Genomic DNA, 288,358 nt, shown 5'->3' with positions numbered 1-288,358 from the left:
GGAGAGTTCCGTTGGGTTGGGACAGAGATAACCTTTGCTGAGCTCAGATTCAGAATTACATTGTTTGATGAAAAAACTGTTATAACACGTTTTTTGGAGCTGAATTTGTTTTTAGGAGACTCGGAGGGTGCAACGCGATGACCTGCTCCCAGGCCGCTTTTCATTCTGCTTCGTAGCCAGCTGTTAGATTAGAGTCAGCGCTGATCTCAGTCTGGTTTTCCTCCGTGGAACTTTGCAGCCTCCAAATGATCTCGGCCCAGAATAGTACGGCTGAGGTTAGGAACTCACTGGTAGACTTTGGCCGGAATTTCCTGGGGTCCGTGCGGGCGCGATTGGAGGCAGGTCGGGTGGGAAATTTGAGAAAAGGGCGCACCGACTTTTCTCGGGAACCCGCTGTCATCCCGCCCCCCAGGCACCTTTCCCGCGGGCGCGTTTGCCGGTGCGGCAGCGACCCGACCGGCAGAGGTGGGCGATGTGGTAAACCACTGTTATACCTGTCTGTATGTGTATGTGTATTCCACTAGGTACAGGTCTGGACATGCCTCGGCTGACTCCTCCCACTATTCCAGGTATATAAGTGACTACCTCCCAGTCCCTCAGTATTCTGGACGGGTCGACCACTCGAGACTAGACCTTCATTCTTTAGTTAATAAAAGCCTGGTTGTTACTCGCTTAACCTCAGTCTTTTGAGTAATTGATGGCGCATCAGGCGACCTAATTGAAATCATTATAAGCTTGTTGTCAGACACTTAAGAGCCTTTTCCCGGCTACATTTTAAATTCCCCTGCATGGCCACAGGATTTACGCAGCTCAGGAACTGTGTCTGTCAACCTGAGGTGGGAGTTGAGTGGTCATTGCTCCAGCTGATTACTTGATAGCATCAAATGTAGTTTAAAAGCTCCGACCTCACAGCTGATCACTTTCCTCAGGCAGAAGCTGTTGCTGACTACATTGCCAGCACAGATTTAACTTTCTGCAGGCTGCAAGTTTTTCCAGCAAAGTCTCCATCCAGTGCCACCTCATTGGAAATACCTCTCTCACCATTGACAGATTGCTTCTGTCATCTCTACTTCACCTGCCATCTATTCCATCAGCATCGGTGCCATTTATACTGTCTCACCTTGGTCCTCAGAATCTGACCACGATGAGCCCCAACACCAGCAGCAGCAGGCAGACCAGCAGCACTAACACCACCACCAACCTTCTCCGCAATCAACTGATGCTGCACAGGACAGAGGGCATCAGCACCTGAGCACATTGCTGCCCGGGAGGCCAGGGATGGCCTCATCATGTCCAGATTTACTTAACTTTACGCTGTACACCCATATGGCTGCCACATGCTGTGCCAGGTTGGCACCACCCCACAGTAACACCATAAAGGTTCCCTACATTAACTAAGCCATTCCTTTCATACTCACCACCATTGCTGGAGGTTCCATTATGTTTCACCATTCACTGCAACTCACTAAGCCACTTCCAAAGGTGCACACAAATCTGTCCAAGGCGGCAAAGTGGTGAAAATAAAGATTTTAATTGTTGACAATACATTAATGGAGTCATACCATTTACATTGACTAAAACACCCAAGTAGCTACCCTTGTGAATCTACTTAAGAACATAAGAAATAGGAGCAGGAGTAGGCCATTCAGCCCCTCGAGCCTGCTCTGCCATTCAATAAGATCATGGCTAATCTTCTACCTCAACTCCGCCTTCCCGCACTATCCCCATATTCCTTGATTCCCTTAGTATCCAAAAACCTATCGATCTCTGTCTTGAATATACTTAACAACTGAGCCTTCACAGCCCTCTGGGGTAGAGAATTCCAAAGATTCACCACCCTCTGAGTGAAGAGATTTCTCCTCATCTCAGTCTTAAATGGCTGACCCCTTATTCTGAGACTGTGACCCCTGGTTCTAGATTCCCCAGCCAGGGGAAACATCCTCCCTGCATCTACCCTGTCAAGTCCTGTAAGAATTTTGTATGTTTCAATGAGATCACCTCTCATTCTTCTAAACTCTAGAGCACATAGGCCTAGTCTACTCAATCTCTCCTCATAGCACAATCCCCCCCATCCCAAGAATCAGTCTGGTGAACCTTTGTTGCACTCCCTCTATGGCAAGTATATCCTTCCATAGGTAAGGAGACCAAAACTGTGCACAATACTCCAGGTGTGTCTCACCAGGGCCCTCAAATCTCTTGTAATAAAGGCCAACATACCATTTGCTTTCCTAATTGCTTGCTGTACCTGCATGTTAACTTTCAGTGATTTGTGTACAAGGACACCCAGGTCCCTCTGAACACCAACATTTCCCAATCTCTCACCATTTAAAAAATACTCTGCTTTTCTATTTTTCCTACCAAACTGGATAACTTCACATTTCTCCACATTATATTCCATTTGCCATGTTCTTCCCCACTCACTTAGCCTGTCTATATCCCCTTGAAGTCTCTTTGCATCCTCCTCACAACTTACATTCTCACCCAGCTTTGTATCATCAGCAAACTTGAATATATTACATTTGGTTCCCTCATCCAAATCATTGATATAGACTGTGTGTCATCTTTCTCTTCCATGTGACTTGTGATGGACCCGGTGACAACACTACTCTATCTCGCTTGGGACCCACCGAGGTGTGCGTCTGCGTTGGTGCTGGGTGCGTTCATGTCTGGTGACGCTGCACCCTCAGAGGCTGGAGGTTCCTCTGAGGCGTCGACTTGCTCTTCCCCCTGGACAGTGGGGGGGCTCTTGATGGACCTGTGGGAGAGTAAAGAGATGAGTTAGATATGCCATATGAAGAATGAGTGCACATACCATTATGCACATGATGACCATTCAGTGACTGCTTTATACCATGTAGCTGTATGATATGTAATTCTGTCACCAGGTTGCCGAGATGTCCCCCTCTATCCGTCTCCCACCTCCAGCTACTCGGCCACTCCCGAAATTTCCAACGCTGCCTCCTCTGCTGTTGATGGGTCACAAATGATGGCGGCCCACTGCCAATTCTCTTTCTCTCCCTCTTATTGTGAGCTCTCTTCTCCTGCAAGGAGGGTAAGAAGAGAAGGTTGAGTGAGAATGATGGAATGAGTGTAAGGGATGGATGGGTTAGTTCTTTAGAGGGAGACTATGATGGATTGGGGTGGCAATGCCAAGTGGGCTCCTTGCATGTTGTTAGTTGGTATGATTGCATTAGGATGAGGGTGAGTATGAGGGGAGGCTATTAAGAAGGGGATGTGATAATGTAGATAGAGAGGGATGGGTGGATGTGCAAGGTATGTTGGGGTGAGTAATGATGTGCAGGAGTAGAGTTGGGAAGACAGAATGATGGGGATGTGAGAGAGGCACAGCAGGATGAGGTTGAGTGTGGCTTTGTACTCACGTTTCCTGATCTAATGAGATCATTGAAACATTTCCGGCACTGCACCCAGGTCCTCCTGAACACATCCCTGCTGTTGACCTCCTCTGCAATTTAGAACCAGGCTCTTTTTGTCTCCTGGGGAGGTCTCTTCCACCCATTGGAAGGGAAGAGGACCTCCCTGCATGCTCTGATTCCCATCACAAGGATATGGAGTGAGCCATCTGAGAACCTGGGTGCAGCCCTCTGCCTCTGTGCAGTCATCTCTCCAAATGTTTGGAGCAATGAAAACCTCCAGTGCAGTGACTGCACACTCCTAGATGAACCTTTAAATGCAATGTGGCCATGGCCCCTTTAAATAACCCGGCTGAAAACGCGTCATGGATGACATCATCAGACCGGCACCATTTAATTGGGCTGGGTAGCACGCAGGGCGGGCTTAATAGGGCCCATTATCGGAAAGTCATTCTGTGGAGTGGGATGGAAACAGCAACGGGGTCGCGACCTGCCACGCCAACTGCCCACACCTGACGTGGCCAGGTAAAGAAAATTCCGGCCTTTGACTTTGTGCGAAAGGGTAAAACGGATGATAGCAAACCAGCAGCCCCTTTTACATCTCTCCCCACTTACATTGCCGTTGGCGTCATGTGACAGCCCAGGAGAGTTTTGTGACATCAAGACACCAGGAACAGCTTCTAAGGACATCGGTGGCTTCTGGGATGGCAGCTACTACTGCTTCAATAGTCGCTTTGAGGCTCAGCCTGAATGTCACACTTGCACAGGGTTTCCAAAGCCTAGTTGGGACTATTTGGTCGGTACTGACACCGAGCTGTAACTCCTCTGTGCCTGTGCCCAGCACCACTGGGCTCCAAGGAGAGGGTGCAGATGCCACTGTCTTTCTGGAGAGTGGCATTCAACCTGTTGCCTTAAGGCCCCCTCCAGTGCTTACACAAGAGAGAGCTGCAGACACGGGCCTAGCACCCCTCTGGGACAGCCACTTCCCTTAGAAAGATTACCTGTAATCATCTGGCAGTACTCTCTGACTATATATGCTGTTGTAGGTATTCGTGTTGACCTCTGAGGACGAATGCCTACTAAATAATTAAGTTCGACTTCAGACGAACAATAAATAAGTTGTTTATTTACTTGAACAGACGAAATACAACAGGTAAGCTGGCTGGATGCAGGAACACCGCGATGTAGGTCTTTCCCCGACGGGGACGCCATGAGGACTGGGTCCGCAGTCCTCGGGAGAGCGTGATGACATCATCACGCTCAGTCGCATTTTCCCGCGCTTCGGGTGTCACGTGACCACGTCATGATGTTAGTGCGTTGGCCCGCACTTGGGGGCGGTCACGTGACCCGCGCCGACGTTGAGGTCGAAGTCGCGAGCGCGGGAGCTGGAGGCCGAGCTGAGCCGGCGCTTGTCACGGGAGCGGGAGATTGCGTCGCTCACGTCTGCTGGCCGATGCGGCCGAGGTCGCGGTAGGCCGGGCTGTGCCGGCGGCCGTCATGGAAGGCTGAGTCGGGCCAGCGGCCGCCACGCATACGTCACGTGATGCGTGACGTGACGTCAGCGCGCATCTTAAAGGGGCAATGGCCCAAACAGGTAAGTTAAAGGGAATTATGTATATCTATGTAAGGGACAACCGGTGGTACCGCCACATGCGCCCCCCCAGAATTCGCTTTAACGAAAGTCCAAAGATGAGATGGTCTGACGAGCTGGTGGTCTCGGCGGCGTGCTGTCTCGATTTGGCAGGCGAGGTCTAAAGATGCTGGTCGTAAGTGGATCCTTACGTGTGTTGAGGCGAATAAAACGTATCCATCAGGCGAAGGACCGTGGAGACGTGCGACCTCTGCAGTCCGTGGTTCGAACAGGCGCCGGGCGAAACAGCAGGCCTTGTCAGAGTGACGGGCTGGTTGGGCAGCCGCGGACAATCGCACTGTTGATGTTGGCACAAATCCTTATTCTGACAAAATCTGCAGGTGACTGGGACGCACGGAATGGTGCGTGCCATAGTGCTACAATGGTAACACAACAGAGAGTGAAGATACATGTAACTCGTCAAAGAATGCTCTAGTTGGTGTTTACATTTTTCATTGGGTGTTCGACTGTAAATAGCAAGGATTGTCCCTTTTTGGTTTTTTTTGAAATTCTGATGCTTCGAATCTGTGAGGAGCTTTTAGGATGATATTAGGACTAGAAGGTTCACTGGGCCTGTTTTGAGCCTCATTTTTTGAGTCCTCTTCACTGATGGGAGTGACCAAATCGAGTTCTTCATTAGGCTGGAAATTGGAAGAGCTACTGTCCACACGGTGACGCAACAATTTTACCCCTTGATTTCCCCTGCCAAAGTTGAGGAAGCGATTGAGCAAGCGGGTGTGCATCTTGAGCTCCGTTTCTGACTCTTGCTCTACTTGTCTGTTGCGTTGGACGTAGAGGCGGACGACCCGCGTGGCAGTAGAAGAGTCGACTATGGGGACCGTAAGCAAATGCGTGGTCTGCTCCGCGTCGATGTTCCTGGCGAACTGGGCTTCTACCTTTACAAAGCACGAGAGGGGTTGTTTCTCCCTGAATTGCGGTAGCGACAGCGAAACGGCTGGTGCTTCCATGGCGTGCTTCTTTTGTGAAAATTGTTCACAAAAATCGAGGTCCGGCTGTTTTTTGTCTGTGAAAAACAGGATCACCTCCAGGCTGCGCTTCCCTTGCAAATACGTTCGCAAAGACGGGGTCGCCAGGTTCAGGCTGCGTGCTTCCTCCGTGAAAACCGTCCACGGAGTCGGTTGTTCGTCGGTTGTTCGTCGGTCGTCTTCTGTGAAGACGAGGTTCAGGTTGCGCGTTTCTTCCGTGAAAAACGTTCACGGATACGCGGTCACCAATTGTAGTGTAGGAATTGATGAGCTCCCGTACTCACGTCGTTGTAGGTGTTGTTGGCTGCGCTTCTTCCACGAAAAACGTTCACGGTTTCGGGGTCACTAATTGTAGGTATTCGTGTTGACCTCTGAGGACGAATGCCTACTAAATAATTAAGTTCGACTTCAGACGAACAATAAATAAGTTGTTTATTTACTTGAACAGACGAAATACAACAGGTAAGCTGGCTGGATGCAGGAACACCGCGATGTAGGTCTTTCCCCGATGGGGACACCACGAGGACTGGGTCCGCAGTCCTCGGGAGAGCGTGATGACGTCATCACGCTCAGTCACGTTTTCCCGTGCTTCAGGTGTCACGTGACCGCGTCATGACATTAGCGCATTGGCCCGCGCTTGGGGGCGGTCACGTGACCCGCGCCGATATGTCGGCGCGTTCACCCGGTGCTGAGGCTGGCCGTTGAGGCCGAAGTCGCGAGCGCGGGAGCTGGAGCTGGAGGCCGAGCTGAGCCGGCGCGTGTCGTGGGAGCGGGAGATCGCGTCGCTCACGTCTGCTGGCCAATGCGGCCGAAGTCACGGTAGGCCGGGCTGTGCCAGCAGCCGTCATGGAAGGCTGAGTCGGGCCGGCGGCCGCCGCGCGTACATCACATGATGCGTGACGTGACGTCAGCGCGCTAGGGCGCGTCTTAAAGGGGCAACAGCCCCAACAGGTAAGTTAAAGGGGCAACGGCCCAAACAGGTAAGTTAAAGGGAATTATGTATATATCTATGGAAGGGACAACCGGTGGTACCGCCACACTGTGTCTTTATGCATCTCTCCACTTCACCTGACAAAGGAGCAGCGCTCCAAAAGCTTGTGATTTCAAATAAAGCTGTTGGACTATAACCCGGTGTTGTGTGACTTCTTACATTTGTCCACCCCAGTCCAACACCGGCATCTCCACATCACATTTAGTCTTGTACTGTGCTAATGCCCTTCCTGTAAGCTGGCTGCACTGTGGGGACCCAACATTTCACATGTGCAGAGGCTGGAATGACATTTTATCATTAGTCTAAGAAATCCCAGCTGGCTTACATTGATGCAACCACTGGCTGTGGGAATCCTTTGCTACACGGCCAAAGAGCAATATAAAAGCTATGCACTCCGGAAAGCTGCAAATATATTAGTGTCAGCCTTGGCCCAGTTGTAGCTCTCTCTCACATTCAGTTAGAGTATTCTGGCTTAAGCTCCACTCCAGCACTTCAGCACATAAATCAGGCTGACACTTCGGGGGTCACTTTAACCTAACTCACAGGGGGGGAATTCCCACAGGACCGGATGGAGCACTGGGTTTTTGCACCTTGCCTAACCCCCATGACTTCAATGGAGCGGAAAATCAGGCCAGGCCTTGCCCCCGCCCCGGGAAACATCAGTTTCCCGACGGGTGCGTCAGGTTAAAACTGTCCCCTTCAATTCAGCACTGAGGAAGTGCTGCACCACTGAAGGTGACCTCTTTTTGATGAGACATCTGCCTGCCCTGTCAGGCGGATGTGAATGATCGCGTGGCAATATTCGAAGAAGAGCAGGAGAGTTCTTCTATAATAGCAAAATACTGCGAATGCTGGAAATCTGAAATAACAACAGAAAATGCTGGAAACACTCAGCAGGTCAGGCAGCATCGTGGGGAGAGAAACAGAGTTAATGTTTCGGGTCGATGACCCTTCGTCAGAACTGGAAATGGTTAGAGAAGTAACAGGTTTATAAGCAAGTTCAACAATTTCAAACTATAACCTCAGCCCCTATATTCTTTTACTTTTTTTTTCTCTCACATGGCAGCTGTTGATGATTCTGCCATTCTCATTTACATCTCATCTAGACTCATCTTTTGTTTCTGAACTTGTCCCATTACCATCTCCTTTTGCCTTGCACCATCATCCCTTTTGTCTTTTAATCTCTCCTGCCTTCCAGCCTATCAGAGACCTTCCCTTTGTTCTTTCCTCCCCTCCTCCCTTTCCCTGCCCCTACCCGTGCTTAAAAATTTGTCACATCTCTAACCTTTTCCAGTTCTGACGAAGGGTCATCGACACGAAACGTTAACTCTGTTTCTCCACGATGCTGCCTGACCTGCTGAGTGTTTCCAGCATTTTCTGCTGTTATAGGAGAGTTCTCCTGGTGTCCTGGTCAATATTTATCCTTCAACCAACGTCACTGAAACAGGTCATCTGCTCATTTATCACATTGATGTTTGTGGGACCTTGCTGTGCGCAATTACAACAGTGACTTTGGCTGTAAAGTACTTTGGGACATCCTGAGGTTTATGAGAAGTGCTACAGAAATGGAAGTCTTTCTATGAACCAGCCTCTCCACCACACTGATTATCAATGCGAACAATATAGTTCAGACACTGTCACTAGTGTCAAAGTGGGAGGGAGACAGAAGTATTTAATTCGTGGTTCTAAATAATATAACAAATCAGTCAGGCTGAATGGCCACATCACAACTTTCCATGGTTGGAAAATTGGGGAATTTCCGAATCCCAATATCCACTCCCAGCAGGCAAACTCTGCACTGGGTGTACAAATTCATAAAATGACCCCCCTCCCCATCCCATATACTGGGCACTCAGGAATGTTAACAGTAACTTGATTCAAGTCTCAAAGCTTAGTTTGTCACATGAAGACAGCCTTTTTATCCCTGAAACTGAACTGCTGGACTTTTAGAATGCATCAGCAATTACCAGTCTAGGTTCATGGTTTAAACCGAAGGGAGCACTTATTAAAGTTCTTGTTAGACACAGGGCAATTAATGATGAAGGGGCATGACACTATTCTGAACCTGTATTCAAGACTAACTAATTACAAATTATGGGGTTTGATAAATTGATGTCTGCGTGTTGTCAACTTGTCAGGAAATGACAATAATAGCTCAATAATGCCAGAGACAGTCCAGTCAGAGAAGACATTGATCCGGACTATTTGAAGTATGCAGTTGAGGTGATGAATTAAAGAACACTGACCTCAAATTGAAGGTGACGAACAGTTTTTACTTACTTTTGAATGTTGTAGAATATATTCGGAAAATATAAGAGTTAATGTTGTCAGGCTTTGCTCATGCTGTGGAGCTTTTCTAGGTATGAGCATGGGTCAGAGGTAGGGTTTTAACACTACAGCCCAGTTCTGCAACCTACCCTTGCATAGGCCGAAGCTCCATGCAATACTACCCCTGAAATCTCCTCAGTGGTGCACTCAATTGGATATAGGGGGTAATCTTATAAACATCAGGAAGTCAGGTGTACCACCCATGATTCTCCATCCATTATGCTGGGGTCGGTTGGGTTCTGCTGCTTATACTGGAAGCACGGTCTGTCGTGGGGGTCCCAACACTCGGCTCCTGTAGCAGCTTATGGTGCTTCTTCTCACTTGACCCGCGATCCCACCCTGAAACTTCTGTTCGGACCCCACAGACTGAACCCCACTCCACCCTGCACTGGCTGACGGACATGTGAGAAGAGGGTGGGACAGTTCATTTGCCACCAGCGCTTAAAGCCTTTTGAGAAGTAAATCGGTTATTTCTCACTTTTTCTTTTTCAAACTTTTCAACATTTCTCTGGAGCTTGTGTTAATTGCACCTGGTGTTAGTTTGATTTTAATGCTGATCTGCAGCAATTCTGAGCTCTGATTGCTCTGTTAGCTGGTGCAAACAAATTAGATTGTAACCAACTCATTGATAACCCAACTTGTGTATATGTGTGTGTATATATACTATAAATAAATATAGCTTCAAAACCTGCTGCTTTTATTATATCTCTGCTCACTCATCACTCCTGTGCTTGCTAACCTACAATGGTTCCCGATCCCCCAAGGGCTTGAATTTTAAATTCTCATCTTGGTGTTTAAATCCCTTTATGGTCTTGCCCCTCTCTATATCTGTAACTTTCTCCAGCCCTATAAACCTTCCCAGAACTCCCATTCCTCCGACTCTGGCCTCTTGTGCATCCCTCCTACCTTCACCCCACCATTGGCGGTCGTGATGTCAACCATCTAAGCCCCACATCTCTCTCTTCCGCCTCTCCAACACCCTCGCCTCCTTTAAGATCTTCCTTAAAGCCCACCTTTTTCACCAAGCTTTTAGTCACCCTTCCTAATATCTCCTTCTTTGCCTCTGGGTCCTTTTTTGTCTCATGAAGCGCCTTGGGATGTTTTTCTACATTAAAGGCGGTATATAAATACAAGTTGTTGTTGTAGATAAGCTGTAATAATTGTGTTCCGTTAAACTGGCGTCATATGATTTCTGTTACAGTACATAACTATTATTGTTCATGTAACTTCAGTTGGAAATAATATGAGCACCCACCACATTAGAAATTATATGGCAGAATTTATTAACTTCTCTCTCCTCCCTCCTCTTTCCCTCCTTTCTGCAGCTGGGCCATTCTTTAGTAATTTCTAGTTCTCCTCCTAGGTCTTTATCTTATTACACAATTATGGCGAGACCACACCCCTATCCTGTTCTCACAGCCAGGCCACTCTGGCATCCAAAGCTTAAAAGTACTTCTCCCAGATATAATAGCTGCCCGTCTATCCCTCCAGGCGTGCGAGTGAGCGAAAAAGACAGAGCGTGAACTAAAAATGACATTTATTTTATAAAGTTATAGCTATTACCTTCTCTAGAGCTCACAGAAAAGATTAAGATAGTCTATTCTAACAGCCATGGTTTCTCTGCAAGGATCTATCTCCCCCATTATTAATTAACACTGATTCTAATGCTAGCATTACTGAATGACCTTATTGCGCGATAATACAGATATGCCAGATTTAGATTCTGACCTTTGTACAGCTGATTCCAGATTTAACATGTAACACTTAAAAACTCTAGCTTCAAATAATTTAAATAAACATTTCTGGACTTAGACGCCAATGTGTTTTGCAATTATTATTAATTAGAAATTGTTTTTGATCAGTTTTGCTGGTAGTTGGTGTTGCTCAGAGTGCTTGAACATTTGGGACTAACAAGAATACTAGTAAAATATCCCTAGCTTAAAATTGATGTACAGGAAACTCTTTTTTTATCCGGGACCGGCGTGGTGCCAGTTGATCAAAAAGTCCAGATTACAGATAGGTATACTTACTAAGGTACGAGAGCCCCGTACATGGCCACAGATCCAGGCGTCCCTGTTGCATGGCAACAGGTGCAGGAACCCCGGTTACACGGCCACAGATCCAGGCGTCCCTGTTGCATGGCAACAGGTGCAGGAACCCCGGTTACACGGCCACAGATCCAGGAACTCCGGTTACACGGCCACTAATATGAAGTAAAACTTACCTGAACCTGCTCCTGCATTTTGCCGGTTAAGAGAGATTTCTGGTTATTTAGGTGCCGGTAAAAAGAGAGTTTCCTGTAATTTAATCATTTACAACATACATTTCCCATGTTAATTCTTGTTATACAATTTAATTACCAAATCACTTCTGTTTCTTTGTCTAATGTTGCACGCTTTGTGTCTGTCCTACTAATCATGAAGCATTGCTCTCAGCAACTACAATTCAATTAAGAACTGAATTTAACATTACAGCTCAGTTAATTAGTTTTCAATTCGTTCCATATTTTCTCTGCTGATTGGTTCTTTAGTTTGCTGCCTTTATCAATATTCGTGACCTATATATTCAAATAACTTTAGGAAGGATGTGAAGGCCTTAGAGAGGGTGCAGCAAAGACTTACAAGAATGGTTCCAGGGATGAGGGACTTCAGTTACGTGGATAGACTGGAGAGGCTGGGGTTGTTCTCCTTAGAGCAGAGAAGGTTGAGAGGAGATTTGATAGAGGTGTTCAAAATCATGAGGGGTCCGGACAGAGTAGATAGAGAGAAACTGTTCCCATTGGCAGAAGGGTCGAGAACTAGAGGACACAGATTTAAGGTGATTGGCAGAAGAACCAAAGGCAACATGAGGAAAAACCTTTTTACACAGCGAGTGGTTAGGATCTGGAATGCACTGCCTGAGGGCGGTGGAGGCAGATTCAATCGTGGCTTTCAAAAGGGAATTGGATAAGTACCTGAAGGAAAAAAAATTGCAGGGCTACGGGGAAAGGGTGGGGGATTGGGACTAGCTGAGGTGCTCTTGCAGAGAGCCGGCACAGGCTCAACGGGCCGAATGGCCTCCTTCTGTGCTGTAACCATTCTATGATAACGAACGATGAAACTTATTCATTAGAGATTTTTCTCTCTGTTATTCGTAATTTATCCTTTAGACTGTTAGATAATGAAAAAAACAGGAGAGCTGCAGTTTAATCGGTCATTTTCCCCCTCGCAGTCGAGCAATTTTGAATCTTCTCTCACTCCCGGAGACGGACTGATGACTCTGACTGTGGGAGTGTCCTGCACTGGCTCTGTTGACTTACCTAGAATCAATCTCGCGTCACTTCAGCAAACCTGTGGTAATGTCATCACAGTTAATAATCCCGCTGTGAAACCAAGACCATGTAGCGAAGCAGCACACTGCCAGACAGCATCTGTGCTGACAGCTGTTAACAGTATTAAAACTGACTAAACCAAAAATAAAACCCTTCATGAAATTTAAATAGAGAATATATGAAAAAACACACACCAGGGAGTGATTTAAGGCAATATCTAAAGCTCTAGTTTCAGATTATAGTTACAAACTACTTGAGCTATCCCATTGTGGTTTATGATGGCATTGAACTCATTGGTTCGTTTGCAGTCTTATAATCACTCCTGAGGATCCATTAGTCTGGATTTGTTTTATTGCGCTCTGCTGTTGCAGGCTCAATATGAGCGCAGCTCTCAGGGCCCCCCTCGTTAATGTAACAGGGACTAATAGGTCAAATCTCTACCCCCCCCAGCGTTCTCTAACATTACTGTGCTGTTTCCCAATCATAGCAATCCATTTAACTGCTGAAGAGGCAAGTCAGTCTGACGAAGAAAAATATTGTCAAACACAAAAAAAAGCCGACCGCTGTCAGCGAAGTTGAGGTGAAAGAGCAGAGTACCATCTACTGTATAATTCAGTACCATACCCAGCCCAGACTAATGAGACTTCTACTGTTAGGTCAGTTGAGGATGTCATGCTAACAGCAGCATTTCCCAAACCCGCGACCTCTTACACCTAGAAGGACAAGGGCAGCAGGCGCATGGGAACACCACCACCTCCAAGTTCCCCTCCGAGTCACGCACCATCCTGACTCAATGCACCTTAAGGATTGTTTTCAGTTTTCATTACGAAGACATAAGAGGAAAGTTGCAAGCCCTACAGGCAATGCAGGGAAGAGCTACAAAACCTAACCCTAGTGTCAAAGGATTGAGTAATAAGGAAAGGCTCTTTCCCCTCTAAAGGAGATGGGTGAAAGGGGACCATATAGAAGTTTTTTTTTATTCGTTCATGGGATGTGAGCGTTACTGGCAAGGCCAGCATTTATTGCCCATCTCTAGTTGCCCTTGAGAAGGTGGTGGTGAGCCGCCTTCTTGAACCGCTGCAGTCCGTGTGGTGAAGGTACTTCCACAGTGCTGTTAGGGAGGGAGTTCCAGGATTTTGACCCAGCAACGATGAAGGATCAGTGATATACTTCTAAGACATGATGGTTGGTGACTTGGAGGGGAACCTGGAGGTGGTGGTGTTCCCATGCGCAGCAAGTGCTTGTCCTTCTAGGTGGAAGAGGTCATGGGTTTGGGAGGTGCTGGCGAAGAAGCCTTGGCGAGTTGCTGCAGTGCATCTTGTAGATGGTACACACTGCAGCCACGGTACGCCGGTGGTGGAGGGAGTGAATGTTTAAGGTGGTGGATGAGGTGCCTGTGATGAAATATGCCTTCATCAGACCTGCTTGTATTTTACCTGCTTGTATACGCCCCTGTCTTTTGCCATATAAAGGTCTCAGGAGCTGTATGAGTCACTCACTACCAGATGAACCCGATGTGGGAAGACCTGCTATGCTGCTATGTTCTTAGTGATTAAAAGCCTTTAGATGAATCCTTTAATATCCTTGTCTTTGAGTTATTGAAGGCACATCAATTTTAATCACTAAAACACCAAGATGGATCGACTCCTGAAACCAGAGCGCTTGGATCTGGACCCCCATGCCTCAGACGCAGCCACACAGTTCGGACACTGGTTCCAATGCTTCGAATTTTTCATTGCAAACTCATCCACTGCCATAGCCGCAGCCGAAACCGCTACCAGAGACATGAAACTGGGAATCCTGTGAAACTGGGTGAGCCATCGGGTCTCCCCTCTCATCCAAGATGCCACCAGCTACGAGGAGGCCTGCACCATCCTGAAGGCCCACTACGCGCGGCCAATAAACGTGGTGTACGCCAGGCATCTTCTGACTACTCGCACGCAGCGGCATGGTGAGTCACTAGAGGACTTTATACTAAACCTAAAAGTACTGGGCAGAGACTGTAACTGTAAGGCCGTGTCTGCTATCGTGTACATGGAGGAGCTGATTCGAGACTCCCTTATTGCGGGCCTCAGTTCAAATTATATTCGGCAGAGACTGTTTGAAAAGGAGGGACTGGACTTAAAACAGGCTATAGATATAGCGCAATCGCTGGATATGGCCCAGAGGAACTCTGAATCCTGTTCCCCAGGCCACGCGGCCCACTCCGCCTCATGCGCGCCATGGGGGCCGCCATCTTGGAAGCCATCTTCACCTCCCAGGTCTCAGGCCAGCCCAGCACCATCGGAGCCCCAGCCTCCACCCAGGAGCCCCACTACTGCCGCGATGCATCGGGGCCCGAAATGCTACTTCTGCGGTCAGGACAAACACTCCAGGCATCTGTGCCCAGCGAAGGGCACCACCTGTTTTAAATGCGGGAAGAAAGGACACTTCAGCAAAGTCTGCAGAGGGAACCCCGCCTCCAACTCCACCACTGCCGCGTGTGCGCCGTGGGAGCGGCCATCTTGGAAGCCATCTTGTCCACCCTCATGGAGTCCACCATCTTGCCCCGACTACACGGACCTCCAGGACCCACTGGTGGCCTCGATCACAGTGGATCAATCCAGGCCACATCCGTTGTCTAAATCGATGATGGACATAGAGGTAAACGGGAACAAGGTTAAATGCTTGATTGACTGCGGGAGCACCGAAAGCTTTATTCATCCTAGCCTGGTAAAACGACTTTGTCTAACGATAGTCCCCACACAGGGCAAAATCGCCATGGCCGATAAGACTCATACCTCAAAAATTACAGGTTTCTGCGCGGTTATGTTGTCGGTAAAAGGCAATGATTACAGAGATTTTAAACTATTGATAATGCCAGATCTCTGTGTGAGCGTGATCTTGGGTCTGGACTTCCAGTGCCACCACCAAAGTATCACGCTTACCTACGGTGGGTCCCAGCCGCCCCTCACAGTGTGTGGTCTGGCTACCCTGAAGGTCAAGCCGCCCTCTCTGTTCGCCAACCTCGCACCCAACTGCCGACCCATAGCGACCAAGAGTAGGCGGTACAGCTGGGAGGATAGACGGTTCATTGCGTCGGAAGTAGAAAGACTCAAGCGGGAGGGTATCATCGAATGCAGTACCAGCCCGTGGCGCGCCCAGGTAGTAGTAGTTAAGGGTAGCGAAAAGAAGTGGATGGTGATAGATTATAGCCAGACGGTTAATCTATACACCCAGCTAGACGCCTACCCTCTGCCCCGCATAGCGGATATGGTTAACTAAATCGCGCAATACCGGGTGTTTTCCACCATCGACCTAAAATCGGCATACCACCAGCTCCCCATTAGGCCGGAGGACCATCCATACACCGCCTTCGAGGCGAACGGACGTCTCTACCACTTCCTCAGAGTCCCCTTTAGGGTAACGAATGGGGTCTCGGTCTTCCAGCGGGAGATGGACCGCATGGTCGATGAGAACCAGTTAACAGCCACCTACCCATACCTAGAGAACGTCACCATCTGCGGCCACGACCAGCAAGACCACGACTCGAACCTCGCGAGATTTCTGAAAACCGCCCTCAGACTCAATCTCACCTACAACGAGGATAAGTGTGTCTTTAGCACCACGCGCCTCTGTATCCTGGGCTGCGTGGTGGAAAACGGGGAAATCGGTCCGGACCCCGACCGATTGCGCCCCCTACGGGAGCTACCCCTACCAAACACTCCCAAGGCCCTGAAAAGGTGCCTGGGGTTTTTCTCCTATTACGCCCAATGGGTCCCCAATTATTCCGACAAGGCCTGTCCCCTCCTGAAATCAACGTCCTTCCCGCTCACAGCCGAGGCCCACGCTGCCTTCAACAGCATTAAACACGACATTGAGAAGGCCGCGCTGCGGGCAGTGGACGAAAACATCCCTTTCCAGGTCGAAAGCGATGTGTCCGACTTCGCTTTAGCAGCCACCCTCAACCAGGGTGGGCGGCCCGTAGCCTTTTTCTCAAGAACCCTCCAAGGGCCCGAGATCATACACTCCTCGGTAGAGAAGGAGGCCCAGGCCATAGTGGAGGCAGTGCGGCACTGGAGGCACTACCTAGCCGGCAAACGCTTCACCCTGCTTACCGACCAGCGGTCGGTAGCCTTCATGTTTAACAACAAACAGAGGGGGAAGATCAAGAACGACAAAATTCTCAGGTGGCGGATCGAACTCTCCACGTTTGAGTACGACATAATATATAGGCCGGGGGCCCTCAACGAATCCCCCGACACCCTATCACAAGGGATGTGTGCCAGCATCCAGGGGGACAGGCTACAGGGCCTCCACAATGGCCTCTGCCACCCGGGGGTCACCCGGCTATTCCACTTTATAAAATCCCGTAACCTGCCCTATTCCATCGAGGAGGTCTGGTCTATGACCAGCGACTGCCGCACCTGTGCGGAATACAAGCCCCGTTTTTTTCAGACCCGACCGAGCCCACCTGATCAAAGCTACACGGCCATTCGAGCGCCTGAGCTTAGATTTCAAGGGTCCACTCCCCTCCACCGACCGCAGTGTGTACTTTCTCAACATTGTGGACGAGTACTCCCGCTTCCCATTTGCCTACCCCTGCCCAGATATGACCAGTGCCACGGTCATCAAGTGCCTCGGCAACCTGTTTTGCATGTTCGACATGCCTAACTACATCCACACTGACAGGGGGGTGTCGTTCATGAGCGATGAACTGCGCCAATACCTGCTGCCGAAGGGGATAGCCACGAGTCGGACCACTAGTTATAACCCCCGGGGTAATGGACAAGTGGAGAGGGAGAACGCGACAGTGTGGAAGGCGGTCACCTTAGCACTAAGGTCTAAAGGCCTCCCCACCTCCCGCTGGCAGGAGGTCCTCCCAGACGTACTCCACTCGATAAGGTCGCTACTGTGTACTGCTACGAACGCCACTCCTCACGAGAAGATGTTTGTTTTTCCCCGCAAATCAACCTCAGGAGTATCCCTACCCTCGTGGCTCGCCACCCCAGGGACAGTCCTGCTACGGAAGCATGTGAGGGGCCACAAAATGGATCCCCTTGTGGAGGCAGTACACCTACTCCACGCAAACCCACAGTACGCGTACGTCAAGCACGCCAACGGGCGTGAAGACACCGTGTCCATAAAGGACCTCGCCTCGGCAGGAAGCGACGACGACAACCCATCACCACCACCCCCAGAAGAACCTCTACCATCCCCAGAGGTATCCTCACCACCCCCAGAAGTACCTGCAACACCCCCGGCACATGGGTATGCCCAGGAGGGCACCACGGACTCCCGGTCGGAACCCGAGGTACTGTTGCGACGTTCAGGAAGGACTATCACACCCCCGGACAGACTAAATCTGTAGAAGGGGTGAATGTGATGAAATATGCCTTCATCAGACCTGCTTGTATTTTACCTGCTTGTAGTGTGTGAACCACACCCTTTTGTTCCTATTGTGTGTATAGGCTACGCCCCTGTCTTTTGCCATATAAAGGTCTCAGGAGCTGTATGAGTCACTCACTACCAGATGAACCCGATGTGGGAAGACCTGCTATGCTGCTATGTTCTTAGTGATTAAAAGCCTTTAGTTGAATCCTTTAAAATCCTTGTCTTTGAGTTATTGAAGGCACATCAGTGCCAATCAAGCGGGCTGCTTTGTCCTGGATGGTGTCCAGCTTCTTGAAGTCTATAAGATATTATATGGCATAGACTGCTCCTCCCCACATAGCGGGGTGGGGAGTTAAAATTGAGGCCTATCCGTGTGAGGACTCACAGCCATGAGTTGTTCGCGTTTACTCCATTTCAATTTCTTTTTTATTTTGAGCATGAGCAATAACATGAGATTTTATGGATTAGAGTGTGAAATAGTTTATAAAATGGTTGTTATTCTATCTGAGATTAAATAATTTGCACATATTTGGTTTGCAGGAAGAAAGTGATTTTTTTGAATGTTAATTTATTTAGGAGATTCTCAAAATTGTATCAGTATGTTAATTAAGGTTTCTTCAATACCCATAAAGACACTTCTCAGTGTAGTACTCAGCGATACTGAAGAGAATGCCCATGCTCCAATTTCCGCTACGGGCTGAACGAGCTTCTCTTGGCTGAGGCAGCAGTTAAGGTGACAGAATTGGCCTCAGTGCCCTGGTTCTGGAAAGGCAAACATCTGCCAGGATTCCACTCCTGATCCCTATCCAATGACTCCCGCTGGAAAATGCAGGCAGCAAGGATACCCGCCCCAAGCCGGTGGGGTCCTCATTAAATATGCAGATTGGGCTCCAGTGATGATAATGTTGCTCCTGCCTGCCGGCCAGGCGGCGATTCTTTCCAGGGTTGGGCGGGAGTCGGGGCCTGGATATGGATACGAATCCCGTGAGTTAAAATCTCTCCAGGCTTTGACATTCGAGCTTGATGCTTGTACAGGCTGCTTGCACAGATTGATCCCGCCCTGAGATAACATTGGAGCCATAATTGGGGCTGGAGGTGGGATCAAAAAATCGGACTTGAACCTACGCTTCGAGCAATAATTTTATTTTGATGTGGCACAACTTTTCTGGACATCTGGGGCTGGATTTTGCCAAGGGGGAGCTTTTGGAGGCGGGACTCCCATTTGTCGGGTTTCAGCCCCGCCTCCATCAACTTCTGGCCAAACCACGCTTCCCAGCGGGCTCAGCAGGCCAATTAAGGGAAAGCCAGTTACAGAGAACGTCAACGTATGACAATTCATCTGTCAACAAAGATTTTTGACAGATGAATTGTCATCGTTTGACAGCACTGTGAAGCTGTCAAACACTGACATTCTCTGTAGTTTGATGAGTCCTTGTATTCAAGACCTCATCAAACCTCTTTCTTTTGTAGAAATTAGATGGTTGCTGCATTGAAGAATGCAATGGCCATCTGTCATCTCTGCCGCGGAGGTGCGAGACTCTCCGCATACCCACCGATTGAAGCCTGCAGGAAGAAACAAAGGTAAGTACACTTTTTCTAACACTTTGCACTTACCTCAGATACTCACCTCTCCACACTTGCGCCCATCACTCACCTCCACAGCACACTTTTGGACCCCTCCGACCCCCGCAGACCCACTACTCGCCTCGGTGACCCCGGCGGGGTTCGGAGCCTTCGGGAAGCCCGCACTTGTGTGGGCAAAATGGTGATAAGCCTATTTTCTGCCTGTTAACAGGCAGTTAAGTGGCTTTAATCCCTTTCCACCTCCAAGGAGACAGGACCCGGCGCGGGACGGCTACCCGCCTCATGACAAGATGGCACGGAGGTGGGTTTTGGCGGGTTGGGCACCCACCCCCAAATTCTACCATTTTCCCAGCAGTCCCGCCTCCAAACCCACCTCCCCAGGGCTGCCAAGATCGCGCCCCTGGTGAGGGCAGGATCGGGTTTGGCTGTGATGCCATTTACAGTCAAATAGCCTGTTTACATTTACTGTTCAGGTTCGCATATGAAGAGTGGCCACGTATTGGAGAGAATGTGGCACCGGTGGAACTGTACACCCCCAGTCAGTACTTTCAGGGAGGAGTGGGGGGAAAAAACAATCAGAGAAAATGAAATGAATATTTCAACATGATAATTAAGATAGCGGAGAGTTAATGGCTGATAGGCCTCGTGGGAAGAGCGCCAATTGAGAAACAGCCGCAAGATACCCAAGGATGGCCGAGGGCCTCCTGGCTGCTAAATGTCATTGCTACTCAAGTATCACTTCACCGCTAAGCCAATAGGTTTGGTCACACCTAGGTTAACCGGCCTATAAAACAGTCGGCATGAAAATGGAATGCTGTGCGATCATGAAGCAAAAATAAACTTTGCTAGCTACTAAAAGTTCTTAAGTTACTAATGGATCTGCGGTGGCAACTCGGAGAAGATACTGTTTTATAAAGCCAGGAGCATTATATTATATAACACTCAATTTATTATTCTACTACTAAGTTATCTGACATGTCCCTTTCAGGTCAGCAGGTCAAATGCTGTCAATAGGAACATTCTGAGACCAATTAGAGTTTAATTGTTAAGGAAGCTTCTCTTGGCTCCACCTGAGGTCAGAAGGAACTAGCAGGAAATAACTGGCTTTCTCTTTTTCGATACTTTGAGGCCGCATTTTCCTTGTTGTTCTGACAGACTCTTGGTATAACTCTGGTGGGAGTGTGGCGGAGTGGCTCACAAATAGGCCAGGACTTGCTTATGGTGGGTCCCAGCCTAATCTGTGATTTCCTGCTCAGCCTCCACCGCCCCTTACAAGGCCACTGAAGTGGAGGGCACAAGGACTCCCTCTGCTGGCAATTTCCACTTCCCTGGCCCATATAGGATCCAGCATAAGTCTGGAGGCCACAATGCCCAATGGGATGAGGAATGTCAACCTCCAGAAGGGCACAAGAAGGCTGCACTCAGGGGAGGGGGTGAGGGGTTGGCGGGGTTCAGGCCAGGGAGGCAGCCTGGATGCTTGAAGAAGAGGAGAATTTTTCTTTTAATGCTGCATCGCCCTTCTTGTTCAGAGGGCATAGAAGAGGTTTTTTCTAAAAGCGTCTGGGCACTTTGCCAGCAGCGTAGGGCTGGTGGGCATTCCAGGTGCACCTGCGGTAGTGTGGGCATCCTCTGACCCCATGCCCACTGACCCCACAAACTCCGGCAGGATTAACGCGGATTACTGCCAGGATCACGGCTCGTGGATTTTCCTGACCTTTAATACTTGCACTATATACCAGAGACAAATAGCAATAACTGGGTCCAAACTTTGAGAGAGTTCATACTTTGCATTTTCTGATTCTGACTGCACCTCTTCAACAGAGCAAGTGATGCAATTGATGCCTTAAAAGTTCATTTATTTTTCTTCATTTTATTCACTTCAGCACAGTTTTTTTTGGTGGGGGGGAGATTATAGTCTTATGTCAGAAGCAAGCTCCATCAAATAAATTTTAAAATAAATAGAGTCATAGAGTTATACAGCACAGAAAGAGGCCCTTCGGCCCATCGCGTCTGCGCCGGCCATCAAGCCCTGTCTAATCTAATCCCATTTTCCAGCATTTGGTCCGTAGCCTTGTATTCTATGGCATTTCAAGTGCTCATCCAAATGCTTCTTGAATGTTGTGAGGGTTCCTGTCTCTACCATCCTTTCAGGCAGTGAGTTCCAGATTCCAACCACCCTCTGGGTGAAAAAGTTTTTCCTCAAATCCCCTCTAAACCTCCTGCCGCTTACCTTGAAACTATGCCCCCTGGTTATTGACCCCTATAACAAGGGGAAAAGTTCCTTTCTATCTACCCTATCTATGCCCCTCATAATTTTGTACACCTCAATCAGGTCCCCCCTCAGCCTTCTCTGCTCCAAGGAAAACAACCCCAGCCTGTCCAGTCTTTCTTCATAGATGAAGCGATCCAGCCCAGGTAACATCCTGGTAAATTTCCTCTGCACCCTCTCCAAAGCAATCACATCCTTCCTATAGTGTGGCGACCAGAACTGCACACAGTACTCCAGCTGTGGCCTTACCAGCGTTTTGTACAGCTCCATCATAACCTCCCTGCTCTTATATTCTATGCCTCGGTTAATGAAGGCAAGTATCCCATATGCCTTTTTAACCACCTTATCCACCTGTTCTGCTGCCTTCAGGGATCTATGTACATGCACACCAAGGTCCCTCTGATCCTCTGTCTTTCCTAGGGTCTTACCATTCATTGTGTATTCCCTTGCCTTGTTAGTCCCTCCAAAATGCATCACCTCACACTTTTCAAGGTTAAATTCCATTTGCCACTGTTCCGCCCATCTGACCAACCCATCTATATCGTCCTGTAGCCTGAGGCTTCCCTCCTCGCTATTTACCACCCCACCAATTTTCGTGTCATCTGCGAACTTACTGATCATACCTTTTACATTCACATCCAAATCATTAATGTAGACCACAAACAGCAAGGGACCCAGCACCAATCCCTGCGGTATCCCACTGGACACAGGCTTCCAGTCACAAAAACAACCTTCCACCATCACCCTCTGCCTTCTGCCACTAAGCCAGTTTTGGATCCAATGTGCCAAGGCACCCTGGATCCCATGGGCTCTTACCTTCCTGACCAGTCTCCTATGCGGGACTTTATCAAAAGACTTACTGAAATCCATGTAAACCACATCCACTGCACTACCCTCATCCACACACCTAGTCACCCCCTCGAAAAATTCAATCAAATTGGTCAGACATGATCTTCCCTTGACAAAGCCATGCTGGCTATCCCTAATTAATCCTTGCCTCTCCAAGTGGAGGCTAATTCTGTCCCTCAGAATTTTTTCCAATAATTTCCCTACCACTGATGTTAGGCTCACTGGCCTGTAATTCCCTGGTTTATCCCTACTACCCTTCTTGAATAATGGTACTACGTTAGCTGTTCTCCAGTCCTCTGGCACATCCCCTGTGGCCAGAGAGGTTCTGAAAATTTGTGTCAGAGCCCCTGCAATCTCCCCCTTTACCTCACATAGTAGCCTGTGATACATCTCATCCGGGCCTGGGGATTTATCCACTTTTAAGCCTGCTAAAACCACTAGTACCTCCTCCCTCTCAATGCTAATATGTTCAAGTATATCACAGTCCCCCTGCCCGATGTCTATGTCCACATCGTCCTTCTCCATAGTGAACACAGATGCAAAAAATTCATTTAAAACCCCACCTACATCTTCTGGCTCTACATACAGCTTGCCACTTTGGTCCCTAATGGGCCCTACTCTTTCCCTAGTTATCCTCTTGCCCTTAATATACTTATAAAACAACTTAGGATTTTCCTTTATTTTGCTCGCCAGTGTTACTTCATGGCCCCTCCTCGCTCTCCTAATTTCTTTTTTAAGTATCCCCCTGCACTTTTTATACTCCTCTAGGGCTTCCTCTGTCTTTAGTCCTTTGTATCTGCCAAAAGCCCCCCTTTTTTTCCTAATCCATTCTCGTATATCCCTTGACATCCAAGGTTCCCTGGGCTTGTTGGTCCCACCCTTGACCTTTACGGGAACATGTTGCCATTGTACTCTCTCAATTTCCTTTCTGAAAGGCTCCCATTGCTCCGATGTGGATTTTCCTTCAAGTAGCTGATCCCAGTCCACATTGGCCAGATCCTGCCTTATCATATTAAAATCAGCCTTCCCCCAATTTAGAACTTTTATTTCCGGTCCATCCTTGTCCTTTTCCATGACTACCTTAAATCTCACCGAATTATGGTCACTGTCACCAAAGTGCTCACCTACTAACACATCTACCACTTGCCCGGCCACATTCCCTAGAATTAGGTCCAGTACCGCCCCCTCTCTTGTAGGACTTTCTACATGCTGGCTCAAAAAGCTCTCCTGGATGCACTTTAAGAATTCTGCACCCTCTAAGCCTTTCACACTCTGACTATCCCAGTTAATATTGGGGAAGTTGAAATCCCCCACTATTATTACCCTATTATTTGCACACTTCTCTGAAATTTGCCTACATATCTGTTCCTCTATCTCCCCCTGCCTGTTTGGGGGCCTATAGTATACTCCCAGCAAAGTGATTGTCCCCTTTGTAGTGTCCGTGTGTAGATAAGACACTGAAGACAAGAGTTGGTTCATAGGTATTTACTAAGCAAGTCTGGGGGGGGTTTCTAAAGGATATACACAATACACAGGCTTATATAGCCCAAGTGGCAATTACCGGCATTACGCACACCTGGGGCTCTTAAAGGCACATACACCATAATTGCTCTTAAAGACACATACACCACAATTCTTCCCCTTCTAGCTAACTAGTACATCATATTTTAAGTAATTATTAATTACATGTTATATGCAAAATAATATACATTGCTGTATTAATTAATTATAAGTTAGTCTCTCAGGAGGCTTCCTGACTCGGTCCGGATAACGCCTCGGGGGTGTAGTAGTTTCTGGTGGTGTAGTAGGTTCTTCTGGCAAGGCTGATTCGGCTTGAAGGCCAGTGTCGGGTTCATCGGGCTCCAGTATCACCGGATCGGAGGTAGATATGGGTATCTCTACTTCATCGTTAGATGTATAGAGTGGTGGTGTAGGTTGTCCCTTTTCGGATGACTTGATGATTTGGTCAGCATGGCGCCTTATTATGCTGTCTCCGATGTCCACGGTATACATCAGTGGTCCTAATCGTGTGCAGATAGTTCCAGGCTGCCATTTCTCGGTACGGTAGTCCCGGGCCAAAACCGGTTGGCCTATCTGGAAGGCCCTAGTTGGCCTTTCATTCACGCCCTGAAACTGCCGGTTCTCCACGTCCCTTCGGATGTTGGGCTTGACCAAATCCAGCCGGCATCTTAGGTTTCTATTGTAGAACATCATGGCGGGAGTTTGGTTAGTAACCATATGCGTTGCATTCCTATATGCAAATAAGAAGTTATCCACCTTGTGCTGAAGTTTTATGTCTTCATTACCCATGGCCTTGATGGCCTTCTTGAAGGTCTGGACAAACCTTTCAGCCAATCCATTGGTGGCGGGATGGTATGGGGCGGACGTGTAGTGCTTTACCCCATTGTTCTTTAAGAACTTTCTGAATTCTTCGGACACAAATTGCGGTCCATTATCAGAACATATCTGCTCCGGCAGCCCATTCCTGGCAAATATGGTCCTTAATACTGTGATGGTTTTTTCCGTGGTGGTGGAGGACATCTTTATTACCTCTGGCCACTTGGAGTGTGCATCAACTGCGATTAAGAACATTGAGTCCATAAATGGACCAGCAAAGTCGATGTGCACCCTTTGCCAGGGAGATGAGGGCCACTCCCATGGATGTAGAGGGGCCTGTGGCAGAGCATTTTGGACCTTCTGGCATCCTAGGCAGCTCTTGGTCATGTCTTCGATGTCTCCATCGATACCTGGCCACCATACAAACGCCCTAGCTAGGTTCTTCATTTTCACTCCACCCAGATGCCCCTCGTGAAGCTCCTTTAGCACTTTATCCTGGAGTTTGGGTGGAATCACCACTCTGGATCCACACATCAAGGTTCCTCGGCACACTGACAGCTGTTCTCTTCTTTGCGAGAATGCTGGCAACAGTGGTTCGCCATGTGCTGGCCATCCCTTCACTGTTAAATCGTAGACCCATGAGAGAGTAGGGTCATTTCTTGTCTCCCTTTCAATGGCAGAATTTGTCACCGGTAGACATTCCACTATGGTAGAGTGGAATATCTCTACTGGGTCTACTGTAGGTGCCTCTTCTATCGTTGGCAACGGTAGGCGTGATAAACCGTCAGCATTCCCATGCTGTTTTGACCCTTTGTATTCAATGTTGTATTGGTGTGCCCCTAGAAAAAGGGACCACCTCTGTAGTCTTTGTGCCGTCATAATGGGGACACCTTTTTTAGGGTTGAATATGGAGATGAGGGGTTGATGGTCAGTCAGCAAGGTAAATTTTTGTCCGTGTAGGTAATGGTTGAATTTCTTCACTCCCCATACCAGGCTGAGTGCTTCCCTGTCTATCTGGGCATAGTTACGCTCAGCTGAGTTCAATGAGCGTGACGCAAAAGCTATCGGCCGTTCTGAGCCATCAGGGAATCTATGGGACAATACCGCTCCTATGCCGTAAGGGGATGCATCGCACGCCAGTCTGATTGGTAGTGATGGGTTGTAATGAGCCAAAATTTTCTCGGATGTGATTAAGTCTTTACATTTATGGAAGGCACGTTTACAGTCTTCGTTCCATTTCCAAATCACTCCTGTCTGTAGAAGATGATTAAGAGGGTGTAGAATAGTTGATAAGTTCGGTAAAAATTTATGATAGTAATTTATTAATCCCAGGAATGACCTTAATTGTGAAACATTTTCAGGTGCTGGGGCTTTTATAATTGCTTCAATTTTTTCAGGTGACTTATGCAACCCTTCCTTATTAATTATGTGGCCACAATATGATATCTGATTTTGGAAAAATTTGCACTTGGGGCGATTTGCTCGTAGGCCCTGTTCTTTCAGCCTAGTGAGCACCTGCTCCAAATTGGCAAGGTGCTCGTTGTCGTTTTCTCCTGTTATAAGGATGTCGTCTAGGTAGCATTGAGTCCCCGGAATCCCTTGCAGGACTTGCTCCATAGCTCTTTGCCAGATAGCTGGAGCTGATGCTATTCCAAAAACCAGTCGATTGTACTGGTACAGTCCTTTGTGTGTGTTTATTGTGAGATACTTTTTAAAGGTCTCCTCAACCTCCATCTGTAGATATGCCTGTGCCAAGTCAATTTTTGTGAAACGTTTCCCTCCGGATAGTGAGGCGAAAATATCTTCTATCCTCGGAAGAGGATACTGTACCGTGTGAAGGACCGGGTTTACAGTCACCTTAAAGTCCCCACAGATGCGAATTTTTTTCTGTTCCTCAGAGTTATTTTTCAATGTTTTTTTTATGACTGGAACGATGGGTGTTGCCCATTCGCTCCAATCTATTTTGGATAATACGCCTGCCTTTTCCAAATTCTTCAACTCTGCCTCGACTGCTGGACGTATTGCGTATGGCACCGGTCTTGCCTTAAAAAATTTTGGAATTGCTGTATCTTCCACTTTTATTGAGGCGGTGATGCCTTTCAAGGTTCCTAGTTTCTCTTGAAACACTTCTTTGGCGTTGGCCAAGATGTCTTTTAATCGTTCAGGTATGATGTCATCATTGTTTTTTTCCTTACTGGTCACCGTCAGTGCCTGAATGGAGTGCCAGTCTAAACGTATCTTCCTTATCCATTCACGTCCCAACAACGGTGGACCACCATCTTGTAGAATGTATAAATACAACTTTTGTATTTCTTTGCCATTGTATACCACAGGCACCCTTATTTTTCCTTTGGGGTAGACTTTGTGCCCCGTATATGTTTTTAAGATAATGGATGTGTCTTTTAGAGGTATATGCGAAAATAGCCTCTCGTAATCTCGTCGATTTATTACGGTTAGAGCTGATCCTGTATCTAGCTCCATTTTAACTGGGGACCCTGCTATTGTGAGGGTAACCCAAATGGTTTGGTAATCCTCTTTGGCAAGTACATTATGTAATTTGAGACAGCTTAGTCTCTTGTTTCCGGAGTCGCTATCGCTATTCTGGTCTTCGGAGCTACTGTCCGCCATCATTTGTACCTTCCTGTACTTTTCTTTATTGATTTTTTGTTTTCTGTCAGTGGATTTATTTTGTCCAGATTGGCATACCCGTGCAATGTGTCCAATCTTACCACATTGCCTGCATGCTTTGCCCTTGAACCAGCAGTCCCTCTGGTTATGGGTGGATCTGCCGCAGCGATAACATCTTCCGAACTCCTGTGTCATTTTATGGGTGCCGAAGTCCTGTGTCTCTTGTTGTATCTCTGCAGCTCCTTTTGCTGCTGCTTTGTATGATACAGCCATACTGAAAGCTTTGTCCAATGTTAAATCTTTTTCAGAAAGCAGTCTTTTTTGTGTTCCTTCACTTAAGAGACCGCAAACAAATTTGTCTCGAAGATAATCCGATAGTTCTGCTCCGAATTGGCAGTACTTTGATAGCTTTCTTAATTCGGTTAGGTAATCAGCGTTACTTTCATTCTTGTGTTGATTTCTCTTGAAGAACTTGAATCGTTCCGCTATCAGCAGCGGTGTTCGGTTTAAATGCTCCTGCAGGGTATCAACAATTTCTTTAAAAGTCTTGTCCTTTGGTTTGGCTGGAGTGATTAAATTTCGTAACAGCCCGTATGTCTTCGCGCCCATTAAGTTCAGAAGTACTGAAGCTTTTTTTTCATCTGTTATTCCATTTGCAGTGCAATAAACCTCTACTCTTTCCACGTATGTGGTCCAATCTTCTATTTCGCCATCAAAAGCCTCAATATTACCAGATGTAGGCATTTCAGAAAAGATATGGCGCTTCCCGCGCTTTTTTTTTTTCTCTGTAGCAACGATATGGCGCTTCCCGCACTTTCCCGCCGCTGCTACCGATAACAACGCTGTTTTACTGTGGTTTCCGTTTATTCACTGTTGGAGACTCGTTCCCGACGGAGGTCTAAACGCTGACCTGCTTGCCGCGCCGGCCGTCTCTCGAGTGCACCCTCCCAGTCCGTTATTGCTTGCCTCCGATTTCGCTGCCTGTCTCAGCTGTAGAGCCCGCCACTGGAGCTCCAGCCTGACGCCCAGGAAGGATTAGCGCAGTACCTGTCACCAGCTTGGCCAGCTGGTGAAACCACAGTTTCTCTTACTTCCTTGAGTCTTCTGGACGCTGGAGGAATCGATGTCCTTGAGGTGCTGCCGAATTGCAGGTAAGTCCGTTTCCACTTCGTCGCCACTGTAGTGTCCGTGTGTAGATAAGACACTGAAGACAGGAGTTGGTTCATAGGTATTTACTAAGCAAGTCTGGGGGGGTGGGGGGGGTGGGGGGGGTGGGGGGGTGGGGGGGGTTTCTAAAGGATATACACAATACACAGGCTTATATAGCCCAAGTGGCAATTACCGGCATTACGCACACCTGGGGCTCTTAAAGGCACATACACCATAATTGCTCTTAAAGGCACATACACCACACCCTTTTTGTTTTTAAGTTTAACCCATATGGCCTCATTAGAGGAACCTGTTAATATATCATCCCTCCTTACAGCAGTAATTGTCTCCTTAATTAATATTGCGACACCCCCTCCTCTTTTACCACCCCCCCTCTGTCTCGCCTGAAGATTCTATATCCCGGAATATTGAGCTGCCAGTCTTGCCCCTCCCTCAACCATGTCTGCGTGATAGCAACAATATCATACCCCCATGTGTTCATCAACAACTTCAGTTCATCCACCTTATTCGCAAGACTCCTTGCATTAAAATAAATGCCATTCAGCCTTGCCCTACTCCCTTGTGCCGCTACATATTTGCTCTGCCTTCCAGTCTGACTTGTTTTTTCCTCAATATTTGGCTGTACATCACCGCCTATTATAGCTCCACTCTGTATCCCATCCCCCTGCCAAGTTAGTTTAAACCCCCCCGAACAGTGCTAGCAAACCTCCCCACAAGGATATTTGTCCCGTTCTGGTTCAGGTGCAACCCGTCTGACTTGTACAAGTCCCACCTTCCCCAGAAGCAGACCCAGTGATCCAGGAAACTAAAGCCCTCCCTCCTGCACCAACTCTTTAGCCACGCATTCATCTGCTCTATCCTCCTATTCCTATACTCACTAGCACGTGGCACCGGGAGTAATCCAGAGATTACAACCTTTGAGGTCCTGCTCTTTAATCTGCTACCTAGCTCCCTAAATTCTTGCTGCAGGACCTCATCCCTCTTCCTACCCATGTCGTTGGTCCCAATGTGAACCATGACCTCTGACTGTTCACCCTCCCCCTTCAGAATGCCCTGCAGCCGTTCAGTGACATCCTTGACCCTGGCACCAGGGAGGCAACAAACCTTCCTGGAGTCACGTCTACGGCCACAGAAACACCTATCTGTTCCCCTTACGATAGAATCCCCTACCACTATTGCTCTCCCACTCTTTTTCCTCCCTTCCTGAGCAGCAGAAGCACCCCTGGTGCCAGGAAGTTGGCTGCTGCTGCCTTCCTCTGGTAAGTCATCCCCCTCAACAGTATCCAAATCGGTATACCTGTTTGAGAGGGGGATGGCCACAGGGGTCCCCTGCACAGCCTGCCTGCCTCTACTGCTCTGCCTGATGGTCACCCATTTCCCTTCTGCCTGTGCAGCCCTTACCTGCGGTGTGACCAACTCACTAAACGTGTTATCCACGACCCTCTCAGCATCGCAAATGCTCCAAAACTCATCCATCCACAGCTCCAGCGCCGCAATGCGATCTACTAGTAGCTGCAACTGGATACATTTCTGGCACACATGGTCATCAGGGACACAGGCAGCGTCCCTGAATTCCCACATAGAGCAAGAGGAGCATAACACGGGGCTGGGCTGTCCTGACATGACTTACCCTTTAATTCATTTAAATTAAATCAATACCACCAATTAAATGATATACTCAAGGGCGCTTGCCTGCCAGCAGTCCCTGCTACACCACAGAGACCCTAGAAACTATAAACCACAGAATTTAAGTTTTGTAAAGAAGGAGAAAGAGTAAATACTTACCAACCAATCACTTCCATTAGTGTTTATTTTGGCACCTGGGCTAAGCACCATGTTAGACTGTGCAGAGCCATTCACACCTCCATCTAGCCCAGTTGATTTTCCCCAGCAATGTTATTTATTGTATTCAAGAGCGGCATAAATGATCTCATGTCTTTGAAAGGTTAAAAGAATATGAACTTGCAGATGCCTGTCGGATACTCAGAGATTGTTCTGGAAACAGCGGCTCGCATGAAAGCAAACATAATATTTGATATGTAATGCAGCTGTCAAAGGCAACTGAAAAAGCAGAAGCAAAGGGCTGGAGTTCTGCTGCTCGCACCCTATCTAGTTTGACAGTGGAAGTGATTCATAGATTGCCTGTTAGTGAGGAAGGACCTCATTTACCTGGTGTGTTGATGTTTGCTTTCCAATGGTATAAACGTTGTTGACTTTCCTTATTTTGAATTCTGTTTTCCACACTGTTGTGGTGGTAAAAGGCTAATTGTTAGTCCTGTGGCACAATGTCTCATTCATGGCACATAGAAAGTTGTAAGGGCTGGATTTTGATTCTAGAGGCGTGTAGGAGGCGGGACTACAGCTTTCGGGTTTGTAGTCCCGCCTCCATCGAGTTGTGGCCAACCCACGCGATTTTCACTTGATTGACGTTGTTGAGCCCGCCCAGCGGGCTCAGCAGGCCAATTAAGGGCCACCCGGCAACAGATGACATCACAGATTGACATTTCATCTGTCAAAAGCTCTTGACAGATGAAATATCAACGTTTGACAGCTCTTTGAAGCTGTCAAACACTGACAATCTGTACTCCAAGTTAATTCCATCCTCTCGGGCTGATTTAGAGATCTCTCCAGAACAGAAAGCTGAATGCTGCAACTTTTGACAGATTACGGCCATTCTGCTTTCCGTGTCGGTGAGATGAGGGACTCCCGAGACCTGAAGGAAGGAAGGCTGTAAAGATAGGTAAAGGTAAGTAAAACTTCTTTAAACACTTTACACACACCAAACACACATACCTTTGCACTCATGCACCCATCACTCACCTGAACACTGGACATCTCGAACCCTCCAAGCCCTTCAGCCCGACGGTCTGCCTCGCTAACTTGGCGTGGTTTGGAGCCGTCGGGAATCCACACTTCAGCAATAAAAATAGGGATTAGGTTAAAAACTGCCTGCTAACTACCTGTTAACAGGCAGTTAATTGGCACTAATCCCCTTCCCGCCTCGGGGAGGCGGGTCCCAGCACAGGTCGGGTATCTGCCTCCTTTGAAACTGGCTTGGGGGCGGGTTGGGGGCGGGATGGGTTCGTGCCCCCCGATTTCGAGATTTTACCTCCCCACACGCCTCCAATCCCACCTCCACGGCCCAATGAAAATCCTGCCCTAAGTGTCAGATCAGAGATACAGGTCTAGTTACAGAAACTGCCTTTTGATGCAAACACAAATAGAGAGCCCGAACTGTAATAACCCTCACTCTCCATCTCTGTAGTTTGATAGGCTTCAACCTATCTAACCTCCCACTGCCTTGGCTCAATTTGTCCGCTCTTCCTTATTTGTTCATTTTGCCACACTTAGCAATTGAGTTCATTCATTGATTCTCCTGCTCTCCTCTTCCTTCCTTCTACCGTCATCCTTCTTTTATTTCCCCCTTCTCCCATTTTATTCCAGGCCATCCGTTCCATGTTTCTGTATCTCCCTCGGAAGCTCGGCCTTTAATGCTCGAATCAATAAAGCAAGTTAGGGTTTGGCGCCCTTATTTCTCTTTGTGGCGTACGTGCTGGCGGCTCTTAATGTATTGAACGGCCGTGTGTCTCTGAAGAAAGGTGATGGAGCATCAACAAGAGAACTTCAAGAACTGAACAAATCGTTGCTCAATAACGATTGATGTCATTTAATTACTGTGTGTCAGCATGAATTATCGTGCTCGTGATTTCATAGTCTCACCAAAAACCAGCAAGCGAAGCTAAACGCTGAGTTTATTTATCATTTTATCAAAATGCCACATACACTCCCGACCCAGACGCAGAACTTTTTGAAGAATTTGGCCACAGAGCAAACTGGTTAACTTGTGACAGTCTGAATCTTTCAGAATTGGAGCGATTCTCTTAGTGCTCTCGACATGTCAGGTCAGTCATCCTTGACATTTCCAGACTGCTGAGGTAATACGTGGCAGCTAGTTCTTTTGATGTGAATAATGGTCTGTTCAGCTGCACATGTAATTTTCTCAGATGATACAAACACTGTGGGAGGAGGGGAGGGATTTTAAAGCCCACCCGGCCAGACGAGACTGGGGCCTTTAAAATGGAGCGTTCCGCCGTACCGCCCGTTCCCGCTGGTCACCATTTTAACAACTCGCTGCAGTTTGGTGGCTGAGACACCGTCCGGAAGCAGCTGGGAGCCCGATAAATTTATACAAATTGGGGTGTCAGTGAGACCCTGTTTGCATTTTAACCACAGAGCCGCCCTGGCTCTCCCGCCGGGTGAAGGCAGCTCAGCTCCTGCTCCTACGTCTTATGTTCTTATGTAAGATCACCTCTCATTCTTCTAAACTCCAATGAGTATAGGCCCAACCTGCTCAACCTTTCTTTAGAAGACAACCTCTTCATCTCAGGAATCAACCTCATGAACCTGCTCTGAACTGCCTCCAATGCAAGTATAGCCTTCCTTAAATAAGGAGACCAAAACTGTACGCAGTACTCCAGGTGTGGTCTCACCAATGCCCTGTACAGTTGTAAACATAGAAACATAGAAGATAGGAGCAGGAGTAGGCCATTCGGCCCCTCGAGCCTGCTCCACCATTTAACGAGATCATGGCTGATCATCCAAATTCAGTACCCTGTCCCTGCTTTCTCCCCATATCCCTTGATCCCTTTAGCCTTAAGAAATATATCTAACTCCTTCTTGAATATATTTAATGAGTTGGCCTCAACTGCCTTGTGTGGTAGAGAATTCCACAGGTTCACCACTCTCCGGGTGAAGAAATTCCTCCTCATCTCAGTCCTAAATGGCTTACCCCTTATCCTTAGACTGTGACCCCTGGTTCTGGACTCCCCTGCCATCAGGAACATCCTTCCTGCATCTAGTCTGTCTAGTCCTGTTAGAATTTTATAAGTTTCAATGAGATCCCCTCTCATTCTTCTAAACTCTAGCGAATATAAGCCTAATTGACCCAAACTCTCCTCATACGTCATTCCTGCCATCTCGGGTATCAGTCTGGTGAATCTTCGCTGCACTCTCTTCATGGCAAGAACATCCTTCCTCAGATAAGGTGACCAAAACTGCACACAATACTCAAGGTGTGGTCGCACCAAGGCCCTGTACAACTGCAGCAAGACATCCTTGCTCCTGTACTCGAATCCATTTGCCGCCTTAACAGCCTGCTGCACCTGCATGCTTACCTTCAGTGACTGGTCCACAAGGACACCCAGGTCTCATTGCACTTCCCCGTTTCCCAATCTATTGCCGTTCAGATAATAATCTGTCTTCCTGTTTTTGCCACCAAAGTGGATAACTTTGCATTTATCCATATTATACTGCATTTGCCATGCATCTGCCCAATCACCCAACCTGTCCAAATCATACTGGAGTTTCTCTGCATCCTCCTCACAGCACACACGCCCACCCTGCTTTGTGTCATCTGCAAACTTGGAGAAATTACATCTAGTCCCCTCGTCTAGATGATTTATATATATTGTGAATAGCTGGGGTCCTAGCACCAATCCCTGCGGTACCCCACCAGTCACTGCCTACCACTCAGAAAAAGACCCGTTTATTCCAACTCTTTGCTTCCTGTCTGCCAACCAGTTCTCTATCCAAGACAGTACCTTACCCCCAATCCCGTGTGCTTTAACTTTGCACGCTAATCTCTTATGCGGGACCTTATCGAAAGCCTTCTGAAAGTCCAAATACACCACATCCACTGGTTCTCCCTTATCTATTCTACCAGTTACATCCTCAAAATGTAACACGACTTCCCTTATTGAAACATATATGATACTGAGGGGCCTCAACAAGGTAGATGCAGAGAAGATGTTTCCCCTCATGGGGGAATCTAGAACTAGGGGGCATAGTTTCAGAATAAGGGGTCGCCCATTTAAAACTGAGATGAGGAGGAATTCCTTCTCTCAGAGGGTCGTAAATCTGTGGAATTCTCTGCCCCAGCGAGCTGTGGAGGCTGGGTCATTAAATATATTTAAGGTGGAGATAGACAGATTTTTGAACAATAAGGGAGTGAAGGGTTATGGGGAGTGGGCAGGGAAATGGAGCTGAGCCCAAGATCAGATCAGCCATGATCTCATTAAATGGCGGAGCAGGCTCGAGGGACCAAATGGCCTACTCCTGCTCCTATTTCTTATGTTCTTAATCTGATCTCCCATACAGCCTCTCACTGCTACTCTTCCTCTAACATATAGACAGGAAACTTCGCGATATCCGGCACCGACGGGACCGAACTGCTGCCGATCTGTCAAAACTTCCGGATAGACCGGCGCTAATGTTGAAGGATACGGAGGTTTTCATCTCCGTATCTGACAACAAACACTGTTGCTTAGCAACAGCTTGTAAACACTCGGCCTGTACCTTGGAAGCGTCTCTGAAGCTGTTGCTAAGCTACAGAGACGCTTTCCAGAGCCTGACTGTTTAAAAAAAAATGCTAGGAGAAGAAAAAAAACCTAACCAAAATGGCTGCTGATTTCTGCCGTTAGATCGAGGTTTCTGGACATACAACCTCCGGATAAACCAAAGTTTCCTATATATATATAAAGTAAAGAGGGATTCTCATTGAGAAGCCCGTTTTACAGCCTTCAGATATCACCCTCTAATTCCCCTCCAGCACAAGCTTCTCCATGGTGAAGGCCTCCTAAATAAAATGGTGCAAGAATTTGGCAGATACCTGTAGATAATCCCAAGAAAGCACCCAAAGTCTGGAATAGCAATCTCACCTTCAGTGGCTTCCGTTTAGTCACTATTGATGACCTTGATGAGCAGGTCCAGGCAACTGCAGCTGCTGCATTGTGGCGGCCAATCAGGAGGGCGCATGGGAAGGTAGAAGTTATGGAATTTAGGATGGATGATGTCCTAAACTCCGCCATTTACATTAATGGCTGCCGCTGAGATGGCGGGCGCTTCTTCAGCCCACCCTGAAACCTGCTGCAATTTGTGACATGGCGTTTTTGGTGGATGTGCGGTAGATCTGGGACCCGGCCCAAATGCTTGGCCGCACACAGGCGCTAATGCCAACTTCCGTCCTCTCCCAACCCAGGGCATTTTGGGGCCTTTATGTTTACAATAATTTTCCATTGTCCTTTTCAGGAGCAAAAAAAAGCCCTCCTGCTTGTTTGTTTACACAATTTGTAGGCTTATATTCGCTAGAGTTTAGAAGAATGAGAGGGGATCTCATTGAAACTTATAAAATTCTAACAGGACTAGACAGACTAGATGCAGGAAGGATGTTCCCGATGGCGGGGGAGTCCAGAACCAGGGGTCACAGTCTAAGGATAAGGGGTAAGCCATTTAGGACTGAGATGAGGAGGAATTTCTTCACCAAGACAGTGGTGAACCTGTAGAATTCTCTACCACAGAAGGCAGTTGAGGCCAACTTATTAAATATATTCAAGAAGGAGTTAGATATATTTCTTAAGGCTAAAGGGATCAAGGGATATGGGGAGAAAGCAGGGACAGGGTACTGAATTTGGATGATCAGCCATGATCTCATTAAATGGCAGAACAGGCTCGAGGGGCCGAATGGCCTACTCCTGCTCCTATCTTCTATATTTCTATGTATTAAAAAAATTAATTAATCCAATCAGGCCGAACCATAGTATGAGTGATGCACCTGACCTTTAACGCTGTGTGATATGTGTATTTCTGATTTATTGTGAAAACAAGATTTGCCACGCTAAGTAGGCCTTCATGGAAGAAATGATTGCCCTGTACTGTATATTCCGTTTTATATTCATTTGCTTAAAGGAAATAAAAAACGACAAGGACACTGCAGTCTCAGGAGCAGGGGATGATGGATTTCAAATTATGTTGTCGTCGCCCCAACCCATCTCTCACTTTTAGCTGTTTTGAGATGTAAGGAGTCACGTTGCTGGCCCTGACCTTTCAGTGTCCAAATCCGAGTACAGTATACTGAGAGAGAATTAACACATCAGTAACTGTCTGCACCACAGGTTCTGAAGTTGGCTGTAATTTAAACATTGCCAATTTGAAGAAGAGCTTGAGTCATTTTCATCATGACCAGATATCACACACAAGCGACATAATGACAATTTTTGCAATGTGATCTCATGTTCTCATCTGTTTGAAAACAACTTTCCCAACCACTAGACGTTAACAATGCCATTTTGCCCGGGTTATGAAGCCCCCTATTTCCTCCCCCACTGGCCATGGTCTCCCAGCCATGCACTTCAATAGGGTGAGAAGGTGGGCAGGAGAGAAGCTTCCTTCAGGTTCCTCCAATGCTGCTCCGAAGAAGACTAGGAGATAAATGAAAGCATCCTGGTGGTGACTGTTCCCCTCACCTGCCACTCACTAACTCTGTATAGCCACGTAGGTAAGATTAAGGGAAATTTAACACGCAGCTCCCACTGCTCTACCATGCACCGCCATTTCCCTTTAATTGGCATTTTAAACTCACCCTATTTATTTTCCTCACCTTTCCCCCTCCTTAAGATCATTAATATTTTCTCAGGTTAAAAACAATACCGATGAATGTATAGAAGACACTGGACTGGACAAAGTGTTGTATCTATGTGAGAGAAATAGGTGTTTCTCTATTTAAAGTGCTGTCTATTACTCTCTTCTCTCTTTAATTTACTTCATATGGCTTTTTTCCCGCACAGGCTTTTATAACAATGTGAGAAGTAATCTTACTTTTACAAATATTTTAATTTATCAATTTAATATCAATATTCCTTTATGTGGAAAAAAATAAACCTTAACATGGAAATTTCCAAAAGGAAGTGACTGCTGTGATTCAATTCCACTGTTGATCGAAAGTGGTGTTTAATCTCCATATTTTTACGATTTTTCTTCTGAATAGAACAACATTCATTAGTTTTCCAGGAGCTTCTAATGATAAATCCACAGAGACTGAAAAACAGAACAGATTTGAATGCTGGGCATGAACTACTGTCATGAATGTTCATTAAGTTTGAGATGACAGTTTATGATATAATTGCATTTACCGCTCATGTTGTCCCCAGATAAGAATGGCTCCACTTGTGCCCAGTGGTACCTGATCGCTGAGGTGCAAAGCAAACGGCCTGTCACGTCACCTTGTCATGGTTGCCATGCACAGTGCTGCAGGGAGGTGGAAGGTGAATGTCAACCGCCAGGTGTTGTGTGCAGTCACTGGAGCAATCAAACAACAAACCCCGTCTCTAATCATAGGGCAGGTCATGTTCACTTGTGCATCAGACAGAGATAAAACTTCTGCTGCTGGTGATCCACTGTCACATTGCAGGGTAGCTACAGGATGATGTAATACAACTCACTACACACTTGGTTTGAGCATAGAGCAAGGCTTTAATCAACTTGTTTCAGAACATGGAAGTCTAGTTGTATTTCACTAGCTCCTCGTCTTACAAAATGTCCCTGGCAAGCTGGGGCCCATGCCCAAGTATTTATACTCCTTGGACGGCGCCACCAGCTGGCCGTCCAGCGTTATTTCATAAGTAGTTTCTTGATGATGAGATTTATAACACAGGATATGAGTTTTCAGTGCGATAATGTGCCCGCTTTAATGGCCACTTCATAGCATTCACCTGTTTTTGAAAGTAGCTCTGGGCTTTTTGGGTTTTGACCTCCTGCTGACCTCACTTGTAGAGGGAGGTGTTTCGCCAGCTCAAGGGCAAAACTAAGAATTAAAAAAAGACATGGCTGCCACCAGCCGAATTCGACTCCAAAAGGTGCAAACCACATTAATGTCCCAAACTATAATAATAAATGTTGCTGTGCACTTCACTGTTCCATGAATATTATATGACGGTTATCTTTGAACTGAATGGGGGTGATTTTTATTCAGAAGTCGGGAAGGAGGCAGGACTACAACGTTCAGGGTTGTAGTCCCGCCTCCATCGAGATGCGGTCAATCCACGCAATTTTAACTTGATTGACCTAGTTGAGCCCGCTGGGCGGGCTCAGCAGGCCAATTAAGGGTCACACGGCAGCAGGTGACGTCACAGACTGAAATTTCATCTGTCAAGAGGTTTTGACAGATGAAATATCAGTGTTTCACAGCTGTTTGAAGCTGTCAAACACTGACAGTCTTACTTCTAACCTGAGTCCTTCTACACAGACTCAGTTAGAAATCTCACCAGCACAGAAAGCTGCAGGCTGTCACTTTTGACAGATCGCAGCCATTCTGCTTTCTGTGCCGGTGAGATGATGGACTCCCGAAACCTAGAGGAAGGAAGGCTGAAAAGGTAAGTACAGGTAATTTAAACTTCTTTACACACTTTAGACACACCAAACACACTTACTTTTGCACTCATGCACCCATCACTCACCTGAACACTGACATCTCGACCCCTCCAAATCCTTCAACCTGACGGCCCAACTCCTCTAACTTGGCGTGGTTTGGAGCCATCAGGAATCCCACACTGCAAGCTTAAAAATAGGGATTAGGCTAAAAACTGCCTGTTAACAGGCAGTTAATTAGCACTAATCCCTTCCCGCCTCGGGTAGGCGGGTCCCAGTGTGGGGCGGGTACCCGCCTCCTCTGAAACTTACATGGTATGGTGCCGGGACCCCCGAATTCGGGACTTTAACCCCCTGCACGCCTCCAATCCCGACTCCACGGGTCAATGAAAATCGACCCCAATGAGTTCACAGCTGTCAGTTTCTATTTTTCAACGTTTCTCCAAGATAGTGAATTCCCTTTGACTTTGTCCTGATTAGAAACTATCTCCCTGGTCTTGGAATTGCTCCGGCTGGTAACACTGCTTACGGTTGCCCACTATTGTAGCAGAAGGGTTAACCCCTTTGGATTCATGTTGCTCCTAAAATAGCTGACAAAAATAAAGACTTGCATTTATAAAGCGCTGTTCATAAGCTCAGCACGTCCCAAAGGGCTTTACAGCTAATGATGAACTTTTGAAGTGCAGTCACTGTTGTAATAGTAGGAAACACAGCAGCCAATTTGCGCACAGCAAGGTCCCACCAAACAGCAATGTGACAATGCCCAGGTAATCTGTTTTAATTGCTGCTCACGATGCGGTCTCCTCTACATTGGAGACACCAAACGCAGATTGGGCGACCGCTTTGCGGAACACCTCTGTTCAGTCTGTAAGGGTGACCCTGAGCTTCCGGTCGCCTGTCACTTTAATTCTCCGCTTCACTCCCACTCTGATCTCTCTGTCCTCGGCCTATTACATTGTTCCAATGAAGCTCAATGTAAGCTCGAGGAACAGCACCTCATCTTTCGATTAGGCACTTTACAGCCTTCTGGACTCAACATTGAGTTCAACAATTTCAAACTATAACCCCTGCCCCCATTTTTCATGCTGTATGATTTTGCCATTCCCATTTGCAACATTTTATCTTTCCTGCCTCTTACCTAAGCACAGTATATTCCTTCAATTCCTTCCTCCCCTCCCACCCCCTTCCCTGTCTCTGCACCTGCTTAATGCCTGTTACATCTCCAGCTTTTTCCAGTTCTGATGAAGGGTCCCAGACCTGAACCGTTAACTCTGTTTCTCTCTCCACGGATGCTGCCTGGCCTGCTGAGTGTTTCCAGCGTTTTCTATTGTTATTTCAGATTTCCAGCATCCGCAGTATTTTGCTATTGTAATCTGTTTTAGGTGTTGGTTGAGGGATAAGTATTGGCCAAGACACCAGGTAGAATCCCCTGCTCTTCTTTGAAATAGTGCCGTGGGATCTTTTACATCCACCCAGGAGAGGGCAGACATTTAACGTCTCATCCAAAAGATGGCACCTCTGACAGTGCAGCATTCTCTCAGGACTGCTTTGGAGTGTCAGCCTAAATTTTGTGCCCAAGTCCCAGGAGTGGGGCTTGAACTCACGACCGTCTGACTCCGAGGAAAGCGTGCTACCACTGAGCCACAGCTGACACCTGAACTTCATACCAATGTGTTAAACAGATAAAGTAGTTATTGCGTGGCATAATTTCAATGATCAGCCATGATCTCATTGAATGGCGGAGGGGGCTCGAGGGGCCGAATGGCCTACTCCTGCTCCTATCTTCTATATCTATGTTTCTATGTCATTATTCTTCCTGGTCTTAAGCAGCGCCCCCCTCTCCAATTGATTCCTCAGCTCTTCCCAATAGAAGCTTAGAGCCAACTTGGCATTCAAGTGATCATGCCCCTTGATTGTGCAAAATTTACAAATGATCTTTCTTTCACTTCTTCCAAAGTATTTTATCACTTTAATCACTGGCTGGAAATTTCCTTGGGGCTTCTCCCGCTCCCCTCCCGTCACTTTGGCACAAGTTTGGCAGCAGAGTGGGAACAGCTCCGAGGAAATTCCCAGCCTATAGAGTTGGATGCAGCTTCTGTTAGGAACTTGATTATTCGAACAACAGAGATACAGCTTTTCAACAAAATACAATGGACAACGGTGTCATTAATTCTCACCATTTCTGCCACCGCCAGCGCGACGCCACCAACAAACACGTCTTCTCCATTTTCAGCAATCCGAAGGGACCATTCCCTCCGTGGCACCCTGGTTCACTCTTCAATCACCCCCAACACCCACTCCCCTTCCCCGGCACCTTACCATGCAAGCACAAGAGATGCAACACCTGCTCTTTTACCTCCACCCTTGCCACTGCCCAGGTCCCCAAACACACCTTCCAGACAGTAAGAAAGACTTGCATTTATATCTCGCCTTTCACAACCACCGGACGTCCCAAAGCGCTTTACAGCCAATTAAGTATATTTGAAGTGGAGTCACTGTTGTAATGTAGGAAATGCGGCTGCCAATTTGCACACAGCAAGCTCCCACAAACAGCAAGGTGATAATGACCAGATGAGCTGTTTTAGTGATGTTGATTGAGGGATAAATATTGGCCAGGACACCGGGGGTAACACCCCTGCTCTTCTTCGAAATGGTGCAATAGGATCTTTTACATCAACTTCAGAGAGCAGACGGGGCCTCAGTTTAACATCTCATCCAAAAGACGGCACCTCCGACAGTGCAGCATTCCCTCAGTACTGCAATGGAGCGTCAGCCTAGATTTTTGTGCTCATGTCTCTGGGGTGGGACTTGAACCCACAACCATTGCTTGACTCAGAGGTGAGGGTGCTACCCACCGAGCCACAGCTGACACTTTCAGGTGAAACAGCGATTTACTTGTACTTCTTTCAATTTAGTATACTGTATTCACTGCTCACGATGCGGTCTCCTCTACATTGGGGAGACCAAACGAAGATTGGCTGATCGCTTTGCTGAACACCTCCATTCAGTCCGCAAGCATAACCCTGAGCTTCCGGTCGCCTGTCACTTTAATTCTATGCCCGACTCCCACTCTGACCTCTCCATCCTTGGCCTCCTACACTGTCCCAATGAAGCTCTATGTAAGCTCGAGGAACAGCACCTCATCTTTCAGTTAGACACTTTACAACATTCCAGACTCAACATTGAGTTCAACAATTTCAGATCATAACCACTGCTCCCATTTTTTCGGACACAGTAAAGGAGTGCTGCCTTGTTAGAGCTGTTTTCTTCCGGACAAGACGTTAAACCGAGGCCCCGCCTGCCTGTCAAGTTGGGTGTAAAAGAACCCATGGCACTTTTGGAAGAAGAGCAGGGGGAGTTGTCTCCCAGAGTCCTGGCCAACATTCCTCCCCTCAACAAACACCATCAAAACAAATCAGCTGTCACTCATCTCAGTTGCTGTTATGGAGCTTTGCAGTATGCTACTGGCTGTTGCATTGGCCTGTATAACAATAGGGGCTGCGGTTCAAACCTCATTGATTGGGAAACACTTGGAAACGTAAACTCAGTAGAGAAGGAACTGTGATTATCTAAAAGGCTTAACAATGCAGTCATTATTTTGTGAATTAACGTAGTAAAACCTTGAATAAGGTATACTAGTATTGAGGAGGCCTTTTCAGTTGGCGTTTGTAATCCCCTCTGTCATACAAAGTCAGTCCAACAATGGAGGACATCAGACAGTCAACAAGGACAGGTTTCTTACCTTCTGCATTGACTAATATTAACCAGGAGTTAATGCCAACATTAAAGTTAAATGGAGATTCAACCTTTAGCATTAATGAGGGTGCCATGTTGGACTTGGATAAGGCCAGCTTGAGCTAATAAGCTGCACCTCATGCCTTGCATTCTCAATGCTTCTATATCAACTTCACCCTATGGGACCACCCATTGAAGAGGAAGGCTTGCTAGGGCTGATATTCCAGTGCTTTGCACCTGAGGAACGCTTATTTCCTGGGTGCAAAACACAGGAGTAAGGAGCACAGATCTATTAAGCCATTCTCTGGCCTCTTTGTGTTGCCCTCGTACTTATGAGGTTCCACCGAGGGAGGTCTCTGAGTGCTTGTATCTGATCCAGGGGCAAACATTCAAAGGTCGTGCAGATGAAGCGGGAGTAACATCAGCACACCTGCCACCTAATTTTCCTGACTCTCTGCTTTGCAGAGGCCGAGTGAAAAAGTGCCCACAATTATTGGGCATTAGTACGTTCACCCACACCTTCAGATCAGAGGGTCTGAGAGGCGCAAGCAGAAAAGTCATGGAGAGCCCAAATAGGTAAGTGACCCTTTTACTAGGTATACTATAGGAACTTCAAAGCTCGAGACCTACTGGCAGGAATTATGCCGGTGCTCAGCGGACGGGATCGGTGGTGGGTCGGCAGTTAAATGTGAATTGATTGACAGCGGGTCAGGAACCCACTGTCAAATCGTGCGCACTTGCCTTTCCTGATGTCAGGTCTGCCAGCGCTGAGCAGACCTGACAGGCAGCGGTGGGGGAGGCAATTTAAATGATTAGTGGCTTGTTTACAGCCATTTAACAATGGTTTAAAACTTATCTTTTGAATTTGACAGCTCGCCCATGGGTTTCATGCTGTTGCTAGACCATGTCTGTGAAGCTGAGGCGGGAGGTCAGTGGCCATTGAATGATGAGTTGACAGCTTCAAATGTCAAGTAAAAGCTCCCACCTTACAGAGATAGCTTTCCTCAGCCACAAGCTCTTCCTCTCTGCATTTCCACAACAGATTCACCATGCTGCAAGTCTTTACACAAGTCTCCATCCAGTCTGACCTCATTACCTCTCTTACCATTGACAGATCGCTTCTGTCATCTCAACTTCACCTGCCATCTATTCCATCAGCATAGAAGCCCTTTATACTCTCTCACCTTGGTCCTCAGAATCCCAACACGATCAGCCTCAACACCAGCAGCACCAGGCACACCAGCAGCACCAACAACAACACCAACCTTCTCCGCAATCAACTGATGCCGCACAGGACAGAGGGCATCAGCACCTGACCACATTGCTGCCCGGGACACCAGGGATGGCCTCACCATGGCTAGATTTACATCACTTGATGCTGTTCACCCTGGCAGCCACATGATGCGCCAGGTTGGCACCATCCCACACCAACACCATAAAGCATTCCTACAATGCCCAAGCCATTCCTTTCACACTCATCACCATTGTGGGGGGGAGGGAACTGTTATGTCTCACCATTCACTGCAACTCACTCTGACACTTCCAAAGGATCACACAAATCTGTCCAGGAATGCAAAGTTGAAAATAAAGGTTCAAAGTTTGACAGCACATTAACAGAAACTTTACATGAACATTGCATAAAACAACCAAGTGCCTACCCTTGTGTGTTGTTAGTTGATATAATTGCACTAGGATGGGGGTGAGTGTGAGGGGTGGCTAGTGAGATGGGGATGTGATAATGGAGATAGAGAATGATGGGTGAAGGTCCAAGGTAAGTTGGTATGAGTAAGGATGTGCAGGAGTAGGGTAGGGAAGGCAGAGTGATGGGAATGTGATGAGTGGCACTGGAGGATGAGGTTGACTGTGGCTTTGCAGTAACGTTTCATGATCTACTGAGATCATTGAAATGTTTGCGCCACTGCACCCAGGTCCTCCTGACAACATCCCTGCTGTTGCCCTCCTCTGCAATGTGCAACCAGGCTGTGTTGATCTCCTGGGGAGGCCTCTTCCACCCATGGGAAGGGAAGAGGACCTCCCTGTGTGCTTATGGAGGGAGTCATGGGAGAGCCTGGGTGCAGCCCTGTGCCTCTGTGCAGTCATTGTCAGTGTTTGCAACACCTCAATGCTGTAGAACACTGACAGCACCAATGTCAAAATAAATTTGGACATGGTCCCTTTAAGGATACCGGCTGATGACGCGTCAACAAATGACGTCACCAGATCCACTTCCACTAATTGGCTGGGAAACTCACTGGGCGGGCTTAACAAGCCCAATCAACGGAAATTCATTTCAGAGGCTGGGCTGGAGCCAGCAGTGGGGTCGGGACCCGCCACTGACATCGCCCGCCCCGGACCCGCCGAGGTTTGTAAAATCGCGGCCACTGTTTTTGGGCAGTAGCCAGAAGACCATAAAGCCACTGGCTATTCCCACTGTTCCCGTTTCTGGGTGTGAACCATTGGCAAGGGGCAGCTGTGCACCAGGGACCTCTCAGACAGACCTGAACCTGTAGACACGGACAGGTTCAGGTCACGTCAGGCAGAGCGCACTTTAGATCGGTCCTATTGTCTGTTTTCTGCTACTTTTTGAGGAAGAAAAGATTCTGCTCTCCCTCTGACACCATCTAGAACATTCTAAGCTCTGGAATTCCCTCCAGAAACCTCTCTGCCTCTCTTTCCTCCTTTAAGACGCCCCTTAAAACCTACCTCTTTGCCCAAGCTATTTGTCCTAATATCTTCTTATGTGGCTCGGTGTCAAATTTTGTTTAATAACTCCTGTGAAGCGCCTTGGGACATTTCACTGTGTTAAAGGTGCTATATAAATGCAAGTTGTTGTTGTTGATGAGGTTGTTTCCCCCTGGCTGGAGAGTCTAGAACTAGGGGGCACAGTCTCAGGATAAAGGGTCGGCCATTTAAGACGGAGATGAGGAGGAATTTCTTCACTCAGAGGGTTGTGAATCTTTGGAATTCTCTGCCCCAGAGGGCTGTGGATGCTGAGTCTTTGAGTATATTCAAGGCTGAGATAGATTAGATTTTTAGACTCTAGAGGAATCAAGGGTTATGGGGATCGGGCGGAAAAGTGGAGTTGAGGTCGACGATCAGCCGTGATCTTATTGAATGGCGGAGCAGGCTCGAGGGGCCGTATGGCCGACTCCTGCTCCTATTTCTTATGTTCTGAAATGCTATCAGCTGCCTTCTGCCCACCTAGGATTAAGACATCATCAATAAGCCATTTAAAGTGTATTTCTTCCCATGCCATTGCAGTATTAAAAAAATGACTTTGTAATTGAGTACACATCTGTAGCTGACTTTTAAGGATCTAGTTATAAATCAAGGCTGAAGTTTCTCTCAGGGTAGGCCTTTCAGACAGCTCAGGCTGTTCGAACAGGATTTTATCTTAAAATCTCACTGACCTCAATGTTAGGCATTTGATCCTATAACTCCTTATTGAAGTTTAATACCCTGCTGTCTGGAACTGTTGGCTGCTAATCCTGTAGATTCCTCCTGTCGGAAGGCGTACTGTGATGGCGGTGGAGCATTTTTCCTGGTATCCATCCTGCCTATCTCCATTGGCTGGGGCTACTAACTCACCCCCGGCATCATTAGCCCACAGACCTGTCGATAAACTAGATAGTTGGACAGACAGACAAAATATGCTTAAAAAGGCACAACCACTGTTGTAACTAGTACCTTTCTTGCTTGTGGGATACATGAAGGATTAGTACACCAAAATGAAAGAAATTAGGAAATTGCAGCGTTTGAGATTATTGACAGAATATTGTGAATTGGCCTTTGCCCCATGTATACTCACTGCTTTATAATTAAATGGGGAATTTATTGAAAATACTCTTGCAGGTAGGTGACGGGAAAATGTTGTCATTGGAAACGGTGAAGGGAGTTCAGCACTCAACGGGTTAATTGATCGCCAGTTCAGAAGTTTTAATTGGGTGTGTTTGCGGAACGCAGCCAAGGTACTGAACCTTAACAAATCAGGTGCTGAAGTCAAACCGCTGGCCCATGAAACCCATTACGGCCACATCATCATCAACAGCAACTAAACCGAACCTCAACCGTAAGGAATCAGCAGGTTTGAATTTGGGCAGTTGCCGTTTTCCACCTTTTGTTAAATTCCACATAACTGGACGGTTTTCAACCAGCATAGTGTACAGTATAAAACAAAAACAGAAAATGCTGGAAACGCTCAGCGGGTCAGGCAGCATCTGCGCAGAGAGAGAGAGAGAAACAGAGTTAACGTCTCAGGTCGATGACCTGTCGTCATGCATACAGTGCACTTTGAAGCACAATTGGAATGAATAGATTGAGAAGCTGCAGTTCGCCGTTACTTTCCTGAGAAGTAATAGAGTGTCTTTAGTAAATGGAATCTATTTATTATCACAGAATCACAGAAACCCCACAGTGCAGATAGAGGCCATTTCGGCCCATCGAGCCTGCACCGACACATATCCCACCCGATCCCCGTAACCCCTACACCAACACATATCCCACCCTATCCCTGTAACCCCACGTATTTAATCCCCCTAACACTAAGGGTCAATTTATCATAGCCAATCAACCTAACCCGCACATCTTTGGACTGTGGGAGGAAACCGGAGCATCCGGAGAAAACCCACGCAAACACGGGGAGAATGTGCAAACTCCACACAGACAGTCGCCCGAGGCCGGATTCGAACCCGGGTCTCTGGCGCTGTGAGGCAACAGTGCTAACCACTATGCCACCGTGCCACTATGGGCCGGATTTTTAAATTTCGGAGGCTTCCTGCGTGCGGATGCCTCAGATCTGTAAAAATCTACACACTTACCTGCTGGCTCCGTAGGTCCCGAGACGTGCGATCCTGGGCCTCTCCTGGTCCGCGCGCGCAGAGGCCCAGCTATCCCAGGGGCGCAGGCGGTTCGCAAGTGTCCCTGGGATCACGTGGGCCATGGGGCACCAATCAAAGAAGGGAATCCCCCTTCACACTTTTGACGGCTCCCTCCACGTAGATCTGTCAAAAGTATGAATGGGGATCACTTAAAAAAAAGTTAAACATTAAATACATTTTTTTAAATCACGTATTTAAAATTAATTAAAATTACATTAAATTAAATACTTAAAAAAAATTTAATTTTTTGAAAAAAATAATTAAAGTTTTTTTACGGGGCTAAAAATAAACATACCTTTTTTTAAAGTATTAAAATTATAAATGAGTGAAAAAAAAGTTTTTAAATTTTTTTTTTAACTCTTATGCTGGTAAAAGCAGGCCTTGCGCTGCTTTTACCAGGCGCAAGATTTTTTATGGTTTTCAGCAGGCGGGGGTTGTGCAGCAAGCGGAACTCTCTGCCCGCAGAGACCCATCTCCCGGGCAGGCGGAGGATCTGTCAAGAGGATTCTTGGCAGATCACAAGTGCCGGGTTTTAGTGCATGTACACACCTCATACGCACCCGCGGGGGTCGGAATATTCGGCCCATTATTTTACCTCTTATTCGTGTTAATTCCTGTTAAAGCTACTCCTATGATACAGTAACTCAGTCCAAACAGGCGTTAAAGAGGGACCATTACTTGTATTAGAGATAGATTTGAAACACGGATATCAGGGGTGCTTCAGAGAGTGTTCAATGTCTTCTTGAGTATATTAAATGGCCTCTCATGCGACTGTCCAAGCAACAAATTTTCCTCAGTGTCATTTATTTCTTCAATCCCAGGCAAACTGTATGGGCTGGATTTTCATTGAGGAGTCAGGTAGGAGGCGGGACTACAACTTTCGGGGTTGTAGTCCTGCCTCCATCGAGTTCTAGCCAACCCACGCGATTTTCCCTTGATTGACCTTGTTGAACCCCCCGCCCAACAGGCTCAGCAGGCCAGTTAAGGGCCACCCAGCAACAGGTGACGTCACAGATTAATATTTCATCTGTCAAGACCTTTTGACAGATTAAATATCAGCGTTTCGACAGCTGTTTGAAGCTGTCAAACACTGACAATCTGTGCTCCAGGTTAATTCCTTCCTCTCAGGCTGATTTAGAGATCTCTCCAGAACAGAAAGCTGAATGCTGCAACTTTTGACAGCTCGCGGCCATTCTGCTTTCCGTGCCGGTGAGATGAGGGACTCCCGAGACCTGAAGGAAGGAAGGCTGTAAAGGTAAGTAAAACTTCTTTAAACACTTTACACACACCAAACACACTTACCTCTTCACTCATGCACCCTTCACTCACCTGAACACCGGACGTCTCGACCCCTCCAAGCCCTTCAGCCCGACGGCCCACCTCGCTAACTTGGCGTGGTTTGGAGCCGTCGGGAATCCCACACTTCAACAATGAAAATAGGGATTCGGCTAAAAACTGCCTGTTAACTACCTGTTAACAAGCAGTTAATTGGCACTAATCCCCTTCCCGCCTTGGAGAGGCGGGTCCCAGTGCGGGGCGGGTACCCGCCTCCTTTGAAGCTGGCATGGAGGCGGGTTGGGGGCAGGATAGGTTCGTGCCCCCCGATTTCAGGATTTTAACCCCCCACATGCCTCCAATCCCGCCTCCACGGCCCAATGAAAATCCTGCCCTTTGTGTTGCGTGCAGCCCTTTTCTCCGTCTCTTAACCCATGCAGCATACTTCCTGGCCAGTTAACCAATTGCTCCAAACCGCACACTCTTTCCTGATGAGCACTGAGCTAACACAACACCCACCAGAGGACCTGTCTCTCATCAGGTCAACTCACAATATGTCTCCACGTAGAATTAAAAAAAAAAAATCTTATTCTTTTAATGGCATTAGAAAATTAAATGCACCAATGCATAGAGTGCATAAATTAGGTAGCCGGAGTTCATTTCAATAATGATTCCATTTGTAATGAGCCTGAATTCTCTTAGCAGTGACATTACTTGTAGATTATATCATTGAGTTTAATTTTGAAATAGTTTCTGTCTTTCAGACTCCCACGGGATAGTCTTAGGTAGATTGCTCTGCTGTGGTGATGTAGTCTAATTGTTTCCATATTGGAGCATGCATTCACATGGCTTGTATTTGTTCATATCAGATTAAATATGAATATATGAAGATGTATGTTAATTTTGTACTTGATTGCACATACAACCCCTCTGCACAGCGCAATCCGGCGATAAAACTATCTAAATATTTGTCTATATTTTATGGTTATTCAACTCAAAGTTGCGTTTTCATTCTGGTGTTCAGCCCACCTTGGCTCTTTATTCAAGTACTGCTCTAGTTAACCAAAATGTTAGTGCTTGTTCAATGAAAAAGTTATTGCCATTTCAGCTGCATTATCCAGTATCATTTTGCCATTGTCAGTTATTGCTGCCTTTTTCAATTTATTCTTCCCGAAGCTTCCAGCAAAAGAGCAGAAAAATAACTGTGAAGTGAGGCTGAAGTAATCTTAATTAAACAATTATCTATTGATTTCATCCCTTGATTAACAGATTTAAATGATACCAGGGGTTAATAATTAATTACTGTCTTACTGACACCAGGATGGGTGAAGATGAGATGTTAGTTCAGGTACATCATTAGCCAACATGCTCTCAAACACTTTAGTCTCTTAATTTTGTATTTAAATGTTTATGAAGTCAAAACCTTCACTACATACAGACAAAAACAGGCACCCTACTTATCCATGTACATGTTGCAAAGTTACTTATGGCTACAGTAGACAAAATCAATTGACCAATATTTCATTATTAATATTAACTCACCACTTAATAATTTAATTGACTTTTCTCCTCTCTCTCTTTACTGAGTATCTCTGCGCCACAAACCAAACCTGAGGCTGGAGACCATCTCCCAGTATTGTTCTATAGCCAACTGCTTGAAGTTGCCCAGAATGACCCGGGATAGAGACTCCAGCACAGATTGGCCAACGTCCTGATCTTCTTTTCTGTCCTTTGGGAAAAGCACATGATCTCCACTTGATGCTTCCCCTGATGGTATTCTGAGCCATGGACCGTACTGTATGGATCCTAACACTACACACCATCGCACTCTGACGGGCTACACAATTCCTGAGCTGATCAGTAAATCGAAAATAATCTTGTCTCCAAAATATATATATTTTTCAAAACCTTATGATTTGAATAAGTGTTGAAATAAAAATTTGTGGCTTGGACATTGTTAAAAACCATAAACTTTACCATCTACTCAAGGATGGAAAACAAGCAAGACAAGGAACAAACACAACCTAATGACCTTGCTTCAGATAAAATCTAAAGTCTATAAATATAAATGTTCGATACGGTAAGGGAGATGTAACATCTGAACCAGCTGAATGAAAAACAGTTTCAATTACTTTTTTGTGGCTAATCTAAAGGCATTAATCATCAGCCTGTAACTCGTGGATTTCTACTCTGTCTACAAATGGGTTTTCAGCAGCCTAGGGGTCAATTTAACAACCGCGTTTCTCCACCAATGCTTCAATGAGTTTTTCAGTGGCTGTAAGATCAAGACTGCCCCAGATTTAATCCTCTGTGGTGCATTGGTTGATCTCAACCTGGCAGTGGTAGGGACACCACAGTTGGCCTCAGTAGAAAGGGTTCATGCAAAAGGCAAAATACTGTAGACGCTGGAAATCTGAAATATATATCAGAAAGTGCTGGAAATACTCAGCATGATGCCTGGCCTGCTGAGTATTTCCAGCATTTTCTGTTTTTATAAAAAGGGTTCATGCACCTGATTGCTATCCAATGATCTCTCCTGGATACTGCATGTACGTGGATGTCCGGTGAGGACAGGGTCGAATAGCCTGCCAGTATTCATTGACAAGGCTCACACGTATTGGCCCCTTAGCCAAGGTGCCAGAAGGCATCCTTTGCCTGTGGAACCAGAGCCTGTGGAACCCGAGCAATGTTTTCAGGAGAGTTGGGGAAGGATCAAGTTCAATAGAAAAGTAAGTTTGGCTTCTGTAAATGAACTGTTATTTATTATTCCCTCCGAAGCGCAGAGGGAATGTGTTCCACAGTATCCAGCTTTATATTAACCAACAACAGGCATATGCCTTTGTAAGCTTCAGTTAAAAATATTTCGCAAATACTCTGTCCCCTCTTAGCCCCCGGGTATCGTGCCCCACTCCCTAGCTAAGCGGCAGGCAGCCAACCTGCTTCAAAGGCTCTCCCCGCTGTCAGGCCTGAGCCAGCGACCTGAAGACATGCAAGAGGTGGCCCGGGATAATTCTAGGGTTGCCAACTCTGGTTGGATGCATTCCTGGAGATTTCATCACATGACCTCTAGCCTCCAACTACCCCGCCCCACAACTCCACCATTGGCCGTCCGACATGTCAATCTTCAGGATGCCCCGCCTTCCCATGCTAATTGATAGGTAAGCATACTCTTCCTTACCCAATTGGATAATTCTTGATTGTCAGTCAAACAACCTTTTGGCCCATCTTCAATATTGTTATAACGTATAAAATTATTCAAAGAAAATGAAAAAAACATTTTTTTTACTGCCCCTATGATTTTTCTCCAAGGTTTCTTGCAGCAGTTATTGTTGAATCAAGACATTTTGGGAGAAGAAGTCACCTGACTCTCATGATAGGAAACATGTGCATTCCTTCAACATGTTTCACTGATTAAGTTAAATTGACAAGGGCAATTGCATATTATTGTGTATTCACTCGCACTAAGTCCCGATCACCCATCACTCCTGTGCTCGCACTCCATTGGCTCCCGGTCCACCAACACCTCGTATTTCAAATCTCTCCACGGCCTCGTCCTTCCCTATCTCTGTCACCTCCTTCAGCCCTCCGAGAACTCTGCGTTCCTCCAATTCTGGCCTCTTGTGCATCCCCGACTTCCTTCGCCCCACCACTGGCAGCCGTGCCTTCAGCTGTGTCGGCCCTAAGCTCTGGAATTTCCTCCCTAAACCACTCCACCCCTCTGTCCTCCTTTAAGATGCTTCTTAAAACCTAATTCTTTAACCAAGCTTTTAGTCACCTGTCCTAATGTCTCCTTCTTTGTCTCATTGTCAATTTTTGTCTGATCATGCTCCTGTGAAGCACCTTGGGATGTTTTACTATGCTAAAGGTACTATATAAATGCAAGTTTATATTTCATTGGCTATAAAGCACTTTGGGACATTCTGAAGTCATGAAAGGCACTATATAAATGCAAGTTCTTTCTTTTCAAACGTAAGTTGTTCTTTAATTCAATTTATTTTAAATGTTTTCCACAGCTTTCCTTTTCAACAATTTTGACGATGGATGTTTGCGAACATTATTCAGCTTTTTTTGGTGTTTACATTAAAGGACACTCACACTAAACCTCAGCAGAATGAATTGTCTGTTCACTGGGAAACAATTTCCAAGATTTATTGTGTCTGCTGCCCTCTGCTGTCAGTTTGGAGAAATGGACCTAGAAGCAGTTCTATTCAAAACTTCGCAAAACTTTGAAGCACCAAGATGCTTCACTAACAGGCGTTCTTGTTGAATATACATGAAACTGGTCTGTATAAGTAGATGCTAATAAATTAAGCCCCTTCTCAACTTTTGGCTTGCTGTAATATAACAAAGTATTTGTGCAAACTGTGGGCTTTTGACCATAAGTCTCATTCAAGGCCAGACTGAAGGTGCAAGATTCTTCTGTTGACAAGAAACAACAGGGGATTGAGAGTGGTTCAAGTACTGACACCTGCGACAGTCCACTCAATACCTTCCATCCATACAGCAACTTGAACTTACATAGCACCTTTTATTTAGTCTGAGTCAGCTGTGGCTCAGTGGGTTGCACACTCGCCTCTGAGCCAGAAGGTTGTGGGTTCATAGTCCCACTCCAGGGACTTGAGCACATAAAGCTAGGCTGATGCTCCAGTGCAGTGCTGAGGGAGTGCTGCACTGTCGGAGGTGCCGTCTTTCAGATGAGATGTTAAACCGAGGCCCTGTCTGCCCTCTCAGGTGGATGTAAAAGATTCAATGACACTATTTTGAAGAAGAGCAGAGGAATTCTCCCCGTGTCCTGGCCAATATTTATCCCTCAACCAACATAACAAAAACAGATTATCTGGTCATTATCACATTGCTGTTTGTGGGAGCTTGCTGTGCGCAAATTGGCTACTGCGTTTCCTACATTACAACAGTGACTACACTTAAAAAGTTGGCTGTAAAGCACTTTGAGATGTCCGGTGGTCGTGAAAGGCGCTATAGAAATGCAAGTCTTTCTTTCGTTCCAATGAAGTGCACCAAGGTGTTTTACAGCGGGAAGCAGTGGACACTAAGCAGGAAGTAGGAGGGAAGGTGATTGAAGGCATGGCCAGAAAGGTAAGTTTGAATGAATACAGAGAAATGGGAAGGCAAAGATTTAGGAAGAGAATTCCAGAGTACAAAGCAAGGCTGGCCCCATGTTTACAGATGATGTTGCCAAAAAGCAGCGTATAGATAAGAAATGGCAGAGGATCAAGGATGGAGCTTTAGGCCATACAGGAGGTGAGCGGGCAATGGAGGAGAAGCCATTCAAGATGAGCTGGTTACATTGTGGCAGGCAGGTTTGGAATCAGGAGAGGGTGGAGTACAGAGGAGAGACACCACTCCTCCCACCGGGACTCGCTTCCCTATTTTTAAAACCTGCGCTCTATCCAATCCCATGCTTTATCCTGGATTCTGTAGCTTTTGGTTTAATTATAATTAATTCATGTGGAACTTTGTCAAAACATAGAAACATAGAGATAGGAACAGGAGTAGGCCATTCGGCCCTTCGAGCCTGCTCCGCCATTCAATGAGATCATGGCTGATCTTCGTCTGAGATCATAGCTGATCTTACCAGTTCAGTACCCCGTCCCCGCCTTTTCTCCGTAACCCTTAATCCCCTTAGCCTTCAGAAATATATCCAATTCTCTCTTGAAAATATTTATTGAATTAGCCTTCACAGCCCTCTGTGGCAGGGAATTCCACAGGCTCACCACTCTTTGAGTGAAGAAATTCTTCCTCATCTCTGTTTTAAATGATTTGCCCGCTATTTTTAGACTGTGGCCCCTGGTTCTGTGCTCCCCGGCCATTGGAAACATTCTCTCTGAATTCAGCCTGTCCAGGCCTGCCATAATTTTATATGTTTCGATGACATCCCCTCTCAATCTTCTAAACTCCAGTGAGTACAAGCCCAAACTATTTAATCTCTCTTCGTAGGTCATTCCCGCCATTCCAGGTATCAGCCTGGTGAATCGCCGTTGCACTCTTTCCATGGCAAGAACATCCTTCCGCAGATGGGGCGACCAAAACTGTACACAATACTCCAGATGTGGTCTCACCAGCACCTTGTACAGCTGTAGTAAGGTATCCCTATTCCTATACTCGAACCCCCTTGATATGAAGGCCAACATACCATTTGCCTTCTTAATCGCCTGTTGCACCTGCATGCTCTCCTTCAGTGACTGGTGCACAAGAACACCCAGGTCCCTCTGCACTTCCCCATCTCCCAATCTATTGCCATTTAGATAATAATCTACCCTCCTGTTTTTACCCCCAAAGTGGATAACCTCGCATTTATCCACATTATAGTGCATCTGCCACGTATCCGCCCATTCCCCCAACCTGTTCAAATCGCACTGTAGCCTCCTGACATCCTCATCAGAGCCCACCCCTCCTCCTAGTTTAGTGTCGTCAGCGAATTTGGAAATATTGCATCCAATTCCCTGATCCAGATCATTTATATATATTGTGAACAGCTGGGGTCCCAGGACAGATCCTTGCGGCACCCCGCTGGTCACTGCCTGCCACTCCGAAAATGAGCCGTTTATTCCAACTCTCTGTTTTCTATCCGCCAGCCAGTTCTCTATCCACGTTAATACTTTGCCCCCAATTCCATGAGCCTTAATTTTGCATGATAATCTTTTGTGTGGAACCTTGTCGAAGGCTTTCTGGAAGTCAAGGTACACCACATCCACTGGCTCTCCCCCATCTATTTTACCAGTTACTTCCTCAAAAAATTCCAGCAGATTAGTCAAACACGATTTACCCTTTGTAAATCCATGTTGACTCTGTCCGATCCTTTCCCCATTTGTCAAGTGCTCCGCTATTTTATCCTTAATAATGGACTCTAGCATTTTGCCCACAACCGATGTAAGGCTTACTGGTCTATAATTCCCTGCTTTCTCTCTACCCCCCTTTTTAAATATTGGGGTAACATTAGCTACCCTCCAATCCACGGGTACTGTTCCCGAGTCAATGGAGTTCCGGAAGATGATCCTTAGAGCATCTGCTATCTCCAGGGCCACCTCCTTAAGTACCCTAGGATGTAGTTTATCAGGCCCCGGGGATTTGTCGGCCTTCAGTCCCCTCAACTTACCCAACACCATATCCCTAGAGATACTAATTTCTGTCAGCTCCTCCCTCTCAGTCCCTATGTTTGCCGATATTCCTGGGAGGTTATTTGTGTCCTCCTTTGTGAATACAGAACCAAAGTATGAGTTTAATTGGTCTGCCATTTCCTTATTCTCCATTATATATTCTCCCGAATCGGACTGCAAGGGACCGACTTGGGATTTTACCAGTCTTTTCCTCCTGATATACCGATAAAAGCTTTTGCAGTCTGTCTTTATGTTTGCTGCAAGTTTACTTTCGTATTCTATTTTCCCCTTCCTGATTAATCCCTTTGTCCTCTTTTGCTGTATCCTGTACTGCCCCCAATCTTCCGGTCTGGTGCTTTTTTTTGCCAGTTGATATGCCCTTTTTTTTTATTTTATGCTGTCCCTAATTTCCCTCGTTATCCACGGTTGAGTCACCTTTTTAGGTTTATTTTTATGCCAAACCGGTATAAACATGTTCTGGAATTCTTCCATTCTATCTTTGAATGCTTGCCATTGTCTATCCACTGTCAATCCCCCCAGAAACACCACCCAATCAATCTTACCCAATTCCCGTCTCATACCCTCGTAATTCCCTTTATTTAAGTTCTGGACCTTAGTCTCTGATTCAATTTCCTCACTCTCCATCTCGACTGAGAGCTCGATCATATTATGATCGCTCTGACCCAAGGGGCCTCGTACAAGAAGATTGCTGATAAGTCCCTTCTCATTGCACAATACCCAGTCTAAAATGGCCTGATCTCGAGTCGGCTCCTCGACATATTGGTCCAGATAACCGTCCCGAAAACATTCCAGGAATTCCTCCTCCTCAGAATTTTTACTAATTTGGGTAGTCCAATCAATATGTAAATTAAAGTCACGCTTCTCTAATTTCCCTTTTTATGCCTTCCCTCACCTCCATATTACTATTTGGAGGCCTATATATCACACCCACTAACGTTTTCCTCCCCTTGCTATTTCTCATTTCTACCCATACAGATTCCGTTTCATCCGAGTTAATATCCTTCCTTTCCATTGCATTAATCCCCTCCTTTACCAGCAATGCTACCCCACCTCCCCTACCTTTTTGCCGATCCTTCCTAAATATTGTATATCCCTGGATGTTAAGTTCCCAGCCTTGCCCACCCTGCAGCCACGTTTCTGTAATCCCAATCAAATCATACTTGTTTACCTCTATTTCCACAACTAATTCATCCACCTTGTTCCTAATGCTTCTAGCATTAAGATACAAAGCCTTCAGGCTTGCTTTTTTCACACTCTCATTATGAATTAGTTTGGCCCTTTGTGTTTCTCTCCTTTGCTTATTGCTTCTCACCTTTCTACCATCTATTTCTGACTTCATATGACTTCCCTCTTTTCCACTACCTAGGTTCCCATCCCCCTGCCAAATTAGTTTAAATCCTTCCGAACCGCCCTCGAAAATATTACCCCGAGGACATCGGCTCCCTCACAGTTCAGGTGTAGACCGTCCCCTTGGTACAGGTCACTCCTCCCCAAGAACTGGTTCCAATGCCTCAAGAATTTAAATCCCTCTCCCTTGCACCACTGCTCAAGCCACGTATTTAGCTTATCTATCTTACTCTCTCTAAACTTATTAGCTCGTGGCACTGGTAGCAATCCAGAGATTACTACCTTTGAGGTCCTACTTTTCAATTTAGCTCCTAACTCCCTAAATTCAGCTTGTAGGACCTCCTCCCTCTTTTTACCTACATCGTTGGTACCTACATGTACCACGACAACTGGCTGATCCCCCTCCCCCTTCAGAATGTTCTGACATCCGAGACATCCTTGACCCTTGCACCAGGGAGGCAACATACCATCTTGGAGTCTCGGTCTCGGCCACAGAAACTCCTATCTATCCCCCTTACAATTGAATCCCCTATCACTATAGCCCTATCCCTCTTTTTCCCACCCTTCTGTGCAGCAGAGCCAGTCATGGTGCCCTGAACCTGGCTGCTGGTGCCTTCCCCTGATAAGTCATCTCCCCCAACAGTACCCAAAACGGTAAACCTGTTTTGGAGGGAGATGACCGCAGGTGACTCCTGCACTACCTTCCTGCCTTTACCCTGCCTTTTGGTCACCCATTTACTGTCTGAGCTAGCCTTTACCTGCGGTGTGACCAACTCACTGAATGTGCTATCCACAACATCCTCAGCATCGCGTATGCTCCAGAGTGAGTCCATTCGCAGCTCCAGCGCCGCCATGCGGTCCGCTAGGAGCTGCAGCTGGACACACTTCCTGCACACATAGTTGTCAGGGACAGTGTCCCTGATTTCCCACATGGCACAGGAGGAGCATGACACGGGTCTGAGCTGCCCTTCCATGACTTAACCCTTACAATACCTTTTTATTTACTACGATTTAGCTTAATTATTGAATTCTACTTAGAATAAGTTTGTGAAAGTACTCACCAACCAGTCACCTACCTGTTTTCTGGTGTTGTATTTTCACTGCCGCCTCCTGTCCTGGAACCTTTTCCACCTAGGTTAGGCTCCTGAAATAAAATAAATTGAACCTACCTTTTCAACTTCCCCTAACCCCTAAAAGGTTAGAGGAGGTGGAAGGGTGGGAGACACTACACTGTAGTGTTTCGGGTTTAGCAACAGCTCCACCTATATAAGAGTTACTGGCCTCCTGCTCTCCCGACTGCACCAGCTGCTCCCTGGTGACGTCACACACCGATTACTATTTACCCCTCTCCTCTGCTGTTGATTTGGTACGCCTCGCAACTGCCGCCGGTTTTTAAGCCGGGCTCCTCCTCGCTGCTCTCTGCTGCTCCGAGTGGTCGGGCCTCGCAACTGCCGCCGGTTTTTAAGCCGGGCTCCTCCTCGCTGCTCTCTGCTGCTCTGAAGTCTGAGTAAACAATATCTTAGGGAGATACACTACCTACATAAGAACATAAGAATTAGGAGCAGGAGTTGGCCATACGGCCCCTTGAGCCTGCTCCGCCATTCAATAAGATCGAGGCTGATCATCGACCTCAACTCCACTTTCCCGCCCAATCTCCATATCCCTTGATTCCCCTAGAGTCCAAAAGTCTATCGATCTCTGTCCAAAGATGTGCGGGTTAGGTTGATTGGCTATGATAAATTGACCCTTAGTGTTAGGGGGATTAAACACGTGGGGTTACGGGGATAGGGTGGGATATGTGTTGGTGTAGGGGTTACGGGGATCGGGTGGGATATGTGTCGGTGCAGGCTCGATGGGCCGAAATGGCCTCTATCTGCACTGTGGGGTTTCTGTGATTCTGTGAAAGACTCAGCATCCACAGCCCTCTGGGGCAGAGAATTCCAAAGATTCACAACCCTCTGAGTGAAGAAACTCCTCCTCATCTCGGTCTTAAATGACTGACCCCTTATCCTGAGACTATGCCCCCTAGTTCTAGACTCTCCAGCCAGGGGAAACAACCTCTCAGCATCTACCCTGTCAATCCCCCTCCAAATCTTATATGTTTCAATGAGATCACCTCTCATTTTTCTAAACTCCAGAGAGTAAACCTATTTCATCTGTAATGTTCTCAAGGTGAAGGGTGTTCATCAGGTACGGACTTCCCTTTCTAAATTCATGCTGATAATTTCTATTATTATACTCTCCAGCCTAGCCATTGAAATAGTTTCTATTAAGTACAAAAAGGAGATCTTTTTGTGGAGGCAGAGGGTATGGCTGAGGTACTAAATGAATACTTTGCACCTGTCTTCACCAGAGAAAAGGATGCTGCCAATGCAGCAGTAAAGGAGGAGATAGGAGCAATATTGGATAGGATAAAAATGGATAATGAGGAGGTATTTAAAAGATTGGCAGTCCTCAAAGTAGAAAAGTCACCCGGTCCGGATGGGATGCATCCTAGGTTAGTGAGGGAAGTAAGGGTAGAAATTGTGGGGGCTCTGGCCACAATCTTCCAATCCTCCTTAGATATGGGGGTGGTGCCAGAGGACTGGAGGATTTCCAAATATTACAACCCTGTTCAAAAGGGGGGGGGGGGGAGGGATAACGTAGGTGGTGGGGAAACTTTTAGAGACAATAATCCGGGACAAAATTAATTGCCACTTGGAAAATGATGGGCTAATAAATAAAAATCAGTACGGATTTGTTAAAGGCAGATCGTGTTTGAGTAACTTGATTGAGTTCCTTGATGAAGTAATAGAGAGGGTTGATGAGGGTAGTGCGGTTGATGTTGTGAATATGGACTTTCAAAGATGTCGACAAAGTACTATATAACAGACTTGTAAGCAAAATTAAAACCCATGGAATTAAAGGGGCAGTGGCAGTGTGGATATGAAATTGGCTAAGGGACAGAAAGCAGAGAGTAATGGTGAACAGTTGTTTTTCTGACTGGAGGGAAGTGTGCAGTGGTGTTCCCCAGGAGTCGGTATTAGGACCACTGCTCTTTTTCATATATATATTAGGCACCTGGACTTGGGAATACAGGGCATAATTTCAAAGTTTGCAGATGACACGAAACTTGGAAATGTAGTAAACAATGAGGAGGATAGCAACAGACTTCAGGAGGACACAGACAGACTGGTGAAATGGGCAGGTATATGGCAGATGAAATTTAAAGCAGAGAAGTGTGAAGTGATACATTTTGGTAGGAAGCATGAGAAGAGGCAATATAAACTAAATGGGTCAATTTTAAAGGGGTTGCAGGAACAGAGAGACCTGGAGGTGTACAGACACAAATTTTTGAAGGCAGCAGGACACGTTGAGAAGGCTGATAAAAAAATGTACATGGAATCCTTGGCTTTATTATTAGAGGCATAGAGTACAAAAGCAAAGAAGTTATATTAAACATTATAAAACACTGGCTAGGCCTCAGCTTGAGTACTGTGTTTAATTCTGGGCACCACATTTTAGGACGCACATCAAGGCCTTAGAGAGGGTACAGAAGAGTCATAGGGGGAGAAATTCGGTATCGCCCCCTTTGGGGCGCAATTATTGGCCGGGCGCAAAGTTTAGCGCCTGGCGCTAATTATCGCCTCCGACTGCAAACTTGGCTTCTAGCGCCTCTGGAGGTGATTGGAGCGCCAAATCAGGCGCTACACACCTCTCAAGGCGCTAATGTTGAGGAGCAAGGCGCTACCTCAGAGCGCTGGCGAAGCTCATGTGATGTCGGTCAGCAATGGAACACAGACACAATGACGCCGGCCAGTTCTTAAAGGGGAGGGTCGATCTTGCTCTCTATCCACACCCTGCTCATTGCAGCCTTGAATCTCGGCCTGGAGAGACCTGTACATCAAATCTGTTGGAAAGAACAATGGAGAGGCCCAGGGAAAGAGCTCCGAGTGCAGCCCCCATAGTCTCTTCTAAATCAGTGCAAGGAAGGTCAAATCAAAATGAACCTGCAAAGTGCTGCTTGTAATGTATATACCTTCTCTCCAGAAGTTTCTCTCTCTCTCTCAGAAGGCGTGGTGCAAAAATGTCACCGACAAAAAAGGGCAGGAAGCGGTCACCTTTAAATAGCGCTCCCCCAGTCCCTTCCCGGCTGCAAAAGGCTCCTCTCAACCTGTCGTTGCTAGTGGCAGGCGGTAAGGCACAGAGCGCCACTCAATATCCGGTCTGGGACGCTACTGGGGCGTTGCACGCTAGACTGACGTCACGATCTGCGGGCACAGGAGATCGTGGCGGTAGTGTTTAGCACCGCCACAAAACGTCGTCAATTTCGCAAGCGGTTCAAACATCACCGCGACCGGGCGCTAGTTGCTTTGCGCCCCATTTGCGTCCTCTTACGGGAGGCGCAAAGCAAATGAATTTTTCCCCCATAGTCTTAGTCATAACGGCACAGAAGGAGGCCATTCGGCCCATTGAGTCCGTGCCGGCTCACTGCAGAGCAATTGAGTCAGTCCCATTCCCCCGCTCTATCCCCGTAGCCCTGCAAGTTTATTTCCCTCAAGTGCCTATCCAGTCTCCCCTTGAAAACATTGTGTGTCCCCGCTTCCACCACTTCCGTCGGCAGCGAGTTCCAGGTCCTCACCACTTGCTATGTAAAAAAGTTTTTCCTCACGTCCCCCCTGTATCTCTTGCCCAAAACCTTAAATCTGTGTCCCCTAGTCCTTGTACCATCAACTAGTGGGAACAGCCTTTCCCCGTCTCATCTATCCAAACCCGTCATAATTTTGTACGCCTCTCTCAAATCACCCCTCAACCTCCTTTGCTCTAATGAAAACAAATCCAGCTTCTCCAACCTGTCCTTGTAGCTAAGATCCCCCATCCCCGGAACCATTCTGGTAAATCTCCTCTGCACCTTCTCAAGGGCCTTCACATCCTTCCTAAAGTGTGGTGACCTGAACTGGACGCAATACTCCAGTTGTGGCCTAACCAGCGCTTTATAAAGATTCAGCATAACTTCTCTACTTTTGTACTCAATACCTCTATTTATGAAACCCAACATCCCATATGCTTTGCTAACCACCCTCTCAATATGTCCTGCCACTTCAGGGACCTATGCACATTAACCCCCAGGTCCCTCTGTCCCTGCACACTCTTTAAAACTGTGCCATTAAGTGTATATTGCCTCTTCCTGTTCCTTCTGCCAAAATGCATCACCTCTCACTTCTCTGTATTAAATTCCATCTGCCACTTGTCTGCCCATTCTGCTAGCCTTTCTATGTCCTGTTGCAGTCGGACAGAGATTTACTAGAATGGTACCAGGGATGAGGGACTTCAGTTATGTGGAGAGACTGGAGAAGCAGATGTTGTTCAGAGAAGGCTAAGAGGAGATTTGATGGAGGTGATCAAAATCATGAACAGTTTTGATAGAGTAAATAAAGAGAAACGGTTTCCAGTGACAGATGGGTCGGTAACCAGAAGACACCGATTTAAGGTGATTGGCAAAAGAACTAGAGGCGAAATAAGGATTTTTTTTTTTTACGCAGCGAGTTGTTGTGATCTGGAATGCACTGCCTGAAAGCTTGGTGAAAGCAGATTCAATAGTAATTTTTAAAAGGGAACTGGAAAAATTTACAGGGCTATAGGGAAAGAGCAGGGGAGGGGGACTAATTGGATAGCGATTTCAAAGAGCCGGCACAGGCACGATGGGCTAAATGGCCTCCCTCTGCTGTATCCTTCTATGATACTAATTTATCTGTATTGATGTTCGGTTAATGGCCCCTGTTTTTGCCTGCCCTGGGTCAGATTGGTCACCCTTTTTAAATAATAGGTGCTATATTTGCTTGTCCTGAGGAAACTTCCCAGTGTTGAATGATTCCTTCGCAACAATGGTCAATGTCCTGCAATTGTCCTCCAGAACTCAGTGGCCCTGTAGATTTGTTAGTCATACATCCCTTTAACTTACTAAGTACCTCTGCAACACTGACTTTAAAACCCACTGCGATAATGGATAACACAAGAATGGATAGCAAGTTAGTACTGTTCTATTTGGTGAATACTTCTAGGAAATACTCATTTAATATTTTTGCTATTTTACTTTGCTGCTTTTAGCACCACTTCTGCACCTCTAATATCCTAACTTATTTTGCCAATTTCTTATACGCTTCGAGTTCTCCCCTCTAGGCCCAGAAATTCGGGTCAGGGGCTTCCCGCGGGTGCAAGCCCCCGACCTACACTTACCTAGCGCGCCGCAGTTGACCTCTTGGCCTGCGTGGAATTCCTCTCCGAGGCCTGTCCCAGAGGCCGGCGCGCTATGCTGGCGTGTCCCAGGGGCGTAGTTAGTGCGATGCTTCCCCTGGGATCACGTGAGCAACAGGCAGCCAATCGGAGCAGGGAATGCTCCATTCATAAGTCTTGACAGACAGACTTGTCAAAACGTATGAATGCTGAGGCTGTAAAACTGTACTTTACCTTCAAATAAAAAAAATTTAAATCACACTTTGTAAATAAACTATAAATGACATTAAATAACTATTTTAAACAAAAATTTAAATTTTTGAAAAAAATAATTTTATATAAAAACGGGGCTAAAAATAAACTTACCTTGCTTTAAAGTATTTAAAAGTAAAAAACCTGTGGAAAAAATGTTTTAATTTTAAATAATTGACCACTTACCTTTGAAAATGAAGTCCTTACGGCTGCTTTTTACATTTCTAAAATGTACAGACTTACCCGCACGTTAAAACCTGTAAAAAAAAATTCAACACGCACGCGCAGACTCCCGCGCACACGCGTTCGACCTCTGAACCCCTTGGTTCAGAGGATCGGAAGTGCCGGTTTCCCACGCATGCAAGATTCCGGCACTTCCATCGGGTCCACGCGCGAGTACTCCGTCCGTACTCACGCGTTGGGACCCGAATTTCAGGGCCATCTTGCATCACTTTAGTTCTCGACTTGTTCATGTGCAAATATTGATTGAAGTAAATGATGTCTAAGGCAGGATATTCCTCCCATCGAGCAGTATTGGGTTGGATTTTTTTAAAAACAATTCTGGGTATGAGCGCCACTAGCAAGGCCAGCGTTTATTGGTCATTCCTAGCTCCCCTCGAGAAGGTAGTGGTGAGCCGCCTTCTTGAACTGCTGTAGTCCATGTGTTGAAGGTACTCCCACGGTGGTTAGGTAAGGAGTTCCAGGATTTTGACCCAGTGACCATGGAAAGAATGGCGATAAATGTCCAGGTCGAGATGGTGTGTGATTTGGAGGCGAACCTGGAGCTGATGGTGTTCTCCTGCAGCTGCTACCCTTGTCCTTCTAGGTGGTGGAGATCACAGGTTTGGGAGGTGCTGTCGAAGCAAGCTTGCATCCCAATACATTTTCCATGAGGGGTGCTTGCCTAAATTTTACTAATTTGAGGATGTCACGCCTACATGGCAGTTTTCACAGTTTAGGACAGCAGTGTTAAATGGGCGTTCAGGGTTGCCGGATGGCTGTAAGCAAATCAAATCATAGAAAGAGCAGAAATATAAAAATAAATGGTATTTCTTAACCGTTTGTTTTTCCACTTGGCACTTTGGTTTTCGTGAACCTTTGTGCCAATCGATGTACTGTATGTACTTCTCTCTGCACCACAACTGGCACCAATGGGAATCCCACAATCTGCTGCGTCAATACCACATTAGCTATGTCTGGTACTTCCTCAGTCCTACCAATTACAGCACATTATGCTTTCATTGGCACTGCATGAGGGATGGCAGGCAGTTCAAGCTGCACAAGACATGTTCTGCCCACCTGCTGTCCAAGGTGAAATGATCTTGCTTTGGCAGATGTAATACTGGTGAAGGCTCTTGCTCCCAAAGATGCTGCTGCATCCCTCCAATAGCATCATTAAGATATGTGAATGCTGGACTAACCATGTTGGATGCTTTCTCACTGCAACAGTAACAGCAGGTCATGTTTTCATTGGCACTGCATGAAAGCAGGCATGCCAGAATGACCGACAGCTGGCATTGTTTGAGTGGCCATACCCAAGATGCCACCAACTTCTGCATATTGGTAATGGCCACAGCAAACGGTCTTCTCAGAATCCCATTCAGCAGGAAGGCAGATGCAGCGTGTATCATCTGCTGCAAGGGCACCTGCAATGACCATGCAGCATAAGATTGGTGATGCAGAAGTAGCAATAGTCAGTTGTGGCCTGAAACTTGGCTGCACCTACTTTCAGGCGAGCTGTTAAGTTGACCTATAGAGGTGGTACCGTCGAATGGGAGCGCGCAACCTTTCTCCCAAGCACCTCATGCAGCACACTCTCAATTGCAGCAGCCCAACAGCAAATCAGGTGTTTGGTTGCTCAATCACTTGTCTGAAGACTCATCGCAGCACTTGAGGTTTCCTTTCCCTTTACTTTTGCCTGCCGTCGTCCTGAGCTTCAGTATCAGTAAAGGCTGCTAGTGGCTCTGATGCCGTCTTAAATTTTATCGTCCTATTGTGACACCACTTTGGGGTGTCCGGAGGTCCTGAAAGGCGCTTTATAAGTGCAAGTTCTTTTTTTTTTAAATTTCTTTAGAGGAAAACTGAAGACAAAAGGCCCACTTCCATTTCAGTCTGCCTAAAACCTCTAACAGCCATTCAGGCAGGAATTGTGTCAAGAGAAAAATCTAGCCTCCAGTCTGCAACTTGTCTTGTGCACATCCCCCACTTCAATGATGGATACAATGCGCTGGGGCCAGAAAAAAATGACAGAAGTACAGTTGGGCAAGTCCAACAAACTTTATTAGTTTCATTTTGAAAACACTGAGTTCAAGCTCATGAAAACCACAGGTTTGACATTTACAACATTTTACTCATTGGAAAAGAAGATTTTGTTTTGAAATGTTATAAATCTATTAAGAGCTACAGCAATTTTAGCAAAAATAATAAAAGGAGCAATAGTACACGGGATCATTCTTCATTTCTTTTAATCAAAAAAAATAAAAATTGCTGTTTTAAAAACAGGCTTCACAAAACTACACTACTACTATATGCTACAATTACCAGTTTTAAGTTACATATTATGTAAGTAAAAATTGAAGCAGTTATGTTACACAACAAATTGTTTGAAATGGTTAAAAAAAAGTGCATTAAGAGGCAAATTACATTTCACCAATCAATGCCTATTGTTCGTGCAAGAGATATTCATTTGTGGATATAGCTTTCTACAAATGATAACATTTCTATTAAAACACTTGAGGATTGTCTCACGAACACAACAGAATAACTCTGGTTCACAATGTAACTAAATAGATTATACAGGACTCAATTTTTACATTTTAAAATTTTCACCTGCCAGCATTTTCCAATAATTTCAGATGTACTTCAGTAATATTTAAAAACTAGGTTCCAGATCAATTTTGTTAAAACTGCAATCATTTAACCTGGTGAATAAAACTAAACATTTTAATTTTAAAAATCACTTTTTTTTAAAAAAAGGGGGTTTAATGCAAGCAAAAATGAGTTTTGCTGCTTAGAGGAAAGGCAAGGGTCAGAACAGGGTCAGTGTGAAACGTGGCTGCATTTGGGACAAAGCTTTTGGGATTAAGCTTAATAATCAATACTATGTAAATAGGCTGTGTAATAATCACTTTGTACTAAATGGTTTAATTCCATCCATCTGCTGTAATGCCAGGTATCACATTCAATGTGGCTACTGACCAAAATGTCACCCAATAAAAGCCGATCACATCATTGTGCAACCTCATAAAATCAAAGAGCACAACTACCAGCAAACCTGAACCTTCTTTTGCTACACCAATTCCAATCTTCGATCAGCAGTTAAACTTGAGGCCTTCTGAAAATAGGTATGTTTAATAAAAGTATCTATTATTTTACTCTCGCCTTCTGAACAAGTTAGTTGATGAGAAAATACAGCTAAACGTAGGGCAAACAGCTACAGATTTTATGAACTTTTGTCTTTGCAAATTTCCACTGACCCTGGTCATAAAGTAACACGTGTTCATTTGAAATGGATTTTTGGCAAAAATGCTGGTTGGAAATTCAAACATCAGCACTCGAGTCCTCATGCTAGCAAGAGAATACATTAAGTACTACATAAAGAGTATGGCACTACAAGGTTAAACCTGCAATGCTTAGGAAATTCACAGCAAATATCTTACAATCACCACAAGGTCCAGGTCGATGGTCAATTATACACCCAAGTGTCTCCAGTATTCACATTTTCAAGGTTGCATGGTTGATGTGTGCTTTCCAAGGTGTAAAAAGATAAACTGTGGAAACGCACAGGTTGCAGAATTAAAACTAGATTGTGCTTCTGAAAACGATCAAGAGTAAGTGCATACTTGCAGCCGAACATACCACAGTCTTCTTTTGATTATCCTGCAGAGAACAAGTCAGGCTCAGCGACACCTGAATGAAATGGAGAACAGGTCCTGTTTGTTGCTAGATGGACAGAACTTCCAAAAATCTAACACTTTATAAAGCACATCAGCAACACACTTGGTGCACACTGAATTCAAGTCCAACCACCATAATTCCCCTCCCCAACTTCCAAGTAATGTCGAACTAATACATTTCATGGGGTGAATCGTAAAACAGATGTTTTTTTTATTTTGCCGTATAGTAAATTTAGATGTCTGTTTTTGTGGTGAAGAACCGGTGTCTGGCTGCTGCAGGATGTGGCTGTTTTTTTTTGAAGCACAATTTGAGTGTATGTCACTGTGCTTGAGGACAAGGATCAGTGTTTTAGGGAATATATGTACGTAACCATTCAGCAACTACTACAATGTGGATACCTATTTAGAACTACGTTGGTTAGTGGTATGTTGGGTAAAGCCATTTGGAGTTGATTGGAGTGAAATGTGCCTAAACTGAAGAAAGATTATGTCAACATGAAAATGTAGAACATGGGGTTGTGGATCAGTGAAAACTAGTTTCCACAAATTTCTATACTTCAATAAGCTGGATAATGTATGCTGTTTGTTTTGGGAGTTTCAATTCCAGATTTCACTTTGGTGTGTAATGGTTTTATTCATCAAATAAAATACTCCAACTATCATAGAAATATTCCACTGTGCTCAGCAGTAGACTGCAAAACATAACCGTTATAGACCTAGGCATGAAGTGGTTAACAATGGTTTAATTTACCGTCAGTTATTGGAACAATTCTTCCTAAGTAAATTCTAGAAATTTCAGTATTTATTTTATTCTTGCCAGCATATGGAACAACCATTCCCAATTTGATATAAATCAGAGCTCAATCCACAAGACTGTTGGGAAAGTATCAACAGCACGATGGTTTCCAAGTATAGAGATTGTTATTGAGAGGCATTAAGATGTTAGGAGTAAAAAGCTAAATTTTCTTGCATTTATGGCGGAGTAGCATTAGAATTAATTCACATTTTGAATATTTTTCACAAGAACATATTAAACATTGACTTGGAATGTTTCATTCAGGTTTAAATAGAATCTGTGGCAGGTTATTGCTCAGCTGTCAAATACAGTAAAGTAGAAAGTCAACAGATTAAAAGTTTTATTAAGAATCTTCCAGAGATTAGAGCACTAAAATTTGAGCACTTTAATTCCAAACTTCCTTTTGACACTAAACAAAATCCCTCAAACTTGAACAAAGCTGGAATGTTTCTTTCTGAATCTGAACGACAAAACTGCCATAATGTGTTTTATAAGCAGCGGATTAGATTGTTAAACAGCACCATCGTTAAACATCAGCGCACACAATGAACGGTGGATTGTCACGATTCAGGCTTGAGGTTACATTTTTTTCAAGACTGCAATAATTAATGGGGAAGAAAAGTTCTGAAGCTTTTAATTTATCCAACTAATACAATAAGTAAATGATTCCATTCTTAACATCATACTACTTAAGCCTTGTAATATTCCACAAAACGGAGTCTTACAGGAAAATGCAGCTATTCTATAATCTGCAAGGATGCTTTATCCTCAAGTGGTTAGATGCATTGATAGGTTTCCAGTAATGTACAACTTTGAGCCAATTAAACTTGCTAAAATCAGATAAACTGATGTATAAAAATGCCTGTGCAGGTCAAACACAAGAAAAGCCACTGTATCCTAATTTCAGGACAAGAAATTGCACCTTAAATAAAATTAAAACAAAACTGTAGCAAAACCACAGGAACTGTGTCATACTGCAATACATATCTTTTTTAAAAAAATACAAAAAGAGGACTGAAAGGTTCTTATGTGCAACACATTAAAACGTTTGCCAAGCAATACTGAAAACATGCACCGGTCAGGACTGGACATTTTCAGAAACGATTTTTTTTTTTAAGCTTTAGAGCAGTTTCTAATCCAGAAGTTAAGACACAAGTATTTCCAGTGATAACTAGAATCGTATTAACCATGTTGGTTATTGGTTTGCTACCTAAGTTGGCTGGCTTTCAGAGCTGATTTAGTGCACTTTCCCAATATTTACACAAAATTTCTGTGGCAATATATACCCTTATCACAGATAAAACACCTCCTTTATATTCAATTAAGTGGTTAAAAGTGATATTACAACCATAGCAAACTTACAAAGATCACAGGCTTCACTATGAACTCAGTAATACCCTAAAATGTCTCTCCACATTTCTAACTCAAGTCTTAGGGATGCCACGATACTTCTTTTGGATCTTGTGACAATCAACAATTAACAGTATCACTGCACTCTAATATTTTGGCATCCCATCTTTGTGAACTTATCCAGATAAATATAAACTTTGTTTTGATCTGAACTATTGTTTATTGATCTACAATGATTGGTGCACTTTACAATTATTACAGCATGTGAAAACCAGCTGATACAATTATCGTGGTTCTGTTCATATGGTGATAGACTGGCGCACTGGTTCTGTTCATATGGTGATAGACTGGCGCACCGGTTCTGTTCATATGGTGATAGACTGGCGCACCGGTTCTGTTCATATGGCGATAGACTGGCGCACCGGTTCTGTTCATATGGCGATAGACTGGCGCACCGGTTCTGTTCATATGGTGATAGACTGGCGCACCGGTTCTGTTCATATGGCGATAGACTGGCGCACCGGTTCTGTTCATATGGTGATAGACTGGCGCACCGGTTCTGTTCATATGGTGATAGACTGGCGCACCTATATATCCTGACATCCCTGTTGCAATCGAGAAATGAGAGAACCTTAAATTGAAGCAAACTGGAATGATGTAAAATGTGATATCGGTACAGATAAGGTTGTGCAGGGTCTACAGATTTGACGATACACATCCCCCAAGCATTTATACCACAATTTACTTTGGCAGAATTTGTTCATTCCTAGTGATCACTAATCTACCTATTACTGTACAGCTGTACAACTGATAGAATAGTGCTGCTCTCATTAAGTTAGTAAAACTGTATTAGTGACATTGGACATGCAGAAGTTCCAGTTTTTTTTCCTCTCCTCCTGTAGTCTTAGTGGACGCTGTTGGTTTCAGGCCTGTTTGTGGCGAGGTATTTGGCTCTCATGCTGTTCGAGTACTGTGGGAAAATAGGCGAGATCAGGTTAGCAAAATATATTAAATTTGCACACCAATATTGAATAAGCTACACCATCTTTACTAAAAGACAATTTCCCCAATTCTGCATTTCACACTTGTGCAAATGGTGTGATTCAAAGAAATAATTACCCAGCTTCAGCAAAGCATTCTTCCTTGAACCCCCCTCGACCCCAACAGTGATGTGGTGGCCATAATATCCAAGTTCAACTCATTACACTTGCCAGGAATAACCTTACTGAGGCTTTTTAACCTTTGCAAATGTTGGAAGCGATTAATTTATACAACCAGGAGATTTTCATATAAAAACAAGTTAAAAGGTTTGTGAAACAAAAGCCTTCAGCAACGTGAAATTGTACTTATTATAAAAACCCCCCTGCAAAAATGTCACCGTGCTTATTAAAATGGGGGAGAACATTACATCTGAAATGCAGTAATGGTGGGGAGGGGGGGTATTAAACGTCTGCTTTGGAGAGGAGGTAGAACAAGTTTGTGATCAATTTCCCCCACAGAAGCACTAGAATGAGCGCAGATTACCTTGGTGGGTTGCTTGCACTGACAGCCTGCCTCAACTTGGTGTTAAGCCTTCAAATACCAATGCTATAGAGGGGTAGGGGTACCTTGGTAGCACAATTAGTGCATGCATGGGGAAGCTGCATGGATGTATGTTCAAACCAAAATTGGTTTGAAATCAACAATCTTTTACGTCTTTAAACATTTTCCCTTATTTGGATCACCTGGTTTTGGAAGGGACGAATTGAAAAGAGCCAACATGGAATGCTGTACAATACAAAAACATGTACAAGCGAGATCCTAATTGAAAAATCTGTTGCTCCATTAAATTTACATAAACATTGACAATGACTGGAAGTAAAGAACTTGGCACAGAAACTGTAGTTAGGGGAAAATGCTTCAAACTATAGAAATCAGTTTATTCCTGATAATTCAATGCACAAAAACACAATTAAACATTTGAATAAAACAATTGGAATGAAACAGAACTGGAGGTTTTTTCAGTGTAATTCATCAAGAGTAGACTGTACAAGTAAAACTAGCCAATAAATACCAGCAAGATCCCTGGAAATGGCACCAATTATGGTACCTGCCCCCCAAAATACTGACAAAAATCCCAGAAACACATGTAGTACAAATGAACTTTGACTTATTCAGTCATCATAAATCAATGACCCTGCCAACAAACAGTGGCTTATGAAAAGGCTTGAGTGTAACACTAATGTAGTGGGTCACGTCTGTTGAATTCAATGTATCACATGGGTTATCTGTTTTCAGACCAGCATCTACTGATTGGTGTTCCATTATTACTGAACCTTCAATTGTGTTACAATTGGCGATGGGAGAACCATTTAGCGCAGTCCAGCAAATTCTACAGCCCCAAATCAAATCACTTGCAACATCATACATTCTTGTATTAAGAAAACAAAACACTTAATTATCTTGAAGAAGCTTAAAATGTGACAGCGTGATGAACAGGGGACAAGATGCTCGCTTTTAAAATTTTCTTTGGCAGTGCCCACCCCCGTACTTCCCATTGGACCAGCTGGAGCGTCATTACAATGATGGCCTGCATTTTGTCATCCAATGAGCAAGCGATACTAAATCAGTCTTGGTTTTCAGAGAAGGTGGGGGGGGGGGGGGGGGGGGGGGGAAGGTCAGAAGGCGAAGGGGGGGAAAGGAGAGAAGGCGAAGGGGGGGAAAGGAGAGAAGGCGAAGGGGGGGAAAGGAGAGAAGGCGAAGGGGGGGAAAGGAGAGAAGGCGAAGGGGGGGAAAGGAGAGAAGGCGAAGGGGGGGAAAGGAGAGAAGGCGAAGGGGGGGAAAGGAGAGAAGGCGAAGGGGGGGAAAGGAGAGAAGGCGAAGGGGGGGAAAGGAGAGAAGGCGAAGGGGGGGAAAGGAGAGAAGGCGAAGGGGGGGAAAGGAGAGAAGGCGAAGGGGGGGAAAGGAGAGAAGGCGAAGGGGGGGAAAGGAGAGAAGGCGAAGGGGGGGAAAGGAGAGAAGGCGAAGGGGGGGAAAGGAGAGAAGGCGAAGGGGGGGAAAGGAGAGAAGGCGAAGGGGGGGAAAGGAGAGAAGGCGAAGGGGGGGAAAGGAGAGAAGGCGAAGGGGGGGGAAAAGGAGAGAAGGCGAAGGGGGGGAAAGGAGAGAAGGCGAAGGGGGGGAAAGGAGAGAAGGCGAAGGGGGGGAAAGGAGAGAAGGCGAAGGGGGGGAAAGGAGAGAAGGCGAAGGGGGGGAAAGGAGAGAAGGCGAAGGGGGGGAAAGGAGAGAAGGCGAAGGGGGGGAAAGGAGAGAAGGCGAAGGGGGGGAAAGGAGAGAAGGCGAAGGGGGGGAAAGGAGAGAAGGCGAAGGGGGGGAAAGGAGAGAAGGCGAAGGGGGGGAAAGGAGAGAAGGCGAAGGGGGGGAAAGGAGAGAAGGCGAAGGGGGGGAAAGGAGAGAAGGCGAAGGGGGGGGGAAAAGGAGAGAAGGCGAAGGGGGGAAAAGGAAATTACAAGTGGATTAGTGATACCAATTGGTTAGGAACTGGTATGTACGTAAATGGTAACGCCACAAATGATCATAATAGGTTTGAATCAGTGAGTGATCCCTGCCAACTTTAGAAAAAAAACATACAGCTTGAACTTACAATACTTACTAAAACAGTACAATAAGATTTGTAAGAAGCAGAGAACAAAACTAAAGATTATTCTAGCCTTCATGGAGATGTGAGAGTAAATACAAGATAATGGCATCCTGAAGATTTAATAGATGAATCAGTGGCTGGTTGTGGTTTGTACTTTGCAATAGTGGACACAAACATCGGATGTATTCAATTAAGTATTTAGAGCTGACAATTTCAGTAGGTCATGAAGATGAAAGAATTTACTTCGGTTCCATTTTCCAGTTTTACATTTACTTGGAGTGCAATGATTCACTGGTTAATCAACACATAGTGCTCAAAAAGCTGCAAGGTATTCAATGCAAGACTCATTTGCTCAGCTGTGTCCCCCCATAAACTTGCACTTCGACACAGCAGTCTACAATAATGGCCCAGGTTTGGCTGAACGATGCCGCCGTTATTAATGCGCAAATCAGCCAACAAGGAAGAGATGCCCCGTGAATTGCGAATCACAAGTTGCCTGCCAATTTGCGCCGCTCCGCTGTTAGCTTCATGAAAACAGCATCTTGCTCTTAACCGGCCCGTGATTTTCATGGAGTTCTGCATTTTCACATTAACTGCCCATTAAACACGCCACAGAAAGTTAAGTCTAGTAAGTAACAGCACAAGTACCCTTTTAAAGCCATAATTGTTAATGACTGCCAATCAACCTCTCTTGCCCAGAAAGTGAAAATTAAAAAAACTGTGGAGTCTCATTCCTTCAGGCTGTGAATTGTTGAGATTTAAAAAAAAGTCAAATTTAAAAAAATAAATCTTACTTTTCCTGTCTCTTAATCCAATCTTTCTTTTCCTCTCTTTGTTGTTCTTTCTGTACCTGATCGGACTTTGAATTCACTCACTCTAATTCACCCTCCTGCTCAGGCCCTTCTCTGTTTATTGCTCAATCTTGAATCTGATTGCTTAAAAAGATACACTGTTTGTCCCGTTGTTCACTCAGGTCCCTGTTGCCTTCGCTGCGCCGTTATCAGCTCACACCTCTAGCAACTTTGTGGGCAAAAAATGTGAAAACCTAAACGTGCACCGACTAGTCTAACCAACAGGGCACGCCACGAGATGCCCCGCTCAATCTGGGCCAATTAAACATTACAGAGAGTTTACAGCACAGAAACAGGCCATTCGGCCCAACTGGTCTCTGCTGGTGTTTATCCACCACACAAGCCCCCACCCTACTTCATCTAACTTAATCTGCATATCCTCCTTTTCCAGTCTCCTACATGTGCTTATCTTGTAAAAGGCTATTCGCTTCAACTACTCCCGGTGGTAGCAAGTTCCACATTCTAACCACGCTCTGGGTAAAGAAGTTTCTCCTGAATTCTTTACTGGATTTATTAGTGACTATCTTATATTTATGGCCCCAAGCTTTGGATTCCCCCGCAGGTGGAAACAACATCTCTACGGCTACCCTATAAAACTCCTTTATAATCTTAAAGACATCTATTAATTCACGGCTTAACCTTCTCAAGTCAACAAAAAAGGTCTCAACCTGCTATATGATAGTAAAATGGCTCTATGTAAATTATTTGGACATCTTACCATCCGCCATATCAATATAAAGCTGCTGGACTAAGTCCCCTATACTCATGTACTGAAAATCCTGCTACGTATAACTGACTTTGCAACATGAACAGCTTTTTTTTTTTAATGGAAATATTTTAAATATTTTTCCTGACATAAATAAAAGACCAAAGTCAATAAGCTGCAGATGCCGGAAAAGAAATACGGAAAATGCTGTAAACACTCAACAGGACAGGCAGCAACTGTGGAGAGAATAGGTGTGCCAACGTTTCAAGTGTACCCTCTGGTTTTACTGGCCTGAAGTAGCATTCAGTCTAGACCTCAAGCTTTAGAATGCCCTCCCTAAACCTGTTCGGCTCTCCACCTCCCTCTCCTTTACATAGAAACGTAGAAGATAGGAGTAGGAGTAGGCCATTCGGCCCCTCAAGCCTATTGCGCCATTTAATGAGATCATGGCTGATCATCCAAATTCAGTACCCTGTCCCTGCTTTATCCCCATATCACTTGATCCCTTTAGCCTTAAGAAATATATCTAACTCCTTCTTGAATATATTTAATGAATTGGCCTCAACTGCCTTGTGTGGTAGAGAATTCCACAGGTTCACCACTCTCTGGGTGAAGAAATTCCTCCTCATCTCTGTCCTAAATGGCTTACCCCTTATCCTTAGACTGTGACCCCTGGTTCTGGACCCCCCCGCCATCGGGAACATCCTTCCTGCATCTAGTTTGTCTAGTCCTGTTAGAATTTTATAAGTTTCAATGAGATCCCCTCTCATTCTTCTAAACTCTAGCGAATATAAGCCTAATAGACCCAATCTCTCCTCATATGTCATTCCTGCCATCCCAGGTATCAGTCTGGAGAATCTTCACTGCACTCCCTCCATGGCAAGAACATCATTCCTCAGATAAGGTGACCAAAACTGTACACAATATGCGAAGTGTGGTCTCACCAAGGCACTGCACAACTGCAGCAAGACATCCTTGCTCCTGTACTTGAATCCTCTAGCTATGAAGGCCAACATACCATTTGCCTTCTTAACCGCCTGCTGCACCTGCATGCTTACCTTCAGCGACTGGTGCCCAAGGACATCCAGGCCTCGTTGCACGTCCCCTTTTCCCAATCTATTGCCGTTCAGATAATAATCTGTCTTCCTGTTTTTGCCACCGAAGTGGATAACCTCGCATTTATCCACATTATACTGCATTTGCCATGCATCTGCCCAATCACCCAACCTGTCCAAATCATACTAGAGTTTCTCTGCATCCTCCTCACAGCACACACGCCCACCCAGCTTTGTGTCGTCTGCAAACTTGGAGATATTACATCTAGTTCCCTCATCTAGATCATTTATATATATTGTGAATAGCTGGGGTCCTAGCACTGATCCCTGCGGTACCCCACTAGTCACTGCCTGCCACTCTGAAAAAGACCCGTTTATTCCAACTCTTTGCTTCCCGTCTGCCAACCAGTTCCTCTATCCAAGACAGTACCTTACCCCCATACCCGTGTGCTTTAACTTTGCACGCTAATCTCTTATGCGGGACCTTATCGAAAGCCTTCTGAAAGTCCAAATACACCACATCCACTGGTTCTCCCTTATCTATTCTACCAGTTACATCCTCAAAAAATTCCAGTAGATTAGTCAAGCATGATTTACCTTTTGTATATCCATGTTGACTTTGTCCAATCCTGTCACTGTTTTCCAAGTGCTCTGCTATTACATCTTTTATAATGGACTCTAGCATTTTCCCCACTACCGATGTCAGGCTTACCGGTCTATAATTCCCCGCTTTCTCTCTACCACCTTTTTTTAAATAGTGGGGTTACATTAGCTATCCTCCAATCCATGGGAACTGTTCCAGAGTCTATAGAATTTTGGAAGATGACCAGCAATGCATCTACTATTTCTAGGGCCACTTCCTTAAGTACCCTAGGATGTAGATTATCAGGCCCTGGGGATTTATATCGGCCTCCAATCCCGTCAATTTCCCGAACACCATTTCCCTACAAATACTGATTTCATACAATTCCTCCCTCTCATTAGACCCTATGTTCCCCGACATCTCTGGGAGGTTATTTGTGTCCTCCTTTGTGAAGACAGAACCAAAGTATGTATCGAATTGGTCTGCCATTTCTTTGTTCCCTATTATAAATTCCCCTGATTGTGACAGCAAGGGACCTACGCTTGACTTCACCAATCTTTTTCTCTTCACGTATCTATAGAAGCTTTTATAGTCAGTTTTTATGTTCCCTGCAAGCTTACTCTCATACTCTATTTTCCCCCTCTTAATTAATCTCTTTGTCCTCCTTTGTTGAATCCTAAACTGCTCCCAATCCTCAGGTTTGCTGCTTTTTCTGGCCAAATTATATGTCCTCTCCTTGGATCTTATGCTATCCCTAATTTCCCTCGTTAGCCACGGTTGAGTCACCTTTTTTGTTTTATTTTTATGCCAAACAGGGATAAACAAATTCTGTAGTTCATCCATGTGATCTTTAAATGTTTGCCATTGCCTATCCACCGTCAACCCTTTAAGTAACGTTCCCCAATCCATCCTTGCCAACTCATGCCTCATACCATCGTAGTTTCCTTTAATTAAATTTAGGACCCGAGTCTGAGTCAACTACTTCACTCTCCATTTTAATGAAGAATTCTATCATATTATGATCGCTCCTCCCCAAGGGGCCTCGCACAAACTTTACAAACCTTCTTAAAACCCACCTCTTCAACCAAGATTTTAGTTACCCCTTGTAATAACGCCTCCTTTAACTCTCAATTTTTGTCTGATTACACTCCTCTGAAGCGTCTCGAGACTTTTTCTACGTTAAAGGCTCTGTATAAATGCAAACTGATGTTACTAGGTTCAACTTGTCTGTTATTCAATATACCTCAATGAGCGCTCGCTTAATTGTTTTTTCTCTCTGGATTGTATGGCTTACGCCGCTCAACTTTCCCTGCAACTTATCCCAGTTTTTACTGGAGACGATTCTTGTTGCTCTTTTCTTTAGCCTCTTCATCTTCAATGCATGCGTGGTAACCAAAACTGTACAGTACTTCCAAGTGTGGTCTGACCAGTGCCTCAGCACAACCTCGCGAGACTTGTACCCAACAATTCTGTCTGTGAACCACATTATATTTGCTTTACTTAAAATTGCTTTTCCATGCTTTCTTGATATTCAATAGAATGAATCAATTTTAAATCCTTTTCAAGTCCCCCCCCACCCCCCCATGTTAATTCTAGGAAAAGGAAGAAAAATCAGCAATGAAAAAAATCCTTCCCTTCAATGATTTACTAATACTTTCTCAAACATTCTATATCCCTTTGACTTTTTAGGTTGAATAAGCAACTAGGCATTGTAAAGAAAGTACAATGGAAGTAGTAATGTTTATTAATTGTCTAATTTCATAAACCTTTTCCTCGGACATGCTAATCAGAAGACAGCAGCAATGTATCCCAGCGAGCACTATGATCGAGTTGATGTATAAATCATGTCTACTTTATCACCAATTCTTTTCTCATTGAAATACGAAGATATTGCACCAATGCAATATCAATTATATAAAGGTGTACATTTTAGTATTAGGAAAGAAGGCAACCGGTGACTATAAGCGTGTTTCAGTTTCCATTTGGAATACTACCATATGCAGCACAGCATTTATTTTAGGAAATCAGAATCACTGCTAACGGAAAATGAACCCTCAAGAGGGTCAGACTTTATAAGTGTAACTTTGAAATAACAGCAACAAAAATTATGTTTCTGCAAGTGTAAATACTGCATTTCCACAAATCACAATTAGAAAAACATGGAAATAACATTTTATAGCATTCTCTGAGCAAGCTAATAAAAATTATAAAATTAAAATAATTTTGGTGCAAAAAGGCTATTACAGTGCTCAAAGTGTTATGCTTCAGTGGCCACCTAAATTCTGTGTATTCAAGTGAGTGCATACAAGCATAACAGGGATGTCACATGATTAGCATCACAAATTAATGATTTTTAAAAAATTAGAACTTGCATGAATAGTGACCTCATATCATCATCTTACCTTTACTGAAAATCCAGCTTTCTCAAGCTATAGAAGGTTATTTTAACATTTTTGGGTTATTTGGAAGACAAATGTTGTTCAGAGATTTAAAATATTTCTGAAGAACTACTGGCACAACTGGACTGTTGAAACACTGGATATCCTGAAACAAACTGCACAAAGACAGTACTTGCACTAGTCCAAGTGGTCTGGGTGAAAAAATAATAAGTCTTAATAAAATGTTATAGCCCCGTTAAGGATGTTAACCATGATTTTTGGAAAGGGCAAAGATATGATGCATTGATAGGTTTTGTATATCAATGTGATGTTGTGACATCCCTACTAGTGAGTGAGATCTAGAGCCATGCTCCAATGCTTATCCATGCTATTCAGCAAGGTGTAATTTTTTAAAGAGAGCTAAAAGCAACAGGGAACTAGGATAAAAGCTGTATTATAACATTTATTCTTCGGTGCTATTTAGCGGAATGTATATCTTAAAGAAAATCAGAAGCAGCATGGAATGGAGCAACAAAGCAATGTTCCAGTGTCCATTCAAAATGCTGTGCTGTCTAAAGGGTGCTATTTTAGGGAATCAGACAGTGGGGAAAGGGTTGCCCATTCAAAATAATGTTATTTAGCAAGGGTGAATACTTAAGGAACTGAAAGCAATAGGGGATGGGATATAAAGCCATATTTCAGTACCTGTTCTGGTTTGCTGCCTTCTTTACCAGTAAGAGTTCGTTCTCGCACTGTCGCAGTTCTTTGGCTGCCAGCTCAGATGGCTGCCACTGTCCAGAGCAGCCAAATACAGCTGTGGCATTGCAAGAGAGAGAAATAGAGTGCAGCCTCAAAAGAGAAATCCAGTGCAAGCAAGTGTAAAGGGGAGAACAAACCCACAAAACACCCAGGAACATTCCCAGGACATGGGGAGGGAACACAGGAACAATTGGGAGCAACACAACTTATAAAAACCTTTTTATATATGAACACGTGTCAACTTAACAGCATGAAAAACCCATTAAACTAAACCCACTCCTATATATGACTATATTTTCTCTTAACTCAAGGTAATATTCCATGTTAATTTTGAACCAAGCACATTTTAACCCTTTGAGGACTGTAGAATTATGCACCAGCGCCAAAAACAGTTCACAACTGGAATATTCAGTTTGATATAACTCCAAAATCTTGACTGTGTCTCTACTTTGTTTTATCTTCATTCAACTTTGTTTTTCAAGAATGTGACTTTTGAAAAATGGCAGAAAACAGGTTTTGCTTCTCAAAGTAGTCACTTAGTCCACAAAGACAGTATTGGTACTAAAAAGGAAATCCTCAGTAAAACACTTAATAGTTTTTGTGATAATTTTGAAAGCATCGCAATGTCTTGCATTACCGTACCATTAAAAAAGACTGCTAGAACAATGAAACCGCAATCTTTAGAAAGCAAGGAGACGCAATGTTCAATTTGGCCCAGGTATGGGTGCTTACTGGAGACAGACATTGGTTTTCTTTTCTAGAGAACCTCTAATTCCACCAGAGAGTAAATTTATATTCCTACTGGGATCCATATGCCTATGCAAGGCCTTGGTAGGTTCATGATTCACACACACAGGAGCAGGAGTGGCCATTCAGCCCCTTGAGCTTGTTCTACCATTCAATAAGATCATGGCTGGCCTGTACCTCAATTACATTTACCTACCTTTTCTCCATATGGCTTGAAACCCATACCCAATAAAAATCTATCAATCTCAGTCTTGAAAATTTCAATTGATCCAGCATCCACAGCCTTTTGGGGGGGGGGGGGGGGGGGGGGGAGGAGAGGGGTGGTGGGTGGGGGAAAGGAGGTAAAAACCTCTTCCAGATTTTCACTCCCCTTTATGTGGAAAAAGTGCTTCCAGATTTCATTCCTAAATGGCCCAGCTCTAATATTAAGATAATAATGCTCCCATGTTCTAGATTCCCCCAGCGCAGAAATTGTTTCTCTGTATCCACCTTATTGAAACCTTTATTATTAAATCATCCCTCAACCTTCTAAACTCAAGGGAATACAAGCCAAGTTTATGTAACCGGTCCTCATAATTTAACCCTTTAACACACAGTATAATTCTGGTGACGATGTGTTGTACCCCCTCTCCAAGATATATCTTCTGAGATGTTGTGCCTAAACCTAAACATATTACAGGAAACTTTCGTTTAACCGGAGGTTAAATGTCCGGAAAGCTCTATCCACCGGCAAAATTCAGGAGTCGGTTCAGATAAGTTTTTCTTTTTACTTCTCGTTGCTTTTTTTCCTCCAGTCGTGGCTCTGCAAGGTCTAGCTGAAGCTGTTGCTTAGCTACAGAGACGCTTGCAAGCTACGCCGACTGTTTTGAAGCTGTTGCTAAGCAACAGGGTTTGTTGCTTCACACGGAGCTCAGAAGCTCCGAATGTTTTAACATTAGCGCTGGTTTCTCCGGCAGTTTTGATGGAACGGCAACAGCTCGGTCCCGTCAGTGCCGGATACCAGAAAGTTTCCTGTACTTCAGTTGGGGTCTGACCAAGGCTCTGCAGAACTGATGCATCACTTCCTCACTTTTGTATTCCAACCCCCTTGAGATAAAGGCCAACATTCCATTCGCCTTTTTAATCATTTTTGTACCTGTGCACTAGCTTTTAGTGATGTGTGCAGACACCTAAATCCCTTTGCTCCTCCACAGCTCCGAGTCTCCCACTCGAAAGAAAATATTCAGATTTTTCTTTCTCAAATCCGAAGTGGATGATCTCACAATGAATGCCATCTGCCACAGTTCTGCCCACTCAATTAGTCTATCAATATCTCTTTTTAACTTCCTGCTCCCATCTAGACAATTTACTGTGCCTTCTAACTTAGCATCATCTGCAAACTTGGATATACAACTCTATTCCTTCATCAAAGCCATTTATATATGGTGAAAAGCTGAGACCCCAGTACAGAGCTCTGGGGATCATCACTTGTCACATCCCACCAATCAGAGAACGTTCCCTTTCTGCCTACTCTATCTCATACTTCCCCAGCAATTACCAACCAATGTCACAAGATTACCTCCAATTCCATGAGCTTTTATTTATGCTAATAAACTCTTGTGCGGAATCAAACGCTTTCTGGAAATCCATATGGACAACATTCATAGACATGCCTCTATCCACCATGCTAGTGATGACCTCCTCAAAAAATTCAACTAGATTAATCAGACATTACCTACCCTTCAGAGATCTATGCTGACTCTCTTTGGTCAGTTCATACTTGTCCAAGTGCTCAGTCACTTTGTCCCCGATGACAAATTCCAGTAACTTCCCCACAACTGATGTTAAATGGACAGGTCTGTAGTTACATGGTTCCTCCCTCTCTCCCATCTCAAATAATGAAGTGGTGTTTGCAATTTCCCAATCCAAAAGGTACAATTCCCAAATCTAGAGAACGCTGGATAATTGTAACGCATCTGCAATTTCCTCACCTATTTCTTTTAATACCCCGGGGTTGAAAACTAGCTCCTGGAGTTTTGTCTATCTTAAGTCCCATTATTTTCTCTATTACCATTTTTTACTTTATGCTAAATCCTCTAAGTTCCTCCTTATGACTTCTTTTTAGGTTCCTTTGTACCAATGGTATTTTGTCCTCTTCTTCCACTGTGAAAATGGATACAAAGTACTCATTTAACAAGTCTGCCATTTCCTTATTGTCCATTATAGTCTCACCTGCATCTGTCTTTAATGGGTCCACATTCCTCCATTACCACTCTCTTTCTCTTAATATATTTATATTTAGAAAAAAATTGCTGTTAGCTTTGATATATTCTCTTTTTGCGCTTTATTACTTTATTACTTTATTTGTATCCCTTTGTTGATTTTTATAGCTCTCCCAGTCTGCTGGTTTTCAACCTTTTCTTGTATTTGTGTAAACCTTTTCTTTTAACTTGATACAGTCTCTTATCTCATTTGTTGACCATTGTTTTTTTTATTTATTTTGCTTCACTACACAAGTAGAGATTTTGCCTTTTAGGGGTATGTACTAGTTTTCTATCGTACCAAATACTTTTTTTTGAATACTTCCTACTGTTTGTCTATAGGTTTGCCCATTAACAGTTCAAGCCCAGGTCATTTCTCATCCCTTCCAAGTCTGCCTTACTTATATTTAAAACCCTGGTTTAGGACTCTCCCTTCTGCCTCTCAAACCTAATACCAAATTAAATCATACAGTATTATGATCACGATTGGCAATATTTACCTTTACCATCATATCAGTAACCAGTTCTGGTCACACACTTTTAGCTTTATAATAGGGCAACTTCACAGTGTGGGAAGCAAACTCCAGTTATTTGATTTGATAAATACCAAATCAGTGTTCAATTTTAGCAAATGCCAAAAAAGTGATTCTAAAAATGGCCTTGAACCCGTGCATACACTAAATAAGCTGCTGAACCAGATTGCCTGCTGTTCCCAAATCAATTATGATCAATATAGAAAAAGCTCTAAAGCCACCTTGAGAAGCCTGGGTAGTCTTTAGTTACCAGATGCTACCCAAGACTCTTAAGAGATCAAGTATAATATGAATGGAGGCCATAAAGCTATGTAAAATGAAAGTAGAGAAATTGTAGAGAGATGGTAAAAGCAACAGAGACAAAAGTCAGAACAAAGACTGAAACAGAAATAAATAAAGTTAAATAGGAAAACTTGTTAAAATATATTTTAAATTAGCAAAGTATTCCAATACTGCATCAATGCAAACTGAAAATATTTCTTATTTCTAAAGATGTCACCACCATATCATTTTAAAGTGTGTAAAACAGAATTAGATAAATGTTGATTCCCACATTGTCAGGCTGGCCTGTTATAAAATACAACTCAACCTTTATACAGCAGTTTGTTGATGAATACAAAGAAATTAGTTTAACAGTTCACTTTCTTACAACAAAAGTACATTTTTATAAAAGGAAAGTGGACTGTTGATGAGGTGTTAAGGTTTGATTCTCATCATCTGGGCATTATGTCTCATACTAATTATTACTTTAGACATTTCAATCCTTTAAGACCTTTATCTATTCTGCACCTTTAATATATCCCGGACAATAATCTTCCAATACTACATGCTACAATTGGGCCAATAGTTAAGATCCTATCAAACGTGATCCAAAAAATGCAAATTGGTTTGAATATGGACATTTAGATTGAATTTTAAACACTTGAATGGTGCAAAATACTACAATGTACTCAAAGGATTAAATTTAAGCTATATGCATACCATTAATATACAACAAACTTAAAGTAGAAAACAATCTGAATTAAACTGGGCGAGATAAAACACCACTTACCAGTACACACTAGACCCTCTCTATAAAGCTGTCTTTTGCAGTCACACAAAAAGCTCGCTATACTGACGAGTGTGTTGTAGACAGTCTTTTATATGGTTCCCCTATAGAAAGGGAGCCATAAGGAATATGTGTTATGAGAAGTTGTGGCATACTAGCCAATGTTATAGCAAGGGGCTAGTGTAGTTACTTTTTTGTTTTATCCTACCATGTCTAAAAACTGTGGGACAAATTTTTGACGAATGGTGCCTCATTTTTGTTCCTGTTCTAATATAGGAAATTTATGCAACACGAAAATCCTTCATCAGAAGATACCACCAATTCTATTGCACCATACTCTTCAAAAATCTGTGTGGTATGCATTCATTTCCCAGCACCAGCATACTACACAAACACAAATTGATTGCATTAGCTTTATTTTAAAATTCTAGTTGACCAACATTCCCTTTCAAAAATATGTAATTTTTTCTTTGATCAAGCCCATTGGCATAGCAAATTGTAGTTTTTTTTTAAAGCTTTGGACTAGTTTTACATTGTGAAAACAAAGAAAAACCCTAAACTAAATAAATCTTATCAACTTACAGAAGGAGGAGGAGACTCTCTGCCAATCAGAGGTGTGTTCTCACAGCGGGGATTCTGATAGGTTGTGTTCTGGCTCCTGTTTAATTACAGAGAAAAAAAGGATCAGTTACATTCTGGTTTGTTAACTAAACAGGTACTGCACCGGACATAAGAAAATTGATCTTAATGGGAAATGTGGGTTAATAAGATGCCTACACCGCAATTTATTTGCATTTTTTATGGGATACATAAAGGGAAGCGAGGTTTAGGAGCAGTCATTTTATGCATAGCACTCTCCCACTTTATACAATAATAATAAACTCGCCTAAAATTTGACCTTTTTTGGAAAACATCTACTTCTGCTGCTGGCTTGGAAGCCTTTGAGAATGGTCTCCCTCCCTTCTTAGCCACTCCAATCACATCAATTACAGAGCGAATCTGAATTGTAACCAGCAGGGGGTGCAACTTCAAACCAGCCTGGGGACACTCTGAAGCTACACATTCAAAAAAAGTACTCCGCCTCGACATCCCCCACCCTTTAAATAAGACATTTTACATCAGAACATCTGCGTTAAAACAGAGACACAATGAAGTGAGTATTTTTAGGTTTGAATTCTCAAGGCCAATGATTTTTTTTTATTTTTTTTTTAGTAACAATTGCTATCAAAAGAGGCCCTGGTACTGAGAAAACTTTAAAATGGCTACAGGAAAAAACATTTTTTTTTAGTTTTGAACCCAAGCAGACCCGAGGCGGCCCCATGACAACCAAAATTTACATTCCATAAATATCAAGAAAAAATGCCGTGGATTTTTCTGCTTTTACAAATACCTTTTCAAAAATGGATCAGTGTGTTTCATACTGGGGGAAAAAAAGAATTAGGGTGGGAACGACTGGGATTCCAACCTGCTTTGGAAGTCACCTGGTAAAGTGATCACTTCCTTTGATAAACTGGCAGATCAGTAACAGTAAATAAAAATGCTGCTCAGATGACTAAATTGGGTTCCCACCTCTGTTGCCCCTAGGTCGCGCACTGATCACGAGATCCCGCTCAGGCCGCTCACCAGCCCTGCCACTGGAAGAGATACGGCACAGCAAATTTAAAGGGCCCACGCAGGGGAACAAAAATTAGAGGGAACATCAGTTCCCACCTCCCCTCAGCTACAACGATTATAATTTAGCGTTTATTGCTGTATGAACCTGGTATAACTCGATAATAAAATAAATATGTAATTTAACATTTCTCACAAGGTTTTAAAACCCTTCTGGACTTCAGTTTTCAAATATTCATTTAATTTTAAGCAGATGGAAAAAAAGAAGCAAACTGGACAGCAGGAACTAAAAGAACAGAAGATGATTCTGTCGCTTACATGTATTCCGTGACAGGGGCATTGCTGACAGTATGTGCTGCGGCAGGAATACTGGTCTCACTGCCAAAACTGCTCCCACAGCTGTACAGACTGGGCATATGAACTCTGTACAGATTGTCGTGCTGTTGGCGGTTCCCTTGCGGGTTCACAATATCCTCATCTCCATCCTCATCAACATGACTCCTTCAGGAATGGGAAAAACAAACAATATCAGGATCAAGCATGGAACTCTTTTAAACTAATACATGATTCTTCCTTACGCATTTCGTGGATTTAGCATATTAATTTTGGACTAAACTTTGCACCATAACATGTTGCAGTTATAAAAGAATGTAATTTTTTTTATTGTTTGCATTTTAGTAGCTTTTTTAACCCACCGTTTTTGGTGTAAATGCTGAATTTTTGGTGAAACACCATTAGTATCACAACAGAATTTATGCTTTTAAAAAAAATAGCTCAGTGCAGACTTGATGCTATGATGTATGTTACGTGTTTATGCTAGATATTCTCCCTGGGTTTAGCATCACCAGCCACTTCCATAAGTTGGCTTCACATCCCCTGTGAACCAGAGTGTGCCCTTAACTGCCCAATATCTAGATAAACATAGCAAGATCCAGGGATCAAACAGAGAACCTTTGTCACGGTGCTCCAGGTTATTGGAATACATCCCATGCGGTGAAATTATTTAACATTAAATGAACAGTAAGTTTACAAACTTTACCAAAATGTCACTACACATGCCTATCCTGTGCCAAGTCTCACCATAAAATTGATCCTTAAAACATGGCTGCTCACTTCTTAAGCGGCAGAACACAATTACCAGCGTCAGATTTAGCCCAGTCACTCGTTAGCTTCAAAATGACTGCTCACTGTGATAAAGGCAGCCATATTACTCAAAATCTTAAGATATACTGAAATAACAGACTTTTAAAAAATCTGCATCTCTCAATTACATTAGACATTCAGTGATTCACAAGGCTCACAGTCAATCCTTGTGAACCAGACCCAGACCTTCTGTTGATCAGTAGATTCAAGCTGAACTGAACTCCTTGACCAATCACTATATTGTGGCGTACCGATCACAGAAAGGACACAATCCGCTTTCCGGTCCGTAGACTATAAATCGGGCGTCGTGCCGTTAAGAAGGATCACACCTTTAAGAAACTCGATCTGCAACATAGTTAAGCCCAGAGCGGGGGAGGAGCAGTCGAAGCCGTGCACTGATGAAAGGCAGTCGTACTTTGTGTAGTCTCTGACTCCATTTTGTGTTCAGCATGCAGCCTCAACAATTAAACCTTTTCTGTTGAACCTCTCCGAGTTCAGTATTTTTTGGTAGGAGTACGTAAACTCCTACATTGGTGACCCCGACGCTCAGGACGACTCCTAAGCGTAACCATGGCTGACACAAACACAGTTTCTGTGAAGCTGCCGGAGTTCTGGGAGAACCTGGCCACCACCTGGTTCCTTCAAGCCGAATCGCAATTCCGACTCCGCGGCATCACCGCCGATGCAACGATGTACGACTACCTCCTCGCCTCCCTGGGCAGCTCCACAATCACGAAAGTCTGGACAACACTACAAAACCCTCCGGAGGAAGGCAAGTACGCACATCTCGAGGCCGCGCTCATTAAAAAATTCACACCCTCCCAATTCTTGCGCAACTGCCACCTCCTCGACCTCCCGGGCCTCGGTGACTCCACGCCGTCAGACTTGCTCTCACACATGCTTGCTCTGACCGACGAGAAACCGCCCGGCTCCCTCTTCCACACGCTCTTTATCCGCCAACTACCTCCCAGCATCCGCCCGGCGATCGTGGCGTCCAGCCTCACGGACCTCGAGGCCCTGGCTGACGAAGCCGATAAGCTCCTGTCCGCCAGCTCCAACCACGCCGTCACCCCCGACCTGGCCTCCGCAGCGTCGGCGCGCGCTCCACCCTCTATCACTCGGCCACGAGGCCCCCACGTCCCCCAAGCCCTCCGACCCAGGGCTATTGCTACTTCCATACCCGGTTCGGCGCACGGGCACGCCGCTGCAGCCATCCCTGCACGTTTCCAACCGCCCCACACCGGCCTACACGATGGCCGTGGGGCAAGCAGGCACGCTGCTGTACGTTACGGACAGCACCTCCGGACGCCGTTTCCTATGCGACACGGGCGCGCAGCGCAGCATCATCCCCGCGTCCGCCCTCGAGATCCAGCGAGGTGGCCGTGGCCCTGCGCTGGCTGCCGCCAACGGCACCGACATCCGGACGTACGGCACCCGCACCGTCACCATCGACCTCGCAGGCTGCCGCTACCACTGGGAGTTTATCACCGCCAAGGTGCTCTCCCCGCTCCTCGGTACGGATTTCCTGTGCGCCCATGGCCTGTTGGTTGACATGCCTCGGCGCCGCCTCGTGGACATGAACACCATGTCACCTATCCCGGGCGCCATGGCCCCCCCCCAACCCGCTGAAATGGCATGGCAGTGCCGCTCCCGCTCAACGGACGACTACTCAGCACTCCTGGCTGAGTTCCCAGCCCTCACCAACCCGACCTTCTCCGCGAAGGTTGCTAAGCACGGGGTAGAACACTTCATTCCCACCACAGGCCCACCGGTGTATGCCCACGCCCGCAGGCTGGACCCGGCCAAGCTGGAGATCGCGCGGGCCGAGTTCGCCACAATGGAACAGCTCGGCATCATCCGCCGCTCCAACAGCCCCTGGGCCTCCCCACTCCACATCGTCACCAAACCCGACGGGGGATGGCACCCCTGCGCGGACAACCGGCGCCTAAACGACGCCACCACGCCGGATCGGTACCCCATACCGCACATTCAAGACTTCTCGGCTAGACTGGCCGGCCGCTCAGTCTTCTCCAAAGTCGACCTGGTGCGCGGTTACCATCAGGTGCCAGTCCACCCCACGGACGTTCCAGACGGCCATAATCACCCCTTTTGGGCTATTCGAGTTCCTCCGAATGCCCTTCGGCCTCAAAAACGCGTCCCAGGCCTTCCAGCGGCTCATGGACTCGGTCCTCCGGGACCTGAAGTTCCTCTTTGTCTACCTGGATGACATCCTGGTAGCTAGTTCCTCCAAGCAGGAACACATCGAGCACCTCCGCACCCTGTTCCAGCGACTCAGTGAGCACGGGCTCATCATCAGCCCAGCCAAGTGCCAATTCGGCCTCAGCAGGATCGAATTCCTTGGCCACCACATCACGCAGGACGGAGCCATTCCCCTGCCCGCCAAGGTGCAAGCCGGCCAGCAGTTCCCCCGGCCTACCACCATCAAAGGCCTCCAGGAGTTCTTGGGGATGATCAACTTTTACAACCGCTTCATTCCCGGAGCGGCCTCCTTCATGCGGCCCCTATACGAAGCCCTCCGGGGTAAGAAAGACAGAATGGCGATCGAGTGGTCAGCGGACATGTTGACCGCTTTCGACTCGACCAAAAAGGCGCTCGCCGACGCCACCATGCTTGCTCACCCACAGCCCAACGCCAGGGTGGCCTTCACCACGGACGCCTCTGACCACGCGGTCAGCGCCGTGTACGAACAGTGGGTCGACGGGGCCTGGCAACCGCTGGCCTTTTTCAGCCGCCAACTGCGCCCCCCGGAGGCCAAATACAGCGCCTTTGACCGCGAGCTCCTCGCACTGTACCTGGCAGTCCGCCATTTTAGATTTCTTCTGGAGGGCCGCCCCTTCACCGCGTTTGTCAACCACAAACCCGACATTCGCGATGGCGAAATCTGCGGACCCGTGGTCAGCCAGGCAACAACGCCAGCTCACCGCGGTGTCCGAATTCACCACGGACATCCGGCACGTCTCCGGTCGAGACAACGTGGTGGCCGACTGCCTATCCCGCCCCGCCGTCCACCTGGCAGTGGACTATGCTCAACTGGCAGCGGAGCAACGCACCGACCCCGATCTGCTCTCCGCGCCCACAACCCTCCCAGGGCTGCGACTGACCGACGTCGCCTGCGGCCCGTCCGCAATCAAATGCGACACCTCCTTGGCGCAACCCCGCCCCGTAGTCCCGGCGAAAATGGGTGTTCGACATCGTCCACGGCCTCTCACACCCCGGCACCTGCACGTCCATTGGACTGGTGGCCAACCGATTTGTCTGGCGCGGCCTGCGCAAAGATGTGCGCGTCTGGTCCAGATCCTGCATAGCTTGCCAGCGTGCCAAAATCCACCAGCACGTCAAAGCCCCACTCGAGGAGTTCACCGTGCCAGAAAGAAGGTTCGACCACATCCACATCGACCTCGTCGGCCCCCTGCCACCATCACAAGGTCACACGCACCTGCTGACAATCGTGGACCGTACCACCCGCTGGCCCGAGGTCATTCCACTGACGTCCACCACCACCGCGAGGGCGTTCATCGGTACCTGGGTCGCTCTGTTTGGCGTCCCCTCCGACATGACGTCGGATAGAGGCCCACAGTTCACCTCTGATCTGTGGGCCGCCATCGCTCGAAACCTCGGGGTGGCCGTTCACCGCACCACGACTTACCACCCCCAAGCCAACGGACTGTGCGAGCGATTCCACAGGTCCATGAAGGCGTCCCTCCGCGCCAGCCTCGAGGACGAGGCTTGGATCGACCGCCTCCCGTAGGTGCTACTCGGCCTACGCTCCGTGGACAAGGAAGACCTGCAAGCCTCGGCGGCGGAACTCTTGTACGGCCAGCCACTGCGCGTACCCGGAGAGTTCCTGCCCACCGCCACGACCCCCTGGTCGGCTGACCAGCAATCCCGCGCTTTCGCCAACCGAGCACAACAGTTTGCTCCGGTACCCACCGGCCGACACGGCGAACCAGCAACCCGCGTACCACCTAGCCTGCACATGGCCAAATTTGTTTTCGTGCGCCGTGACGCCCACCGAGGACCTCTACGGCCCCCATACGACGGACCCTACAAGGTACTCCAGACGGGGAACAAGTTCTTCCTCCTCGAAGTGGGCGGCAGAACTGACAAGGTGTCGGTCGACCGGCTCAAGCTGGCGCACCTAGTGCCCGACGAACCCGTTCAAGTGGGCCAACCCCCACCGCGGGGCAGACCGCCTAAGAGCCCAACGCGTCCGACCGCCCCACTCCCGACACCAACCGCCAAGAGCCGTTCCGGCCGTGCCATCAAGCCGCCACGCCGATTCATACACTCCCTACTAGCGGATTCTGGGGGGAGCTGTGTGGCGTACCGATCACAGAAAGGACACAATCCGCTTTCCGGTCCGTAGACTATAAATCAGGCGTCATGCCTTTAAGAAGGATCACGCCTTTAAGAAACTCGATCTGCAACATAGTTAAGCCCAGAGCGGGGGAGGAGCAGTCGAAGCTGTATGTAGTCTCTGACTCCATTTTGTGTTCAGCATGCAGCCTCAACAATTAAACCTTTTCTGTTGAACCTCTCCGAGTTCAGTATTTTTTGCTAGGAGTACGTAGACTCCTACAATATAAATCAAGCCACCTAGCAGCAACTTGTAGCCCCATCATGGGGATCTGGATCTTGACACATTTGCCAGCAAGTGTTCATTTCTTCAGTTGAATCTGGCTTTAAGTCCAAATGCACCGTAAATGTAGAGAAGCCTTGACCCGTAATTTCTGATAGGAGGCTTCCTGCGTGCAGATGCCTCCTATCGGGGGAAAAAAATCTACGCTCTTACACAAAGGCTCCAGAGGTCCGGCCATTTCTGATCCTGGGCCTCTCCACGACGAAATGCGCAGGGCCCACGTATCCCAGGCGGTTCACAAGTGTCCCTGGGATCACGCGGGCCAATGGGAGAAGGGAATCCCCCTTCATACTTTTGACAGATAGACCTACATCGGAAAATACGGGCCCATACCTCAGACAAAAATTGCTCTATTTTATCATAATGTACATATATGGAACGGCAGTTGCCCCACTATAAATACATGGCACAATTGCAGCAGCTCTAATCACATCAGTGTGGGGTCTCGGTTTACAAAAGCAGCAGAAATTGACATCCCTAAGTGGGGCTACGGGTCCATCAATTGTCAGCCAGGAGAGGCAGGGAGCTGGATTTTCCAGGACACATGCACTTTATGAATTCTACTCCATAGTTAATATATTGCATTTGATTAAACTACAGCCAGGGCTCCTAGTGCTCCATGATTCTGTTGCCATGCAATTTCTCCCCTGCTATTTTTCCTCATTAACTGTATTGGAGCCATGCCCGGTATTGAGAGTTGGAATGGTATGTGGCGATACCAATCTTTCAATCCAATAGATATGCAGCTGGTTAATTCTCAGGTATTTCATACCTTGCACAACTCACATCAATTCTGACTTTCACTATAATTATGAAAATTTCATTAACCGTGCTTCTTATTTCTATCCATTCTTCACCTTCACTTGGTTCAACTCTGACTGTTCTCTTTATGTACCCTCTCTGGCAATAGACTTTCCACATATAAACCCAAAGACTTCTATAACGACCTGGATTGTGCTTTCCCCTATCCCGCTTCCTGTAAAGACTCCATGTCTTTCTCCCAGCTTCCTCCTCCCCCGCTGTTCGTGTTGTTTTATTTTTTGGATTCATTGTTCCACCACCTCAGCTTCCAGAGGCCCTTCGCTTGGTACTTGCCCGTGTTGCATCCACTGCAGTTGTACGTGGTCATTTACCTCTTCTCATTGTTCAGGGCCCCAAATGTACTTTCAATGTGAGACAGCAATTCGCTTGTACTTCCTCTAATCTAAAATACCTTGGCGGTTGCTCACAATATGCTCCGCTCTACGGTGGGGAGAGCAGATGCAAATTGGGTGACTGTGTGGATACGAACTTGGCTAAGGGACAGAAAGCAGAGCGGCTGTTTTTCCAGACTGGCGGGAAGTGTGCAGTGGTGTCCCCCAGGGGTCAGTGTTGGGACCACTGCTCTTTTTGATATATAGTAATGACCTGGACTTGGGTATACAGGGGATAATTTCAAAGTTTGCAAATAACATGAAACTCGGAAATGTAGAACAGTGAGGAGGATAATAACCGACTTCAAGTGGACAGACCGGCAAAATGAGCAGACACAGAGCGGATGGAATTTAACGCAGAGAAGTGTGAAGTGATTCATTTTGGTAGGAAGAATGAGATGCAGCAATATAAACTAAATGCTACAATTTTAAAGGGGGGTGGTGCAGCAACAGAGAGACCTGGGAGTGTACGTACACATGTCTTTGAAAGTGGCAGGACAAGTAGAGAAGGCTGTTAAAAAAGCATATGGGATCCTTGGCTTTATTAATAGAAGCAAAGAGTACAAAAGCAAGGAAGTTATGTTAAACCTTTATAAAACACTGGTTAGGCCCCAGCTGGAGTATTGTGGCCAATTCTGGGCACCACACTTATGCAAGAGTGACTTAGAGAGGGTGCAGAGGAGATTTAATAGAATGGTACCAAGGATGAAAGACTTCAGTTACGTGGAGACAGGAGAGAAACTGGGGTCATTCTCCTCAGAGCAGAGAAGGTTAAGGGGGGGAATTTGATAGACATGTTCAAAGTTTTGAAGGGTTTTGATAAAGAAAAACTGTTTCCAGTGGCAGAAGGGTCAGTAATCAGAGGACACAGATTTAAGGTGATTGGCATAAAAACCATAGGCGACATGCGGAAACATGTTTTTAACGCAGCAAATGATGATCTGGAATGCACTCCCTGAAAGGGTGGTGAAAGCTGTTTCAATAATAACTTTCAAAAGGGAATTGGAAAAATACATGAAAAGGATAAATTTGCTGGGCTATGGGGAAATAACAGGCGCCTGGAGCTAATTCCGACCACTAGAGGGCGGAACAGCACTGCTGGTGCCTCGTGCCACAATCTGTGTTACTGCAGCAGTGTGCAAGCTTTTTGTCTTGGTGGGCTGGTTAGATGGTTGCCATGGAATCTTGCAGGCCACAGAGAAAATAACTAAGTGTTCCCACCAATTTGCCAACATCTTAAAGATTTGGGATTTATCCCATCAGGCAACAGTACGGAGAACAGCCTTGTGCAAATCTCTGGGCCAACAAATTTTAAACAGAACAAACCAACAAATGAGAATATAAAGCCAAAGGAACTGAGCTGCCAGAGTTTATGGTCCGCATATGGCCCACAGGCTGTAATTTGGACACCACTGCATTACTACATCAGATTGATACCATCTAGTCCCTTAATTCCATGAATCATCAGTCTGTTTATCACAAAATGTTTAATTAGTTTGATTTTTTTTTAAAGAATGTGTTTTCCGCCCAATTTAGTTGACTTAACATGACATAACTGTTGGTCCTCAAAACATTTACTGTACACATGGACATTGGGACCATTAAGGTGAATCAATATTCAACAGCTTGCAGAGCACATGTATTTTTATTTTTTTGATCAAACTACTATTAGGTTATATGGATTTACAAAAGGTAAATCGTGCTTGACTAATCTACTGGAATTTTTTGAGGATGCAACTGGTAAAATAGATAAGGGAGAACCAGTGGATGTGGTGTATTTGGACTTTCAGAAGGCTTTCGATAAAGTCCCGCATAAGAGATTAGCGTGTAAAGTTAAGGCACATGGGATTGGGGGTAAGGTACTGACTTGGATAGAGAACTGGTTGGCAGACAGGAAGCAAAGAGTTGGAATTAACGGGTCTTTTTTCGAGTGGCAGGCAGTGACTAGTGGGGTACCGCAGGGATCGGTGCTAGGACCCCAGCTATTCACAATATATAATGATCTGGACGAGGGATCTGGATGTAATATCTCCAAGTTTGCAGATGACACAAAGCTGGGTGGGCGTGTGTGCTGTGAGGAGGATACCGAGAAACTCCAATATGATTTAGACAGGTTGGGTGATTGGGCAGATGCAGTATAATGTGGATAAATGCGAGGTTATCCACTTTGGTGGCAAAAACAGGAAGGCAAATTATCTGAATGGCAATAGATTAGGAGAAGGGGAAGTGCAACGAGACCTGGGTGTCCTTGTGCACCAGTCGCTGAAGGTAAGCATGCAGGTGCAGCAGGCGGCAAATGGTATGTTGGCCTTCGTAGCGAGAGGGTTCGAGTACAGGAATAAGGATGTCTTGCTGCAGTTGTACAGGGCCTTGGTGAGACCACATCTCAAGTATTGTGTGCAGTTTTGGTCGCCTTATCTGAGGAAGGATGTTCTTGCCATGGAGGGAGTGCAGCGAAGATTCACCAGACTGATACCTGGGATGGCAGGAATGACGTATGGAGAGAGATTGGGTCGATTGGGCTTATACTCGCTGGAGTTTAGAAGAATGAGAGGGGATCTCATTGAAACTTATAAAATTCTAACAGGACTAGACAGACGAAATGCAGGAAGGATGTTCCCGATGGTCGGGGAGTCCAGAACCAGGGGTCACAGTCTAAGGCTAAGGGGTAAGCCATTTAGGACAGAAATGAGGAGGAATGTCTTCACCCAGAGAGTGGTGAACCTGTGGAATTCTACCACAGAAGGCAGTTGAGGCCAATTCATTAAATATATTCAAGAAGGAGTTAGATATATTTCTTAAGGCTAAAGGGATCAAGGGATATGGGGAGAAAGCAGGGACAGGGTACTGAATTTGGATGATCAGCCATGATCTCATTGAATGGCGGAGCAGGCTCGAGGGGCCGAATGGCCTACTCCTGCTCCTATCTGCTATGTTTCTATATCATTTTGGGATGATGTTGCTTCATGCTAACTAAGTGGAACTGATCGCTGAGACCCAGTTCACTGATGTGTAAAGTTTGCTATCCAATGATGTAGTCATTGATCAGAAAGACGATTGTACATCAAGAAAGTAAAATTGCCATCTGGACATCTACGTGGATACATGTGGAGTCAGCATGGCATCACTTTAAATACCAAGCTAATGATCAAAAAATGCATTAATGCTCTCCACTCTCTTGTATAGCTAAAAGTATCACATGAAGGAAGGATCTCAACAAATTCCATAACCACCACCTGGGCCTGATAACCTGCATCAGACAGCATGGCAGAATCACAGTACTAAAGCAAAACTTAAAGGGATGGCCCAGTTGTTTGAATGCCAGACAGCGAGCTTCAGAAACAACCTGAAACAATGGCCCGGAATTTGCGCTCCCGATGATGGCTGAGCGTACGCCGTTGTAAGCCTTCTGAAAGGCCCTGCAAGTTCTGGGTTTCCGCATGCGCTACACATGCGCCTTGACAGATTTATCGAACCGAAAGTAAACTCAGTATCGCTGGTGCAGAGTTGGGCTATTTGCCCAACTACTGCCCACGAAAATATTACAGCTGGTAAAAAGCAGGCATAGGGCCTGCTTTCACCAGTGTAAGGGTTAATATAAATCTTAAATTTAAAAATAAAAAATGCACTTAAAATTATTTTATGGAAATTTTGACCCAGATTTAAATGTTCAAAAACATTTTTTTAATTACATTTTTTAACATATTTGCTGTATTGAAGGGACTATTAATGAAATTTGAAAATGAGAACAATTATTTTTATCAGAGTTGTCTAAATTCTTTAATTATTTGGGGATTCCATTGCATGTCATTAGAGGATTCCGTTCGTAAATTACTGCAATGGAATCCTCCTTACTCATTGGAGGACCCGGTCCACATGATCCCAGGGACGTTTCCGAACCGCCTGCATTCCTTGGCCTTTACGCAGGCGTACATCTGGAGGCCCAAGACCCGAACTCACCGTGGCTGTAGAGCCAGGAGTTAAGTATGGAAATAGTTCAAGGGTCGGAAGTGTACTCCGGAGGTACGCCTCCAACCGCAAATTCAGGGCCACTAACTCGGTTTCTCTCTCCACGTATGCGGCCTGACCTGCGGAGTATTTCATAGAGACATAGAAGATAGGAGCAGGAGTAGGCCATTCAGCCCTTCGAGCCTGCTCCGCCATTCAACGAGATCATGGCTGATCATCCAAACCCTAGCACCCGGTCCCTACACTGACAGCCATCCCACCCAAGCCCTATCCCCGTAACCCCACGTATTTAATCTCCCCTAACACTAAGGGCCAATTTTTTATCATGGCCAATCAACCTAACCCGCACATCTTTGGACTGTGGGAGGAAACCGGAGCACCCGGAGGAAACCCACGCAAACACGGGGAGAATGTGCAAACTCCACACAGACAGTCACCCGAGGCCGGATTTGAACCCGGGTCCCTCGCGCTGTGAGGCAACAGTGCTAACCACTATGCCACCGTGCCGCAGTATTTTACTTCTGTTTCAGAATCAAGTGTTCTACTGGGAGATAGAAAATATCAATATGCTCCTGTAGTGGGCAGAAATGATTAAAAAAATGCCTTGAAAAACAATCTCAAGTCATGTAACATTCCACTGACAATTAGAAGGTCACGACAATGGAACGGCCATGATGCGGCACTGTCCTCGGTGCTAGTATCTGTCATTTGAAAAAACAAACACCTGTGTGCTTAAGCACAAAGTGAGAAAACCTCAAAACTGCAGTGGTTGACGTTACTGTCTGACTCCAACAGAACTATTCTTCACAGTGACCAGTGCAAGAGGACCTGTGGGCTCTTAAGTCACCAGTGAACTTCTGATGTACCCAACTTTGATATAAGGAACTAACAAGCTATTTACTATATTGCATACCTTCTGACTTCAAAATATCACGGGTTAAATTGGATAACCTCCTAAACGAGCACAGGGATCGTGATACGCGATTAATCTGCGCTAGTTGATTGCACTGCAGGTAGCACGCGAATCTCGTGCTGCCTGCTCATTTCCACGATTTCTGCGTGCAGCCAGCGCTCCCCGCACTGTTCATTGGGCCCCCTGCTGATGTGTGCAGCCAATGTTGTTAATGCCTAGCACTACTTAAAGCTAGCCTGCACCTCTTAAAAGGAGAGATGCATTGTGGCTACTAGTGGTGCAGAGATCTTATAAATATTGTGCTGTGCAAGAATCAACAATGGCTGACCATGGGAGAGAACGTGCACAAAGGTTTTCGGATGCTGCACTGGAGGTTTTGGAAGAGGTGGAAAGATATCCTGTACCCTCAGAAACATAGAAGATAGGAGCAGGAGTAAGCCATTCGGCCCTTTGAGCCTGCACCGCCATTCAATGAGATCATGGCTGATCATCCAAATTCAGTACCCTGTCCCTGCCTTCTCCCCAAATCCCTTGATCCCTTTAGCCTTAAGAAATATATCCAACTCCTTCTTGAATATATTTAATGAATTGGCCTCTACTGCCTTCTGTGGTAGATAATTCCACAGGTTCACCACTCTCTGGGTGAAGAAATTCTTCCTCATCTCTGTCCTAAATGGCTTACCCCTTATCCTTAGACTATGACCCCTGGTTCTGGACTCTCCGACCATCGGGAATATTCTACCTGCATCTAGTTTGTCCAGACCTGTCAGAATTTTATAAGTTTCGATGAGATCCCCTCTCATTCTTCTAAACTCCAGCGAGTATAAGCCCAATCGACCCAATCTCTCCTCATTCGTCATTCCTGCCATCCCAGGGATCAGCCTTGTGAATCTTCGCTGAACTCCTTACATGGCAAGAACATCCTTCCTCAGATAAGGCGACCAAAACTGCACACAGTACTCAAGGTGTGGTCTCACCAAGGCCCTGTACAACTGCAGCAAGACATCCTTGCTCCTGTACTCAAACCCTTTTGCTATGAAGGCCAACATACCATTTGCCTTCTTCACCGCCTGCTGCACCTGCATGCTTACCTTCAGCGACTGGTGCACAAGGACACCCAGGTCTCGTTGCACTTCCCCTTCTCCCAATCGTTTGCCTTTCAGATAATAGTCTGCCTTTCTGTTTTTGACACCAAAGTGGATAACCTCACATTTATCCACGTTATATTGCATCTGCCTCATCACCCAACCTGTCCAAATCATCCTGGAGTTTCTCGGTATCCTCCTCGCAGCACACACGCCCACCCAGCTTTGTGTCGTCTGCAAACTTGGAGATATTACATCTAGTTCCCTTATCTAGATCATTAATGTATATTGTGAATAGCTGGGGTCCAAGGACCGATCCCTGCGGTACCCCACTAGTCACTGCCTGACACTCGGAAAAAGACCCGTTAATTCCTACTCTGCTTTCTGTCCGCCAACCAGTTCTCTATCCAAGTCAATACCTTGCCCCCAATCCCATGTGCCTTAACTTTACACGCTAATCTCTTATGCGGGACCTTATCGAAAGCCTTTTGAAAGTCCAAATACACCACATCTACTAGTTCTCCCTTATCTATTTTCCCAGTTACATCCTCAAAAAATTCCAGTAGATTAGTCAAGCACAATTTACCTTTTGTAAATCCATGTTGACTTTGTCTGATCCTGTCACTGTTTTCCAAGTGCTCAGCTATTACATCCTTTATAATGGACTCTAGCATTTTCCCCACTACCGATGTCAGGCTTACCGGTCTGTAATTCCCCGCTTTCTCTCTACCACCCTTTTTGAATAGTGGGGTAACATTAGCTACCCTCCAATCCATGGGTACAGTTCCAGATTCCAGCGAATTTTGGAAGATGATCAGCAATGCCTCTACTATTTCTAGGGCCACTTCCTTAAGTACCCTAGGATGTAGATTATCAGGCCCTGGGGATTTATCGGCCTTCAATCCCATCAATTTCCCTAACACCATTTCCCTACAAATACTGATTTCTTTCAGTTCCTCGCTCTCATCAGACCCTATGTTCTCCAACATCTCTGGGAGGTTATTTGTGTCCTCCTTTGTGAAGACAGAACCAAAATATGCATTTAATTGGTCAGCCATTTCTTTGTTCCCCATTATAACTTCCCCTGCTTCTGACTGCAAGGGACCTACACTTGATTTCACTAATCTTTTTCTCTTCACATATCTATAAAAGCTCTTAGTCAGTTTTTATGTTCCCTGCAAGCTTACTTTCATATTCTGTTTTCCCCTTCTTAATTAATCCCTTTGTCCTCCTTTGTTGAATCCTAAACTGCTCCCAATCCTCAGGGTTACCGCTTTTTCTGGCCAATTTATATGCCCTCTCCTTGGATCTTACGCTATCCCTAATTTCCCTTGTTAGCCACGGTTGAGTCACCCTTTTGGTTTTCTTATCCCAAACTGGGATGAATAACTTCTGTAGTTCATCCATGCGGTCTTTGAATATTTGCCATTGCCTATCCACCGTCAACCCTTTGAGTGACATTCCCCAATCAATCCTACCCAATTCGCGCCTCATACCATCGTAGTTTCCTTTATTTAAATTCAGGACCCTAGTCTCCGAGTCAACTACTTCACTCTCCATCCTAATGAAGAATTCTATCATATTATGATCGCTCTGACCCAAGGCACCTTGTACAACAAGATTGCCAATTAATCCTCTCTCATTACATAATACCCAGTCTAAGATGGCCTGATGGTTCCTCGACATATTGTTCCAGAAAACCATCCCGTAAACATTCTAGGAATTCCTCCTCCACAGTATTTTTACTAATTTGGTTAGCCCAATCTATATGTAAATTAAAGTCACCCATGATGACTGCTGTGCCCTTATTGCACACGTCTCTAATTTCCCGTTTAATGCCATCCCCAACCTCCGTATTACTGTTTGGAGGTCTATATACCACTCCCACTAACGTTTTCTGCCCCTTGATATTTCTCAGTTCTACCCATACAGATTCCGCATCATCAGAGTTAATATCCTTCCTTTCAATTGTGTTAATCCCCTCTTTAACCAGCAATGCTACCCCACCTCCCTTTCTTTTTTGCCTATCCTTCCTAAATATTGAATACCCCTGGATGTTGAGTTCCCAGCCTTGGCCACCCTGGAGCCAGGTTTCTGTAATCCCAATCAAATCATATTCGTTTACCTCTATTTGCACAGCTAATTCATCCACCTTGTTCCGAATGCTCCTTGCATTAAGACACAAAGCCTTCAGGCTTGTTTTTTTAATGCTCTCAGACCTATATGAATTATTATTTACTGTGACCATGTTTGATTTAAACCGTTGAGTTCTTTGCCTTCTAATTTTGTTTTTCTCCTTCCTGTCTTTTGCTTTTTTCCTTGTTTCCCTTTCCTCTGTCTCCCTGCTCAGGTTCCCAACCCCCTGCCACTTCAGTTTAAACCCTCCCCAACAGCACGAGCAAACACTCCCCCTAGGATATCGGTCCCGGCCCTGCCCAGGGGCAAACCGTCCCGTTTGTACTGGTCCCACCTCTCCCAGAACCAGTTCCAATGTCCAAGGAATTTGAATCCCTCCTCCTTGCACCATTCCTCTAGCCACGTATTCATTTGAAATATCCTCCTATTTCTACTCTGACTAGCATGTGGCACTGGTAGCAATCCTGAGATTACTACCTTTGAGGTCCTATTTTTTAAATTTACCTCCTAACTCCCTATATTCTGCTTTTAGGACCTCATCCCGTTTTTTACCTATATCGTTGGTGCCTATGTGCACCACGACAACTGGCTGTTCGCCCTCCCCCTCCAAAATGTTCTGCAGCCGCTCCAAGACGTCCTTGACCCTTGCACCAGGGAGGCAACACACCATCCTGGAGTCTCGATTGCGGCCGCAAAAACGCCTATCTATTCCCCTTACAATTGCGTCCCCTATCACTATAGCTCTTCCACTCTTTTTCCTCCCAGCCTGTGCAGCAGAGCCACCCATGGTGCCAGGAAGTTGGCTGCTGCTGCCTTCCCCTGATGAGTCATCCCCCCCAACAGTATTCAAAGTAGTATATCTGTTGGAGAGGGGGATGGCCGCAGGGGATTCCTGCACTACCTGCCTGCGCCTCTTACTCTGCCTGCTGGTCAACCATTCCCTTCCTGCCTGTACACCCTTTACCTGCGGTGTGACCAACTCGCTAAATGTGATATTCACGACGTCCTCAGCATCGCGAATGCTCCAAAATGAATCCATCCGCAGCTCCAGTGCCGCAATGCGGTCCGTCAGTAGCTGCAGCTGGACACACTTCCCGCACACATGGTCGTCAGGGACGCAGGAAGCGTCCCTGATTTCCCACATAGAGCAGGAGGAGCACACTACGGGGCTGGGCTGTCCTGCCATGACTTACCCTTTAACTTATTAATTAAAATTAAATGAATCCCACCAATTTCACTACAGTTAAATGATATATTTAAGGGCCCTGGTTTACAAACTGTCCCCGCTACACCACAGACACCTTAAAAACTATAAACCACAGACTTAAAGTTTTAAAACGAGAGAAATACTCCAACCAATTACCTACCTGTTTTGTGGTGATGTCACACCTCGAATACTTTTTACCCCTCTCCTTCCCCGAGATTGGAAATTGGTACGCCTACCTGAGTCTCTGGGGCCTTTTGTAGTCTCTCTGCCGCTCTGCTCCGCCTCCGCCGCACTGAGGCCTACCTGTGCCTCTGGGGCCTTTTGTAGTCTCTCTGCTGCTCTGCTCCGCCTCCCGCCGCTGCCGCACCGAGGCCTACCTGAGCCTCTGGGGCCTTTTGTAGTCTCTCTGCCGCTCTGCTCCGCCTCCCGCCGCTGCCAATGCCGCACTGGCATCGGCAGCGGCGGGAGGCGGAGCAGAGCGGCCCTCCTGACATGCTCAGAAGGCAGTGGCACGAGATAGCAGTAGAAGTCAATGACAGGAGTGCAGCCCCAAGGGTCTGGATGCAGTGCAGGAAGAAGTTTAATGATCTCACGAGTTGTCAAGATCAACGAGTGAATCTTCAAATGCCATATCCTACCAACTGCAGCACTAGCCTCATCCATTGCTCAATTCACTACACCCCCATCACTTACCTACCAACAATCTCTATCAATCAGGACTCGGACCTAACATTTGTATGCTATACCTCGCCCTCACACGCTTGGCACTGTTGCAAGCCTCGCACCCACATCTCACGGCTTGTGCATACTGCCAGCTATTCAACCACGACAGCCACATCACCCAAACATTTTGCACGACACTCACTGACCCACTTCCCTCTTTCTTGCAGAAGGTGGCACACAACAGAAATTAATGGGAGGGGGGCGAGGCGTCTGCATGGTTTAACCCCCATGGAGGAGGGTGTTGGCCATTATGGGAAGAGCCACTGCTGAGGCTGTGGCCACCAGCAGGGCTGAAGCCATTGAAGATGAGGGTATCCTCAAACCTAATCCTCCTTCTCTCATCCCTCAATCTATTCTGACTTACAAACTGTAGATGGTGTAAGCATGCACTTCTTACTTTCTCCTCTCCCCACAACCCAACTCTTGCCCTTTTTGCATTGCAGATACTCAAGAACTGGAAGCTGCCGAGGCTGCGGAGGAAGAGCAAGAAGAATGAGAAGGGACACCATCACTCGATTTCTGTCGCAGCCACCAGCTCAGATACTGACACTGCGTGTAATTTAGAGGATAACAGAGGCAGGATCTGCATGTGTTGAGACACGTGCACTGGAGCCAGGGCTGTGGGGAAAGGATAGCGCAGATGCCAGTTCGCCGGAGGACAAGGTCGCATACTAGTTCTGCTGCAGAGGACTCGCATGAGGACTTCGATGAGTCAGGCTACAGACGGCAGCTGATGGGTATACACACCCAAATTCTTGGTGTACTGGGAAGCCTGCGTTCAATGTCAAGGAGCATGGAGGAGACCAACATCAACATGGCACAGCGCTTTGCACAGAGCTTGGAGACCATCCTTTCCAACATGGAAAGGGTGGCCACCTCAATCAACACACCTGTGGAGCCAACCATGATGCAGTGTCTGATGGTCGATGCCTCAGCTTCCATTACAGCACAAGCAGCATCCACCCAATGTCCGAGTGCTGCAGTGGAAGCTCAGACTGCTGCCATCATTGCTTTGGATACCAGTGCGCAACAGGGCTCTCAGAACTCCAGCAATCTGTTCTCCAACGCAGTACTAGGATTGCTGAAGCCCCAGGAGAGTGGTGGTGGCTCCATGGAGTATGAACCTGCTGTCCCCTCTCAGGATGACAGCATTCCTGCTCCCACCCCTGCCACTCCCTTGCCGTTGCCCATCAGCCAGGCAGCCCAGACTGCTGCAGTCCAGGCCGAGATGGTGCCATCTGCAGCCGGGCCTTCTCGGCTCAGATCTGCTCGAGGTCGCCCTCCAAGGCCATCTGCACTCTTCTCCATTAAATGTCAGCAGCCTTCCACTAGCCATGTTGTAGCCACTGGAGAAGCACCTCATAGGAGGATTAGGACAGGCAAAAGGCACACGGAAGAGACAAGGGTGGTTAGTTTATTTTTGTATGCAGCTATGGCATGATTTAATTTATAAATTTGGATTGGAATGTGTATTTTGTGTTGGCTTTTATTTTTGTGTTGTGGGAAAGAAGACATAGAAACATAGAAGATAGGAGCAGGATAGGCCATTTGGCCCCTCGAGCCTGCTCCGCCATTCAATGAGATCACGGCTGATCATCCAAATTCAGTACCCCGTTCCTGCCTTCTCCCCATATCCCTTGATCCCTTTAGCCTTAAGAAATATATCCAACTCCTTGAATATATTTAATGAATTGGCCTCCACTGCCTTCTGTGGTAGAGAATTCCACAGGTTCACCACTCTCTGGGTGAAGAAATTCCTCCTCATCTCAGTCCTAAATGGCTTACCCCTTATCCTTAGACTATGATCCCTAGTTCTGGACACCCCGGCCATTGGGAACATCCATCCTGCATCTAGTCTGTCCAGGCCTGACAGAATTTTATAGGTTTCGATGAGATCCCCTCTCAATCTTCTAAACTCCAGCGAGTACAAGCCCAATCGACCCAATCTCTCCTCGTACGTCATTCCTGCCATCCCAGGTATTAGCCTGGTGAATCTTCGCTGCACTCCTTCCATGGCAAGAACATCCTTCCTCAGATATGGCGACCAGAACTGCACACAATACTCAAGGTGCGGTCTCACCAAGGCCCTGTACAACTGCAGCAAGACATCCTTGTTCATGTACTCGAACCCTCTTGCTACGAAGGCCAACATACCATTTGCCTTCTTAACCGCCTGCTGCACCTGCATGCTTACCTTCAGCGACTGGTGCACAAGAACACCCAGGTCTCTTTGCACTTCTCCTTCTCCCAATCTATTGCCATTCAAATAATAAATCTGCCTTCCTGTTTTTGCCACCAAAGTGGATAACCGCACATTTATCCACATTATAGTGCATTTGCCATGTTTCTGCCCAATCACCCAACCTGTCCAAATCGTACTGGAGTTTCACGACATCCACCTCACAGCATACCCTCCCACCCAGCTTTGTGTCGTCTGCAAATTTGGAGATACTACATCCAATTCCCTCGTCCAGATCATTAATATATAGTGAACAGCTGGGGTCCTAAGACCGATCCTTGCGGTACCCCGATGCGATAGTCTGTGACAGAGAAAAGGTAAGAAGTGTGGGACTGTTGGTGAATGAGGAATTGGGGTTGAGGTTAATGGTATCGCTCATGGATTATTTGTTCATGTAGAACCCGGGCAGAAAGGAGCTGTCTAGGTTGCAGCTTCCCTTCCTCCTCCTCCTCTGTCCGATAGTTGATGGCAAGGGCTGTTCCCTCATGATGGCAAAGTTGTGCAGCATTCAACATACCACGACACATCTTGAGACGCACTCAGCCGAGTACTGCAGGGCTCCCCCAGAGCGGTCCAGGCAGCAAATGCGTTGCTTGAGGACACCAATGGTCTGGTCTATAAGATTCCTGATGGCGGCATGGCTCTCATATGCCTGCTGTGCCATGAGCCATGTCATCAGCGCATAACCCTTGTCGCTCAGTAGCCACCCTTTGGTTTGCAGTTGTGGTTGAAGTACAGCTGGGACAGAGCACTGCCGCAGAATTAATGCATCGTGACTGCTGAAAGGATGCATGCATTGTCCTGCATGATGCGCTGCCTGTGGTCACGTGCCAGCTGCGCATTGAGGAAGTGGAAGCCCTTTCGATTCAGGTACATAGCAGAGTAAACATGAGGCGCACACAAGCAACGTGCATGCAGTCAATGGCATCCTGCACCATGGAGAAGCCTGCAATCCTTGCAAACCCCAGTGCTCGCTCCACCTGCTTATCTCTGGCAAGAGGGAATAAGATGAAGTTGTCTCTCTTAGCATAGCGGGCTTCAGTGACCTCCCTTATGCAGCAGTGCACTGCAAACAGAGCTGTTGCTTATGCCGGATTTGTAAATGTTCAGAGCCACGGTCACCTTCACAGCCACAGGCAATGTGTTTCTTGCCCTGCTCGGAAGTTGGACTTGTGGCTGCAACAGGGTCACAGATTTCAGTCACGTCCCCTTTAGTGAAGCGCAGACGTCTCAAGCATTGGTCGTCGCTGAATTTCAGGTACGAGAATTGCTCCCTAAAGAGAGCGGAGAGGCCCCTCTCCCCCTCCTCCCTTTTCTTGCCCTGATGTGTGGTCTCTGCTCATTCTCCCAGTCATGCTCAATGCCAAGAGGAAGCCCTACTCGGCCATCCATGTCTCGAAGCAACTGGTTTGTACACAAGCCATTAAGTCACCAAAAAAGTACTTCAGCACCAGCCAGACCATCCCCTGTAGATTACTGAAACTTTTAAAAAGTATGGAAAAGCACCCAAAACGCACAGAATTGCAGCAACAGGCAGAAGAAATAATCCAGCAACTAACCCGTAAGTGACGCCTTTAAATAGCACTGGTGGAGGGTCCTTCATGCCATTTAACACATGTTCAGCCGTGCGAGGTTAAGTGAGGGCGTAGACTGGAGCGTGGAGCTCCAAAATGGCAGCGCTGGCGTCAAATCAGTGTTACAGGCTGATTGGTGTCATAATCTGCCTGCTCTGCATGCTGCCAGCGGTCGTTAGGTGTGCGCGCACAAACCCCTTTACAAAGGCGGCATCCGGCGCACTTGCCCTCGGAAGTGTGCACGCACATTGCGGACGCAATTTTTGTAGTTTAAGAGGCCTCATAGCGTCCAAAGAAACGGGTGCGATAGAGCCCAATTTCTCTCCTCACGCCGCCCCATATCTTCCCTATTCTACAAAAAAAGGTGCATCTTCATTTGTTTAGCTATATGGTTATAAATAAAAAGGTCGTGTTTATTTCCAACACCAGATGTCTGATTGGTCACCTTGGAAAACAAGACACACGCAGCAGTTTCTCTGGAATGTGTAATTAGAGCCTGCCTGCCTAAGTAATCAAATACTTTGCAAAGTGTAATCCGAGCCATTCCAGACTGCCAAGCTCCAGACAGAACAGAACTCACATAGAGCAGATAAGGCTCACCCTCGCAGGTTAAGACCTTCTCCCACCCCCCAAACAAGCTCCTGCAGCCACATCCCGCCCCCTCCATCAAGTTCCGAACCTTCCTCCCACCACCCGAGTTTCTGACCTTTCCACCCCTCCCCCCAGCAAGTTCCTGACCTTCTCGCCTGCCCAAGTTCCTGACCGTCTCCCTCACCCCAGTCGCCCCCCGAGTTCCTGACCTCCCCCTGTCTAGGTTCAGCCTCCGCTCCCTCTCTACCCTCTCCGGTTCCCTCTCTTCGCCCCCCCCCCCCCGCCCTCTGATTCCCTCCCCCCCTCCCTCTTCCCCCTCCCCCCCGGAATACCTCGCCCTCTCCGATTCCCTCCCCCCCCCCCCCTCTTCCCCTTCCCCTCCTTTCTCCCCTTCCCTCTCTTCCCTTCCGATCCTCTTTTTCTCCCTCCATCCCCCAACCAATGGATCCAGTGACCTTCTCCTTATGGAGCCGAGGAAAGCGTGGCCCACAGTGTAGATCACAACTGTTGGGTACTGTGCATGCGCGGCTTTAGTAAACAGCACGCATACGCAGGAAGGGGAATCGGTGCGCAGGAAGGGGATCGGTGCGTAGTGCAGATAATTAGAGTGTAAAACATTTAGTGACAAAACAGTTGCATCTAAAACACGTCCTGTTTCCAGAAACAGCTTTGTCATTTAATTTCAATTCAAACCTAAAATGTACTGTTAAATGTGCTTGGTGCTAACTATTTGCATATAAAGGGTAAAACCAAAGTCAGCAGTTACAGCAATGCAAGTCTTTTGAGTCATTCACATTTCATTTTCTTTTCAATTCTTCATTACAACTAAGGAATTACATTTGATTATGCAATGATATGTCACAGACACAGTTCTTTACATAATTCTGCCCTAAACCCGATACACGCGTAAAAAGATTGGGATTAATGATTTGGTACTAGCATCCATGCTGCTTATGAAAAAAAAAGTTTATAAAATTCAAATTCGTAATAATGTTATTACCGTACCTCTTGCTCTGCTTCCAAGTATGAGGAACACTGCAGACAATCGAACTCAACATCAGTGCAGTTACGAAGGAGAACAAAACCAAATAAATTAGACCCTCCACGCCATCATAGCACAGTCCTGTCAGAGCCTGCACATAATCCTGCAGAGAACAAGGGAGAAAGTAACAGTGAAATACAGAATGGAAATCATTGGCCAGAGTTCCCACTCTTAATTTCTGTCTAGTACCTCCTGTTGTCAAGTATTCCTGTGGTCATTGGGAGAGACCATGACCATCAAGGTCAGCTGTGATGCCCCAGACATTAAATTGCCTACTGACCCCACCAAGGCTCACACATGAATAGCCACTTGGATGAGATACTGGCGTGTGTAGACACTCAAGGAACCACACTCAAAGAATTCATCACCACCATCAGGAGAAGCAACAAAAAAGAGGGAAAACACAAACGGCATCTTTTAAAAATACAGTACTCGCCCATTACGGAGTACCCAGTTATCCACAAAACATTTTCAGGAGTCGGGGCTGGGACAGAGAGGGTAGGGAAAATGGCAGAGTCTGGGTTACTTTTACTGTTCTACTTCCATTTTTTTTTTTTTTTTTTTTAAAAGCAGGCAAGTGTTTCAAAAATTGTAGCTAAAATTAGAAAGGTACACTACAATTCACTGTTGAATGTCCTAACCCTGGAAAAGAAACTGTTGATTTTCCCTATCCTGTAACATCCTCAAACCACACAGTCCTCAGACAACTCTGCGTTCCTCCAATTCTGGCCTCTTGTGCATGCCCGACCTTTTGTCCCACCATTCGTGGCCGTACCTTCATCTATCTAGACCCCAAGCTCTGGAATTTCCTCTATACCTCTCTCTCCTCCTTAAAACCCACCTCTTTGGCCAAGCTTTTGGCCACCTGTCCCAATGTCCTCTTTGGCTCGGTGTCAAATGTTGTCCAATTACACTCCTATGAAGCACCATGGGACCTTTTCCTACGTTGAAGGCGCTATATAAATGCAAGATGCTGTTGTTGATTAAGTGTGTGTAAAAATCTGAATCCTTGTATTACTGATACTCCACGTAAAGGTATTACAAAGTGAATTAATGAAAAAAGAATGAAACTTCAATTATCTGGCAATTTCCATTGAATCCTCCTCCCCCGGAAGGATGGGGGAAGGAGGGGTGGGCATTCATTATGGCGTATAAGTGAGTCCACTGCACTAGGAAGTAGAGTTTATTCTCTTCCCTCCCTCCCCCCACGATACATACATTATGAAAGGGAACAAAGGTTTTTTGCCTCATGATATCTTTCAAACATCTCAAAGTGCTTAATGTACAATGATTCACTTTGTACGAGAATAAAGGCAGATGCAGCAGCCATTTTACACAGAGCAAGATCCCACAAATGGCAATGAGATGAATGATGAGTTAATCTGTTAGTGGCTGATGAAAGATTGTTGTCCAGGTAGAATTTTATCTATTCCTGTTTTTCCAAAAAAAAAAAATCGAATCTTTAACATCCATTTGAACCAGTAGAACAGGCAGACTGCTTAATTTCCAATAATATAGCACTCCCTCAGTACTGCATTGGAGTGTCAGGCCAGAATGTGTACTCAACTACAGAAGTGCAGCTTGAACCTAACCTCCTAACACACAAGCAGAATGTATTAACTGAGCCAAGCCAACACCCATATGAAAATTCTAGATGTCTAGCAACACTTTTTTTTTTTTTAAATTAACATTTATTAATACAGCATCAATTATATAATGTTTGGTTCCGAATGCACCACTCAAGATTTTTATTCAATTGTATTCCATTAGGTAAAGGATTAGTACTCTAAAAAGTTCTGTACAGAGATGCTGATCCAAGCAAAACAGCAATGCAGTTACCAAGATTCAGCTTCACCCAATTCTAAAGACACAACTGAGTCATAATAAGATCTGTCACTCGTGTGCGAGGTTTCTAATAAAAAGCAAAACTATTTTACAAAACAGTTACTTGAAGTGACTTGGGATTTTTTTTTTGGAAAAGCGGTGTTCTTTTCTCCTTCCACCCCCATCCCGCTTCCCTAACTAACACAGCCGCCAAAAATAGGATTAAGTACTAAGCCTGGAATTTATTCTAAAAACCACGATATACAAAAACTACACATAGTAATTAACTGTAATTTCAGAAAAGTGCTCATTTTATTTTAGATATAATTGCTTGAATTAAAAAGAAATTTTAATTATTCAAACAGACTTGCAATTTACATGACAAAATTCTCCATGTTGCACTTCCATTTTGTACAATTCTTCACAAAGGCTGCAACACACAATTTTAAAAATGGACCACTTTTCTTCCCAAGTTGATTTTCTAATGTGTGCGCCTAAAATAAATAGTGGTGCCTGTGGTGATAATCTGGATATATTCTATTTTTTGTTCTTGTGATATCAGTTTGAACAGGCATATCTAGTTTTCAGGTGAGTTAATTGCACGTGGGCGTTAATAATGCAGTGGGCAGAGTGCAGCATGCAGTCGTTAATGGCTGTGTTATTTCCACGTGTGTATGAACAGACGAAAATGACGGGCAGGCAAAGACTAGCTGGTCCATCAAGCCTGCCCCACACTCATGATGGCTGGTGCATCATGGCTAGACACTTCCTACCAGCACCCATCCCCCCAATGTAATCTCCTGGGAGAGGCAAAAGAGAGAAAAACCCAGTGCCAAAGAGGGGGAAAAAATACTCTATAAAGTTCCTCTCCGATCCCCTCAGGCGATCGAAACCAGTCCAGGAGATCATATGACCACATGTTATCTGTCAATAAGTGATCATTTTTTTCCCATTGGTCTGAAAACTAGCAAATGTGCAATTTAAAAACTTCAGCACAGTCTATAACCTACCATGGAAATTTTTAAAAAGCATTTCACAGCAGATTTAAGTTATTATTTGTTTCGTTAAAATATAACGCGAGGTTGAGGCAACATGAGAAAGGCCAACTGCACTACAATGTTTGATCTGAAGGCAAACAGAATTATAAATACTGTACTGGACCAGTTTGTTGCTTGCCAGCAGGTTCATTAGTTTTTATACTACTCTGACTATAAATAGAACACAGCTGGGCCTAGAGCCTGCTACAAGACTGTCTTAGAAACTCAAAAGTTGAAAGTGACATTACATATTGAGTGTGCAAAATCAAGAGACAAGTACCTATGACTTTATTAGACGTATGAACAGCAATTATATATTTCACACAATCTCGAACACTCACCATGTGAAGACTGCGACAATCGACCAGAGCGGTCAACTGCTGCAGGGTGGTCTCTGTGGTGTTCAATACTATTTGGGTCCGATCCAGATACTCCTGTTAGCAACACAAGCAAGCAGTGATTATTTCACAGGACATTCAACAATTTATAGTGCATTTACAACACTCATGGGCTTCGGTTTATGAGCAGGGGGAAAGCTTGTTAAAACTGGCGAGAGGCTGATGTGAATACTGAACAGATACTAACAGTATTGCGTCACCACACTGGACCAGCAATATAGTCAGAGTTACAGATTTCACCATGTCCAATGCAATTCCAAACTACAAAATCTAACTTCTGTAATATTTCTAAATTTTTCAATAGCCTAAATAAATGTACATATACACATGCATATAAATTACCAAAACCAACATGACGAGTCCATTCAGGTTTCCTCCTAACCTACTTGTGGTTAGTTCAATGCACATAATAGAATCAGATAAATCAAATTATAAAATGCCAACCTCATCCAGGATTTAAAAAGGAGATATCATGTGGGCCCGTAATTTACAGCCCCTACGGGTAACACGCGCCTGTAAGGACCACGCAAGTTTTATTTTCTTGACAGATCCAACGCATCCATGGGAAAAGAGCACTCGCGGACGGAGAGTTGGGCTATTTACCCAACTTCTGCCCAGCAAATGCCCGTGAAATTCTTACACCTGGCAAAAGCAGGTGTGAGGCCTGCTTTTACCAGCGCAAGTTTAAAAACAATAAGGTCGTTATTTTTAGCCCCTTTAAAACATTTAAATTTATTTTTCAAAACAAATTGTTTTAAATATTTAATTAAATTACATATTTAAAATGAATTAAAATGCCATGTTTTTTTATTTATTTATTGTGTGTACATGTATTTTTTGGGGTATTCCCATAAGCATGAACAGGGATCCCCTTGTTTCATTCGTTGGGCCAGCCCACGTCATCCCAGGGGTGCTTGAGAACCCCGTGCGCCCCTGGGTTATGTGGGCCTCTACCAGCGGGTGCCCGGAGAGGCCCAGGACCGCAAGTCTCCGGACCTCCCAGGCCACCAGGTACACGGGCATTTCCCTGCGGGAAGCCTCCGACCGCAAATTCAGGGCCATAGCGTTTGCCTTGCTAACCATTTTCTATTTTGTTTAAAATGGCTATCAAAATCAAAATTAATCAAAAGAAGTTATTTAACATGGATAAAGTACACTCTACCCTAGAGTTCCTGTTCTATGAAAAAAAAATCACAAGCAAAAGTTAGGGTAGTGCAATTTGCACCCACCAGACAAGTGGTTGCTGGGGTTAGGCTCATTATCATAAATGGGGAGTTCCTGATGTTATGACCATGAGTTCATGGAATTGTACAGCACAGGAGGCCATTTGGTCAATCGTGCCTGTGCTGGCTTTTTGAAAAAGCTATCCAATTAGTCCCACTCATCCGCTCTTTCCCCATAGTCTAGCAAATGTTTCCTTTTCAAGAATATATTCACTTCCCTTTTGCAAGTTATTGTTAAATCTGCTTCCACCATCTTTTCAGGCAGTGCATTCCAGATCACAACAACTCACTACGCAATTTTTTTCCCTCATGTCGCCTCTGGTTCTTTTGCCAATTACCTTTAATCGGTGTTCTCTGTTACTGACCCTCCTGCCACTGGAAACACTTTCTCATTATTTACACTATAAAAATCCTTGCAGATTTTGAACACCTCTATTAAATCTCCCATTAACCATCTCTGCTCTAAGGAGATATATTTATGTAGACAGTCTTGTATATGTAACAATGGCAATGCAAAGCCAGTCTGAAAGGTCTAGTTTACTTGTATTCCTCCCAATTTTGGCACGATGGGCTGAATGGCCTCCTTCTACGCTGTATTGTTCTACCATCCCCTTTTTTGCCTTGCACCATCACCCCTTTTGTCATTTAATCTCTGCTGCCTTTCACCCTCACAGACCTTCCCTTTTGTTCTTTCTTCCCCTCCCCTCTTTCCTTGCCCCTGTACTTGCTCAAAACCTGTTACATCTCTAACCTTTTCCAAATCTGAAAGTACATCAACCTGAAACATTAACTGTTTTTCTCGCGACAGATGCTGCCTGACCTGAGTATTTCTAGCATTTTGTTTTTATTTCAGATTTCCAATATCCGCAGTATCTTGCTTTTGTATTAATGATTATATTGTTCGATTTGTATATATTATAAAAATGTATTACAGGAAACTTTGCGCTATCCGGCACCCACGGGACCGAGCTGCTGCCGTTGCCTCAAAACTGCCGTACTCTCCAGAGTTAATGTTGAGAGATACAGAGATTCTTATCTCCGTATTTGACAACAAACACTGTTGCTTAGCAACAGCTTCTAAACACTCGGGTGTGGCCCTAAAGCTCTGTAGCTGAAGCTGTTGCTATAGCTACAGACCTTGCACAGCTTGACTGTTCAAACAAAGCAAAAAAAACAAAAAGAATTTAAAACGGCTGCTGATTTTTGCCGGTGGCTCCAGATTGCCGGATAGCTCACCTCCGGATAGCACAAAGTTTCCTGTACATTGGCGCATTCAACCCCTAATAAGGCAGCTTATAATGGCTTGTACCTCCAAGAGCAGCATAAAGTACAAGGCACAATTTTAAACAAGGCACAAATTATTTTTTAGTTAAATGGCTAACATACACTGAGGGAGGTGAGAACCACAATCATTACTCGATTCACAAAAGTGGGGGATGTTTCAGAAGTCAGTATTTCCCTCTCCACTACCCAGTCTTCGCAGGTAATTACAATTTCAATTTTATGTCATTGTTACATTGCTAAAGACACAAAGTTTCTTTGGAAACCAGGCTAACTATAAAGAAAATGTATCCCTCCCCTTTTATACTATTATTACTTACACGAGAGGATGGGAACTCGCGTATAGCTGACTTTAGAAGCTCTGATACATGATCCTGCATCTCCACCAGGGCTTTATGGCTAGTAGAGAGTTTCTGGAGGGTAAAAAAAACAAAGAATTGAAAGGTGCATCATTAATAGCCCCACCCCCGCCTCAGCATATGCATTATTACAATATACAAAAAAGGTCAGGGAATGTCCATCAAGCCAGTCCTATCCAACATGGTGCAACCTACCTACACCATCAATCTCATTCCACCCCCACACAGTTAGACAATCTTCTGGGAGAGGCAAAAAAAGAACAAATCTTAGGCCAATGTAGGAAAAAAAAACCTCAGGAATTTCCTCTCTGACCGCCGAAGACAATCAAGCAAACTATGGTGACTGATATCACTAGTCCCCGCTATCCCACCAACTTTCCACAACTTGAGAAGTCTTCCCTTTGCAGGCACTTGCCTAGCTGTCATTGAATGCCTACAACAAATCCCTACTCACTGCCCGTATTAGCAACCATTTCCAGAGCTGGACAGGTCTCTGCAAAAAAGAAGTATTTCCTCGCGTCTAACCGAACTCTTATGCTTTTGTAACTTGTAATGATGCACCTAATCATCCCTTGGCTATCTAGCTTAAATAACGTACTGGGTTGTGAGAATTTGCTATCCTGGCCAGGATCAGGCTGACTGAACCAAAATCGTGAACCGATACCAAATGTTGCTGGAGTCAACGGTTTTCATTTGCCGCCTCTGGCAGTTTCAACTGGAGGCAACGGTACGGCTACCTGTGATGGTAAAAGCAGCAAGTCATTTATGCTACAGCTTTACCTCTGCCATTGCTGTGCGAGATTAGAGGCTATCTACTACACAATACATGTGGCCTTAGAAGCTGTGCGAGGAACATTTCTGAGGATGCCATCCTCAAAAGTGACACAGTTAATAACATGATCAGTTATGACACTCCTGCTGCCACTGTAATTCCACAAACATCCAGCTTCTCTTCCAAAACTCATGTTATCAAGACTGCAAATACAAGATACAAGACTTCAAATCAATCAAATCAACTTTTATTGTCATTGTTAGTGCACAAGTGCAGTACAACGAAATGTAGGCTTGCGGCTCCCGAGTGTACATTTAGATTAAGACATTTAAACATTCAACATACATTTGGCTTGTAATACATTAACATAATAAACATAACCATAATAAAGTGCATTGGCAGATGTGCAGGCTTTAGAGTTTATTTGTGGAGTTCAGTAGGATGACAGCCCTGGGTTGAATATGATAATTTGAGAAAAGTAAACTGCGGTTGAGCAGGTTTTGAAACCAAACAAGATTCACTGTCATCTTTTGTACAAGTTTCATTACTATTAGGCAAAAAAAATGATCCTGTCAAGTACTGCAACAAACAGAATTGAGCACAGAAGTTAACTCAAATGTGCAGATGCCAAATTTCCTATAAATGTGGTTTTATTAAAGTTTACAGGGACCTTTTTCTCTTTAGCCAGAGTTCTTAAAAGCCAACGCGTTCCAGTCTGAAAATAGAAGCTAGCAATATCCAATCCAGTTCAATAACTAAACGAAGGCTGCTTTTATATTTTAGCCTGGATCTAACTGCACTGCTCTTCCATATTTACCTTAAAGTGCAGCTGGTCTTCCTATAAACAGGCAACGCTCCGCCATTCCTCGCAACTGCAGATTGGCCGTGACAATTTGGCCAGTGTGCATGCGCGGCACAATTACATCATAGTGCCACTAGAAAGAATAGTGGCGCACGTGTGTAATGTCATCATACCACCACCAAAACACACTGCTGCTGTTGAAGCAATGCTTTTACTAGCTGCAGGATGACTAGCAGCAATCAGAAAGCACAGAAGGTCATCATTCGGACCAATGAGTCTGCACCAGTTTGTTGAAAGAGCTATCCAATTAGTCCCGCTCCCCTGCTCTTTCCCCATAGCCCTGCAAATATGTCCGTTTCAAGTATATGTCCAAATCCCTTTTGAAAGTTACTGTTGAATCTGCTTCCACCATCCTTTCAGGTAATGCATTCCAGATTGTAACAACTTGCTGCTTAAAAATCATTCTCATCTCCCCCGAACCTTTTACCAATTATCATAAATCTGACCGACCCTCCTGTCAGTGGAAACAGATTCTCGCTGAAAGGAAGGCCCAGTAAAACAAAACATGGGCAGCAGTCTAAAACACAGAGTTTATGTTCATCTAGTCACAGGCAGCTTAAAACAAATTGGACTGATGCGGGCCCAATGATGTGGCGTTACACCACTCCCATCCATCCCCACTTTTCTTCTCAATTATAAACCACGTTCAGAATTTTTACAAGCATAGACACATTTGGTCGAGTTATTATTCTGTGCCTGTTGTTTAAAGGAGTGCACATGGTGCAGTGGTGTAACTAGCCACAAAAACACTGCAGATCTCCGCTAATTTTAATGGCATTCACTGTAGGGAAACTATTACCAATGTATTTCTCCTTTCCCTTCATTACTTGTTCTCAGTCTATCATGTTGCCTTTCTTTCTACTTATTACTGTTTCATGTTTTATTCTCTTCCACTTTGTTTCCCCCCCCAACCCACCCACCACTATATTTCAAGTTATTTCTTCCTCGTTATAATTTCTTTATGTGCCCATTTCATTTTCCCACCTGAACTCCGGCAGTTATTTTTGTCATGTTCCAGCTTTCCTCTCATTTCCCAGTGTTAATGCAGTCAACAGTGCTGGGCAAGCTCACCAAAATAGGTGGGTACATATTAACATGACTGTTGTGGCAACACAACAGCTAATACGGTTCCAACTGTTACTGTATAACTACTTTATATATGGAAGTTTATCTACCATCGGTTATCTATGGAAGTGAGTATTCTAACTGCAATACTACCAGATACATTAGAATCAGTTACCTCCAAAAATTCAACTTGTCAAAAGTTGATGGCATCGCATTTGAACATTTGTAACAAAAAAATTAACTTTTCTTCTACAAACTCTAATCACTGGCACTGGAGTACCAAGACACACTGCAATCTGGATCTGAATGTACATTTTTTTATTTTTATTTTTTTAAATACCCCAAAAAATAAAAACACCAAAATCAAGCCTCCTTCCGTGCTGTACTGTTTTAAATAACTTTGAATCAGTCAGAGCTTGGGTAAAAGAAAAGAATCTGGACCACCAGATGTCCCAAAGTGCTTTACAGCCAATTAAGTACTTTTTGAAGTGTAGTCACTGTAATAATGTAGGAAATGTGGCAGCCAATTTGCACACAGCAAGCTCCCACAAACAGCAATGTGACAATGAGCGGATAATCTGTTTTTTAGTGGTTGATGGGAGGGATAAATATTGGCCAGGGTACAAGAAACTTTCCTAAACACAGTGCACCTAAGTAATCGACTCCCCCCACAACCCTCAAAAAGTCTTTGCCAAGAATCTTTCCTCCACACCACAATACAGCTGGAACATGCTATGCTTAACAAAATGTATGTTCTTCCAAGTTTCCAAATCTTATAGTATCAGGGCTGTCTATTACAGTCAGCGTGTTCACTTACTGATTCAGAGTCAATGCAATCAGCCACATTCAACTCTCTCTAAATTTTAGACCTTTTTGTTGTTTTATTGTGCATATAATCTCTACAATTGCCATTAAAAGGGGTCATTCATGATTCTGTAAATTGGACAGAATATACTGTAAAAATAACGGTGAGGCTAACAGTGCTCACCATTATTTATGCACAAATCAGACAGCAACTTTAGGCGAGCACAGATGCGCAGTTAGACGCAAAAATCCTGAAGTTGATGTCCAAGGTGCGCATCTCCTCCTGAAAATGGCAGCTGTCTGCCTTCCCATTGAACGGCATGAAGTTCCTGTACTTACATGGTAGATACAGACTAAACACGCCACAGGAAGTTAGGGCTTGTCGATTCCAGTCTAAGCATCCATTTTAACGGAGTGATAATTCTTAATTAATTTTTACAAGTGTGGAGTCTCATTCCTTTAAGCTTTTAACTGTTGGAGATTTAAAATGAAAATGCCATCTCTTCTTTCTATTTCACTTTTTGTAACTGATTTGACATTAAATTCACTATTCCAACTTACACTTCCTACTTCAGGCTTCATTAACAATTCTTCAACCTGATTGGTTAAGGAGACACACAATTGCTTGCCCTGTTCACACAGGTCCCAGATGCCCTGTAGAGGGCGCCACGCCATTTCAAGTAAGAGCAGCTTCCAGTCTCGTTGAAATTAAACAGGCAAGGGCAAGTCTAAGGAACGGCAGGTAGCGTTCATTCGCAGGCTCCAATAAATTCTGGCCCAACATGTTCCAGCTGTGTTAACAAAATGTTTGTTCTAAGTTTCCAAATCTTATAGCCTAAGGGCTGTCTATCAGAGTCAATCTGTGTTCACTTACTGCTACAGAGTCAATGTAATCAGCCACATTCAACACTCGCTTTTTCTAAACTTTAGACCTATTTTTGTTGGTTTACTGTGGATATTATCTCTACAATGATCATTAAATAGGTCTTCCGTAAATGCTTTTAGGAATTATTCATAACTATTTTAATTCAGTATATAAGTTTGAACAAATCCCCTTTGCAAAATACAAGTCAAAGGGAAGCTCAGCAAAGCTTAAAAATATGTTTCAGAAGCTTTGTCACCAATGGAATCCTCTGCCGAGTGTTCTGAACTGCTTGCAGCTATGTTGGACAAACTAACTTGTATTGCTGTACTTCATATGTAAAACACTGTTTTCTTTCTACTGACTTCCCGATTTCAGTTGAAACAAGTTTTCAAGTAAAACCATCACAGGTAGAACATATTATCCAGAGCACTAACATATTGTCACAATAGGCACAGGCGTGTATTACTTGACCAATTGATGTAGCGCTGAAAAATTCAACAACTCATTTACATTGTGGCGGTGGCAGCAATTTTGTGTTTGGATGTGAATTTTTAATGTTAAATATTTATCTGGTTGTATTTATGGAATGACGTCAACCTTCACAACCTCGGGCAGTGTGAACAAGGAGTAGAACAGGCAACAATTAATTCCCTGTCTAAATTTCCTTTTGAAGGGCATATCCAACAGAAATACAAGAAATCACAAGGTAGTGTAAGGCATACAGACACGGACTCACCTGTTGAAAAGGGTTCGGGTATCCAATGTTGCATACTAGGTAGTAATTTAAAGCCTCTGCAGAAAGAGAAGAAAAGAAAGTTGAAAAATTACAATCTTTGAACATTTCATAGTCATTCGATAAATGCTTTGAACAGATGTAAGCAACGTGGAAAAAAAACACATAGCCAGATGGTTTCACGGTACAAACTTGTAATAATGTGTCCCTTGCAGAAAAATTGGAAAGGGATAACAGCAAACTTGATCAAACATTGTAATTAGTAAGTAGCAACAGTACTGATGATTTTTTTTACAGATAATAAGTGAGGGAATAAGGAAAAGTTACAACAACCACATAAAACACAAGTGAATTTTGAAGATATTTTACACAAATTGGAGAAATTCAGTACTTCATTGTTGCTACCACCATGGGGAGAGGGGAGGCAGAGGCACACTATTATATATACACATATATACACACACGGTCTTAAAGTGTGAAAACAGGCAAGTCACTTCAAATTTAACACGGCAGCAAGCGGAATATATGGATGCGGAGCTCTGTCGGTCTTCCAATCTGTTGTCAAAGATCCAATGTCCCTCTTTAGCTTTCTAAACGCGTTGAGTCAGTTCAGCATGTCAAGAGTGCATGTGTAGGGATGCAAAATTGAGTCACGACACAAAATCATCAATGACACACTAAACTGGGTCAGCCACTGTTTGTAGGGTTGAATTTTTTTTTTTTTAAATTGAAGAATGTTTTGTTTTAATATGAAAAATCCTGTGCCTCCTCTCTGCTGCAAGCCCTTTGGAGGCCAATTTGGAAAATAGAGAGCCAATGCCTTCAATGTTGCCCACAGTTGGAGATGAAACATTGCCAGTCCATCCATTGTTAAAAATTAGCTGCATACGTAACATGAAAGCTATGTCAAAGTTAGCCTTGCAATGAAATTACCATCACCATTTTCAGTAACTAATACACAAGAGTGTTTCGGCATGAGAAAAGGGAAGATTTTTTGCTGCTCAACACTGAAATCTTAACCTGTCCATTCTCTTTTATGATGCCGACACACCCGCTATGCATTTCTGGTATATATATATATTTTTTAAATCAAGATTTCCAGCACCTGCAGTTTTTTTTTTTTTTTTTACACGCAATCTCACTCTGTAGGATTCTCTCCCTTATAAATACATTATACAGCCTCTGAATGCTTAAGTTTAAAAAAAATTCTCCCACCAAGGAAGGATCAACACCAACCCTTACGACAACAACACCCGTACGACCAGATTTAGGAACAGCTTCTTTCCCAGGGCTGTCATCCTACTGAACTCCACAAATAAACACTAAAGCCTGCACATCTGCCGATGCACTTTATTATGGTCATATTTATGCTAATATATATGTACAAATGTATGTTGAAATGTTTAAGTGTCCTAATCCAAATTGTACACTCTCGGGAGCCGCAAGCCTACATTTCGTTGTACTGCACTTGTGCACTAACAATGGCAATAAAAGTTGATTTGATTTGATTTGATTTATTCACAAAAAAATCGATGTAAAGCATCCTATTTACAATGCATTGTGCAGTTTTTAAAGCATAACTATTTCTCATCATGTAACCACTGGAATGGCATTTTTCTTTCTTGTTCCAATGCTGAACAATTTCGAGTAGAATCAGAAAAATATCTAGTTTTCTACCAAATAAATTGGTTTTTAAATCTTCATCGACAAATGCAACTGCTATCTTCTAAATATTTTGAAGATGTATATTTTCTCCACTACTTCCCTTCTTGGTTGTGAATGAAGGATTCTAGATAGGCTGTGTGGCATATAGTGCCTAACACATCAACAAAAAGTGACGTGTAATGATTGTGGCTTTTGGCAGTTTAAATACCATGCTTTAGGCCCTGAGCAGACACAGATTACGCTGAATGATGCATATTAAACTAGTGCTTGAAGGCAGCAAGGTTACTGTGGCAGAACCACTGAATGACTCTGGCTAACTGTATATAATTCTCTTTAACGATGTTCTAACACCAGCCTAAGCCTGTACCATTGTTAGGCATTACTGCGTTTTGTATATAGAGTTTGCATGTACGGGGTGTGGCCCCTTTAAGAGCGCGGGAAAACGCGATAACGTCACGTCACAAACCACGTGACTGCCAAGGCAGTCCTCGTGGCATCTCCGTTGAGAGAAGACCTTTTTCATTGTTTCCCCTGTGTCGATCTCAGTTATTCGTAGGAATTTGTCAATTCCTACATTACCACATTTATTCTTCCAACTTGCAGGCTCCTTTACAGTTCACTACAATTCTCAGGAGTGGCCTTAAATAAAGAGTCACTTTTTCCAAAGATTCTTAATTATAGAGCCTGAGGACTAGGCAGAAAACACAACACAAAATTCCAATTTGTGTTGTGTGCTTGCTGCCTTGCCCCGAGGGTCCATAATTGATATTAATCATTTAATTATACAAGAAAATATATACAATACATTAAAAAGTACATTATAGGGACTACAGCAAATATTCCAGTGGCTGGCACATATTTCTAATCTAGACTTGCAATAGTCTATAGATACGGCAAAAAATAATTAGCTGCCTGAATGTCGCCGTAAATCAGGTAACTCAATGGGTTACAACAAATCACATTCTTTTAATAAATTCCAAAAGATTACCTCCTTCAAATTTTTAAAGTTCATACATTGAATGATTTACAATACCACTATGTATACAGCACAATGGTAACCACATTTCAGACCCTCTCAGAACACCAAGATAAGAATTAGGAGGAGTAGGCCATACAGCCCCTCGAGCCTGCTCCGCCATTCAATATCATCCCCATATCCCTTGGTTCCTCTAGAGTTCAAAAATCTATCTAACTCAGCCTGGAATATACTCAACGATTCAGCATCCATAGACCTTTGGGGTAGAGAATTCCAAAGATTCACAACCCTCGGAGTGAAGAAATTCCTCTTCATCGCAGTCTTAAATGGCCTACCCCTTATCCTGAGACTATGCTCCCTAGTTGTAAACTCTCCAGCCAGGGGAAACCTCTTAGCATCGACCCGGTCAATCCCCCTCAATCTTATATGATTCAAAGAGATCGCCTCTCATTCTTCTAAACTCCAGAGTATAGGCCTAATCCACTCAATCTCTTCTCATAGGACAACCCTCTCATCCCAGGAATCAATCTAGTGAACCTTCCTTGCACCGCCTCGAAGGCAAGTAGATCCTTCCTCAGATAAGACCACCAAAACTGTGCACAGTACTCCAGGTGTGGTCTCACCAAAGCGCTGTACAATTGCAGCCCTTACTCTTGTACTCCAAACCCCTTGCAATAAAGACCAACATGCCATTTGCCTTCCTAATTGCTTGCTGTACCTGCTGTGTTTCCTATATGAAGACACCTAAATCTCTCTGAACACCAACATTTAATAGCTGCTCACCATTTTAAATAGCTGCTCACCATTTTAAAAAGTATTGTTTTTCTATTCTTCCTACCAAAGTGAATAACCTATTATAGAATCAGAATGGTTACAGCACAGAAAGAGGCTATTCGGCCCGTCGAGCCCGTGCCAGCTCTCTGCAAGAGTACTTCAGCTAGTCCCACTCCCCCGCCCTCTCCCCATAGCCCTGCAATTTTTTTTTTCCTTCAGGTACTTATCCAATTTCCTTTTTAAAGCCTCCACCACCCTTTCAGGCAGTGAATTCCAGATCCTAACCACTCGCCGAGTAAAAGGGTTTTTCCTCGTGTCGCCTTTGATCCTTCTGCCAATCACCTTAAATCTGTGTCCTCTGGTTCTCGACCCTTCTGCCAATGGGAACAGTTTTTCTCTCTCTCTCTACTCTGTCCAGACCCCTCATGATTTTGAACAGCTATCAAATCTCCTCTCAACCTTCTCTGCTCTAAGAACAACCCCAGCTTCTTCGATCTATCCATGTAACTGAAGCTCCTCATCCCTGGAGCCATTCTTGCAAATCTTTTCTGCACCCTCTCTAAGGCCTTCACATCCTTCCTAAAGTGCGGTGCCCAGAATTGGACAGAATACTCCAGTTGAGGCCAAACCAGTGTTTTATAAAAGGTTCATCATAACTTCCTTGCTTTTGTACTGTATGCCTCTATTTATGAAGCCCAGGATCCCGTATGCTTTTTTAACCTTTCTGAACCTGCCCTGCCACCTTCAATGATTTGTGCACAGATACCCCCAGGTCTCTCTGTTCATGCACCCCCTTTAGAATTGTACCCTTTAGTTTATATTGCCTCTCCTCGTTCTTCCTACCAAAATGTATCACTTCGCACTTTTCTATGTTAAATTTCATCTGCCACGCGTCTGTCCATTCCACCAGCCTGTCCATGTCTTCTTGAAGTCTATCACTATCCTTCTCACTGTTCACTATACTTCCAAGTTTTGTCTCATCTGCAAATTTTGAAATTGTGCCCTGTACAAAGTTTAAGTCATCAATATTTATCAAGAAAAGCAGTGGTCCTAGTCCCGACCCCTGGGGAACCACCACTGTATACCTTCCTCCAGTCCGAAAAACAACCGCTCACCACTACTCTCTGTTTCCTGTCACGTAGCCAATTTCGTATCCACTATCCCTTTTATTGCATGGGCTTCGACTTTGCTGGCACTTTATCAAATCCCTTTTGGAAGTCCATGTACACCACATTAACCGCATTGCCCTCATCAACCTTCTCTGTTGCCTCATCAAAAAACTCAAGTTAGTTAAACACGATTTGCCTTCAAACGCCATCTGCCACATTCTTGCCCACTCACTTAATCTGTCTATATCCCTTTGCAGTCTGTGTCCTCCTCACAGCTTACTTTCCCACCTAGCTTTCTATCAGCAGCAAACTTGGATACATTGCACTCGGTCCCTTCATCCAAGTCATTAATATAAATTGAAAATAGCCGAGGCCCAAGCACCAATTCTTGTGGCACCCCACTAATTACAGCCTGCCAACCTGAAAAACCCCGTTTATCCCTACGCTCTGCTTTCTGTCTGTTAACCAATCCTCTATCCGTGCTAATATATTACCCCTAACCCCAGCAGATATTTAAGAGTTTCCTAGCAATGCACAGTACAGGCCTGTCCATTAGTTAGCTCTTCATTAGAAACTCATTTAATGCCGTCAGGTGGTTAAGGAATGGCAATTTTCAAGAAATAGGTAATTGACATTGTTTTGACAGAGACAATATTCTGCCTCATTGCTGCTAATTGAAGTTTGCATGGTGGCAGTGTCATGATAATTAACATTGTACTGGATCCTAATTGAAGTCCAACTGCACTAGCAGCCAGACCTAGGCATCCTATCACACTATCTTAAAACTTAAATGATAATTTCTATATTTCACAATATAGTTTAGGAAACCCATTGAAATAAATTTCATGACCATCGTCTTTCAATATTGTTAAAAGCAACATTAAAAATATTTTGCTTTTGTATTAAAAGAAATAATTCAGATTTGGAGTAGCATAATTTACATGTCAAATTATTCCAATAACAAGTCAAGATTTTGATATAATTTAAAATTTTAAAACAAAACAGGTTACTGTCTGTTCTCTGAAATAAGTATTGTTAGCACCATAAACAGAAAATTCTAGAAATACTCATCTGTGGAGAAAAACTGGTTACATCTCTAACATGTTCCAGTTCTGACAAAAGGTCACCGACCTGAAACATTAACTCGGTTTCTCTGTACAGATTCTGCCTGGCCAGAGTAGTTCCAGCATTTTCTATTTATATTTCAGATTTCCAGCATCCGCAATATTTGCCTTTGTATTACTGTTAGCACTGTGCCTTGTCTGAACTCTGTAGCCTGCTTGACAATGAATGGATCAAATTACACATTCCAGACAGTGTTCGGTGAGTATTGTCCTCCCACTTCCTCTCGGTGGGAATAAGAAATTCAGGTATTTGCACCATAGTGGTGTACATGAAGGCAACATAAAAGCAACTCTGCCACTGTTCTAGGCAAAAACTCACTTTCAAGATAGTTCATTTGAATCTAACTGGCCATGTCTTCCTCTGTTACAATCTCCATACGTTCATATGCGCAGTCTGGTGTCTCAGATAAGAGTTCTCAGTATCCTGTCTTAAATCTGTGTGTGTATAAAAGCATTGACTGAAAACAAAGGAGACCGTCTATGTTGATGGCCAACAGTATTTTCTCAATGGGATGACCATTTTAGCTAACTAACCCAGGTGTCTTCCCATTGTCTTAAAGTTACAATATTATGCAAAAATCAACAATCTCATGGCTAGCAGGTCTGCCTGTTGGACTCCAACCCAGGAACCATTTTATCACAAAAGCGGATGCTGGAAATCTAAAATAAAAACTGAAAATGCTGGAAATACTCAGATCAGGCAACATCTTTGGAGAGAGAAACAAGTTAACTTTTCAGGTGGATCAACTATCATCAGAACCATTTTATCATCGAGATGGTGTGATCTGCTACAGCATGTACTCAACAATTTCCACTGATTCCTAACTAACATTCCCAATTGCTATGGCAGCCGTCTGGATTGAAGTCTGCGGGTTTCAATGTTATATCAAATGTTGCTATCCCCCGGTAGTTAAGCCCTTGCAAACTGAACTTGTATAAAAATATCACCACGAGTTAAAACAACATCTCTTACAACCCATAAAAGTGGAAGTCACAACTGCTGTGAACAGACGATGAGGTAGTGTGCAACGGCAGTTTGAGGCAACTATCCCTACAATAGCCCCTCACAACAGCACTGTCAGAATCTGGTAATCAAGAGGCCGAGCTAATTAGCATCTCACCACTCTGTGGTGCCACACAGCACGATTAGTTAAAATGATTGGCTTTTATATATGAGAGTTTGTCAAAGATTTGTTTGTTTTCGCTGTGCTCCCTGACGTACATTGGCTCCTGGTCCAGAAACGCCTCAATTTTAAAATTCTCATCCTGGTTTTCAAATCCCTCAATAGCCTTGTCCCTCCCTATCTCTGTATTCTCCTTCAGCCCAACAATCCTCAGAGATCTCTGTGCTCCTCCAATTCTGGCCTCCGGCGCATCCCCGATTTTAATCACTCCACCATTAGTGGCCATGCCTTCAGCTCCCTAGGCCCTAAGCTCTGGAATTCTCAAGTTTCTCCACCTCTCTCTCCTCCTTTAAAATGCTCCTTAAAACCTACCTCTTTGACCAAGCTTTTGGTCATCTGTCCTAGTATCTCATGCGGCTGTGTCAAATTTTGTTTGACACGTTCCTGTGATGCGCTTTGGGATGTTTTACTACGTTAAAGGCACTATATAAATGCAAGTTGTTGCTGTTTTGATAGGTTTGTTGTGTAACCTTGATCACGGTGGAGTAAATACTTCAGGCAAAGCCTTGGGACAGAACGCTCTTTTCTTACTTTTGGCTCGCACAGGGACTATTAAATCAGAAGAGATTTCCTTTAACATGGGTACAATCACATTAAACCACGTACATGACACCAAAATGTACTAAAGCAGAATATTTAGCAAACAGAATTAACATCCAATTGACATAATTGTATAGGTGGGGAAGAAGAGAACTGACTACGTTCAGATGTCATCCCAACACATGCAAAGAAATTCCAGACCAAGCAAAATCATTGTTTTACGAATAACCACAATCCAATTATTTAGCCTATTCATACCAAAATGGACCATTTATAAGACACTAGGTAAAACGAACAGTGCTATTTCAATCACAGCAGGAGATCCAGCTTCTGCCTCACTGCCCACAAGGGAAGACATTCAGCTCAATTTACAGCTGATGAGAGCAGACAGACCAATTACCCAAGGGTCTCGCTTTCTGATGAATTGCAAAGGTTGTCAAAGCTGTCTGGGAAACTACTACACTGTGAAGTTATCAGACAGTTTAAAGAATGGCACTGTTTGAAATGTCAGTTATAAACATACAGGGCTAGATTTTCAGTATAGGCAGTTTTGGGGCGCTAACCTTAGCGCCCGCCCGAAGTTAGCGCCCGCCCCAAAGTAGCGCCCCGTTGCCGGGAATTCAGTGGCTTCGCCCTAAGAGGTTGGTGGAGCGCTAAAAGAGGCGTTCCACTACTCTCTTTAGGCGCTAAGCCGGCGGTCCAGAGGGATAGCGCCCAGGCGGGGCGCAGCACGGGTGCGGTCATTTTTGCACTGACAGCAGACCCCGTGGTGCCGACCAGCTCTTAAAGGGGGAAGGGACGAATTGGTCTGCTGCCACGCCCTGCACACTGCAGCCTTGCAAAGAGGCCTCAACACTACTGCTCAGCCCCAGGGAGTCATGGCAACGCCAGAGAAGGCCCGTCAGCGTGCCCTGCGCTTCTCAGAGGGTGATCTGGACATAATGGTCACAGCTCTGGAGGTGAGGCGCAAGATCTTGTTTCCAGAGAGTGGGAGGAATCCAACCCACCACGACTACACCAAAGCCTGGAAGCAGATCGCCCAGAGGGTGACGTTCACCGGCGAGGCCCCCAGGACCCACACACAATGCCGTAAGAAATACAACGATCTGACCAGGATTGTGAGGGTGAGTAGCCTTTCCAGTCTCCTCCTCATTCTTGCATGTACACCTGACATGATGGGCAAAGGGACCTGAAAGTCCTTTTGGCCAGCCCTCAGCCAGCAGCATTGGGACAGTCATGAGCATCAAATGGCCATTCGGCACTCTACACTTTGGCCCAGCTATTCCACCATGGGAGGCAGTGGACAGTACATCAGGGCTTCACTCTGTCCAAGCTATTCCACCATGGGAGGCAGTGCACACTACATCAGGGCTTCACTGCGCACTTACAGCCCGTCCTCTCTCTTGCAGGCTAAAGTAGCGTTTAATCGCCAGGCCCGTGCCAGGGGTGGCCGCGCCAAGCTGCAGAAGCTCACTCGGCTGGAGGAGCGCGTGTGTGTGCTCATGGGAGCCCGTGTGATTGTCCCCACAGCGTGCGGTGTATCCGACCCTCCACTGCCCGGCAATGGTAAGGACCTCGCCTTTTGGCCCTCTCGCGTCGCACTGGCCCATCCGAGCTACCTCCTTTGCCACTGTCCCACCAATGCGCTGAATCCCACCAGTCCTAACTCCCTCGCTGACGCCGTCTCCTCACTCTGAAGCTACTCTTGTGCATTCCTGCTTTCAGCTGGTGACGACCAGGACCCTGAGGCTGCCAGTGACAGCACCTCCAACCAGGAGGAGGAGGAGGAGCAAGCCTGACCTTCGGGGGAACAGTCACGTCCCGCAGGAGAGGAGGAAATGCTCGACACCTCCTCACTGGACGAGTGCCTGGAGGAACTGTCGCAGGGCAATGCAGCTTCTGGGACCAGTGGCGTCCAGCCACCCAGCAGCCGTGCGCGTGGCCCGCGGCCTTCCCCCCAAAGGGGGGAAGGATCAGAGGGGTGTGCTGCTGCTCGGCACACTCGCCGTCACCAACGCGGCAAGGGTCCCCTAGTTCGGCCCCCTCCTCCCCAGCGGGAGAGTCGCGACTCCAGTCCGGACACCTTCACTTCGGAGGAGGTGCGGAAGCTCGATCAGATGGCCGACGACTCGGACCGGCGCCACACGGAGCTCATGAGCGTGGTGGGGCGCATGCCTGAGGCCATCGAGTCACTGGCGACCAGTGTGCGCGAGTTCGGGGCAGCAACTGCCGCGACTGGCCGCATGCTAACTGATGCCGTCAAGACCCTGGCGGATGTGATGCGCGCGCACACCAGGACCACAGGGCCACTCACTGCTGCCACACGCGCTGTCTCAGGCAGGCATCGCCAGGGCAGGCGCCGCGCTGGACCATCCCAGCAAGCCGGCCGTCGGCTGATTGCTGCGGATCCTGCAGTGCGGGCCCGGCCGAGTGCCACCGCGCCACAGCACCAGCCAGCGCATCCCAGACGCCAGCTGGCCCACATTGCGCCATCCGTCGCCGCCATTCCCCCTCTGGGGCGTCAAGGGCAAGCGGCTGCAGCTGATGGTGGCCAGGCTCAGGTGCGCCACTCAGGAGACGGCCCCTCGAGGCCCAAACGCCGTGTAGGCCGCCCCCCAGCGGCATCTGGCGGAAGGGCATCTGAGCCTCAGGCGCCTTCCCCCAGCCTCGCAGCAGCCACTGGGCAGAGCTTGCGAAGGAGCAGCAGGCAGGGCAGGGGAGGCAAAATGCTGGCCAAGGTCTCGCCCTCGCGGGCCACTCAGTAGAGGGTGTGGCCAGCTTTCCTTTAATATGGCGGTGGCCATCTTTATTTTGCCCATGGTTGTGCTTTTGGAGGGCTTTTTTTTTGCGTTAGGCCGACGTTGAGGCCCGGTTTCAATAAAGGTGGAGTGGCTCCTCCCCAGTTTGTGGGAGTGAGTCGTTTGTTGGGCTTTTTGTGGGGCCCGTTTATTGTTTTTGGGGATTCATGTGGGAAGGGCTTTTCATTTTTGTGTAATAAAAAATTATCTTTATTCATGCAGTCTCCATGGTTGTTCTTCTTAGTGTTTGTTGGCTTCGCCGGCTGAGGGCTTGCGGAGCGGCTGCATTCATCTTCCCTCATGGCCCCTGGCCATTCCCTGACAGGGGGCTTAGAAGTACCGTGTAATAAGGTGGCGTCGTGCGGCCCTTGGCCCTGGTCGCTCCCTCCTGGGAACGTACTCCTGCTCCTCCTCCTCCTCCTCCTCCTCATGCTCCTCCTGCTCCTCCTCCTGAGGTGCTGGTCCAACGTCAGGTGGCAGTGCCTGAGTCCTGCGGATAGCCAGGTTGTGTAGCATGCAGCAAACCACCACAAATTGGGAGACCCGGTCCGGCGAATACTGGAGAGCTCCTCCGGAGCGATCAAGGCAGCGGAACCGCTGCTTGAGGACCCCAATAGTTAGCTCGATGATGTTGCGGGTGGTTTGATGGCTCTCGTTGTAGGCCTCTTCAGCAGCGGTCCTGGGCGCGCGGAGCGGGGTCATGAGCCAGGTGCACAAAGGATAGCCTTTGTCCCCGAGTAGCCATCCTCTTGGGGGAGGCTGTGCCTGGAACATGTCATGCACAGTACTCTGCCGCAGGATAAAGGCATCGTGGCTGCTGCCTGGGAAGCTGGCATTGACTGCCATGATGCGCTGCTTGTGGTCACAGACCAGCTGCACATTCAGAGAATGGTAGCCCTTCCTGTTGCGATACTGCTCGCCATGCTCCAGAGGGGCCCGCAAAGCCACATGCGTACAGTCAATGGCGCCCTGCACCAAGGGGAATTCCCCGAGTCTGGAAAATCCCAATGCGCGCTGATGCTGGCTCTCCAGGGCCATGGGGAAGGAGATGAATTGGCTTCTCCTTCTGAACAGTGCTTCGGTCACCTGGCGGATGCAGCGATGCGCGCCGTACTGGGAGATGTTTGCTATGTCCCCAGCAGCGTATTGGAAGGAGCCGGTGGCATAGAAGTTCAATGCCACCGTCACCTTCACTTCCACCGACAGAGACGTCCTGCACCTGAGCTTTGGCCGCAGATCTCGGCGAAGCAGGTGGCAGATCTCTGCAATCACCCCCTTTCGGAATCGGAGCCTTTTAACACATCGCGCGGCACTCATGTTTAGGTAGGAGCGCTGCTGGCGGTATAGCCTGACTGGGTAAGGCCTACGTGGCCGACGCCTGTAGCCCCCTCTGCCTCTAGCCAGGGCTGCCCCTCTCACAATGCGTCTGCGAGCCCTACGGACATGGAGCTGCAGCTCCGCGTTGGCACCCCATGCAACCCCCATCAAATCCTGGCAAACACTCTAATTTCCAAATGGCCACTTGCAGCGCTGTTGCCTGAGTCCAAAAATACCTGGCTCTTGCTGCTTGAAACCAGTTAGCTATCCTCCTTGTTGTGTCTCCAGAAATGCGTTGCACAAGACTGTTTTCTGAAAAAAGGATGGCCTTTATACTGGAGAGGACGTTCCCTTTAATTAGCGCCCCCCGGGGCCCGCGCTGGTTGTGTTGCGTTCCTTTTTCCAAACGCTCCGGCCGCCCGCCGCACAATGGGGCGGTCCGACTGAAGTTTGCAATCGGGGCGGCCAAAGGGCGTTGCACGAGGATGTGACGTCATTTTCTGCGCGCGCATCCGGGCGGGCGCTAAACTTTGCGCCGGCGCTAACGGGCAACTTAATTTGGGGCGGGGCGCAAACTGCGCTGCGCCCGGGCGCTACACGCATAGCGCCCGGAAATCACTTCTCTTAAGGCGCTAACTGCTGGCGCAAGCAACTGAAAATCTAGCCCACAATCTACAGCACAAATCCAAGATTGCGAGACACACAGAAAAATGTAAGTATCCCCCATGATACTGAAACTTATTCATTTACTTAGACCTCGAAATGCTATCACCTTACCATCCATCATAAGGATATCTCTACTATATTTCTCTACAGTTGTGTTTCCAGCGAGTCAATCCCCATAATTTCACCTGTACCGTACTTTATTTGAGTTAGAGTTCTGGTCCCTCAAACCAAAGGGAGGCCAGGTGCTTTCATTTAGATAGCATAATTCAAATTATGCTTCTTCTTTGTTACATAGATACAGTCAACAAACGAGTGTAGAAAAATCTCAGCTTTGCAGGAGGCGCAATATTTTGCTTTTATTTTAAGTGTTTAATTCACGGTCACTTCTTCTCCAGGAATGCGCAGCTTGAAGAAACATAGAAGATAGGAGTAGGAGTAGGCCATTCGGCCCCTCAAGCCTGTTCCGCCATTTAATGAGATCATGGCTGATCATCCAAATTCAGCACCCTGTCCCTGCTTTCTCCCCATACCCCTTGATCCCTTTGGCCTTATGAAATATATCTAACTCCTTCTTGAACATATTTAATAAGTTGGCCTCAACTGCCTTGTGTGGTAGAGAATTCCACAGGTTCACCACTCTCTGGGTGAAGAAATTCCTCCTCATCTCAGTCCTAAATGGCCTACCCCTTATCCTTAGACTGTGACCCCTGGTTCTGGACTCCCCCACCAACGGGAACATCCTTCCTGCATCTAGTCTGTCTAGTCCTGTTAGAATTTTATAAAGTTCAATGAGATCCCCTCTCATTCTTCTAAACTCTAGCGAATATAAGCCTAATCGACCCAATCTCTCCTCATATGTCATTCCTGCCATCCCAGGTATCAGTCTGGTGAATCTTCGCTGCACTCTCTCCATGGCAAGAACATCCTTCCTCAGATAAGGTGACCAAAACTGCACACAATATGCAAGGTGTGATTTCACCAAGGCCCTGTACAACTGCAGCAAGATATCCTTGTTCCTGTACTCAAACCCTCTCGCTACGAAGGCCAACATACCATTTGCCGCCTTAACCGCCTGCTGCACCTGCATGCTTACCTTCAGCGACTGGTGCACAAGGACACCCAGGTCTCATTGCACTTCCCCTTTTCCCAATCTATTGCCGTTCAGATAATAATCTGTCTTCCTGTTTTTGCCACCGAAGTGGATAACCTTGCATTTATCCACATTATACTGCATTTGCCATGCATCTGCCCAATCACCCAACCTGTCCAAATCATACTGGAGTTTCTCTGCATCCTCCTCACAGCACACATGCCCACCCAGCTTTGTGTTGTCTGCAAACTTGGAGATATTACATCTAGTCCCCTCGTCTAGATCATTTATATATATTGTGAATAGCTGGGGTGCTAGCACCGATCCCTGCGGTACCCCACTAGTCACTGCCTGCCACTCGGAAAAAGACCCATTTATTCCAACTCTGCTTTCTGTCTGCCAACTAGTTCTCTATCCAAGACATTACCTTACCCCCAATCCCGTGTGCTTTAACTTTTCACGCTAATCTCTTATGTGGGACTTTATCGAAAGCCTTCTGAAAGTCCAAATACACCACATCCACTGGTTCTCCCTTATCTATTCTACCAGTTACATCCTCAAACAATTCTAGTAGATTAGTCAAGCATGATTTACCTTTTGTAAATCCATGTTGACTTTGTCTGATCCCGTCACTGTTTTCCAAGTGCTCTGCTATTACATCTTTTATCATGGACTCCAGCATTTTCCCCACTACCGATGTCAGACTTACCGGTCTATAATTCCCCGTTTTCTCTCTACCACCTTTTTTAAATAGTGGGGTTACATTAGCTATCCTCCAATCCATGGGAACTGTTCCAGAGTCTATAGAATTTTGGAAGATGGAGGTTTAACAGTTTCCCGTTTGTTCTGTAAATTAGCTCCACTCCAGTGGGGAGCGTACTGAGGGCGAGATGGAGCATTGCAGCAAGGAAGATCGAGAAGAGCGTTGGTGCGATGACACAGCCTTGCTTGACCCCGGTTCGTACGTGAATTGGGTCTGTGGTGGAACTGTTAGTCAGGATCACGGCTTCATGTCATCATGAAGCAGATGGAGGATGGTGACAAACTTCTGAGGGCAGCCGATTTTGAGGAGGACACTCCATAATCGCTCACGGTTGACAGTGTCGAAGGCCTTTGTGAGATCAAAGGAGGCCATGTACAGCGGTTGGTGCGGTTCCCTGCATTTCTCTTGTAATTGACGTGCGGTGAAGATCATGTCCATCAGGCGATCCAGTGACATACAAAGGTGAGGATTCTAATCACAACTACTGAAGAGCCCAACAATGGTTTCACCTTAGGGAGAACAAAATGAGTAGCAAAAATGCGAGCAGCTGGGAATGTAACCTAAAAAGGATAATGCATCTCATACCCTGGATTGAGATGGAGTATAATGCATCTCATACCCTGGATTGAGATGGAGTATAATGCATCTCATACCCTGGATTGAGATGGAGTATAATGCATCTCATACCCTGGATTGAGATGGAGTATAATGCATCTCATACCCTGGATTGAGATGGAGTATAATGTATCTCAAAGGAGCACTTTACAAAATGGATACTGGCTCTTAATTCCATACAAATCAGACATCCTTTTGTATGGTAAACAAAACATTACACATGAAATGAGCTGCACTGAACGAAGTTTGCTTGACCAATTGTTTCCCGTTGCGACAAGGACGCTTACAGTGCTACTGTTTAATTAAGCAATACGGTAGGAAGCAATCAAGCCTCGATAGCAACAGCCGATAGGGTTAATTGAAGTAGAATGGGTGAGGCTTGTGTGGAGCATAAACACTGGCACAGACCTATTGGACCGAATGGTCTGTTTCTGTGCTGTAAATTCTACGTATTTCTGTGTAATTCTATGTAACTGATGCCCCATAAGAACTAGTAGAGCCTCCCAATAAAAGTCACAGCGCTCTATGCTATTGGCCCACAATTAGCTGGAGCGGGGCATCTCGTGGCATGCACCGTCAGTTTGATTTTTTTCCTCACCCTTCAGCTCCAATTGTTTTTGCGCCACAAATTGCTGGAGGTGCGAACTGCTAATGGTACGGCGAGGTCAACGGGGTATCCGAGACCTTGGTGAATGACGGGACCAACAGTCTAACTCCTTAACCAATGAGATTTAAGGATAGAGAAATAAACAGAGTGAACAATGGAAAAGGAAATAGTATCTAATTTGACTTTGATTCAACCCAAGAGAAATTGAGAGGGAAAGAGTGGATTGAGAGAGAGAGGGGGGAAAAAAACAGAAAAGAAAGGTTTTATTTTAAAAGAAAATCTCTAGGAACAATTTACTACTTGCCGGAGTGAGCCTCCACAGTCTAAATTGTTGTCTTACTGGGCTTCCAAGGTTGAATGGCATGTCAGGACCATAAATCACCTTATTAAGAGACCTTATGCTGTGAAATAGCAACCTAAGTTTCTGCACTGAGTTTACTTCGTATTTACTGTGCAAATCCAGCAATTTCTTGACACTCATGGAGAAATTGACAGCGAGCTCACGTTGTTACGTGGTCAACGGCGGAGCAGCGTAAATCGTCCTGCAATTCGCAACTCATGGCGTATCTCTTACTCACCACAAATTGCTGGGCTTTTATACGCACTAATAACACCGTGCGCCGTGAACTCACCATTACTTTTCCAAAAAATTCTAGGCCAGTAGTACAAATTGGCTTGAATGCAAATAATGTATGTGGTAATGTGAGAAAATCCAGAATATTTTCAAAATCCCAAATCTTGGACAACCAACATCAAATTTCTAACACATAGGCAAAGCAATCTAATCCTGAAATAAATAAACCGACAGTGGATTATTCTCACTTCGAGGACAAACCAGATTGACATTAGATTATATAAAACAGTCCATGAAAAACATAATTTACCTAATTAATTTCAGTAATGAGCAATTAATGGTACAAGCTTCCAACAAGGGATGCAAAGTCACCTTCAACTGTGGGGTAGGTTTAAACTATTTTACAAAGAATGCATCTTGCACTTTGAAGGCATTTTATATCCAGAAATAACAGGATGAAAATTGTGCTCATGAATCAGAGGTTTTAAAATTCCTAAATTTTACTATTTAAAAATCACGCAATACCCTGGCTAAAACAAATTTCATCTGGTCTGCTTTTACAATTGAGTGTTTTTAATAAGATTATTAATGTTGGGACAAACTCATTAATATGGAAAAGATGTCATGGTTGAGCACGCCTGCAGCTTTCTGAACTCGTGTCTTTGGAAGACTGAAGCATAACACATCAATTAAAAATATGATTTGACAATATATAGTCACTGATTAGGATCCATCATAGATCAACAGCTAAAATAATCCAGATTGGATTGCATTAGTAACTGTATAATTAATATAAGCCATTAGGACCATTAACAAATTAAGAAACACTTAATGGGTTGGTCAAGTTAAAGTAATTTTATTAAGCATGTGTGCAATGAAAAATGATGATTGAAAGCAAATACGTAGCCACTTCATTTTTGATACCTCTAAACTTGACTATTCCAATGCTCACCTGGCCAGCCTCCCATATTCCACCCTCCATAAACTTTAACTCATCCAAAACTCTGTTGCCCATATCCTACGAGTTCCCATTACACATCACCCTGGTGCTCACTGACCTACAGTGGTTCCTGGTCCGGCAATGCCGCGATTTAAAAATTTTTAATCTTTTGTTTTCAAATCCCTCCCCATCTTTAACCTCCTCCAACCCTACAACCCTCCAAGATCTCTGCACTCCTCCAATTCTGGTCTCTTGCACATCCCCGATTTAATTTGTCCACCATTGGCGACCATGCCTTCAGCTACCAAGGCCCTGAAGCTCTGGAATTCCCTCCCTAAACCTCTCCACTTCTCTGCATACCTCTTTGACCTGTTCCAATATCTCATGTGGCTCGGTGTCAAATTTTGTTTGATAATGCTCCTGTGAAGCACCTTGGGACGTTCTACTACGTTAAAGGTGCTATATAAATGTGAGTTGTTGATATCCCACTTACTTTTGAGGGTTGTTGTCAATGACAACAACACCAGAAGCAATCTTGAAAGTAATCAAAATGAATTCCATCAAATTTCCAAAACCTCCTCAGGTAGTTGGGGTACTCTGCCTGGTGCCACTGATCTCTGGCAGAAAATATCAACATGCTAACACTGGCACTTAGACTTCTAATTTGGCTCTGGCCATAGGCAAGTTGGCCTCTAAAGCCCATCTGCAAGGGCTGATATTTTCATAATTGCTAGTCTTTATGGGCTTGTAAATGTTTTGGGAAACATCTGCATTATATTTTTTATATCACCAAACATGTGCAAGGTAAAAACATTTCAGAAATAATTGGAATTCAGATGGAAGCCATCACTTACAAATAAACTTCAAATTGAAGTTCAACTGTCTACCAATTGCAAACAGAATCTTCAAAATACAGATAAGCCAGGATGTCAGAAACTTGACGAGTTTTATTCTTTTATATTCATCAAAACAACATGCCAAAACAATGCACGTCAGATATCAGTTCAGGAGCCAAGACTGGATAAATTTAAAGTAATAGTATCCTCTACAGAAAATGTTTGGAGCTTGTGCTAGAGCAAGCCTCAAGAACACCAAGACTTCTTGTACCTTTAGAGACAGGCACTTATTATCTGCCAAGCAGGGAATCTGGAATTTCATTTATTGAGGTATTTCACCCTAGTTAGCTCCTGGACTAAATTACATATAGCTATTTCTGGGTCAACTGGTCACCACGGCAAAAGAAATCCTCAGATTAAACACCATTAGCCAAGTTATTAACTGCAAGCCTATTAATTGTACATTGTTTATTTTGTTGGTGGAACAGCAAAATATTATCCCAACATCTGTACTGTTACATTAAAGTCAGAGAAATTTACCTCTTACTTATCAAGTTCTGTTCAAGGACAACATACCTTTAGCAATAAGGCCATGCTCATCTGCCATTTTGGAGACATATGCATCAGGAGACACACAGAAGTCACTAGATCCCTGGCCAAGAGATGAAAACACAAGGTTAATAATGTGCAATTACAGAAGAGTCAATGAAAACTGTGTAAGAGCAGATTTGGAAAGAGTCAACCCATTTCTTGCTATACTAACTGGGGTTGGGGCCAAGTCTATGACTGATTTCACTAGCTTGAAATACAGATACAAAATTTTTAAATACAGATACAAAAACTTCTGATCACAAATATACCGCAACACTGAACCAGGGAGTCATAATATAATGATATGGCTATAAATTCAATGGAGATTGACGTCACCATCTCAATCGGCCATCTGGAGATTTCATAGCTTATGATTTGAACAATGACATTTGAGTGTTACAGAATCAGTATATGTTTTTCAAAAGCTGCAGATGTTGAATGCCTAAGGACCATTAACTGTATGTAAATTTCTGGATGACACTGCAAAATAGTTTACTGACTTCGTCACTCCTTATGCAAGATCAGAATACGTGAATCCTGGAGCTTCAACGGTGATACAAATCCCTGCAACAGGGGTGCTTACTGATTGATAAACCTTGAAAAGCAATCACGTGGACACAACATGGGGTTTTCAGTGGCATGACAATTGGCCATGTGGTTGAGTATAGCTTGGCCCATTCTTGGTTTTCCAATTGCATTGTTAGACTTTGCTGGAAACCTGCAGGCAGATGAGGAGGAAACATTGAGGCTTTCATGACAACTGCTGGAAGGAGTCACCTAGAGGTTGGGTATGGAACAATACATTCATATGCCCAGAGCTTGTAGTCTACCAGCACTGGGTTGCATCGAGGCAAGTAGCTGCTCCAAATGGTGGAACCACAATTCAATGGAAATCTACCAGTGCTCTGCACAAGTAATCTGTGTAGTTTAGGTGGTTTAAATCCAGCAATGCTGTGGTCAGAAGGATGGAGGTAATGCACTCAAACATTTTACATCGGTTGATTTGCTCAACCATGAGAAATCTCTGGCATCTGCTATCCGCCTGGCTAAGGTTCAAACCCATATTTCTGTTTTTTAACAACTAACTAATGATGATCCTTTTTTTTTGGGGGGGGGGGGGGGGGGGGTGGTGTGGGAAGGGAAAAGAGGGAGGAAAGGAGTCGAACCTCTTTGGATTAAATTGGAGCCGAGGTGGTAAATCAGGTAATGGAAGATTCGAACAGTTATCGGATTACCAAGTCTGCCAAGGAAGGTTGACTCAGTTATCAGATAGCTGAGTCAGGCAAGTCTCCAGTACTCCAGGACACTGATGATTACCCACCCAGCATGGCTCATTGATAGGGCCTTGAGGGGTAGATTTGTCACTGAAAGCTGGCATTCTTCTCACTCAGCTCCAGATAGCCCTGCAAGTCCATGTCCGAAGAGATTGAGTAGTCCTAGCTGGACAAGTAGTAGGAAACCTGCAGTGCTTTGCATTGCTAAGCTGTGTACTTTTAAGTGGTTTAACTCCAGCAGTGCCCCTGGGGTCCAGGGTCGCCAAGCTTTGGCTATTGCCAGCCTGCATCAGAGCACACTGCAATGAGAAAGTGGGGTGTGCTCCGATAGGAAGAATATGCACACTCCATCCAACAAACAGAAAAAATACTTGTGCGGATTTCTCAGTCGCTTGATTTGGAGAATATTAAACATTGTACTGGATTTCCATGCATGGCAGACACCCAGCTGCCAAAAAAAGTGGATCGTGTCAATTTCTGATGTTCCATTTGCCCATTCCATCACATCATCTAATGCATGCTTTCATGTCCTCCTTTTCATGTCCTATTCAACTTATCCAGACAGTAACAAACCCAAGAGCTTTCCTTGCGACTCTTGAATATTGTACCAAGTTGTCATCATTTTTTTTTAGCATCATCAGTCTCATCACTTCTCTCTTGTGTATGTTGAGGACCATCTTCTTAATCATTCTTGTCCAACTTATTTTCAAAATATCACAACTCAAATGCCTCCAGTCTTCTACTGTCAACATTCACTATCCAATTTTCACATGTTCAATGCTGTTGACTATACATGACTTAAGCATTCTTAATTATCACTAGCTTGATCTGTCAGTTGCAGAGCAATATCTCCACATTGTACAAAAGATGTTTAACAATTACCAGGCTCCATTTATACAGTTTTCCCCCCACACAAAGCCCAGGTAACTCAATCCTACCTGCACCTATATATTTCTTATTGGCTGGCTTGCCCTTTTTGTATGTTTGAGGAAGAGGGGTTTGGAAAAGGCTGTTGTTTTTAAAAGTGATGTTGCCTCAATGATGAATAAATCCTAAATCAGAACACCAAGATCTGTTGGTATCAGCAACTTAAGATACATAAAGGGAACATAAATGTAAAGTTTACATGCGGCCTCCTAGGCTCCAAGGTATGCAACTACACAGTCCACAGAAACAAAAAGCTGGGACATTCTGGCCTATATCCTTAATCTTCCCTTTCCTCGTCTCTTGCATGACATTACATGTTATTATATTAGATAACCTGGAGGTTATTTTCACCGAGAGAGTTTATTTAACAATTATATATCAACTATACCCGCAATAAATAGGTTTACCAGGTTAATTTGCGTCAATAAATTACAAAACTTCATTCACAATGCAAAATAATGCATCCTTTGAGCCATAATAAAGCCAATTTAATGTCTTAAGTGCTTACCCAAAATAATCTAATCTTGATCTTTTCACACCCAGGCACATGTGAATTGGTATGCAACTTAAAAATTCCATTCACACATCAGCTTGAGAACAGAATATTATTTAATTAACCTTTCAAACCATTCTAATCTATTATGCAACATTCTACAATCTTTTCCATACTGTTTCACATAACAGTAGCTATGCCTTCTCATTTCCACTTCACCTTTTCGTTTCTGGTTGCTTCCATACTTCCTAATTTTATAATATTATAAACTTGGCTGACGGACACATAACAATAATGAGGCCTTCATTATAATCAGCTATCAATCTCAATGTATTAAAACAAATCCCACAGCAATCTATCAATATTTTCTTCCTCGTGATGATCATAAATCACAACTAATTGAACGGACAATGTGTTAAGTTGTCTGTATTAATTGGTTTGTGTTGTGTATGTACCTTTAAGAGAAGAACTGATTCTATACTGCAGTACCGGCAGTGACCACCCCTGTATATAAAGCCATAGCAGGCTTCTGTACGTCAGTCTTAAGATACCCTCTGTTCAGTACCTCATTCACAGCATTGCTGGCTGTGCAGCTGCAAGCAGGAGGAGAAGGAGCAGCCAGACTAGGAGAGTGGACTAAAGTGGTGGTCCCCTGACCAGGAAGAGGAGGAGAACGCTGGACCACCACCACCAACTCCACCATCATCATAACATCAACTGAGGTGCCTGGAGAGAGAGGACGGAGGAGGAGAAGGAGAAAGGAGGCCAGCAACACCAACCAGGGGAGAGGGCCTCTATTCCAGGAGAGAGGGGAGAGAAACAGTGTGTGTGTGTGTGTGTGTGTGTGTGTGTGTGTGTGTCTTGTAAAACACTAGGCCACACACACACACACCACTAATTAAGCACCCCTTCCTATTGCCTGACCTGGGATAGCTGGAGCTGCCTAGGTGAACAGCCCAATTAATACATCGTTAAGACCTGGTGTGGGACTGAGCCTGGGGCATCTCCAGCTTTCCCAGGTGAAGACATCTTCTCCCCCTGCTAGAAGACCACCTTCAAAGACTTGAATTTTTCATCGGAGTGCCCCCCCCTGCTGACACCCACCCACCATCCTGAGTGGCGACCCTGCCTTTGCGGCCTCCCTCCTTCCCACCCCCGCCCCCTCTCTTTGTCTTTCGCTGCCTTTCTCTGAGGCACCGCATTTCATCTTTATTTATTAATTGCCTATTGAGCAGAGGGGAGAAGGCCCCTCTCCCAATTTCAATCAATAAGGGGGAAGAGGTGTGCCTTCAATTTAAACAGCTCCCTCTGCTCAATTGAGGACCAAAAAATACCTGAGGCCACAATTAACACCTTCAGGCCCGTGACTTGGGGTGAGTGTAACCCTTTTTAGAAAACACCCCAGAATGGCGACTGCATCTTCGCCGGTGGCGGGGCCAGCCAGGACTTATGCAGGAGTGGCAGCCACAGCCACAGCTGCTCCCGCTGCTTCTGCTGCCCCGTCACCATTCAGATTGATAACAAAAAAGCTTGGGGTGAAGAGCTACACTCACCCCACTATGACCATTGAGGCCTGCGTTAAAGCCATGGCTGGGGTTGTCGGCCCCTCAGCCATCATCGCGGCCTCAAAAATGTATGGGAAGGCTGTGTTCTTCCTGGGGTTGGAGCGGGCGGTGTCCCTGGCTGTCGCCAAGGGGCTCACCGTGGGCGGGACCTTCCTACCGGTGGATCCTCTCGAGGCCACCGCGCAGAGGATCGACATTTCCAACGTCCCGCCCTATGTTCCTGGTGAGCTCCTCCTTCCCCATTTAGGCCAACTTTGGGAGGCGAGGTCGGGGATCACACCCATCCCGCTCGGCTTCCGGGAGGCCAGCCTTCGCCACGTCTTCTCCTTCCGGCGCCAGCTGTTTATCCAGCTGGCGCGGGAGGACGACACCGACGGGGCGTTCGTCGTCCTCCACGAGGGGACCGCCTATCGCGTCTTTTGGACGTCGGACGGTGTGCAGTGCCATGCCTGCAAGGAGGTGGGGCACATCAGGAAAAACTGCCCCGCCTCCAAGGCCGCTGGATCATCTCGTGCGGCCGAGGCTGGCGCCGCCGCCGCTCCTCCCCCCGGATCTGCCCGCACGTCGAGAACATCTGATGCACGGTTGACGTCGGGGGCCGATGCCACCAAGGCCGGAGGCGGGGAGGGAGCGCGTCCGGCTGGAAAGAAGGCGCGGATAAAATCAAAGCACCTTAGGGCAGGTCCCCTCGTGGAGGGCCAGCCCTTGCCCCTTGAGCCCCTTACACCCGCGCTCCTCGCGGAGTTAATCGGGGCGGACGTGAGTGGGAGGGGCCTCGTGCCCGAGCCTGTGGTCGCAACCGCAGTTGCGGAAACGCCGATACCTGTGGCCGGGCTCGGGCCCGAGGAACCCGACAAACCTGCTCCGCCGGAGGGAGCTGAGGAGGAGGCCTCTGCAGACATGGAGGTCTCCCTCATTCCCTCCGTGCTAAAAAGGCGCGACCCCCTGGAAGAGGAGGAGGACCGGGAGGAGGAAGGTCCCTCCGAGCAGGGGGAGTCGTCGCCCGCCGCGGGTACTGCGCCCCCCCCCTCCCCCCGCTGTCGTCATCACCAGCGATCGGCAGGGGTCGCCTGTCCCTCGGGAGGCTGAGGCAGATGTGTCTGTCCGGCGCGTGCCTCCCGGGGATGGGGATGAGACCCTGCCCGTGGGGGTAGGCATGGGACAACCCGCGGCGGTGATTGACATTTTATCGGTGCCGTTACCCCTCGCCGGGTCGGGCGGCCTGGGGTCTGGGTCGGGCGAGCTCAAGGAAAATGAGCTCGCCCAATGCGACCCGGACATCTCCCAGGGGCTGCTCGTCCCAGTGGAGGTTTTAATTGAAAACACCCCATCTGCTGGGTCGGAGGCTGGTGGTGGGGAGGAGGATGGCCCCCTGGCTGCGTCTCTGGTGCCGGACGTACCGGAGGAGCTGGGAATTGTTCTCTCCCTGGTTTCTCCGGTCGTTCTGGCGTCTGAGGCGGTGGGGGACTCCGAACCGCCGCCGTCTTCTGGCCCAGCACCCCTAGAGGAGCACAGGGAGGAATCCTCTGCCGCCGATCCTGGGGGTGGGATCCGGGCGGAGGCGGGACCGGGACCGGCTGGTGCAGCCGAGCCGTTCGCTACGCACTGCGCGACGGACGGGTCGGCCGCTGGTGACGACCCCCTGGAGGAGGATGGGGACTCGGTGATAGGCACGGAGGACGATTTGGACTCCACCGTCCACGAGGTGCTGGATGACCTCGTGCCCCTCGCTGAGTCTCTCCTCATTCCCGTAAGGGAACTCCAGGACTTTATGGCCACGTGCCAGGGTCGGCAAAGTAAGATCCGGCTGGCCCTCGACAGGTGGTCGGAGCTGGCGCTGCTCATCGTGTCCGTGCCGCCGTTAAAATCATGGGCGCGGACGAGGGCGTGAACCCGCTCGAGCTGCGTCGGCTCAGAATGTTTCTCACTGGGCTGCTGAGGAAGTGGCGGCTGACCAGCTGCTGCGCTCCCTCCCCCCGTTAGGTGTAGGTAGAGATTGCACTATGCTTCTGACATGAAGATAACCATAGCCAACCTCAACATGAACGGCAGCAGGGAGGCGCGCCGCAGATTCAACAACTTCTCGGTCCTTCGGGACGGGAAGTATACGGTGTGTTTCCTGCAAGAAACCCACACCGTTCCGGGAGACGAAGCCACGTGGCTCCTGGAGTGGCAAGGAGGGGTCAGCATGAGTCACCTCTCCAACAATTCTAGCGGGGTGGCTATCTTGCTGGCCCCGCATTTTCAGCCGGAGATCTTGGGGGTCAAGGAGCACGTGCCGGGCCTCTTGCTCCAGGTCACTGTTCGCCTGGGGGGCGTGTCGCTCCATCTAGTGAACGTGTACGCCCCTCAGACCGGTGCGCAGCAAGTGCGCTTCTTCGAAGAAGTGTCTGCTCTTTTGGGCTCCGTCGACGCGGGCGAGTGAGTCATCCTCTGGGGGGGATTTTAACTGCACCCTCGAGGCGACGGACCGTTCGGGTCTCCCGCGAAGCCCGGCGATGGAGAAGTTGAGGGACCTGGTCGGGTCCTTCGACTTGGTGGACGTCTGGCGAAATCTCCACCCCGACTCCAGCGCCTTCACTAGCGTGAGGTCTGGGGGAGGAAGGTCCAGAATCGACCGCCTCTACATTTCGCGAGCGTACGTCTCCTGCGTTCCGGCGGCTTCCATGCGGCCGGTGCCGTGCACGGACCACCACCTCGTGTGGGCGGAGCTCACTCCGCTGCGCGCACGTGGGGGTCCGCGTACTGGCATTTTAACAACCTGCTGCTAGAGGACGCGCGGTTCCGGGATTCGTTTAGTCGGTTCTGGGCCGACTGGAGAAGGAAGCAGGGGGGCTTCCCCTCCTTGAGGCTATGGTGGGACGTGGGCAAGGCTCACATCCGTCTCTTCTGTCAGGAGTACGCGAAGGGGTCGACCAAGAGGCGGGAGGCCCGGGTCGGGCGGTTGGAGAAGGAGGTGTTCGACCTGGAGACCCGTCTCAGTCAGGTCGTCGAGGACCCGGCCCTGCGGAAGGTGTACGAAGAGAAGGAAGGCGCGCTGAAGGACCTGCAGCTCGTCGGGTGCCGAGGCGCGTACGTGAGGTCGTGGATCCAGCTCCTGCGGGACCTGGACCGCGGCTCCCCCTTCTACTCGCTGGAAAAAAGACGGGGGGTCCGTAAGCAGCTCTTGGGGCTGCTGGCCGACGAATCACTGGTCTCGGATCCGGAGGGAATCAGCGCGGAGACCCGCGCCTATTACGGGGCTCTGTTCTCTCCGGGTCTGTCCAGCGAGGATGCGCGCAGAGTTTTGTGGGAGGACCTGAGGTTCAGCCCGGAGGGCGCCGAAAAATTGTACGCTCCGCTAAGCCTGGCTGAGCTGACCGGCGCCCTCCGCCAGCTCTCTAGGGGAAAGTCCCCGGGGCTGGACGGGCTGACCGTGGAGTTCCACAGGACGTTCTGGGACGTCTTGGGGGGCGACTACGCGCGGGTCCTGGGGGAAAGTTTGGCGACCGGGGAGATGCCCCTCTCTTGGCGCAGGGCGGTCATTGTCCTGCTGCTTAAGAAGGGCGATCTCCGCCTCCTTAAGAACTGGCGCCCGGTCTCCCTCCTCAGCACGGACTATAAAATCTTTGCCAGGGCCATGTCTGCTCGCCTTGGCACCGTGCTGGCCCACATGATCCACCCCGACCAGTCCTACACGGTCCCGGGCCGGACCATCCACGATAACATCCATCTGGTCCGGGACCTGGTCCACCACTCCCAGAGGGCTGGTCTGTCGGTCGCCTTCCTTTCCCTGGATCAGGAGAAGGCGTTCGACAGGGTGGATCACGAGTATCTCTTCGGGACTCTGCGCGCATTCGGGTTTGGGACGCATTTCGTCGCCCGGATCCGACTTCTGTACGCCGCCGCGGAGTGTCTGATTAAAGTTAACGGGTCCTTGACGGCGCCCCTTCGCTTCGGGAGGGGGGTGCGTCAGGGATGCCCCATGTCCGGTCAGTTATATGCCATTTGCGTGGAGCCTTTCCTGCGCCTCTTGCAGAAGAGGTTGACGGGACTGGCTCTGCAAGGGCCGGGCGCGGAGGTGGTCCTCTCGGCTTACGCCGATGACGTGCTCCTCATGGTCACGGATCCCGCTGACTTGCGGAGGATGCGGGAATGCCAGCAGATTTACTCGGACGCATCCTCCGCCAAGATCAACTGGGAGAAATGTTCCGGACTCCTGGTGGGTCAGTGGCGGGTGGACTCCCTGCCGGAGGAGTTCAGGCCTTTCGCCTGGAGCACCACGCACCTCCTCTATTTGGGAGTCTACCTTAGCCCTGCCGAGGACGCTTGGCCGGCGAACTGGCAAGAGCTGGAGGCCAAAGTCACCGCTCGCCTAGGACGCTGGACAGGACTGCTCCGAGTGTTGTCCTACAGGGGTCGAGCGCTGGTCATAAACCAGCTGGTGGCCGCCATGTTGTGGTACCGGTTGGTCACTTTGATCCCTCCCCCTGCGTTTGTCGCCAAGATTCAGAAGAAGCTCATCGACTTCTTCTGGGACAAAAGGAAGCACTGGGTCTCTGCCGCGGTTCTGTGTCTCCCGCTTAGGGAGGGCGGTCAGGCGCTGGTGTGCCTTCGCACCCAGGCTGCGACTTTCCGTCTTCAGACGCTGCAGAGATACCTGTACGTCGAGAATCCTCCGAGATGGTGTGCGCTGGCGACGTTTTTCTTCCGCCAGCTGCATGGCCTCAATTACGACACGCAGCTCCTGTTTGCGAAAGTGGGCAGCAGGCGTGCCGGCCTGCGGGAGCTGCCTGTCTTCTACCAGGAACTACTATGGGTTTGGAACTACGTCGCTTCCAGGCGGAGCTCTCCCCCGTCAGGAGGGGCGGCTCTCCTTCGGGAGCCGCTGCTCAGGAATCCGCACCTCCACGAACACGGGTTCGGGCGGCTAGCGGAGGGTAGGGCTGTGGCTGGCAAGGTGACCAGAGTCGGGGACCTGCTCGATGGCGGAGGAGCGGGCTGGATGGCGCCGGAGGAGCTGGCGCGGCGCCTGTCCTGGGCCAACGTCCGGCTCGCGGTCGAAACCATCGAATCGGTAAAAGCGGCACTGGGCCCCGACTCCACTAGGTGTATCGAGGCGGCTCAAGCACGTGGGGCAATCCCTTCCGAGCTTACCCCCGTTCGGACGGAATTCCTCATCGGCGCCCGGCCCCGAAACTCCCCTCGGGAACCGGCGCCTCACAACTTGAGCCGTCTCGAGGAAATACCCTCCGTGCCTTTTCATTCTGCGCGGAGGGGTTTCCTGTACGGGCTGCTCCTGCACACACTCCACTTTGCCATCTTCGTCTACCGTCCGGACACGTCTTGGCATGGCGTTTTGCCGACCGGCGGTGGCGGAGGTCCCCAATGGAGAGCTCTCTACGCGGGAGTCCTCCCTTGTTCCATCGGGGACTTGGCCTGGAGGGTGTTGCACGGAGCGGTCCCGTGCAATAAGGTTTTAAGTAGGTTCACGGACTCCCAGGCCGCCTGCATTTTTTGCGGCCTGGAGGAGTCCGTGTTTCACGTTTATATGGATTGAGAGAGGTTGCAGCCCCTCTTTCACTACTTGAAGGGGCTGCTCCTCGATTTTTGGTTGCACTTCAGTCCCACGCTCTTGATCTACGGTCACCCGGTGCGGAGGGGAGCGGACAGGTTGGAGGACCTCCTTGTGGGCCTGCTCCTGGGCCTGGCTAAAAGAGCCATCAATTGGTCCAGGCAGCGGGCGGTCGAGGGGGTCGTCCAGCCGGATTGCCTGCATCTCTTCCGCGGCCATGTTCGCGCCCGGGTGGCCCTGGAGATGGAGCACGCGGTGTCCGCCGGTGCGCTTGAGTATTTCCGCGACCGATGGGCGCCGCGGGGACTGGAGTGCATCATCAACACAGAAAACCAAATTTTAATTTGATTTTATTAAGCTTTAGTTGAACTTTTGTTTATTTACAGTTGAATTGGGTTTTTTTTTTTGGGTCCAAATATAAAAGAGTACCCTCTGTTCAGTAAATACCTGTTATTATTGTTCTCCTGCAGTCCGTGTATTATTTATACTCGGACACTACAGTTTGTGGTCAAGAATACTTAACTTTGAAGAACCCCCCAACCCCACCCACAATTATTACATGACCAAACCAAGCTAGTGTTATGCACTGTAATGTAAATTCTAAATCCACGACAAGGCCTTGGACAATGTGGACCACTTTCCATACCTCGGGAGCCTACTGTCAAACAAGGGCAGACGTCGATGATGAAGTCCAACACCGCCTTCAGTGTGCCAGTGCAGCCTTTGGTCGCTTGAGGAAGAATGTGTTTGAGGACCAGGATCTCAAACCCGGCACTAAGCTCATGGTCTACAGAGCAGCAGTGATACCCGCCCTGCTGTATGCCTCAGAGACATGGACCATGTACAGCAGGCACCTCAAAGCACTGGAGAGGTACCACCAACGCTGCCTCCGCAAGATCCTGCAAATTCATTGGCAGGATAGGCGCACAAATGTCAGTGTTCTCGCTCAGGCCAACATCCCCAGCATCGAAGCTTTGACCACGCTCGTTCAGCTCCGATGGATGGGTCACATCGTCCGCATGCCAGATACGAGACTCCCAAAACAAGCGCTCTGCTCGGAGCTCTGGCACGGCAAGAGCGCCCCAGGTGGGCAGAGGAAACGCTTCAAGTGTAAAAAGTGCAACATCCCCACGGACACCTGGGAATCCCTGGCCCAAGACCGCACAAAGTAGAGGGGAAGCATCCAAGAAGGCGCCGAACACCTCGAGTCTCTTCGCCAGGAGCAAGCAGAAGCCAAGCGCAAGCAACGCACGTCAACCCCACCCACCCGCCCGCCCCTTCAACCACCGTCTGCCCCACCTGTGACAGAGACTGTAGGTCCCGCATTGAACTCAGTCACTTGAGAACTCATTTTTAAGTGGAAGCAAGTCATCCTCGGTTCCGAGGGACTGCCTCAGAAGAGAAGAAATTCTAAATTATTTTGATAACATTGCATTAGATCAGTATTTGTCTGGAGCTTCTGAACAAAATTTACGAAACAAAATACAAATAATCTGCTGTTGCATATTAACAAGGTTCAGAGTGAAAAAAATTGAACTGGCATTTGCAGATAGAACAAATAACCCAGAGTATTCACTGATCCCATCACTTCAGTTGTGCAAGCTAGTTCAGGTCACTGGCATGGCTAGGCTCAGGAGCTGCTCTAATAGCACATTTATATTCAGTACCTTCCAAATCAATGACAAACTAAATATAAACAGAGCTCATGAATCAGAGGTTGCACACACCACCATGTAGTTTATACCTATCTTTTTGATATCTGTGAAAATGCAAAGCATTCTACACAGCAGCCCACTGCCATACAGATCAACAGAGTGGTCTTGGGAAAGCCACTGACTGAGCTAGCAAAATAATCAGTACTGACGCCTTGGCACAGTCATTTTTAAGTATGCATTGACTGCAGCAGAAACACGATAACCAGTGACCGGCTAGCCAGTTATCTGTGCCATTATTTCCTGCAAGCAAGTGGAAAAACTCACCACTGACACTGCCAGTTCCAGACCGAGCGAACTCCAACTGATAATCAAGGTCAGCACTCCCAGGAGAGCCGCGCTGTGCAGAGAGAAAAGACAGAGTGTAAGAGGGCCAATTGTAGTTTAAAAAAATACTATACTGCAAGTAATTTAACAGTAAAACACCTCTGCAATAATTATAAGCTTGTTTTGTTAAAATATGAATCTGACAAATATAAAAGAGTTCACCTCTTTATACTAATCCTCTCCAGTAAAAATGTAATTTAAATTCAGTTTAAAAATATTCCATTTCAACCTCTCAGAAATGAAACTGATGAACATTAAAACTGCAGCTACACTTAGCATGGTACAGATTACTGATTTTAACAAAGTAACTTCAACCATGAAGCTTTCAATTTCAAAAATTTGATGTTTGCAATTTGATGATCAGTGATATACGATGATGAATTATTTTAGTCAAGAAATCATTAAGGGTTAAAGTAATATAAGTTTTTGAAATTTCAGAAAAATCTTTTTTGATACAATATCATAATTTAGAGCATTGTCAATCAGCCTCTAATATCAACACCATAACCCTCATCAAATGCCAAAATAAGCCAAGCATACCCTAATAAATTGCTAATATTTCTCCAAGGCTGATAGTTTGAGAGTGAAATAAAACATCTGAATAACTGCAGTTCAGCATCAAAGGTAATCCAGTGCACTGTAGGGCATAAACAGCTGTCAGATTGTAGTCATATACGGAAACTGGTACTGACAGTCCATCGTCCTGTGCATGATGAAGCCTTGGGACACTGGAGCATCCAGAGGTCAATAAGAGATTTTTTCTGATTCGTTTTTAACCCTCTTGCAAAAAGCAAAAAGTGGCTACACATCCCCATTAAAATGATTTCTAAAAAGAGAAATAAATAAGACTCCCGTGGTATTTCCTGCACACTGGCAACACATTCATCCATACTGAACAATTTCCATTTCAAACCAACTATTTGTGCCATACAACAGGAGAAAGTTACATTATTCGACACTAATCAAATCATGTTCAGTTAAGTCCATTGGTTAGAAATCTTATGCACCTTAAAAAAAAAACTTGTGCCCATTTTTACATCTTTTATGGCAAGAGTTTTAGCTTCTCAATTTCTGAAATTTCTTTTGGGTATCTCATGCTACATAGAATTTCTAAACACTGACACTAGTATTGTTAATAACCAATCACTTGGACAAAATATAGGTTTACTGCTGGTGGTTTCTACTTGATCTGCCATAAGCTAATGAACAAAATATACATTTATTGTACTATGACCGATTTTCACATTAAAAATGTTCGCTTTTCTTATTTTCTTCCATCCGTTCCTGGTGCTGCTTCATGCTGGGGTAAATGCTCTTGGGCATTGGTCACCTTCCAGTACTTCACTCAAGTGACCATTTCCTTTCAGTATCCTGCTCAAGTGATCACTCTTCATTTGACTGCCAGCAGCTAATCAACCACAGGGGACATCACTATAGAACCAAATGTAGTCCTTACATATCCGTTTTCAACGGGAAGGTGATGGGTGTTGTCATTGGACAGTGATCGAGTGGGACCCCAACAGCAACCCCATCTGTCCCAGCTCGGATCAGTTAACTCAGCACAGAACAAGGATCTTCCTGATCTGTGTGGGCCAGTTCCATAAAGGACCATCAGGGACCCTGTGTATTCATTTATTTGCAAAACATGCTACTTACTTATTGCCCAGAGTTCCAACTCCTGTTCAGTGACCTCTGCCAGAAGCACTTGTGCAGATGCTGGGAAAGGACAGGGTCGGACTTGGTTACAGTAATTGAATTCCTTGCCAATACTCAGTCAAGACTCACATGAAATGTTGCCACTTCAGTGAAGTCAGTAAGTCATTGCCCTCGGAAGAGGAAGAAGTGAAAATGGTCGAGAAAGAAGAAAAAGGGGAAGCAAAATTCCCCCAAAATGAGCAATCCTGTAGGTTCTTAACCCTGGCTATGAGAGGGAGTAACTGGCTCTCCGAAGTCTAATAATTTAGTGCTGTAACTAGTGGTTACAGAAAGGGGGGGGGGGGGGGAAAGAGAAGGGGCTAAAACAACTCACTCAATTTCTTTTTATTCTTGCAGAAAACTACCTGGTCTCCATTTGCCATCTTTTCCTGATAACCTAGATGAAATTGGGAAATTGCCATGTGGGGAATACCACTGAGCTGCTGCAACAGATTCCCAATGGTAGATTTTTTTTAAAATACAATGAAATCTGGCTGTCAGCAAAATACATTGAACACTCTGCATCACATAAGCACACTTACCAAATAAGGATTCCCTTTGAGTTGCGGATTAGCCCAAACAGCACCAGTAGACAGATAAGAACATCAAAAAGCAGCAAGCCAAGATACCCCAACCACCTTTAAAGAAAACAGTACACTTAAGTAAAAAAAGGCAAAATGATTTCATTAGTGTCAGACAGGTGACCCACTCTTACAGCATCTGGTAATAGAATCGCTAGCAAAATGTCAATATTTCAGAATACCTAAATAAGAGTTAATGTTCTGCTCTAGTAGATATGTGCTCTGGCTCCCTCTGAGATCTCTTCCATATGACATGGCTGAGACCAGAAACTCATTACATGAGGAATATTACCACTCCATAATAGTTACTCAGTGCAAAATAGGCAAGCATAACTGCATCAGTTATCAAAAAAACACATCTTTATTTATCCAGAATAAACAGAACAAAATTGCATTATAACTGTTTAATGTCCATGAGTTTTTCACCAGTATTGTCCAATGTAACAAGACTCTTGATTCAGTTCATGGTATTAATTTAGACTTTGAAGATATATCTTTAGCTTCATATTTAATATGCAAAATAGTCACTTTTGAGGTCATAAGAAGTTACTAATTTTTTCCAAGCGCTCACGTGGAGCTATTTTGTAAAGCACAGTACTTCCTGGTTTGTTGCCTTAGCTGTGTATACACACGGACAAAACTGTGTTTTAAAAAGGAACTTAAATGATTTCAGTTCTTACAAGATTAATCAGTTTAGGACCTTCTGCAGGAACGGTGCTACACTGGGGAAGCTTGATGTAGCTTGTGCGCAACACAATACTTTTTTTCTATACAGATCTCATTATATTGTTCACAATGGGTTGGAAGAGAGGCTGAATTAAGGTGACTAAGTCACATACCGTTTTTGTTGCATGGTATTCGGGGATTTTTAAATTATTTTCATTATTGAATTCCACGACTGTTCATTTTTCCATGAAAACTAAAGCTACTGCATTGATTCTCCATATACTCATAAGTGAGAAGCTATCATACACTAATTAATCTCCCATGGCATTGCATATAGGAGTCCAGACTTGCTTCAGACAAATGTCAGTCAGACAGAGGATAGACGAAGGAATTAGGGCACAAACACATAATTCAGCCCCTATTTTAAAGTCATATATTCTGTCCTTATTTTCATATAATGCTTCAATTTTACATTTATAAAGGTAGTAATCTCTGGATTACCTCCTGTGCCACGTGCTGAACAGGTTAAGGAAATGAAGATTAGAAACGTCACTACATGGCTGTCACAGGAGGGAAGGGTTTGCATTTATGGGGCATTGTGGCGAGGCCTGCAACAAGGGAAAGCTATACTGAATAGACAGCCTTCACCGGAGCTGAAATTACACTAAAGTTCTTGCAGGGAGGGTGAAGAGAGCTTTGGGAGAGGATTTAAAGCAATATGACAGGAGGACAGGAAAGGTCTATGTTTGAGACTAGAGCGACAGCGAGAGATGATGATTAATAATTAATAAAGCTGTTGGAATAGAAGCACAAGGCTGAACTGAAATACCGAAAAAAATCAGAAAAAAGAACACAAGGAAGTAAGATAAAAACTTTACTGTCGAAGGGATAAAGAATATTTAAAAAATCAGAAAACCAGGAAACAGAATTAGGGTCAACATTTCAAAAAACTGGAATCAGGATTAAGTGGTATGTACTCGGTTGCACAATGCATTTCAAATAAAATTGGAGCGGTGAAAGCATTAATTACAGTGGAGGAAGACATGGCTTAGGTTTGGACAGGGCTAAGAGCTTAGTATTATTAGTCATAAGCTTTTAATGGGGGGGGGGGGGTGGAGAAGGGGTGGGTGGCACATTGGTAAAGGATTCTATCAGAGCACAAGAATGTATATCCTAGGGGGCTGCAATGAGAGATAATCCATATGTATAGAGTTAAGAAAGAGTAAGGAAAATGGTCTAATTCTTGGTGTGCATTACAGTGGAGATGCGATAGGGGTGGAGAATCACAGACAATTCAAAAAGATGCTAGTTAATATTTTGAAAGAAAGTTGCAGATTCAGGCTACTTTACAGAAAGTGTGTTTTAGGATTGTAAGCGTTTATGAAGTAAAGAATTAGAGGTCAGGATCCTGATCACCACCTTCAGCAAAAGATTTAAATCCTTTAATTCTCTGCAGCTAAACTGGAAGGATTTTTAAAAATATAATTAGTGTTATTATAACAGGAAATGAGTTGGCAGCAGCTGTCCAGTATAAACATTGAAGTTCAACAATTTGAAATAAATTAAGTGGGAAGGAAAATGGTACAACTCTTGATGTGAATTACAGGCCACTAAACAAGGAGTTGGGCTACAGGGAGAGATATGAAAGAACCCACCAATAACAATAAGTAATTTTAACCATCTCAAGATAGAGTGGGGCATGGGGCCAAAGTGGGAAGCACTTTTTAAATTCATTCAGGACTGCTTCCTAAATCACTATGGCCTCAAGCACCACAATGTAATATTAATGTCAATCTAGGGGGAAGTCCCACACAAGTCTGCTGCCCAGCAGCAGAACCAGGCCAGGAGGACCCGACTGGCCACAAGAGGCTATGGTGAGTTTAAGAAATATCCTTCTATTTTAATTCACTGTGGGCCAGGAGGAACAGGACTGTTCCCTCAGACCCCTAAAGGTGTCCTTGGGCCTACTAAGTGGCCTAACTCTAATTTTTAAGATAGTGTCCTCTCATTCTTGATTTCCCCACTGTGGTAAACCACTGTTTGTATTCCACTGTGTACATGCCTCGGCTGACTCCTCCCACGAGTCCAGGTATAAAGGTGACTGCTCCACAGTCCCTCTGTATTCTGGACCGGTCGACCACTCGAGGCACACCTTCATTCTCTTGTTAATAAAAGCCTGTTAGTTACTCGCTTAATCTCAGTCTTTTGAGTTATTGATAGCGCATCAATTTTATTAACAAGATTTTTATAATGGAGAAGATCCTCATACCAGCATGCCTAGACTTAGACCATCGGGAGGCGGACGCATCCACCAAGTTTACGCACTGGCTTAGGTGCTTTGAAAAGTTCCTGATCGCCTCCGCTGCAACGGTCAAATCGGACGAGGACAAACTGGATGTCCTGACCTCCAAAGTGAACCACCGAGTGTACTCGGTCATCCAGGACGCGACCTCGTACGCGGATGCTATCAAGCTCCTCAAGGACCAGTACACGCGCCCAGTGAACGAAGTGTACGCCAGGCACCTCCTGGGGAGTCGGAAACAACAACCTGGGGAATCGACCGAGGAATACCTTTAGGCACTGTCTGTGCTTGGCCGGGCCTGTGGTTGTAAGGATGTAAAGGCCGCCGTGTACACAGAGGAACTTATCCGGGACGCTTTTGTAGCGGGCCACCGGTCCAATTACACCCGACAGCGACTGTTGGAGCAGAGTGACCTCGACCTCAACAAGGCCTCTGAACTCGCACTATCATTGGACACAGCCTACCGGGGCATGGATGCCTACTCCTCTGCACCGTGGACGCCGCGGGGAACGACAGCCTGGGACACGGTAGGACCGTCTCATAGCGCCGTGCCACCCCAGCCACGGGCCAACTACCGCAGCAGTGTCCCAAGGCCAGAAATGCTACTTCTGTGGCCAGGCCAAACACCCCAGAGCGCGCTGCCCGGCGAAAAATGCGATCTGCTCGGGCTGCGGGAAGAAGGGACACTACGCCAGCGTCTGCAGAGCCAAAGCCACCCCGAACCCCAGCAGCACCACGTGTGGGCCGCCATCTTGGGCCTCCCCAGCCATGTGCGAACCACCGGAACAGCAGCCATTTTGGACGCCTCCAGCCACATGGGGATCATGGACGCCGCCATCTTGGACGACAGCCGGGACGCAGCAGGCCCCCAACACCGCCTCATCTGATACCCGCAGCGACACACCGACCCCTACGCTGGCCTCCGTTACGCTGGACCAAGCGAGACCGCACCAGCTGGCCAGTTCCACAATGGACATTAAGGTAAATGGTCACGAAACAATCTGCCTTTTTGACTCTGGGAGCATGGAGAGCTTCATCCACCCCAACATGGTGCGGCGTTGCTCTCTCCCAGTCCTGCCTGCGCACCAGCGGATTTCTATGGCCTCCGAGTCCCAGTCGGCGGACATTGGCGGCTACTGCGTGGTGACACTCTTAGTAGACGGGACTGTGTATGATAATTTTAAACTTCTGGTCCTGCCCCACCTCTGCGCTGCCGTTCTACTGGGGTTAGGTTTTCAGTGCCACCTTAAAAGTGTTACGATGGCGTACGGTGGACCCCTCCCCCCACTCACAGTCCGCAGCCAGCAGCTTCAAAATTGCCCGCCGCGCACCAGGTGCAACCTCTCCACACTCAGAGTTACACCCCCCCCCCCCCCCCACCCCCACTGTTTGCTAACCTCACCCCCGACTAAGCCCATCGCCACATAGAGCAGGCGATACAGTGCCGGGGACAGGGTTTTCATTAAAACCGAAGTGGAGCGGCTCCTGAAGGAGGGGATTATTGAGGGCAGCACCAGCCCCTGGCGAGCCCAGGTTGTGGTCGTTAAGACCGGCGAGAAGCAGCGCCTGGTCATCGACTACAGCCAGACAATAAATCGTTACACCCTGCTGGACGCTTACCCACTCCCCCGCATAGCTGATATGGTCAACCAGATCGCGCAGTACCGCGTCTTCTCGACCATTGACCTGAAATCAGCGTACCACCAGCTCCCTATCCGCCCTGAGGACCGCCAGTATACTGCCTTTGAGGCAAACGGCCGCCTCTATCACTTCCTTAGGGTTCCCTTTGACGTCACCAACGGGGTCTCCGTCTTCCAAAGGGAGATGGACCGGATGGTCGATCAAAATGCGTTGCAGGCCACTTTCCCATATCTGGACAATGTGACCATCTGCGGCCATGACTTGCAGGACCATGACGCAAACCTCGAAAAATTCCTCTGCACCACCAAACTCCTGAACCTGACGTGTAACAAGGAGAAGTGCATATTCCGAACAACCCGCCTCGCCATCCTTGGCTGTGTTGTGGAACACTGAGTCATCGGTCCCGACCCCGACCGGATGCGTCCCCTTATGGAACTCCCACTGCCCCAAGGCCCTGAAGAGGTGCCTAGGGTTTTTCTCCTATTACGCCCAGTGGGTCCCCTACTATGCGGACAAGGCCCGTCCGCTGATCAAGTCCACCTCTTTTCCCATGACGGCAGAGGCCCGCTTAGCCTTCCACCGTATCAAGGAAGACATTGCCAAAGCCACCATGCACGCAGTGGACGAATCCATCCCCTTCCAGGTGGAAAGCGACGCGTCTGATTTTGCCCTGGCCGCTACCCTTAATCAGGCGGGGAGACCCGTGGCCTTCTTCTCACGAACCCTCCAGGGCCCGGAGACCAGACACTCCGCTGTTGAGAAGGAGGCCCAGGCTATTGTGGAGGCTGTGCGTCATTGGAGGCACTACCTGGCCGGAAAACGATTTACCCTGCTCACTGACCAGCGTTCAGTTGCTTTTATGTTTAACAACAAGCAGAGGGGCAAAATCAAAAACGACAAGATCTTGAGGTGGAGAATCGAACTTTCCACCTACAATTACGAGATCTTGTACCGGCCCGGGAAGCTCAATGAACCCCCGGATGCTCTATCGCGTGGCACCTGCGCCAGCGCGCAGATCGATAGACTGCGGGCCCTCCACAATGACCTCTGCCACCCAGGGGTCACCAGGTTCTTCCACTTCATCAAGGCCCGCAACCTGCCTTACTCCATTGAGGAGGTCAGGACCATGACCAGGAACTGCCAAGTCTGCGCTGAGTGCAAACCGCACTTTTATAGACCAGACAGGGCTCACCTGATAAAAGCCACTCGCCCCTTCGAGCGCCTGAGCGTTGATTTTAAAGGGCCTCTCCCCGCCTCCGATTGCAATGTGTACTTTCTCAACATTATTGATGAGTACTCCCGTTTGCCGTTCGCCATCCCCTGCCCGGACATGACCAGTGCCACGGTCATTAAATGTCTGAACGACCTCTTCACCCTGTTCGGTTTCCCTAGCTATATCCATAGCGACCGGGGGTCATCGTTTATGAGCGACGAACTCCACCAGTACCTGCTCGCTAGGGGTATTGCCACAAGCAGGACCACCAGTTACAACCCCCGGGGGAACGGACAGGTGGAAAGAGAGAATGCGACAGTTTGGAAGGCCGCCCTGCTAGCCTTAAAGTCTAGGGGCCTTCCGACCTCCCGCTGGCAGGATGTGCTCCCCGATGCGCTCCACTCTATTCGGTCACTGCTCTGCACTGCCACTAACGCCACCCCTCATGAGAAAATGTTTGTCTTCCCAAGGAAGTCCACATCGGGGACATCGCTACCCGCCATGGCTGACGTCCCCAGGGCCGGTCCTACTGAGAAGACATGCGAGGACCCATAAAACGGACCCCCTGGTCGAGAGGGTCGACCTCCTCCACGCCAACCCCCAGTATGCTTACATTGCGTACCCGGACGGGCGGGAGGACACAGTCTCCATACGAGACCTCGCACCCTCGGGGGCCGCATTAACCCACTACCCACTACCACCGCACCCCCCACCCCACGATCCAATATCCAGCCCCAGCAGACGGCAGGCCTGGGCCCCGCGACCCACTCGACACCCACGAGGACTACACACCAGTGCCCCAGCCTACGAGGGACTCGACGCCGGAAGCTTCACTACCCCTGCCGTCGCCATGTCGATCACAGCGGCAGACAAGACCTCCGGAGAGACTACAATACACTAACTTTTAATACACTTCACCCCGCCGGACTCATTTTTAAACAAGGGGTGAATGTGGTAAACCACTGTTTGTATTCCACTGTGTACATGCCTGTACATGCCTCGACTGACTCCTCCCACGAGTCCAGGTATAAAGGTGACTGCTCCACAGTCCCTCTGTATTCTGGACCGGTCGACCACTCGAGGCACACCTTCATTCTCTTGTTAATAAAAGCCTGTTAGTTACTCGCTTAATCTCAGTCTTTTGAGTTATTGATAGCGCATCACCCACCTGAGGAAATAGTTTTTTCTTGTATCTACCCTATCAAAACCGTTCAACATTTTAAACACTTCGATCAGATCACCCCTCAATCTTTCATACACAGGGAATATAAGCCAAGTTTATACAACCTGCCCTCATAATTTAACCCTCTACACTCCGGTATCATTTTGGTGAACCTGCGCTGTACCTCCTCCTGAGGTGTGGTGCCCAAAATTGAATGCAGTACTCCAAGCTCCATACCACTGAAGCATCACTTCCTCCCCCCTTTGTGTTCCAGTCCCCTTGAGATAAAGGCCAACAATCCATTAGCCTTTTCGATTGCTTTTTCTAACAGTCTACTAACTGCATAAGAAACACACACATATGATTGGCAATGATTTGGGTGGGGAGGGGGGGGGGGGGGCAGGCAAACTCAAATATTTAACAGATACACTTTATGGACAATCCCAAAGGGGAATAGTTTCAAGCCAGACTAATAATTAACAGCAGCTGCTTGGCTGTTAGTTACAATTCACGGGAACATTTTCACTATCGCTGTAAATTTTATATTGTTTGGCCACTCAGTGAAACTAGTTCAGTTTGACCTTGGATTCAAACGCTTACAATTCTAAAGAACAAAACCAGCAAGATAGCCAGGCAATAGCGTTAAAAGCGGCATTATCCTTTCCTTGAACCTCAAAGCAGAACTGTAATGCTTAAAGCACAGTATTGGATGAAACTTCCTCAGCATCAAAAGGGCACAAAGGCACAAAGAGCACAGTGTGCTAAATTTCAAAAGATCCCAATAGCATCTCCATAGAAAGTCACTTGTCAAATGATAGAAATACCATGAAAAGTGTGCAAGTTGCTGAAGTGATGATTATTTCTACTAAAGAAAATTTTGATAGCAGCTGTGTATCTGTTAAGAGCCAACTTATTAAAAGTTAGCAAAATCGTAATAAATTATTAAAATACTGAGCTGGCAAACTACTGTAGGATAAAAACTGTTCAGCTGCACGGCTAGATGCACTACTGGCTCACCACATGCCCATTTTTGAGTGTACGTAAATGTTGGATAATCGCCAACAGATTTGATGAAAGTGGGGTTTCTATGTTAGAGAAATCATACGTCAGCACTTACAGTTCCTGAAATGACATTAGCACTTGCGGAACAGGTGGACGGTTGCCAGCATGATCATTTAAAACTCCTTCACAATGGTTGGTTAAAAACTGAAGTTCTTAATTTCATATGAAGAGGTACAAGTTTACAGGCAGATGAATCGATAGGACAGCAGCACAGTGAGCGCTCCTGCTCGTGCAGAAGCAAAGATACTCAGGCCGCCTTTGCTGCAGGAAACAAATCTCCTGTCAGATGAGACAGAAATGATAATGAAGACAAAAGAATTGGCACCATGTTCCTTGCCCTGTTTGAAGCATGGCTGCACTGACAGTAGTTATGGAGAAAACCATTTCTGAACTGTTTGTCCTCCCAGCTGGGCACCGGATCCATGGGAATAATGGGGGAATTTAAAAAGAAAAGAATGGAAGCAGAGGAAAAAGAAACAAGTCTCAAAGAAAACAAAAGTGAACATAAAACGATTCGAAATAGATGCGCTTCTGTTATAGACTCCGACACGGATCCAAAACCACCAGGAATAATAATGCTGAAACTTTCAAAAGGAAGTACAGACTCAGCAGTGTTCAAGTAGCAATACGCTATTGCAAAATAATTCACCAGCTTTTTTTTCCTTTTCCTGTCACCTATATTTTCTCCCCTCCTCTCCCAAGGGCACCGATTCTTACTGGGTTGCAGTTCCAGACAGCAGCAACCTTTTGGTATCTCGCCTAAATGTTTAATCATAACTGCGCAAGCTCTTCAGCCCCCACCCCCCGTAAACTCTCTTCTGGCCTCGTCGTGTGCTCCATATTCCCTTCCTCTCTCCAGCCCATAACCCCACTCTTCTACCTTCCTATCCCCAAAGCCTCTAATCCCACTCTACCTTTCTCTCCAGCATCGCAGTCCTCCCCCGGCCTCCTTGGGCTCTAACCCTGCGTGACCTGAAGACTGCAATTGGTCTTGGCTCCCTGTGTACAATGCATTGGAATATCAACTAGTACAAAGAAAAAAGCATACGCCAACAATTATATTTGAAGGTTTATTGGTTTGTGCAATGTTCATTCAGAGTGCTAACTATGTAGGAAGCTTTAGTTACTGTTGGAACAAGAAATTAGCAGCACAAACAATAGGTCAATAACATTTTGGAGGTACTTCATTTAAAGGTTTGTAGGTGTAAGTTGATAAACTCTTGATTCAACTTTCCACTGATCAATAAGCAAACAACCAGAAGACATGAGATCTCTTTAGAAGTGAACTGCCTTAGCGCAAAGTTTACTGAGCATACCTCTGTCAAAATGTTAAGCTCTTTTCAAGCAATTTAAAAACATAAGAACATAAGAAATAGGAGCAGGAGTAGGCCAATCGGCCCCTCGAGCCTGCTCCGCCATTCAATAAGATCATGGCTGATCTGATCCTAACCACCAATCTACTATCACAGAACCATCTCCTGAATCTAACAGAATTAGACACACGAAATAGGAGCAGGATCAGGCTACACGGCCCCTGGGCCCGCTACCCACAGGGCCATGTCCGATCCGAACCTAGACTCATGTCCAAATTCCTGCCCGCTCCCCGTAACCCTTAATTCCCTTTACTTCTAGGAAACTGTCTATTTCGGTTTTCAATTTATGTAATGATGTAGCTTCTACAGCTTTTTGGGGCAGCATATTCCATGGACCTACCACCCTGAGTGAAGTAGTTCCTCCTCATCTCAGTTTTGAAAGAGCAGCCCCTTATTCTAAGACTATGCCCCCTAGTTCTAGTTTCACCCATCATCGGGAACATCCTCCCCGCATCCACCCGATCCAACTCCTTCACAATCTTATATGTTTCAATAAGATCGCCTCTCATTCTTCTGAACTCCAATGAGTAGAGTCCCAATCTACTCAACCTCTCCTCATATGTCCATCCCCTCATCCCCGGGATTAACCGAGTGAACCTTCTTTGTACTGACTCGAGAGCAAGTATGTCTTTTCTTAAGTATGGACACCAAAACTGTATGCAGTATTCCAGGTGCGGTCTCACCAATACCTTGTACAACTGAAGCAATACCTCCCTATTTTTATATTCTATCCCCCTAGCAATGAAAGCCAACATTCCATTGGCCTTCTTAATCACTTGCTGCGCCTGCATACTAACCTTTTGAGTTTCGTGCACCAGGACCCCCAGATCCCTTTGTACTTCAGTACTTTCCAGTTTCTTGCCATTAAGATAATAATTTGCTCTACGATTTTTCCTGCCAAAGTGCATAACCTCACACTTTCCAGTATTGTATTCCATCTGCCAAATCTCTGCCCACTTACTTAGCCTGTCTATGTCCCCTTGCAGGTTTTTTATGTCCTCCTCACTCACTACTTTCCCTCCCATCTTCTCAGATTCATTTTGAGTTGTGGATGTTTTTTTCAAGGCTCTAGACCTACAAACTGAGCTCTAGTTCTCTGGCCATATTGATAGGGCTTTGTCTAGCTGAAGACTCTGACAAAGGATGCCAAAAACCTCCAAAGCAGGTGACCAATCGATATTCCAGTCCCAAAGCAAAAATAAAATGAAGCTTGTGGTTTGCTGTAAGAAATGGGAAAATGTCACACTGGTGCAGTTGGAAATACTTTTCTGAGGTTGAACACTTGACTCTGCATCTACCCATGCTACGCCGGCCTAAGCATGCCTGATGCTGATGAATTGGAATGTGATCCAATTCCCCAGGGCCAACATTCTTCACCTTGATGAGCACAAAAAGGGGCAGGGGTAATCATGTTTTACAGATACATACCTGTAATAGTCATACAACTCGATGAGGACAGCCAGCTCTTCCAAAGACACGCTGCTCTTCTCCCAAAATGGAATTTGAGTTAGCTGTCTAACTAGCTCACCAAGCAGAGCCTTTGACTTCTGCACTCTCTCCAGGTACCGTGGTTCCTTTGTGAACAAATCCTCCAAGGTACGAAGGCTTCCATCTACTGTCCGATTCAGATCTTGCGTGCTCTCAGAAACCTGCACATAAACACCATGTGAATTTAGAAAATAATGTAAAAAAAACTCTTTTGAAAGTTGCTTCACTCTCCTTTTCTTCTCCATCAATCACGACTGTAGAGCAGCAAGGGCTGTACATTTCCTCTATGACTAAGTAGCAGGATTTGCAGCGCAGGTGTGGCTCGCGCGTGTTATATATTTTTTTTTAATTGGGACTCAAATTAACTGCACATTAAGTCATTCAGTATGCTCGGATCTCGATGTTTGGATGTAATTTGAGATGCAATGGTCAGCATGCTCTTCAAAAGACTGAGAATATATTTTACTTCTGAAGCATTTAATCTATCAATGTGACAAAGTTAACCAAATATTAGTACATAAGTATTTCCAAAATATGCCAAAGAATTAAAAAAATTATTTTTTTAAAGCATTCATGAAAACTTGGGGAAAACGGAGGTGGCCAAAAAGATACTTAGTTTCAGACATGGCCATTGCAGAATAAGTGTCCTGGATCCAATTTGACAAAGAGTTGCTGTTGGTTCGGATTTTCCGGGAGACTGAAATGTGAGCATCCCAAAAGTAAGAACCAAATTAATACTCTAGCACGAGGCCCGGTCACATTTTGGGATTCAGACTATGCTACTACAGGGGGCCCTTGGTGTAATATGAAAGAAAAGCTACTATCAAGCCAAACTTAACTCCCAAGCGGTTAGGAAGATAGGAACAAGAGTAGGCCATTCAGCCCCTCGAGCCTGCTCTGCCATTCAATTTCATCATGGCGGACCTGCATCTGAACTTCATCGACCCGCCTTGATTCCATCACCCTTAATACCCTTGCCCAACAAAATCGATTCATCTCAGTTTTGACATTTTTAATTGAGCTAGCCTCAACAGCTTTATTTGGGGGGGGGGGGGGGGGGGGGGGGGGGAAAGAGAGGGCTCCAGATTTCCACTATCCCCTTGAGATAAAGGCCAACATTCCATCAGCCTTTTTAATTATGAAGACACCAGTGCTGGCAGACATAAAGTAAGGGTTTTCTTAAGTAAGATATCTCAACTAGTGTGGAGACAATGAAAGATAGTCTGACATTCCCGTGATAATTCACACACATTGCTGGTGTGCCCACACTATTCAACAGGGGCCACTGGTGAGCTAAGCTGCTGAATTCCATTTTTGTGGGAGAAGTTCGTTTTGATATAAATTTACACCGGACTCGGGCTTTAAAAGAGACAGCTGCAAAATCGACATGCAACCAGACAGCAAAATGCTATGAGAAGGATGGAATACAGGGAGAGTGTAGTTAGAAAATCAGCTTTGTCAAGCACGACAACTCATTATTTTGAGGCAGCACACTTCGTTCATTTTTTTTTTTTTTTTTAAAGTAAAGTTGTACTGATGTAAATATGTGAAACCTAATATAACATTCTATATGTTCACCTTACTGTGAAATAAAGCCACTCAATGACTTGCACTGAGCCTCATCTCATTTAGTGGTAATTCAGTCCACTGGAAAGATTGAAGAAATACACATGCGAAAGACGAGTATCCGGTCCACATCACAAGAGGATGTTATTATTGCATCCCCGAGTTATGCTATCGTACAAGTAGAATATAGGGCAGCTCGAATAAATTCCCATAAAAATATATGCTCAGATCACTTAGGAGCCAAAGGTGGTATCTATAGCAGATCCAAATTGGTAACAGACCTCAATGGATTTAACCATGAATATGTAAGAAATGCTTTGCATTTATGCCCTAATTCTTAAAAAAAAACCTCTACCTGGCCTCCCAATCAGCATTCTTGAGGAGCAAGAGTTGGGAGAAACATCACATTCCTTTGTTTAGGCTCTCTCCTGCTACTCATTTTAGCCGAGCCTCAAAAGCAGTTTTTATTGACAGTGCTCCTGATCAGAGGGCTTGTTGCCTACTTGAGAGTAGTTTTACCCCAATTGAAGACCTTTGCAGGACCTTATACGGGGGAATAAACTTCAAAATAAGTTTAGCAAACTTTTCAGTTTAATATCTCAAAAAGGTAAATGGATTTTAAAAAGGTAAATTCTTCTAGAGCTGGCAAGTACTGCTGATTTCAGCAAACGCTAGAACCATGTAGCTTTAAATTTGACTATATTCAAACAATGATAAATTCCAATGTACTGCATATGTCTCGAATAATATTAAATGCCCCCACTACAATTTAATGCTACGTTCATCTTGGCTTTAAGTTGGTAATAAAGCTTGCCCGAGTACTGAGAAACAGCAGTGTAACTTTTTTTTTGGAGAAAATCCATTTTGTCCAACACAACATGCATTTATCCTACAATCTGGTATTGGCAAAGCAAATGCAGAAATCAACAGCTTTGAAAGGTCATTTAAAAGTGCTGTTCTTGCACTTCAACATAGAGTACCACAATTAGAGGAACTTATAACCAACATCAAACATGACCTTCAACAACTCTTGGACACCAACACCCTTCCGGAACCACCTTCCCCTTCACTTTCCTCTGACCCCATCCCTTCCCCATTATCTCACCCCCTGCCACATTTTCACTATCCCCTTGCTGACCCCAAACGATCGGTCCTTAGCAAAAGCCTGAGCATCAGCCCCTTACGCCCTCACCTCAATGAATTTCGAGCTCGGCACGATGCTGAGCTCTTTTTCCGCCGCCTTCGTCTCTGTGTCCACTTCTTTGGCCAGGAGTCCCCCCCCCCCCCCCTCCCCGCCCCCACAAACACGGCTGACCCTTTCTCCCGCTTTCAGAATTCTCATTCTACCTGGACCCCTCCTCTGGCCTCTTACCCTCTCCAGATCTTTTCATTGCAAATTGCCGGCGTGACATCGGCCGTCTCCATTTCTCTGCTCCCCTAACTCACTCTAACCTAACTCCCTCTGAACTTGCAGCACTCCATTCTCTCAGATCCAATCCCGACATTGTCATTAAACCTGCTGACAAGGGTGGTGCTGTTGTTGTTTGGCAAACCGACCTCTACCTAGCAGAAGCTGAACGCCAACTCTCCAACACCTCCTCCTATCTCCGCCTGGACCATGACCCCACTACCGAACATCAAGCCACTGTTTCAAAGACTGTCACTGACCTCATCTCCTCTGGAGATCTTCCCCCCACCTCAGTTCCCCAACCCCGCAGAGCCCGCTTCTACCTCCTTCCCAAGATCCACAAACAGGACTGCCCTGGTAGGCCCATCGTTTCAGCCTGTTCTTGCCCCACGGATCTCTTCCTATCTCGACTATTTTTTCCTCCTTGTCCAGTCTCTTCCCACCTACATTCGCGACTCTTCTAACGCCCTCCACCACTAACAGTTTCCAGGTTCCTGGCCCCAACCGCCTCCTTTTCACTATGGATATACAATCCCTCTACACCTCCATCCCCCGCCAGGATGGCCTGAGGGCGCTCCGCTTCTTCCTTGACCAGAGGCACAAATAGTCCCCATCCACCACCACCCTCCTTCACCTGGCTGAACTTGTTCTCACACTGAACAACTTCTCCTTTGACTCCACTCACTTCCTCCAAATCAAAGATGTTGCTATGGGAAATAACAGAAAATGCTGGAAAAACCCAGCAGGCCAGGCAACATCCTGGAGAGAAGAGAGTCAACGTTTCGGGGCAAACCCTTTGTCAAGACTGGAAAAGCACAGGAAATGAAATAGATCAAGAGGCCAGGCTGGGAGAGAACGAGAGAGAAGAGACATTAAGAGGTATTCAAAACGAGACGAGATGGTGGTAGGACAAGTGGAGACAAAAGACGGCTCTAGATTAGGTGTGAAATGTGCTGGCAGAATGGGAGACAGCTGCCATGTGGGAGAGAAAAAAAGGAGGGGGGGAAAGCAAAGGTGTGGATAAAAAAGTAAAAATGTAATGGGGGCCGAGGTTATGATCTGAAATTGTTGAACTCGATATTGAGTCCGGAAGGCTGTAAAGTGCCTAATCGGAAGATGAGGTGCTGTTCCTCGAGTTTACGTTGAGCTTCCGTGGAACAATGCAAGAGCCCGAGTACAGTGAGGTCTGAGTGGGAATGGGGCGGTGAATTAAAATGACAGGCAACCGGAAGCTCGGGGTCATCCTTACGGACTGAACGGAGGTGTTCCACAAAGCGGTCACCCAATCTGCGTTTGGTCTCCCCAATGTAGAGGAGACCACATCTTGAGCAGCGAACACAGTATACTAGATTGCAAGAAGTACAAGTAAATCGCTGTTTCACCTGGAAGGGGTGTTTGGGGCCCTGGACAGTGGGGAAGAAGGGGGGGGTGGGTGGAGAGAGAGAGATATAAGGGCAGGTGTTGCATCTCCTGCGCTTGCACGGGAAGGTGCCAGGCGAAGGGGAAGGGGTGCTGGGGGTGACAGAGGAGTGGACTAGGGTGTCTCGGAGGGAGCGGTCCCTATGGAATGCTGAAAGGGGAGGGGAAGATGCGTTTGGTGGTGGGATCGCTTTGGAGGTGGCGGAAATGGCGGAGGATGATCCGTTGAATGTGGAGGCTGGTGGGATGAAAAGCAAGGACAAGGGGAACCTTATCGTGGTTCCGGGAATGAGGGGCAGGGGTGAGGGCAGAAGTGCGGGAGATAGAACGGACACGGTCAAGGGCCGTGTCAACCATGGTTGAGGAAAAAGGAAGACATGTCGGAAGCACTGGTGTGGAAGGTGGCATCGTCGGAGCAGATGCGGCGGAGACGGAGAAACTGGGAGAATGGAATAGAGTCCTTACAGGAGGCAGGGTGGGAGGAAGTGTAATCCAGGTAGTTGTGGGAGTCAGTGGGCTTGTAGTGAATGTTGGTCAATAACCTATCCCCAGGAGATGGAGACGGAGAAGTCGAGGAAGGGAAGGGAAGAGTCGGAGATGGACCATGTGAAGGTGAGGGAAGGGTGGAAATTGGAGGCAAAGTGAATGCAATTGTCTAGTTCAGGGCGAGAGCAGGAGACGGCACCGATACAGTCATCAATGTACCGGAAAAAGAGGTGAGGGAGGGGACCCGAGTAGGACTGGGACAGAGAGCGTTCCACATATCCCACGAAAAGGCAGACATAGCTAGGACCCATGCAGGTACCCATAGCAACACCTTTGATTTGGAGGAAATGAGTGGAGTCAAAGGAAAAGTTGTTCAATGTGAGAACAAGTTCAGCCAGGCGGAGGAGGGTAGTGGTGGATGGGGACTGGTCGGGCCTCTGTTCAAGGAAGAAGCGGAGTGCCCTCAGGAAATCCTGGTGGGGGATGGTGGTGTAGAGGGATTGTACGTCCATGGTGAAAAGGAGGCGGTTGGGGCCAGGAAACTGGAAACTGTTAGTGACGGAGGGCTATGGGAACCCGTCCAAGCTATGCCTGCCTTTTCGTGGCTGTGTTTTCGGATGGTGTCGCCAAGGGGCAACATGTAGATGAGAAATAGGAGGGGGCCAACGATAGATCTTTGGGGGACACCAGAGGTAACGATGCAGGAGCGGGAAGAAAAGCCATTGCAGGTGATTCTCTGGTTACGATTAGATAGATAAGAATGGAACCAGGCAAATGCAGTCCTACCCAGCTAGACGACGGTGGAGGCGTTGGGAGTGGTCAACCGTGTCAAAGGCAAATCACCGATATCAAACAAGATAGAATCAGATACAAGAAAGCATGGAATGAGCAAATGCTAACTGGCCCATCAGACTATATATAATCTACAGCAACATTGATTCCCACCACCTACAGGATCTGCATAAGTACTTCCTGATTTCCAAAGGTGATCAAGCAAAACTCCACAATCCAGTTCTACCATCTTTGATGTCAATCTACTGCTCTACAGACTATACCGCAGCAACACAGAAGCCCATTGTATCCAATTAAGTGTTTCATCATCCCCACCTCTACCTATCTGTACAAACCTCCAATCCATAACCAAACAGATACTACTTCAGTGTAAAAATATTCACAATCTTGTTAAAAATCCTTTCAATATAACTATGATCGAACAATCCAATTGAGAATATTAAGAGGCAAATTAAGAGTAGGGACGAGCAGTAAAAACTACAATTTGCCACAAATAATTACTTGCTTTTATAGATTTTTTGTTTGCCATCTGCTTCAATAATCCCAATTACAAAACTCCATGTAATTATCCATTTCATTACCGCAAACTATTGCCCCACCTCCTTTTCCTCTCCAAAGACCTTGAACATTCTGTTCTAGATCTGGGTACACCTCTTCTGCGACTCCCTTTGAATCCCTCTAATCAGGGCTCCGCCGCTCTCGAACTATATGTCTCCATCCAAAATCATGAACAAATTTCTCTATCGCCATGATCATAGGACTGCTGTCCTACCTGATCTCCCATCTCCATAAACTTGTTATCCAAAATTCTTCCACCCATATCCTATCCCACACCAAGTCTCATTCACCCATTTCCTTCCTAAATCCCTCTGCTCCTTCAACTCCTCTTCCTTTAAGGCCCTCCTTAAAATGCACGTCTTTCATCAAGATTTTGGTCACTGCTCCTCATATCTCTTTCTGCAAACAGGTTGCCAGAGAAGAGGGTGTGGCAAAGGGAAGAGATGGGGAAATATTACTTAAAAAATGCATGAGATGGGCAACTGCTTTCAATTAGACTATGTAGAACTCATTCACTGCAACGGAAGCCGACAATGCAACCCGACAGGACTCCCTTACAGCATGTTGGTACCAGTACATTTCTGTTAATGCAACAATCTGTTCAGGGCTAGTTTGAAGACTTTTTCCTCCTCTAATAGATCATTCTTTGAAATATGGTGTTGCCATGCAAGCTTTTGAAGATAAACAAAATTCATGCAGTCTATGCATTTATTATTTCTCCCCTTTCCCCAATCGCCGCCACCCCCTCCACCAAACAAGTATTTAAATTCAGGAGACAGAATTTTAAAAAACAACATGGTTGTTAACTGGTCTAGAAACAGCCTCAACACAGTTAATCAATATTAAAAAATTGATACTCAATAGGAAATTCCTTTGGATAAGATCACTCGAAAACAACACTTCCATTGTTTCTCACTGCAAATGACTCATCTTAAGGGTTCTATGGGGACAAGTCTGAGACAACGGCCCCGATACTTAGGGGGAGGGATCAAAGCCCGGCATTTGGAAGGGAGAAAAAGATTGGGGGATGGTGGGGGTCAGAGCTTGGCAATCAGGAGGAAGGGAAAGAAAGTCAACAGAGTGCAATCCAGGAGGCTCGGGATTGGGGTTGGGGTGGCTATTGTTAATCCAAAGTTTCGTTTTGAAAAACTGTGAACATTTTGGGGTTAAGTATTTAACATTCATAGCACGCCTTTCAAATACTACCACAGGTTCAAGCTTTAATTTCCTGCCAGATAGATAGTGAACATTCTGATATGTTTCATGCTGGAATTAAGACCTTGAGCTACTTATCTGCTACTGTTGCAGCATAAAGCAAGTTGGAATGCTCTGGATAACCACAGTATCAAAGATAAAATTCTAAGCGACTGAGTTTTCAGCACAACTAGCAGATTAAAGCTAACAAATCTTTTATCATCAAGCCTTATTAAAGAACACATTTATGAGGAAAGAATTGAAGGAGCGCAACTGGTGCACAAAGAATTTATTGAAATGTGGCATTTGAATTGAGAGAGTGTGGTAAGTGGGAGAAAAGTCATTTAAGTGTATTTTGTGAATTTTAGTGTGTTAAAAAGTTAATTAATTGAAGTGAGTTTAATTTTTTTTTAAAGTGTAAATTAAACTGCTGGGGAGTTTAAACCGGAAGTAGAATCCGGGTATAAAAGGGGCGGGACTAGTGCGGCTGCACAGAGTGCGGTGCATTGAGTGTAAGCAGCGTTTGGTAAGTGGGAGAGTTCGGGCAAGTGGGAGGTGAGGGGGTGTTTTTGCTCCGTTTTGTTCCCCACTCCCAGGCTTAGACAGCACTGCGGAAGCGGAGCAGCGAGACGAGTCAGCCAAACAGGCCCCACAGACAGTATTCAAAGAGGAGGTTGGTGATCAGCTGGTTGGTAGGTTTTCTTCCTTCTCTTTTATACCTTTATAAGTTGGTAAGTCCTATTGAATAGTGGTGTGATATCATCTATATCCAGGCAGGGTCTTCATAACTAATAAGAAGAAATTTAATTAAGTATATAGAATGGAGCAGGTGATGTGTTACTGTTGCATGATGTGGGAGCCGGTGGACCCCATTGAGGCTCACGGTGATTACATCTGCGACAAGCGTTTGCTGCTAGAGGAACTCCGGCTCCGTATTGAGGTGCTTGAGACCGAGCTTCAGACACTGCGACACATCAGGGAGGGGGAGAAGTTCCTGGACTCTGTTTCAGGAGGTAGTCACACCTATGAAATTAATTAATTCAGATGTAGTCCGTGGTCAGGGACAGGAGGGTGTGACTATGAGTGAGGCAGGTACGGGGAACCAGGAGGTAGTGTTGGAGGAGCCGCAGCCCTTGCTCTCGTCAAACAGTTTCGAGATTTTTTCTCCGTGAGGGCGGGAGCAGGGACTGCAGGGAGGATGAGCAACCTGGCCACAGCACCGTGGAACAGGAGGCCATTCAAGTGGGGTGAGTAAAAAAAATGTTGAAGTGGTAGGGGATAGTATCATTAGGGGGATAGATAGGGTTCTCTGCAGTCGAGAGCGGGAGTCCCGAAGGCTGTGTTGTCTGCCCGGTGCCAGGGTTAAGGACATCTCTTCTGGGCTGGAAAGAAACTTGGAGGGGGAGGATCCAGTTGTCGTGGTCCATGTTGGTACAAACGACGTAAATAGGAAAAGGAAGAAGGTTCTGTTAAAGGAGTATGAACAGCTAGGGGTCAAATTAAAAAACAGAACCTCAAGAGTAATAATCTCTGGATTATTACCTGAGCCACGAGCGAATTTGGCTAGGATAAATAAAATGAGAGTTAAATGCGTGGCTCCAAGACTGGTGTGGGAAAAATGGGTTTTGCTTCTTGGGACACTGGCACCAGTACTGGGACAAGAGGGAGCTGTTCTGTTGGGACGGACTTCACTTGGCCAGTGCTGGGACTAGAATCCTGGCGAATCATATAACTAGGGCTGTAGAGAGGGCTTCAAACTAATTAGTGGGAGGGAGGGGTGGGGGGGGGGGGGGGGGGGGGAAGGTTTCTAGAGAGCAAATAATAAAAATGACTACAGAGAAGGTCATAGACTTAGCTGGCAGTGGGGGAATTAAAAAAACAGAGCGTGTCAGGAAGGGACAGAAGGTATGGAGTAAAAGGTAAAGTAGTAAAAGGGGAAAAAGCAGGAACTAAGTGTCACAAAACATATTTGAAAGTTCTTCATCTGAATGCACGTAGCATTCATAACAAAATGGACGAGTTAACGGCACAAATAACTACATATGGGTATGATCTTGTGGCCATTACAAAAACATGGCTGCAGGGTGACCATGACTGGGAATTAAATATACCAGGTTATTTAACAATCAGGAAGGACAGGCAGGAAGGAAGGGGAGGTGGGGCGGCTATGTTAATAAAGGAAGGAATCACTGTAATACAGAGAAATGATATTGGGTCAAAGGATCAGGATAGTGAAACAGTTTGGGTGGAGATACGGAATAATAAGGGGAAAAAAACACTAGTGGGCGTAGTCTATAGGCCTCCGAACAGTTGCAACTCTGTTGGACGGAGTATTAATCAGGAAATAGTTGAGGCTTCTAATAAGGGAACAGCTATAATTATGGGGGATTTTAACTATCATATTAACTGGACAAATCAAATTGGGCAGGGCTGCCTTGAGGATGAGTTCACCGAGTGTATTAGGGATGGGCTTCTTGAGCAGTATGTAACTGAACCGACCAGGGGGCAAGCAACCTTAGATTTGGTCCTGTGTAACGAGACAGGATTAATTAAAAATGTCCTAGTAAAGGATCCCCTTGGAATGAGTGACCATAACATGGTTGAATTCCATATTCAATTAGAGGGCGAAAAGGTTAGATCTCAAACAAGCGTGCTGAGCTTGAATAAAGGAGACTATGAAGGTATGAGAGCGGAATTGATTAGAGTGGACTGGGAAAATAGATTAAAGGGTAAGACGGTACATGATCAGTGGTACGATAGCAAAATACTGCAGATGTTGGAAATCCGAAATAACAACAGAAAATGCTGGAAAAACTCAGCAGGTCAGGCAACATCCGTGGAGAGAAATTTGAGTTGACGTTTCGGGTTGGACCCTTCTTCAAAACTGGAAAGAAAAGAAACTAGATCGGAGGCAGGGTTGCGATCGGACAAAAGAATAAAAGAAACAAAAGAAGTAAAAGAGATTAGAAGCTAGACGAGATAGTAATAGGCTGGGATTAGGTGTAAAGTGTACTGGCAGGGCAAAAGATAGCTGCCAGGTGTGAGAGAGAAACAAAAGGAAGGGGGGGGGGGAAAGGAGTGGAACAATTACAAGAGAAAATGAAATGGGGGCCGAGCTTATGATCTGAAATTGTTGAACTCGATATTGAGTCCGGAAGGCTGCAGACTGCCTAATCGGAAGATGAGGTGCTGTTCCTCGAGTTTACGTTGAGCTTCCATGGAACAATACAAGAGGCCAAGGACGGTGAGGTCCGAGTGGGAATGGAGCGGTGAATTAAAATGACAGGCGACCGGAAGCTCGGGGTCACCCTTACGGACTGAACGGAGGTGTTCCGCAAAGCGGTCACCCAATCTGCGTTTGGTCTCCCCAATGTAGAGGAGACCGCATCGTGAGCAGCGAATACAATATACTAGATTGCGAGAAGTACAAGTAAATCGCTGTTTCACCTGGAAGGGGTGTTTGGGGCCCTGGACAGTGGGAAGGGGGGAGGTATAGGGGCAGGTGTTACATCTCCTCCGCTTGCACGGGAAGGTGCCAGGCGAAGAGGAAGGGCTGTTTGGGGTGATAGAGGAGTGGACTAGGGTGTCTCGGAGGGAGCGGTCCCTGCGGCATGCTGAAAGGGGAGGGGAGGGGAAGATAAGTTTGGTGGTGGGATCACTTTGGAGGTAGCGGAAATGCCGGAGGATGATCCGTTGAATGTGGAGGCTGGTGGGGTGAAAGGTGAGGACAAGGGGAACCCTATCGTGGTTCCGGGGAGGGAGGGGCAGGGGTGAGGGCAGAAGTGCGGGAGATAGAACTGACACGGTCGAGGGCAGTGTCAACCACAGTAGAGGGGAATCCTCGGTTGCAGAAAAAGGAAGACATGTCTGATGCCTCCGATCTAGTTTCTTTTCTTTCCAGTTTTGAAGAAGGGTCCAACCCGAAACGTCAACTCAAATTTCTCTCCACGGATGTTGCCTGACCTGCTGAGTTTTTCCAGCATTTTCTGTTTTTACATGATCAGTGGTGTACATTTAAGGAGTTATTTTACAACTTCCAAAAAATATATATTCCACTGAGGAAAAAAGGGTGTAAAAGAAGTAAAGTAATTAAGGATAGTATCCGACGAAAAACAAGGGCATATAAGGTAGCCAAATCTAGTGGGAGGATAGAAGATTGGGAAGTCTTTAAAAGACAGCAAAAAATAACTAAAAGATTGATTAAGAAAGCCATGGTGTGGAGATGCCGGTGTTGGACTGGGGTGGACAAATGTAAGAAGTCACAACACCAGGTTATAGTCCAACAGTTTTATTTGAAACCACAAGCTTTCGGAACGCTGCTCCTTCGTCAGGTGAAGTGGAGAGATGCATAAAGACACAGCTTATATAGTCAGAGAATAATGCCAGATGATTACAGGTAATCTTTCTAACTGCCATTTATCACACCTCGGCAGAGAGATAATCACGGCAATCAAAGGTGTGAATGGTGTCCAAACAGGTTAGTCAGGAAAACATTACATCAAAGAACAATGAGGTGGGGTCACAAGGGGTCAAATGTTGCAGATGCTGGGGTCTGTATGAAAGGGAAGATAGATTATGAAAGTAAATTAGCAAAAAATATAAAAACAGATAGCAAAAGTTTCTATAGTTATATAAAAAGAAAAAGGGTAGCTAAAGTAAATGTTGGTCCCTTAGAGGATGAGACCGGGAAATTAATGGTGGGAAACATGGAGATGGCAAAAACGCTGAACAATTATTTTGTGTCAGTCTTTACAGCAGAAGACACTAAGAATATCCCAACACTGGACAAACAGGGGGCTCTAGGGGGGGGGGGGGGGGGGGGGGGGGGGGGGGAGGAGCTAAACACGATCAAAATCACGAAGGAAGTGGTACTTGGTAAAATAATGGGACTTAAGCCGGATAAATCCCCTGGACCTGATGGCTTACATCCTAGGGTCTTGAGGGAAGTGGCGGTAGGGATTGTGGATGCATTGGTAATAATTTTCCAAAACTCCCTGGACTCAGGAAAGGTCCCGGCAGACTGGAAAACTGCTAATGTAACACCCTTATTTAAAAAGGGCAGAAGGCTGGAAACTATAGACCTGTTAGCCTAACATCTGTGGTTGGTAAAATGTTAGAGTCCATTATTAAGGAAACAGTAATGGGACATTTGGATAAACATAATTTAATAGGACAAAGTCAGCATGGTTTAATGAAGGGGAAGTCATGTTCGACAAATTTGCTTGAGTTCTTTGAGGAAGTAACATACAGGGTGGATAAAGGGGAACCAGTGGACGTAGTGTATTTAGACTTCCAAAAGGCATTTGACAAGGTGCCACACAAAAGATTATTGCTCAAGATAAAAAATAATGGGATTGGGGGTAATATTCTGGCATGGGTGGAGGATTGGCTATCTAACAGAAGGCAGAGAGTTGGGATAAATGGTTCATTCTCAGACTGGCAATCAGTAACTAGTGGTGTTCCGCAGGGGTCAGTGCTGGGTCCCCAACTCTTTACAATCTATATTAATGATTTGGAGGAGGGGACCGAGTGTAACATATCAAAGTTTGCAGATGATATAAAGATGGGAAGGAAAGTAGTGAGTGAGGAGGGCATTAAAAACCTGCAAAGGGACATAGACAGGCTAAGTAAGTGGGCAGAGATTTGGCAGATGGAATACAATACTGGAAAGTGTGAGGTTATGCACTTTGGCAGGAAAAATCATAGAGCAAGTTATTATCTTAATGGCAAGAAACTGGAAAGTACTGAAGTACAAAGGGATCTGGGGGTCCTGGTGCACGAAACTCAAAAAGTTAGTATGCAGGTGCAGCAAGTGATCAAGAAGGCCAATGGAATGTTGGCTTTTATTGCTAGGGGGATAGAATATAAAAACAGGGAGGTATTGTTGCAGTTGTACAAGGTATTGGTGAGACCGCACCTGGAATACTGCATACAGTTTTGGTGTCCATACTTAAGAAAAGACATACTTGCTCTCGTCAGTACAAAGAAGGTTCACTCAGTTAATCCCGGGGATGAGGGGGTGGACATATGAGGAGAGGTTGAGTAGATTGGGACTCTACTCATTGGAGTTCAGAAGAATGAGAGGCGATCTTATTGAAACATGTAAGATTGTGAAGGGGCTTGATCGGGTGGATGTGGTGAGGATGTTCCCAATGATGGGTGAAACTAGAACTAGGGGGCATAATCTTAGAATAAGGGGCTGCTCTTTCAAAACTGAGATGGGGAGAAACTTCTTCACTCAGAGGGTAGTAGGTCTGTGGAATTTGCTGCCCCAGAAAGCTGTGGAAGCTACATCATTAAATAAATTTAAAACAAAAATAGACAGTTTCTTAGAAGTAAAGGGAATTGGGGGTTACGGGGAGCGGGCAGGAAATTGGACATGAGTCTATGTTCGGAACGGTCATGGCCCTGTGGGTAACGGAGCGGGCCCAGGTAGCCTGGTTCTGCTCCTACTTCTTGTGTTCTAATTATGTGTTAGATTTCAGGAGATGGTTCTATTCCTGTTCCTGGCTGGGGTGGAGATCACCTTTTACAGAAGGTAAGTACTGTAGAAAATATAGGGACAGTGATCTCCTGGACGAGTTTCGATCGCCTAGATGGGTCGGAGAGGAATTTCCCAGATTTTTTTCTCCCAAATTGGCCATTGGGTTTTTTATCTGGTTTTGCGCCTCTCCCAGGAGATCACATGGGTTCGGGAGGGATGTAGAGTGATAGTAGATTTGAGGTTAGGATCAGATCAGCCATGATCTTACTAAATGGTGGAGCAGGCTCGAGGGGCCGATCGGCCTACTCCTGCTCCTATTTCTTATGTTATGATTTCTGTAGTTACTGTAGAAATTATAATAATTAATGCTAGTACTATAGATTACTATGTAAGCATTATAAACCAAATAAGATAATTGGGCTTTTAAGATGGAAGGAAACATTCTACTGGGAGGAATGTGTGCTACAGCATTTTGTACATGCTACAGGAAAATAAAGCACCAAGTTAAAAGAAATCGTAAGATGGGATTCAGCAGAATGAAAGCCTCAACAATTCACTCAATTATTGCAGTAACTGGAAAATCAAATTGGCATGGGTAGCCTTGAGGACGAGTTCACAGAATGTATTCTTAGAACAATGTTATGGAACCAACCAGGGAGATGGCTTTTTTAGATCTGGTAATGTGTAATGAGACAGGATTAATTAATGATCTCATAGTAAAGGATCCTCTCGGGAAGAGTGATCATAGCAGGATGGAATTTCAAATTCAGTTTGAGGGTGAGAAACTTGGGTCTGAAACTAGAGTCCTAAACTTAAATAAAGGCAATTACAAAGGTATGAAGACAGATGTGGCTAAAGTGGACTGGGAAAATAGATTAAAGGGTAGATAAGCAGTGGCAGGCATTTAAGGAGATATTTCATAACTCTCAGCAAAGGTTTATTCCAGTGAGAAAGAAAGACTCTATGAAAAGGATGAACCATCCGTGGCTAACTAAGGAAGTTAGGGATGGTATCAAATTGAAAGAAAAGGCATACAATGTTGCGAAGATTAGTGGTAGGCCAGAGGATTGGGAAATTTTTAGAAACCAGCAAAGGATGACTAAAAAAGAATAGGGAGAAGATAGATTATGAAAGTAAACTAGCAAAAATATGAAATCAGACAGCAAGAGCTAAAACAGGTATATAAAAAAAAGAGTAGCAGCTAAGTAAACGTTGGTCCCTTAGAGGATGAGACTGGGGAATTAATAATGGGAAACAGGGAAATGGCAGAGACTTTGAACAAATATTTTGTATTGGTCTTCATGGTAGAAGTCACTAAAGCATCCCAATAATAATTGATAATCAAGGGGCTGTAGGGACGGAGAAACTTAAAACAATCACCGTCACTAGAGAACAAGTACTAGGCAGATTTGACAGAGTGTAGCATGAAGGAGCCCTAGTAAAACTGAAGTCAATGGGAATCGGGGGGAAACTCTCCAATGGCTGGAGTCATACCTAGCACAAAGGAAGATGGTTGTGGTGATTGAAAGTCAATCATCACAGCCCCAGGACATTGCTGCAAGAGTTCCTCAGGGCAGTGTCCTAGGCCCAACCATCTTCAGCTGCTTCATCAATAACCTTCCCTCCAACACAAGGTCAGAAATGGGGATGTTCGCTGATGACTGCAGAGTTCAGTGCCATTCAGAACTCCTCAGATAATGAAGCAGTCCACGCCCGCATGCAACAAGACCTGGATGACGTTCAGGCTTGGGCTGATAAGTGGCAGGTAACATTCGCGCTACAGAAGTGCCAGGCAATGGCTATCTCCAACAAGTGAGAGTCTAAACACCGCCCCTTGACATTCAATGGCATTACCATCATCGAATCCCCCACCATCAACATCCTGGGGGTCACCATTGACCAGAAACTTAACTGGACCAGCCACATAAATACTATGGCAACAAGAGCAGGTCAGAGGCTAGATATTCTGCGGCAAGTGTCTCACCTCCTGACTCCCCAAAGCCTTTCCACCATCTACAATGCACAAGTAAGGAGTGTGATGGAATACTCTCCACTTGCCTGGATGAGTGCAGCTCCAACAACGCTCAAGAAGCTCGACACCATCCAGGACAAAGCAGCCCGCTTGATTGGCACCCCCTCTACAACCTTAAACATCCACTCCCTCCACCACCCGTGTACCGTGGCTGCAGTGTGTACCATCTACAAGATGCACTGCAGCAACTCGCCAAGGCTTCTTCGGCAGCAGCTCCCAAACCCGCAACCTCTTTCACCTAGAAGGACAAGGGCAGCAGATGCATGGGAACACCACCGCCAAGTACCCCGCCAAGTCACACATCATCCTGACTTAGAAGTATATCGCCGTTCCTTCATCGTCACTGGGTCAAAATCCTGTAACTCCCTACCGAACAGCACTGTGGGAGTACCTTCACCACACGGACTGCAGCGGTTCAAGGCGGTGGCTCACCACCACCTTCTCTGGGGCAAATAGGGATGGGCAATAAATGCTGGCCTTGCGAGTGACGCCCACATCCCATAAAAATGAATAATTAAAAGACAAACTAATGGGACTAAAGGCTGACAAGTCCCCTGGACTTGATGGCCTACATCCTAGGGTCTTAAAAGATGTGGCTGCAGAGATAGTGGATGAGTTGGTTGTAATCTACCAAAATTCCCTGGATTTTGGAGAGGTCCCAGCAGACTGGAAACCGCAAATGTAACGCCCCTATTCAAGAAAGGGGGGAGGCAGAAAGCAGGAAACTATAGGCCAGTTAGCCTAACATCCGTCATTGGGAAAATGCTGGAATCCATTATTAAGGAAGTAATAGCAGGACATTGAGAAAATCATAATAAAACCATATTGACTCTGCTTGATTGTATGAAAGGGAAATCGTGTTTGACAAATTTATTCGAGTTCTTTGAGGATGTAACGAGCAGGATGGATAAAGGGGAACCAGTAGATGTAGAGTATTTGGATTTCCAGAAGGCATTCGATAAGGTGCCACATAAAAGATTACTGCACAACATAAGAGCTCACAGGGTTGGGGTAATATATTAGCATGGATAGAGGATTGGCTGGCTAACAGAAAACAAAGTCGGGATAAATGGGTCATTTTCAGGTTGGCAAACAGTAACTAGTGGGGTGCCACAGGGATCAGTGCTGGGGCCTTAACTATTTACAATCTACATTAATGGCTTGGATGAAGGGACCAAGTGTACTGTAGCCAAATTTGCTGATGATACAAAGATAAGTGGGAAAGCAAGTTGGGAGGAGGACACAAATAGTCTGCAAAGAGATATAGATAGGTTAAGTGAGAGGGCAAAAATTTGGCAGATGGAGTATAATGTGGGAAAATGCAAGGTTATCCACTTTGGTAGGGAGAATGAAAAAGCAAATTATTTAAATGGAGAGAGACTGCAAAATGCTGCGGTACAGAGATCTGGGGGTCCTTGTACATGAAACACAAAGTTAGCATGCAGGTACAGCAAGTAATTTGGAAGGCAAATGGAATGTTGGCCTTTATTGCAAGGGGGATGGAGTATAAAAGTAAGGAAGTCTTGCTACAACTGTACAGGGCGCAGGTGAGACCACATCTGGGAGTACTGCGTGCAGTTTCGGTCTCCTTATTTAAGGAGGGATGTACTTGCACTGGAGGAAGTTCAGAGAAGGTTCACTAGGTTAATTCCCGAGATGAAGGGGTTGCCTTATGAAGAAAGGTTGAGCCTATACTCATTGGAGTTTAGAAGAATGAGAGGTGATCTTATTGAAACATAAGATTCTGAGGGAGCTTGACAGGGTAGGTGCAGGGAGGATGTTTCCCCTCGTGGGGGAATCTAGAACTAGGGGGCATACTTCCAGAAGGGGTCGCCCATTTAAAACAGATGAGGAGGAATTTCTTCTCGGAGGGTCATGAATCTGTGGAGGTGGAGTCATTGAATATATTCAAGGCGGAGATGGACATATATTTGAGCTACAGGGGAGTCAAGGGGTATGGGGAGCAGGCAGGAAAGTGAAGATGTGGCCAAGATCAGATCAGCCATTGAATGGCGGAGCAGGCTCGAGGGGCCAAATGGCCTACTCCTGCTCCTATTTCTTATGTCCTTATGAAAATAGTTACGATAGGTTTACCCCATACAAGGACATGTGGGTAACCCTTTTTTTTAAAAAGTGATTTAGATGTCTTGAAATCATGCAGTCTGTGATCCAGTCCGGAAAAAGCAATTTTATCATCTGACACTGGGCACTCAAACAGGTTGCCAGAGAGGAGGGCGAGGCAAAGAGGGGAGATGAGGAAATAATACTTACAGCATGCATCAGATGTGCAAATGCTTTCAGATAGACCATGTAGAACTCATTCACTACATACAAAATCTAATACCAAGGCAAAGGTTTTTATTTAATTTGTTTATGGGATGTGGGCATCGCTGGCAAGGCCAGCATTTATTGCCCATCCCTAACTGCCCTCGAGAAGGTGGTGGTGAGCCACCTTCTTGAATCGCTGCAGTCCATGTGGTGAAGGTACACCCACAGTGCTGTTAGGTATGGAGTGCCAGGATTTTGACCCAGTAACAATGAAGGATCGGCAATATACTTCTAAGTCAGGGTGTTGTGTGACTTGGAGGGGAACTTGGAGTTCCCATGCGCCTGCTGCCCTTGTCCTTCTAGGTGGAAGAGGACACGGGTTTGGGAGGTGCTTCCGAAGAAGCCTTGGCAAGTTGCTGCAGTGCATCTTGTAGATGGTGCACACTGCAGCCACGATACGCCGGTGGTGGAGGGAGTGAATGTTTAAGGTGGTGAATGGGGTGCCAATCAAGCGGGCTGCTTTGTCCTGGATCGTGTCGAGCTTCTTGGGTGTTGTTGGAGCTGCACTCATCCAGGCAAGTGGAGAGTATTCCATCACACTCCTTACTTGTGCCTTGTAGATGGTGGAAAGGCTCGAGAGTCAGGAGAGACACCTGCCGCAGAATACCCAGCCTCTGACCTGCTCTTGTCGCCACAGTATTTATGAAACATAGAAAAAAAGGTCGGTCATTCAGCCCTTCGAGCCTGTTGCATCATTCAACACGATCATGGCGGATTCTCTATCTCAATACCATATTCCCGCTCTCTCCCCATACCCCTTGATGCCTTTTGTGTCTAGAAATCTATCTATCTCCTTCTTAAATATATTCAGTGACTTGGCCTCCACAGCCTTCTGTGGTAGAGAATTCCACAGGTTCACCACCCTCCGAGTGAAGAAATTTCTCCTCATCTCAGTCCTAAATGTCCTACCCCGTATCCTGAGACTGTGACCCCTCGATTTCAACCCCCCAGCCAGGGGAAACATCCTCCCTGCATCCAGTCTGTCTAGCCCCATCAGAATTTTATACGTTTCAATGAGATCCCCTCTCATTCTTCTAAACTCTAGTGAATACAAGCCGAGTCGACCCAATCTCTCCTCATACGACAGTCCTGCCATCCCAGGAATCAGTCTGGTTAACCTTCGTTGCACTCCCTCTATGGCAAGTATATCCTTTCTTAGGTAAGGAGACCAAAACTGCACACAGTACTCCAGGTGTGGTCTCACCAAGGCCCTGTATAACTGTAGTAAGACATCCTTGCTCCTGTACTCAAATCCTCTTGCAGTGAAGGTCAACATACCATTTGCCTTCCTAACTGCTTGCTGCACCTGCATGTTTCCTTTCAGTGACTGGTGTACAAGGACACCCAGGTCCCTTTGTACATCAACGTTTCCCAATCTATCACCGTTTAAATAATACTCTACCTTGCTGTTTTTCCTACCGAAGTGGATAACTTCACATTTATCCACGTTATACTGCATCTGTCATGTATTTGCCCACTCACTCAACTTGAAGCCTCTGCATCCTCCTCACAACTCAATCCCACCTAGTTTCGTGTTGTCAGCAAACTTGGAAATATTACATTTGGTTCCCTCATCCAAATCATTGATATATATTGTGAATAGCTGGGGCCCAAGCACTGATCCCTGCGGTACCCCACTAGTCACTGCCTGTAACCCTGAAAAAGACCCATTTATTCCTACTCTCGGTTTCCTGTCTGTTAACCAATTTTCAATCCATGCCAGTATATTATCCCCAATCCCATGTGCTTTAATTTTGCACACCAACCTCTTATGTGGGACTTTATCAAAGGCCTTCTGAAAATCCAAATACATCACATCCACTGGTTCTCCCTTATCTATTCTACCAGTTACATCCTCAAAAAACTCCAGTAGGTTTGTCAAACACGATTTCCCTTTCATAAATCCGTTTTGACTTTGTCTAATCCCATAGCTGGTCCCATTAAGATTCTGGTCAATGGTGACCCCCCCCAGGATGTTGATGATGGGGAATTCGGTGATGGTAATGCCATTGAATGTCAAGGGCGGTGGTTAGACTCTTGCTTGTTGGAGAGTCATTGCTTGGTACTTCCGTGGCGTAAATTTTACCTGCCACCTATCAACCCAAGCCTCATCATCCAGGTCTTGTTGCAAGCGTTCATGGACTGCTTCATTATCTGAGGAGTTCTGAATGGCACTGAACACTGTGCAGTCATCAGCAAACATCCCCATTTCTGACCTTATGTTGAGGGAAGGTCATTGATGAAGCAGCTGAAGATGGTTGGGCCTAGGTCACTGCCCTGAGGAACTCCTGCAGCGATGTCCTGGGGCTGTGATGATTGACCTTCAACCTTTGTGCTAGGAGGACAGGTCAGCCACAGCATTTTATTCTATAAATCACTGACATTTTGAATGATCTACAAGAGCGACTTCATTGCAGAAACAGTTCATAGAAATGTACCAGACACAGCAACCAACCCCATCACCCAAGCCAATCTCTATGCTGTGTCCTTTCACTGCTTTCTTCACCTCTCCATTCAAGCCATTACGGACCTCGATTTTCCCTCTGCATTCCAATCCTCCACATCCTCCATTTTATCTGATTTGGTTTCATCTATTTCATTCATACAAAAAGGACAGTCTGACATCCATTCCAGAAGAATAACATTTTACATACATTTGGAAAAAGATAAAAAGGTGACAAAAATGTATGGAATCTGATTGAGCATAGACAAATATTAAAATAACATTAATGATTTAACTTAACCAGATGGGGTGATTACGCTGTGCTAAACTGGACAGTATTTAAAATGTGTCCCATTCAAAACTGGATTTCAGACAGCTATGTGCTATCAGCTACACCAGAGTTATTTTTTTCAGTGTCATTGTAGCACTCGAATTCAAAAGTTTCATCCATACCCTGCACTCCTAGATTATGCATGGATTAGGCATTGCTGCATGGGGTTGTTCTTGCCATTTCCCACACCAAGAGGAGCATGAGGCAACCAACTCGTAAACCTCTAGCTTGTGATGCAATCAATTGGAGGGGAATGAAGATTGATCCTCAGAATTCACCATAACACAAGTTTACCTATTAGCTATTTTTAATCAGATGAAGCCACACATTATAGGTATTCCTCTAACTATATTAATATTTTCAGCTGCTTTAATTAAAAAACTGATGATATAATTCAAGCTCAATATATCTTTTGACAGTTGGTTTACAAAACGGTTACAACCTTGAATACCACAATGAATACAAGACGGACATATTTTGATAATAGCGTCTGCATAAATGAGACGGTGGCTTTTTCTTAAGAATCCATCAGTTTTTTAGATCCCCAACTGTAAAAATACTGCACTCCCTGGAAATTAGTACTTACCAGGTACTCAACTCCTGTTATAGTGCGGTTCGCATGTCTCATTGAGTAGGCAAGCCTGAAGGCTCCATCACTGGTTTCACCATTACCATAGAAACCAACAGCAATTCCCGCACTGAAAAGACAAGAAATTCCATTACAATGAAGTCTTGTTAACTTTATAAAATTGATGGAACTTGAGATTTCACGAGTTTTATTATTTGCAGTATTACAAATTTTAATATGCAAAAAGATGATCCTACAACAGTACTTTCAACTCTTTAGAGACAGAACTACTCTTACAAAAATTAGACAAACCCCAGTGCCGATTGAGAGATACAGGAATATATATTTTGGCACCGTGGTTAGGAAAGTAACAACTGATGCTTTTACGTCACCTCTCATATTAAACATTCAAATACACTTGCCCAAAACAATTAAAACTTAAGACATTGTATTACAGTCATCTTGTTGGTGATACTAGGATATGTACATTCATTATTCTCCAACTTAAATGTTACCATTTCAGTGTTTTCAGTTAATTCTGCTCTTTTTACAATAACAAATCTTAAAACATTAGTACAGGAAACTCTCTGGTATCCGGCACCGACGGGACCGGGATGGTGCCAGTTGATTAAAAATTCCAGATGACGGAGAGGGTTATCTACCGAGGCTATTTTTAACAAACAAAGAGTCAGACTCCTGTTATCGAGGTGTTCGGACTTCCGACAGCGCCAAGAAGCCGAGTAGCAGCAGTTTGGAGAACTACCCCCACTGACTAACTCGGGAGACTCGGACTCGGCAACTTTTCCGGAGTATGAATTTTGCCGGTTAATAGAGAATACCGGATATTTAGGTGCCGGTTAAATGAGAGTTTACTGTAGCGACCCCAAAAGTTGTTCTTGTTCAACCTCCATTTTGTTTAATGTTAAAGAGTCCCTCCAATATTTTTCTTGCAAATTGCAAAACATTCATCATATGTAACAATCTCACCTAAAATAGTTGCTTAAATACAAATTTGAAACAATGGGTTGAACTTTCAATTTCGGTGGGGGCATAAAACAGGCAATATCAGATCGGCCGCTCATTATAAAACCGTGTCCGATTTTCCTGTCGATTAAAGAAATCCAGTATCACTGGTTTTATGGCCCTGTCGAAGTTCAAAGTTGCAGTGACTATTTTCTTGACCTACAAGCAGATCACCACACATCAGTAATGCTTGGGACTATAAACCATTTTTCTTATTATAAGATTATAGCTAATGGTATGCAGATGTGTTAAAATCCCAACCATTTATATAAAGTTACAATGGTATCCAATCCATAATCTTGGTTACAATAGTCCCAGTAAATTAAAAGATTCAAACGTTTCAATCAACTCATTAACTTATCCCATAGCATTTACTGCATTTTTTTAAAAAGTGTAGAATGCTTCAAAATATTTCAAATAAGGCATTATATAAATGCAAACCTTATGAATTTCAGTGACATGCTTCAACTTGTATAGAACAGTTTATCCAACATTTAGTACTTTAACCCAGCTTTAGTAAAACATTTCCAAGAAGTCTTAATTTGCTTATCAAATGTAATCTGCAGTTAGTTTGAGCTCAAACAAACCCAATGCTTTAAAGTGGCTGTTGAATCCAGGTACCAGATGCTGAAAATGTAATAACCCAACTCCAATAAAGATCACAAATTTTGTACTTTGTCCATCAATAACTCCTTTAAATTGGGTACAGGTTTTATTTTAATTTATTGCTAAATTTCCGGGTGGAGCAGGGTTAAAGAAAACACGTCTGCAGTTACTAGACGCTCTGGACGCCCCTGGAATAGAATATAATGAGCTTCATTAGTTCTTGTTCAGGATACAGCTGTACACGGAGCATTCCACAAAGATCCTGCAGCTACAAAGACATATCCATACCAGATGGTTTCCTGTGTTCTATTCTGAAACTCTAAAATAAAAATTGCAAACTTGGAAATCTGTTCCAGTGTTACATAGTTGAACATTGACTATTTTCTTCATCCATAGGTCTTTAAAAAGTTACGAGCTGCCTTGCATAGAATCCAGAGCATAGAAACAGGCCATTCAGTCCAAATAGTTTCTGGCAGTGTTTATATTCCACGCAGTCTCCTCCCACTCTAATGACTTATTCCCACACTGCCCCCGTATCCGTCTATTCCCTTCTCCCTCATGTATGCATCAATGTTATCTGCTTCAGCCACTCCATACGACATTGAGTTCCACATTCTCTCCACACACGGTTGAAAGAAATTTCTCCTAAATTCTTTATCTGATCTCTTAGTAGCCATCTTATATTTATGTCCCCTTGTTCTAGACTCAAGTGGAAACAGTTTCTTCACATCCACCCTATCGAACCACTTCATAATTTTAAAGACCTATATCATTGAGTTACATCGAGTCTAGAGCACAGAAGCAGGCCATTCGGCCTAACTGTTCATGCTGGCGTTGATGCTCCACACGAGCCTCCTCCCACCGCTCTTCCTCTCACCCTATCAGCATATCCTTCTATTCTTTTCTCCCTCCTGCGCTTATCTAGCTTCCCCTTAAATGAATCACAAAGTGGTGGTTGGAACAGATACATAGAATTCGAATCTGGGTGACCTGTACACCGAGTTCAGAACTGTAACACGGTTGAATCCTCTGAACGGATTGAATGCCAGGTGTGGAATCTTGGTCAGGTCTCCTCTTACTCTCTTTTCCAGACATAAAAGCCCCAGCCTGCTCAATCTTTCCCTAAAGTTGCATCCTCTCAATTATGGCAACATCCTTGTAAATCTTTCTCCAGTGTTTCAATATCCTTTTTATACACGGTACTCTAAATGTGGTCATACCAAGGTCCTATGTAAATTTAACATTCCTCCCTGATTTTGACTTTATTCAAGCTCTTTATACCCATCACTGCACAGATAGCTATAATTTACTTCAGTAAATACAAATAATGGTTTAAGGGGGACAGTAGCATAGTGGTTATGATACTGGACGAGTAATCTCGAGGCCTGGACTAATGATAGAGACAGGAGTTCAAATCCCACCATGAAATCTGGAATCAAAGCTAGTACCAGTGACGGCGACCATGAAACTAACGGATCGTCGTAAAAACCCAAATGGCTCACTAATGTGTAAGGAAGTTGCCTGGTCTGGCCGAAGTGACTCCAGACCCACAGCAATGCGGTTGACTCTTGACTGCCCTCTGAAATGGCCGAGCAAGCCATTTAGTTGTATCAAACCATTAAGAATAAAAGAGGACGGACCACCTGGATTCAAACACTACAAAGGCACACCCAGCCCTGTTGACTAACATCTGGGGGCTTGTGCCAAAATTGGGAGGGCTGTCCCATAGACGAATCATACACTCACAGAATCATACCTTTCAGCCAACGTCCCAGACTCCAACACCATCCCACCAGCAGGACAGACCCACCAGATGCGGCGGCACAGTGGCAGACAGCCCTGGGAGTCTTCAACATCGACTCCGGACACCATGAAGTCCCATGGGCAAGAAAACCTACTGGCCTCCCTCAGCTGATGAATCAGCACTCCGCCGTGTTGCACACCACTTGAGGGTAGCAAGGGCACATAAGGTACTCTGGGTGGGGGACTTCAAAGTCCAAGAGCGGGTTGGTAGCACCACTACTGATAGAGCTGGCAAAGTCCTGAAGGACATAGCTGCCAGACTGGACTCGCTGTAGGTGGCGAGAACCAACGAGGGAAAATCCTACTTGACCTCATCCTTACCAATCTGTCACAGATGCAACTGTCCATGACGGTACTGGTAGGAGTGACCACTGCACAGTCCTTGGAGACGAAGTCCCGTCGTCACACTGAAGACACTCGTGCTAAATGGGATAGATTCAGAACAGATCTAGCAGCTCAAAACTGGGCATCCATGAGGTGCTGTGGGCCATCAACAGCAGAATTGTATTCCATCACAATCTGTAACCTCATGGCCTGGCATATTCCTCACTCTACCATTACCATCAAGCCATGGGGCCAACCCTGGTCCACTAAGTGTAGAATAGCATGCCAGGAGCAGCACCAGGTGTACCTAAATATGAGGGGCCAACCTGGCGAAGGTACAACACAGGACTACATGCTAAACAACAGAAGCAGCATGCTATAGACAGAACTAAGCAGTCCTGTCACATCCAGTCATGACAACGGTGGTGGACAATTAAACAATGGGAGGGGGAGGTTCCATGAATATCCCAATCCACAATGATGGAGGAGCCCAGCACGTGAGTGCAAAAGACAAGGCTGAAGCATTTGCAACCACCTTCAGCCAGAAGTGCCGAGCGGATGCCAGTCTTCAGCCAATTCAATTCACTCCATATCAAGAAACAGCTGAGCGCACTGAATACAGCCTATAGGCCCCGACAACATGCTGGCTGCAGTGCTGAAGACTTGTACTCCAGAACTAGCCACGCCTCTAGCCAAGCTGCTCCAGTACAACTATAACACAGGCATCTAACCGACAAAGTAGAAAACTGCCCAGGTATATCCTGCCCACAAAAAGCAAGACAAATCCAATCTGGCCTACTCCTCAGCCTGCTCTCAAGCATCAGCAAAGTGATCGTCGACAGTGCTATCAAGCAGCACTTACTCACCAATAACCTACTCACCAATGCTCATTGGGTTCCGCCAGACCACTCGGCTCCAGATCTCATTACAGCCTTGGTCGAAACATGGACAAAAGAGCTGAATTCAGAGGTGGAGAGTGACTGCCCTGGATATCAAGGCAGCCTTTAATCAAGTGTGGCATCAAGGAACATAGTTCTCTTCAAGCTGCATGGCCACGCAGCACTCCAGGGGTCCCGCGCAGCCGGCTTTAAAACTGCACCTGCGCAGTATTTTGAATGGGCCGCAAGGCCCCCCATAAAATTACAGGGAACGTTGTCAAGGAGCCCCAGTAAAAAGTCAATGGGAATTAGGGGGAAGACTCTCCACTGGCTGGAGTCATACCTAGCACAAAGAAAGATGGTTGTGGTTGTTAGAGGCCAATCATCTCAGCCCCAGGATGTCACTGTAAGAGTTCCTCAGGGAAGTGTCCTAGGCCCAACTATCTTCAGTTGCTTCATCAATGACCTTCCCTCCATCACAAGGTCAGAAGTGGGGATGTTCGCTGATGATTGCGCCATGTTCAGTTCCATTCGCAACTCCTCAGATAATGAAGCAGTCTATGCCCACATGCAGCAAGACCTGGGCAGCGTACAGGCTTGGGTTTATAAGTGTCAAGTAACATCCGCACCCGACAAGTGTCAGGGAATGACCATCTCCAACAAGAGAGTCTAGTCTAACCACATCCCATTGGCATTCAACAGCATTACCATCATCAAATCCTCCACATCAATATCCTGGGGGTCACTATTGACCAGAAACGTAACTGGACCAGCCACATAAATACTGTGGCTACAAGAGCAGGTCAGAGGCTGGGTATTCTGTGGAGAGTGACTCACCTCCAGACTCCCCAAAGCCTTTCCACCACCTACAAGGCACAAGTAAGGAGTGCGATGGAATACTTTCCACTTGCCTGGATGAGTGCAGGTCCAACAACACCCAAGAAGCTCGACACCATCCAGGACAAATTAGCCCGCTTGTTCAACACCATATCCACCACCTGAAACATTCACTCCTTCCAGCGCCAACGTGGCTACAGTGTGTGCCATCTATAAGATGCACTGCAGCAACTCGCCAAGGCTTCTTCGACAGCACCTCCCAAACCCGCAACCTCTACCACCCAGAAGGACAAGGGCAACAGGCGCATGGGAACGCCACCATCTCCATGTTCCCCGCCAAGTCACACACCATCCTAACTTGGAAATATATTGCCTGTCCCTTCATCGTCACTGGGTCAAAATCCTAGAACTCTACCTAACGTCACTGTGGGAGTACCTTCACCATACGGACTGCAGCGGTTCAAGGCGGCGACTCACCACCACCTTCTCGAGGGCAATTAGAGATGGGCAATAAATGCTGGCCTTGCCAGCAAAGCCCACATCCCATGAATGAATAAAGTTTAAAAAAGCATCACAGCAGGACAACACGTGGTGCCTATTTACAGGACAATACTTATTTTACTCAAATCTAGAATATAAAAATGGAGAAAAAAATCTTGCCACCCAGTTGCATATTTTTAATGTTTACACACATCCAAAAACCGTTGCACCTTTATAGCTGCTTTAGGCAATTTTACAAATAAGAAACTGATGCACGGACATGCTGTGCCATGGGATAATGGGATGCAGATTCATTCCTGATCTCAAGCACGCCACCAACGGAGGTGCGATGGAAAGCAAGGAACTTTTCTGTAGGAAGGAAACAAACACTCACTTTGGACTGCTCTTACGCACCAACAGATCAGCAATCTTACACAGCACAGGGACGGCATGCGGCATCAAGAGTTTTTTTAAATAAATGGAGCAGAGAGTCATTTAAGATTTGCTTTTATTATTTTGTATATTAACCATGCTGTTCACAATACATAGATGAAAAATACAAATTATTTCTCACAAAATGAAAGATTCCACTACAACGCCAAACCTACAACACACTTGTGTTGCTGGGTTCCTCAAGTCAAAGGTAAAGCTGCGGAAAGTCACCAAGACCTGGCAATAACTGGTCTTTCAAGCAGTTAGTAAGCTGCATCAGTGTTACTTTTGGCTTGCAGCCGGCTATGATTTCCACACTTGGGAAACTTGGCAACACTAGTAAGAACATAAGAAATAGGAGCAGGAGTCGGCGATTCGGCCCCTCGAGCCTGCTCCGCCATTCAATAAGGTCATGGCTGATCTTCTACCTCAACTCCACTTTCCTGCACTATCCCCATATCCCTTAATATTCAAAAATCTATCGATCTCTGTCTTGAATATACTCAATGACTGAGCCTCCACAGCCCTCTGGGGTAGAGAATTCCAAAGATTCACCACCCTCAGTGAAGACATTTCTTCTCATCTCAGTCCTAAATGGCTGACCCTTTATTCTGAGACACTGAACCCTGGTTCTAGACTCCCCAGCCAGGGGAAACAACCTCTCAGCATCTACCCTGTCAAGCCCTGTAAGAATTTTGTATGTTTCAATGAGATCACCTCTCATTCTTCTAAACTCTAGGGAATATAGGCCTAGTCTACTCAATCTCTCCTCATAGGACAATCCCCCCCATCCCAGGAATCAGTCTGGTGAACCTTTGTTGCACTCCCTCGATGGCAAGTATATTCTTCCTTAGGTAAGGAGACCAAAACTCTACACAATACTCCAGGTGTGGTCTCACCAGGGCCGTATATAATTGCAGTAAGACGTCTTTACTCTTATACTCAAAACCTCTTGTAATAAAGGCCAACATACCATTTGATTTCCTAATTGCTTGCTGTACCTGCATATTAACTTTCAGTGATTTGTGTACAAGGACACCCAGGTCCCTCTGAACACCAACATTTCCCAATCTCTCACCATTTAAAAAATACTCTGCTTTTCTATTTTTCCTACCAAACTGGATAACTTCACATTTCTCCACATTATATTCCATTTGCCATGTTCTTGCCCACTCACTTAGCCTGTCTATATCTTTTTGAAGCCTCTTTGCATTCTCCTCACAACTTACATTCCCACCTAGCTTTGTATCAACAAACTTGGATATATTGGGGCAGTAATTCCTCCCCAAACGCTCGAGTACGCAAGGGGTACTCACGCGTCTGGCCAGAGGAAATGCCGGTTTTCAGCATGCACAGCGCATGCGCTTAAAACCGGCATTTCCTCTCCTCTAACCCAAGAGGTGAAGAGGCTAGCGCGGGTGTTGTAGGGGGCAGCGCGTGCGTCTTGGATTTCCTCTGTTTTGGGGGATTTGCGCATGTGTAAAGGCACCAACTTTTGTAAAAAGCACACGTAAGTATTTATTTTTACAGGTAAGTGGTGTTTTAGTGCAATTTAGAATTTTTTTCCCCCCCACAGGTTTATTATTTTAAAGAATCTACAATAAGGTAAGTTTAGTTTTAGACCCTTTTTATTAAAAATTTATTTTTTTCAAAAAAAAAAATTGTTTAAATTATTTTTTTTAACTTATTTATACTTAATTTAATGATTGGGATGTTTTTTAAATTTGTATTTAAAGTTTAAAAAGAGTGTTTTGGGCCCCCGTAGTTTTCATGAGTTTCACAGTTCTTTCTCAAACTCATGAATGAACCTTCCCCTCCCCCGATTGGTTGTACAGTGCTCACCTGATCCCAGTCGGCACATCGCACTAACTACGCCGCTGGATCAGGTAAGCACTGCGCGCTGACATCTGAACCGGGCCTGTGACAGGAAATGCAAGCAGGCCCGGGCTTCAGATGTCAGCGCGCAGGGTGAGTGCAGATCAGGGGCTTGCACGCGCGGCAAGCTCCCGATCCTAATTTCAGGGCCAACACATTGGTCCCCTCATCCAAATCATTGATGTAGATTGTGAATAGCTGAGGCCCAAGCACTGATCCTTGCGGTACCCCACTAGTTACAGCCTGCCAATCCGAAAATGACCCATTTTATTCCTACTCGGTTTTCTATCCGTTAACCAATCCTCAATCCATGCTTGTATAGTACCCCTAATCCCATGAGCCCTAATTTTGCTTAATAATCTGTGTGGCACCTTCTCAAATGCCTTCTGAAAATCCAAATACACCACATCCACTGGCTCCCCCTTATCTATTCTGCTAGTTACAACCTCAAAAAACTAAAACTCTTCAAACATGGAAAACAGTGACAGGATCAGACAAAGTCAACATGGATTTACAAAAGGTAAATCGTGCTCGATTAATCTACTGGAATTTTTTGAGGATGCAACTGGTAAAATAGATAAGGGAGAACCAGTGGATGTGGTTTCAAAGGGCTTTCGATAAGGTCCCACATAAGAGATTAGCGTGTAAAGTTAAGGCACATGGGATTGGGGGCAAAGTATTGACTTGCATAGAGAACTGGTTGGCAGACAGAAAGCAAAGAGTTGGAATAAACGGGTCTTTTTCCGAGTGGCAGGCAGTGACTAGTGGGGTACCGCAGGGATCGGTCTTTGGACCCCAGCTATTCACAATATATATTAAATGATCTAGGCGAGGGAACTAGATGTAATATCTCCAAGTTTGCAGACGACACAAAGCTGGGTGGGCGTGTGTGCGGTGAGCAGGATGCCGAGAAACTCCAGTATGATTTGGACAGGTTGGGTGATTGGGCAGAAGCATGGTAGATGCAATATAATGTGGATAAATGTGAGGTTATCCATTTTGGTGTCAAAAACAGGAAGGCAGATTATCTGAATGACAATAGATTGAGAGAAGGGGAAGTGCAACGAGACCTGGGTGTCCTTGTGCACCAGTCGCTGAAGGTAAGCATGCAGGTGGTTAAGAAGGCAAATGGTATGTTGGCCTTCGTAGCAAGAGGGTTTGAGTACAGGAACAAAGATGTCTTGCTGCAGTTGTACAGGGCCTTGGTGAGACCACATCTTGAGTATTGTGTGCAGTTTTGGTCGCCTTATCTGAGGAAGGATGTTCTTGCCATGGAGGGAGTTCAGCGAAGATTCACCAGGCTGATACCTGGGATGGCAAGAATGACGTATGAGGAGATTGGGCTTATACTCGCTGGAGTTTAGAAGAATGAGAGGGGATCTCATTGAAACTTATAAAATTCTGACAGGACTAGACAGACTAGATGCAGGTAGGATGTTCCTGATGGTCAGGGAGTCCAGAACCAGGGGGCACAGTCTAAGGATAAGGGGTAAACCATTTAGGACAGAGATGAGGAGGAATTTCTTCACCCAGAGAGTGGTGAACCTGTGGAATTCTCTACCACAGAAGGCAGTAGAGGCCAATTCATTAAATATATTCAAGAAGGAGTTAGGTATATTTCTTAAGGCTAAAGGGATCAAGGGATATGGGGAGAAGGCAGGGACAGGGTACTGAATTTGGATGATCAGCCATGATCTCATTGAATGGCGGGGCAGGCTCGAGGGGCCGAATGGCCTACTCCGATCTTCTATGTTTCTATTTCCCTTCCATAAATCCATGTTGACTCTGCCCAATCCTATTATCTTCTAAGTGCCCTGTTATCACATCCTTAATAGATTCTAGCATTTTCCCTACTACGGATGTCAGGCTAATTGCTCTGTAGTTCCCTGTTTTCTCTCTCCCTATAGACTCCCCTAAGTGTCCTAAACTCCAGAACTTGTAGGTTCTGGAGTTCAGGACACTTTTCTTTCAACCCAAAAGTAGGTAAATCAGGTTGGTGAAAAGATTAAACACAATATACAAATACAGGTCTAGCAAGTTTGACTATCAAGCTAGGTATGGCTGACCGCCTTTCTGCTCATGCTAGCTCTTCTCTAGATTAAATCCATAGGCCCCACATCACAGCACGCGTCTCTGAAATGCTTCCAAGATTTTTGCCGCCACTAAACAATTTAGAAGCTCATTTCATATGTTGATGACTTTGTTAACTTTCCAGCAGTTATAAATTTCATTGGTTCGAGCGGGTGCCCCAAGCCCCCTCGTCACAAATTAATCACAAAGATAAGTACAGATGACGGAGGCATTTGACCCATTAGTTTGAAGTCATCTTTCAGATTTACCTTTTTCTGTGTTTACCATCAGATATAACTGAGTTCCCTCTCAATTGTCTCCTTGCAAGGCTGAAAAGCCCAAGTTTCTCCTGTCAGTCAGTCATCTCAGGCAAGGGATCAGTCTCGTGGCTCTTTTCTGCACCACCTCCAAGATTTGTGGCTCTTCGCCACGCCATCGCCAGAAATTAAATGCACCCCTTGATTCACAATAATTGGTTCTAATAGTTCCCAAATTCTGCACACACTGTTAAATTGAGATTGTGGAGATTAGACCAGTTTAGGCGTTTGACACAGCGGTTTGTGAATAAATATGCTATTACAGATCAAATCGAGAAAGCACTCTTGGATTTACATCACAGATGGGACATTAGATGAAGGTGCCTTGAATGGCTAAACTGGTCATTTCCAAACCACAGGTGGCTGTTTCCATTTAATTTGTTTTGGACCAGGGGCCATAATAATAGGACTCTGGTCACAGCATCAGACAAACGCATCATGCACGCTCCTTTCTAAGCACAGCAGTTCAAACATTTACGAAGATTAGTAGAAGGATTAGCAGCGGGAACACTCTCCTTTTCTTAAACTGCAGCACTGGCTTTTCTTAAACCGCAGCACTGGTATTGTATGACGCAATACCTCAACGCACAAATAACAAGGATAAAAAAATCTAGTTCAAATGAAGGTGAAGTAACATCAACAACATAATGAGCACAGTACTACTACTGCCCATCCCCAAAACGCAGGAGCCAAAGAAATAGTATCGGGAACACTGGAAACCAAATAAATGTTACTCCACAACATAAAGTTGCCAGTGAGGCCAGAAATACATTACAGTATTTATTTTCAAAGAAACCCTCACCATTTAGTCATAAATGTCGAATAAAATATTTAACAAGAAAACTAAAGTAAAAAAAAAAGACTAGCAGTTCTTGCAAAAATTATTTGAAGAGAATGTGTGTGCAGTAGGGTCATATGTACAAAATCTATATTTAGCCAATTCTGAACTAAATTTAGCAGTGTTTATTCAAAGCCTTTTTTCCCCTCGAGTTTCATACGCAACTTAAAAATTGTAGAAATTGATTTTTATTCATGTTACCATAAATATGGCAAATTAACCAATACAAGGAAATATAGCTTCATTTGCTGATGTATCAAATGTGACTTCTCGTCTCGCTTTACCAGCAACAGTGCGAGCAACGAAAGTGAAGTCAATGGTGGTGAAAACAACTTCTCTTCTTAGGCAGTCCCTCGGAACCGAGGATGACTTGCTTCCGCATTAAAAATGAGTTCTCAGGTGACTGATGAGCCCAATGCCGGACCTACAGTCTCTGTCACAGGTGGGGCAGACGGTGGTTGAAGGGGCAGGTGGGTGGGGTGCTTGGGTTGACGTGCGATCCTTGCGTTGCTTGCGCTTGCTCCCAGCGAAGAGACTCGAGGTATTCGGCGCCTTCCCGGATGCTTCTCCTCCACTTTGTGCGGTCTTGGGCCAGGGATTCCCAGGTGTCGGTGGGGATGTTGCACTTTTTCCAAGGAGGCTTTCAGGGTGTCCTTGAAGCGTTTCCTCTGCCCACCTGGGGCTCTCTTGCCGTGTCGGAGCTCCGAGTAGAGCGCATGTTTTGGGAGTCTCATATTGGGCATGCAGACGATGTGACTCGTCCATCAGAGCTGATTGAGCGTGGTCAAAGCTTCGATGCTGGGGATGTTGGCCTGAGCGAGAACACTGACGTTGGTGCGCCTATCCTGCCAATGGATTTGCAGGATCTTGCGGAGGCAGCGTTGGTGGTACCTCTCCAGTGCTTTGAGGTGCCTGCTGTACATGGTCTATGTCTGAGGCATACAGGAGGGCGGGTATTACTACTGCTCTGTAGACCATGAGCTTGGTGCTGGGTTTGAGGTCCTGGTCTTCAAACACTCTCTTCCTCAGGCGACTGAAGGCTGCACTGGCACACTGAAGGCGGTGTTGGACTTAGTCATCGACATCTGCCCTTGTTGACAGTAGGCTCCCGAGGTATGGAAAGTGGTCCACGTTGTCCAAGGCCTCGTCATGGATTTTAATAATCGGGGGGGGGGGGGGGGGGGGGGGCAGTACGGTGTGGTGGGGGCAGGTTGATAGAGGACCTTTGTCTTGCGGATGTTTAGTGTAAGGCCCATGCTCTCGTACGCTGCGGTGAAGGTATTAACGATGGTTTGGAGTTCGACCTCCGAGTGAGCGCAGACACAAGCGTCGTCTGCATACTGCAATTCGACGAGAGAGGAAGGGACGACCTTGGATCTAGACTGGAGGCGACAGAGGTTGAACAGTTTCCCGTTTGTTCTGTAAATTAGCTCCACTCCAGCGGGGAGCTTACCAAGGGCGAGATGGAGCATTGCCACAAGGCAGAGAGAGAAGAGCGTTGGTGCGATGACACAGCCTTGCTTGACCCCGGTCCGTACATGAATTGGGTCTGTGGTGGAACCGCATGAAAACACATGGGTGATGGCAGCCCGTTTGCTGCTCACTCCTTCCCATACTGGCACCGCAGCAGCTTTACCACCCACGTACGAATTAGGACTCAAATTCTATGTGTACACAGCTTGCTGGCACAAGCCATTTTCAAGAAATGTAATACACCCACCCAAAGATCTGAAGAGATGCAGTGGACTCGCTACTGGTACAGGGAGAGGTGCGCATGCCCAGGGCAGTTGCACTGGCAGCATCCACATCTTTGGCGACTTCTTTTTCTCTCCTGTTAGAGTCATACAGCACAGAAGGAGGCCATTCGTCCCATCGTGCCTGCTCTCTGAAAGAGCGACCAATGGACGATACTACCCCACACTTTAAACAAGGTGGATTTATCAGCAGAGTGAAAACAACCATCAATAAGCTGTTGGACAGACCTTAAAATGGAATCTTTGCAGCTGCGACAGTTCATTACCAGAAACCTCCCAACAGGGATTCAACCACCATAGCCTTTGTTCTCTCAACATCATTATACAGTATCACACAGAGTTGGGAAGGGGGAAAGAAAGCAAAAATCTTCAGAAATTCAGGTTGTGTTTTCTTTCTCCCCAAGCACAAGCTATACATTGACCAAGACAGTGCGGGGGGGTGGTGACCAAGGTCCAAGCACCGGAGAATTTAGAAGCCTCTAAGTAGCCACTAGGTGGTGTTAAAGCAGTCCAGCGACTCTCCCAGATTGTCCTTTCCTCCTTCCTTGTGGGGGGTGCCTGGGGCTGGCTCCGGCTATCTGGAAGCATGGCTATGATGGAAAATACACTACTGCCAACAACCATGGTTACAAATTCATGACCCTGCATTCCAAAATACAGCTGTCCCAACTGTATTGCACCAAACACAGATTTTATTTAACTTAAAATAAATGCAGGTTAAATGTAAACAACATTATGGTCTCAATTATCCAACGAGTTATTAACACCACACGCTTTGAACCCTTTATTTTAGATCAAGTAAATGGTGATATTAACATAATATTAATCAGAAAAATCTAGGCTTACCATTCCAAAGATTGACTTAAATCGTATCTGCAGATTTTCCTGAATTCTGTGTTTAGTGTAATATTGGGGAAGCTACAGTTGAGATGTGCTGTGGAATTCATAAGGTTGATAAAGAGCAGAAAGAAGCGAGGGCGAGGAAAAATAAAGCACATTCATACTGCACTTCAACTATTTGCATACTAAGATGCATTTCTTTCATCCCCTTCCAAAAAACATTTATAGGGCACCCTAAAAATTAAACATCCAACAACTTGGATTTATATAGCACATTTAATGTAGAAAAATGTCCCACGGTGCTTCACAGAAAAATAATTGGACAAAAATCAACACCAATCCAAAAGGAGGAAATATTAGATGGGGTAACTACAAGACGTGGGTTTCAGGGAGCATCTTAAAAGGAGAGGGAGGTGGAGAGATGGAGGGAGGAAATTCCAGAACCTTGGGCCACATGGCAGAAGGCATGGCAGCTATTAGGGCAAAAGGATTTCGGGATGAACAAGAGTCAAGAGTTGGATGAATGCAACATGTTAAGACATAGCATTTCAGTGTATAAATAAGTTGGTGTGGCTATTGGGTACTGCAGAATGCTGCTATGCTACAGCAGTAAATACAATTACAGACCAATTCTATAATGACTCCATGAAGCAGAAAGCTTAATGTGCCAAGCCTAGTGAATTGTGCAGTGCAATAATATAAGCAATGTGATAAAAGTATTTCTTCCATGGCTTCTTTTTCCTTTACTGGGTTTTTTATTTTAAGATATATTTTAAATGCCAAACTCAAGATGAGAGTTGCACATTCTTTTAAAAGCCAACAAAGTGGCTAAAGAGAGACAAGGTTTACAGTAGCCCTGAGAAAGTACAAAGCGTCATTAATATTCTAACTGCAATGCTGTAAAGTATCAATGTCCTACTGGAACAATTCCAGTTTATGTTCGACTGTCGTGTAACAATGTACTTGCCTTGAAAGTCACATCAGGATGGACTGCTGTTGGATCAAAGGGGAATCCTGTACAACAGTCACAGATCTGTCATCATTATTTACAGGTACTCTGATTTTGGCCTGGTCATGAGGCCATCGCAAGACAGCTCCATGAAGATGCGCCTACATAAATCGAGTGAATTCTGTTAGCCCACTGAGGGGTCAGATTGCTGTCTCTCTGATTAATGTTTGCTTTATCCCACATTCTGCAAGGAAGTTTTCAAAAGAAACTGATCTGTGTATTTTTAACCCTTAGTGAACTGGCTCCAGACTGCTCACCTTGCCCAATTCAATGTCTCGCTTATACCACTTCTGTAACCATCTGAATAAGCCTGTTTAATTAGTTTAATCTGTTATGAAGAGTGTCTGGTGTAACAGTCATCAGTCTTGAGAAATTATGTGAGTCAGTGGAATTCCTATTATCCAGTAGCAATAAAATTGTTCCCCCTAGGCATGCATTCCTAGATTACATACCGTCACTTTTTGGTTCGCAGGGAACGAGGGCTTGCCTAAGGAAATGAACTTTCACCCTGGACAGGAGGAAAAGTATCTGAGTTAATTTGAATTGCAACTCTATAACAGGGCAAGTATCCGTGTTTTCCAAGAAGAAACTTGATGCTCAGAACAGTTCCCTTTTTGAATGTCAATTTCTCAATGTCAAGGCTACTGTACCATTCCAGAACTGCACCATATAAGCTCATTCATCTTGGATTTTTAATTCTCTAGCCACCTCAAGTTTCTTTTTCAAAAATGTCCCACAGAACTTCACGAGAGCCCACCTGTTTCTCGTCTGGATGGACAGATATTTATTTATAGAAACTCAGCATCTAAAATTCGATGTCACTAATGATACCACAACAATGTCCAAGTGCAACATTCCTTCTTTAGAAGGACCTAGACAACATTTCTAAATTAGAAACAGAAAAATAGAAGCAGGAGTAGGCCATTCACTATGATCCTGGCTGATCCTCAATCTCAATACCATATTCCCGCTCTCTCCCCATACCCCTTGATGCCTTTTGTGTCTAGAAATCTATCTATCTCCTTCTTAAATATATTCAGTGACTTGGCCTCCACAGCCTTCTGTGGTAGAGAATTCGGAGTGAAGAAATGTCTCATCTCAGTCCTAAATGTCCGACCCCATATCCTGAGACTGTGACCCCTCGTTCTAGAACCCCCCCCTCCCCTCCCCCAGCCAGGGAAACATCCTCCCTGCATTCAGTCTGTCTAGCCCTGTCAGAATTTTATACGTTTCAATCTTTTTCTTTTTACATACTTGTAGAAGCTTTTACAATCTGCTTTCATGTTCCTTGCAAGTTTACTCACTCTATTTTTCCCCTCTTTATCAATCTCTTGGTCCTTTTTTGCTGAACTCTAAACTGCTCCCAATCCTCAGGCTTGCTACTTTTTCTGGCAACTTTATATGAATCCTCTTTGGATCTAATCCTATCCTTAATTTCTTTTGTTAACCATGGTTGGGCTGCTTTTCCTTTTGTGTTTCTGCGCCAGAAAGGAATGTATAACTGTTGTAATTCATGCATTCGTTCCTTAAATGTTAGCCATTGCCTATCCACCGTCATGCCTTTTAATGAAGCTCCCCCATCTATCATAGCCAACTCACTCCTCATACCATCATAGTTTCCTTCGTTTAGATTTAGGACCCTAGTTTCGGATTGGATTACTAACACATCTTCCATGGCATTGCTCATGGTGAGTTGGAGGATAAGCTGCTTTTTAAAAAGAGACAATAGAGTTGTTACCAACAAAGCTTGAAGGGGAAGGTGTTACAGGAAGTGCACATTATACACTTAATATATTACCAAGGAGGAAGATTTCTGCTTATTGTATTTATAGCAAAATCATAAAATGTGTTCTTCATACTCTCAATATGCAGCTTTCATTTTCTCTTCCCACGCCCCTACCTTTTGTTGGGTCCTACATGGTTCTACATCTACAATGGATTAATCCATGCCCCTGTCAATATAGCTTGAGGATTGGCTTACTGCAGGCTCACTTCTGCAAAGCACGAAGAACCCAAATCAGTCTGGTACATACAAAACAGAATTGGGAACTTGTAGCATCTCAATTCAAACTACCATTTCCCCATGTAGATAAAGTGAGTACTACAAAAAGGTTAGTGTTATGAAGATGACCAAGAATCAGTATTAAACTGTTTGTCAGGATAACCGCTGCATTTGGCAAGCACCAAGTGAAATCTCTTTCAGCACATTTTAATTTCTCCACACTGCAACATTCCCTAACCAAGAGACAGGGAAGAGGACCTGTTGCGCAGCCTCTGCAAATGCTATTTGTTAACTACATATGAAGAGATGACCAATAGTGGTTGAGTGACTTGTTATGGAAGCATTTCAGTTTGTTTGGTGCTCCCCTTAACATGGCTGCGATAGGAACTTGCTGTGGAGAAAAACAGATATGAACTGGAGTTGTGTCATAACATGGCAAAGCAGAGGAACCCAACACTGCTCAAATAAGAGTTCACCGTGTCACTAGGACAAAAACTTTCAAACCCTAGTAAATGCCTTCTGCAAGAGAAACACTAATCTCATACTGAATGAGTTGTCCTTACCTGCACACAAGTGTTGCTATGATGACACACCATGCTGTACAGCAGCAGTCTGCATTTGGCTGATCTTCACTCTTCCGCCGACAGCACAGCCAAAAGGAATAGAAGAGAAGGAAGAGGAGGTTGAGGGCGAGGCAGACCAGAGCAACTCCACCTAACAGCAAGAGTGACTGCAGGAGAAGAGGGGGAAAGGTTACTATTCAATTCAATGCATCAACTGGGAGTTATTTCTTTAGCCCACAAATTCAGAAAAATTCACAATATACATACTGAAGAATCTAGTAATTTAACTAAGGCCCTAACAGATTTCCCCGTTTATCTGTGTATCACTGATTATATAACATCACGTTGAATATATTGTACATCACTGTAAAGTATGAACGTGTGCTTTTTTGGGGGTAGGGGCCAGAAGTGGGGATTCAGAGGAGATGGAAGAGAAATAACTGAAAACGCTGGAAAAACTGAGCAGGCCAGGCAACATCCGTGGAGAGAGAAAGAGAGTCAACGTTTCAGGTCGAAACCCTTCGTCAGGACTGAGAAAAAAGGCAGGAAATGAAACAGATTAAAAGGCCAGTTTGGGGGCTGGGAAATGGGGGAGGGGATGAAAGAACAAAAGAGAAGTGAAGAGACATTAAGAGGTATTAAAACGAGACACGATGGTCACAGGACAAGTAAAGAGACAAAAGACGGCTCGAGATGAAGTGTGAAATGCGCTGGCAGAATGAGAGACAGCTGCCATGTGGGAAAGAAAAAAAAAGGGAAAAGGCACAAACCAAAAGGTGTGGATAAAAAATATATTAAAATGTAATAGGGGCCGATGTTATGATCTGAAATTGTTGAACTCGATATTGAGCCCGGAAGGCTGTAAAGTGCCTAATCGGAAGATGAGGTGCTGTTCCTCGAGTTTACACTGAGCTTCCGTGGAACAATGCAAGAGGCCAAGGACGGTGAGGTCTGAGTGGGAATGGGGCGGTGAATTAAAATGACAGGCGACCGGAAGCTCGGGGTCACCCTTACGGACTGAACGGAGGTGTTCCACAAAGCGGTCGCCCAATCTGCGTTTGGTCTCCCCAATGTAGAGGAGACCACATCGTGAGCAGCGAATACAGTATACTAGATTGCAAGAAGTACAAGTAAATCGCTGTTTCACCTGGAAGGGGTGTTTGGGGCCCCGGACAGTGGGAAGGGGGGGGGGGGGGGGGAGGTATAAGGGCAGGTGTTGCATCTCCTGCGCTTGCACGGGAAGGTGCCGGGCAAAGGGGAAGGTGTGCTGGGGGGTGATAGAGGAGTGGACTAGGGTGTCTCGGAGGGAGCGGTCCCTACGGAATGCTGAAAGGGGAGGGAAAGATGCATTTGGTGGTGGGATCACGTTGGAGGTGGCGGAAGATGATCCGTTGAATGTGGAGGCTGGTGGGATGAAAGGTGAGGACAAGGGGAACCCGATCGTGGTTCCAGGAGGGAGGGGCAGGGGTGAGGGCAGAAGTGCGGGAGGTAGAACAGACATGTCGGAAGCACTGGTGTGGAAGGTGGCATTGTCGGAGCAGATGTGGCGGAGACGGAGAAACTGGGAGAATGGAATAGAGTCCGTACAGGAGGCGGGGTGGGAGGAAGTGTAGTCCAGGTAGCTGTGGGAGTCAGTGGGCTTGTAGTGAATGTTGGCCAATAACCTATCCCCGGAGATGGAGACAGAGATGAAAGAGATGCTGACTTGAGTATGGAAAGATTTTTTACACCGATTGTTTTCAAAATGACAAAAAAAATCCCACTTAAAGCCTCTGCAAAACCATAACCTAATATGAAAGCAGGTCAGGACATTACAATGGCAGCAATGGTAGCTGCCTAAAGTTTTGGTGTGCAGAAACAGACATGGCAAAGAGTCAAATCTGAATTCACATTGGCAGGTGTCCTGTATTGGTGGGAAATGTGATGGAGACAGGTAAACATGATCAGCAGAGAGAAGGGTTCTGGATTTCTTGTATTTAAGCATATTTGATTTTTAATTATTACTGTAGGTTAAAATCAGTGGACAATTTCACACTTCAACTTTGTTTATGGTGCAGTTCCATGTATGGGGACGAACGAGCCAAACTATTCCCATTAATCTGCATTCAGAACTCGGCATTGTTCTTCAAATTAAAAAAAAACTTAAGTTAAATGGTTGCTTTTTTTCTGAAACTTATTTAACACTTTCACTTTAATGGAGAATGTATACACTCAACATATTTACTATACACATATTTACTATAGGTACTTTAAATGCACTTTGGGAATCTTTGAAATGAGGACATCATTCACCCACTGCATACGTTCGAAATAAATGTACACAGTGGAAGCTGCTGTTGGTGAATCAGCTGTATGTGACAATACAGCTGTAAAAATAGACATTTGTGTGGTGTTAAAACTTTAGACTGAACATAAGTCAGTCAACTAAATCAAAAATGACCCAAGATTTGTAATTTGCCACCTAAAATCACTCAAGTGCAACTCTATTTGCAACTAATGGACATATTCATTTGGTGGCACCAGTTGCTTCCTGTTACAAGATAAGGAACTAAAATATTGCACCATCATCATTTAGAGGTGAAGGTTCAAGCCCCAAAACACCATGAAAACAAAAAAAGAGCACGGTGTTAGCATTTAAAAGGGTACAGGATAGAAGCAAGCAAAGGGCAAAATCTGCCACCACTCTTTCAAATAGGAAATAAATTGCCGCGAGAATTAATTTTGATTAAAGTGGAAAAATTATACAGACGACAGGTATTATAATGCTGAAAGATCACCCACGGACAGGCAAGACACTCTCCGATTGTAAGCAGGAAACTGGCCAGTCAATAATGATGTAATCAGAGGAGTAAATATCCAAAGAGCAATAATCAAATGTTGACTCATTTTAACTGCTTTTATCCTAGCATAAAGAAACAAACAACAGCTGGTGGATACCGAGTGTCTACAACTCTGTAAAATTAGGCGGTGATTTTAATCAATGATATACACCATCAAGAATGCACAGAAAGAACGAACTTGCATTAATACATTGCCTTTCACATCTTACAGCCAATGAAGTACTTTTGAAGAAGTGTCGTCACTGTTTTGTAGGCAAGCTCAGCAGCCAATTTGTACAGAGCAAAAATCCTGCAAACACTGAGCTGAATGACCAGATAATCTGTTTGTGATGTTGATTGAGGGATAAGTGGTCAGAACACCGGGAGAACTCCCCTGCTCTTTTTCACATAGTGCCATGGGATCTTTATTCTATCTGACCCTGTAGACAGGGCCCCCGTTCAATGTCTCATCCATTGGCGGTGCCACCTGCAATAATGAAGTACTTCCTCAGTATTACACTGAAGTCAGTGTCCTGGCATGGAGCTTGAGCCCAGGAGAGAGAACGCTACCATTGAGTCAAGGCTGACAGAAGACATTCAATAAGGTGTCTTACAGGAGGCAAGTTACATATGGTATAAACAGAAATGGAACAGCACGGTTAGAAAGTTGGTTTGCCTTTTTTCATGTGGGTCTTTCCCATACTTTTTACTGTCTAAGCTATTTGCACGCTCTTCTAATGTCTTTTCATTGCCTTACTGAGAGCATCTACAGATGCTGCCCGACCCGAGTATTTCCAGCATTTTCTGTTTTTGTTTTGAGGTTATCCTTTCCCTGCTTTACTATTAAACAATTAGCAGATCATTCAGCCCATTAACAGCTTCTCTGTGATTACAGTAGCTGTCGTTTCTTTGCTCTTCCTTTATTTTCCAAATGCTACTAACTTACTTTGCTTTCAGTTCAGATGATGGGTTACAACCAAAACATCAACTTGTCTTTTCTTCTTACAGATGCTAAATGTTAGTGCTGGAGAGAGGATGTCCAGGAGGGATCAAGGACAGAATCTATTTGGTTAGAGTTAAGAAATAATAGAGGTGCCATTACACTACTAGGTGTATTCTATAGGCCACCTACTAGTGGAAAGGATATAGAGGAGCAAATATGCAGGGAAATTACAGAGGAGCAAGAACTACAGAGTAGTGATAATGGGGAACTTCAATTATCCTAATATAGACTGGGATAGTAATATTGTAAAGGACAGAGCGGGGGAAGAATTTCTGAAGTGTGTTCAGGAGAACTTTCTTGATCAGTACTTTCCTGGCCCAATGAGGAAGGAGGCATTGCTGGATCTGGTTCTGGGAAATGAGGTGGAGCAAGTGTCAGTAGGGGGAACATTTAGGGAACAGTGATCACAGTATCATAAGGATTAGGTTAGCTATGGAAAAGGACAAAGAGCAATCTAGAGTCAAAACACTTAATTGGAGGAAGGCCAATTTCAGTGGGTTGAGAACGAACCTGGCCCGGGTAAATTGTAATCAAAGATTGGCAGGCAAAACTGTAATTGAACAATTGGTTGCCTTTAAAGAGAGGAAATGGTTCGGGTACAGTCGAGGTACATTCCCATGAGGGGGAAAAGGTAGGGCAACCAAAGCCAGAGCTCCCTCGATGACGAAAGACATAGTAAGATAAAGCAGAAAAATGGGGCGTGAATACAAGTGAGAACCAGGCTGAATACAGAAAGTTCAGAGGGGAAGTGAAAAAGGAAATAAGAGGGGCAAAAAGAGAGTATGAGAATAGACTGGCAGCTGACATAAAAGGGAATCAAAAAGTCTTCTAGGCATATAAATAGTAAACGGGTAGCAAGGAGGGTGGGGCTGATTAGGAACCAAAAAGGAGACCTACGCATGGAGGCAGAGGGCATGGCTGAGGTACTAAATGAGTACTTTGCATCTGTCTTTACCAAGGAAGATGATGTTGCCAAAGTCAAAGTCATAGTGAAAGAGGAGGTAGTTGAGAAATTGGATGGGATAAAAATTGATACTGGCTGTACTTAAAGTAGATAAGTCACCAGGACTGGATGGGGTGCATCCTTGGATGCCGAGGGAAGTAAAGGTGGAAATTGCGGAGGTACTGGCCATAATCTTCCAATCCTCCTTAGATATGGGGGTGATGCCAGAAGACTGGAGAATTGCAAATGTTACAACCTTGTTCAAAAAAGAGTGCAAGGACAGTCAGCTTAACCTCGGTGGTGGGGGCGCTTTTAGAAACTATAACCAGGGACAAAATTAACAGTCACTCGGACAAATATGGATTAATTAAGAGAAGGCAGCATAGATTTGTTAAAGGCAAATACGTGTTTAACTAACTTGATTGAGTTTTTTGATGAGCTAACAGAGAGGGTTGATGAGGGCAATGCGGTTGATGTGGTGGACTTCTAAAAGGCATCTGCTAAAGTGCCACATAATAGGCTTACCAGCAAAGTTGAAGCCCATAGAATAAAAGGGACAGTGGCAGCATGGATACAAAATTGGCTAAGTGACAGGAAACAGAGTAGTCGTCAACAGTTGTTTTTCGGACTGGAAGAAAGTATACAATGGTGTTCCCCAGGGGTCGATACTAGGACCACTGCTTTTCTTGATATATATTAATGATTTGGATTTAGGTGTACAGGGCACATTTTCAAAATTTGCAGATGAGACAAAACATGGAAGTATAGTGAACAATGAGGAGGATAGGGATAGACTTCAAGAGAACAGACAGGCTGGTGGAATGGGCGGACATGTGGCAGATTAAGTTTAACGCAGAAAAGTGCGAAGTGATACATTTTGGTAGGAACAATGAGGAGAGGCAATATAAACTAAAGGATACAATTCTAAAGGGGGTGCAGGATCAGAAAGACCTGGGGGTATATGTGCACAAATCATTGACGGTGGCAGGACAGGTTGAGAGAGGTTAAAAAAGCATATGGGATCCTGGGCTTTATAAATAGAGGCAGAGTACAAAAGCAACAAAGTTATGATGAACCTTTATAAAACACTGGTTTGGCCACAACTGGAGTAGTGTGTCCAATTCTGGGCACCACACTTTAGGAAGGATGTGAAGGCTTTAGAGAGGGTGCTGAAACAATTTAGAAGAATGGTTCCAGGGATGAGGGACTTCAGTTATGTGGATAGACTGGAGAGGCTGGGGTTGTTCTCCTTAGAGCAGAGAAGGTTGAGGGGAGATTTGATAGAGGTGTTCAAAATCATGAGGGGTCTGGACAGAGTAGAGAGAGAGAAACTGTTCCCATAGGCGGAAGGGTCGAGAACCAGAGGACAGAGGGCACAGATTTAAGGTGACTGGCAGAAGATTCAAAGGCAACAGGAGGAGAAACTTTTTTTTTTTTTTTTTTTATTAAACACATCAAATGGTTAGGATCTGGAATGCACTGCCTGAAAGGGTGGTGGAGGCAGATTCAATCGTGGCTTTCAAAAGGGAGTTGGATAAGTACCTGAAGGGAAAAAAATTGCAGGGTTATAGAGAAACGGCGGGGGATTGGGACTAGCTGAACTGCTCTTGCAGAGAGCCGCACGGGCCGAATGGCCTCCTGCTGTGCTGCAACCATTCTATGATTCTATAAGCCTGCATTTCTTATTTTTGTTTCAGATCTTGCAGTTTTTTTTAAAATGTAAATAAGGTACTGACAGCTGTAAATACTCTAAAATCAGAAGCTCGGCATGTCGCCTCTGATTCTTTTGCTAATCACCTTCAAATGTGTCCTCTGGTTACTGACCCTTTTGCCACTGGAAACAATTTCTCCGTAGTTACTCCCATCAAAACCGTTCATGATTTTGAACACCTCTATCAAATCTCCCCTTAACCTTCTCTGCTCTAAGGAGGACAACCCCAGTTTCTCTAGTATCGCCACGTAACTGAAGTCTTTCATGCCTGGTACCATTTTAGTAAATCGCCTCTGCACCCTCTGAGGCCTTGACATCCTTCCTAAAGTGTGGTGCCCAGAATTGGCCACACCAGTGTTTTTAAAAGGTTTCGCATTATGAAGGAATAAGCCATATAACCTATTTAGAAAAATACACCAGCTTATGAAGGAGTTCTGGCCTTATTAAAACACGACAAACTGGGTTTGGAAATTTAGAAACCTAATTATGAAATAGCTATGAAAGCATTCTGGCTACGGAGATAAGACAGTTGTTGACCCTGAATAAATAACTTTATTGAAACAGAAGGTGCAGGCTCCGACAAGCTGACCTTTTGGGATCAAAACAATGGTTCACCCTGGATAAGGTGTTCTAATTTAAACTTTGTAAAAATAGCACAAAGATAAGGAACATCTGCCCTCAAAGATGACAAAATAAGGAACACCTGCCCATCACACCGTTTTTATATGGCGACCCTAGAACACCAAGATTCTGACTGATGTGGCAATAAGAATTGCAGAGGTCAGCAGAAAGATGAATAGAAATAATTAACTTGCATCAGCAGAAAACCTTAAAGGAAATACCACTGGAAAAGGGTATAAATATTGACCTCTCAAATGGAATATCAGACTCGCTTTAATTGGGCAAAGCGATTCTCAGCTGCAGGGGCGGCTCTGTAGTCTCCAAGTCTTTGTACCTCGGGGATCAAAGGTATTTGATATTGATGGATATCCTGTATAAGAGAACTTTAAGAACTGTAATACTGTAGCGAAGCTAAGATTTAAAAGTAAGATTCTGTTAAAAAGATACTAGCCCAGAAATTCGGGTCACCACGGGTGAGTACGCACGGGGTACTCACCCTTAGGCCCAATGGAAGTGCTGGTTTCCTGCATGCACTTGCGCATGCGCGGGAAACCGGCACTTCCATTCCCCTGAAAGCAGGGGTTTAGAGGTTGAACGCGTGCGCATCGAACTTTGTTGTTTTTTTTTTGTTTTTTTTTTAAATACAGGTTTTCCCGGGAAGGTAAGCCTGCAGAATTTAGAAATGTAAAAAGCAGGCATAAGGCCTGCTTTTTACAAGGTAAGTGGTGAATTAATTAAAATTAAAACATTTTTTCCACCGGTTTATTATTTTTAAATACTTTAAAGCAAGGTACATTTATTTTTAGCCCCGTTAGAAAATAAAATTATTTTTTTCAAAAATTTAAATTGTTTAAAATAGTTATTTCATTTAATTTATAGTTTATTTAAAAAGTGATTTAAAAAAAAAATTTATTTGAAGATTTAGTGATGTTTTATAAGAAGAAAGGACCCGTAGTATTTCTAAGTTTGACAGCACTTCCTGTCAGACTTACGAATGGAGCATTCTCTGCTCCGATTGGCTCCCCATGGCCCACGTGATCCCAGGGGACGCTTCGAACTAACTGTGCCCCTGGGATACGCAAGCACTGCACGCTGGCAGCTGGAGCAGGCCCCGGATCGGAATTCCACGGGGGCCCACAGCTCAACGGTCGGCGCGCTAGTTAAGTGCAGATCGCGGGCTTGCACCCCGGGAAGCCCCCGACCCGAATTTCTGGGCCCGTATGTTTTCTCTTTTTAGAACTGTTAATGTTGCGATTGACTGATTCACCAACTGTAAATTGCATGTTGGTTCTTTTAATAAATCTATATATTTTTAGAATTGTCTCAAGTCTTCTGTATCAAAAACTCACGAACTCAATCTCTGTACACTCTGGTGAAGTTACACATTTCTGGGGGAGTTTTCCAAACCCTCATAATATCCGGGACGTTAGTCTTTCTAAACTTATTAAAAGCGCTATCTGGAGGGCAGTAACATTCTCGGGTTGTTCCTTTCCTTTAGGGAGATAGCCCGGATAAGCGTCTTTAGAGTTCGGCTACCTCAAACTGTAGTTGAAAGTGAACATCTGAGAAATACGCCTGATCCGGGGTAGCCCTGAAGGGGCTAGGACTAGTAAATATCCCTTCAGCATAACTTCCTTACGTTTGTACTCTATGCCTCTATTTATAAAGCTAAGGGTCCCCTATGCCTTTTTAACAGCCTTCGCAACTTGTCCTGCAAAGACTTATGTACATACATCCCCTAGGTGCTTCTGCTCCTGCATCCCCGTTAAAATTGTACCATTTACTTTATATTGCCTCTACCCATTCTTCCTACCAAAATGCATCACTTCATGTCTGTTAAATTTCACCTACCATGTGTCTGCCCATTTCACCAGTCTATGTCCTTCTGAAGTCTGTTACTATCCTCCTCATTGTTTACTACATTTCCAAGTTTTGTGTCATCTGCAAGCTTTGAAATGAAGCACTGTATACCCAAGTCCAGGTCATTAATAAATATCAAAGAGCAGTGGTCCCAACACCGACCCCTGTGGGGGGGGGGGGGGGGGGGGGGAAACCACACTACTGCACACTTCCCTCCAGTTTGAAAAACAACCATTCACCACTACGCTCTGCTTTCTGTCCCATAATCAATTGTGCATCTACACAGCCACCACCCCTTTAATCCCATGGGCTTCAATTTAGCTAACAAGTAATAAAAGTAATAATAATATAATCAACTTTGTCATTGTTAGTGCACAAGTGCAGTACAACGAAATGTAGGCTTGCGGCTCCCGAGAGTGTACATTTAGATTAAGACATTTATTCAACATTCATTTGGCTTGTAATACATTAACATAAACATAATAAAGTGCATTGGCAGATGTGCAGGCTTTAGAGTTTATTTGTGGAGTTCAGTAGGATGACAGCCCTGGGAAAGAAGCTGTTCCTAAATCTGGTCGTTCGGGTGCGAATGCATCTGTAGCGTCTCCCAGATGGCAGGAGGGCGAACAGACTGTGGCTGGGGTGGGTAGGGTCTTTGATGATGGTCCGTGACCTCCGTAAACAGCGTTTCTGGTATATGTGCTCTATGGTCGGTAGCCAGGTGCCGGTAATGCGTTGGGCAGTTTTGACTACCCGCTGCAGGGCTTTCCGGTCTATTATGTGGCACTTTATCAAACACTTTTTGAAAGTCCACATACACATCAACTGCACTATCCTCATCCACCCTCTCAGTTACTTCAAAGAACTGTATACAGAATTGTAATTGCAACATAAAAGACGAAGAAACGCAGTCGCCTAGAAAATCTGGGTTAAAACCACGGATTAGCATCGGTCAAAAAAGGGGTTAAAATGCTTCAAATCAAAAAAGGGTGCAGTTGGAGAAGATAACGAAGCATCATTCATATTTCCCCCTTATATTTTTGCAATATATTGTACCAAATGGATGATATAGGCTAGCTGCTGGAGCAATGTTAGGAGACAGGTTAATAAAAATTAATTGGAGTAAAGAATAACTATGTAAAATAAATTACAGAATTCTAATTTAGAAATCTGCTCACCTACAAAGAGAAAATATGTAGCTTGCTAACTTTTTAAACAAATCCACTGACTGAGCAGACACTTTGCATTTTCAGCATTTGCAAATGCCACTGTAAAAACCTCAAACTTATGAAACAAAGTGGATTCCAGCAGACCTGTTTTCATTGCCTGTCCATACCATCCTCTTCCGTTTCCCAGCTGAGTGGGACTGCCCTCGCCTGGTTCCATTCTTATCTATCCAGTCGTAGCCAGAGAATCTCCTGCAGTAGCTTCTCTTCCCGCTCATGCAACGTTATCTCTAGAGTCCCCCAAGGATCTGTCCATGGCCCCCCTCCTATTTCTGATCAACCTGCTGCCCCTCATTGACATCATCCAAAAACGCAATGTCAGATCCCACGTGCATGTTGATGACACCCAGCTCTACTTCAACACCACCTCTATCGGCCCTGCCACTGCATCTGATTTGTCACGCTTTGTCTGCCATCCAGTATTGGATGAGCAGAAATTTCCTCCAATGAAATACAGGAAACAGAGATAGCCGGCACCGACGAGACCGAGCTGTTGCCGTCCCATCAAAACTGCCGGACAAACTAGCGCTAATGTTAAAACATACGGAGCTTCTAGCAACAAACCCTGTTGCTTAGCAACAGCTTCTAAACAGTCGGCCGTAGCTTGCAAGCATCTCTGTAGCTAAGCAACAGCTTTAGCTAGACCTTGCAGAGCCTGACTGGTGAAAAAAAAAGCAACGAAAAGAAAAAAAAAAACTTACTGAACCGACTCCTGAATTTTGCCGGTGGATCGAGCATTCCAGACAGTTAACCTCCGGATAAACCAAAGTTTCCTGTATTGAGAAGACCGAAGCCATTGTCTTCAGCCCCCGCCACCAACTCAGTTCCCTAGGCACCAACTCCATCCCTCTCCCTGGCAACTGTCTCAGGCTGAACCAGACCATTTGCAACCTCGATGTCAGATTGAACTCCGAGCTGCTTCTAGCGCCATATCCTCTCCATCACTAAGACCACCTACTTCCACCTCCATAATAATCACCCATCTCAGTCTCTGCCTCAGCCCATCTGCTGCTGAAACCCTCATCCCCGTGTAAATAAGGAGAAGCAGTTTCTGTTACTCCAGACTCGACTATTCCAATGCTCTCCTTGCCAGTCTCCCAATTCCCACCCTCCGCAAACTTCAACTCATCTAAAGAAAGCTCTGCTGCCTGTATCTGGACTCGCACCAAGTCCAGTTCACCCATCACCCCTGTGCTCACTGACCTAAAATGGCTCCCGGTTCAGCAATGCCTCAAATTGAAAATTCTCATCCTTGTGTTCAAATCGCTCCAATAGCCTTGCTCCTCTAATCTCTGTAACCTCCTCCAGCCCTACAATCTCTGAGAACTCTGCCTTCCTCCAATTCTGGCCTCTTGTGCATCCCCAATTTCCTTCGCCCCCTCCATTGGTAGCTGTGCCTTCAGCCGTCTAGGCACTAAGCTCTGGAATTTGTTCTTTAAACCTCGCTGTCCTATTTTAAGACGCTCCTTAAAACCTACCTCTTTGACCAACCTTTTGGTCACCTGTCCCAATATCTCCCTACGTGGCTGAGTGTCAAAGTTTGTCTGATAACACTCCTGTGAGAAGCCATTAAAGAAATGCAAGTTGTTGTTGGATGAAACCACGACAAATCAGAATTCTCTCACATCCACCCAAAGTAGGAGATGACATAAAATCAGCATTAGTTCAAATTAGTTATGATTATTGGGTCACACGGCAGTGTTTAAGAGTCGTTGCCTACCATCAAAGCAGGATCATAGAAATTGCCTAGTCATATTTGGTGAATGTAATAAAAATGCTTGTAACTGAAGTGACAAGTTTGTGATCAAATATTTACAGAAATTCATAAGTCGTACCATTCTTGTTTACAAAATGGTAAAAGTGCTTCATTGACTGTAAAGTGCTTTGAGACGTCCAGTGGTCGTGAAAGGCGCTATATAAATGCAAGTCTTTCTTTCTTTAAAAGGAATGTAGGAAACTATGAAAGTGAAACAATTCACAATTTTGTATGGCATTATGCAAGCCTCTATTTTCTCCAGTTGAAATAACATTCATTTTAAACCGCAGCCCCATCCCACCACGACAGCTATTCTGCATTTATTTTAATTCATCAATGTAGATACTTTCGAGAGTGCACAGCTGAATAACTTCTAATCATCGAATCAGAGATGCAGCACAGAAGGTAGTCATTCGGCCATTGTGCCTGCACAGGCTCTTTGAAAGAGCTATCCAATTAGTCTCACTCCCCTGCTCTTTCCCCATAGGCCTGAACATCTTCCACCTTCAAACAAACATTTATCCAATTCCCCTTTGAACGCTATTATTGAATCTGCTTCCACCACCTTCAGGCAGAGCATTCCAGAGCAAAACAACTGGCTGCATTTCCGCACCCCCCCCCCCCCCCCTCATGTCGCCTCTGGTTCTTTTGCTGATCACCTTCAATCTGTGTCCTTTGATTACTGACCCTTCTGCCACTGGAAACTGTTTCTCCTTATTTACACTATCAAAACCCTTCATCGTTTTAAACAGCTGTATCAAATCTCCCCTTTTCTACTCCAAGAACAACCCCAGTTACTCCAGTCTCTTCATGTACCTGAAGTCTTTCATCCCTGGTACCATTCTAGTAAATTCCTTCTGCACCCTCTCAAAGGCCTTCCTCCTCTTCTTCTTAGGCAGTCCCTTGGAACCAAGGATGATTTGCTTCCACATTAAAAATGAGCTCGCAGGTGGCTGATGAGTCCAATGCGGGACCTACAGTCTCTGTCACAGGTGGGGCAGACGGTGGTTGAAGGGGCGGGTGGATGGGGTGCTTGGGTTGACGTGCGCTCCTTGCGCTTGGCTTCCGGCGAAGAGACTCTAGGTGTTCGGCGCCTTCCCGGATGCTTCTCCTCCACTTTGTGCGGTCTTGGGCCAGGGATTCCCAGGTGTCGGTGGGGATGTTGCACTTTTTCGAGGAGGCTTTGAGGGTGTCCTTGAAGCATTTCCTCTGCCCACCTGGGGCCCTCTTGCCGTGCCGGAGCTCCGAGTAGAGCGCTTGTTTTGGGAGTCTCGTATCGGGCATGCGGACAATGTGACCCGTCCATCGGAGCTGATCGAAGCTCTGACCATGCTCAATGCTGGGGATGTTGGCCTGAGCAAGAACACTGACGTTGGTGCGCCTATCCTGCCAATGGATTTGCAGGATCTTGCGGAGGCAGCGTTGGTGGTACCTCTCCAGTGCTTTGAGATGCCTGCTGTACATGGTCCATGTCTCTGAGGCATACAGCAGGGCGGGTATCACTACTGCTCTGTAGACCATGAGCTTAGTGCCGGGTTTGAGGTGCTGGTCTTCAAACACTCTCTTCCTCAGGCGACCAAAGGCTGCACTGGCACACTGAAGGCGGTGTTGGACTTCGTCGTCGACGTCTGCCCTTGTTGACAGTAGGCTCCCGAGGTATGGAAAGTGGTCCATGTTGTCCAAGGCCTTGGCATCCTTCCTAAAGTGCGGTGCCCAAAATTAGCCACAATACCCCAGCTGGGGCCTAACCAGTGTTTTATAAAGGTGCATCATAACTTCCTTGCTTTTGGACTCTATGCCTCTATTTACAAAGACAAGGATCTATGTGCCTATTAACAGCCTTCTCAACTTGTCCCGTCACCTTCAAAGGCTTGCGTACATATACCCCAGGTCTCTATCCCTGCCCTCCCCTGTTAAAATTGTACCATTTACTTTATATTGCCTTTCATTCTTCCTACCGTGGTTGACACTGCCCTCGACCGTGTCAGTTCTATCTCCCGCACTTCAGCCCTCACCCCTGCCCCTCCCTCCCGGAACCACGATAGGGTTCCCCTTGTCCTCACTTTTCACCCCACCAGCCTCCACATTCAACGGATCATCCTCCGGCATTTCCGCTACCTCCAAAGTGATCCCACCACCAAACGTATCTTCCCCTCCCCTCCCCTTTCAGCATTCCGTAGGGACCACTCCCTCCGAGACACCCTAGTCCACTCCTCTATCACCCCAAACAGCCCTTCCCCCTTCGCCTGGCACCTTCCCGTGCAAGCGGAGATGTAACACCTGCCCCTATACCTCCCCCCTTCCCACTGTCCAGGGCCCCAAACACCCCTTCCAGGTACTTCTCGCAATCTAGTATACTGTATTCGCTGCTCACGATGCGGTCTCCTCTACATTGGGGAGACCAAACGCAGATTGGATGACCGCTTTGCGGAACACCTCCGTTCAGTCCGTAAGGGTGACTCCGAGCTTCCGGTCGCCTGTCATTTTAATTCACCGCTCCATTCCCACTCGGACCTCACCGTCCTTGGCCTCTTGCATTGTTCCACGGAAGCTCAACTTAAACTCGAGGAACAGCACCTCATCTTCCGATTAGGCACTCTGCAGCCTTCCGGACTCAATATCGAGTTCAACAATTTCAGATCATAACCTCAGTCCCTATTACACATTTTTTCTTGTAATTTTTCCACTCCTTCCCCCCCCCCACCCTTTCCTTTTGTTTCTCTCTCACACCTGGCAGCTATCTCTTGCCCTGCCAGTACACTTTACACCTAATCTCAGCCTATTACCATCTCGTCTAGCTCTTTTGTTTCTTTCACTTCTTTTGTCCGATCGCAGCCCTGCCTTCAATCTATTTTCTTTTCTTTCCAGTTTTGAAGAAGGGTTCGACCCGAAACGTCAACTCAAATTTCCCTCCACGGATGTTGCCTGACCTGCTGAGTTTTTCCAGCATTTTCTGTTGTTATTTTGTATCACTTCACACTTCTCTGCATTAAATGTCATCTGGCATGTGTTTGCCCATTTCACCAGTCTACCGATGTCCTCCTGAAGTCTGTTACTATTCCCCTCACTAGTTACTACAATTCCGAGTTTCGTGTCAACTGTAAACTTTGAAATTACGGCCTGTATACCATGATAAACAGCGAGTGGGCAAGCAAATTACTGACTACAGACTCCGATTAAGAGCTGAAAACCCGGAAGAAGGGATATGCACCATTGAGAGCAAAACGATTCCAGATACAATCAAACTGTAGTAATTTATATTTCCTGAATTTAAAGCAATTTAAGTTTTTAAAAATGACTGAACAAAACAATACTTCATTTAACATGCATTACTTTTAATGAATTGGGTTTGGGAAACTTTTTAAATCCAGTTTACCTAATTCTCTGGAAAAACCATGGCCGCCATACTATATTATTACATCCAAGCTCAGTTCTAGTGAAGCTGACTGTTGCCATGCTGAGTAGCAGGATTAAGTTCTTCAAATGGTTACATCATATAACCTGCGCAGTCATTTCAGTTACAGTTGAATTTAAGCCACCAGTCTGAACAGTATTCTGCTAGCAGAATCTCATCACTCCAGAGCCACCCTTACTCTGAAAATCAGCAATGTCACAGTTGTCCAATGTTAAATTCAGCTGTTTGATAAATTAGCTATTGCTAAAGAACTAGCTCATTTAGGCCACTGATATACAAGTTCACTAAAATAACCAAAGTTGCAGGACCTCACTAAATATTTCTGCATTTGACAAAGCAATCGAATAAAGCCTACTTATTAAAAAGGTTAATGGATAGTAAATAAGGAGAAACTGTTTCCACTGGTGGGTGGGTTGATAACCAGAGGACGCCGATTTATTATTGGCAAGAGAACCAGAGGGAAGATGAGAATTTTTTTTTATTATAAACGCAATGTGCTCTTACGATCTGGAATGTACTGCTTGAAAGGGTCGTGGGAGCAGATTCAATAATAACTTTCAATGGGGAATTGGATATATACTTGAAAAGGAAAAGTGGGGAAAGAGGGAATAATTGGAAAACTCTTTCAAATAGCTGGCACAGGCACGATGGGATGAATGGCCTCCTTCCGTGCTGTAAAATTCTATGATTCTATGAAAAACCTATGTTGCTGAACTATTCCAGATGAGGACAGACATACGGTGATGCATAATACGAACAACAGAGTGACTCCGTCATTAATAGACTTGGGACTTACTCCGACTATTCAGCATCGTTTAAATTACACCAAAAGAAGACTGGCTCACCCAAAAATAAAGTTGCTGATTTTCGTTGTTATAAAACCCAATCAGTGAGATCTGTTCACAAATTACTACTTCCTGTTGTGTTTATTTGGTCTTTGCAAAAGCACAGTGTGCAAGTGTATAGCTACGAAATTTCAGACAAAAATAATGAAATTAGCAGTAGCCAATTCTGGCTAGTATTCAGCAATTATCAAAGAACTACAACAATTCCAGTAAGGCACCATGATGGACCATAACCAAAAAGTAGAGTTCCCCAGACCCACCCATTCATAAATGCTCAGTTTAACATTCATCAGATGAGTCAATTAAGGGTGCACACTGATGGAAAACTGTTGGCATAAGTTCTCTCATTACTCAGAACTGCTAACCTCACTCTGCTGGCTGCCCAAATCCAGAGGGAATTAAATAATCAGAGGAAATACCGTCACTTAGAACCACCACAGTGACTAACGCCCAGCTGCAAAGATGAAATAAACTACTGGAAATACTGCGGAGGGAGCCAGAGAGAGAGAAAGAACGAGTGTGAGAGAGAGAGAGAGAGAGAGAGAGAGAGCGGGAGCCAGAAAAGAGTGCAAGAGAGAGCGCGCGAGAAATAAAAAGAAAGCCAGCACCACTTACAATTAAGGGTACTTACAAATAGTCTTCATTAATGGTCTCCATAAACTGTGGCTTCCATAGGCAAACCCACACTTCTTAAAAACCAAAATATGACCGTATCCACGAAACATCTGGCAGGCAGATTCCACAAGGTGAACAACAAACCTTTCCACCACTTGGGTATGTTCCAGGAATAATACAGCCTACATCCAGCATGCTCCAAATAATTCAGAATTGGCAGAAAACACCAATTTGCCAGACTGTCTTAGGCTAAAACTACTAATTCAGGTCTAAGTAAAATTGAAAAAGAAAGATTCAGCAGATAAACAAGTGCTGTACTTAACAGACTAAAGTCTTAGCACATTTAACAATGAATCTGTGATGAAAACCTTTACATGAGAATTTAACTTGAGTCATTGGATGCGTTAGAGGCCACCTACGTCGTGGTAGAGAAGGAAAGTGAAGATACAGCAACAGCCGGACTATCCTTTTGATGTCCAAACTGGTATAAAAAGATATAGGGTCAAATCTTGCTGGAGCGGCGCATCATGCAGCACACGCTGTTAGTTTAACATTTCCTGTACCCTTCAGCTCGAAAAATATTTGCACCCTAACTTGCTGGAAGTACAAGCCGACAACGGTTCGGCAAGGGCAACGGGGCATCTGGGGCCTTAGTGACCCGCAGGACCAACAGTCTGTCTCTTTAACCAATGAGATTGAAGGATTGAGAAAGAAACAAAGGAGCAACTGAGAAAGAGGAGGAGTGTGCATGAATTAAAGTCAAATCAGGTACTGAAAAAGAGAAGAGAATATAAAACTGGATTGAGTGTAAAGAAAGAAAAAATATTTAAAATTAAAATGACATTTTTTAAAATCTCTAACAATTAACTACATGCAAGAATAAGATTGAAGAGTATAAACTGTTTCCTTTCTGGGCCGGAGAGATTGCATGGCATTGCATTATCACATTGTTAAAAGGGTACTTACGCTATTAATTATGGGCCCCAAATTTCTGCAGCGAGTTTAATGAGCAATTAATGTGCAAAACCAGCAAGTTCTTTAAAAAAAAGAGAAGTTAAGGGAGTGATGTGGTTTGTGCAAGGCAAACGGCAAAATTCTACCAGCTATTTCTGGAGATTCGCAACTCACGGCTTATCTCTTCTTCCCCTGAACTTGCTGGCCTATTTGCGCATTAATTAACGTGCCATTATGTTTCCAGGAAGATTTGCCCCAAAAAGAATGTCCTTCACAATTAATCAAAAATATCAAATGAATTCAAAAGGTATCAAGACAGTCTCTTGGGTACAGGATGGTCAATCAAAACCAAACAAGGATTCCCTTTTCACACAACCTGAATTGAATACTACAACAATTTTAGCAGAGGGAAGGCCCATGCCTGATTTGTGCACACACCTGGGCCACTGCTAAATCCAGCACCATCTCTTTTAGGCAGTCACGGTGGCCACCTGAAATGAACGCAGGCCTCATTTAAATATTGGCCCAGAAATTGCTGGAAAATTCATGGTTAGTTCACGGCTTCCTCCATTATTAGTGCATTAAAAAACACAGCAGCAGTCCTGATTCTCCACAAATTGCTGGACCATTTGCGCCACTCCGCCATTAGCCTCAACAACACCAGAAAAAATTACCATCTCACCGCGAGCATCCCAATTGTGCATCAGAAATTGCTGGATTTGTACCATTAATACAAATTAATCTCGCTACAGCCATTGAAGGCTGGTAATTCATGTCACAAGGACCCTGTTAATGACATGATTTATGGTTCCAACATGCCACTCAACCTTGGATGCCCAGAAAGGGAACAAGGAAACTAGAGCATCACTCCCGCAGGTAGTAAATTGTTCCATAGGTTTTTTTTATTTAATATTTTTTCTTTACTGTATCTTTTTTCTCATTCTCTTAATCCACTCTCATTTCTTTTTCCATATCGAATTTGACTAATTCACCTGATTTCCTTCCGTCATTCGCTTTGTTTCTTTCCCTGTCCTTAACTTTCATTGGTTAAGGAGATAGACCATTGGACCCGACGTTTACGAGGTCCCAGACGCCCAGTGATCAAGTCGCATTTCCAGCGCAAAAATAACATGATCTGAAGGGAGGTAAATATCCAATTCACGGCACTCGCCGCAAAATGCACCGCTCCTGCAATTCCTAGGCCATTGAAATTAGGCTCCTGCACCCATTTCCAGACCTGGAAATCAAGGAAAAGTAGTTGGAGCAGTAGAAGGTTGTTTTTTTAAACTTATTTTAATGTAGAGCCCGTAAGAGGAGTACTCCTCCTGCCTCCACATTAATACTACAGCCTCTGCACGCAATGTCCATAAAAGCAGCTAAAGAAAATATATTGGTACGATAGCAAAATACTGCAGATGTTGGAAATCCGAAATAACAGAAAATGCTGGAAATGCTATGCCTGCCTTTTCGTGGGCTATGTGGAATAATCTTTGTTCCAGTCCTACTCGGGTCCCCTCCCTCACCTCTTTTTCCGATACATTGATGACTGTATCGGTGCCGTTTCCTGCTCTCGCCCTGAACTTGACAATTTCATTCACTTTGCCTCCAATTTCCACCCTTCCCTCACCTTCACATGGTCCATCTCTGACTCTTCCCTTCCCTTCCTCAACTTCTCCGTCTCATAAGAACATAACATAAGAAATAGGAGCAGGAGCAGGCCAATCGGCCCCTCGAGCCTGCTCCACCATTCAATAAGATCATGGCTGATCTGATCCTAACCTCAAATCTACTATCACTCTCCATCCCACCCGAATCCATGTGATCTCCCGGGAGAGGCGAAAAACCAGATAAAAAACCCAATGGCCAATTTGGGAGAAAAAATCTGGGAAATTCCTCTCCGACCCATCTAGGCGATCGAAACTCTTCCAGGAGATCACTCTGTCCCTATATTTCCTACAGTACTTACCTTCTGTAAAGGCGATCGCCACCCCAGCCAGGAACAGGAATAAAACCATCTCCTGAAATCTAACAGAATTAGAACACAGGAAGTAGGAGCAGAACCAGGCTACACGGCCCCTGGGCCCGCTCCACTACCCACAGGGCCATGGCCATTCCGAACCTAGACTCATGTCCAATTTCCTGCCCGCTCCCCGTAACCCTTAATTCCCTTTACTTCTAGGAAACTATCTATTTCTGTTTTAAATTTAATGATGTAGCTTCCACAGCTTTCTGGGGCAGCAAATTCCACAAACCTACCACCCTCTGAGTGAAGAAGTTTCTCATCTCAGTTTTGAAAGAGCAGCCCCTTATTCGAAGACTATGCCCCCTAGTTCTAGTTTCACCCATCATCGGGAACATCTTCCCCGCATCCACCCGATCCAACCCCTTCACAATCTTATATGTTTCAATAAGGTCGCCTCTCATTCTTCTGAACTCCAATGAGTCCCAATCTACTCAACCTCTCCTCATATGACCACCCCCTCATCCCCAGGATTAACCGAGTGAACCTTCTTTGTACTGACTCGAGAGCAAGTATGTCTTTTCTTAAGTATGGACACCAAAACTGTATGCAGTATTCCAGGTGCGGTCTCACCAATACCTTGTATAACTGCAGCAATACCTCCCTGTTTTTATATTCTATCCCCCTAGCAATAAAAGCCAACATTCCATTGGCCTTCTTGATCACTTGCTGCACCTGCATACTAACTTTTGGGATCTCTGGGGATAGGTTATCGACCAATATTCACCACAAGCCCACTGACTCCCACAGCTACCTGGATTACACTTCCTCCCACCCCGCTTCCTGTAAGGACTCTATTCCATTCTCCCAGTTTCTCCGTCTCCGCCGTATCTGCTCCGACGATGCCACCTTCCACACCAGTGCTTCAGACATGTCTTCCTTTTTCCGCAACCGAGGATTCCCCTCTACCGTGGTTGACACTGCCCTCGACCGTGTCAGTTCCATCTCCCGCACTTCTGCCCTCACCCCTGCCTCCCGGAACCACGATAGGGTTCCCCTTGTCCTTGCCTTTCACCCCACCAGCCTCCACATTCAACGGATCATCCTCCGGCATTTCCGCTACCTCCAAAGTGATCCCACCACCAAACGTATCTTCCCCTCCCCTCCCCTTTCAGCATTCCGCAGGGACCGCTCCCTCTGAGACACCCTAGTCCACTCCTCTATCACCCAAAACAGCCCTTCCCTTCACCTGGCACCTTCCCGTGCAAGCGGAGATGTAACACCTGCCCCTATACCTCCCCCCTTCCCACTGTCCAGGGCCCCAAACACCCCTTCCAGGTGAAACAGCGATTTACTTGTACTTCTCGCAATCTAGTATACTGTATTCGCTGCTCACGATGTGGTCTCCTCTACATTGGGGAGACCAAACGCAGATTGGGTGACCGCTTTGCGGAGCACCTCCGTTCAGTCCGTAAGGGTGACCCCGAGCTTCCGGTCGCTTGTCATTTTAATTCACCGCTCCATTCCCACTCGGGCCTCACCGTCCTTGGCCTCTTGCATTGTTCCACGGAAGCTCAACGTAAACTCGAGGAACAGCACCTCATCTTCCGATTAGGCACTCTGCAGCCTTCTGGACTCAATATCGAGTTCAACAATTTCAGATCATAACCTCGGCCCCTATTACACATTTTTTCTTGTAATTTTTCCACTCCTTTCTCCTCCTCCTCCCCCCCCCCCCTTCCTTTTGTTTCTCTCTCTCACCTGGCAGCTATCTCTTGCCCTGCCAGTACACTTTACACCTAATCTCAGCCTATTACCATCTCGTCTAGCTCTTTTGTCTCTTTCACTTCTTTTGTCCGATCGCAGCCCTGCCTTCGATCTAATTTCTTTTCTTTCCAGTTTTGAAGAAGGGTTCGACCCGAAACGTCAACTCAAATTTCTCTCCATGGATGTTGCCTGACCTGCTGAGTTTTTCCAGCATTTTCTGTTATTAAAGAAAATATATTGCTGTGTATGTTCATAGGCTTTCTTGCCTTGTAAATTCACTATTACATAAATGCAATTTCTGCCTCGAGGGAATACAGTAAAGTCAAAAACAAATCTTAACTATACGTGCACATTGTATAGTACCCTGATATAGACCCAGCTCAATTGGCATTTATATTTGTCACCACCTAAAATTCAGCATAAATGCCTACTGAAGCTCTGAACACGACAAAATGAACAATGGGTTTAAGGAAATTCAATACTGAATGAGTTGGAAACCTTGGAACTGTACAGTTGAGAGTCTGGTTTGTTTCTCCAGCCAGAAGACAGCCACTGTGTACTGTAGCAGTATTTGGCTTAGTTTCTCAGGCTCCAGAACAACTGCCTAATTATCTGATACCCTATACTGTAGCTAAGAGAGGAAATCCTGGCCATTTGGGGTTATTCCATTGCATGCAAACTTCAAATTGCAGGAACAGATGTCATGTCTGCCCAATTCCACATGGAGAGTTTGAACCAAAATGCTATTTCTGCAAAATATATATATATACTGAATGTATGATATAATCTAAAGATATTATCACTAGTATTAAATAGTTTGATGGAAAATGTTTGGGTCACCTCATAAATCTGGAGGTACTTATATATTTATGACTACCAGAAATGCAGATTCATCTGTGTCATATTAAACTAACAATATTTGAAGTAGTCATGAGGTGCAAAAAAGTGTAACTGATTAAACAACCGTTACTTTATTCAGTCCTTTTAAATGACTCCTTTAGGTCTTTGTTCAGCATCTATACATCATTTCCATCTCTCTCCTTCCTGTTAAGTCAAGTCCATCTCCTGTTCTTGGTTTATTTCAGGACTTTTAACACAATAACCTGCAGGATAGAGGGTACCACTATTTCTACTGGTGAACAATTGACACCCTTGCAATTTTGTCAGCCTTTTTCCTTTTTCTCAGCAATTTAATTCCCTGCTCTCAAATACTTCGACTCCCTCCAGAATATTTTCATTACTCACACGCAAGCCTCAAGATCGAATGTCAGAAACATAGAAGATAGGAGCAGGAGTAGGCCATTTGACCCCTCGAGCCTGCTCCACCATTCAATGAGATCATGGCTGATCATCCAAATCCAGTACCCTGTCCCTGCCTTCTCCCCATATCCCTTGATCCCTTTAGCCTTAAGAAATATATCCAACTCCTTCTTGAATATATTTAATGAACTGGCCTCCACCGCCCTCTGTGGCAGAGAATTCCACAGGTTCACCACTCTCTGGGTGAAGAAATTCCTCCTCATTTCTGTCCTAAATGGCTTATCCCTTATCCTTAGACTATGACCCCTGGTTCTGGACTCCCCGGCCATCGGAAACACCCTTCCTGCATCTAGTCTGTCCAGGCCTAACAGAATTTTATAGGTTTCGATGAGATCCCCTCTCAATCTTCTAAACTCCAGTGAGTATAAGCCCAATCAACACAATCTCTCCTCATACGTCATTCCTGCCATCCCAGGTATCAGCCTGGTGAATCTTCGCTGCACTCCTTCCATGGCAAGAATGTCCTTCCTCAGATAAGGCGACCAAAACTGCACACAATATGCAAGGTGCGGTCTCACCAAGGCCCTGTACAACTGCAGCAAGACATCCTTGTTCCTGTACTCGAACCCTCTTGCTACGAAGGCCAACATACCATTTGCCTTCTTAACCGCCTGCTGCACCTGCATGCTTACCTTCAGCGACTGGTACACAAGAACACCCAGGTCTCTTTGCACTCCCTCTTCTCCCAATCTATTGCCATTCAAATAATAATCTGCCTTCCTATTTTTGCCACCAAAGTGGATAACCTCACATTTATCCACATTATAGTGCATTTGCCATGTTTCTGCCCAATCACCCAACCTGTCCAAATCGTACTGGAGTTTCACGACATCCTCCTCACAGCATACCCTCCCCACCCAGCTTTGTGTCGTCTGCAAATTTAGAGATATTACAGACGACACAAAGCTGGGTGGGAGGGTATGCTGTGAGGAGGATGTCGTGAAACTCCAGTACGATTTGGACAGGTTGGGTGATTGGGCAGAAACATGGCAAATGCACAATAATGTGGATAATCAGCAGGCTATATACAGGAGCACCAAGAGTGGAAACACCACTGAGCTGATTATGTCCTCATTCAATGCCTTTCCAGTAAGAGTTCTGCATAAAGGAGGCAAGAACACTGGTCGAGTTTCCCCTCCCTAACCTGGGGCATTAAGCCTCCGAGTCAGAAGGTTGTGGGTTCAAGTCGCACTCCAGAGACGAGAGCACAAAAATCTCGGCTGACACTCCAGTGCAGTACTAAGGGAGTGCTGCACTGTTGGAGGTGCCGTTAAACCGAGGCCCCTTCTGCTCTCTCAGGCGGACGTAAAAGATCCCATGGCACTAAGAAGAGCAGGAATTATCCCTGGTGTCCTGGCCAATATTTATCCCTCAATCAACATCACTAAAGAACAGTTTCTCTGGTCATTATCACACTGCCGTTTGTGAGAGCTTGCTGCAAATTGGCTGCCGTGTTTCCTACATTACAACAGTGACTACACTTCAAACAGTACTTCATTGGCTGCAAAACACTTTGGGATGTCTGGTGGTCATGAAAAGCACTATATAAATGCAAGTCTGTCGTTCTTCTTTCAAGTTGAGATCAGCCAACTCAGCACAGACCACAGATCAGACTCCGCATCTTCCTCGTCTGTACGGCTCTTCTGCTCACTGAATAAACTAGCTAAACTATTGGAGAGGGATTTCTCTGCTGGTTCCGATTTCATATTTCTTTTTAACAAAGCATGGTGCCAGCACAACGTTTTACCAAAATTTCTCTCTCCGATCTAGCTGTCCTTTGTGGCTTTCAATTCCATAACTGCAAACACATTCTGCAAGTTTCTACTGCAGGATTTATTTCAAACTGAGCAATCTAGGTGAAGGCCCATAATCCAGGATATCACCTAGTTTGAAAACAGGTAGGAGAGAACGACGTCATTTCAAAAATTTGAGAAATGCATGACATTGTACAATACCAAACATAAAATCTGCAATCTTTTAATCGTTGTGTACAAATTATACCAACATTAGTATTGTCTACATAATATTCTACTTTTAATCAAATAGAAGAAATGATACACAAATATTTAAGTTATGACAATATTCTACTCCAACATTTTAAGCAGCTGTATGGGTTTAGTGATGCATGCTATCTAGTAATAAGTACCTTTATCAGCAGAAATACAAGGTACTGCTTAAGATTCAGACTTTCCAATCTTTCATGAACAGAAGCTTTTCTATTATAATAACTAGCAATTATTACACACAAAATAATTTGAGGTGGGCTTAAATAAATGTTCTGGGAGCAGGACAGAGATCTTGACCAATATTTCTCCATCAATCAAAAACTGATTATCTGGTTATGATCACATTGCGGTTTGTGGGAGCTTGCTGTACGCAAATTGGCTGCCGTGTTTACTGCATTACAACAGCGATTACATTTCTAAAGTAATTCATTAGCTGAGTTTGTGAAAGGCGCTATATAAATGCAAATCGTTCTTTCTCCAGAGGTCTCACTCTGACTCGAGTTATACTGCAACTGTAGTGTCACTGGAAAGCAGCAATTGTTTTATAATGATGCCAAAGTTGCAGTATAAATGCATCTTTAATAATAGATAATAGTACAGAGATGATAGATAACTGCTTCGTTTAAGACTTTTACAGCATGCTACCACAGAAATAAAGACAGTTGCTTATTTTTGAATATTTTGAATATTAAGGGAATCAAGAGATATGGGGTTAGTCCAGGAAAGTGGAGATGAGGTAGGAGATCAGCCATGATCATACTGAATGGCGGAGCAGGCTCGAGGGGCCGTATGGCCTACTCCTGCTCCTATTTCTTATGTTCTCATCAGACTTAATATAAACTGCTGAGATAAATATGGTTGAACACTAGTCTGCTTACAAATCTACTCAATAGAATCTAAAATTGTTTATTTTCTGTGAAATTTATCAAGTTTCCCATGGAATCTGGTACTAAAATTGCCTTTGTTTATTGTCCTGTATAATATTGCACCTATTGATATTGCAAAGACATTTTGTTGCTATTCACAAAGGTGATGAAGAATTGGACAAGTCTGCTGCCACACCGCAGTCTTATCTATGGACTCGTGGGAAGTTTCCTGATTTTATAAGAATTGTAGTCAGACAATAAAACACTGCAGTGCTCACGCTAGGAATTGTGGCAGCAGATGCTTAATGTGGTTGTTTAATGTGAGAAATATTACACAATGTATTCAGCAGTGACGGACTAGACTAATGTTTGTCACCAAGTGTTTCTTCACACCCATAACCTTAATTTTCATTTTATAAGCGGAGGTGAAGGTGAAATCTGGTTTTTATTCCAATAGACTGCACAAATCCTTTTATTCGATTCATCATACTGCAACAATAATCCCCGATTGCCAACTAAAGGAATCACTGTGCATGTACTCCCTTAAGACATTTTTGAATCTCCAGACAGAAGGGCCTTCCCTTAGTTCCATAGTCCTTTTTGGAACATCACTAACAGTTTGCATTTAGAGCACAGGTGGAATGTAGTTTGAGTATCTCGGTCTGGGGAGCCTGCTGTAGCTGTTGAACTGTATACTTCACATTTCCCAGAGGCCATCATCTTTGTGAACTGCCACAAGAAAGCTATGACATGGACAAGGATAGCAACTACCAGCAGCCTCCACAGGGTCGAAAGGGCCACTTTAGAATCTCTTTATGTTTCTCCTGTTGCCACTGACTTATCACGTTTGAAGTTCAAACATGACCTTTTAAAAGGCCTCTCCACAGTATGTTCCCAATAAGATTTTTTAAGTGTTAAACAAGTTTATTCCCCTAGAGTGAGCACTAGTGCTTTAATGGCCCGGAATCTGCGGTCAGCGGCGAAGCAAGGGTGATCGCCGCTGGCCTTGAAGAAAGCTGCCCACAAAGATCTTGTGATCTCTGTGGTGAAAACTTGAGCTTTCTTGATGTTAAATTGATTGTAGCACTGTTAAAAGGGGATCCCTAGCATAGAGCAGTGATGTCATCAAGCTGTCTAAACAGCCAATCAAATTGAAGAATTCTCAGACAGCAAACCAGGAAATAAAAAGCACCAATTCAATTTTTAATGTTTTATATCTTTTTAAATTTTGTATACAGTGTGTGAAATAAAGTTTGAGATGTACATAAGGGGTTACTGTATAAGTTGAAATATCAAACTAACAAAAAATGTGTTATTTTAAAAATCTAGTCATTTTCTATCATAAATGGAGAAATTTGACATTCTACAAATATAAAATTCATTTTTCAGGGCCAGAACGGTTGTTCAGCAGTCAATATACCATTAAAACCCCAGTTACACCTATTCCAACAAAGCTTAACTTTTTATGGGTGGTTAATGGCGGCATTACAGCAGAAAAGTTTAAGTTTTCGTCAGTTCAACTGATTTCACAGATTGCCGGCTCTGGGGAGTTCAACAATGCAGCTTGTGGCGGAGCGACTGCAATTTCAGGATTTCCGCGTTTATCTGCGCATGTGCTAAATCCTGAAATTACGGTCAGTTTTAGAGAGGTAATGACGGCGAATGCTGGCAGTTCGTCGTCATTACCACCGCAAAATCCGGACCAACGTCTTTATAAGAATTGTAATTAATCAGGAACCTTCCCACCAGTCCATAAATAAGAGATGTGTGGCAAGGAAGTTGTCAAATTCTACTTCACCTTTCTGAAGAGCAACAAAATGTCTTTGCAATCTTTTGTGAATGAATGAGCACAAATATTATACAGGACAAATGTTAAAGAAACTATTTTAGATTCTATTAAGTAGTTTTTCCTGTTATTCCCTAAAAGCTCAATTACATTATCAAGTAAAAAAAAGTTACAACCTAAGGAATTGCTTAGCTATGCAGGAGACCATTTCAAAATATTAAACAGTTGATATTTATGGCTTTCATTATATTATAGTTTACGGCAATATATTCCTTGCCAACTTTGTGAGCACAACTCCTACTGATGACTTACAATAAGGTTCACTTAGGAACATTGCAAAATGGTGCACCAGAAATCCCCAAGATAATGATATCTGGGCTTCAATCATTCCATTGTGGATAGTTGCCCCAAGTGGATGACAGGCACTTCACCACAGGTAGAGTAACAAATACAGAACCAGTTCTCCTACTTTAATGGGGTCCTTTCACTTGCTGTAAACAAGTGTTAGAATAATCTTGCTCTTCAACAACATTTTCTTGCCTTCTTTTGCTGGAAAGCAACAAAAAGAGCAGAACCAGCACAGACCTCCACAACGGGGAAAATCTCAGTGAGGCAGGCCTTAGGTAGGGATCCATTTGCTCAAAGTGACAACTGAAAGCGAAGAAGTCTGCAAATGGACCAGCGCCATATTTTGAGTACCGCTCAAAGTAACAATCGCCTAATAGCAGAGTTTGTAAAGTTATACAGGAAACTTTGGTTTATCCGGAGGTTATATGTCCGGAATACTCGATCTAACGGCAAAAATCAGGAGCCGTTTTCTATATGTTTTTTTAGTTCTCGTTGCTTTCCCCCCCCCCCGCCCGCCAGTCAAGCACTGCAAGGTCTGTAGCTATAGCAACAGCTTCAGCTACAGACGCTTGCAGCTGCAGCCGACTGTTTTGAAGCTGTTGCTAAGCAACAGGGTTGGTTGATTCACACGGAGCTTCTCAGTTCCTATGTTTAAACATTAACTCTGGTATGTCTGGCACTTTTGATGTTGCGGCACCAGCTCGGTCCCGTCAGTGCCGGATATCAGAAAGTTTCCTGTAAAATGTCAATACTGTTTCAAGTAGTCCCATCTCATGTGCTGTCCAAAAGTAAGAGTTGTATTGTATGAATATTAAATGCTATTTCAATACACTCAAATGCTCTGCTAGCTGGTTCTCCAAAACTCTTAATTGTAACCCTTACACATATGATCCCCGATTCGGTTACTGGCTCAAGGCACAGAATTCAAAATCCTTGTTGTTCGTAAATCCCTCCATGGGCCCTTCCTTCTCCGCAGCTTTCTCTAGCCCTACATACCCTACAGTCCTCTGTCTGTGCAACCACTTTTGGTGACAGAGCCTTCAAGCTGTCTCATTCCTACTCTCTGGAACTCCCCCTAAATCTCTGCCTAGCTACTGCTCACGCCTACCTTTAAAAGCCCCCTCAGAAACAATCTTTTCAAACCCAGTGCATTTGGTCATCTCCAAGTCTTCTACTTGGTGTCTATTCTATCCTTCGTGAAGCGGCTTAGGTCATTTTTATTACATTGAAGGTGCTATGGAAATGAACATAGTTGCAGTTGAGTCTACATGGTGTAAAACTGGCTTGAACATCAGTGTGGTTAGCCTTGTTGAACTTAAGAGTCTATCTTGATTCTGGAGGATTACAAAGTATCTGAAGACTACAAGGTAATAGCTAATCGGTGATTGCTCTGTGGACAGCCATAACCACTGCTGTCCACTTGACAAATGGGCATTATAAACTTGTTCTTGGATTCAAAATTCTCCATGTCCGTTGGGTAATGTGACTTCTGGTGGGCTTGGGGAAAAAGACTAGCTCAATGGAGTTAAGCAAACTTTGAATATTAGTTGAAGTTTGAGTTTGAACTTAATCACTGTGAAAGATCACTTTTATTTTAAAAAAAAGATGGGGAACTGAATTTCATATAGCCCCAAAAATTTGCTGAATAAGGACAAGACAAATCCTCTCCGGACTTGACTTTGGATCCTCTAAATGGATTTAGTTCAGTGAAGTGGTGCCTGGCTATTGGCCCGATTTAATAGTACAGGTAGACTACCCTTTATCCGAACTTCCGAAAACCGAAACCCTCTAAAAACCGAAGGTTTTTTCGTTCAGCGTAAGTCGTGCGCACGACTTACGCTGAACGAAAAAACCTTCAGTTTTTAAGAGGGTTTCGGAAGTTCGGATAAAGGGTAAGTCGTGCGCACGACCCCCCGCGGACACCGCCGGCGCCGACCCCCGCCCCCCACCGACTTACGCTGAGCGTCAGCGTAAGTCGTGCGCACGACCCCCCGCCGACCCCCACTGACCCACCTTCCGAAATTCTCCAAAAACCGAAACATGGCTGGTCCCGAGGTTTTCGGATAAAGGATAGTCTACCTGTATATGTAACATCAAGGCATGTAGAACTAGGTATTCCAAATTCATTTTTTATTGTTTTTAAATGCAATCAATGAATGAGATATCCTCATGGATTTGAACTCTACATAGCTGATGAGGATATTTTCACAATGTGGCAACATTGTCCATTTTGATTACTAAAATAGTCTCCACAATCACAATATACCTCAGATAGGTACAAATGTACCAGAGATATAAAGAGAATGTGCAAAGCAACTCCACTTGGAATGTGCATAATTTCTCTTTTTCAAATACTGACCGACCTGCTAAGAATTTCCAGCATCTTTCCTTTTATTTCAAATTTCTAATATCTGTAGCTTTTTTTTTTAATCCCTGAATTTCTTCAACTTGTAAGCATAATACAGAAACAATCTACTCTTAATTCAAAGTCATTGAACGTCAACTATATACATATTAAACAGAATTACTGGAGAATGCAGAAAACATTCCATAATTTGTTATACTTGGGATAGCATTTCAGCCTTTTTTTGAAATACCAATTTAGAAATGCCGCTAGTATCAAAATGGACAAATTACAATGAGTATGATTACATATCCAGTTTTGCCTACCATGAGTACTATAGATAACATGGTTAATTTATAGTGGACAGTTCAGTAACTGGACTACTTTATTTTGAAGGCTGTATATAGTGGCACCGCTATTCCCAGCCAGAGTGGAGATGATTGGGTAATTAATTCCACAAACACGCCTGGAGACTGCACTGCTGTAAGTGACTGGGATTGATTTTATGCACATAATTTGTATTATATAACTATCCTCCACTCACTGCATCTTGCTGGCAAAATCACCCTGCTTTTAATCGAGAGATGTTGCTGTAGTTTTGGTCATGAATTCGGTTTGCTGTAGTTCGTAGAGACTCTGTTTAAATAGACTCTGCTTGCTGCAAAATAGACTCTTTGCTGCAAGTTGAGCCGTAAGTACTGCGCTGCCGGCCACTCACCGGCTGACACAGGGGTGTCAATACTCACTTCATATTTTGAAATACACAAGAACATTTCAAAGCACACAAGGCACACAGTCATGTGCAGAGCATTCAGAACAACTGATGCAGAACTGTTACCCTATCTGCCTTTAAAAATTACCTTCCAACATGACAAGATGGACAATTCCAGAGTTCCAAAAAAACACCGCTATAGTAACTGCCTGATTCATGCCCCAAGAAATGAAATGGATTCTCAGATTATAAATTTCAACATTTCTAGTATGGAAGTAGGCTGGATTCTAGGTGACATCGTCCAAATTGTTATCACTGGAATATAGGAAATGATGATTACTTCATCATACAGCGACCACAGAATTCTCCAATAGTTATGTAACTCCAAATTGCTCTGATATTTTGCAGAAATGACAACCAAGTATTTATTTTGTATATGAATACTATCACTGAACATGCTAATAGCCACCGCTGGGAGAGAGAAAAATTGACTAAAGGGAGCAAGTGTCTTTTTGGAAAACAAAATGCTTAACTTTTTATTTTACAACATCTTAAACAGAGAGAAGGCAATGCAGAATTAACTGACTTCATCTTTAGAATTATCCAGGCATGCTGATAACATGTGATAAAGAATACCATGCATTTTTATTTGCATAATCATTTCACCAGAGGCCAACCTGAATGCAAACTCTACAAATACAGACTTTTATACTGAATGTTGTGGTTCACTTCACGGTTAGTCAGTGGTTTTCGCAGATTTTGTACGAAGTAAATACTTCTAGATTCCAGTCCCAGCTTGGTTGAACTATAATTGTCAATTGTCAAATGAATTTTAAGAGGAATCATTAATACTGCTGCTGTAAATATTGCTGCCACTCCAGCTATTGGCACTCTGTCTATAGCTAGTTATTTGGCTTTCACTTTGACCAATTGCAGCTTCTGAAGGATCTGCAAATATCAACCATAGAAAACAGACTTTTGTAAACCTCCACTGCTCCTTTCTAGTTCCAACCTCCTAAATTAGGATCCATAACTAGTTCTATTCCAACTTTGATGAACCCGTATTACAGTAGACATTCAACGCCGTTCCACATAACAGCTGCTAATAACCATATCTCAATTTTTCTCCCCCCTCATAAGCTGCAGTATTTATGTAACTCTTACATAATTTATAGTGTATCAGACAGGCCCTTCATCAGAGACAATTAAAATACCAGGGCAATGCTGTCATGGTTGGCAAATGTGCCAGGAACTTTGTAATGTGCACATGGGAAAGGACGGGAAAAAAAGATGGGAGAGAGAGAGGGCAGCAAGTTATGAGCCAGGGCAAGAACAGTTTCAGGAAAGTAGATGCAAATAATTGTGAAATCCTAAATATCCAATCACAAGGTACAGACACTAAACTTAGTTTCTTGAGTCCAGATAAAACTAAAGGTTAGTCTTGGCTAGTGATTCCAACAGAAATCAAAAATTCACTTTTTTTTTTTGCATAACCCAAAATATTTCTCTTTCAAAATTGATAAAAGATCCAAAAATAATTTTTCATCCTATCCAGGTAAATTGACAGACGAGTGTATAACATTTTCTGATGATCCAAGAGGAGGAAAAGTAACTGATGTCTAGCAGTTGAGTGACAAAGTAATGCATCATAACTAGTTTGCTAAAAAAAAAATCACAGTTATAAATAATAACAAATGCCTCATCACTGCCTGTTGACACCATTACCAGGGAGATGTTCGGCTAAAGCTGTGGGTTGCTGCAGCTGCTACTTAATAGGCGTTATACTATTTTAGCGAGTTTCTTTTATAGAAGGCTCAGTTATGTGATTAGTGTGTATCTGTGTGTGGGTAGAGGAGTTCTTTTAATCCATTTTGACACCCTTGTGTTTACAAGAACCCAACATGTCAGACATCCAAATAATGGATTGACCGGGAATAAAGTTGATGCAACTCGAGTTTGAAGAGCTTCTTTTTCACCTCTGCACTTTGTTGTTGTACAGAATAAAGTAGGAATGCTGTTTTGATGAGCATGAATACACAAGTTCTATAACTCATCAGCTCCTATGCACAGTACTACAGGAGACTTTGGTTTATCTGGAGGTTGTATGTCCGGAAACCTCGATCTACCGGTAGAAATCAGGAGCCGTTTTGTTAGTTTTTTTTTCTTCTCGTGGCTTTTTTTTTCCCCCCCAACAGGCAGGCTCTGGAAAGTCTCTCTGAAGCTGTTGCTAAGCTACACAGACGCTTCCAAGGTACGGGCCGACTGTTTAGAAGCTGTTGCTAAGCAACAGTGTTTGTTGTCAGATACGGAGATGAAAACCTCCGTATGCTTCAACATTAACACTGGTATGTCCGGCAGTTTTGATAGATCGGCAACAGCTCGGTCCCGTCGGTGCTGGATATAACAAAGTTTCCTGTATATTCTTTTTGCATTGATGAGCCACACTGCATGCATAGATGAAATTAGATTCTAGTGCCCATTTTTCTATAAATATCAAAATACGAGCTGATCCCCAATTACACTGTTCATGGTAAGCTAAATACTGTTTTCATAGAATCACTGATATTAGCAGCACAATATGAGGCCTTTCAGCCCTTTGCATCTGGTATTCCTCCTTTTCAAATACCTATCCATTTCAATTTGATAAATAGTTTATCTGGCCTCCAACTCAAATAGCCACTTGTGTAAAGCAAACAATGTCCTAATGACCTTGCGCAAAAAAAGTCTTCGAACCTTCCCCTTCATGATAATCTTCTGTCTATGCCCCCTTGTTACGGAGTCCCCAACTAGCAGAAACAATTTTCAATGCTGACCCTCCGAAAACCGCACATAAATTTTGAAAACCTTTATTAGCTCTCCCTGTACATTTCTCTATTCTAATGAGAATAAAACAATTTTGAGACTCTTTATAACTATAACCTCATTCCAGTAAATCTTTCTTGTACAGTTATCATGGTTCTAATATCCTTCATATAATGTGGTGTCCAGAACTGCATGCTATACTCCAACCAGAAACCAATACGTTGCAAAAATTTACCACTTCCCTGCTGTTATCTTCAATGACTGTACAAAACCCAGAATCCCATTTGCCTTATTATAGCCATTTTAATGTTTTCCAAGACACTTGCATTATAAAGTTAAAATGCAGCGTGTATTATTATTATAGAATATAGTTGGGCTACAGGGCTCACAGACAAAAATTAAGGGTAAAAAATCTCTCATCCTGTAACGATCTTCACTGGTCTTCCATTCCATGGGGGGCACAGTGGCATAGTGGTTAGCACTGTTGCCTCACAGCGCCAGGGACCCGGGTTCAAATCCAGCCTCGGGCGACTGTCTGTGTGGAGTTTGCACATTCTCCCTGTGTCTGCGTGGGTTTCCTCCGGGTGCTCCGGTTTCCTCCCACAGTCCAAAGATGTGCGGGTTAGGTTGATTTGGCTATGATAAATTGACCCTTAGTGTTAGGGGATTAAATACGTGGGGTGGGTGGGATATGTGTCGGTGCAGGCTCGATGAGCCGAAATGGCCTCTATCTGCACTGTGGGGATTCTGTGATTCTCTGTCTCCCTTTTTTCCATATGCTTCTCACACTCTCTCTGATGTCTCTATTTCTTCAGGCTTATCTCCAACTCCCATCGCTCACTCTCTTCCCCTTTGTGGAAGTCTTTTGTCAGTTTGTCTTTCTCCCTACACCTACCTACCTCTCTCTGTATAGCTTTCTTGCTCCCCTTACACCTGGTACTCTAAACTTCTCAAATGTTCCATCTTTTTCTTCTACATTTCATACAATCTCCTTTTCCTTTCACCTGCCATGGAATCAGACTTGGGGCTCGAAGCATTAGAAGCATGCAAAACTTATCTTATGCCTCACAGGAGGGTGAGCAACTGAGATATGTTGCATCTTATTGTATTTAGGTGAAGGAGCTGGGGGGGTCAGAGACCATTTAGGGAGGCAGTGGGAGACGGGACAAAGTTAACAAGCATGCATCTACATAGTGCCTTGCACATCCTCGTGATGTCCCAAATAGATCACTCTTCAAGTGCAGTCACTGTTGTTATATCGGCAATTTTCACATCAAGCTTCTATAAACACCAAGTGACTGAGTGGTCATATAATCTCGTTGGTTGGGGGAGGAATGCTGACCAGGGCATCAGGAGAACTCTCTACTCTTAAAATAGTGTATGGGATCTTCTGTCTACCTGAGCATGTAGACAGACCCTCATAACTCATCTGAAAGACAGTACCTGACAATGCAGCACTGCACTAAAATGTCAACCTAGAACATGTACTCAAGTCCTGGAGTGGGGCTTTAAGTACACCACCTTTGAGGCTGGCAACTATTAAATTTAAATTAAATGCAGGTAACTCACCGGGGCACATTAGTTGCTAAACACTGGTTGCCATTAGGTTCAACGTGACATGCTAGTCCACTTTATTATGGTGCAGAGTTCATGTTTCCAGTGGTGACAATTTCAGAACGTTGGGCTGCTCAACCTCCTGACTAACAATGATTTCAGCAGTGAAGAGCAAGATCGTGTCCGGCATGGATATAGCAGTCTTCCAATTGTCACAGGATGAAAACCAAGGTGGAGGGTGTTCAGAGTCAAAGAAATGTCAACATGAAAGCCCAGGTAAACTTTGTTAGCAAACCAGTAGAACTTCAGTCCTAAATCTCTCAGAAAAGGGCTGGACTGTGCAAAATAAGTTTATAACCAAGTTTAATTATTTGTTTGATAATGTTTTAATACATTTTATATTCTAGACATATGTCACACAGGTTTGCAAACTTGCAGGGAACATGGGAGAGGATGCTACTGTCCTAATTTCTGAAGTATAATTTCAGCTACCATCACGAGATTGATGGCGATACAGTAACTAAAGAAAAACTATCCCAGTATGTTTAGAAGCAGCACAGCTCTGCAGCTTGGCGAATACATTGCAGTATTAGCCTCTGAATTGCAGTAGGAGGCCAGAGTTGAAATCCTCATTTTGAACTGGCATTTGCAGAGGGCATGTTTCCCTGGCATGACCAGGTTGCCTAGGAGAACGAGGGGGAAATCAACAGCAGGATTCCTTTCTGCACTGCTCAATTGAGTTCCTGTGGCATTGATGGCATCTATGGAGAGTCTGTCAACCAGACAGACAAAAACACTGCGGAGGAGGAAAAAAATGATTAGAAAAAATAATGTAGCGCAACTTAAAGAACTGCAGCTTTTGCTTCAGCCTGTAATTAATTTGTGGTTAATGTTTAACTGAATGGAAATTCTGCAGACACTGACTCAATAAATAAACCTGTGTGATCAAAGGAGGATGGCACAGAACGTGCTTTTATAAAGCTCATCAACACACCCAAAGGCGGTCTTTAACTTTACAAAATCATAAAACAAGAATACTCTTCAAATTCACAATGGGAATGGACAATTTAGGGCACTTATAAATAAACGTTCATCGCCTGATTCTGCTCTGATTTTGATCAGAGAACAGGAGAGAGAAAAAAGACAGATAGACAAGCACTGCCCCAGTAGAGCATTAAAGTGTCAGCCTAGCTTTTGTGCTCAAGTCACTGGAGTGGGACTTGAACACATAACCTTCAGCAAAGGATGACTAAAAAAGAGATGAATTATGAGAATAAACTGGCAAGAAATATTAAAACAGATAGTAAGAGCTTCTACAGGTATATAAAAAAAGGAAGAGAGTAGCTAAAGTAAACATTGGCCCCTTAGAGGATGAGACTAGGGAATTAATAATGGGGAATGGGGACATGGCAGAGACTCTGAACAAATATTTTGTATCTGTCTTCACCAACAACATCCCAATAATGGATAATCAAGGGGCCACAGGGAGGGGGGAACTAAAGACAATCACTATGGAAATAGTACTTGGTAAAATAATGGGACTAAAAGAAGACAAGTCCCCTGGACCAGATGGCCTGCATCCCAGGGTCTTAAAAGAAGTGGCTGCACAGATAGTGGATGCATTGGTTGCAATATACCAAAACTCCCTGGACTCTGGAGAGGTCCCAGCAGATTGGAAAACCGCAAATGTAACACCCCTATAGGAGGGAGGCAGAAAGCAGGAAACTATAGACCAGTTAGCCTAACATCTGTCATTGGGAAAATGCTGGAGTCCTTCATTAAGGAAGCAGTAGCAGGGCATTTGGAAAATCATAATGCAGTCAAGCAGAGTCAGCATGGTTTTATGAAAGGGAAATCATGTTTAACAAATTTGCTGGAGTTCTTTGATGAGGTGACGAGCAGGGTGGACAAAGGTGAACCAGTGGATGTGGTGTATTTGGATTTCCAGAAGGCATTCGATAAGGTGCCACATAAAAGGTTACTGCATAAGATAAGAGCTCACCGAGTTGGGGGTAATATATTAGCATGGATAGAGAATTGGCTAGTTAACAGAAAACAGAGAGTCAGGATAAATGGGTCATGTTACAGTTGGCAAACAGTAACTAGTGAGGTGCCAGGGCCTCAACTATTTACAATCTACATTAAATGAATTGGATGAAGGGACAGAGTGTAATGTAGCCAAGTTTGCAGATGGTACAAAGATGGGTGGGAAAGCAAGTTGTGCAGAGGACTCAAAGAACCTGTAAAGGGATATAGACAGGCTAAGTGAGCGGGCAAACATTTGGCAGATGGAGTATAATGTGGGAAAGTGCGAGGTTATCCACTTTGGCAGGAAAAATAAAAAAGCAAACTTATTTAAATGGAGAAAGATTACAAATGCTACAGTTCAGAGGGACCTGGGGGTCCTTGCGCATGTAACACAAAAAGTTAGCATGCAGGTACAGCAAGTAATCAAAAAGGCAAATGGAATGTTGGCCTTTATTTCAAGGGGTTGGAGTATAACAGCAGGGAAGTCCTGCTACAACTGTACAGGGTATTGGTGAGACCACACCTGGAGTACTGCGTACAGTTTTGGTCTCCTTATTTAAGGAAGGATATACTGGCATTGGAGGCAGTTCAGAGACAATTCACACAGTTGATTCCTGAGATGAGGGGGTTGACTTATGAAGAGAGGTTGAGCAGGTTGGGCCTATACTAATTGGAATTTAGAAGAATGAGAGGTGATCTTATTGAAACATATAAGATACTGAGGGGGCTCGACAAGGTAGATGCAGAGAGGGGAAGTCTAGAACTTGGGGGCATAGTTTCAGAATAAAGGGTCGCCCTTTTAGAACTGAGGTGAGGAGGAATTTCTTCTCTCAGAGGGTCGTAAATCTGTGGAATTCTCTGCCCCAGAGAGCTGTGGAGGCTGGGTCATTAAATATATTTAAGGTGGAGATACAGATTTTTACAAGATAAGGGAGTGAAGGGTTATGGGGAGCGGGCAGGGAAGTGGCTTTGAGCCCAAGATCAACCATGATGTTATTAAATGGTGAAGTAGGCTCAAGGGGCCAAGTGGCCTATTCCTGCTCCTATTTCTCATGTTCTTCTGACTCAGAGGCGAGAGTGCTGCCACTGAGCTATGGCTGACAATGTACATAATACACTGGACAGCCTAGTTTACCATCATGGAGATCTTTGTCCCTCCAGATTAATAAAGCGGTAAAACATTAATTTGTGCAAATACAAGATCTTGATCATGTAATTTCTCAGTATTACCCACTTCTAAATCAATTATTGAGGTACTCAATGTTTTTCTGTACGAGAAAATTTAGGGCTCATTTTATAAAACAAAAGCAGGGATGAAATTTTTCCCATCAATTTTACTGAGTCAGTGCAAGTACTAACAGTTTAGTAATCACGTTGCCCTTTTCAACAATATTAAAATCGACAGAAGGAATGTTTCCAAAAGTCAGAAGAAGCCTTGACAACACTTATTATAGGGCCAGGTTGCCTTCAATTAAAGGTCAGTGTCAAAAGATTTTCATTAGTGTCTCGAGCATTAGAACAGATGGAGAGCAGTTACTGTAATTGTGCAAGAATTAACTACTGCTGTTCACAGCTGATTTGTTTGCACTATTTTAATACAGATGTTCAAACACAAAAGCTACTTTATATATAATTTAGCACTCCATGTGTAAGGAAAAAAATGGAGCCAGCCAGTTTTAAAAAGTGCTTTTTTGTTAATAAGTAAACTAGAAACTCAATTTACCCAGATTCCAGTCTATACTGTTCCACAACTTGATAGAAATCCAAAAATCTGTAGCAAGATTTTCCGCCTTGTAGGGTCCTTGTATTGCTGTACGATATGCACCTTTCCGACAACATTGGAGTTCATACTGAATCAGTTCTCAATACACGCTCTGTTCCACCCAAACAATCAGGTGGCAAATTGACTGCTGGGGCCAAATGGTATCCCCTCAGTAACTGGCTCATGACTCCTGTCAGTAACTCAGGCAAAGGCAAGGAGCGCCAATATATTAACTAAATGTCATTACGTTGGCTGGTACTCCATGAATATAATGCATCGATTTAATCTTTTAAAAAGAGCACCGATTACTGGGCCTGTCCCCAGGGCTGTGAGATCCACCCAAGATGTACAGGCCAGCACGCAACTCTCACTTGTAAAAGCAAGAAGCGTCCTCCACTACCAGTGAACCCAACACACTCTCCCAACACAAGGACGTGCAATAGGCATCCGAGACATAGACGCAAGTCAGGCTCTGCATACAACTAAAACCCCACAACGAACTCTGGCAGAGAAGGGACAATTAACATCAATGAGAACAAACCAACCCAGACACACTCCTAGAAAAGGTACTGCCCTCAGTGTCCACTCTGGGAGCTGATGCATGCTACATTTCTATAAAAATGCCACAATTATGTTGTCAATGTACCTCCTGTAAATTCTATGTTTAGAATATATACCACTACAGTATCAGTGTGAAAATTAGTATACAATTTTCCTCTTGTAAAAGACTGGACAAACTCGTGTGGGTTGAGTGAGTTTATCCAGTTGACATCAGAGCCATATATACCAGATTTGATTTTCTAATTACTGTATGTTTGTGTTAAGTGATCTCAGTTGGGCTAGCAGCCTCTGTCACCCTGTATTAGGGAGAGGAGATTCATCCAGAATTCCTGCTCTGACTGAAAAAAAGAGATTTTCAAAATCTGGAACAAAACCAGAAACAATGGAAACAGGTGAAACAGCGTCTGTGAAGAGAGACAGAGAGTTGATGTTCCAACACGAACACTTTTCCACGCCCAAAATGTAAACTCTTCTGTTCTCTCCACAGATGCTACCTGACCTGCTGAGTGTTTCCAGCATTTTCTGGTTTGGTTTCTGGTGTATAGCTGCTGCCCATAATCTAGACCATCACATCAGCTCCAGGTTCAGGATGAGACCCAAAAAAATAGCATCTCCATGGAATGAAAATTAGTTACAAAACTGAACGTTTACCTTCTAAAAGGTCTTGCTTATTTTCACAAACACATGATACAGATTGGCTATCTCAATAGCTCAATGCATTTGCCTGGTGAGCAACTATGGTTAGGGCTATGCTGACTTAACTGATCTACGAAGAGGGGCGGCGGCGGGGCGAAGAGGGGCGGCGGCGGGGCGAAGAGGGGCGGCGGCGGGGCGAAGAGGGGCGGCGGCGGGGCGAAGAGGGGCGGCGGCGGGGCGAAGAGGGGCGGCGGCGGGGCGAAGAGGGGCGGCGGCGGGGCGAAGAGGGGCGGCGGCGGGGCGAAGAGGGGCGGCGGCGGGGCGAAGAGGGGCGGCGGCGGGGCGAAGAGGGGCGGCGGCGGGGCGAAGAGGGGCGGCGGCGGGGCGAAGAGGGGCGGCGGCGGGGCGAAGAGGGGCGGCGGCGGGGCGAAGAGGGGCGGCGGCGGGGCGAAGAGGGGCGGCGGCGGGGCGAAGAGGGGCGGCGGCGGGGCGAAGAGGGCGAGAGGAAGTGGAGGCAGCAGACCTGGGCGAGACCACAGCAGGAGTAGAGGGAAAGAGGCAGTGGCTCAGCAGAGGCAGAATCCGAAGGAGTGACGTCGGCGTAGAAAAGGTGACGTCGGCACGAGGGCAGGAGCTGATTGGTGAGTATCTGTTGAGTGTTAGCTGGTGAGTGTTTTTTTTAAGTTTTAAGTTTATTTCTGCTAAGTTAGTTCGTAGTCTATTACGTAGAGGCAGGGCAGGGCAGCTCAGTCCCATTGAGTGCACATCCTGTGCCAAGTGGGATGTCCTGGACGCTTCGCGTAGCCTGGACAACCATATGTGCAGGAAGTGTTACCAGCTACGGCAGCTCAAGGTCCGTGTTTCAGAGCTTGAGCAGCAGCTAGAGTCACTGCGGTGCATCTGCGAGGCTGAGAGTTACGTAGATAGAACTTTTCTGGAGGTGGTCACCCCGCAGCTTAAGAGTATGCAGGCAGAGGTAATAGGTGACCACCAGACAGGAGGACCAGGCAGGTACTGCAGGAGTCCCCAGAGTGCATCTCACTCTCCAACCAGTATTCTGTTCCGAGTACTGGTGGGGGTGATGGTTCCTCTGGGGCGTGCAGCCAGAGACAAGTCCAAGGCACCACTGGTGGCTCAGCTGCACAAGGGGAGTGGCAGTGCAGTAGGGGTAGGGGATTCAATAGTTAGGGGGAGCAGACAGGCGTTTCTACGGCCGTAGATGTGACTCCAGGATGGTATGTTGCCTCCCTGGTGCCAGGGTCAAGGATGTCACTGGGTGGCTGCAGGACACTGATGGGAGAGGGTGAACAGCCAGAGGTCGTTGTCCATATCAGTACCAACGACGTAGGCAGAAAGAGGGATGAGGTCCTGCAAGCAGAGTTTAGGGAGCTAGGAGAGAGATTAAAAAGCAGGACCTCAAAAGGTAATCTCCGGATTACTCCCGGTGCCACATGCTAGTGGGTACAGGAATAGGAGGATAGAACAGATGAATGAGTGGCTGGAGAGATGGTGCAGGAGGGAGGGCTTTAGATTCCCGAGGCATTGGGACCATTTCTGGGGTCAGTGGGACCTGTACAAGGCGGACGGGTTACACTTCAACAGAGCTGGGACCAATATTCTCACGGGGAGCTTTGCTAGTGCTGTTGGGGAGGGTTTAAACTAGCTTGGCAGGAGGATGGGCACCAGCATATGGGAGTAGAAAAGAGGAATAAGGTGCATGAAAGAGTGAGTGTGTTGGATAGTACTAGAGAAGAAAGTAGTGCTAGAGGTGGAAGTCGTACCATTTTAGATAGGAGCAGACGAAGAAAAATTCAAAAATGGGTTTAGAATGCATGTACATAAACGCAGAGTGTGGTGAATAAGGTTGGTGAGCTACAAGCACAATTAGCCGTGTGGCAATATGATGTTGTGGCAATAACAGAAACATGGTTTAAAAACGGTGCAGACTGGGCACTTCATATCCAAGGGTACAAGGTGTTCAGAAAAGATAGGGAAGGAACAAAGGGAGGTGGGGTGGCAGTGCTGATTAAGGAAGACATTGTAGTGTTGGAAAGGGAGGATGTTCTTGAGGGGACAAGGACACAATCCATTTGGTTAGAGTTGAGGAGCAAAAAAGGGTATGATCACGCGACTGGGGGTATTCTACAGGCCTCCAAATAGTGAGGGAAGTAGAACAGCAAATCTGCAGGGATATGCAAGAGCTTTAGAGTGGTGATTGATATTGGGGGCTTTAATGACCCAAATATCGATTAGGATAATGCTAGGGTAAAGGGAAAGGAGGGGGGAGGAATTTCTGAAATGTGTTCAGGAGAATTTCCTTGACCAGTATGTTCTTGGCCCAACTAGGAAGGATTGCTGGATCTGGTGCTGGGGAATGAGGTAGGCCAGGTCGACCAAGTGTTTGCGGGAGAACACTTGGGTACGAGTGATTATTGTATCATAAGATTTAGATTAGCAATGGAGAGGAGCAAGGAACAATCTAGAGTGGAACTTCTAAACTGGAATAGGGCTAACTGAGATGCGAAAGGATCTAGCCAGGGTAAAATGGAACCAAAGACTGACAGGAAAAACTGTAATGGAACAATGGATGATCTTTAAGGAGGAGATGTTCCAAGTACAGGCGAGGTACATTCCAACAAGTGGAAAGGTAAGGGAACCAAAGCAAGGGCTCCTTGGATGGCGAGGTAGATAGCGAAGATGATGAAACAAAAAAGGTGTATGATGCATGTCAGGTGAATTCTTCAAGGGAGAACCAGACCAAATACAGTAAGTTGAGGGGAAGTGAAGATGAAAATAAGATTGGCAAAGAGAGAATGAGAGTAAAATGGCAGTTAGCAAAAAGGGAACCCAAAAATCTACCGGCATGTAAACAGTAAGCGGGTAGTAAGAGGCAGGGTGGGGCCTATTAGTGACAAAGGTGATATATGCTTAGAGGCGCAGGGCAAGGCTAGAATACTCAATGAGTACTTTGTATCGGTGTTTACTAAGGTGGATGCTGACAAAATATTGGTAGCAGTGGAAAAGGTAGAAGCAATGGAAGGGGTGAAAATTGATAGACAGGTGCCTGAGGATTGGAAAGTGGCAAATGTGACACCATCGTTCAAGAAAGGACAATCCTAGTAACGACAGGCCAGTCAGTTTAACATCAGTGGTGGGTAAAGTTTTAGAAACAATAATCAAGGAAAAAAATTAACGGGCACTTGGAGAGGTTTAAGCTAATTAAGGAGAGCCAACATGGATTTGTAAAAGACAGATCCTGTTTGACAAATCTAATTGAATTTTTTGTTGAAGTAACAGGGAGGGTCGATAAAGGGAATGCAATGGATGTTGTCTACATGGATTTTAGGAAGGCATTTGACAAAGTGCCACATAGAAGGCTGGTTAACAAAATTGAGGCTCATGGAATAGGTGGGTCAGTGACAGCTTGGATAAGGAATTGACGTAAGGACAGAAAACAGCAAGTTGTGGTAAATGGCTGTTTTTCAGCCTGGAGGATGGTAGACAGTGGTGTTCACCAAGGGTCTGTGTAAATAAATGACCTGGATATTGGAATACAAAGTAGAATTTCTAAATTTGCCGATGACACTAAACTTGGGGGTGTGGCAAACAGTGAGTATGATACCAATTGACTGCAACAGGACATAGAAAGGCTAGCAGAATGGGCAAACAAGTGGCAGATGGAATTTAATACAGAGAAGTGAGGTGATGCATTTTTGCAGAAGGAACAGGGAGCGGCAATATACGCTTAATGGCACAGTTTTAAAGAGTGTGCAGGGACAGGGGGACCTGGGAGTTAATGTGCATAGGTCCCTGAAGGTGACAGGACATATTGAGAGAGTGGTTAGCAAAACATATGGGTTCTTGGTTTCATAAATAGAATGGAGTACAAAAATAGAGAAGTTATGCTGAATCTTTATAAAGCGGTTTGGCCACAACTGGAGTATTGCATCCAGTTCTGGTCACCACACTTTAAGAAGTATATGAAGGCCCTTCAGAGGGTGCAGAGGAGGTTTAACAGAATGGTTTCGGGGATGGGGGGGGTCTTAGCTACAAGGACAGGTTGGGGAAACTGGATTTGTTTTCATTAGAGCAAAGGAGGTTGAGGGGTGATTTGATAGAGGTGTACAAGATTATGATGGGTTTGGATAGGCTAGACAGGGAAAGGCTGTCCCACTAGTTGATGGTACAAGGACTAGGGGACGCAGATTTAAGGTTTTGGGCAAGAGATACAGGAGGGACGTGAGGAAAAACTTTTTTTTAAACGCAGCGAGTGGTGATGACCTGGAATTCGCTGCCGACGGAAGTTTTCAAGGGGAGACTGCATAGACACTTGAGGGAAATAAACTTGCAGGGCTACGGGGATAGAGCGGGGGAATGGGACTGACTGGATTGCTCTAGAGAGAGCCGGCACGGACTCGATGGGCCGAATGGCCTCCTTCTGTGCCATTATGACTCTATGACTTATCCAGCATGGCAGAAATGGCACTACAATTTGGCTTTACACCCCAGGGTAGGAAGGACAAAATCTGCTGACATTGTCAAGACTCATACATGTATAGTCATTTGGCCATGTTGCCACAGGATGAGTGGCAGCTATGGAACCATAGCCCAGAAATTCAACACCTTCAAGACGAGAACATTGGAGAGAAGAAATACAGAGAAGACAGTTTCTACTGAAATTACTTCCACAAGGGTTTCCTGCAATATAATCTTCAATCTAAATAGTATCCCAGTGATTTTATAATCCCTACATCCCTCCAAATCCTGTGCCGGAGTCTACTGACTTGGTGTAGTAATCTAGGTTGGCCATTTCAATTTGCACACAAAATGTAATGAAGCTGCTGACTACTCTGCAGGGATTCTGGTTGAGAGTCCACAGCCAGTAAAAGTTATAATGTATCCAAATTGGAATCTGCAAATAGGACAACTTCTTGTGCCAAAATGAGATCAGAAATTTAAATGAGTAGACTTTCCATTACCACTATTAAAAGGGGTGTCAGGTCTATTTATACTCAATCACAATTGAAGTCAAATTTAATTTGGGTTACATTACTCAGTTACACTCTATTTTTCCAACCAGACTCGTACATATGCATCCTACAGTATTATATACACCAGTGACAAATATGGATCCATAATTAGATCAAGTAAATTCACTTGGCTTAAACTTGTGTTATATTGTAACTGCTTATATAAATGGAGGCAGGGAAATTAGACTTTAAAAAAACCTCCAGCACAATTTGAATAAATTTGTTTAAAATATATTTTGACTCGATTTTAAATGTAAATAGTAAATCAAATTCAAAACAAGATGCAGTTTGCCCTGTGTTTTGGAACTGACAAGTCAGAAAAAGTGTATAATGGTGTGATCCAATCATGATCAACTTTTAATGTCAGTCATCTCAAACAGATCCTCAGACAGATAGCATCCTAACTGAGTTTGTCTAGTTTATCAATTATCTATCTATTGATAAACTAGACAAACTTAGAGGATAAAACGTTAACGTCGCTGACGGGAAAGATATTGGAATCTTTACGCAAAGATGTAAAAGAAAAAACATCTAGAAACTGTAAATATAATAAACAACAGCAAACATTTCAAGAGATGGTCATGCTTGACCAACCTTAGCAAATTATTTGAAGAAGTAACAAAGAGTAAACAAGAGTAATGCAATGCATGTGATATACATGGACTTTCAAAAGGCTTTCGATAAGGTACTGCATAGTAGACTCATGACTACGGTCAGAGCATGTGGAGTCAGGGGGTAGCACGTGGCAGGGGTAGCAGAATGGATAGCAAACTGACTAAAACAGAAGATTAGGGGTTAAAGGTAGTTCCTCAGACTGGTGAAAGGTGGGAAGTGGTGTTCCACAGGGATCGTTGCTGGGACCACTGTTGTTCACTATTTACATAAATGATTTGGACTCTGGAATCAGAAGTACAGTATCAACATTTGTGGATGACACCAAATTGGCAGGTACAGTTAATACTAAGGAAGTCTGTGACAAAATACAAGATGACTTGCAGAATGAGCATGTAAATGGAAAATTCATTTCCAAGTAGATAAGTGTGAAGTGGTGCATTTGGTAGGAGGAATAAGGAAGCCACCTACTCCTTGGAAAATAAGAGTCTAAATGGGGTAGGGACGCAAAGGGATAGATTCACAAATCATTAAAAGTAACAACGCAGGTTAACAATGACATAAAAATTACAAAGCACTGGGATTAATTTCTGGAGGAATAGAATTCAGAAGCAGAGACATTATGTTGAACTTATATAGAACCATAGTTAAACCACACTTGGAGTACTGCAGAGAGTTCTGGTCTCCATATTACAAAAAGGATATAGAAGCACTGGAGAAAGTACAAAAAAGATTTGCAAGGATGCTACAAGAACTGAGAGGGTATAACTACCATGAAAGACTGAACAGGCTCAGGCTCTGTTCTCTAGAAAAGAGTAGACCTGATAGAGGTGCTTAATAATTATGAAAGGGTTCGATAGGGTAGACAAAGAAGATAGGGTTCCCCTTGTCCTCACCTTTCACCCCACCAGTCTCCACATTCAACGGATCATCCTCCACCATTTCCACCACCTCCAATGTGATCCCACCACCAAACGCATCTTCCCCTCCCCTTTCAGCATTCCGTAGGGACCGCTCCCTCCGAGACACCCTAGTCCACTCCTCTGTCACCCCCAGCACCTTCCCGTGCAAGCGCAGGAGATGCAACACCTGCCCTTATACCTCCCCCCTTCCCACTGTCCAGCGCCCCAAACACCCCTTCCAGGTGAAACAGCGATTTACTTGTACTTCTTGCAATCTAGTATACTGTATTCGCTGCTCACGATGTGGTCTCCTCTGCACTGGGGAGACCAAACGCAGATTGGGTGACCGCTTTGCGGAACACCTCCGTTCAGTCTGTAAGAGTGACCCTGAGCTTCCGGTCGCCTGTCATTTTAATTCACTGCTCGATTCCCACTCAGACCTCACCATCCTCGGGCTCTTGCATTACATAGAAACATAGAAGATAGGAGCAGGAGTAGGCCATTTGGCCCTTCGAGCCTGCTCCGCCATTCAATGTGATCATGGCTGATCATCCAAACTATCCTTAGGAAAACTGCATTAGGGAAAAAAAGGGGGGCTTTTGGCAGTTACAAAAGACTAAAGACGGAGGAAGCCCTAGAGGAGTATAAAAAGTGCAGGGGCATACTTAAAAAAGAAATTAGGAGGGCGAGGAGGGGCCATGAAATAACACTGGCGAGCAAAATAAAGGAAAATCCTAAGATGTTTTATAAGTATATTAAGGGCAAGAGGATAACCAGGGAAAGGGTAGGACCCATTAGGGACCAAAGTGGCAATCTGTGTGTAGAGCCAGATGATGTAGGCGGGGTTTTAAATGAATTTTTTGCATCTGTGTTCACTATGGAGAAAGACGATGTAGACATAGAAATCGGGCAAGGGGACTGTGACATACTTGAACATATTAGCATCGAGAGGGAGGAGGTACTAGCGGTTTTAGCAGGCCAAAAAGTGGATAAATCCCCAGGCCCGGACGAGATGTATCCCAGGCTGTTGTGTGAGGCAAAGGAGGAGATTGCAGGGGCTCGGACACAAATTTTCAGAACCTCTCTGGCCACAGGGGATGTACCAGAGGACTGGAGAACAGCTAACGTAGTACCATTATTCAAGAAGGGTAGCAGGGATAAACCAGGGAATTACAGGCCAGTGAGCCTAACATCTGTGGTAGGGAAATTATTGGAAAAAATTCTGAGGGACAAAATTAGTCTCCACTTGGAGAGGCAAGGATTAATTGGGGATAGTCAGCATGGCTTTGTCAAGGGTAAATCATGTCTGACCAATCTGATTGAATTTTGCGAGGGGGTGACTAGGTGTGTGGATGAGGGAAATGCTGTGGATGTGGTTTACATGGATTTCAGTAAAGCTTTTGACAAAGTCCCGCATAGGAGACTGGTCAAGAAGGTAAGAGCCCATGGGATCCAGGGTGCCTTGGCGCGTTGGATCCTAAACTGGCTGAGTGGCAGGAGGCAGAGGGTGATGGTCGAAGGTTGCTTTTGTGACTGGAAGCCTGTGTCCAGTGGGGTACCTCAGGGATCGGTGCTGGGACCCTTGCTGTTTGTGATCTACATAAATGATTTGGATGAGAATGTAAAAGGTATGATCAGTAAGTTTGCAGATGACACGAAAATTGGTGGGGTGGTAAATTGCGAGGAGGAAAGCCTCAGGCTACAGGACGATATAAACGGGTTGGTCAGATGGGCGGCAAAGTGGCAAATGGAACTTAACCCTGAAAAGTGCGAGGTGATGCATTTTGGACGGACAAATAAGGCAAGGGAATACACAATGAGTGGTAGGACCCTAGGAAGTACAGAGGGTCAGAGGGACCTTGGTGTACATGTACATATCTACCTGTTCCGCTGCCTTCAGGGATCTAAGGTGGTTAAAAAGGCATATGGGATACTTGCCTTCATTAGCCGAGGCATAGAATATAAGAGCAGGGAGGTTATGATGGAGCTGTACAAAACGCTGGTGAGGCCACAGCTGGAGTACTGTGTGCAGTTCTGGTCGCCTCACTATAGGAAGGATGTGATTGCTTTGGAGAGGGTGCAGAGAAGATTCACCAGGATGTTACCTGGGATGGAGCGCCTCAGCTATGAAGAAAGACTAAACAGGCTGGGGTTGTTTTCCTTGGAGCAAAGGCGGCTGAGGGGGGACCTGATTGAGGTGTACAAAATGATGAGGGGCATAGATAGGGTAGATAAAGAGGAACTTTTCCCCTTAGTAGGGGGGTCAATAACAAGGGGGCATAGATTCAAGGTAAGGGGCAGGAGGTTTGGAGGGGATTTGAGGAGGAACTTTTTCACCCAGAGGGTGGTTGGAATCTGGAACTCACTGCCTGAAAGGGTGGTAGAGGCAGGAACCCTCATAACATTCAAGAAGCATTTGGATGAGCACCTGAAATGCCATTGCATACAAGGCTATGGACCAAATGCTGGAAAATGGGATTAGACTGGACAGGGATTGATGGTCGGCGCAGACACAATGGGCCGAAGGGCCTCTTTCTGTGCTGTATGACTATGACTCTATCCCACCCGATCCCCGTAACCCCTACACCAACACATATCCCACCCTATCCCCGTAACCCCACGTATTTAATCCCCCTAACACTAAGGGTCAATTTATCATAGCCAATCAACCTAACCCGCACATCTTTGGACTGTGGGAGGAAACCAGAGCACCCGGAGGAAACCCACGCAAACACGGGGAGAATGTGCAAACTCCACACAGACAGTCACCCGAGGCCGGATTCGAACCCGGGTCCCTGGCGCTGTGAGGCAACAGTGCTAACCACTATGCCACTGTGCTGCCCACGGAAGCTCAATGTAAACTCGAGGAACAGCACCTCATCTTCCGATTAGGCACTTTACAGCCTTCCGGACTCAATATCGAGTTCAACAATTTCAGGATCATAACCTCGGCCCCTATTACATTTTTATATATATTTTTTATCCATACCTTTGTTCTGTGCCCTTCCCCCTTTTTTTCCTGTCCCACATGGCAGCTGTCTCTCATTCTGCCAGCGCATTTCACACCTCATCTAGAGCCGTCTTTTGTCTCTTTACTAGTCCTATCACCATCTCGTCTTGTTTTGAATACCTCTTAATGTCTCTTCACTTCTCTTTTGTTCTTTCATCCCCATTTCCCAGCCCCCAAACTGGCCTTTTAATCTGTTTCATTTCCTGTGTTTTTTCAGTCCTGACGAAGGGTTTCGACCGGAAACGTTGACTATTTCTCTCTCCACGGATGTTGCCTGGCCTGAGTTTTTCCAGCATTTTCTGTTATTTAAGGTGTTTCCACTTATGGGCGAGTCCAAAACTTAGGGGCCTTATGTAAATATAAGATAGTCGTTAATAAATCCAATAAAGGAATTCAGGAGAAACTTCTTCACCCAGAGAATGGTGAGAATGCGCTACCACATGGAGTGGTTGAGGCAATTAGCATAGATGCATTTAAGTGGAAGCTAGATAAGTACATGAGGGAGAAAGGAAATAGAAGGTTACGCTGATAGGGTGAGAGGAACTAAGGCGGGAGGGGGCTTGTGTGGAGCACAAACACCAGCACAGGCTTGTTGAACCAATTGGCCTGTTTCTGTGCTGTAAAATTCTATGGGCCATAATTTGCGACCCCTATGGGTGCGTGCAAGGTGTGCACGCGCCCATAAGGACCACGCAAGTTTCGGGTTTAGGCATGCGAAGCGCATGCATGAAAACCCGGAACTTGCGATCTGACAGATCCTCCGCATCCCCGGAGAAAGGGCCTCCGCAGGCGAAGAGTTGCGCTATTTGCCCAAATGCTGACCAGCAAATGCCCTTGAAATTCTTATGTCTGGTAAAAAGCAGGCATAAGGCCTGCTTTTACCAGCGTAAGAGTTTTAAAAAATAGAAAAATGAAATTTAATTTATACATTAAAAACCCTGTCCAGTTTATTTGTTTATTTTTTAGCCCCATTAAAACATATAATTTTTATTCCAAAAAATGTAATTTGTTTAAAATTTAATTAAATGGCATTTTAAATATGCAATTTTTTTTAATTACTTATTTCATGTGTTCGTGTATTTAAGTGATCTCCATTCCCCATAAGTATGAATGGGGATTCCCCGTCTTTCATTGGTTGGGCCAGCCCACGTGATCTCAGGGGCGCTTGCGAACCGCATGCACCTGAAATACGTGGGCCTCTGCCTGCAGGTACTCGGAGAGGCCCAGGAGCGCAAATCTACAAACCTCCTGGACCACCAGGTAAATTCATAGATTTTTATTGCAGGTAGGAGGCATCTGCCCACGGGAAGCCTCCGACTGCAAATGTTGGGCCAATGCAATTCTATGTAGCATTCTGATGACAATAATTTTATCTATTCCACATTACAGGTAGACTATCCTTTATCCGAAAACCTTGGGACCAGCCGTGTTTCGGTTTTCGGAAAATTTTGGATTTCAGAAGGTATTATGGGGCAGCACCCCGTAAGCCACCACATTAATATTTCTGCAGCGAACCTTATGAATACCTGTATTCACACTGAGTGGGATAAATAAAGACTATAAATACTGTAGTATTACAGGGATAAATACTCTAGTACAGTTTATTTGTAAGGAAAACATTCAGTAAAACTTCAAACATATACAGGTACAAACTAAGCTAAATACCTGTACATATACATGCAGTAAAGGTACATTACATCTGGCTTGAGGATCTTGGAGAAGAGGGTACATCAGTGTTGTCATCATTGTCATCAGGTTGGAGTCGGACATCTGAAGATAGGCCAGGAACAGGATTCTCAAGTGATGAAGCAGCACTATGACAGACGGCCTTTTTAAAGATTTCTTCCAGTGTCATCGGTCTCATTAACATTGGTTTCTATCTAAGCAGTCTCTCTTTAATTGAGTAAACTTGCATAATCTCTTGCTCACTGATAAATGCACGTTGTTCAAGGCCAGCAATTAACTGATCACACATTGTCACCATATCGTCTATGGCGATTTTTTCACCTGTGTTCACAATGTCATCATCACTACTATCCTCATGCTTGTCTTTATTTAACACCATTTCAGCAATTTCCCCATCACTCAATGAATGCACAACAGGTGCATCATTGTCAATGTTCAGCACTTCTTCGATGTCAGCTTCCTCTAACTTATTTACACTTTCGGATGATAAACCTGTGGTAAACCACTGTTATTGTTGCTGACCGTTGTTGTTGTTGTTGCACACTGTTGTATCTATGCATGCCTCAGCTGGCTCCGCCCCTGGCTCCACCCACACGCCCACGTATAAAGGTGACTGCTCTGCAGCCCCCTGCCTTCTTGGAAACCAGTCAACCACGAGAGGCATGCTCTGTTCTTTGTTAATAAAAGCCTTTTAGTTACTCTCCTAACTCTCCGTCTTTTATGAGTAATTAATAGCGCATCAATTTTATTAACAAAAAACAAAATGTCGGCACCAAACGCTGAGCAGCAGGCGCTGCAGCAAATGACGGCACCAAACGCTGAGCAGCAGGTTCTGCTGCATGCCCTCAGACCAACATGCCTGGACCTAGACCCTCAAGAGGCGGGTTCGTCTACCAAGTTCGCACAATGGCTGCGTTGCTTCGAAGCTTACCTGGAAGCCTCAGCCGTGACACTAGATGGAAACAAACTAAAAATCCTGGCCTCCAAGGTGGGCCACCAAGTCTACACGCTCATCCAGGGCGCGACTACCTACGCGGCCGCTATCGATCTGCTAAAAGGACAATACCCACGCCCGGTAAATACGGTTTATGCCAGACACCTGAGATCCTGCAAACAGCAGTCCGGGGAATCGGTGGAGGTATTCCTATGGGCACTACAGATACTCGGCCGAGCCTGCGATTGTAAAGAGGTATCGGCCGCGACACACACGGAGGGACTTATCCGAGATGCTTTCGTTGCGGGCCTCAAGTCCGACTACTCCCGGCAGAGACTGTTGGAGAAGGGCGAAATCGACCTGAAGAAGGCAGTGTCCCTCGCGCTCTCGCTAGACACGGCCCACCGGAATATGGACGCATTCTCCCCTAACCACTCCGCACCGTGGACGCCGCAACCTTGGGTCATGGGACCGCCACCCCCGGCACCAACTGCTGCAGCAATGTCCAAGGGCCCAAAATGTTACTTTTGTGGCCAGGCAAAACACCCCAGAGCACGCTGCCCGGCGAAAAACGCTACCTGCTCTGGCTGCGGGAAGAAAGGACACTACGTCAGCACCTGCAAAGGTAAAACCGCTAACGCCAGCAGCGCCGCGTGTGAACCGTGGGGGCAGCCATCTTGTCCGCCACCTTGGACACCTCCAGCTGCGTGGGGATCGGGATCAAGGGCGCAGCCATTTTGTTCGCCATCTTGGACGCCTCCAACTCCAATCGCGGGTGACCCGGACTCAACCACCGCCTCGTCTGACGACCACAGCGACTCGCTCGACCATACGCTGGCCTCCGTGACGCTGGACCAATCTCTCCCTCACCAACTGTCCAAGTCCATGATGGACATTACGGTAAACGGCCGCGCCACTACCTGCCTTTGACAGCGGGAGCACGGAGAGCTTTATCCACCCCGACACGGTGCGCAGTTACTCTCTCCCGGTCCTGCCAACGCGCCATCGGATCGCTATGGCTTCCAAATCCCATTCAGCAGACGTCGGTGGCTACTGTGTAGTGACCCTTTCAGTAAGGGGCACAGAATACAAAAATTTTAAACTTCTCGTCCTGCCCCATCTCTGCGCTGCCGTTCTACTGGGGTTGGATTTTCAGTGCCACCTTAAAAGTGTCACATTAGCGTACGGCGGACCCCTCCCCTCACTCACGGTCTGCAGCCAGCAGCTTTTAAATCGCCCGCCGCGCACCATTTGCAGCCTCTCCACGCTTAAAGTCTCCCGTCCCCCCCCCTTGTTCGCTAACCTCACCCGCGACTGTAAGCCCATCGCTACCAAAAGCGGGCGGTACAGTGCCGGGGATAGGAGCTTCATTAAATCCGAAGTAGCAAGACTCCTGAAGAAAGGGATTATTGAGGGTAGCACTAGCCCATGGCGAGCACAAGTGGTGGTAGTGAAGACTGGCGAAAAACAGCGCCTAGTTATTGACTACAGCCAGACGATCAATCGCTACACCCAGTTAGATGCATACCCACTCCCCCGCATATCTGACATGGTCAATCAGATAGCACAATACCGGGTGTTCTCGACGATTGATCTGAAGTCGGCATACCACCAGCTCCCCATCAGGGCTGAGGACCGCCAGTACACAGCTTTTGAAGCCGACGGTCGTCTCTACCACTTCCTCCGAGTCCCCTTCGGTGTCACCAACGGGGTTTCGGTCTTCCAAAGGGAGATGGACCGAATGGTTGACCAGAACGCGCTGCAGGCCACCTTCCCCTATCTAGACAACGTCACCATCTGCGGCCACGACCAGCAGGACCATGACGTTAACCTAGAGAAATTCCTCCATACGGCCCAGCAGCTGAATCTAACATACAAGGACAAATGTATGTTTCGCACCACGCGCCTCGCCATTCTTGGCTGCGTAGTGGAGAACGGAGTCATTGGCCCCGACAGAATGCGCCCCCTTATGGAGCTCCCCCTCCCCCACTGCCAAAAAGCACTGAAGAGATGCCTAGGGTTTTTCTCTTACTATGCTCAGTGGGTGCCCAACTATGCGGACAAAGCCAGACCCCTCATCAAGTCCACCTCCTTCCCCCTGACAGCAGAGGCCTGTGCAGCCTTCACTCTCATAAAAGGAGATATTGCGAAGGCCACAATGCACGCAGTGGATGAGTCCATCCCTTTCCAAGTGGAGAGCGACGCATCCGACTTCGCCCTAGCTGCAACCCTTAACCAGGCGGGGAGACCCGTGGCCTTTTTCTCAAGGACCCTCCAGGGCCCCGAGATTCGACACTCCTCTGTCGAAAAGGAGGCCCAGGCCATTGTGGAAGCGGTGCGACATTGGAGGCATTACCTGGCCGGAAAACGATTTACCCTGCTCACTGACCAGCATTCAGTGGCTTTTATGTTTAATAATCAGAGGGGCAAAATCAAGAACGACAAGATCTTGCGGTGGAGAATTGAACTCTCCACCTACAATTACGATATCTTGTACCGGCCCGGGAAACTCAATGAGCCCCCAGATGCCCTATCACGTGGTACATGCGCCAACGTGCAGGTTGATAGACTGCAGACCCTCCCCAATGACCTCTGCCACCCGGGGGTCACCAGGTTCTTCCATTTCATCAAATCCCGTAACCTGCCCTACTCCATCGAGGTCAGGACCATGACCAGGAACTGCCAAATCTGTGCCGAGTGCAAACCGCATTTTTATAGGCCAGACAGAGCAAGCCTGATCAAGGCCACTCGCCCCTTCAAGCGCCTGAGCGTCGATTTTAAAGGGCCCCTCCCTTCCTCTGACCGCAACGTGTACTTCCTCAACATAATTGATGAGTACTCCAGTTTCCCGTTTGCCATCCCTTGCCCAGACATGACCAGTACCACGGTCATTAAATGTCCGAATGACCTTGTCGCCTTGTTCGGCTTCCCTAGCTATATCCATAGCGGCCGGGGCTCATCCTTTATGAGCAACGAACTCCGTCAGTACCTGCTCACGAGAGGTATTGCTACAAGCAGAACCACCAGCTACAACCCCCGGGGGAACAGCCAGGTGGAAAGAGAAAACGCGACGGTTTGGAAGGCTGTCCTCAAACTTAAAATCTAAGGGCCTTCCGACCTCTCGCTGGCAGGAGGTCCTCCCTGCGGCGCGCCACTCCATTCGGTCACTGCTTTGTACGGCCACCAATGCCACCCCCCATGAAAAAATGTTCACTTTCCCCAGGAAGTCCACATCGGGGACCTCGCTACCGACATGGCTGACGTCTCCAGGACCCGTCCTACTGCGGAAGCACGTGAGGTCCCATAAAACGGACCCCCTGGTCGAGAGGGTGAGCCTCCTCCACGCCAACCCCCAGTATGCTTACGTGGCGTACCCGGACGGGCGGGAGGACAGTCTCCATACGAGACCTCGCACCTTCGGGTGCCCCTGAAACACTACCATTGCCATCCACCACTACCCAACCCCTGTAGACGGCATGCCGCAGCCCCAGGACCCGTCATTGACCACCCAACCACTCAATGAGACGCCAGATTCAACGTTGGATGCTGCACCATCACCGCCGCCACCACGACGATCAGGACGGCATACAAGGCCACCTGATAGACTTACTTACACGAACCTTTAGTACACTTCACCCCGCCGGACTCAAATTTAAACAAGGGGTGAATGTGGTAAACCACTGTTATTGTTGCTCACCGTTGTTGTTGCACACTGTTGTATCTATGCGTGCCTCAGCTGGCTCCGCCCCTGGCTCCATCCACACGCCCAGGTATAAAGGTGACTGCTCTGCAGCCCCCTGCCTTCTTGGAAACCAGTCAACCACGAGGGGCATGCTCTGTTCTTTGTTAATAAAAGCCTTTTAGTTACTCTCCTAACTCTCCGTCTTTTATGAGTAATTGATAGCGCATCAAAACCTTTGGCGTAAGTAAGGAGGTTTGATATCATCTTCTCCTGACTGACAGGAAATCCTTCAAAATCTTCATCTGCAGGTCCATCTTCATGAAACATCGTTGAAGGCCAAAGTCTGTGCCAAGCATTTATTAATGTTGGTTTGTCAACATCGTTCCAAGCATTAGCAACTGCGTAAATGGCATCCTTAACATTGAATTCTTTCAGGAAGCTTTGGATTCCTATGCCTCTGTTGATTGCATCAAGCATAGAGTTCAAAAAAACGTCTTTATACTTGCTCTTCATGGAGCGTAAAATTCCTTGGTCACAAGGCTGTATTAAAGATGTCACATTAGGGGGAAAGTTAATGCCGAAAACATAACTTTTCACAAGAAGTTCAGGAGGGGGATGTGCGGAGCAGTTGTCCAGGAACAATAAAATTTTGCAGTTTTCTTCCAGTCCAACTTGCCTGCAATGAGCTCGTGTCGCTGGTACGAAGTGGTTATTGAACCAGTGAGAAAATATTCCTCTGGTTACCCATGCTTTCTTGCTTGCATAATAATGCACAGGTAAATTGCATACACCTTTCAAACATCTCGGATGTTGGCTTTTTCCAATCACTACCAACTTTAACTTGTGTGTGCCTGCAGCATTGGCACACCCAAGAACAGTCAACCTGTCCTTAGCATCCTTAAAACCTGCTCGTGCACTCTCATCAGCCGTTGCTAATATTTTTCTAGGAACGTAGCGCCAGAACAGAGCTGTTTCATCAGCATTGTAAATTTGTTCAGGACCGAGGTTTTCATCAGATATTATTTTTGCAAATTCATCTATGTAATTTTCAGCTGTTTCATGATCAGCAGAAGCTTTTTCACCACAGATTTTCCAGATATTTTATACCATGACGCTTCTTAAATTTATGCAGCCAACCTTCTGGATATTCACACTCAACTTCAATGTTCAGTTCTTCATGGTATATTCTAGCTTGTTTCATGACCATCAAACCAGTCAGTGGCACACGTTCACCTCTGCGTTGTCGAATCCACTCAATCAGCACACGGTCAAGATCTTCATTTTTTGCCCTATGCAATGTTTTCCTACTTTTCGTTAGTTTATGGTCATCACTGTCAGTGTAAAACTTCAACAACTTGTCTTTCTGTTTCTTTAAGTCATATACGGTGGTAGTTCCCACACCATATTCTTCAGTAAGACGTCGCACAGACACACCACGATCAAGCTTCTGCAATAACTCCACTTTCTGCGATATCGATAATGAGAGATGCTTCCTTCTCTGCTTCTCACTGTTACCCATAGGGGTATCTGCAGCTCTTTTTAGCATTTTCACAAATCGTAAAAAACCAACAAATATCGAAGAGAGCAGCAGGCGCACGTGTGACAGCACTGAGACACAACTGACGCCTCACACCTGCGTGGGTCAAGCATCGGCCGCGTCGGGTCATGTAGTGCGCACGACTTACGCTGAACGAAAAAACTTTCGGTTTTCAGAGGTTTCGGTTTTCGGAAGTTCGGATAAAGGATAGTCTACCTGTATTGTGCTAATTTCCCAAACTGCCTGCATAGCTACATATATCCTATGAAATAAGGTCACAGTAGGGGCTGGGGGTGGGGGGGAGGAGTCTGGTTTCTTAGCTTTTTTTTTTAAATGGAAGTCTCACTTGTGTTTAGTCTGCTCTTCCCTTTCCCATCATGATTTGTTCAGTTGATCTCAAAACAGATGAACTATAAACTACAATTTTGTCTGCTCGACATCCACCTTCTTCACTGCATAGCAGTTAAGACAATACAAAAGTGTTTTCCTACCATTTGACTTAATAGCAATGGTTTCTCTCACATACAAACACCCCATTTATTGCTTACAAGTACAGTACAATTGCATGTTCCTCTGCACCCCTGCTACACACTGGAATGCAACACAAGTGCACCAACAGACAAGGACTAAACTGATCAAAAGCTTTGCATACACAAACATAAAAGTGGCTCGTCCCATTTTCCTCTCTGCTGATTATGATCTATTAATACTTTTTCCACCTTTCAGTTAAGACACTAAATGGGACCAAGATATTTTTGTTTCAATATTTTTATACTTCACAATATTATTGCAATGGCAATTTTTTTTTTTTTTTTTTTTTTTTTTTTTTTTTTTTAAGTCTACAGATAAAGGTTTAGAATCTATCATGACTTGCATTTATACAGCATTCATGTGCAGAAAGATCGCAGAACATTTTATGAGGAAAAGGAATATGATAGACATCGAGTGTAGGGAAAGGAAATTGATGTATTCTTGTATCTGCAGAGGTGATCTTCAAATATCAATTTCTCACATGGCAAAGGATAAGCTATAGTGCAGAAGAAAGCAATAACCTTGTGAAATACACACAGGTTAAAGACTTTACACTAAATTACTTCTTCATAGTTACTTTAATTACAGGCAGCAGCTCAAATCAAGCTGCTGTACAGAATAAGGTCTCATTCATTTTAATTTTAGAACTTACCAAAACAAACAGCAATTGTTATTATCCATTTTAACAATTTCTCTAGATCTTATAATGAAGCACTTGGCTTTGCTATGCTATTAACTTCATACCACAAGATTTTTCAGAATGAGTGGAAACAATCCACAAAGCCTGGGGACCCTGCTTGGGCCAAAGTCCACTTTGTACTAGCATGTAAAACAGCAAATATTTATTCCACTAGTGTAACATTTTAAAGGAGGTCAAATATTTTCTTCTCTCTCACTTAAAAACTTCAGCTTTTCATTAGAAACATGCTTTCCCCATCAATGCAAACAGAGTTTACTAAATCATATAGGTTTCAGAATTGTACTTTTAGATTATGCAGTGGAATTCTGATAGTTAAATTCCATTTACAGTAAACATTAGCACGGTCCTAATTTGCATACCAGGGGACGGAATGGAATACCCCTTCCATAATGAAACTCGATTTAGCTTTTTTTCTTAAAAAAAAGCTTGCTCATTTCAATTAAGTTAACCTGAAAAATGCATTAAAATGCATAATGTGTATTAATGGAGACCTGCAATCAAGATATTGGTAATAAACCCACACCATTTATACTGTGGGGCAAGCTTCACTAACATGAGCAGAGAAGACAGTTTTACTATTGGAGTGCAGCTAACAGCAGACGTGTGGTTCTTCCTCAATTAGCTGCAGTACATTCACGTAAACCACCAACATATCGTAAACTGGAGGCATTGTAAATGCATAAATAACTCCAATATGCATTTTAATGCTCATTGCAGGTTAACTAATTGGAATGAGCATTACAGGTTTCAGTTTATGACCTCCAGTTTAATTAAAAAAGAGGGCCAATCTTCTGCTTTTGGGATTCCAGTCTCACTGACAGGCTGGAGACACTGGTGATGTCTCATCCATGTCTTTTCCTGCTTTATAAAGCTGAGTACTTACATCCACACATGTAAACAATCAGGAAGATCCCAGCTTTAATCCTGGTCTTTACAGGCAGCTGGGACAGCAGTGGGGCACCGCCACTAGCCTCAGTATCCCGAAAAGATGGGGAGAAAAGTTGAGAAGGAGAATCGGGAATATCAATGAAAATTCTTAATCCTTTTCCCTATCCAGTAATCCCTGCTGGAATATATGTTTGTGTCTATTAGGTCAAAGTAGGATTCAACTCAACCGTTATGTTGATCATAATTAAATTCACCTGCTAAGTCACGGTTTTGATTTGCACATGAAGGAAGAGCACTTGGGGAGGCATTAAAGGACTGCTGCAACCTGATGAATCATCTGCCCCACCACAAGTCACTGACTTACAGTGGAAAAAAAAACATGCTTAAGAGGTTACTTCAATTTACAATAATGATCTATTCTTTTTTCCTTTGGACCTCCCTACTACACGTTCCAGATTCCTTACGAGTATCTTTAGCATCGTCAGATATACACACACACAGAATTCAACACATTGTAGCAATTTTTTCACCTTATAGGAACATATTTATTTTGTACTCATTCCCCAGTCCAGCATCTTTATCTTAACTCTTATTTTCTATTCTTACACTGAACTTAACTATCGTGGTCACAATTTCCCAATTTTTCTCCTACTCTCGCATCAATTATTTGCCCATTTTCCCACCCAGAATTAGATCCAACAATGCTCCTCATCTTACAGGACTTGAAACATATCTATTTAGGAAGCAGTCCTGGATGCATTCTAAAAAACATTCCCATTTTGGCTCCATGCATTACCTTTATCCTAATCTACCTTGAAATAACTAAAATTGCCCGCTATTACTCGGTTGTTCTTGCTGATCTCTGAACTGTGTGAAGATCTCTCCCTCGATCTCACATCTTCTATTTAGCGGCCTGTGCTGTAGACCAAGAATTGTGCAATTTCCTTTATTACTTCTTCACTCTAAACATAAATTCTGTCTGATCACAATCAGAGCTATGAATTTAGTTTATTCCAAATTCTTTAACATTACTAGCACTGGACAGATGCCAACAACTCATCTCCCACTACAATAATACTAATTATATATATTTTTTTTAATTATTAGAGTTTAGCTGCAGGGAAGTAAAGGATTTTAATCTTTCGCTGAAGATGCTGATCAGTACCCAGACGTTAAACTGTTTACTTCGAACATTTACAATGCTACAACGGACTCTTCAGAACAGCCTGAGCCGGCAACTTTCCCTGAATCAAAACATTAACCAGTAATGGTTAATCCAGCCAACATCTAATAGTCATGTTAAGCCAAAACAAAATTATCAAAGAGTTCCACTGAAATCAACTGTATCTATCCAAGACACCTAGGATCTCTGGGCATTAATAGTTCATGAGAACTAATAACAGTAACGTTTAAATATATGATACAAAAAAAGGTCCAAATAACTTACCAGTCAATTTGCCAATTAGCCATTAGTGTATTTCAAATATTTATAGCATCCAGAACTGAAGATTCTTAAAAAAAAATACAAGGAAAAAGAGTCATTTCCTGCTGTATTTTCTAACCTCAAGAGAACTATTCCTTTTCCCAACTAGTTGTCAATCTGTGTAGAAGCTTCCAAAAGCAACATTACTCCCTAACTGACCTGAAGAAATGCCTATTCAGATCGCTTCCCCAAAAGCAGTACCTGAGCAGCAATCTTAAAAACAGACTAAACAGCAACTAAACCACATAAAAGACCCCAGCTTGCCAATAACCAATGTCACAAGAAACCAAGTGATTAATCAGATTTGTAAATCAGTTTCTCACTATTTTAACAGTCCTTTTCAAAATGTCCTGTCTTAGTACACTTCGCGCTATGTAGTAAGTTTTCTTGAACTAGCTACTGTGCAAGCAATTAGTCTCCTTTTAGGCAGTCCCTCGGAACCGAGGATGACTTGCTTCCACATTAAAACTGAGTTCTCAGGTGACTGATGAGTCCAATGCGGGACCTACAGTCTCTGTCACAGGTGGGGCAGACAGTGGTTGAAGGGGCAGGTGGGTGCGCTGCTTGCGCTTGGCTTCCGCTTGCTCCCGGCAAAGTGACTCGAGGTATTCGGCGCCTTCCCAGATGCTTCTCCTCCACTTTGTGCGGTCTTGGGCCAGGGATTCCCAGGTGTCGGTGGGGATGTTGCACTTTTTCCAAGGAGGCTTTGAGGGTGTCCTTGAAGCGTTTCCTCTGCCCACCTTGTGGATAACTGTACTAGGAATTGTTCAGCTTTGTAAAGTCCAGTTAATTGTAGCTATAAATTAACAATTTTCTTTTTTATAACAAATGAAATCAGCAATACCAAGCAGTGCAGAGCTTACATCAGCAACTTTTTTTTCCTGAAATCAGACTGATCAAATTAGCACTATACACAGAACGTGAATTGTAATCTGGGTTTCGCAAATATGCACTGATTTATAAAAGGTGGGGGAACTGCTAGGTATCATAATACAGGTTAACAGTTTACATGGACACACTGGCATAAAATCCTTCCAATGGGTCTAGTTTAAAATGACATCAACCCAGTCTTCTTCACAACAACTATATTTTCTAATGAAGTCAGATCTCTGCCATTTTCAGGCTGAACACCATAAAACATCTTTCCTATAGAAATCACATGAGAATTTATGACTCAATTTAAGAGCTACTGGATTTAAACTTTTAATACACAGCAGTGACAGCCACACTGATGGGTATGATGAATTGCAAAACAAGACAGAAAATGAAAAGCAATCTTTTATATTATCTTATAATTTAACACTCAGATTTCTCAAAAAAGTTGCATTTAATTCCACCAAAATCTGTGCCTTTATATTTTAAAATCAACAGATTTAAATGCAATTTTTGGTGACGCTGCTTAATTTGGCACGGCTGAAGCAACATCAATAAAACAAAGTGGGAATTTGGTGCTTAAACTTTCTCCAAATAATTTGAATTAAATGACCTGAATTAAGAGATTTACATGATACTTGAATGCATGTAAAGTACTTTGATGCATTAACATGCTTTACTGTGTGGGGCTTTCCCTTGATAAACTTTATTACCAAAAACATGCAGATCCATTTTGATTCACAAACAGAAATGCTTAAAATATTAAAACATCAATGTAGCGCCAAAACAAATTATTTTCAAAAATGTCACATTAGGAAGCAATCTTTCCCATCTCAACGATTTATTTCAGAGGCTACTGAAAGCTCTATACAGAACTTTTTTAAACTACAACCATTAGCCCCATTCCGCCAATTCTGGCCTCCTGCACGTCCCCGGTTTTAATCGCTCCACCATTGGCGGCCATGGTTTCAGCTGCCGAGGCCCTAAGCACTGGAATTCTCTCCCCAAAACTCTCTGCCTCTCTCTCCTCCTTAAAACCTCTCTCTTTGACCAAGCTTTTGATCATCTGTCCCAATACCTCATGTGGCTCGGTGTCAAATTTTGTTCGATAAAGCTCCTGTGAAGCACCTTAGGGCGTTTTACTATGCTGAAGGGGTTGTACAAATAAAAGTTGTTGTTAGAAACACAATACATTGCATCCCAATGGCCTAGTTGGCAAAGCATTGCTCAGTGTTGAACTAAGCCATAAAGGCCAAAATATCCCCATTTATTTGAGGGTTGAGAAATATGTTAAATTCAAGATAGTGGAAATATGTTCAAAGAAGTCAACTGCCTGACAGAAAGTAGTTCAGTTTTATTAAGTACTTTCGTAGCTTGTAAGAAATTCACTACGGTACATGCAGCTTGGTCAAACTGCTGAATTAATTCCAAGCGGCAGAGTCAAACTGATTTTTTTTTATTAATAGAAAGATCCGTACAACAAAATTGACTGAATACAAAACAAAGTAATGTCAACACAAACACATCTCAAGAGGAATGATTAAAATTGCATCACTCCAGTTTCAGACCTTGCCATTGCCTAACAAAGGGCAATGTCTAAATGCTGTTAGCATCCTCCAAGTCAGAGTTTTATGGGCAGATGTAGATAATCGGTGATGCTCCTGCACCCCTCTACACAAATAAATGTAAATGGAAGTTATGGGACAATGTCACAATTGTTTACTGAAATAATTTAGTCACAGGTACAACTGACAAGCTGCTTAAATCATACAGACTGAATTTTTACCCCACATCCTTTCATTCCTTCATCCCACATTTTTGTCATTAAGCTCATGGGGAAAATAAAGAATCAATAACCATCACTTTCACAAGAATACCGTCCTTGTTCAGTGGATAATGGAGAAGACAGGGTTGATGAACCACATGCAAAATCTATCTATATTTAAAACATTTTTTCTCTCGTGAATGCCACAAATGTGCCAGTTTTCTTCCTACTCATTGGTTGAGTGCATAGTGCATTTATTTTTTGCCTTCCACAAACAAACACAAATGTACAGGACCATTGCAACCCATCTAAACGATCGCAAAGTTTTTTTTTAATAAACATACTATACTCGCTCTTGTACCTCTCAATTACCTGTTTCAGCAAAATTCTATCCAGCTCGCTCTTGAATTTGCCAACACTATCCATCCCCACTGTCTCCTTGAATAGAGCATTCTACACATTCAACAGTTAAATCAAATTGAACCTTCCCTCTTCTGAACTAGAGTCCATACCAACTGGAGTTTGTGGTTATACAAAACAATTTATTATGGCTTAGTGTATCGATCGTCCTGGAGCCTCTCAATGTAAACGTTCCAAGTTTTCTTGAGCTCTTCATAACTCAGATGACTGATTCCCAGCATCAGCTTTGCCCTCCTCTAAGCCTATCTAAAAGGCAGGATGCCCCCATGTAGCATGATAACCAAAGCTCACCGTCATTCCCCTGGAACATGTTCTCTCTAAGCTATGCACCACAAGAACTTATTTTACCTCATTTACTGCGGTCACACATTGTGCTGATCAGTTTCAACGAGCTCGGTCAACTTGGCTCTGTGGTAGAACGGTCACCTCTGCATCAGAAGGTGGTGGGTTCAATCCCCACTCCAGGACCTGAACACATAACTTAGGTTGACGCTTCAGTACAGTCCTGAGGGTGCGCTGCATTGTCAGAATCTTTCAGATAAGATTTTAAAGAGACCCTCTCTGCCTTTTCAAGGGAATTAAGTTCCCATGGTATCCTGCCAATATTCATTCTTCAACCAAAACAGATTAACTGGTCATTTATCTTCTCTTTGTTTGTTGGACCTTGCTCTACACAGAACTGTCTGCCACATTGGCCTGCAAAACAGCACCAACTGCACTAAAAATTCTTCATGTGAAAGGTACTGAATACAAGTTATTTCTTTATCTCCACCAGTAGCCCGAGATCTTTCTCCCATATTATGTTCTGTAATCTGCCTCTGTTCATTTTATATTCCCATATAAATCCCAAGATTTCTTGACAGATGAAATATCAGTGTCTCACAGCTGTTTGAAGCTGTGAAACACTGAGTTTGAGTTCTAACATGAGTCATTCTGCACAGGCTCAGTTAGAACCGTCACCGGCACTCAAAGCTGAGGCTGTCACTTTTCACAGATCGCAGCCGTTCAGCTTTAAGTTCTGGCTGAGTGATGGGCTCCCGACGGCTACAGGAAGAAAGGCTGTTAAGGTAAGTTCTTTACACACTTTAGACACACCAGACACACTTACCTTTGCACTCATGCACCCATCACTCACCTGAGCGCCGACATCGCAACCCCTCCAACCCGACGGCCCGCCTGCTCAACCTGGCGTGGTTTGGAGCCGTCGGAAATCCCACACGAAACCCCTCAAAATAGGGATTAGGCTAAAAACTGCCTGTTAACAGGCAGTTAATTGGCACTAATCCTTTCCCACCTGGTTTCGGCGGGTCCCAGTGCAGGGCAGGTACCCGTCGCCCCTGAAAGTTGCGTGGGGTGAGGTTTTGGGCGGGATGGTGTCGGGACTCCCAAATTTGGGATTCCCCCCCCACCCCCACACACGCCTGAAACCCCGCCCAACGGCTCGGGGAAAATCGGGGCCAATTTATTCGTCCACATTAAATTACACCTGCCACCCCAACCCCCAAATCTATCCAGATACTTTTACATTTGTTGATTTCCAACCCTTCTCCACGTTTGTATCATTAAAAGACAACTAATCTCTGTCCCACACATTCAAATCAATAACACAAAACGTAAACAATAATGGCTCTACCACTGATCTAAGACACTGTGCTACATTACTTTTCTTTCCGATACAGCTCCCTGTACAACTAACTAAATTCTCTATCTCAGTTATGTCCTCCATCATTTCCCCATAAAGTATTTTTATAATCCACCTGCTTCTAGTTGCATCACTACCTGTACTTAAAGTGCATTCTGCTACCCCCTCTATTGCATCCCTTCTGATCTCTATCTTTTGTCGTCAGGCCAACTGTTCATCTGTGGTTTACTCTTTGCCCTTGCCTATCCTAAATGAGCTGTTTTCATTATCTCAGATTCCACTAAACCTTTATCTCAGCCCCAAAACCTCTCCCCAATTATATGGCAGTTAAAGATATTCTCTACTAGACGGCCACCATTGAGTTGTTCACCAAGCCATTCTACATATTCCTAAAATACAGTTCATAACAAAAATAAATATTTCATATCCCAGACCACTCAGCTGAGGGCTGCCTAGAAGGCATACTGTTGTAGCCAAATGCAACCAGACTTGGTCTCTGGGTCCCAACCCACACAGAACCGTCCCCATGGCTTCACTTTGACGCACTATCCCCAAATCCACTCCAAGCTCACTCCCAAGCCCCACTCCTTCCTACTTTTCACTTCAATTTATTTCTTGCTAGCCTTTATCATTCAGATCCACAACTCTCCACTTCAGGTCTACCACATCTTAAACCCCAAAGTCTATCAGCCCTGGACTTTCAACTCACACCTGGCCTCAACAGTGCAGCCTCGACCTTGCTCTACCATATCCCAGCCTCAGTCTCTGCTCCATGAAATGTATTGCATTATATAGTACCACACTGCATTGTTACTCAGGAGTAAACAAACTAAATCGGAATCAAAACTAGTCCTCCACTTTTAATAACTCCAAGCACGTGCCACCAGCATTATGGATAAGAGCCAAGGGTCCAAGCTATATAAATTTGTGAACAATGCCACAGGAGATATATATAAAGAATTAACAGAAGCAAAGGGTGGCCATTTTATTTAGTTTTTACCTGTAGTACTTTCCAATCCAACATTAAAATGTGCAATCAAGTAAGAAAATAAACTACGAAACAGCAAAAACCATGCAATATTTTAATGTTTCCAACTCACTATGGTACAAAAACTTGGTCATAAGATTTGTAGTTCCTGTTCTTTCCAGCTTGTACATGCGCCACATGCACCTTCAAATACCAGTCAATAAATTGGTCTTTCCCCCAGTTATGAGAAAGAATTGAAATCAGTTAGTATACTTGTCACTGAGCTAACATGCAGTTCACAGTACAGTAATGTGCAAGCATTTGTATCCTTCACTTTCTGCTTTAAGCCCATTTACTTCAATAAAGCAATTCAATTACTAAAGCTCTAACTCTGTCCCCAGTATAACACAAATGAATGTAAACTTGCATTCAAAGGCAATGTAGACATAAATGGAATTTAATGGCATCACATGTAACAAATAGCATTAGTGAAGATTAAAATAAATTTATGACCCAATGGAACCCAAAATTTCTAGTAATTAGGTTAGAGCAGGCAGGCTAATTGGTCTGCGTTTCTTGAACTGAAAAGCAGAATCAGGAAGAATCCAGTAATCCTGGACAATACAGTACAACTTTTAACAGGCAAATTGCCAACCACTGCACCCATTAAGTAAATAAAGTCTGACAGATAATAAATTGCTTAAATAATATACATCCGAATTGGGGAGCTCTGTACTCAGTCTGTAACGGCTTAAAAGTTACTAACCACTGCTGGTACAATTTTGCAGATTTATATCCTATAAAAACAGAAGCGATTTGAGTTCTACATTAAAAATAGCACCCAAACTGCTAGTTTTGTCTATGACTAACATCTGATATAAATCTCTTGTGAATTTTGATGTTAATTAGAAATTAGCTTATACATCTGGCAGGTAATTTAATATCTTGAGACTCGTGCACTGGCTTGGGATTGCCTTCTAGATCACATCAGTAACGGGTCAATGCAATCTCCTTGGTGCTAAGTACACATGAATCTTTTAATACTACCGATTTTGGATTGATTCAGAGATCGTCGACCTCACTGACTGTTGCAATCTGGTCTTTACAGATGAAAGAAATGGGTAGTATCCATTGATGAAGCAATGTACCATGCCACAGAATACGGAGTTTGTGGTGGTGATTATTCGTTGCAAAGTTTCAGGTTTAAAGTCACCATATGAAGAAGTCAAGCAGAGGCCAGGCATTTTTTTTTTTTTTAACCAAGCAGCATTGACACAGACTCAGAAGGTTGTGGGTTCAAGTCCCACTCCAGGGACTGGAGCACAAAATTTAGGCCAACACTCTATTGTAGTATTGAGGGAGTGCTGCACTGTCAGAGGTGCTGTCTTTCAGATGAGACAATAACCCAAGGCCCCACCTGCCCCTCAGGTGAATGTAAAAGATCCCATGACACTATTTTGAAGAGGAGCCGGGGAATTCATCTCTGTGTCCAGGCCAATATTTATTCCTCAACTAACATCACTTAAAAAAAAAAAGTTCTGGTCATTACCACATTGCTGTTTGTGGGACCTTGCTCTGTGCAAACTGGCTGCTGTGTTTCCTACATTACAGCCAATGACGTGTAGTCACTGCTGTAAAGTACTTTGGGAAGCCCTGAGGTCATCAAAGGCATGATATAAATGCAATTCTTTCTTTCTTTTGCATACATAGCTATGGAATGGCTTTGGTAAAGGCCAGGGAGGAAGTCACTTGCCCATCCTCTTGGCCAAGAACAAGTGTGCGGTTCTGGAAGGGAAGAAAATGTAAAAGTCCAGGTAAAATACATATTTTAATTCTCAGAACAGTATGTCATCAATAAATTCCTCCAGCCCTAAATATGTAATTCATGAGCTTACTTCTGAACTATGCTTGCTTGTGGTTAAATATTACATTAGTGCTAGATAAGACTGATTATAATTACAGGATTTTTTTTTAAATTCAAACATCAAAGCAGTGATTCTTGTGATTCCATTTATCATCATCGTCTTCGCTACTGGACAATTTCTGTAAAGGCAGTCCAATTATGTTTCACCATGATGTATTGCTTACGTCTACTAAAGCTATGAGGTCCCATTTCTTGCAGGATAGCAGTACAATTTTATTATACACAGAAAATGATTGCACAACTAGAGGCTGGAACAATGCTTTGGAGGTTCAAAGCTTCATGGGTATCACTAAGATTTTAGCTTGTAAAGTTTCTACTCAAAGATACAACCTGAAATCTCAACCAACAGTCAAAACTGTGAAACAACAGAAACTGCTGGAAATACTCAGACTCCTGCCACCCATTTTTTTTAATTTTTATAATTGATTTTTTTTTCTTGTTAAAACAAGCTTCTTATTGGGACTTTTATTTCTATCTATCTGTACATATTGGAGATGGAACTTATTCAGATGTCACCATACGACATTCTGCCCCAGTTTAATCTACCTACTGGATAACATCAAGCACATTCACATCAGGTTTCTTCTTCAGAGCCGAATACATCTCTTTCAAACAAAAGTATTTTGAAGGAGTGCAAACTCTTGTACAAATAAAGAAAGGAGACATCGATACTCTTAGATGTGCTTACATTTCAACAGAACAAAATTAGAATATTTCATTTACACTGAAGCCTAAAATTTAAAAAGTTTATTTTGATGACAAAGCAATGTCTTTTGAAAAGTAGGCCATTGTTTATCCCAAATATGTCACAAATAGCACTATTTAAAAAGACTGAGACTTTGTAACATTATCTGATACAAAATGGATTAGACGCTATACTTGTAATGTGAAACTAGGAAGCGCCTTCATTAAACAAAAATGGAGGGACCTCGTGCCCCACTATGCCTTTCATTTACATATCCTATACAAAAAGATGTTGAAATGACTAATGAGATCCAATGTACCATTTCAGAAAGGCCACCATTAACAAGCATGTAACAAAACATACCAAACTAAAATTTATTACAAAGTTACAAAATTGAAATATACAGTAGCCAATACAAAAAAGTGTATTGAATATATTTTCATTTCCCTGAACAAGACTACTTAGCCAAAAGTTACACAACCTCACTTGTAAATTTAAAGAGAACATATTTCACAGGGAAACACCAAGATTTTGTTGATCACACGTTTTTACCCAATGTTGTTTGTTGATTCAATCTACAAAAATAGAATGCAGTCCGAAACTGCAGCTCACAAATGCACTTCAGCAAAATCTGGAAACGATCTCCCGGCTATGTGTTATAAATTACAAAATGCAGCGGTAGTCCTCAACTGATGAAGGTTGCTTAAAACCAGTGGGTATTGAATTGCACAGTAAAGGTAAAGACTAATTTACCAGTTATTATCCACTTTACAAAGTTATTAATCAAGGCTGCACCAAGTGTCACAAGGATAACCAAAGCAGAAGTTGATCAGTTGAGCAAATTGAGGTTGTGGGTCCGTTTTGGTGCTGCCAAGTACCTATCCAAACCCAGATTTACTATTGGGAGACATTGAAAATCTAGAGGGGAACAGACAGGCTGAAAGCAACACTGGAAGTAGTCAAGAGGGAAAAATAAACTGAAAAAAGCCAAAAGAAGAAACAGTACAGACCTTGTAATGTGACAAAATCTCAGTCAATGAAAGAGTGTAATTCATACTCCTTCCATAGCAACAAGCAGTTGTCAAACTATAGATTGTTTTCTGAATTTTGGGCTCATCCACGTGAGGAATGTTAGACTTTCAATTTCAGGCACCCAGTGCCAAGCACCACTAGCGTAGTCAGCGGAGCTGCACCCACTCCTCTGTGCCAGTGGTGATGGAGCTTCACTCAGCCAGCAGTACTACTCCAGCAACAAGGTTCTGTAATTTAAATGAAGTATCAAATATGCCACCTTAAACAAGAGAATAGGCAGCCTTTGATTTTTTTTTTTTTTTTTTTTTAAATTGACACACCCTGGGAATGAAAATAATCATAGAATTATATAACGATACAGCACAGGAGGTCGGCCCATTGTGCCCGTGCCGGCCCTTTGGTAGAGCTATCCAATTAATCCCACTCCCCTGCTCTTTCCCCATAGCCCTATATTTTTCCCCTTTCAAGTATTTAGCCAATTCTCTTTTGAAGGTTCCTGTTGAATCTGCTTCTACCACCCTTTCAGGCAGAGCGTTCCAGATCACAATGTTCAAGGAAACACAAAACGAACATGTACCTGCACTGGGAGAATAAAAGGGTTGTAAAGACAGCCAAGGACCTATTATTTGTAAAATTTACTGCCTCAAGCGACTTACCCGATTGGTTCATTGTGAACATGTGCTCCAGTTTTTTGTTTGTTCATTGACAATGAACAAAGTTCACAGTAGACAAACACTGGTTCGGCCCCAACTGGAGTAGTGTGTCCAATTCTGGGAGCCGCACTTTAGGAAGGATGTGAAGGCCTTAGAGAAGACGCAGAAAAGATTTAAGAAAATGATTCCAGGAATGAGGGACTTCAGTTACATTGATAGACTGGAGAGGCTGGGGTTGTTCTCCTTAGAGCAGAGAAGATTCAGAGGAGATTTGATAGAGGTGTGCAAAATCATGAGGGGTCTACACAAAGTACATAGAGGGAAACTGTTCCCATTGGCAGAAGAGGCGAGAACCAGAGGACACAGATTTAAGATGATTGGCAAAAGAACCAAAGGCGACGCAAGGGAAAAAATTTTTTTACGAAGTGAGTGGTTAAGATCTGGAATGCACTGCCTGAAAGGGTGGTGGAGGCAGATTCAATCACGGTTTTCAAAAGGAAGTTGGATAAGTACCTGAAGGAAAGAAATTTGCAGGGCTATGGGGAAAGGGCAGGGGAGTGGGACTAACTGAGAGTCGGCACGGGCTCGACGGGCCGAATGGCCTTCTTCCGTGTTGTAACCATTCTATGAAACCACCAAGTAGTATGGAAAAAAACTTGCTAACAAAATTCAGTTCCTCGTTGGCCACTGCTTACAGCCCAACAGAGAGGGGAGAAAAAACTTCTCCATTAGGCCAGCCATTAAGTTCCGTACCCAGTCAGCACCAGAGCTTCAGAACTAGCCTGGCCACTGCTCCAACCACTCAATCCCCAGGTCTCAATGCTCTTATAGGCCTCGGTCCTCAGATGTCACTGGCTTCTTTCCCTACCGCAGACCCTCCTTTCTAGGCTCCTATTCAACGACCTGCCACTCACTCCCTGCTCTGCCTAGGACTCTTTCTTCTGTTCACTAAAAACTTTGGATACCATTCAGTCCCCATCCTGCATACCACGTCCATATACTACCAGGCTTCCACTCTCTGCCCAAAAGGAATGCAATGGAAGCTGTACCAGAAATGGGCTGTTTATGTACCTCAGACTTCGATGAAACTTGGAGATCAAAAAATAAAATTAAAATAAATCAATGGCATCACTTAAACTGATGAGAGTTCCAGATTTCCACTATCCAGTGTGTGAAAAATTGCTTCCCGATTTCAATCCTAAATGCCGTATCTAATTTTAAGATATCCCTTGTTCTGGATTCTGTCACCAAAGGAAATAGTTTCTATGTATCTAACCTAGCAGATTCCACTATCATTATAAAGACCTTGATTAGATCTCCCCTATACCTTCTAAACTCAAGCCGAGTTTATGCAACCTGTGGCATAATTTAACCTTTTACGTTCTGGTATCATTCTGGTGAATCTGCACTGTACCCCCTCCAAGGTCAATATTTCCTTCCTGAGGTGAAGTGTCCAAAACTGAACACAGATCTCCAGAGGGGGTCTGACCAAAGCGCTGCACAACTGAAATACTGGGGCGCACACAACCAACCTTGCCGTGCACACCAGTAGTGGCGGCCAGTTTTTTTAGTGGAAGGAAGAACTAGGTGATCTTAATTCATCTAGATAAAGCACGTTGTGCTCTGCAAGTTACAAGACAGTTACTTAACCTAACATCACCATCTTCATTACGCACATACCGTCACCAAATATAGAACAGAGTGATGGGAAACCTGAACAAGACTGAGGTTTACAAAATACTCTCTGCACTGTATCAATGTAATAAAATTACAATTTTCAGACATGCTGCAGTTTGACAATCTACTCAATGGGTGCTCTTCTGCCCCTGTGCCAAGAGCTGGATATGCTGCCACCATATATTTGCTGCCACTTTCTTTAATATCATCAGGGATGGCTATGGTAGCAGCTGAAATCCTGGAGGTAATCTGTATTTGTCAGGCACAATGAGACTAGTTGCTAACAGTGGCACAAGCTGCCAGCACAGCTCTTTATTATTTTAATATTTCAGTGTTATTGGAGGGGGGGGGGGGGGAAAGAGAGGGAGAAGAGATGAGGGAGAGGCCAATTACTTCCAGTTCTGATAGCCAAAATCTACACCAGTCCAGCTAACAGCCATTTTAACTCACTATTTCATTCAAAATAAACTGTTAAATAAACACACATTCATCGCCTACACAGGCCATTTTGCTCTTTTTCTCCTTTCTTGGCAGCATGCCCAAATCCCTCTGCTTCGCCCTCCTTTATGTCCATTTCTTTTGAATTCTGCAAGCAAGCGAACATTCCATGATCTCTTGAATAGAGATCTTAGGGTGAAATTACATTTGACTTCCTCAGTTTAGAGAGATCCCCAATTTCTGCTTCACAATTTTTATTTCTAGAATTACATTTATATTGGATGGACAATTACAAAAATATTTTTGAACATGAAATTTGAGAGAAAAATTGAGCAAATTGTTGTATACCACTGACAAATTGTTTTGTCCCACTACAACATAAGCATGGCATTAGAAGGAGGCTTCTGGCTATCACGCAACACTGACCAGTCTAAGCTGCCTTTGAAAATTTCAGTGCAATCATTTGAGTACAAGAGTAGGTGCACTGATCAACCTATTCATTTCCAATTAAAAGCTAGAATTACCAGGAGAAAAATATATTCATTTTGGCGAATACATTTTTTGACTTAGATCCCTGGTTTGAAGGCAGATTGGCAAGGTATCCTACTGTTAGAATTTACCCAATTTTTACACGGATAAAGAATGCTTCCTCAGAAAAACAGCATGCAGCGAGGCATTTGGCTGAATATTTGAGTTTGATAATAAATTGTACATATAATTGATAAACAAGCAGGCTAATTTACAGAGCTTAAGGCAAAGAGAAAACAAATCATTGACACTGGACCCCTTATCACCTTCCACGCTCTCCCCCCAGATCTAAATAAACTGTTATACCTGATGAACTACAGGACTAACCTTTTAGACCTGTTGCCGAGTGCTTCAGGAAGCAATGCTGACATTTTCTGTCCAACTGCATCAATATGATAAGGTGGCATTAAGAGAGCTCCAAGGCTCATTTTTTTAAAACTTCAAATTTAATCTACTTACTTACCAGAAGAAAAACACATTTGGAATAAATTACAAACTCAGAGCCAGTCTCATATCCCGCTAACCTTCTCCCAGCTCTGCGGAAGTCATTCCACCACATGCTCCCTGGAAATAATGGTCAAGTTGCGAATAGGCTGCAAAGCACAAGTGTAGTCTACTCAGCCTTCAACATTAAGGTACTGGAGAAGTTACTGAGCGCTAGTGAATTAAATTCAGTCACTTTTATTATATTTTGTAACTAATGTTGATGTTCTATTCTGAATAGAAGTGCAGTTTTATGCATTTCGATCAGTTTGTAAATCTTAGGCTGCTTAAAGAACCTCATGCCTGGTAGTTCAAAAAGCTTAGCTATGTGTCAGTGCGGACTTGGAAGCTGGCAAACACAATAGAACATTACACTTCACCCGAAAGTAGCTGGTGGTCCCACCGTAAGTTATTACAGCCTCATGCACTGCCCCTATAGAGTAAGAATAAATCACTGGTCATCAAGTAAGGGGCCTTCCATTAAGTACATAAAGGGGGTGGAAGGGCTTGAAAAATCATCCAAGAGCTGCCAGGGAAAGGAGAAAAGGTTAGCCGAAGCGTACAACCACTGCCCCAAGGCCACAACTGTCCCAAAGTCACAAGAACAAAAAACAGCAAGTGGAGGTTTTTACCAAAATAAAAAAAGTGTTGATTTTTAACCAAGTAGGCTTCTGAGGCTGTCAAGAAAGGAATTTCTTGTACACAGAGTAGGGCACATGGACACTACTTTTTTGGATACGAATGGAAACTTTTAAATTTAACCTTTATTTACATATAACCACATCAGTTAGAAACATTCAACCTGATTTGCATTTAATATAGTTTAACACTTTCTGGGCCAGAGCAATAAACCTCATTTAAATGTTCCAGCAATTAGCTCAACTTGAATATTACATTCCTACAAATCTTGCAAACCTTTCAATCAATCACTAATAGGAATATTAAAAACATACTACCTCCAAGCAAATATCTACTTCTGAAACCCATTACGAGTCATGTTCCTATTAAGATTGCTATTGATGTAATGCTTATGCAAGTCAAGACAAATTTTGCATATATTAACTCAGCATAAAGTCACAATGAAATATTCATGCAACATTAAACTAAAATTCCAATGATTAAAAGTGAGCTATGAATAGCAAACTTGTAGACTTAAAAATACAAAATAAAAATGAAAATGAATACATGGAACAAAAATAAAAACACAACGGGCCAGAATTTGCTATCAAAATAACTGAGGTTAATGGCGTTAGCCATTATTTATGCACAAATGGTACAGCAACTTCAGGTGAGGAGCAGATGTGCAGTTAAATGCGAATATCCAAAAGTTGCTGAAGTTACACTGCTCCGCCATTAGCTTCGTGAGAACATTCCGCTGTCTGCTTCACCGTTGACATGTATCGAATGTCGTGAAGTTGCTGTATTTGCACAGTAGATATGAACCAAACCTGCCACAAATATGTAGGGCTAGTAATTAACAGAACAAGTATCCTTTTAATAACATGATAATTGTTAATTACTGCCAAACTAACTATTACAAGAGTGGAGTTTCATTCCTTCAGGTTTTGAATATTTCAGGGAAATTTTAATATGAAATATTAAATTTAAAAAGGTTTCTTACTTTTCCTTTGTCTCTTTTTTCTCTCTCTCAATCCAATCTTTTTCCCCCTCCTTATTTATGTCTGTACTTGATTTGACGTTGAATTCACCCCCTTAATTCACACCATCTGTTTATTTCCAAATCCTTAAATCTCATTGATTAAGGAGATATCCTGTTGGTTGCCCTGTTCACTTAGGTCCCAGATGCAGAGTTTCCCTTGCTGCACCATTATCAGCTCTCACTTTCAGCAACTTTGTGGGTAAAATTGTTTTGAGCTGAAGGGTGCATGGGAAAGTCTGCCGTTAAATGCCCTGCTACAGCAAAATCTGGCCCGAAACAAAGTTCCCTTTAAGCCGCGCAGCAGTCTGGGGCTCCCGCCCAGGCCGCTCAACAGCTTTTCGATTTGGAATAACCACACATGCGTGAACATTTAGGCCACGCACCCCCCAAAAAATTACAGGGAACAATGACCAATAGATTTAGTACATGGGGCACGACATTTCATTAAAAAAAACAAGTGCCTGCAATACCTGTATTATTCTTATAGGTGGTGCTATGATAGGTCTTTTCAATGTTAAAGCTGTCACATTGCAAGACATACAATAGCTGTTTGAGAATATATTTTACCCCGTGATTGTGCGATCTGGTCACTGAGTTCCCACAAATCACTCAAAGCTTTTTGCAAATGTTTTCTTTCACCATTTGACCCGGAGTAAAAAAATTTGACTTATAATACTCCTGTGAAGCACCTTGGGACGTTTTACTACATTAAAGGCACTACTGTATATATATAAATACAAGTTGTTGTTATTCAGTAGCTGAAATTTCTAATGTCCAAAATAAGAGTTTAAACAAAAGTTTAAAAAAAAACATATTTCACAATAACATGATTACATTTATCTACTGAATTGTTGTTTGTGTCTGTTAATGACAGTTTTTCCTTGAAGGAGTCAGCCTCTCCCAAAAGCATGGAATTGGACTTGATATTTTTGACCAAAGCAGTAACTACATGAGCAGAATTTGAATTCTTTACTCCGAGCATGTACGGTGTGCCTAATTTCCCAGATTGCATCCATATTGTCCAGTCCACAGTACTGAGGGAATTTTTTTCTTTAACTTCTAGCACCTTCTATTCATTTGGTTTTTTTTTAATGAATTTTGGAAAAACAAGTAAACAAATTTCAAAAGCTTTGAGGTAAACCTTTTTAAAAAAAAAATAGTTGTGCATGAAAAAGAATAACTTATTAAACACCCATTGTAGCTTTTGTTTTGTGTTCTATAAATACCATTTAAACTGTGGCAGAGGGGGAGGAGCTAGTTTAATATTAAGATGTTAATTCAATTTTCAAGCATACCAGTCAACTGATTATTTACCTTTTGTTTTGTTGACAATGAGAAACAGCCAATGATAATCACTTGCAACTGAGAGACAGATGTTATGAAACAGAGAGAGAAGGCAAGCAAGAAAAACACAGAAAGCCAGACAAAGCAGTTTCCTCATTTTCATTTGATTTATTTTCTATTAAAGCTAAATTTTGAATGCAAACAGATAGGATGGAAGGGGACAGGAAACTATTTGAGGGTTAAGGGGCCACTGGTCTCTCATCAACAGTCCTGGGGAGGGCCAAGCAATTGAGGGGAGTAACACTGCAGCAAGGGGGAAGGCGACTATACAGGGGTCGAGCAGGTAGCTTAATGGGGAAGAGGTAGGTGTCATCATAAAAGTGAGGGCATGCTAGGGAGTAACACAGTAGTGGGGAGTTGAGATGTGATTGGAGCGAGGGTGTATGTGGGGAAGCATGTGATTGGGGTCAGGGATGGGAGCCAATCAGAACCACATTTTCCCTGAAATCCCACCGCAAATGCAACCTGCAGATGTCGGTGGCTCCCTTCCCCACCACGCCATACACTCACTACCTCCACCCAAAAGGGAAAGGCAGAGAGAAGCAAAGAATTAAGGGAGAGAGAAAAGAGAGAAAAGCAGAAGGCATGACAGACAGAAACAGCAACACAGACAGCAGAGACAGTTCAAAGAGACCATAATCTTGCATGGGAGATCTACTAGCTGTAATTAAAATTACATTCTACCTTTGATTTAAGGTTCCTTTTGCAATATTGATTGCTGACAAGATAGCAAATTCCGTGGGGGAAGAGAAAGAATGGTCAACAATGTACTTTTTTGGGATGATACAGGAATTAGAATTTTCAGCAAATGTATTTTACAAACGAGAAACAAAAAAGGGTCTACATAGTTTGTTTCTGAAAAGAAACAGCAATACTGAATCCCAAATGCAAAAATCAACAAGCTACAGCTAGGAAAATCACAAATCTGAAAGTTACAGTTGTGTAAGCCACTTAAGCTAGCTTACAGAACCTGTACTGCCAACCAAGTCTAACCATATAAACCTTTGGATGAAGGCATTACACCCAAAATGTTTCCTCTTCACAGATGCTGACTGCCCTGCAGTTTTGTGTTTCCATTTCAAATTTCCAGCATGTGTAATTGTGTTTCTTTTGCCATTTAACTGAATATAAACAAAACTTCCTCTCCCTAGTTTCTCACCTACACTGTTGTGAAAAAACAGCACAATCCCAGCCACTAAATTCAATGTGAAGTGATCCAGTCAAAATGCAGAAACACAGTTCCCACCTTCTCTCGAGGTTTTGTATGGGAGTGTGAGATGGGAGATTCACATTAGACACAATATACAACTCTCATGGGGATGTAAAAATAATTTAAGTTAAAAAATGTCAAACAAGTAATTTGATAGATCGCAGCACTGTAAAATCAGGCGAAGAGGACAGTGGGTGGGTCTTGCCCTTGGTGTGAATTATGACCAACATTTTGCAATCTCTCAATGTAAATCACCATCCCTTACATTTTGCCTGGCAAAAATTGCTAACAGATTTGAATAAAGAAATCGATCCCACATGCTGAAATGCAAATTACGTGACATTCTATAAACTACTACTTTATTCCCCACTCACGACAATCTGTTAATTAACTGCCTACTTCTTTACTGGAGTTATTGGATAATACTCCCTCGTATGACGTTAACACTTCATGATTCACCATCTTCTTTATTAAAATCAATATATAAAGTGTTTCTAATTCTCTTCAATAATTCTTCTTCTTACACCCAATGTTTTTGCCAACTCCCTTAACTGCTGTTACTATGCAGCATTCAAGTAGAAACTATTGTAAGCAGATTGCAGCAACACGAAACACAGCTATGCACTGCATAGAACATGTTAGTTAGAGTGTGGAACTGCTCCTATTTCAGATATACAATAACCACTTAACATAAGCGCCACTGGCAATAAGTTATCCAGGTCTTTTTAAAGAAAGACTTACATTTATATAGCGCCTTTCACGACCACTGGACATCCCAAAGCGCTTTACAGCCAATGTGTTTTTTTTGTTATATTGGTTGAGGGATAAATATTGACCAGGACACCGGGGATAACTCCCCTGCTCTTCTTCAAAACAGTACCATGGGATCATTTATGTCCACCTGAGAGCGCAGACGGGGCCTTGATTTAACGTCTCATCCAAAAGACAGCAACTCCGACAGTACAGCGTTCCCTCAGCACTGCACTGGAGTGTCAGCCTAGCTTCATGTGCTCAACAACCTTCTGACTCAGAAGCAAGTGTGCTACCAACTGAGCCACAACCACTGAAATCTAAACACTATCTATAGAAGTTAAATCAGACAATAGCAAAAAATACTGTTCTCACACAAGAATTAGGTCTAAGTTTATAAATATAGAGCAGCAGCAGCTAAGGCAATAGGTTTTAAAAGAGTTTTTATTTTACGGCTGTTTTCAGATAAATTTACCATTTAAGTCTTAAGTGATAGACCTGATGAGGGTCACGTTTTATCACCTATGCAATCTTGTCTGTGCCTACATTCCAAGTATCCTGCACTCCCCACTCGGACACTGTGCAACCCACCCAACTCCACCACTGACAGAATTCACCCATCACACCCTTACAGTTTCGAATTTCTCCTCTTAAACCACTTCCCACCTTCCTTAAAAGCCTAACGTTTTGGCCACCTCCTGCAATCCCCTCCCTCTTCCTTCCCAATGTCCCCAATTCCCCTGGAAAACGGAATGTCTGGTCACGTGAAAAGTGCCAGTTGTCATCACGTCCACAACACAATTGCTGCTAGCTTTGACAGGCGATCATAAGGGCACCCACGCACCCGCATTAAAAAGTTGCAGTGGTTATTTGCGGCGACTTTAAATAGCCGCGTTGAACTCTCCACGTACAGCATATTGTGCCAAGGCTTACCACATTTGACATTGTTCACAAAGCATTCAGCAGATTAACTGAGGAGGAGGGGGAAAACTTGCATGCTGAAGTGGTTGGCGAAGCCAGTTAGAAACACAATAAGCACTACACAACGTTATGTTGTTAACTAAACTCAAAAATAAAAGATCCGCCGAACTTTCACAGATACTAATTCGGTGCCTTTTTCAGACAATGAAGTGTCACAGACTGTCCAAATGCTGCCGCTGTCTGCAACACCACCACCACAAAACAAAAATGCTGCCCATCGACGGGTCTGAAAACCGAGCCTCCAGAGCCTCTTACCTCCTGGTACTGGCTGTCCTCGGGCTGGAAGTCGCTGCTGACCGTCTCCAACTGGAGGGTGATGTGCGGGAGACGGTGCAGGAGGCTCACCCACCAGGGAGGGGAATAATTCACCGCCGCCGCCATCGGACAGGAGCCGGATCCCACAGCCTGAATCTAAGGAAGGGAGGGGGGGGGGGGGGGGGGGGGGGGAAAAAAAGGACGAACGCTCGCTCACTCCATCCCGAGATTCGCCTGAACGCTTTCCCAGGCTCAAAAAAAATCGCCCCCCACAGTCCAACGATTTTTTTAAAAAACACACAATCCCGACGATTTTTTCAGTTTGAAATCCTTCGTCTTGCTGAATATTCCCAGCACCGAGTGAAGGGGGGGGGGGGCGTCCCTGGAAATTTTAAAAAAGGTTCTTTTTTGTTCTTTTCCCCCCCAATTTGTTTAGCAACCCCCCTGGATTCTGTTTCTTTTTGGCGGAAATTCCCGAAGCTCAGACGGCCGGCGTCCCGGGAGAGGCCTCGAGTCGAGAAATTCGAGTGGGGGAAAAAAAAACGTTTTTCCCGTCCGAGGAGGCTGAGAGAAAAAAACACACACACAAAAAATAAATAAATCAACCAATCTTCAGCCGCTCCCGTCCCGACTTTGCTCTCATGAATTCGACGGCAGTTTCCCTCGACTTGTTTCCCTGTCAAAAAAAAAAATGCTCCGAGTCTGAGCTTAGCTTAGCGAGCGTCAAAAGAACCGCGGCTCCCAACTCCTTGTGGAGTCTCGCCGCCACTTCCGCTCCCACCGGCCAGGTGAAGCCCGCGGCTCAGCAGCGCCGCGCCGCGCCCGGCGGCCGCTCCTCGCAACTGCAACCTCTGCGATTTTCTCCCCCCCCCCCGCAGATTGTCACGACAACAACAACTTGTAACCTGAGGGCGGATAGCTCAGTCGGTAGAACGTGTAACTTTTAATCCACTGAGGATTCAGAATTCAAGTCACTATTCAGGCATTTCTTTTATCTGTAAAATTTACCACTGCATTTATACTGTTACTCCGAAAGCTGTTTTTAAGGCTTTGTTTTATTGCGGCTAATGAATGTAATGGATTTATTATGTAATTGATGAGTTGTAAAAAGTACTACCATATTTAAATTTAAATATGTTTAATTAAAAAAAACTTGTAACAACATATAGCGCCTTTAACGTAGTAAAACGTCCCGAGGTGCTGCACAGGAGTATTTTAAGACAAAAAAATTGACATGAGCCCCATAAGGATTTTTTTTATTCATCGGATGTGGGCATCACTGGCAAGGCCAGCATTTATTGCCCATCCCTAATTGCCCTTGAGAGGGTGGTGGTGAGCCGCCATTACAGAGGGCAGTTAAGAGTCAACCACATTGCTGTGGGGCTGGAGTCTCGAGCCAGACCAGGTAAGGATGGCAGATTTCCTTCCCTAAAGGACAGAAATCAAGAACCCTGGGACTAGGGAGAGGGTCACTGGCGAAAGGCTTGGAAGCTAAGCAGAGCCAGGCCTGGTTAGTACTTGGAGGGGTGATCATTAGAGAAGACCAGGTGCAGAAGGTCACGGACAGGAGCCCTGAGGAGGGGCGGTTGGTGAGAAGGTCACAGAAGGAGCCCCGGGAGGGGAGGCTGGTGAGCTAGGCCTGGGCGTTGGGCTGAAGATTATCGGACAGGAGGAATGGTGGAAATGGAATGGCGGCGCGCACAGACGCAGCGGCTTTGCTTCTCCCAGGACGGTGCTATTTACATTTAATGTTAATGTGATTTGTACTGGACTCATGGGAGCTTGCAAGATCACATTTCATTGTTCATGTACTTGTGCATTGTACAATGGCAATAAAGTTGAATTATTATTATTAGTGAACCAGATGGGTTTTTATGATAATCCAGTAGTTTCATGGTTACCATTACTGATACTAGCTTTTTTAATTCCAGATTTATTTAATTAACTGAATTTAATAGACCAGGCCTCTCGATTACTTGTCCAGTAACATAACCACAATGCTACCGTACCCCATAAATTAGGGCAGGTGACCAAAAGCTTGGTCAAACAGGTAGGTTTTAAGGAGCGTCTTAAAGGAGGAAAGAGAGGTAGCGAGGCAGAGAGGTTTAGGCAGGGAATTCCAGAGCTTAGGGCCTAGGCAACAGAAGCCACGGCCACCAATGGTTGAGCGATTATAATCAGGGATGCTCAAGAGGGCAGAATTAGAGAAGCGCAGATATCTCGGGGGCTTGTGGGGCTGAAGGAGATTACAGAGATAGGTTGAAAAATGGGAGTATAGAAAAAATACAATGTATTTTCTATACGACGTATAGAAAAAAAAGGCTTGCATTTATACAGCACCTTTACACCACCACTGGACATCCCAAAGTGCTTCACAGCCAATGAAGTAACTTTTTTTTGGAGGTGTGGTCACCGTTGCGATCTCAGGAACAGCGACAGCCAATTTTTGTGCACAGCAAGCTCCCACAAATAGCAATGTGATAACGACCAGATAATCTGTTTTAGTGATGTTGATTGAGGGATAAATATTGGCCAGGACACCCGGGAGAACTCCCCTGCTCTTCTTCGAAAATAGTGGATCTTCCACATCCACATGAGAGAGCAGACAGGGCCTCAGTTTTACATCTCATCCAAAAGACAGCACCACGCTCCCTCAGTACCGCACTGGGAGTAGTAGTCTAGATTTTTGTGCTCTGGAGTGGGACTTGAACCCACAACTTTTATGACTTAAGAGGTGAGTGTGCTACCAACTGAGCCACTGGATTATACTCCTGCGTTGTTGTCCTAGACCCTGAAGTTCGGTCTGCGTTCGTCTCTCTGCTATCATTTTTTCCCCCCAGCTGTGTAATTTCACTCCAGCTAGCTGTGTCAGCTATGGCTCAGTGGGCAGCACTCTTGGCTTCTGAGTCAGAAGGTTGTGTACTGAGGGAGTGCAACACTGTCAGAGGTGTGCTGTCTTTCAGATGAGGTGTTAAAATGGCCCTATCCTAGCCAATATTTATTCCTCAATCAACATCTATAACAGATAATCTGTTCATTGCTGTTTGTGGGAGCTTGCTGTGTGCAAATTGGCTGCTGTGTTTCCTACATTACAACAGTGACTACACTTCAAAAGTACTTCATTGGCTGTAAAGTGCTGTGGGACTTCCAGTGGGCGTAGAGTACAAAAGCGTGGAAATTATGATGAACCGGTATAAAACACTGGTTCGGCCTCAACTGGAGTATTGTGTCCAATTCTGGGCACTGCACTTTAGGAAGGATGTGAAGGCCTTAGTGAGGGTGCAGAAAAGATTTACAAGAATGATTCCAGGGATGAGGGACTTCAGTTACGTGGATGGACTGGAGAAGCTGGGGTTGTTCTCCTTAGAGCAGAGAAGGTTGAGAGGAGATTTGATAGAGGTGTTCAAAATCATGAGGGATCTAGATAGAAACTATTCCCATTGGCAGAAGGGTTGAGAACCAGAGGACACAGATTTAAGGTGATTGGCAGAAGGCGACATGAGGGAAAACTTTTTTACTCAGCGAGTGGTTAGGATCTGGAATGCACTGCCTGAAAGGATGGTGGAGGCAGACTCAATCACGGCCTTCAAAAGGGAGTTGGATAAGTACCTGAAGGAAAAAAAATTGCAGGGCTATGGGGAAAGGGCTGAAATGCTCTTGCGGAGAGCTGGCGCGGTCTCGACGGGCCGAATGGCCTTCTTCCGTGCTGGAACCATTCTATGATTTAATGAAAGGCGCTATATAAATGCAAATCTTTCATTTTTTTCTTTTCCTGTGCACAGTGTTAACGGTGCAGGTGCATAATTCAGAGGTGAAGAGTAATGGACAATTAGCTTTAACCATGGGGCTTGAGGACTGCTGGGACTAACCTGTGGTATTTGTATTGAATGCTGACATCCATTGGACCTTTTTAGCTGTTGTGCTATATCTTTCTCAGTTTGAGTTGTAAAGGATGTTGCGAGGCATTGCTGGGCTGGGATGTATTGTTGCTGTTCCACATATTGTCCACCCAATTTCACACCCATTTTGGTTTATAAAAGTAACCCTAGTTTGAAGCATTTCATGCTGGAAAAATAAACTTCATCTATCTACCTATCTCTATATAGATATGTATCTTTATACAGGAAACTCTTTTTTATCTGGAACCGACGGGACCGGCGTGCTGCCGGTTGATCAAAAAGTCCAGATTACAGAGAGGTGTACTTACTAAGGTACGAGAGCCCCGTACACGGCCACAGATCCAGGCATCCCTGTTGCATGGCAACAGGTGCAGGAACCCCGGTTACACGGCCACAGATCCAGGCATCCCTGTTGCATGGCAACAGGTGCAGGAACCCCGGTTACATGGCCACAGATCCAGGAACCCCGGTTACAAGGCCACTAATATGAAGTAAAACTTACCTGAACCCCTACTCCTGAATTTTGCCGGTTAAGAGAGATTTCCGGTTATTTAGGTGCCGGTAAAAAGAGAGTTACCTGTATATATAAAGAAAAATCTTGTGTCTGTCACATTTCAGACATCACACCTCAGCATGTCAAAAATATATAAAAAGTAAGAAAGTCCGTTTTTTTTCCTGACCAAGGCCAGGAGCTGGTCCTTCACCAACTGGCTATCGAAACTTTTACAGTTAGGTCGGGCGCTGGGACCCTGCGCCGGAAGTATGCAGAGTAGGCAGATTGTGACGTCAGTCAGCGTATAAACACTGATTTGACGCCAGCGCTACCATTTTCGACCACAACACTCCAGATAACACCCTCTCTTAAAGACGCATAGTTGAACATGCTGAACATGGAAGGCTGCTGACTTTCAGTGGGGCAGACTGAGATGGCTTTGAAGGATGAACTCAAGCAGCTCTGGGCCTAGAAGACCCTGCTCGGACTGCACCATCTCGGCCTGGGCGGCAGCAGTCCAGGCTGGCCAGCTGACAGGCGAAAGCAAGGCCAGGAGCTGGAGGTTTACACGCAGCTGCAAATCTAGAAAACTTCTCATTACAATTAACCTCTAATGACCTCAGGATGTGCTATTGAAACCATTTCCTGGCAGGGAATACCTGGGTAGTGTCCTTAATGAGACATCTCAGGTTAACCTCTTTCCCTCTTAACAGCTGAATATTACAGCCTTGCTCGGTTTGGCAGACTACCTGTGTGCAATGCCACAGGAGATCAGCTAGAACGTTTAAATTGATTTGCAATCTGGGTCACTCTTTATGATCATTAATCTCACTGCTGTAGTGACATTTTTCCAATGTCGATAGTTTCTGTCTGTCTCCAAAATGGATGCATTGTGAACTTTTCTTATCGGGCTTCTTTTGATTTGTGCTGGTAATTGCTAACTAACTATGGAGAACAGCCGCTCAAACAGAAGAAAAAAAACACCCCCATCTCCTATCTGAAGGCGATTGTTTTATTGTTAAACATATCCATTCAGTATAAGTCAACAAGATGTTTTTTAAAACCCCAACAGGATCAATCTGGTAGTAAACATAAACAAGATGAATGAGAACCCTTCAGGAAAACATTAATGGCTGCTTGGAAACATTTATAACAATAATTACAATACAGTGGAAGTAATAAATAAGAAATTAACTGCAATCGAAAAAGTATAACATTAAAAGCACAATTAAATATAAATTAGTACTGCAAATAAAAGAGCATCAAGTATTG

The 288,358-nt window shown here is 44.9% G+C and overlaps 1 protein-coding gene across 4 annotated transcripts; it reads right to left on the bottom strand.

The window, feature by feature from the left end:
* Window positions 1-66,123: 66,123 nt before the first annotated feature.
* Window positions 66,124-283,494, bottom strand: ttyh3a (tweety family member 3a). 4 transcript variants are annotated; one of them, XM_086000409.1, is made up of 15 exons: window positions 282,695-283,494; window positions 202,193-202,359; window positions 184,560-184,671; window positions 162,873-163,093; window positions 151,987-152,082; window positions 149,690-149,762; window positions 137,883-137,958; window positions 119,732-119,787; window positions 114,589-114,681; window positions 111,708-111,800; window positions 108,469-108,608; window positions 86,349-86,531; window positions 85,002-85,077; window positions 79,798-79,906; window positions 66,124-70,873 (listed from the first exon to the last, which is right to left on the bottom strand). In XM_086000409.1, the coding sequence occupies exons 1-14, from the start codon at window positions 282,818-282,820 to the stop codon at window positions 79,820-79,822; spliced, it is 1,599 nt and encodes a 532-aa protein (XP_085856535.1). In that variant the 5' UTR covers window positions 282,821-283,494; the 3' UTR covers window positions 66,124-70,873; window positions 79,798-79,819. The 4 variants fall into 4 exon arrangements, with proteins under 4 accessions (XP_085856535.1, XP_085856537.1, XP_085856536.1 ...); XM_086000411.1 differs by lacking the exon at window positions 79,798-79,906 and adding an exon at window positions 84,423-84,523 and having other exon boundaries at window positions 282,695-283,493; XM_086000412.1 differs by lacking the exon at window positions 66,124-70,873 and adding an exon at window positions 84,423-84,523 and having other exon boundaries at window positions 79,828-79,906; window positions 282,695-283,493.
* Between the last annotated feature and the right edge of the window lie 4,864 nt (window positions 283,495-288,358).

Source organism: Somniosus microcephalus, chromosome 11 (genome assembly GCF_052327205.1).
Source record: "Somniosus microcephalus isolate GS21.2 chromosome 11, FLI_Smic_1.0, whole genome shotgun sequence".
Lineage (NCBI taxonomy): Eukaryota > Metazoa > Chordata > Chondrichthyes > Squaliformes > Somniosidae > Somniosus > Somniosus microcephalus.
Note: the sequence above shows the minus strand (reverse complement) of the source record. Positions and strands in the feature narration are given on the sequence as shown.

Coding starts and splice junctions, on each gene's coding strand:
- ttyh3a (XM_086000409.1), bottom strand. CDS start 282,820: ATGGCGGCGGCGGTGAATTATTCCCCTCCCTGGTGGGTGAGCCTCCTG. Junction 114,682..119,731: donor ACCCGAACCCTTTTCAACAG/GTGAGTCCGTGT, acceptor TTTACCCTCCAG/AAACTCTCTACTAGCCATAA. Junction 79,907..85,001: donor GAGAGTCTCCTCCTCCTTCT/GTAAGTTGATAA, acceptor GCAATGCCACAG/CTGTATTTGGCTGCTCTGGA.